We start from the raw sequence: 266189 nt of genomic DNA on the forward strand, positions 1-266189 counted from the left end.
AGCAGCCAAAGCAAAATGAAAGGAGGTTTTCAGAAGTGAAGGTTACAGGAGTATCCTTGACTTGCAATAGGAACTCACCAAAGACTGAGAAGAGTAATGAGAAAGGAACACAAAGGGCCACCAAACACAAACAAATAGGTAGCGGTATATTGTTCATTTATACAGCACTGTATGAAGTATATGAGTGCCTTGCAAGTTTATCTATCTGCCACAATCAGACTTTAGAAAGAAAGAGCAGATAGATAAAGAAGAAAAAGCTACTGCATATGTAAGTAGATTCAAAACCAAAGTTATAAATGAACAATGGTCCTGAACCGCCATCTGAATATCTCAGAACTCTGGGAAAGTTCAAATCTGGATTGAACCTCTAGTAAAAAACTACAGAAAGTGTCAGGCAGCCAAAATCTAACTAATGCTAATGTAAAAATATAAGCTAGCATATAAAATTTGGTAAATCATGTGTGTCAAACCAAGCACTTTAGTTCTTCAGTATTTGAATGGTTTAGTCAAAATTCTGGAATTAACTGGCTTTTGCCACTATATCACCACAATGCTCTCCTCGCTGGGATGAACTGAGGTACGAGTGTACCACTAAAAACAAATATCAGGGGGTAGCCATGTTAGTCTGTATCTACAAAAACAACAAGGAGTCTGGTGGCACCTTAAAGACTAACAGATTTATTTGGGCATAAGCTTTCGTGAGTAAAAACCTGCATAGAGCGGATGCACTTCCACACTAGCGAGGTTTTTACTCACGAAAGCTTATGCCCAAATAAATCTGTTAGTCTTTAAGGTGCCACCAGACTCCTTGTTGTTTTTACTAAAAACAAAAGAATTCAGGGGGAAATCTGCCAAACTCCTTAACTCATGCTGCAGCACCTAGAGGTTTCAGTACATACGCTACATAAAATATGCATTGTTTTAGATATTTCTTCAAAACACAGGTAGTTAGAATTGTTATTGTTATACGTGTGCCATAGGTTGCCTACCCCTGCAGTAAAGAGTCACCTTCCCAAAGGACCTAAATCTTAATTAATAACAAGAAACAAGCTTTTTATCTCTTCACTGTTGGAGCTTACTACTCAAAAAGACGGAATAACCGCCAAGAGGTTTGCAGGCCTGGCTGATACCTGAAAGGGTACAAAGAAATTAATTATCTTTAACCTGAGATATTGCCATTAAGTATTACCCAGTATGGTTACCGAATAACTACATTGAATAAATTATTCTGTAACGGGAGAATAAAAGAAAGGAATTTAGCTAACGTAGTAAAAATATACTATAATGCTTTATTGCTTTATTAAATTCATCCCAAGAGTATTGTCAGAAGACTCAACTTCATTGAAAGTAACGGAGTTGTGTCATGTACAAATTCAGCCTATAATTCTTTTGTTTTTAGTGGTACACTCGTACCTCAGTTCATCCCAGCGAGGAAAGTACTGTGGTGACAGCATCAAAACACAAACAATTGCGATTTATGTATTTTAGTGTTTGTGGTTAGGGTTTGTTTCTTTTTCATATTTTTTCCGCTGTACATATAAGGCAGTGTTAAGGTTGTTTGCACGCCCTACCTGTGCATTTCCACACCTTCACCTGTTTGAATTTATTTTAAAATGTAACTAACTAATTCTGTATTTCCTCAGTTTACAAAGTTTGCTTCTGGGATAAACATCATGTATTCTCCCTGAATAACAGATTGTACTTTCAACCTTAACTCCATTTTAATATGTTTTTTTGTCTGGGAATTTCCTTATTACATTTTTTTAAAATGTCATAGATTTAACACTGAACAAAAAAACCCCAAAGCAAATGTTGCTGCGTGATATTTCTAATGTTTTGAAGATAGACAGTATCAGCCTAAAATATTTTAACTTTTAGGGCCAAATTCACCAGTACATTCTGGCTTACTTTACCCTGTTGGGGAGCAGTGCATAGCAACCAGAGCCTACAGGTTAATTAAGCATGGTTTACAGTTACTTTCCATACCCAGAACAGCACAGAATGTATTGGGTGTGGGGGAGAGGTGAGGAGAGAGGGAGAAATTGTGGGTGGGTGGAGGGCAGAACAGTCTTTGGGGAAGGAGGCTGTTTTAGGGAAACTGGCACTAAATGATGGAAATCAGGGAGTGGGGGAAGAGAGGGTATGAAAGGGAGTCCAGTCCCTGAAAATCTTGTGTCTCTGTGCTTTAAGGACTCCCCCTGCTGTCCTGTCTCAGCTCCCTCTGCAGTGCTGCCTCAATGCATAATGAAGCCAATGCAGCAATGTCACAGGAGTTTTACAAACACCGGTGCCCAGCTAGTGCGCAGCGACTGAGCTGTGGTAATCTGGGGCCAAGCAACCTATGAATGAAAACTTTTGACATGAGAATCTGGTCTCTTTCATGCCACTGACCCATTACAACTGTTTCTTCCTTGGCTGAGCGGTAGCCAGAATTCAGGGCCCTGCAGGTCAGTTTCCCAGTTGGAGCAGCAATTGGTGACCCAGTCAAGTATTTTCTTGTAATTTAGTGTAATTTGTTTATTTACAAAATGACACCCGTCCTCTCTCCCTGAACAGCAGCAAGAACAAGCTGCACACAGGCAACCTCCTTTTGCAGGAATCCCAGATAAGGAACCACTCTCCTGTCCAAAGAAGGAGATATTCTTAGCCTCACAGCCAAGCAGACTGCTTCCTTCCACAGATCACCCCAAACTTGAACTGACTACTCAGCATGCAGTCTGGTTCCAGCAATGGAATTTGAAACCTAGGAAAAGTCTGTTAGCTCCAAAATGCCTCTCAGATTGCCAGGGCTGGCTCCAGCATTTCTGCTGCCCCAAGCAAAAAAGCACGAGCGGCGGCGGCGGCAGGTCCTTCACTCCTAGAGGGAGTGAGGGACCTGCCGCCCCCGAATTGCCACAGGTGCCGCCCCTTTCCTTTGGCCGCCCCAAGCACCTGCTTGTTAAGCTGGTGCCTGGAGCCAGCCCTGCAGATTGCATGTGGTGTCTCCACACTTGGCCCCAGGAGTCAGCCCCACTTCTTTATGTGAATTGCTTTGCACTGCAAAAGGGCCTAGAGTGCGCCTATTGGTGGGCACAAAGGAAAGTGCTTTAGTATATGGCCGTTCACCTGAGTGGGTTCTGTGATTGGCTTTGCATCCAGGATCCCTAATGGTGGGCCACCTCGTTCATAACAACAAATGAAGAAGTACACGAGAGCTGGTTCCTTTCATTTAAAATTTCTGCCACAAATGGGAATAAACTTTTGTGACCATTTAAAAAAAAATGTTTCCTGTTTTTTGATCAGCTGCAGAGTTGATTTAAATGTTTTGAAATTAGAAATTTCAATGAAGAAAACAGAAACATTCAAATGCTGACAAAAGAAAAAAAGTTCCTCCTCTCCTCAATACACACAGACACTCTCTCTCACACATGCACACACAGAGCAAGAGAACGGGCAGTCACAAATGCAAACCTTCTCCTTTTTGATGCTCCCATGGGGCAAAATATATAATAATCTCAGCGCACACTAAACTCCAAAGCAAGGCTTGCAAAATGGCATCAGAATGGGAATATGACAATAACCATTGCTTTTTAAATGAGGTTGAAATGTTTGTGAGCTGTAATAAGATTTTAAAGGCCTTCCTGAAGACACCACCAATGTCTGGGGTTTTTTCCAGCAAAATGTAGGGTCACTTTGACAAAGATATGACGCCCTTTGTGAGAAGAATTGTTCCATATGTTCCCGGGAAGTTGAATCTTCTCTCAGTACAATCCCAGGACAGGTCTTATCAATAGTGATGTGAGCTACGGGTCCATAACCACGAAAAAGAATCTTATCTGATATTTCAACTCTTACACTTCTCTCTTTCTTCTCCACTCTCCATCTCTTCTCCCACCACCTCTCTTCCACATCTCTGTCCCCTTTCCTCCATCTTTCTGTGTGGAAGCTTTCCTCATATTTCTCTCACACTCCCCATTCCACTCTATTTCTCCCTCGCTTAGGCTTTTAGACTGCCTGCCCCTCACCAGAGTATCTGGACACCTTTCTCTGCCTCTCATTTAGCTTGCCAGACCTTTCACGGTGCAGCAGTAGCTGTGGATTGACTACAGAGCCAGGGAGAAGTAATTTGTTCCCCTTTATTCTGAAACAACCCCAGCCACCTAAATCTCCCTTGTACTCGGGAGTTGGTATTTCATACCTTGGAGACTGGTTTGAACTGAGCATTTCTTTCATTACTGTTCTGCAACAGGGGAAATTATCCCTCCCCCCACACTCTCAGGGCACAACATTTTCCAAACGCCCCAATGGCCTCTCATCAAGTAGCCTTTTAACAGGGCTATAGGGGTAACATTCTGCAAAAAGAACAGAGATTAACATGCGTGAGAGGCCATTTCTGCATCCAGTTCCCTTTTTAAAATAAATGTAGCGTTTCCCTTACACAAGCCCAACAGGTTTCTGAAACCACCCACTTCATGTTCTTTGGGGCCCAAATAGAAGAGATTATGTTTTGCAGCTCCTGCACTTGTATTTATTTGGGAAAGTTGCTCTAATAATAATAATAATAATAATAATCCTATACACTTCTAGAAACACTTGTCAGCTTCAAACTTGAATAACCTCAAGCACTTTGCAGGATCAGGCCCTTAATCGTCACAAAACCTGGTGAGGTGGGTACATAAATATTATTTCTTTCCCTTCACTGAACCATCCGGTCCTGCTCAGAGATCAGGATAAAGAACTACATGGACCTAGGCATTCAGGTACTACAATGATGAATGCAGTATAAAAACCTATATAGAACTATCACTCCAAGCCAGCATGGCAGTTCCTGTGCTCGCACAGTTGATTTTCTCATTTCTTTCCCATTTAAGGCTATTTTCTTCTTTTACAAGTCTCTGTTTTCTCTTGGGTTTCTTATTTATTTTTGTTACTCTCTCCCTCCCCACTGACCTTTACTTTTTCCTGATTTGCACTTTAGCTCCTTTAATATGCATGTTTATTTTCATTCCTTTACCTTCTGTTTCTTCTCTTCCTTCCAACTGTTTCCTGCTCTCTCTTCCTCTCTCAGGGAGCAACAACTAAGCATCAGATGATTGATTCTCTGTTGCAAGCAGCAGGGAAATCTGCAAATGGGCAGCTCTACTCTGGGAATCTGGTTCAGTTCCCCACCCCTGCAGGATGTGGAGAAGGGATTTGAACTTGGGTGTCCCACACTGCAGGAGAGCGCCCTAGCCACTGGGCTGTGGGATATTCTGGTGTAGGTCTCTCTCACTCTTTGTTGCAGAAGCTATTCCACTTTGTATAAATAATTACGTAAGCCTTGGAGCAGGGACTTGAACTTGGGTTTTCCACGGACTAGGTGTGTGCCCTAACCACCTAGCTGGGAATCATTCCTGGGCCCAATGACTATTCATTGTCATTGTGACCAAATGCACCCCTATAGTCACACCCTACCCACTACTGTAATAATCTTAGTAGAAAATATGCCCTTTGAGGTATCATTTGAAAACTAATAACTTGCTGGTTAATAATATGATGGTGAAATGTATGTAGCAACCTTATATGTAAGGTGATGAACATAAGTTGAAAATTAAGTCTGAAGTGTGTTTACCAGACAACCTCGTGTAAACCAGTTTCTCAAAGACAAAGGAAATGTGGCTGCCTCTAGCCAGGTGTCTGTGAATCGACCCAAAACAGATTTTTTTCAATTTGATGAAGTTTTGTACAAGTTTTTGGTTCAGTTTGACCTGATTTTTGTTTATTTTTCAGAACTGCCAGTGCACTGAAAAATCAATTATGCACACAGCTGTATCTGGGCACTGCTTTGAAAACATGGTTAAATCTGTTGTTTCATGTCCCTTGAGCGCTGTAGTGGGCATGGTTTTCCTGACAAGATTAGATAAGGCCTAAGTGTGTCCTACTTGGCTTTCAAACCCCTCAGACATCCCTCCAACTCATTTTATGGCTGGGGAAATGCAGGCAGGAAGGTTGTGACATGCTCAATGCCTCAGAGGGAGTCAGATCCAGGATTAGCTTGCAAGAGTTCCTGGCTCCCAAGCCTGTGCTCACATTGCACCCTTCTCTCTCTCTCTAGTGATAATAAATTACTTTCTCAGGAGAGCGGCCTGCAACGTGGATTTTTAACATCTTGATTCAAATTTTCACTTTTTGTCACCATTTTTCAACCAGACTTGGGCACCCCAAATTTAAAATATACTTCTTGTTCCGTGGGTCTTTCTACAATTTGGAGAAGAAAGTTCTGTTGGGCCAGGTTCTGTATCCCAACTTCCAGTCTGCAAAGTAATTGTGTTCATTAAAATCAGGGGTTTTTATCATCGTAGAAATACCAGCCTGGGTTAATTATTGTGGCTTCGACTTCTCCCTGCCCCTCCCTTACAAACACATGTGACACAGGCTTTTCTTTGCCATCCAGGTAACGAGTCTCATGATCAAAAGAAATTTAATCCAAGCTTTCGTAGTAGCGGTTAGGATTGGTCCAAAGCTTTATGGTGCCACCTTTGTATCTTAAAACAGAACCCCTGGCCTTCTCTGCATTATGGACCTGATCTATCGCTCACTGAAATGCGTGGAAAGGCTACCATTGACTTCAGAGTGCAATGAATCAAATCCTATCTGGTCATAAAAATGCCCCCTCTTTAAATCTTGTTTCCACTGAAGGAATCTTCACAATAGAGTCATGAGGTGTCTAGCCTGTGACCTTTGAACAGCTACTAGAAGACTCTCTCCATAGGCTCCATCTGCAGTCCTGATGCAGGCAAAGCTGCTGCTGAAATCAGCTGGGTGTTGAGAATGCTATTTTGATCCTCACAGCGCTAGTTCACCACAAAAATGTTATAGATTTTGCTCTCTCCCATTAAGGACCAGATCTGTTCCATTATTATTATTGATTAAAAACATTCCTTAGAAAAATCACATTTGAACAGGCAAATCAGTTAAGCCAGGGGACGCTCAGAGACAAGCTCTGTTCTGCCATCAGTTCTCTTTTGTTATGTCATACTGTGAAAAATTGTATGGCGCTGCATCAGGGCATTAGCTGATGTGACTGATGCAAGGCAACCAGATACCGGTGACAACATAATGGATCAGCTGCCAGGCTGGGCAGCCATCATATTATATTCTGGTAAATGTGTGTCATACAGTATGTTTGTAGGCAGGCAGGGCTTCCCCATGCCACGGTATTGGGGCACATTGCTCTCCTGGTGCGCAGGAGTGAACACTGGGCAGGGCAATAACTGGAATCCATTTTTGGATAGAGCTTTATTTAACTGCACAAGAGTCCAAGGTATATAAGATCAGGTTTTCATCCACCTCATGAAGGACCTAATCCAAAGCCTACTTGAGTCAAAGGAAAGACACCGGTTGACTTCAGTGGGCTTGGGATCAGGCCCTAAGCACAGCAAAAATGCTTTTCAAGGGCAGCCCTGTTCTCACCAGAATATCAGCTTATCTTTTACCTGTTATTTCTACGTCACCTTTTGCCAGAGTTAACCAGAAGCTGAATGCTACTTTCACCCTGTGGCTAGGGAGACAGCCTGGCTGCTGAGACTTCAAAGCTACTGTGTAATAAGCCAGGTACGACCGGCCTCCTGAACCCCCACTGGGTACCAGTCACTGACTGACAAAAGCAGCATACTTTTGTTTTAAGTGCGATTGACAGACACCATATCCTAAAGTCATGATTGTCTCCTCCTACCTACTAAGCTATTTCAATGACTTGCTGTGCTATATCAGCACAGGGCAAGGAGGCTGAAATCCCCGTTACCGTGCAATAGTTCTGTCACTAGCATTGCTTAGCAAATTCCTTTCAGCCACCCTGATGGTGCAAAAAGTGAAGTCAGGCTGGTCACTCATATGGTCTAGACTGAGAGAGCCAAGGAGCCCTTTACTTTAAACAAATGTCAGTGGACCAAATACGCTCATTTCACTCCCCTGACATCATCATTACTGGCAGCCCACTTCCATATATAGCTATAAAAATTAGGCAATTCCTCGCCAGTGACCAGGGCAGGGAGACACTTTTGTCCTCTGAATAGGATTAGATTGTGCAAACACTGAACCCTCCCTTAGCCAGAACCCATGGAGGTCCCTATGGATACAAACAGACTGACTACGGACAATAATGGCAACAATATATATGCATCAGAGGTGTTATTTTATCACTTGGTCACTATACCTAAACAAGCAAGTGGGTTTAGGTAGGGCACGAGATCTGCAAATGATGTATCCTCAATACCCGGACAACGATATTGTCCTGTCTCAGAACATCTGTATCAAACCACATCATCACAGATATAAGAGAAAACAGTAGAAGAATCATTCCCTTCCATGCCAAGTGTCTTTGGGACACAGATTTATTAGACTCTAAAATCTGGAGTCCAGAAACCACAGTGATGTGTGTATTAGAAAGGCCTAGATCAGACTAGATTACACTAGATTTGATTAGAGTACATAGATAACATATCATTGCCAGAACCATAATATGTTAGCTAAACCTTATGTCAAGATTATTTAACACAATTCCATAAACCAAACCATACAACCCTCCCACTTCAGCCAAACAGAGTTGGAATACCAATAACATCCAATCAATGCATTCATGCTTAGCTACTGTGATGATGGGTGGTAGGCAGTACAAAACCCTAAAATAGATAATCACCTAAAAGATCTTAATTCCACAAGGGACCTAAGAGTTAGCCTTGGTTCATGAACTCTAATACCATGGTGGTGAGTGTAGTATAGGTTACATTAAGCATAGACAGACAGAATATACCCTGAAGAGAAGCTTTGTACAATACAAATGGAGACCATTAAGATACAGTAAGGAATTCATCTAAGGATATTTATGGCCCCATCATATAAGAGCTTATTTTCTCTAAAGGGTAAGGTACAGAAGTAACTCAGCTGTATATAATGCATCTATCTTTAAGATGATTTACTCACTGCCTATCCTTTCTCATGGTTTCAAATAGCCGAGCATAACGTTTTGTGGATTCATCAGGTGCACCTTCACTGCCATATAAAATCATGTTGTCATGTCTATTCACTAAAGCCTACATTAATCTTCATGGCATAAATAAAACCTACAAGCTCTCTAGTTACTCTCTTCTTTACCTATACCTTAAAAAACAATGCAGGTGAATTTAGGGTCCAGGACAGTGAGGAACAAATAGAATTAGTGACTTAGAATCATAGAATCGGAGAACCATAGAAGATTAGGGTTGGAAGAGAACTCAGGAGGTATCTAGTCCAACCCTCTGCTCAAAGCAGAACCAACCCCAACTAAATCATCCAAAGCCAGGCCTTAAAAACCTCTAAGGATGGAGATTCCACCACCTCCCTCGGTAACCCATTCCAATGCTTCATCACCTTCCTAGTGAAATAGTGTTTCCTAATATCCAGCCTAGACCCCCCCCACTGCAACTTGAGACCATTGCTCCTTGTTCTGTCATCTGCCACCACTGAGAACAGCCTAGCTCCATCCTCTTTGCAACCCCCCCTCAGGTAGTTGAAGGCTGCTATCAAATTCTCCCTCACTCTTCTCTTCTGCAGACTAAATAAGCCCAGTTCCCTCAGCCTCTCCTCATAAGTCATGTGCTCCAGCCCCCAATTATTTTCATTGCCCTCTGCCAGACTCTCTCCAATTTCTCCACATCCTTTCTGTAGTGGGGGCCCAAAACTGGATGTAATATTCCAGATGTGGCCTCACCAGTGCCGAACAGAAGGGCATAATCACTTCCCTCAATCTGCTGGCAACACTCCTACTAATGCAGCCCAATATGCTGTTAGCCTTCTTGGCAACAAGGGCACACTGTTGACTCATATCCAGCTTCTCATCCACTGAAATCTCCAGGTCCTTTTCTGCAGAACTGCTGCTTAGCCAATCAGTCTCCAGCCTGTTGCAGTGGATAGGTCTCTTCCGTTCTAAGTGCAGGAATGTGCACTTGTCCTTGTTGAACCTCATCAGATTTCTTTTGGCCCAATCCTCCAATTTGTCTAGGTCACTCCGGACCCTATCCCTACCCTCCAGTGTATCTACCTCTCCCCCCAGCTTAGTATCATCCACGAATTTGCTGAGGGTGCAATCCATCCCATCATCCAGATCATTAATGAAGATTTTGAACAAAACTGGCCCCAGGACCAAGCCCAGGGGTGCTCCACTTGACTTGAGCTCACTCAGCTTATACATCTCAATCCTGATTTGCAGACTCAATGCTATTTATGTCTGGAGCACATATTACCAGCCACTTTTAATTGTTTCAAATTCTGAGGTGTCTTGGTGCCATAACCAAAACCTCACAATCTGGAGTAAGATTAAAACCAGTCTCCATATGTTTAAAGCTAATGTGATAATTCATTGCACCCTCTAGACCCACACCCACGCGAATCGCACCTAACCAAACACAGCTACTGTCTGGCCTAATAAAAACAGCCATGCCGTTTCTAATAAAACATTTCACTTGAGCTTGCACTGCTTCTGTCATGAAACCTCTGGTCACTCTCATGTGTGAAGGATTAGTTTGACCTTTCAAACATTTATTAGTATTCACCAGAGCTACTCTGTTTCACTAGTGTCTAGTACATGCTAATAACTGAAGGACAGATTCTGACAGCCTTATGCACATTGAGTAATACCCTACTCCTCTAACAGACCCATTGAAATCAATGGGACTACACATGGAATTAGGTACTACTCGGTGTTGATATGTGTGCCAGAATCTGGCCCTTGGACTCTATAGCCTGGGTTGTTTATTATGGGATAGATTGTAGAACCTTTACTCTTTCTGCATGAGCACTTACTCACCTGAGTGGATCAACTAAGGCTATTGTCTTAGGAGGGAACATATATTTTCAGGAGGGCTATGAGGAAGCAAATATTTTTAGAGTTGATGTATAGAGAAAAAACAGGAATTTAGTTAATTTTTCCACTGCTGCCTGATGATTTAGTGTTATTAGATGTTATGAAGTTGCTGTTTCTTTCTGTGGTTTGTTTAGTTCATGTCATAAGTATATGTCATATGTGTCAAGAGTATCATACAGATGTCTCTTCTTCTTGTTATTTTATAAATCTAAAGAATATAAATGAATGGGGTGTTTCGTGAGAGTGAGTGCTCACTAAAATTTAGAGTAAGGGTTCAGTCTGGCCCTTTTCCATTGTGATATCTCTGTAGTAGTGTATAGAAACAGGGTAGTGTGCCTTTAAATAGTTTGTGAGCCCTCTAGCTGCACTGACTGTGTTTCACATGATAGAAGCTGCCAAAGACTAGTCAGACCAGCAGCGTGTACTTAGCTAGGCTCAGCAGGTTTATGTATATCGACTAGATGTGGTTATTTTGGACTTAGCTGTGCCTGTGTGGTCTCTTCATATTGTTATTTTTGTGGAAAAAGCAACAGACACAACAGTGTCCAGGACCCCATTGTGCTAGGCGCTGTGTAAATATGTAAGCAAATGTGCCCAACAGAGCTTAAAATGTGATCAAAGACCATACAAAACACATGGGTTTCCAGACACTAGGAGTGAAAGGGGATGGGACGGTGAAGGTAACAGAGATTATCCTTTGTGCTCCTATGCACTAACACTGGGCTTCCCTTGACAGTGTTGAACCAATGATACGTGTTTATTTAAATGTTTCTTATCACACTATAACCCCATGTGCGCTCTGAACATCTTCCCCACCTGGGAAAGGTGTGTGACCCTTGCCTCACTGCCTACTCCCTTGATATTATTTGGTTTGCCTGTTTCTGCCTTTTCTATGCAGACAGTTTCCATCCCCCCTGGCATTATTACTTCCTGTAAACAAACTATCCAAACCACTCCCAGCACCCAGAACTGCCTCATCTTGGGGGCCCTGCTCCTGGGGGAGGGGAGGAAGGGGGGGCTGGGAGGTCTCTGCAAGATCCAGGGTTGTCCCACACTCTCTGCTGCAGTCCAGAGGGCACTAGTGAGCCCCAGCAGATGTCCAAGAGCAGAGGAGAAAGTCCGTTTGTGGTGCAGTATACACTGATATCCCTGGAGTCTGGGCCTGAGAAGGTGCCACCTGGGCAAGCCCATTCCTCAGTTATTCCCTTTCCCACACAACCCACAACCCCCCAGACCTCAGACCCGCCCAAGTGGCTGCTGAAATTGCCATTGGAGGCTTATGCCCCTGAAGTTCTAGCCCCACAGAGGGAAGCACTAAGAGATCAAGTGATTGATGACATCGTCTTGGGCATCAAAGCGGTGTTTTTATGTCCGATCTCCTAGCATATAGGGCTGGATTCTCCATTGCCCTACCCCCCAGTGCATTCATTTACACCAGTGCAGAGTAAGAATTTTATAAGATATTCCTATTCTGATCCAGCAGCATTTTAGGTAATTTTTTACTGGTGCAAATATCTGCGCAAGATGCAGGGCAAGGGAGAATTGGCCCACAGTTTTTACTCTAGCTTGTTTAATGAAGAAACACAGATGATCACTAATGGTTCCTCTCACTGCTTGCAAGTTGCAAACAAATTGAGGACACTGACATGCTGGAATTATGTTAATATTTTGGTAATAAGGTGATAAATGAGATTAATGGAACAATTTTTAGATACATACACTCCATAATCCCGGATCTTCACCGTTTATGAAACAAACAGGAATGTGATCACAGAGGAGGTCTTTTGAGTAAAGAAAAGGAGGGTGGGGGAGGATTCAAATGGAAGAGCTGTTCTCTGCAGAGCTGTCATGATATAATCTTGGAGATATGTGAGGAATGAAAACTTTCAGTCCATGTCTAAATGTGCGGTCTCCATGAATCAGAGAATGCAGAAAAAGACTGCATTGTGCTCACCAACTAATGGCACTGAATGTTAAAAAAATAATGCAAATTATGCAAAGAATGGTGGGTCTCAGACTTGAAAATAAACATAACAACTAGTCCCATTTTTCATGGTACCAAACAACATTCCTAACTGTCAATGAGAGACTGTATGTTGCAGCGAAGGGAAAGAAATAATTTGCAACAATTTGCTAACATTACTTAGGCTAATTCAAACATTACATTTCACTTCTATTAACATTTAATTAATTTCTTTGTAGAGTTTTTCGTTCTGCACAGAAGAACTATGTTTATTAGGACAGGAGGTGAGTTCAAATTCTGCCAGTTACTAAGATTTGTAATAATTATTACTAGGATGGGGCCCAGAAGCTCCAGTTGAGATCCAAGCTTCATTGTGACAGAGATTGTACAAACGTATCAGAAGAAATAGTCCCTGCCCTGCGGAGCTTATTATCTATCTTGACAAGACAGACAAAGGATGGGAGGGGAAATGACTTGCCCAAGGTTACATAGCAGATCAGTGGAAGAAAAGGAAATAGACCCCAGGTCTTCTGAGTCCCAATCCACAGCTCAATTACCAACTATCTCAACTAGACCGCACTGCTTCTCCAAATTGTTGCCCTAATTACACCTGAGCAGTCCCTCTTAGCTTTCTGGGTGTAATCAAGAGTAGAATTAGCCATAATCCAAGTTTAAATTCCTCAATGCACTTAGGGTGACCAGATAGCAAGTGTGAAAAATCGGGACGGGGGTGGGAAGTAATAGGTGCCTATATAAGAAAAAAGCTCCAAATTTCGGGATTGCCCCTATAAAATCGGGACATCTGGTCACCCTAAGTGCAATATCTACTACATGAGTCTAAGGTCACCTGAAGTGACCTCTTTCCATATCCTCTTAGCTTTTCAAATCACTGTTTAAGCAGCTCCTCAGCAGATAGACGTCAGCGTGGCTCCAAGTACTTTGATAGAGCTGTTGGGAATTCACCAGCTGAGAAACTGGCCTGAGGCTGAAGCTAGGGAGGAGAACTCAAAGACTTCTGTATGTGATTGTGTAATTAAAGGCTGTATCATAACACATACACACAGGAAACCTTTATGCTGGATTTCTTAACTTTTGAGTGCTTGACTTCGCAGCCTTCTTGTAACATGGTTGTGTGTGTAAATTTAAAAAAACCTGGCAAAACAGCTATTCCATTTTGGGGCATCATATTGACACCCACATGGGTCATCTAGGGTTACCATATCTAATAAATAAAAAAAGAGGACCCTCCATGGGCCCTGGCCCCGCCCATTTCCCACCCCTAGCCCTGCCCCAACTCCGCCCTAACTCCACCCCCTCCTCCCTCCCACTCCCAGCCACGCGGAAATGGCTGCCCAAGTGCTACCGGCTTCATGGTTTGCCGGGCAGCCCCCAGACCCTGCGCCCCCGGCCGGCGCTTCCCCAGAGCAGCTGGAGCCCGGGAGGGGAAGCGCCCAGCCGGGGGCACAGGGTCTGGAGGCTGCCCGGCAAACCGTGAAGCCGGTAGCGCTCGGGCTTTGGGCAGCCCCTATACCTCCGGACCCTGCGCCCCCAGCCGGGCACTTCCCCTCCCGGGCTCTGGCGGCGCAGGGTCCGGAGGCACGGGGGCTGCCCGAAGCCGGTAGCGCTCGGGCAGCCCGGCTCTTAAACAGAACCGAAGAGTCGGGGAGGAGCAGAGTCGCCATTTTCCCGGACATGTTCGGCTTTTTGGCAATTCCCCCCGGACGGGGGTTTGACTGCCGAAAAGCCGGACATGTCCGGGAAAAAGAGGACGTATGGTAACCCTAGGTCATCAGCAGGGTTGGGACCTTCCCTGCTCCGCCTCTTCCCCCTAGGCCACACCCCCACTCACTCCTCTCCTCCCACACTCCGTCACTCACTTTCCACCACACAGACTTCTGCCTCTTGACCTAACAGAGTATCTGATAGCAGTAGTAGATTGTCATCTTCTATGGGGATCAGCTCTGGAAGCTTGAAACAGCATTATAGGGAAAGTCCTCCTGAATCCCCATAGCCCTGGGCTTGAGCATGTTCAGTGACTCTGTGGGGATGATGTATGCACAGTCCAGTAAGCACTAAGAGCTGTGAGGGGCTGGAGCATGCTTAGTGAGGATGGAATCTTCTGAGATTTTAGCCTTTAAACTCTAAGAAGTCTCTTCTTGTCATATGTAAACTGAGATTTTTCAGAGGCTTAGCACATGGCCAGATTTGGGGGGGATTTTCAGAGGGATTGCAAAAGGCACATCCCTGGCACAAAGGCCATTCCCTGATAAAATGCCAAGTCCCTGCTTCCAAAGCACAGGGATGCTAGAACTTTTCAAATAGAAGGTCCCTAGAATCTTTTAACATGGGCAAAACAATGTATTTTTCTCTGACCTCATTCTCAGAAACAGCTGAACCATTTTGTCTATAATTAAAAAAAAGTCAGCCTGAGGTAGACACCTGGTGTGGGAAATTTCAACCCAGACCGTTAAAGTTTGGCAAAGTTATAAGCAACTGAAAACAGGATTTTACAATAGGAAGTGTGGGCAATCTGCACACTAGGCAGCCCTGCCTATAACAACAGTAGTATTTAGAGGCCTCAGCCATAGTGCTAGGTGCTGTACACACAAATAGCGAGAGACATTCTCTATCCTGAAGAGCTTACAGGCTGAATAGACTAGACAGACAAAGGAAGGGAGGGGAAAGAGAGGCAGCCAGAGGTGAAGTGAGGGATAGCTCAGTGGTTTGATCATTGGCCTGCTAAACCCAGGGTTGTGAGTTCAATCCTTGAGGGGGCCACTTAGGGATCTGGGGTAAAAATCTGGGGATTGGTCCTGCTTTGAGCAGGGGGTTGGACTAGATGACCTCCTGAGGTCCCTTCCAACCCTAATCTTCTATGATTCTATGATTCTATGACTTTCCCAAAGTCGCAGAGCTGGGAATAGAATACAGGTCTCCTGACTCCCCGTTTGGAGTCTTGTCGACTTGCCTTGTTACACGTACAAGGCTTTGCTGTCATTATCCAATAAAGAATCTGCACTTTCCATCTGCTTCCACACTGTGGACTTTTGTCAAAGGTAAAAACAAGCGGCAAAGGTCCAGATTCTCGTGTCACAACAGTATAACACCATGGACTTCAAAGAACTTGCACTCCTGATTTACACCCGTGTGAGAGGAGAATCAGGCCCTAACTTCACAGACAGTGATGCATCTGGGAGGGTCAGTGGCAGTGGGGATTGTAGGCCAGATCTCTGGATATAGAATTGCCAACTTTCTAATTGCTGAAAACTGAACACCCTTGCCCTGTCCCCTGCCCCGCCTCTTCCCCTAAGGCCCTGCCCCCGCTCACTGTCCTCTCCTCCCACACTCCGTCACTCACTCTTCTCCCCCCCCCCCCCGCACTCACTTCCCCCTCTCCTGGGACTCATCTGCTGCCTGCAGGGCCAGGAGGAGCTGACACGGAGCCTGCCCCATCAGGATACAGCGGGGTGGAAGTGGGGCCGAGGCTAGGATGACCAGGTGTCTGATTTTCAACCGGAACGCCCAGTCAAAAAGAGACCCTGGTGGCTCTGGTCAGCACCAGCGACTGAGCTGTTAAAAGTCTGATTGGGGGTGCTGCGGGTTTAAGGCAGGCTAGTCCCTACCTGTCCTGGCACCGCGCTGCGCCCCGGAAGCAGCCAGCAGGTCCCGCTCCTAGGCAGGGGGGTCACAGGGCGCTGCATGCTGCCCCAGCCCCGAGCACCGGCTCCGCACTCCAACTGGACGGGAACCATGGCCAATGGTGCCTGTGGGCGAGAGCAGCGTGGGGAGCCTCCTGGCCCTCCCACCCCTGCCTAGGCGCTGGACCTGCTGGCCACTTACAAGATGCAGCGCAATGCCCCAGGACAGGCAGGGAGCCTGCCTTAGCTCCGCTGCACCACTGACTGGGAGCCACCTGAGGTAAGCCACACCCCAACCCCTTGCCCCAACCAGGGCCGGCTTTAGGAAGTGCGGGGCCCGATTCGAACAGTTTTGACGGGGCCCCGTCTAAACTAAAAAAAAAAAAAAAAACACGTAAAAAAAACACGTGGGGGTTGTACTCACAGGGTGGCGCTCCTAGTCTTCAGCAGTGGGTCCTTCACTTGCTCAGGGTCTTCGACGGCACTGAAGGACCTGCCGTCGAAAACCCAGAGCGAGTGAAGGACCCGCCGCCAAAGTGCCGCCGAAGACCCGGAGCGCCGCCAGGTGAGTAAAAATTAAAAAGGAGCCTCTAGCCAGGAAAGGGATTCTCGGCCACTTTCCCCCACCCCGGCGGCCCTACCACTGGGCGTGGGGCCCTCTTAGGCGCGGGGCCCGATTCGGGGGAATTGGTGGAATTGGCCTAAAGCCGGCCCTGGCCCCAACCCCTTGTCCCAGCCCTGAGCACCCCCAAGCCTCCTCCTGCACCGCAAACCCCTCCTCCTGGCCCCACCCCAGAGCCTGCACCACCAGCCTCTCTCCCTACCGCACCCCAACCCTCTGCCCCAGCCCAGAGCCACGTCCTACATCCTGAACCCACCGCAGAGCCCACACCCCCTCCTGCACCCCAATCCCCTCCCCCAGCCCAGTGAAAGTGAGTGAGGGTGGGGAGAGCGAGCCACTGAGGGAGGGGGAATGTAGTGAGCAGGGGCGGGGCCTCGGGGAAGAGGCGGGAAAGGGGGCGGGGCTAGGGTGTTAGGTTTTGTGGAATTAGAAAGTTGGCAACCCTAGCTGAGGCACAGTGAGATACAACGGGGGTTGGTCCCCATGGCAAGGGGGCAGAGAGGGGTCAGTACCCTCCCCATAGCAAGGGGCCAGGGCCTGGGCAATTGGGGCAGAAGGGGGGCAGGCAGGATTTCCCCCCCTCCCACCCGCTCCGGCACTAGCCACTTGGAGCCTGGTCCGGAAGCCAGACACTGCTCTGAGTCAGGCATCAGGAGCTGAGCAGAGAGCAGCTCCTCCATGTGGCTCCAGCTGCAGCTGCTGCTCTTCTGGCAGTTGTGGAGACCAGTTACTGCGACTGACCCAACGCTGCCAGGTTCCCTTTTAACCGGACACCTGGCAACCCTATTGGATCTAAAACCACAAGCCTCTATTGCTTGAGTTAAAAGAACCAGCTCTGTTAGTACAAAGACTGTAGCTGATACACATGGGTGAGAAATCTAGAGTCCGGACACTTGTGGGGGGTAGAGAGACATTGAATAACCATGGGTTACATCTAAATGATCACTAAGAACAGCCTGCACTGAGAAAGACGACATATTATTACACCCTGGCCCAACACCAAGAACGGTGTGGAAGGGAGAACGTAAAAACACCTGGAGCTACCGTCTCCTCAGTTATATTTAGGAACTTCATGTAGGCAATTCCCATTTTTGTATAAATCCCCACCCTGGCAATGGGAGATGAGAACCTGGCTAGGGTAACCAGACAGCAAGTGTGAAAAATTGGGACGGGGTGTGTGTGTGGGGGAAACCTATATAATAGGTTCCTTAATAGGAACCTATATAAGAAAAAGACCCAAAGATCGGGACTGTCCCTATAAAATCAGGACCTCTGGTCACCTTAAACCTGGCAGAGAGACAGAGCCTTATTGAGAAAGAACATATTTTGCTAATAATGATGCCCCTTAGATGATTCAAGTGTCTTGGGAGAGGCAAAAGGAGAAAATCTTGCCTTGTAAAGAATCCAGCTGGTAAAGGCCTGTTTATGGGGACCTAAGGGCCTGATCCAAAACATCAATAGGAAACATTCCATTAACTTCAATGGGCAGGGCTCCATTTCCAGCTCCCGATGCATGTGTGAGAACCAGGCACTGGAAGGGATGACTCTACTGACTGTAATAAGGTGAAGGCGTGGAGACAGAGGAGTGAACATTATTACTATAAACCAACAGCTCTCCCAGGTATCCATCACACCATTGTTTGCCAAAAAACGTTGCCGCTGCTGCTGCTGCTAGCTGCATTGCAGAAACTTATACCTAGTGGTTTATCATGCAGAAATGGTCTCATCTGCGGGCTGAATTTTCCCAGCTCTGTGGCTGTCAGTAGAGCTTAATTGTTTAGAAAGAGATTAGGCTGTCAGGGGCAAGGATTGATTTATCTTTTGCCTGGGAAATTAAACTGAGCAAGCGCCTCTGACAGACTATCATGCAGATCAACAGCATCACCAGTTGGCACTGTAATGTGGCCTAGATGCACATAATCAGCGCATCCAAATAACCATCTCAACAAGGAGCCTCAACCAGGGCTAGATTCGTCTGCCATGCCCAGCACCTTAACCCTAGGCACACTCAGGATACGGCCTGTATAATTTGTTCCAGGACGTTGGCCTCTCTCATTCAAGAACAGGAAGCCCCTACGTTCCCCACCCTGGAGAAAAATGATGCCCCATCCACTTACCCAACATCTGACCAGCTGAGCACCCACCTCATCCCACCCGCCTCCTCTGTGGCACCTACACAATCACCTCCCTACACAATCACCTGGTCTCCATGCCAGGGTCAGCCCCAGTGCTTCATATGACTGCCTCTCTATGGTACTCCTCCCTATTCCTGTGAGGGTTGGAGGGAGGAGTTCCCAGCACAGGATAGTTGGGCTGTATATGGCTTTTTGTCCTAAGACTCCCATCCTACTTCACCTCCAAGAAGCAAGGCTCCCTCTCCTCTTCCCAGGGCAGAGAACCCCACTGCCCCAGTAGCTAACCATTTGCTGTGAGAAATTAGCCAGTTCCCAGGTGTTTCCCACCTGGGCTGTAGCTAGTAACTAAAGGGTTAAAGGGATAAAGCTATCACATGACCTATCTTTCTGCATAGCCCCTTTACACAACTAGGAGAGAGACAGCTGAAGTATCAATGAGCTTTAACAGCAAACCCAGAGCACAGAGATGTAAAGGGAAATATATCAGAAAGAACTGGGATTGAATGGAAGGTAAAAACTGAAATATTTTGTCTATTGCTCCACCTAGTGAAATTTCCGTAGAAAAAGCCATGGGACCACAACATTAATATTGGACAAACTCACTGTAGCTTCCGCGTAGTCAGCTTTTTTTAACCTAAGTTTTTAAAAGCCAGGCCTGGATTTTGACAGAAAACTTGCTGTTCCTACTAATCTGTTGGAGACGACTGTGTTTGGACAAACAGTCAGTTATAATTTTGCAAGATGTCTTTGGGCTTGATTCCATCTTTACTTAATCCCATTTACACAGATGTCTCTCCTTGAATTCAATGGAGCTACTCCTGACTTACACAATGTGTTTGATGAGATGAAAATCAGACACAATAAATAATAATCCTTAGTAATATTTTAGACCACGGATTGGCAACCTTTGCATGTGGCCCGTCAGGGAAATCTGCTGGGGTGCCGGGACGGTTTATTTACCTGCAGTGTCTGCAGGTTTGGACGATCGCAGCGCCCACTGGCCGTGGTTCGCCGTTCCAGGCCAATGGGGGCTGTGGGAAGCGGCATGGGCCGAGGGATCTCACTCCCCTCCACATTTCAGATATTGGGTTTTGGGTCAGCAGCTCATTAAGGAGATGAAGGCCAACTGGAAAACTGAGCAAAATGAAGGTTCACAGTCCAAACTGCTCAGCACATGCAATCATTGTGTGTCTTTTTCATAAGGGATACCGGATATTCAGGGGCATTGGAGATATCAGGGTGATTGGGAACAGTTTATGCCTTACACAGCACATGACACTGTAGGGTTTTGCTATCCCATTGACTAATATTACTGAGAGTTGACCCTGGTAAATCCCCATATGTAATAATGAGAGACCCTAGAAGCCTGCCATTCCAGACTTTGAACTCCAAGGATGACATCAGTAGGAGGAACCAGCAAGACTGTCTCTACACTTATGAATACCTTCAGAGGAGAAGCCCCTCTCACTAAACTATTCTCTGCTTAAGAAATAGCAGCATTTTTAAAGTCCATTTGACCGCAAAATAATGGACATCCAGCTTTAGCTGCTTCCCAAGAAAGATAATAGACCTCTGGGAACGATAGAACAGGAGAGTTATGTACTGATTTTCTGCTTATCTGGCAGGAACACTGAAGCATATAACTATGAGGACAGATAAAACCATCTCAGATGGGCATGATCGCCTGACTAGATTTCATGGAATAAAATTGCTTTTCAATGGGAAGCTTAAGATAATAGGCCAATGTGATAGAAAGGAATTTCACTAAATGATTTGGGAGGAAAATAGCTGCTGCTGAGATCAGGACGGAGAACGTCATTAAGGGGGTGTTTTTCAAATGTGGATACAGCCTGGATTGTATATGACACACCTGTCACAGCCTGACAGTGCTGGGGGCATGGTCGTGCTGCAAACCACAGACTTCCCTAGCGTTTGAGCCATTACTTCCCTTTTCTACATGACCTCAACAGCCACTAATGAAGGGAACTGGTTTGGAAATTGTTTGGAACTGGTCTGGAAATTGCACCATCTGTTTGCTGAGGAGACTATGTAAGTGTTTGAGAATGTACCTTATCAGACCATTGCTCCACCTCGTCTGCTATCCTGCCCCCAAGAGTGCCCCAAATTGGATGCTTCAGAGGAAGGTGATGCCAACTCCTCTCCTCATTGCACCTGTCCAGCTGTGCAATGGGGGAAGGGGAATCAGGACAGTGTTAAACTTGCTTCTAACCTCTGCAGCTTAACCCCTTAAAGCCTGGCGACTTGAAGATGATAATGGACTGAGCCAAAGGTGCTCAAATAGTACAGTAGAGGAACTCAGCAAGAACAGAACGGAGCAGAACTGACGGGGAGACAGGACACCCATCCTTTCCTTTGCTCCGCCACGACCTACTGCAAACCCTTTGGCAAGTTACTCAGGGACAAATCCATCTCCCTAATGCTCAGCCCTAGAAGCTGGTGTTGGGAAGCCAGAGTAGCGAAAAGTAAGAAAACCTCCCCTCCAGGTCATAGACTGGCTGCAGCAGCCTCTAGCCTGCTTGCTCTGCTGAGTGGAGGGATCCACAGAGTATTTGAAGCACATGCTGTACACTTGGCATGGTTCTTGCCCTCCCTCCATGCAGTGGTATGTGCCAGAAGGCCCCCCCACACCCAAGGGGGCAGGGATAGGATTTGTCCCTGATCCTCCCTGCAATCTATAAAATAGGTATGAATAACATTCACGTACCTGGCCGAGGTGGGGTGGGGAACAGCTCGAGTTTGTGTTTCCACGGGGTTATCATTGTGGTTCAACATCAGAAGCTGAACTTCACTGTACCTCTTCCTGAGCGGCGGACTCAGCCTGTGGTCGAGCACGTCCCATCACGTCTGGGGCTGGATTGTCACATCACAACACATTGGCACATCCCTTGGTCTGGATCAATGACTCCTGCAGAATGAGCCACTGGACCCATCACCCAGCCTGGCGGATCAACGGGAGGCCAATGCTAGCCGAGTGGAGGCTCTGTGCTTTTGAAGACTGCAGGAGGACTTTAGGAAAGTGGCATATAATTACTTGTCTTGAAATTTGGCCAGGGCACAAGTGTTGATAACCCTACCCTTGCAAAAAGGGCCATAGGATCTTTAACAATTCTTAGTGGTCCTTGCCTGGGTTCTTCATCTCACTCCCCCAGGTCTGAGATGATGGCACTCCATTGGACCTGCATTTCAGGGAACTGCCCCAGGTCATAGGCCTTGGAAAATGGGGTTTCAGGAAATGTTTTCTGCTGGCTGTCAGGAGATGATGTGTAAACCCCCTGGAGTCTGCCCAGTCTCTGCTCCTTTCCGCAGCATGAATCTTAGACCCCAGAGCCTCTTTCTACATAGGAGGGCAGAGCTCTACAACCACAGGGGCCCAGCAGCACATGGATCTGGTGGGACAATTCCATAGCCTTGCCTGTTATCTGTACTACATTTAATATAAATGTTTTAATTTATACAAGGCATCAGCCTTTTTCTGTCCTGCCAGCTTGGCTAGAGAGAGAGCCATTCATATCACGTCTCTACTGGAACACGATAACCCTCCACTAGCAGGCACTCAGCTTGGAAACTTCCAACACCAGGGGCCTGATCCTCCACTCATTTACAGTTGTGTAAACTGTGAGTAACTCCACTAACAAGACAGGAGTCACTCAATGGTAGGGTTGCCAACTTTCTAATCGCACAAAACCAAACACCCTAGCCCCGCCCCTTCCCCGAGGCCCCACCCCCGCTCACTACATTCCCCCTCCCTCGCTCGCTGACTCGCTCTCCTTAACCCTCACTCACTTTCACTGGGTTGGGGTAGGGGGTTAGGGTGCGGGAGGGGGTGAGGGCTCTAACTGGGGATGCAGGGTCTGGGGTGGGGCCAGAAATGAGGTAGGGGGCTCTGGGTTGGGGGTGCAGCAGGGGGCTCCGGGCTGGGACCAAGGTATTCAGAGTGCGGGAGGGTGCTGCGGGTTGAGGCAGGGGATCCGGGTATGGTCTCAGGGCTGGGGTACGGCCAAGGATGAGGAGTTTGGGGTGCAGGAGGAGGCTCCAGGCTGAGGGAGTCAGAGTGCAGGAGGGGATTGCAGGTTGAGGCAGGGGGTTGGGGTGTGGAAAACCGTGAGGGCTCTGGGCTGGAGATGCAAACTCTGGAATGGGGCCCGGGCTTACCTCAGGTGGCTCTTGGTCAGTGGCGCAGCAGGGCTAAGGCAGGCTCCCTGCCTGTTCTGGCTCTGCGCTGCGCCCCAGCCAGGAGGCTCTGTGCGCGCTGCTCTCGCCCGCAGGCACCCCTCCCCCAGCTCCCATTGGATGCGGTTCCCAGCCAATGGAAGTGCAGAGCAAGTGCTCGGGGCGGGGGCAGCGCATGGAGCCCCATGGTCCCCCGTCTAGGAGCTGGACCGGCCGGCTGCTTCCAGGGCACAGCACGGTGCCAGGACAGGTAGGGAACTAGCCTGTCTTAAATCTGCAGCACCGCCAACTGGACTGTTAACGGCCTGGTCAAAAACCAGACACATGGCAACCTTACTCGGTGGATGTGAGAAGAGAACCTCAGGACTGCCAACCTCCAGAGATTCAAAATCATGAGGGAAAAGGAAAAGGTTGTATTTTGTGTGTGTGTGTGTGGGGGGGTAAGGTCTGTCTTTTGACCTCCCTCTGGTCAGAGAGAGAGACATCAGTGCTGCTCACTCTCCCAAATTACTCCCCAGTCTCACCTCTGCTCCTCCTGGGCGGAGCAGCTCCAGGGCTCTTCACCTTCCCAGGCCGGGCTGCAGGCAGGGACCGGAGAGGGTCAGAGACCTCTGTCCCCCTTGCTCACAGGAGAGGAGGAGTGAGATCCATCCTGAGCAGCTGGGCTTTTCAGCTCCCTCTTCCCCTCCTGTGAGAATAGCTTCAGGTTTCTTGGGGCAAGAGCGGGGAGGAAGGGGAGGAAGAGAGCGAGCTCTGCCAGCTGCAGCACTGATTGGGTATTCTGTCTCAGGAGGCAGGCAAGTGGGGCAGACAGCCAGGGCTCAAATTCTCTAAGGGCTGGTACTCTTGGCCTTATTTAGAGACTGGCTCCAGCCCCTGGCAAAATCCCTTCCCTAATTCCTGCAAAAATCAGGAGCGTTGGCATGCTCACTGTTGCTATGGTAGGCGTCACCAGGTGGTGCTGTTACAGTCTTACAAGCTCCTTTTCCTGCATTGCTGCTTTGTTATACAACATATTTTTTTTTGTTAAGAGGAGCTGTTGCAAGCAGTGGGAGTTTTCTCTCTGCCTTAATCTCTCTAACTACAGTTAATTCTCAGGGAAGAGTTGCTCCTAGGTGTTTGGGATCAGGGGCAGTGGTAGCCCATCAGGGATCCTAAGGAGGAATATTTTTGAGGGTTCCCTTTGGTCCTCGCCCAACCTTTAAAAATACTAATTGCATTATTTCCACAAAAACAAAAAATAGGCCAATGCAACACACACTAATACGTGGGTTAAAAAGTCCATGTTAAATAAGATGAACAGCATTTTGCAGGTAATACTAAATCAGGTCCTCTTGAGCTGCTTGGAGCCCTAAGCAATTGTTTAGTCTGCTCGTGCCATTACTGTTTGGGATGACATTTTAGAAAGAGAAGTATACCTCTGATGTTTGTGAGCATCTTTGTTCACAGATTGTAAATAATTGGGTATTTTCTTACTGTAACTCAGACACCATGTCATTGATTCTCTTTCAGCCGGAAACCAACCCATGATCTGCTGTCACTGGCCAGAGGGGTGACTTTATGTTTTGTGATTTCTAACATTTATTGCCTTTAATAAAGGATCTTACGTTATATAGTTCAAGCTAACACCCTCCAAGGAGGATTTCCCACAATGTCAGAAGAAAGTTTGAGCTTCACATTGTCATGCAGTCATTTATTTCCAACACACAGCCTTTCATACAGTACATCTCAAACTGCAGAAAAGGAAATCTAAGATACTAAGAGACAGTTTTGCAGGATTGGAAGGATGATGCATTCACAAACAAAAGAGTTAATTTCCTTTTGGAACCCGGGCGGGGGGGTGGGAGGGGGGAATCCTAAGACCGTATGAGAATGATCTTCTCCAGCTCCACCCTGTGGCAGTTTGCTGAGGAGACTATGTAAGTGACCGCAGCTCTGGTAAGAAATATGGTTTTTGTGTAAAGTGTGAACTCTGGTCTCTGTGTGTGTGTGTGTATTTTATTCTACCTAATGCACCTCTAGATGAGTTGCATTGGTTTACACACAAATTTTGATTGGTGTAACTATTTTGGAGGGCTGTGTGGTTTTTTTTAACCAATATATTTATACCAGTAAAACCCTGCATGTGGAGGCAATTGTATCGATAATAAATGTGCCTCCCTGCATGGGAATAAACTATACTGATATTAAACACTTTTATAGTACACCTCTACCTCGATATAACGCAACCTGATAGAACACGAATTCAGATATAACGCGGTAAAGCAGTGCTCCAGGGGGGTGGGGGGAGGCGGCGCACTCCAGTGGATCAAAGCAAGTTCGATATAACACGGTTTCACCTATAACATGGTAAGATTTTTTTTGGCTCCTGAGGACAGCGTTATATCGAGGTAGAGGTGTAGTACACTAAGGCTCGTATCGCTGCAGCTATTTAGATTGTAAGTTTTTGAGGGCAGAGACTGTCTTTTTGTTCTGTGTTTGCACAATGCCGAGGACAAAGGGGTCCTTGTCCATAACTGGGGCTTCTAGGCGTTATCACACAAAGAGTTAATAATATACCAGTATTACATTATATTAAAACTATATATAGAACTTGTGTCTTTAGACAAGGTCTAAGACAGTGAAAAAGATCCTTGTTCCTTTTACGCTTAGAGCATTACAGTACAGTGAAAAGATCTTATTTGTCTTTCTCTTAAAGGATCTGGATATCACAGGATTGTCCACAATATCAGAGAACAAAATATTCATAACTGAGAAAACAATGACTAAGACCGTGTTTTAAATCGAGTGTACATGCAACTAAATTATGGCTACGAAGTGTGAAACTGTGGAGAAAGATGATAATGGAATTATACACCAATGCTCAGTTTTATACATGTGTAATGTTAAATTAATTCATTCCAGTCCTTTCAGGCGAAGGTATAACAACTGCTCCATCTCAACATAATCATATTACCTCAATAGGCTCTATATGTGACACTTCCATGGTTGTAATCACCATTTGATTAATTACGAGGTATTTAGTGGCATTACAGCTCTTCCTCAAGTAAAAGTATAATCTGACACAATCCTTTTATTATTCCCAGTTAACCTAGTGTCTGGAAGTAGACTTTAAACTAGTGTCATGAGTGTGTGGTTGCAAGAACATCATTTTATACTGAGCTGTAGGGTCACAGAGGCATCGACAACTACAAAGGGGATAGAGCCCAAGATCTTTTGCTCCTTTGGGGCCTGGCAAGCATACAGCTCAAGCTGCCCTGGATTGGGGGAAGTAGAAATATAAGGGAGGATCCTAGCCTTTATTTAGAATACAGAGTCAGTCTCTTGCCCTTTTCTTGGTGATGATAGTCTAGAAAGTATAACTAGAATTACTGACTGCCACTGATTGTGTCATGCAGATCACAGATTATTTACCATTCCTCCTACAACTCCTCTGATTGCCTGGGGAAGCTATAGAGGGAACTGTGAATAACCATGACCTTTATGAAAATAAAAAACATAACAAATGAGGATCTTCAATCCACAGCCATGGGACTTTTGGAGAAGACCTTGGATTGGTTTGGGGCTGTGGGGAGCAGTACTACCAAAAGCTCTTGCAAAATTCCTGCAACCAGACTTCCTACAGCCAAACTTGCTCTTCTGCTGATCAACCACTTCGACCCTGACATATCCTGCCACAACGGCCACCCTGTTTTCCATTCACACTTCCCTCCCTCCCAACTCTGTTAACTACTCTGGATCCCAGTATTCCCAACCTGATTGCTTTGTTGGTGCTTCCCTGCTTAAAACGAATTGGTTAACATCCTAGAATAGTTTGCATCAGAGGAATTAGTGTTTTAAAGGAGTATGGATGTGCACAAGATATTTTGCTCCCGAAGTTTCACTCCAAAAGCAATCTGATTGGCTGGGGGCCGGGCCGGTGCTACCATTAAGACAAACTAGGTGGTTGCCTAGGGCGCCAAGATTTTCGGGCGCCAAAAAGCGGTGCCCCCATTTTTTTTACAGCGTTCCTACGCCCCCTCCCCGAGCGCGTGGTCTCCGCTCCACTTCTCCCGCCTCCCAGGCTTGCGGCGCCAATCAGCTGTTTGGCGCCACAAGCCTGGGAGGGGAGGAAAATTAGAGCGGGGGCGGTGTGCTCGGGGAGGAGGCAGAGCAGAGGTGAGCTGGGGTGGGGAGCTGCCGCGGGGGAGGGAGGGGAGTCTCAGGGCGGGGGGGGGGGCGGGGGGCCGCCGCGGGGCTGGGGGGGGGGGGGCGCAAGGTGGAAGTTTCGCCTAGGGTGCGAAACTTCCTTGCATCGGCCCTGGCTGGGGGGGATGGACTCAACTGCCTGTCAAAACATTCTCTGATCAGTCCCATAGGTACGGATGTTCATACTCCTACTGGAAAGTAAGTGAGGCTCATTACTGTCAATAGCAAACATTACACCCTGGGATAAAATTTACCATAATATGGACTTGAAGCGAAATTTTTTAAAAGTACAAAAAATAAAAAAAATATGCACAACTTCTTAGTAGCTGAACTTTATTTAGAATCTTTGGAAATAATAAAATATCTTATTTTACTGATATACATAAACATACTATCAGTAAGTTTCATTGTTTTTTCCCCTTGCACAGACGTAGATAACAATTTTAACAAACCAGAACACTTCGACCCAGACAAGCATAATTGAAATTTAATTCTAGAATTGGTCCTTTAAATATTGTACTTGCCTTCCCCACATGTTCACTGGTTTATCAAGTAGTTGCAATGCAATTTTTGGCAGTAACATACTCAGCACACAGAAAAAGTGCAAGTTACAAGAAGCAGTAATATTATCTCAAATCTGAACAATAAGAAGTGCAAAATCTCAGCCCATAAATTCTATATTTTTTATATCAGCCATATGTGCATAAGAGATGACAAATGGCCATGTAAATTTTAATAGAATAATGTTGCAATATTTTCAAGTATGCATGTAATGGTTATTTGATCAGAATAGTCATTAGATTTTGGTCATAACTTTGCAACATTGTTTTATCAAGGTGCATCTTAAAGGGTTATCTAGGTGCATTTAGCTTCTGCATACTTGGATGTTCTGGAAACCAAAGGTGGGTAGTTAAAAGTTTTTCAATTCGGTACCTCTGGACGTTTGATGTGCATCTATAAACAAGATTCCTCTAACACTTCATATTAATAAATCAACCAGCACAATGGAAATGAAATCCATTTAAAAACATAAGTCTCTTTCAGGCACTATTTATGGAATACCCATAAAATATTCCAACAAGTTAATGCACTTTGTGATTTGTTATATTTAGAGATCATTTTTAAATGAGATAAGGAAAACAACATTCTTAATGAGAGCTCATCACCTCTTCTATGCTTACCACTTTATCACTTTTAACCTCACTTCAATATACTTTTCTTTATACAGTCAGGAGAATATCATCACATTTTAGCTAAAACATACTGAAGAACAGTAATTATAGGATTTCGAAAGGAAGCCTGGTTTCATTTACCGTTAGGAAGGTCTCATACACAATTGATAATTAAATCAGCTGCCGATTTCAATACTTTTCCTTTTTTTATTCACTTTTCCTTGCTGTATCATTATCATCATTAAAAATTAACCCTCTTAGCCCTACATCATACTGAGGTGCTTTCTGCATGCCACCAGTCTCCACAAAGTTAGAAAGATTAAACTGCATGGACTTGCATTACCGCTTATTTGCTTTACAAGTTCACTTGCTAAATCTCTTAGTGGCATTGCACAAAACTAGGTTCTAGCAATCTGAAGCCCAGGATACTGGATGGGTGGTAGTTTCTGATAAGTAAAGGTCCCTTTCCCACACCAGCTGACACCATGCAGACTTTTGGAAACTTGCAAAATGGTTCAATCTGCCTTCATTTAGCCCTCAGCGCTAGTGGGAATCACAACTTACTAGCATTCACATTAGCTGAATTATAGTGCCACATTATGGAGGCAAACTCTGGCCTTCTTAGAAGTCTAACTGTGGACACTGGTACTGCAATTCAGCACAATTACAAATGTATGTACTGAGCATCTTGGTCATTTCAGAACGTTTCTTTTTCTATAAAAAATTAATTAGAACAGAATAAGACATGTTGCTCATGCCACATCTAGATCTTAAAACACTGTTAGGGAGATTTTGAAAGACCTGAAAAAACAGGCCCCTCCCCCATTTTTTTTTTTTTTAATGTTAAAGGCTGCAAATTGACTCATCACAATAATGATGGGGGGGGAGGGATAGCTCAGTGGTTTGAGCATGGGCCTGTTAAACCCAGAGTTGTGAGTTCAATCCTTGAGGGGGCCACTTAGGGATCTGGGGCAAAATCAGTACTTGGTCCTGCTAGTGAAGGCGGGGGGCTGGACTCGATGACCTTTCAAGGTCCCTTCCAGTTCTAGGAGATGGAGATATCTCCATTAATTTATTTATTTTATTTATTATTTATAATAACAATCACTAACTGGCATGGACCTATCCAGAGTGATAAATATGAAAAGTTAGCATTGACTGTCAAACTTACTGTGCAGAGCACAAACACTTTCCCAGAGGAGAATCGGATATTTCGTCATTTGGAACTGTGGTAATTTAATTACATTATTAATGTTTTCTGGCATACTTGAAAGGACAATTAGCATAAGTAAATAATGAGTGAGATGACAAATCACTTAGCATTTATTTTTGCTCATCAGATGACGATCTAAATTCTCTTTTGTGTGCGCGCGTTAATTCCAGTTTCAGCAATTGTAACAGGGATTTCCCACTGGTGGGGATAAACTGATGTTTAACTAAAGTAAAACACATACAGTTCATTAAAGTTTTCTAAGTTAACCTTGTTGAGAGGAAACAGAAGCCACAAGATATTAAAGAAGTAGAAAAATCACTGACCAATAAGCTTCATTTATACGACTAAATGAAACAATAGAGGCAATAGGATTAGAATATACTAATCTTATCTGCAGTTTGTTTTTCATCTCACTCAGGACTGTACATTATTATAGCAGCTCTACGATGTTTTAAAATAATTGCATTCATCTCCACGTGTGCAATGAGATTCATGATAACACTGTTAATATCACAGATCCTTTCTGGCATTTCAGAATAGCTACAGCTTGCTCATGAGTAACACCTTCCAAAGCTTCTCCATTAACTGCTAAAATCTGATCACCGCGCTTCAATCTGCCATCATCCGCAGCTGCTCCCTGCAAACAACAAAAATGACCGAACAATGTGATGTGATTTAATTCTAAATTACTTTAAAAAAAATACAGCATGACACTGCTCAACAACATTAGTTCTCTTTGTTACCAGTTTTAAACCTCAACTCTTTCCTGCAGCCATGACTCAGTATCGTGCTGGCAAATGCTGATGGTATTTGGCAGAGGCTTGTTGCATGTGGGTGGGTGGGGGCACAGGGGATTTGCTGCCCTGTTTGTGTCCTTTTCTGGGACATCTGTTTCTCCTCAAGGAAGGGGTCAAGTCTTTGAAGCAGAAGGAGGGCTGTACTTCCTTAGTCTGATGGCTAGAGCCATTGCAATCCTCAGTGTAGGAATCTGGTTGGGAGCTCCTGAACCCCTTCTCCTTTAATGGGGCAGAGTCCTTTGAAGGACAGTGGGACTTTTCTAGGACTTTCTATCTTGTCATGGCTCTCTGCACGGAGACCCTTCCCACTCAGCACTTCTGAGTCTGAGCCATCCCTTAGGTGGAAGGGTTTAGCTGGGCCGGCTCCAGGCACCCGCCCAGCAAGCAGGTGCTTGGGACGGCACGTCAGGCTGTTTGGCTGCAATTCGGTGGCGGGTCCCTCTCGGAGGGAAGCACCTGCCGCCGAATTCCCGCTGAAGAAGAAAGCGGCGTGGTGGAGCTGCCGCCAGAGTGCCGCCGATCGCAACTGCCCCCCCTCCCCCCCCTCCCGCCGCTTGGGGAGGCAAAAACCCTGGAGCCGGTCCACGTGGCTGATTTGGAGGATGGCCCCACCTGGCCCTGGTTTCTTTTCTGGGATAATGAGGTGGGGCAGTGGATGAGGGACTGAGGGCCTTATGTGTGCTGTTAGGGCAGCTGCACAGGGTGTGAGCCACAGGGCTTCTGTTTCGCCTCAGAGGCCTGCTCTCCTCCAGCAGCAGCCTTCTAGGGTGAGTATTCTTTGCCTGCTGGAGAGAGAAACACCTGAAAGCTGAGAGATGGCTTGACTCTCATATGCAGGGCTGGCTCCAGCATTTCTGCCACCCCAAGCAAAAAAAAAAAAAAGCCGCGATCGGTGGCGGCAGTTCAGTGGCAGGTCCTTCGCTCCTAGAGGGAGTGAGGGACCTGCTGCCCCCGAATTGCCGCAGGTGCCGCCCCTCTCCCTTGGCCACCCCAAGCACCTGCTTGCAGGGCTGACTTTAGGAAGTGTGGGGCCCGATTCGAACAGTTTCGACGGGGCCCCGACAGGGATGACTTAAAAAAAAAACAAAAACACCACGTTAAAAAAAACACGTGGGGCTTGTACTCACCGGGCCGCGCTCCTAGTCTTTGGTGGCGGGTCCTTCACTCGCTCCGGGTCTTCGGCGGCACTGAAGGACGTGCCGCCAAAGACCCGGAGTGCCGCCGAGTCAGTAAAAATTAAAAAGGTGCCTCTAGCCAGGGAAGGGATTCTCTGCCACTTGCCCCCCCACTCTGGGCAACTCTGCCACTGGGCACGGGGCCCTCTTAAGCGCGGGGCCCGATTCGGGGGAATTGGTGGAATTGGCCTAAAGCCGGCCCTGCCTGCTTGTTAAGCTGGTGCCTAGAGCCGGCCCTGCTCATAAGGGTGGGAAGCGACACCCTCAAAGTTACAGATTCCGATTCTCATTTACACAATGGCCCCGTTATACACACTCACTTTAAAGCCCCTTTACACTGCCAAAAGTAGTCTAGCAGGACCACCATGCAAATGAAAACCAGGCCTTTACTGTTCTGTGTTCATCTGCTTATTGGGAAGAATCCTAACCCAAGCATTCTGAACTGGTATAGAAGATCAAAGAGAAAAGTATTTATAGAAACTTGGAAGCTTTTAGTTTTATTTATTTATTTTTTGCTCAGTGCCAAGGGTGAACTTTATTTTCCTTCCAAAAAAAAAAAAAATGTAGGTAAAGTTACATAAAACAGAGCAAAACACTATAAGATGTTCCACTAAAACAACTAAATGTATTGCTGAAGGCATAAGGTTCCCAATGACATAAAAGGCAGGAGGCATTATTATTATTAATAATCATTTGTATTATTGTGCAGTAGGTATGTCACATCAGGGTTCGTGAATGCATTGATGGCTTTAGGACAAGAAAATTAGACTAAACTTCTGGCCTTGTGCCAAAAGCTTATAAAGGCAGTCTTCTCTCCATCTGGGCTGCATCTGATGGGCCTTGGAGTCAGTATAAAGCAAACCAGTGATTAGAAACATGCCTAGAGAGTCTACGCAAGAGGTTATTTGAAGGTAAAGACAAAAAGCCATTCTGAAACGTAAGTACTAGTCCCATAGTCTTCTTCTATTGAAATTTGTGGATTCACTGAAGAGAAAATCAATTCTAAGTGCCCTGAACACTCTACAAAACCACTGGCTTGAGATGTTTGTGGAACCCTCCAGATATTTATGCAGCCTTACATCGGTCCCCTACCATTTTTTCTGTTTGGTCTAATTCACTGAGACTGTACTATAAAAGTGACTTTATGCTAACACATCTTTCTGTTAAGCATTCCTAATTCAATAGGGCTAGAATTCAGTTGAGCCCAAATTCCAGATCTTGACATCAGTGAGTGATGGGGAAATTAGGATGGGGATCTGCACCTCATGACTAGTCCCTATTTTTACAATGGGCCAAACCAAGATCTTGGATTCATGCATGCCATATCTTTAGGGAAGTTTGAAGCCCGATGCAAATTCTGTGTCTTGGTCCATGTTTACACAGGACCTTAGCTGCAAGAAAGCAAGACTGTCAGGCTGCAGGCAGGAATCCTCCTCTTGAACAAGAGCTGAGCGCAGCAGGTAAACCCCCCACAGCCACTTTCAAAGCTTTTGAAACTACAACTTTGGAAGTTAAAAAAGGAGAGAAGGGGGAGGCTGTGGTGGTGCTGAGCACTTCCCAAGTTGGAAACAGGTAAGTTAAAAATTAACAAAGCTGTAGGGCCTGATTCCCCATTACCCTGCCCCTTGTGAAGTCATCTACACCAGTGCAAAGTGTGAAACACTACTGTTGTGATATGGTAGCATTTTATACCCAGTTTGCACTGGTGTAAGTGACCTCACAACACACATGGCAATGGAGAATCAGGCTGATAGCATCTTCCCCTTTTCTCATCCAAGTTGGCCACAACATGGATGTGAGGGAGCGTGTGACCACAGAGACCTGAGTTTTACTTCTGGCTTTGCAACTAACTTTGTGACCTTAACAAGACATTTAACCTCTCTGCAACTATATCCCAAATGTAAAATGCTACTTATACACTTGTGCACAGCGTAGGTGCCGACTCTGTGGGTGCTCCGGGGCTGGAGCATCCATAGAGTCGGCGCCTATGCTGTGCACAAGTGTATAAGTAGCATATACAGCTCTGGGGCTGGAGCATCCATGGGGAAAAATTGGTGGGTGCTTTTCACCCACCGGCAGCTCCCCACCCTGAACCCCGCCCTAGCTCACCTCCGCCTCCTCCCCTGAGCGCGCCGTCCCCGCTTCTCCTCCCAGCGCTTGCCACCGTGAAACAGCTGTTTTGCAGCAAAAGAAGCTGTGGGAGGAGGGGGCGAGGAGTGGGAACGTGGCAAGCTCAGGGGAGGAGGCGGGGAAGAGGCAGGGACGGGGTGAGGATTTGGGGAAGGAGTCCAATAGGGGCAAGGACTTTGGGGAAGGGGTTGGAATGGGGGTGGGGCAGTAGCGGGAGGGGACAGGGAAGGGGTGGAGTCGGGGCGGGGTCGAGGATGAGGGGATGCAAGCACCCACCGGCGCCAGGAAAAGTTGGCGCCTATGGTGCACAGCACTTTGAGACCTACAAATAAATAAAGCCTTATACAGATTATTTTAAAGACATTTCCCAAATACACAGAGTAACATGTATTTGCTCAGATCAGGTCTCTCTTTCCACATGTCAGTATAATAAAATAGCAGCTTTCCCCTCATCCTTGCTAGCTGATAGTGAGCTTTGGGTCCCGGCAATGATGATCAAATCACACATACCCAGACAATGAGTTTGGGACACAATTCTTTTGCATTAGACTTGTTCTCTGTTCCTAATTTTAGGGTTTTTAAAAGATATATGCAAAAAGGAAAAAAAAAAAGATACCTTGGCAAATATAGTCTTGACATAAATGGGCAGGTCTCCATGGGGACTTCCATGTCCCCCTACAATACTAAAACCCAGGCCATCAGAACCTTTCTCCAAAGCAATAATCTTAGGCTGAGGAGCCCTGAAAAAACAATGAATACCACTTAGAAGAACAATATATAGCAAGTGAGGGTCTTTTTGTAGCAGGAACACTTTCAAATAGATTCAGACTTTCAAATAGATTCAAATAGATACACCCATTTTCCTTTTAAGATGTTTTTCATAATTTCACAAACCATGGCTCCGATCCCATGTTGGAATGCACTAACATGGACCCGTGAACCTAAGTAGAGTCCCATTGACTTCACTTTTTATATACTTCCTTTAATAGGATTCAAAAAAAGAGTACATTATTCCCCAATAGCAGACTGTGATTCAGGAGCAAGGCCCACACAATTGCTATGTGTTTTTAAATAAGATTTGCTCCCTGACAGTCCATCTTCTGCCCCAGTTTAGGAGAAATGAATTTGCAACATCATTTCATAGCAACACAACATAATCACCCGACTTCAGAGGCAATGTTGTCTAGTGGACAGAACGTAAAACTGGAAGTCAGGAACTCCTGAGTGCTAATTTCAGCTCAATCACAGCCTTACAGCATGGACCAAAAAGTCACAAAGTCCCCAGTTTTGAAAGTTTCTCTGTGCAGGTTCAGAAGTCCACCAACCTGGAGTAACATGCAGTATTGGGCCCATAATCATTCATATCTCAGTTTCCTCATATGAAAAATGTGGTTTTCTTCTCTATCTCACCAGTGTTTTGAAGCATTACTAGTTCATGAGCACAAGGTAATTTACAGACGTAACACACTTTTTAAACTTTATGGACTGAGAGTATTTGATATTTTGCTAATCTGAGTTGGTCAAAACAATCTGATTTGTGCTCTTTGACTGGAGAAGTGCACAAGCACTCAATGCAAATATTAGCATGTGCAAGCTTAAAATAGTTCCCACAACTTCTTAACTTCAAATGAAAACTCCCTTTTTTCAAATATTTGTGAGAGTTCAAATTGGCTGGATGTACATTCATGGAAAGAGAACACAAGAGAGGCATGGACAAATCTCATTCATGCAACAATTTGAGATAATATTTGTGATTTTTTTGTTTTTCCACAGCGCTAAGCATTATTATTATTGACTAAAGGAACAATACAATGAAAAAGCTAATGGAAGACAGAATCCCTTTAATATAAATGACTATCTTCAAGCTCAGCAAAATACATGCACATTTGGAACTTTTACATCAATCCCCCTGCTTTTGAAAAACCTCTTCTTGTTTAATCCCCAAGATGATGGATTATTTTGAACTGCAGTTGTCATAACTCATTTCAAAGAGGAAGCTGCGAAACAGGAGCAGAACCATCATGACAACACATCAACTGGAAAATCTACGGAGATGTGCTTTTTGGAAATCTATCAAAAACAAAAGCATGAAGTTTCACACTTGAATTACCAGATGAAGGCAGGTATGGTTCCACTCCTCACCAGTAGAGGACAATAGTGAGCATTTTAAAGGTGCTGAAAAATTAGTTGAAAAAGAAATGACAAGAGAAGAGAGCAAACACACTGTCCAGGCCTGTGCGAGGGAATGGAAATGTTTAGGGAATGGAAATGTTTGAGTATCCTTTAGGCAGTACTCTGAACTAGAGTACTCCAACATCAAAGAGTGAATACTTACTCTGGATCTTCAGAATGACAATCAAGAGTAGGGGAGTTAAGATTACATCCAGCAGACATGCTCTCTAATTGGCTAGCTATGGCACTGATATTGGTGTCGGCTACAACCTGAAAGTCAGGATGCAAGAAAATGTCAGCAAGGGGTCAGACTGCTAAACATCATCTTTACTTATTACACAACAAATACTGAGTATGTTAAGAAAAATGGCTACTTTTTACAATCAAAACTTCATATAAAATATTTTTAAAATCTTTTAAGTCCTTTATAAATTGAACTCAAATTACATTCAAAATCACAGATTCATGAAGAAAATGTAAGAGGACCACCAATTTTCTGCAAGGATACAGCACAACACTTTTATTCTAATTTAAGACCAGATTACCCTGGGGCCTCTTACAATATTAAGTTTTGTACATGTTCCTGCATTGTGGGTGGAGAGAGGCCGGGTTCCAAGGTCAACAGCAGATGAAGGGACCACTTCAGGGGGACATAATGGTGCCCCAGAGTTGTTAGGAAGGTCTTAGGGACACAAATGGGGCATCAGAGCTGGGGTACGAAGCAAAGGCAATCTAACCAAAGGCCCTGATCTTTGGTGAATCCCAGAGATACAAGCATCCATGAGGCTGAAACTCCTACTCATCCTGTAGAGCAAAATAACCCTAACCTTCCAAAGGACCAATCTGTTGGAAGCTACTGAATGGAGATCTCAATTTTTCTTTTCATTCTCCCCCATATCTCTGGGTTTGTTGTTTATTTCTCATTGGAGGGAGCAAATCTGGCCCTCATTTTAATCCTTCTGCCCCCACAAATTCTAATGTCTCCTTCTCCCTCTACACCTTATATCTGGGTAATCTCACCCACAAACACAAATTCAACTACCATCGCTATGTGGGCAATTCACATACAATAGTAGAGTAGAGAACACAAGGGAATTTAATACTTTAGATGAAACCAGTGATATGAAAGGTGAAATGTAAGGTGAAGCTAAGTTCAAGGATGATTTACTTTCTCAGTGAAACACAGAAGTATAGAGGGCTTCAACTCAATCCATTCTTTCAAGTTCTCTGTTTATATGCCTTGTCTCCAATAAAGTATCTCCCCTTCTCTTCTAGACACTGTCTGTATTCCTGCAATGTATTTTACTCTCTGAGGGCCATGTAAAGGAGCCATGTAAAAATGTGGAGCTCAGAAATGCCTCTCTACATTAGCTAGTAAAGGCCACGCATTAGTGAACAGCTTTCGCTTTTCACTTCCCCTGGGTGAGCACTCTACAGCCACGATTCAGATGACTCCAGGAGACAGCAAACCTGCTTCTCAGCCCCCTGGCCAGGTCAGAGACAGGTAGCTGGAGCCCAGCAGTGCAGGGCAGCTGCTGCTCTGCCTGATGCCACGGAACAGGCAGCTGTGGTGTTCCCCCATCTCCTGCTGCTGCTGGTGCCAGGGTCGGCGCAACCCATTAGGCGACCTAGGCGGTCGCCTAGGGCGCTAACATTTGGGGGGCGGCGATCGCGGCGGCCGGTCGTCGTCGGTATTTCAGGGGCGGGACCTTCCGCCGCTTCTGTCAGGGGCGGTATTTCAGGGGAGGGACCTTCCGCTGCCTAGGGCGGCAAAAAAGCTGGCGGTGCTCCTGGCTGGTGCCTGGGGGCTGCAGCTGCTTCTCAGCATCCAGCCCCCTTTCACTGCTTGTGCAGCTGATAAGAGCCGCCCGGGCAGGCGGAGCTGGCGCCAGGGGTGGTAGAGCCCTCAGGGAGCAGACGCTGCGGGAGGGGTGTCCCCTCCCAGAACATAGCCCCTAGCTATCCCTCGCCTACACCCTATGCCCCTCCCAACTGCCTGCACACAGCTCCTAGCTACCTCCTGCCTGCACTTCGAGAGGTTTTCAGACTTTTTGAGCTGACCCTCCCCACCCTGCTTTGACTTATAATTTTTGGTTGCGCCCTCCTCCCACAACCCAGACTGGCTTGGTGGCTTGCTGAGGTGAGTCAGGGGGTGGAGGTGGCACTCCCTCCCAGGGCCCTGCCATGCAGAGCTGGCCCATACCCCACCAGGCCCTGCCCCCCCACCCCCAATAGAAATCAAAATACATCTATGCCCAAAACCTCCCCTCCCCTCCCCCCAGTGGCCGAAGCCTGGAACTCTGCAGGGCTAAAACCCCAAGCCCCCTTTGCCGGGCAGCTGAAGCCCAGAGCTGCAAGGCTCCCCACTGGACCCTAGAGTTGTTAATAGTACGGTGGGGGGGAGAGGGGAAGGGGAGGGGGCTCAGGAAAAAAAAAAAATTTGAGAACCCCTGTCCTAACCCATCAAACAGTGATTCTTAGGGCTGGTCCACACTAACCTCCCAGTTCGAACTAAGATATGCAACTTCAGCTACGTGAATAATGTAGCTGAAGTCGAATTACCTTAGTTCGAACTACAAGGTACTTACCGCAGGTCCACACGCAGCAGGCAGGCTCCCCAGTCGACTCCGCGTACTCCTCTCGCGGAGCAGGAGTACCGGCGTCGACAGCGAGCACTTCCGTGATCGATTTATCGCGTCTAGATAAGGTGCAATAAATCGACCCCAGAAGATCAACTGCTTACTGCCGAACCCGGAGGTAAATATAGACGTACCCTTAGTAAAATCCTCAAGCAAAAACCAGAATGCCACAATTTTAATGTGAGTTTCATGTTCTAGGTTTCAGGCTCATAATTCACCCCTTTTGGGGTCGTCAGGACAACAGCAGAATTGCACATAGTTCAGAAGTTAGAAGCTGTTGTAAATAAATGTATTCTAATATTCCAGTAGGGGGGAAAATTGTCGTATTTCCTTGTTAAATAAAACCTGATGGCAAAATAAATCTATATTCACAAATCTGTGGCAGTAAGAATGTATCAGAGTTCAACAACCTTGTAAAAAGCTTCTTATCTCATTACTACACCTGCAGAAAGCAGATTAATTTAAACTGAAGCATCAAAACAGCCGGAAGGGACAATTGTTCCCCCGAGAACCTAATCTTCCATTTGCAAACTCCTTTAACACCCTTCCCAGGACATTCCGATAATAAGCCTTTCCACCCCAGTGAACACAATTATCTGACCTTTCAGTGCAGTTTGCCATGAGGTGGTCTAACTTGATAATAAATACAATTACTTAATGACATGTCAGTCATGATTATCAGCCTGATAGAACTATTCCACTTATATTGTTTTAATAAAAAAGTAATGAAAAGTACCAATACTTAGCATTAATATAATCATTTCCTGTTCATCATACTTACGGCCACCACTAATATACCTGAATACTTTGTTTACCTAATTGTATTATAAAAAATAACTTCTTAGTTTCCCAAAAGGAACTTTTTTTTATTTGTGGAAAAGGACTGCATTCTATTGAGAATAAAAATACAAAATGCGAGAGAAATTAAGCAAATTCTAAGCTATCTAGCAGTTGTGAATGTGAGAGAAAAAACCCTCAGCTTTTATATACGAGATTTTTGTATCCAGTATTTTCCTCTTAGCAGGTTCAAGTTGTGTATATTGGAGAAACAGAATCAAAAATGCTGCTGTAATCAAAAATAAAAACTACACATTCTTCAATAGTATTTTTTTACTCTTAATTGCCACATTTATCAGCGGTGTACCCAAGTACTGTAATTTGGTTGATAATCAGTCCTACACACTAATAGATTGAATTGAGATGTAATAATTTATACCAAACCCAACTAGAGTTTTAGGTTTTTTTCACTTCCACGAACAAAAAAATTAACACTTTGGGCAGCTCAGTCCCAGTCTAGCAGCACAAGAAAAGGAGTCATTCCATGTTTGTAGCTAGCTTACTTTTAAAAAAAAGTGTTGGAAGCTAAAAGCTTTGTTGCTTTATCATGTGTAGCAACAAGTCATTTTGTTCCCCCTGTTATGCTTTTATATAATCATACTCACAGTCTGTATGGGTGGCAATAAAGAATTTTTGAATGAAAATAATAATTTATTGCTTTCATCCTGTATAATTGACATCAAGAAGCACCCCACTGCGCTGTGATGTCTTGTGCCAGTGATGCTTAGTCTTTTTTGAACACCACTTATCTACCCTCATGCAGCTGCATGTTCAATTTATCACCATACCTGCAGGATAATGCTCCCATAAGCATTCTTTAGTAGATTAACAGCATCAGCGTGAGACAGCCCGTCCAAAGGTTGCCCATTAATACTGACAATCCGATCTCCAACCTAAAAGTACAACAGTAATGGAAAATTACTAGCATTAAGGAAAATTAAATTTAAGGATGCTTAAAATTCCTTATGAAATTGGCACTGCAGACTCATGCTTCTCATATACAGTATGTCTTTTGTGAGGATTCTGTATTTCCACTGATCATTCAGCATTCTTCAGAGTAAGGATAATGCACATTTCTTAAAAAAATAACAGCCCAGATAAACAAAGAGAGGTCACAGTCTATGGATTACATTTGCAAGTAAGGAGAATGACATTAGCAACCAACCATTTTCATTCCATGTGGAAAGGCCACATGTATGTCCACATACATGGATAAGGAGAGGGGTGCAGGTGTGTGTTTTAACTGTAATATAAGAAAGCAGACGCTATCCATATTAATTCATAAATGAGTAAATATATAAGCTTTTGAGTCTAATAAAAACGTATGCTGCTGATATACCAGGCCTTAGCACCCTTGCAGAGTTCCGTTAAGCACGGGTCTATGCTAGTGGATCTCATTGTAGGATCAGAGCCATGGCTTTCCTGTGCATATTATGTATATTCTTCTTTCAAGTAGGTAATTTCCATAGATTATGATTCATAGCTTCTAAGGTCAGAAGGGGTCCTTGGATATATCTACACTGCAATTTAAAACCCACAGCTGGTCTATGTCAGCTGACTTGGGCTTGCAGGTCTCAGGCTAAGAGACTGTTCCATTTCAGTGTAGATGTTCAGGCTTGGGCTGGAGCCTGGGCTCTGGGACCCCACAAGTGGGGAGGGTCCCGGAGCCCAGGTTCCAGCCTGAGCCCAAATGTCAACACTGCAATTAAACAGCCCCTTAACCCAAGTGGACATGGGCCAGCCACAGGTATTTAACTGCAGTGTAGACATGTCACTGTGATCATTACTCCTCGGGGAAATCTGCACCACTGCATATGCGCAGAATTTTTTTTTCCTGTGCATAAAATATATTCCCTCCCCAGAAGTGCTGCAGTTCTGCCTTTCACACACCAGAGGCCGCTGCCACAGCATCCGGCTGTGTTCATCACACCACCCTGCCCGTGGAGCCAGTTTAGGAGGCACAGGATGTGGGTGTGTGTGGGTGTGTGTAGGGGGGAACAGAGAGTGGGGCGGCTCACAGACTGATGTTCAGAAGAGCTAGTGAGGGGGGAGAGACTGGGTGGGGGCACAGGAGCTAGTGGGGTGACAGCATTGAGCCAGGGGCTGAATTGGGGGGTGGGGGGGGACTGCAGGGCCGCATGAGAATGTGGAGGATAGAGGGCTGCAGAGCCACATGGGGACAAGGGGGTAAAAGGGTGCAGGGGCATATAAGGACAGGGGTAGATGTGCCTGACTGAATGAATGGGAGAAGCTAGAGTGTCAGTCAGGTCTGCATGGGGGAGGCTCCCCAACTCCCTAACAATCCCCCACCAAAAAACCTGTTTCCTACTTCTCCCACCCACACCCAACAACCCTCCAGGTTCATTCCTGGGCTCTTTCCCTCTCCCTCAGCTCCTCCACTACCCCTGACTTCCCCAAGCCTTTATACTGCTTCTAAGGGGTGCAATAAATATGTTTCTGTATTGTAGTTTAAACAAATTACTCAAAGTTCTGTATTAAGTTGCATAGTAAGGAATCTATTTGTCAAAAAAAAAATATTTCCTGAATCTTTTTTTTGTCTATATTATTAGATATACTTGCTGACAGGTACTTTGAAAAAAATTACCAAAATAATTGAAACTGGCATGATTATATTGTGTTATTTTGACAAATAAAATATGCAGAACTTTGCAGAATTTTAAAATATTGAGCGCAGAATTCCCCCAGGAATAGATCATCTAGTCGGACCTCCTGTATAGCAATAATGTAGGATTTCCCTGAAATAGTTATTTCAACTAGTGTATATCTTTTAGAAAAACATTCAGTCTTGATTTAAGAATTGCAAGTGATGGAGAATCCACCACAACTTTGATAAGTTGTTCCAATGGTTAGTTACGCTTCACTATTAAAAATTTACATCTTATTTCCAGTCTGAATTAGTCTAGCTTCAACTTCCAGCTATTGGATCTTGTTATATTTTTGTTTGCTAGATTGAAGAGCCCATTCCCTCATTTTTGTTCCTCACATAAGTACTTATAGACTGCAATCATTTTAATAATGATAGTTATCCTGAAAGTCTACCCAATAATTATGGGATGTTCAACACAGTAGTTCATCAAAAACTGAAACATAATAGCAACAGTCTTTCGAATTTAAAGTGTCATTTTTTTTTGTTTTGGCACCTGAAAAAGTCAGTTTCAATTTAAAATCAGTTACGTGTTGCCAGAGTTTTTGTTTTGTATAAGATCTAAGGGGTGCCCCAGTTGTCCATGGACCACCTATGGCCTGTGAAGCAACTGCCTCTGATCCTTGCAGAGAGCTGACTGGTCACGTAGTGCTGACTTTCCCCTCTGTTCCCAGCTACTGGACTGCATTAAGAGACTGTTGCAAATACATTTAAATACTTCCGGAATGTTACATTTTCACATAGACAATCAATGTAATTGTCACAGGGATGTACTACACTCAGCAGCAGCAGGCACCAGCCATCTCTGACCATGAATGGGAGGGGAGAGGGTCTAGGAGACAAGGTGCCTATCCAGGAGTGATCCACACTTACAAATGTTTGAGAGCTCCTTTTCTAAACGAGCACAAGATAAAATAGTGAATACTAGAGGAGGTGATATATATTCCCCCTTCCACTTACTTTGAGCCTTTGGGTACGTGCTGCTACTCCACTGGCTTGAATCATGGCGATAAAGATTGGAACATCTCCTAATGGGCTTCCCTTCCCTCCTGCTATACTGATACCAAGGGCATCATTTGGTCCCTAAAAGGAAGAAACGTATCAAAACAATTCACAGAGTAACAATGTATAGCTGTGTGTGTGTCTATATATATATATACCGTATATATATTCCCCATCTGCACTCAGTGATTCAAGACAACAGTTCTGTTAGGCGACAGTCTGGTCCTTTACACATTACTATGGGGCTTACTATACACTTACTATACGTAGCCACGTTGTACAGAGAACTATGCCTGGTAGCAAGTGTTTGCAGGATAGGGCCCCAAGCCTGTAAAAGAACCTGAGATACCCAGGCAGGTTGGACATATTTAATTCAGTAACAACACCTCACATATCTAGCTAGAATTAAAACCATAAAGTGCCAACACTAATTAAATAATAATGCAGTTTTGCATGCCAAAAAGTAGTGAAAAATTAACAGCTATCGTTGGAAACAAACACCTTTCAGAAAATAACTCACTGACCCTCATTATCTCCACAGTCCTCAGGTCCATATCTGCTCCTACTAAAAAGCAAACAAACAATTAGCTTCTGTAATTAAGAGATAATATAATTAAGAGATAACACTGTCAGGTGACAATGATCTCTGGCTGACTAGCCAAAGTTATCATTGAACAAAGCAGAGCCCTTTCGGGCGCTGATCATGTGACAAGGACAGGATTTCTGTTTCATCAAGTGATAAACATGGATACAATCACTCTGTTTGATAGATGCCATTGTGACATCCACTGTACGCAGCAGTTGCTCACATAATCTATTAAATAGCAGTGTTTTGTTGGCCTAGGGAATATAGACCTATTGTGTGTTGCACTCAATTAAAGACCAGCTTATTATTCATAAATCACAGTGTCCCCACCACAAAGGGTCCTGTATATGTCTGGTTTGTGCCTGCTAAAGTTCTATTGATTTCCTTTTCTAATTTGTGATGTATTAGTAAATAATAGACATCCAGTTAATCAGTCTGGCTGGCACAGATTCCTCGTGGCAGACAATTAGCTACAGTGCCAGCTAAAAAGCACTAAAATTATATGGAAGAATTGGAGATGGTCTAGAAGCAAAAAATATGAAACTGGAGCTAAATGGCCTCAACGTTTGAGTATTCAGATCCAGGGTTTTGACGGGTAAGTCTCTAGAAAGGTTTTCTCAGTAACTGTGTTGGCTTTAATTAAAATATATCAGATGTGTTTCTGAAGATTAATGTTATCAGTCTCTTTCAAGAGTTAACGATTTTGATTAATATATAGAAGTAATTTTCTCTACAGATGATATCTATATTATATTGCACACAAATACAGTACAGAATGGTACTATGGGGGTATAAAGGTTCTCTCAGCCTGAGTTTGGGATGGGTACACTGCTAATGAGTTGCAAAGCTGGAAGTGAATTATGGAAGGCATGGCAAAGAAATGGCAATATTTCAGGCCCTCTCAGGGATAGAAGTAAGTGTTATTAATATAGGAAAGAATCTTGCCTATTCTGGGCCTCAGGTAAGGGAAACTGGGGAGGGGAGTGGGAAGTCTATATTTAGAGAAGAAGGAAACATTTCTCTGGAAATTTACTTAAAAATAATGGCATTTGCTGGAAGCTGCTCAGGGGGGTTTGGAATGTCAGAATAAATCTTGTGGAGATGGATAAGGAAACCAGATTCAGCTAATATAGGACTTTATTTTTAAACCAGCATATCAGAGGTTCGTGTCTCTGAGGAATAACACACACAGTGATTTTGGCATCTCTCTCTAGTTTGTACCTGAATTTCTCTGAGATGCATCTGCCGACAGCCTCTTGGTGCTGACAAAGTTCTGTAAGGTAGTGATGACCGGAGCCAGTGCAGGATGAAAGTGACTATGCATGCTGTGTTGGTTCACCTGAAAATAAAGATAATACCAGTAGTTGTGGGGCAAACCAAATGCGCTATCCCCAGGTTTATTCTTCTGGAAGTGAGGGCCCATCTGTGCCAAAGAACTGAAACTAGAAATAGGTTCAATGGTTTTCAGACTGGTTAGTTCCTGCATCCACAGGGCTTCTGCACTGGAAACTCAGGCATCAACTCCACATTCCTCTCCAAAGTGGTCTATCATCCCTGGTCAGATACACAATACTGGCCTTAGTCATAAAGGGCCAGATTACACTTCTTAGATACACCTACGGTGGGGACCACCCAGGTGCTGATCTGCTCCTGGCCCCATGGAAGTGGGGATCAGACACCGCCATGGCACAGTTCCATTTGCCTCTGGGACTGCGTGTAAGGATGGATGAGAGGGATGGTGCATTTTCCATTGGCAGCCTATGGGAATTCTACAGGTGCGTTAGTACAGCCAGAGGGGACATCAGTTTTAATACCGAGCCTCTTTTGTGCTGAGGAATCCCCCTTTAAAGAGTGTGCCAATGGCTGCTGCAGGTAGGAAAAACAACACAGTCATGCTGCCAGGGAGCTATAGAAGGCTATAGCCCAGGGGTGGCCACACTTACTGACCCTCTAAGCTGCATAAGATAATCTTCAGAAGTTCAAAAGCCAGGTGCACCTGCTGGGGTGCAGGGCTTCAGCTCCACAGGGTGTGTCTCTGGGATTCGTGGCTTCTGCCCTGTGGGAGGCACCTGTCAGGGCTTGGGGCTTCAGCCCCGCTCCGGCTGAAACAGAAGCCCTGAGCTCCCCTCCACCCAAGTCTGGTAGGTGGAGAATGGGGGGAGAAGAGCTGTGGGGGGCTCCGCGAGCCACACTTCAATTGTAAAAGAGCTGCATGCGGCTCACAAGCTGCGGTTTGGCCACCCCTGCTATAGCCACTGCAGAGGCTTCTGGATGTACGACCCTGTGCCCTTCTGCAGATCCCCGAGATTCAGAAATCTCAGAAGATCCATGAATTCTGGTGGCCAGACGTGACCACCTCTATAGTGGAGCATGTTACACTTTGCTCCCACTCCACTGAAGGAATTTGGGGAAAAAAATCTCTGGATTTGCATGGAATTTCCCTGCCTCGGGATTCTGCCAGAGGATTTTCTGTAGAAGGGATGGATTATGGGGCTCGTGTTTGGGGACTACACATAGAATACTCAGCTTCCATGTTGAACAAAAAGTTTCTAGCCCCGTGCCTTGCAAAGACAGCCTTGAAAATGCAAATATATACAGTCTGAATTAGGGATGTAGGGAACAGCTGCAGGGCTCTAACTTCTGCAGCAGGCCACTGTGGGGTGGTGGGGGACCAAAACCTCCTCTCTTCCCACAGACACTTTTTTCACGATAGGAGTCAATGACCTTTGGATTGTATCCCATTAATTGTCTTGCTGAACTTCCCCAAAATTCTCAGTCTGGCCCTGTGCACAAGTGGTTTGGGGCAGGAATCGTATATGCTTTCAGATGGGTGGGGAGTTATTTTTTGGGCCCATCTAAACTCTTAAACCTCATCAATCAAAGTCTCTCTTCCCTTGGACAACCTGGTGAGGGATTTGTTAGTGTGACAGGGTCAGGCTAGATGGCTACAGGAGAGTGATAGAAGGTAGATATATTAGCCTCAGATTAAGCAGGTCCCTTTTTCCTGGGTAAGGTAACAGGGGTGGTTCCAGAACAACCTGGAACTTGCTGGAACCAATTAAGGCAGGCTGGCTAATTAGGACACCTGGAGTCAATTAAGAAGCTGCTAGAATCCCTTAAGACAGGCAGGCTAATCAGGGCACCTGGTTTAAAAAGGACCTCACTTCAGTCAGTGAGGGGCGTGCAAGGAGCTGAGAGTGAGAGGGCGTGCTGCTGGAGGACTGAGGAGTACAAATGCTATCTGGCATCAGGAGGAAGGTCCTGTGGTAACGATAAAGGTTTTGGGAGGAGGCCATGGGGAAGTAGCCCAGGAAGTTGTAGCTGTCACACAGGTGTTACATGAAACACTGTAGACAGCTGTGATCCACAGGGCCCTGGGCTGGAACCCGGAGTAGAGGGCAGGCCTGGGCTCCCCCCAACTCCCTATTGGATACAGGAGAAATTGACCTGGACTGTGGGCCCCACCAGAGGGGAAGGTCCCTGGCCTCTCCCTCGACCCACTAGGTGGATCAGCAGAGACTGTGAGGATTGTTCTCCTTCCTTTTCCCCATGCCGGCCAGTGATGAGTGAATGGCAGGTTTGAGCCACTAGCCAAAGTGGCCAAACTGAGGGCTGCTGTTAATCTCTGAGGCGAACAAATCTGCCAATAAGTGCAGGACCCACCAAGGCAGAGGAGGAACTTTGTCAGATTAGCTAAGGCTAGGATAAATCCACCCCAAGACCTGGATTTGTATCCAGCGAGGGAGACTGTATTTTCTATGCTTCTTCAAACTCATATCATTCCTGCTACTGGCTTTAATGAGTAACTCTCTAATCCATGGGACATCCCTACTACCTGAGAGACGTGCGTGTGCGTGAGAGAGAGAGAGAGATTAAAGAATTAGACAGCTAAAGCAGAAAGGAACTGCAAGTGGGATGGGCCAATAGGATTAAAGTTGAGTTTGGTGATGGTAGAGAGAAGCAGAGAATCCTAAATGGATACTTTTATTTTGAGTACAGGTCCAATCCCTGGGTATAGAAAAGGACAGAATGAGATAGAAAAGTAAGTGGGACAAAGGGCAAACTTGTTGTTTGGATAACTAGAACTAGGTGAGTGACAAGCCATTTAATGTACTATTCATTTCTATCCAAATCTAAGAACAGAGGGGTTCCAGTCCATCTGGATATTTTCCACAGTTTTTCATCCATCCCTACTTGAATCCCAGCGGCCAAGCTGCAGCCATGTATGTGCTTTGCGCCGAAGAAACATTTCTAGTCAAATAGATTTTCAAGCCACAAAGTGCTAATAAAATTTCTGGGGAATCAGGATTAGTGTTCCTTAGAGTGTATGGAGAACTCATTAGCACAAGCTCTCTGGAGAGCTCCATGGACTAGTCCGGAATAAAGCTCAGAAATAAATGCTTGTAGGCCAGACAAGTTTCTGTTGAATAGTTCAGAGTGAGGCAAATCTTAGATATGCAGTACAAACAAGGCACATGTGCTTATGTAGTGAGAAGGGGATGTATACCATTAAATGGAAACAAAAAAGAGTGATAAATCGATTGTCACAAAATCTGTATTTACCTATGGAATTACATTCATTGCTGTGTAGTTTTATAAAGCTACAATAACACCTGAAAATCTTCTCTTTATAGTACCACAATTTACAGTAACTTAAGAACTGTTTGCCCAATCACCAAATTTAAATGTTTGGACTATTGGGCTAATGTAGAACATTTTTAAAATGTTGATCCACATAGCACTTACAAAGTTACAGCTTCAACTGATATAAGTTAACATAGAATACTTAAACTTTGGTGGATCTGTGTGGAAAACTGAGTGGAAGCCAGGTTTTCAAAAGTCATTTCTTAGTTCACATACCTCAGTATTTGCAATTGACCTGCTTGCAAAATCCAAGCTTTGAGGTACTTAGAATTGCACATGGGAAAAAAAGTACAAATGTTAAGGCCACTTTGAACATTTAGCCCTGGATTTCAAGAATCCACACATCATGCAATTATCAGAACTCAAATCAATTTTCACCCTACTTCCCCCAACTAATGTATACTCTATAGGACAGACACTTTCAGTGTCAATAATAGTAATACCGACCAAAACATGGGCATCAAAAACTCGTAAATCCATACACTTAGGCACTCTAAACCCCCCCCCCCCCCAAAAAAAAACAAACAAAAAAACGGACCAGATTTTCAAAGGTGTTGAGGACCTGCAGCTTCTATTGAGTTCAGTGGGATTTGCAAGTATTGGAGCACCTCTGAAAATGGCTAAATATGGATTTAGGATCCTAACTTTAGACACAAACATTTGAAAATTTTGGTCTGTGTGGTTACACAATGATACAGCACTTTTCATCTGAGGAACATCTGAGTTTTACATACACCCCGTCAGGAAGTATGATCCTCATTTGCGTGAACTGAAACACAGAAGTTAAATGAGGTTCCCAAGGTCTCGGATAACATGTTAGTAGCAGTCACCTGGGGTGTGCTGTATAGTGCTTGGAGTAGGGTGCTGGGTTCTATTCCTGGAGGAGTTCCTGCTGTGCTTTGCCGCCATTATAATTCTATGTATTAATTTTGGCTCAAAGCCTGGCAGAGAACTTCAACCCTTCTTCCTTTGTAGAAAACAGAGGTTTTCAGGAACTCAGGGTAAATTTTTTCATAAGAGCATAAATCTTACTTTCAAAGTGACCTAGCACTTAGGAGCTTAAGTCCCATTAACTTTCAGTAAGACTCAAGACTCCTAAATGTCATTTTTGAAAATGGAACATAGGCTCCTGAGTGGTTATTGAACAAGTACAATTTTCAAGTCATCTTCTCTGTTACTGACTTTGGAGATACATCCATCCAGATTTCTAATTCTACCAGGAGGAACAGCAGAAGCTGTTATACCATTACCTACACTATCTGAAGTGGAATCTTAAACTTTAACTTTTACATGTGAAACCTCACAGTGGAAATGTTCCACATTTCCTTCTGAATCTGCACCTATTCCACTGCCTTTTTTTGTTTTGTAGGTGTATCTACCCTTTCGCATCCACTCCAAGATTCCCCACAACCAACACTTGCTTTCTTGCTGACTGACCCTCATCCACGCTCAGTCTCAGTATTTCTTCCTCTTTTTCAGCTACACTCTTTAACAATTATGAAGCACAGACAGGCAGTGCTGGCTTATTTTCCATGGACCAGATTTTGGGCAACTCCTGTGTGGCTCCACAAAGAGAGGAGAAGGCTGCAAAGAGCTCTCTCCTTTTTTCAGGAGATGATCAAGATCCTGCTAGGAAGCAGAGCCTTTATTCTCTCCCAGCACATGTGTGGGTGCTAGTTGCCTGAGAGAGTGGGGTAAGGCTGGGCTTCATACCACTATGTACTTGCCCATACAGCTGGCTGTGTACAGAGGAGGAGGTAGTATGCTGCATCTTCAACCGCGATAATGTGGTCTCAAAATATTTCCTGTGCCCCCAGGGAGAAATCTGATTTGCACAATGTAAATACTTTGGTGAGTAAGCCAGAGTTCCCAGAAGGAATCTCTATTATGACCTTAAGTTTTCCTGGTCAAAACAGTATGATTCAGGTGAGACAGCATCCCATAATGCCACTCTCCACTGTTGCACACAGATTTCAGTTTTGATGGCAACACTATTCACAGTGCAAGTGCTAAAAAATTGCCCTGGTTGAAAAAGGAAGCATTTTCCTTTATTTTGGAAAAAAAATAAGTAAAGTAGAAAATTGTTCTGTGTGTTCTTTGAGTGCAATATTTTGCACACCGCTCTGCTATTATAAGCTAGGCAAAGATACACTTTAGTGTCATTAAGTTATTTTGGGTTTACAAAAATAGCTACAGGAACGTAGCATTCCAATTTTGGGGGGAGGGCAGGCTTATTAGACAGAAAAGTGATTAAAGGTCTGTGGTATGCTCAAACCAGAGACATGCTGAAAATGAAAGCCCTGGCCCATTCCTCTTTTTCCTTGCCCAATATTTAAGTGTAGGACACCTAATTTAAACACCTTGTAGATTAATGAGATTTACTTAAAACTACTGAAAAAGAACAGCATTGTATAATGATAATTTTAAAACAGTCCCAGATTCTGTCAGCTGCTCCAGACAGACCCTCATCTATGTTCCATGAAGACCACAACGACTTTATTGTCTATTGATACAATTGTCACTAACCTGACTGCTTTGGGATGTTTTCCGTGATGATAACCAAGAACCAGCTCTCAGTCTTCCAATCTCTAGGTGCACTAGCCCTTGAGCACACTTGGAATACAACAACATATAATACACGGTATTTAAACAGGGTTACAATATTTCTGCTTTCCTAGACTTACTCACATATATTTTCAGGCCATAATGTTGAAGAAACCACTGAAAATTGAAACCTAAAACCTAATTTTTTATTCCATTTGTTTTATCTGAACAACGTAAAAGGCATCCATTCCAGATTCTAAGGACTTCATAGAAAATCTATTGATTTCAATAGGTCTTTCCATTGACTGAATGACCCTTTGATCAGGAGCTAGATGCTCAGCCACCCATTACAAACCAGCAGCAAACCCCACCCTACCTGTCCAACGGAAAACAATTCATCAGCAGGAAAAATACTGTAAAACAGAATGAATCTGAATTTGACATAAGCAGATTCACTTTAATAACACATCCTCATACCCTTGCTTGCGGATTCCTAGATGGGCCAAATCCTTGCCCTCATGCAAAGCCTGAATAAAAGAACTTTGCACATGGAATCTGGAGGACAGAGACCTCTCCTCCCAACATAATTTCAGGTAGATGGCAGAGGTAGCAGGCTACAATAATATTCCCTATGGCCAGAAATCGCATCCACAGTCTTCTGTCCCCTCCTACCCTAACACAGGCATTCTTTCCTTGGCCCATCCACAATGTCCTTTCCCACAGTCCCATGGAAAGTGTTGTGCATGTGTAGCAAAGGAGGGGGCAGAGTCTCCTTGAGCAGGCTTGTCCACGCCCTGGATGTATTTCTGGCCAGGATTTGTCCCCCAGTACTTCAGGGCAACAGCACCAACATGTGAGGAAAGCCTGGGCTTGAACAAATTTACACTGGAGTTCTATGGCTGCTAGGTTAGTGCCAGCAAACCCAAAAGCATCTCATTCCAATTCAGTTCCACAATTTTATGACTCTCAGCTTTCATAACATTTTCCCATTGCTTGAAATAAATGGTTACATTCTCAAATAAATGCCTAAAGTGATATCTGTATTTTCATTTTGCTACTATGTACTACATAAATATATATGAAGAGCTAAAACTAAATGAATCTCCCAATGTAATTTCCCTATCAAATTCCCTATCTGTCTTGATAATCAGTTTCAGGTTGTCCAGGCTATGTGTAAATAGCACCCCAAGATAATTACCTTGTATACACTCAGTAACTGCAGTTTCATATCTAAGAATGTATTATGTACTCACCTTGAGGATAGTGGCAACAACCTCTTGTGAGGCATTCCTCATATCCTCCCCATTAACAGACAAGATCTGATCTCCTTGTATTAATCTCCCATCCAGGTCTGCAGCTCCTCCTTTAACAATGTCAGAAACAAACACTCCACTTCCATTTCTGATAATACAAGAAGCATATGGCTAATTACACAATCCACTAGTCTCTGTGAGTGCAATTCAGATTACATACATTTATGAGACATTAAAAGAAACTTGGGAGCTGAGAAAAACTAATTTTAGATTACACCTAACCTTCTGAGGTGATTATAAGCTACAGATTTTAAACCCATTAAAATAGGAAACCATGCACTATTTCCCTTTCCCCTTGTGCTATTAGTTCTGGTGTGTACAATCTGTTCAGATAAGAAAAGCATATGCTACTGTAATATAAAAATACTGCCCAGACACCAAGGCACAATCTGCTAAGGATAGAGTTAGACTATCTCTTGATACGCTTGGTAAGAAGTGGCTTCACTATAGATTTTCCTTTTCCACACAGGGCCAAATGTTATCTCTTTTCTGCAGCCTTGGAGCGCCCCAAGGCACAGAGAAGAGCACAGAGATTTTTGTAGCTTGCACATGAATTTATGCACCCTGGGCAGCACAGAGCCCAGCTCTGTGGGACGTCCCAAGTACCTAGACTGTGGGGCTTGCAAGAGCAGGGTAGAGGTGGGTTAAAACACGAAGGGGACAAGACCAGTGGATCCACCAGCCACAGAACAAGAAAATTACTTCCTCAGTCCCTAAAGAACTTCCTGGTACTTAGTTCAGCTACTTCAGCTTGGTGTGGAGGAAGTAAAGGGCCAAAGTCAGGTGAATACTAACTTCTTTTATCCTGAAGGAACCTAAGTGCTTCACAAACAAAATGATATATAATAATATTAATTATACACAGGGATAATTTAATCTACCACAGAAATTCAGCTAGCTCTGGAGGGAAACGCAACCGCGCCATAGGAGCACGTAGCAATACTACACAACAGTCCAGCATGAAGGCAGTTGTGGGGAGGGCTGGAGAATACCATATCAGGTTTCAGGAAGTAGAATTAAATAACCTATATGAGAATCTGCTCACAACACCAGTATTAAACATCTCTTGTGAAAACTGCCATAGAATCCTTACTGACCACAAGCGGTTTGGATAACTACATGATGATTTTTTTTTTTTTTTTGGCAGTAAGAAACAGCACTTGCTGTGAGTTTTACACACAGAGACTGATCAATGACTTTGCTTGTGCTATAAGTTTTCTCTAGCAATAGAAGATAAATTAATATACCACAGCTTTAGTATAAACAACTTTAAAAGAAATGCTTTAAAAATACATTAGTAAAAAGCCACTTTTACTTTTTAAGCAGCTATTATTGACTGTACCCTTTCTGACTCCACATTGTGTTCTTATTAGTATTTTATACTTAATGATTGTAGAGCTCTCCAACTAATCCTCAAAATAGTTCCAGGCAGTGGGTAGTAGTACTATCCACATTTTAAAGCTAGAAAAGCTAATCCAGGTAGGTTAGGACTTGCCAGCCGTCACAGACACAAGCAGAGTTGGGAATAAAACACAAGAGCGCTTAACTCTCAGTCCTATGTTTGCTCACTAGACCACACCCTTCGCAAACTGATATTCTTAGTAATATTATGTTATGCTACAAAATGCCAAATGCTAAGGGAAACAACAAATAGCCGTGGGAATAGTGTTGTTATATTACATACACGCCACTGTTATTTCTAGAGGAGTCTAAATCAAAACCCCAAAACCCCCACGGAGAAGTTCAGATCCTGACTTTTGTGGCTGGAGCCATTCTTTCTGTATTTCACATTCTATGTAACGGCTACAATTGTTCATATGGCAAAATAAAGTCTCACTTGGAACGCAGTTGTGGTAAAACACAGAAGTTCTTACCGTTTTCCAACGATGCTTAGACCTAGTCCTCTGCCTGTTTTCTTTTGTAGATCTACATAGAAAATCTCCAAATTCTCTTCATCTTTATAATGAGCTTCATCTCTATAAACAACCAGTTGCACCTTTTGAGGTGTCTGTCTCAAGGCTGTGATAGCTTCTTCATGACTAGCATTCCTCAAATCAATGCCATTAACCTGGAATAACCATCAAACTGTTATTTTTCCTAATTACAGTTTGTGACCTTGCACTCTATATGATTTTATAAATATATGCTAATGAGTGAATATAATGTAACTGGAATATGCTTCATGCAACAGGTCTTTTGTAAGGTATTATTACAGAGCTTATAATCTACTGAATGTGATCATTCTATTTGTATAAACGTATCACTCTTGTATCTGAAACTAGAAATATGAAATATAACTCTGAGGGCCTATTGTAAATATGCAAAGTGTGGGCCATTAATGGTGGTTTGGAATCTTGATGGCTTCCATCAACCAGGACAACTGACTGTGGATGGCTCTGTTTGCAGGAAAGCCTTCCTGTAAGTCAGGCTGGGAGGAATGAAGTCTTGCAGTGACATGTGATCATGTCACGTGAACTGGAATCCATCTTTAACCTGGTGTCTTTCCATTGAGAAGGAGGGGGTGGGAACCCAGAGAGGGACAAAGGATTTCCACCTTATGCAAAAGATATATAAATGGGTGGAACAGAACAAAGGTGAGAGCCATTATGAAGAATCCCCTAGCTACTACCTGAGCTGGAACAAGAGCTGTACCAGGGGGAAGAATTGTGCCCAGGCCTGGAAGGTGTCCAGTCTGAGAAAAAAAAACTTGCTGAGGCATCTCTAAGGGTGAGAATATCTGTATTCAGTTTGATTAGACATAGATTTGTGTGTTTTATTTTATTTTGCTTGGTGACTTACTTTGTTTGGTCTGTTACTACTTGGAACCACTTAAATCCTACTTTCTGTATTTAATAAAATTACTTTTTACTTATTAATTAACTCAGAGTATGTGTTAATACTTGGGTGGGCAAACAGCTGTGCATATTTCTTTCAGTGTTATAGAGGGCGAACAATTTATGAGTTTACCTTGCATAAGCTTTATACAGGGCAAAACCGATTTATTTGGGTTTAGACCCCATTGGGAGTTGGGCATCTGAGTGTTAAAGACAGGAACACTTCTGTAAGTTGCTTTCAGTTAAGCCTGCAGTTGTTAGGGGATGTGGTTCAGACCTGGGTCTGGGTTTGCAGCAGGCTAGCGGGTCTGGCTCAAACCAGGCAGGGCACTGAAGTCCTAAGCTGACAGGGCAGGAAAGCAGGGGCAGAAGTAGTCTTGGCACATCAGTTGGCAGCTTCCAAGGAGGGTTCTGTGATCCAACCCATCACACAGTTATTAATGAGCTTTACATCCCCACAGTATCTGAGCCTCTCACAAACATTAATGTATTTATCCCTGTAACAGCACTGTGTGGCAGGGAAGTATTCTTACTCCATTTTACAGAGAGGGAAAGTGAGGCACAGAGCAAGAAGTTGGCTTGCCCAGTCGCACAGGAAATCTGTGGCAGAGGCAGGAACTGGACCCAGATTGCCTGGGTCCCAATCTAGTGCCTTAACCACAACACCATCCATCTATCTACTGTATATTAGCCATTCTTACATTACCCTATGGTTTACCAATTTGACATGGTTGATTATTGACCTTGTGTATTTCAGTTATGACAACGCTGTTTTTAAAGTACTGCACAGCAAACCAGGGCATTCCTTTCTTGGAAAATATGGGTGCAATAACATCATAAAGAGTACCGTATAATAATTCCCAATGTTATCTAAAACCTTTTCAGTAGGTTCTAACTTGAGGCTTGATCCCTCAGTCCTTATGCAGGCAAAATTCCTATCGACTAAAACTGACTGCAAGATATGTGGTATTCAGTGATTTGGTATTTGCAGATATCTCCCCACTGCCTTTATCAACAGAGGTGAATAAAGAAGCCAGCTAGCGAAAAGCAAAGGAGAATCAAATCAACATTTTAGTTTGTCACCTCTCATCTTGAGTGGAGGTGACGGGTATAGGCCACTGTGGGAAAACTCACACTTGCAGATATCCATAGACAAAAACCCACCACCTACCATAACTTCAGGCCAAAATTTTCAAACTTGAGAGTGCCGAGGCACTTCAACTTAGTGGCCTGAACTTCTGAGGTGCTGAGCACCATTTTCTGATGACCAATGCTTCTACAGTGCCAAGCTTTACACATTGCACTGTGAGCTTTCCTACGATGCCTTATACTGGGTCACCTCAACTTGAAGTGAGATGTACTTTTTATGGTAACTCTGTCCTGGCCTCTCCTGATCAGAAAGCTGTCAGCTGGTGGCTTTGTAGTGTTCACTCTTGTCTACTGAACAATGGGGAGAAATGACCAAACTCAATTCATTTACATTCATAAAGCTACTTCCAACTCCCAGTATCAGAGGTGAAAGTGTTATCTTTCTCCTCTGCACATTATACATTTCTGTTGCTTTTTCTTTGCTGGTATGAATGCTTAGATTCCCCCTCCTCCCAAAATCACAATGCTGAAGAACAGAAAAAATAAGGAAAAAATTAAGTGCTGGCTGGAAACCAGACCTTCTCATCTGTGGTAAGAGAGCATTATTTTCTCTAATTCTCATTAGTAGATTCACTATCTTCAAATGTAAACTTACAGAAAAGTTAGTGACAATATTTTAGCTTTAAAGAGGTAGCTATTAGATGATTATTGTGCTTTGTTCCAATAGATGGCACACAAGACCACTACAGAAGCTCTCAGTTAAGCTTCTCGACCTAATCTGAAAGCATTATAGGTTAGTAAATTCAGATTGAGTTTGAATGGTGCAATGGGTTTGAGCAAATTTAGAAGTATTCAAAAAGTACTGAAACTTGGAATTCTGATTCCAGATCTAGCCAAACGTAGTATCTGTATCAATATCCTTTAAAGTAGGCTTTGCAGAATTCAATTTTTATTTTTGCATAATGTCAATCGATACCAATGTTTATTTTTAAATTTCTTTTAAATTATCAATTTAAATTTCACAGTTGTACAAAATTATGAGTTTTAAAGCATCCCCCCCGCCCCAATTTTTATCCATTTAAATTTTCACAGATGCAGGAAAATATGGGGGTGGGAGTGAGTGAGAAAGAGAAAATAATTATTTAATGACAGTAGATGCTGAGATTCAAAGTGTTAAAGCTTTATACATGTTAATATACAAATTGTCAACTTCACATGTCAAATTATACAAAGTAAATATCCTTAAATCAAACTCTAATAAATTCTCAAGCAGCATTTTTGTTACTTTGCCCATCTGTAAATTTCGATTACCATCAATGGAAATATTCTTTCCTTGGTTTGTGTGTGTATGGTGAAATAGACATTTACAGATAAAAATCTAATCCTTCAAGCTTACTTTAAGCCAACTTCAGATTATCTGATCTGTGCATTCATTTATTTGTCATATATTAAAAAAATTCTAGTGTGTCAAAATTTAAAAGTTTAATAGGGAAAATGAAACAGTAATTTTATAAAAGTATAATACAGTAACTGTAGAATGTAATACTGACACAAATACAATAGTGTATATTTTTATAAGTTACTATGCAGGGAAAAGGTCAGTTCTATGTACTCTTAATCATATCACAGTCATATATTAGTCATAAAATACACTAAATTCATTAATTCTAAATAGGATGCATACATTTATGAATATGCTATACATCCCTATATTTTTCTTTACACATATATGTCTACACATGTTGTACATTTGCCTCATTAGGGCAGTTTTAAAGGTTACAATTCATACAAACATTATGGCATACACACATTTGCACCTTCCTGCATGGTCAGTGAAGAATTTATTAACCTTCTCCATTTTTATCACATGGTTAATAATCATATGTTGTTCAGACACAGTTGTTTATAAAATGAAAATAAATATAGCCTTAACATTAAAAAAATATTTTCTGTGCAAGAGTTGTAAAAACAACTCCCCAAGTGTCCCTCACTATTTTTCTAACCCCATGCACTACAGCAAAATGGGTGTGCTGGGAATTTGTCCTGATCTGACAGCGAGACACTAAAAACAGCTGTACTAGAACCACCAGAGTCTGTCTCAAGTCTAATTTGCAGTCAACAACATCCCTCTCTTAACCCTCTCCTCTCTAGATTTCCATATATTTGAATTTCCAATTGTCTCTAACAATTATGGTGTCAGTCTTTTTGTTACATTAAGGTACAAATAAAATTGTTCTGGTGACCATGTGCATATAGAACTAGTCAATCAAATTACTCTAATTATATAAGCAAAATACAAGTCTAAAGGTTTTACACCACAGACTAAGCTCCATAGATCAGCCTGCATGAATAGTTTGGAATGACTCTGCAGTCACTCACTTATTTGCATGATATCCTGCAAAGCTCAGCTTTTATGCCCATGTATAGTTACAGAAAATACATTAAAAAATAAACCATAAACACTCTATTTTTCTCAGTATAATGCTTTAAAAGGCTCTGGGGTCCAAATAAAATATCAAGCTTATAAAAAGGGTAGTAAAAACGGTACACCTTTATAATTATGTTGATTATTGATGAAACATACACACTTACGATTATTAATCTGTTGAAGATGTTGTACTAATGCTGACCAGAATTGCAATGATATGCTCTACATATATATTGCAGAACATAAAACATAACAAAGGTACTAAAGGTTACACTGTAAAGCAGGCTTCTAAATAAAAGATTAAACGGATGATTCTTAACTATTGTACATTTGTACATGACATGGATGTAATTCAAAAACTGTCTTGTCTGATAAAATGTAATATATTCTCAAACTGTAATTGGTAATTTATAGCAGTTTGTGAAATATTATTTCCTGGGATTTTCTTATTGGTAAAAAAAAAAAAAAAAAAAAAAAAAGGCTTCATGAACATAGTGTAACCGGTGTCTTCATTACAAGTATCAGAATCTACTAAGTGGTTAGAGTGGTCCTCTGAAGAAAGCAATTTTGGATTAAATACAAAGCTATTTAAATAGGCTTCATGATTAATTTACCTCAAGAATCTGATCACCAGCCCAGAGTCGACCATCTCTAGCTGCTGCCCCTTCTTCATAAACTTCATGGATAACTATGGCATCCTGTAGAAACAAAATTTTCTGCATTAATTCTCATCCATTGCAAAAGTTTCTTAAAATTGATAGTTACTCATCCACATCACACAGCAGATAACTGAGTACCACCATATTCAAAAGACACAGCATTCCATGATTTAGTTGATGTGAAGACAAGTAAGGCTGTGCTACAGATAATAAGAAAATTATTACACCCATTCATCTGCTATCATCTACATTTTGGTTAAAAATATTTTGCTCACCACTTCAGAGTAGTACTTCTGACTAGGTTTCTATCATTTTTATACATTGGCATCAGCAATATATGAACTCTACCTGAACTGGTGCATTAATATCATTTACTTTTTATGACATACTTTAAAACCAGACTTTTCAGAGTTATGAGTATTTTTAAGGGTTTGGCATAGATGCTCAGCATTAGGCAGGAACTTGATGCCGTGTGGTGAATAGGGTGGTTAGATCTGCAAGAAATGAAATCCAGAAGAAATGAACAATGGTAAATACTAGTTTATTACTGAGGTTGGAAACTGTTGGCAGTGGCAGATGTAGTTCAGGGAAGGTTTCAGTGATACACTCTTATTGCCAGCAGTAGATGTCCCCACAGAAAAAGCATTACAAAGAGCATTTTCTTATTTTGCTAGTGCTTTCTTTTTGCATCGTTTCCCTTCACCCCCAATACCCCACTGCAGTATTTCTTAGGCCACAGTTCTGATAACTGGCCTCATCATCAAAAAAGATATGCCATTTTATAGTGTATTTATAACTTTCCTTCTTTCCTTGTCCTCTCCAAACACTGAAACACAAAGAATCATTGGCTGCAACAATGCAGCCGATAATCATGTGTACTGATACCCTCAGACCTGAGATCACATACCCATCTCTTGAGTAGATGAGGCCTACATGTTATAGTTTCAGAGTCCCTTTATCAGCCCAATATATTATGAACAAACAGTCTTTCTCCAGGCTTTGTAGCACAAGGCTGTAAGGTAGTAAAGTGCAGACCCTGCTTTGCAGTCCCTTCCTGACTGCATATAAGTAGGAAACAGCTGCCGCTGGTAGCATATAAAGTGTGTTCATGTTTTTAAAAACATTTTTAGATGCTGCATATATACATCACTCATCGCAAGGTTACATGACAAGAGAAAAGTATCTTTGTGTGATACTTTATTGGCGCACGTGGTGTAACCTGAACAAAGAGGGGGGGGAAATCAAATGTCCAAAGGCTAATCCTGTGATAAAGAAAACGTCCAGAAGCTTCCTCCATTTTAGTCCCACTACTGCTTGTTTTAATGATGTAGACTTGTATTTACAACTACTCTGCTCTTATTGAAGCACAGCATCATTATCGAACTCTGTTCTCTGATAAATATACACCATTTATCCAGAGCAAAACTGGCAGGGCAGGGGACAGTTATCACAAATGGATTACAGCTGATATAAATATCCCTGATGCAAAAAAAAAAAAAAAAAAAAAAAAGGGGGGGGGGGGGGGAGAAGATTTCATTCTGCATAAAGGAATGCAAAATACTATGAGCTATGTAATCAAGTAACAGAGATAATTAAGAAATCAAAAGAACAGATCAATTTAAGGAACAATACCAACGGTAACCGCAGGGTTTTGTAGAAATAATGTAAGCAGCTGCCACCAAAAGAACTAAGTGACAACAAATTCATTTACGTTTGGGCAGTCAACGCCTCATGCGTCAAAACCCCATGCTACTCCAATGTCAATCTTTTTTGCCCTCCAGGTTTTACATCTTCTTTAAAAAAATGAAAGATCATGTTAAATTGCTGGTGCTGGGGCTTTTCATCTTGCTGAAGCTCCTGGGATGATGCTGACAAACATATTCTAATCTGAAGTTAGTCATGGGTATCAGCAATGAGTTTTGATTAACCTCAGATGCAAACTGGTGCACTGGGGCAGTAGAACCAAGACAAGGTATGCAAGATTTGAGAAGAGTCCAGTCCTTCACATTTCTATCAGTTCTACTTGAAATAGCAGACTCAGCACATGGAACATGTTAGGAAAAGTCAGTAGAGACTTGTGAGTCTGCAGTACACAGCAACAAGTACTGTGTACTTTTAGAGCTGGCTGGGAATTTTTCAAGGAACTTTAAAAAAAAAAAAAAAATCCAGAAAATGACCCGAAACTATTTGTGGGGAAGGTTTGTTGAGATGTTCAGATTAATCATTTTTAAAAGGTCAAAATCAAACGATTGACCTGATCTGAAGATGTTGCTGCTGCTGCTATTTTGAGATGTTTATGTCATGAAAAATTTCGAGATTTTGATATTTATTTTTTTTTTTGTCATGAGTTAGGACAGAGAATTTTTTCAAAATACCAAAATTCTCATGGGATGGGAAAACTGTTTCCCACCCAACTCTACTCGGACACAGAGGAGCAAATAGTAGGAAGGTGTACAGCAGATACACAGTACAAGATATGCAGTATGGGCAAGGAGTTGAAACTCAGAGTTCTGAATACAATTTTTCCTGTTACCATGCAATAGCACAGTACGAGCACTCACAATCCTAATCAGGATTAGGCCTCAGTGCCCTGGGCATTGTACAAATACATGGATAAACACACTTTGTATCTGGAGAGCTGATTTAAGGATTGGAGATAAACCTGTATAAAACACTTCCATTATCACAATTTTAAATAAATACTTCATTAGAAACTTTGAATACTCAGTTTCTTTACAGGTTATTCCACAGTGCCTGTAGTGTGAAGTACTTTCTAATTTAAATAAGCCTTGTTATAGATGGATGGTAGTGTTATCTGTAGCTTAGTTTGCCTAACAATTTCCACTGTAAGACCCTGTATTTAATTCCTTTTACGTAGTTTTTGTGCGTGTGATCAATCTAATGGCAGCATTCACAGCTCCTTCTAAAACCAGCTAGCCCAGTCAGTTACCAACCTTCCCCAATATTATTTAGTACATACAAATCTCCAGATACTTAAAAATACTACTGATGTCACCCTCGTTCTTGAAGGCTTAGATTCAGGAAATGTCAAAAACTATTAGCCTGAATCACTTACATTCATTATTTGAGAAAGCAGTTGGTTCCCCATTAAACTGGTGTCCTTGCACATGTTAGAAATTTAAGTGGGCTATATAGTCACAATTTATATACTGTAATTAAAGGAACGCTGTTGTCATTGCTACACTTATTCTGATAAAGAACATTTCCAGATTTAAAAAATGCATTTGACCTGCCAAAGTCTTATTTTTCTTACATAGTCTTAGCCAGATGATTTTAATCAGACTTGTCAAGTAGATGCAAACAACTTGAACCAATGGATGCTGATTGCACAGTCAAGATTTTAAAACAGCACTAAGAAAGAAAGAGACTGATCTTAACTTACAGTTCTAAACAAACAGTAATCCTTCCTCCTATTGTTTCTGGGCTTGGTCCAAAGTATATTGAACTCTATGGTAGTCTTCCATTGTCTTCAATGGACTTTGGATCAGGCCTTATATGCATAGGGTATTATATTATACTGTTTTGAACGTACATGTACAATTATCAAAAAACATTTAAGTTACAGTTAGGGATTCTTAGTGGCACTATTATAGTTAATATTTAAAAAGCTGCTTACATATTATATGCATGCTATATAGGTGTCTTATGTCCTGTCTTGGTCTTGTGCAGTATCCTAGTCTAGCCATCCAACAACTGAATGGCAATCTGTAATGATTCCATCAATGTACAAAGATATCATGGTTATCTTGGGGGTCCCAAGGACAGAAGCCATGATCTATGGATACCAAAACAAAAACCACATCTACTGAAAGAGAACGTCTACCAAAGGAGAATGTCAACTTGCTTTTAGTCAGAGCTTTACACTTCTGAGGGCCGGCCAGCCGAAGGCAGTATACTGCAGCAATGCATTTATTTTCTGATTGTGCTCTCTTATATTTATAAAGGAACATATGTGACTATACACATATATTTTTGATCTGCATCAGGGCTGGCTCTAACTTTTTTGCTGCCCCAAGCAGCAAAAAAAGCGCCGCCCCGCCGAGCCCCCCCCCGCCGAGCCGCCGGAACCCCCCCCCCCGCTGAGCATCGCACTGCCGGAACCCCCCCCGAGTGGAATGCCATGCCACGCTGCCCCCGCCGCCCCAAGATTGGCCGCCCCTTACCAGGTGCCGCCCCAAGCATGTGCTTGGTTGCCCGGTGCCTGGAGCCGGCCCTGATCTGCATTTTACTAGAATCACACCGTAAGGGAAACACGTCACCCTATGTGTGAACAAAAATACTGAAGAAAAGCTCTGTGTAGCTCAAAAGTTTGTCTCTTTCACCAATAGAAGTCGGTCCAATAAAAGGTATTACCTCATCCCTCTGATATCAACACGGAACCAACACGGCTACAGCAACACTGCAAACAACGAAAATACTATATATTTAGAGCCTGATTTTCAGAGCTAGTAAGCATCTGCAGCTCCTATTGGCATTATGGGTAAGCTCGGCACTTTACAAAAATTGAAAAGTTAAAAAAAAAAAAAAAGAAGAAGAAGCTCAAAAATATATCAGGTAAAAGGTTCTTTAAAGTAAGATATTTATTTGCTACAAAATACACGCTGATTTATTTATTTATTTATTTATTTTGGCAAAAAAGTGCCGAAACTAGACATTTTAATCATTGCGTATTTTGACAATGCATGCTCCATTAATCTCGGAACACTATACAAATCAGAAAGTGAAATACTATTTAATAGCTCTCATGTGTGTTTGAAAGGTCCAGTGTACATGCCAGGATATGCAAACAGCAGTGCTCCACGTTAAACAGGAAATTTTCAGACTTCTACAATTTTAAACATCCATATTTATGGAACCAGGAGTAAAAGGTGATGGGAATATCTTGAAGCCAAAGGGAAACTACAGCAAGAGAACCGTTACTTACTTTATAGTAATTGTGGTTCTTCAAGATGTGTTGTTCATAGATTCGACCCTTAGTCCGCATGTGCACAAGATCAGATTCTCTTTGGCCAATGGTGTCTATTGGGACTGCACCAGTGCCCTTGGTGCCCTCAGGCCCACTCTAGCTGAGGGCATAAAGGGTCAACAGGCCCAACCACACAGTTCTTTCTTCAGTGCAGAATCTCATAGGAATAGACTCCATAATGGTGGGGGGAAGGGCTATGGAGTCTGTCCTCGAAGAACCACAGTTATTGTAGGCAAGTTACCTTTCCATCTTCTTTCAGTGATTGGCCGCACAGATTCCACTCTCGATGACTAACAAGCGGCTGTCTATTTGCTTGAACATGGGTAAGAGGAAGTCCTACTTGAATAGTGACTGCAGGACAGCCCTCCCAAAACTGATATCTGATCTGGAAACCTATATGAGGGAACAGTGAGTGGTAAACGTGTGGCTCAAGCTCCACATAGCTGCTCTACATATCTCAGGTAGAGGAATATTCCCCAAACAGGAGGCTGCCTGAGCTCTAATGCACTGAGCTCTAACATGGCTTGGGGGAATCTTTTCTGGATAACTCCTAGCATTTTCTTACATAGTCGAAGACCCACTCACATAACCTCTATGTGGATATAGGTTGTCTCTAGACTCTGGCAGCAAAGGTCATAAATAGCCTGCATGTATTCTTGAAGGACCTTGTTCTGTCTGGATAGAATGACCATGTTCTCATTACGTCACGTGTGTGAAGCTTTTCTTCACACAAGGAAGAGTGAGATTTAGGTGAATATACTGGTTCATATGGTCAGTGAAGAAGGAACAATTGGTCAGAGATTCCCTCCTATCCAGGCCTGGAGGTCTAAAAACCACAAATAGCACAGGCATCAGGGAATGAACATAGTTACCCACAGGTTGTTCTACCTGATCTTTCAGAGAAGCTATGTGACTGTGGAGAGATGAATGAAATCAACTTCCCAAACAGGGAAAGCACTGACCTGGTGAGCCCTCAGGCTCGAGAATCACAGACAATCATGGGGCAATTTCACCAGCTGTTCTGACATAAGCCATCTACAGTTAGGCATATCCCATCAGTGGTAGACCTGAAACTCTACGTTTGTTGGTTGAGACTCCAACACTCATTTGTTGAGAGCTAATGGCAACTGAGTTAATCCCTTTGCAATATTTCTTTCCTCCTGCTCAGAAGGACAAGAAGTGGCGTTTCGACCAGGAGCCTCTTCCCAATGCAAGTTGGCAACAAGACCAATCAAGACCTTTGCAAACATTTGGGGCAATGGGAAAGGGGAAAAAAAAACAAATGCAAGGATCATGAAACTAAAATGCACCCTACTAATCAATGACAGTCATCCTCTTTCAAAAGAAGTCACCTGGCAAGTAGGGAGATAAGAAGGGATTATGGGGGAGGGCCTCCACAGAGAACTACAGCTTATGGAACCAGTAGCTGAAGCAGCACAGCTCCAGGATTCGGCAGAAGCCTCAATCTGTGTCAGGTCCAGGAAACACTGGAAGTAAAATACCAGGCTCAATTGGCTCAGAGGACCTCCATTACGAGATATTGGGGTTCTGGAGGAGGGGTGAAAGGGAGGGGCACCTCATTCCAGTCAGCCTGCTTGCTCAAGCTGAAGGATGGAGCTTTGGGGGAGTAGTGGGGAGATGCAAGGGAATGAGCCCTGCCTGCAAGAACTGAAGCAGAAAAGAGAGACCAAGCTGGCCAAGAACAAAAGAGGAAGTGAAGAATACTGAGGAAGAGAAAGAAGTGGAGAGAAGAAATCCTCCACTTCCAGAACCTTGGCCTAGACAAGGGAGGAGGCCTGAACTTATGATGAAGAGGCTTCTTTTGCATGACACCGAATGGTCCTTGGTTACCTTGTCCAGATAGTCTCCGAAAAGCTTAATCCCCATAAAAGGGATATCAGTTAATTTTGATTTGCCCTGTCTCCAATGTGTTGTTCTAGTCTCTGAGCCAGATATCTAGATGGACCACCAGCACAACCTCCATAAGATCTAGCCACCACTTTGGCACAGTCAAGGGCATCACCACTGAGATAAAAAAAAATATTTGTCTTCTTTGTGTCTGAATCCTTTTTCCATTGTCTTTTTCGATCTTTTAGTTTTTTCTCTCCTAAGGAAGAGAGAGAGAGAGAGAAGGGGGCAGAGCTGGAGGGCTGAGACAGGTGTTCCATGCCTTCACTATCAGAAGACAAAAAACTGGAAGGAAGTAGGTAGACTCTTGCTGATAAGATTTGTCACTTATGGTAAGAGTTAACTCCTTGCTTCCCAAGAAGTGCAGTTATTTGCATTTCCCATATACAAACAATGGGAGAAGAGAGGTATACAACAAATGCAACTGTATGGGAAGAGAACAGGAAAATAAATGTCTAAAAATATATGATTAATGTTTGACACATTACTTACTGTGTCTCAGATTTAAAGAACAATAATATCGAATCTCTTAACTCAAAGGCTTTTAAAATAAACTAATTCCCAGAGGCTCTCTTAAAGGCAGTATTTTATGTCTTACAACTTCTTGTTACTTAGTCACAAGTAGACTTTATTGATATAAAATATGTAATATGTGAAGTATTCTATATGAACTCAAGCATTTCCCAAAGGGGAACTATGGATGGTAAATTATACACATGATAATGTGAGCAATCTTTTGTTTAATATTCACAGTCTTATGAGGAAATAGTTGTATTCTGATTTGATTAACCGATCGTACTGTTTGCCTAACCCAGAATAACACATTTCAAACAAATTCACCATGCAGTAAAGTATATTGCAGCCAATAAACATAGCTATTAAAGTTGATAAAGAGGGCAGGACCTTCCAATGATTAGTAGTACTACAGGATTACAGACACATCCACTCACCCAGGGCAAGTAAAATATCATTAATTGTTTCATTATCATCAATCATCACAGTAAAGGGAGAGAAAACAGATTTTGTGCCTGACCTTATAAATCTGTCATTACACTTTTAAAGGCTGGTTCATGGATAACAGTAGAAGTCAGCTGGTTGCATGAAGGGTGTCATTGAAGAATTTGGCCCCATATAAGGATTTTTCCAGAATTTAAAATAAATCCAGCTGCTGGTTACTTGTAGGCAGAGGAAGTTACACCAAATAAACTGTGCTATATAGGAGTATTTGTTTCTAAATTCACAGATCTAAATGTAACCCAGAAGACAAAAGTTCAGCAAGAGCAACCAAAGGCTGATTAATAGCAAAATGCCTACCTTATGTAAGTAGTATATTTAACGTATGATGCTGTATGCAGAGTCCTTTCCAGAACCCAGATGCTTTGCAATGACTAACATTCACAAAGGATTAACAGATACCCAAAATGCAAAGCCAAAACACTACTGTAATAAAACAGGCAACATAATGTAAAAATGTATTACTGTGTTAACATAAAAATATTTTTCATTTCACAATACTGAAAAACTTTTCTACAGAAGGTCAAGAAAAAAATCTGTTTCCCATTTAAGTACAAACCCCTGCATGAAATGTTCACTTGCCAAGTTCCATTTAAAAAAACTGTTAACCCACAACTTCAATATGAATATAATTTTTCATGCTAAAATAGAGATTTATTTTAAGGAAATGGATAATATTTGTATTACATTTTATGGGCCTCTCTAGTTACATCTGGTCCATATTTATTCAAATTTTATTCAGCTTGCATAATATTTTTGCTTACGGTTATATTAATTAAGATCAGAAAAGCTTAAACCTGAAAATTCAATGGCACTATTCATTAACATTCCTTCAGTCTGCAGTCATAGACATTTGCAAACTCTCCTTTGATTCTGAAATAATAAAACTACGGTAATAAGATGTTTAGTGTAAAAATATATGACTTAAGAAAGAATGATAGAAAGAGCTATGAATCACATGCCAAAGCAAACCAAAGGTTTTGAAAATGTATACATGCTCACCTTAGAGGGAATAAAAAAAGTGCAGGACCATGTACAAAATTTTAACTCCCTCACTCTCGTTTTTTTAATTAAATTAAAATTGTGAAGGAAAATACCCAGGACCCAATGTATACCATAGGGTAGATCAGATGCATGAAAGAATGAAAGTGTAGGAGACATGAAGCCAAATGCTAAGTTGCTTTAACTACCTGTGAGGCACAGCTATTCCTGAAATCATTTTTTGAGATGTCCTATTGCTTTTGAATAGCTTTAGCTTGAATTTTATCATTGATTTGAAAGTGATTGACCCTCTAAAAGTAGACACTTCTTGGCAAGATAGAGCTCTTGTGAAGGATACAGGTTACTGAAGGTTATCAAGTATATGATCTGCAACTCTTGTTTATTTTGACTCCTCTTTGTGATGACTTGTATGCAATGTTTTCTTGTTGTGGGCCAATGTTCATTAGGAGCAAGGATGAACCCACCAATCTCATTTTTGTGTTATCCATGCAAGAAACCAACCCAGTTCTCCACTATTTCAAGTTAAAGACATTAACGCAGCTGACATCAAATTGCCTCCTATTTTATAAGTTTGATGATGAGACTAACAACTCACAATCAATTCACTTATATGAGATACCTGTCCAATTTGCAATCTACACTGGCCCAACTACACAATTAGGTTAGCCCACACACCGAGGCAAAACTATCCAGAATGCTGAAGAATTTTCTCATTGCTTAAAACATCAAAGGCCCTATCAACTTACAGTTTTCCATCTCCATTAGCACCTTCCTACAGAACCATATTTTAAAGTTAAAGTTTAGAGAAATTACATTAAGTTTAAACAAGGTTCTGTAGGAGGGTGCTAACAATGTTAAATGAGACTAGTATCTCATTTATACATAGCTTTCAAAGTTTCTACCTACTGGCACAAAGATTAAAGCATCTACACTATAGGTCTATTTAATGATTACTGACCACCTTGACTGCCTGTTGATTAGTAGTGTACTTTATATACTGAAGACTAAAAAGAATGAGATGAACTTATGTCATCCTTCCTTGAGTGCACACCATTCAGCAAAGAGATGGAAATAAAGGCCCCGATAATTCTCGCATTTAAGTTAACAATAAACATTCCCATTAACTTTAATGGTGCCCCCCCAAAAGCACACGGTATTTAAGAAGTCTATGTAAATCCCAGAAGTATGATCACAGATACTTAATTCACACAGACTTTAAAAAAAAAAAAAAAAAGCCTCATTGATTCATTAAGAATTCACAAAGGCCAAGAGGATGATGCCTTTATGACTACTTTTTGTTCCCAATTGCATTAGTTAATCTAAGGACTTGGAACAGGTCAACTCGTGAGACTGATCAACATGTCTAGAAGTACTCTTTTCTACATATGATACAGTATCAGAGTAGCATGCTTGTGTATGTATATATTTGATATCCAGATATAGCTACATCAGACAGAGCCTAAAGGCAAATATTTTATTGCCTACAAAATCTCTAGTGTCATTAAAAAGACCCAAACTTTCGTTAGTAATAATAATTAGCACTTATAACTTTTTACTTTTAAATCACATCAAAAGCATTAATTCATACAACAACCCAAGAGGTAGATATTATCCCCCATCTTGTAGACAGAGAAAACTAGATGTGAAAAGGGAGTAAGTGATTTCCTGAAAATCCACAGAACTTTGCAAGCCATAATTAGAAGCAACTTCTGATTTCCAGTGTTCAGATTACACCTATCAGTTAAGTACAACATTTTAGTTACACCCATCAAATGGCTATAAAAGCATGGTTAAGAAATTAAAATTAAATATTTTACCCTCAAAACCACATTTGCTTCTTCTCTTGGATAATAAAAAAAGATTTAAAACATAAGATTTCTATAGCCATTTTTGTTTATAGTTTCATTCATTGTGTAATAGACTATTAACACTTTATACCAATATTCAGGAGCAATATATTACTACTATCCTCTGGGGGACAATATTATGCTCTTCATCAGTAGAGTAACTCAACAAATGTATTCCATTACAAATAAATTTTAGCACTAGCTCTTATTAGTGATTGTACAGAAAACCTCCCAAACTTCAACTGAGTGTAACCAATGTAGTCATTGCAAACAGCCTGAAAAAATGTCTTTAAGAGGTGTGGACTTGCTTTCAAAGAGGTGTTGACCCTGAAACTTAATGATGCCAACTTAAATGTCAATAGTGTTAACTATTTCATTGCTGAACATTTTAGCAGAAACATTCCTCACCATAGTAAACCAACCTAAGGCTTCCCCAGGTGCTAAAAGCCCTAAACTGTCCCCTACCTGGTACCAATTCCTCTAGCTTGACTTCCTCCTCCAATAAATTCTACAGTGAAGATATTGTATGCATTTTCAAGAGTGCTCTTCAGTAAACGGAGAATTAAAAATGTTGGGGCACCATAAAATTAAACTTAATACCAAATTTGATTAAGAGTACTTTTTTGGTTGTGTTTTTCATTTTCATATTTAAATCAATTAAAAATGCTTCATTTTTAAAACTTTATCTGAAGCTGTCACAGAACTTCCAGCCTCACACACCACAGAACCCAGGCCCTTTAACACAGAATTTAGGTCAATGTTGCTGTGATGTATGGGGCCTTGAGTAAGTGCTATGTAATACCAGGTGGGTTCCTAAGGTTTTTTGTTGTTCTTTACTTCCACACCCTAAGTTAAAGGAGACTGTTTATATCAGAGATTACTTACTTGGAAGGAAAGGAGAAGCCTTACCACACTACTCTTACAAAATTCATTGCTGGTCAAATTCACACAGAGGCTTCCCCAATTTAACTGCTAGAAAAGAGAGACCATGTGTTGAAGAGATGCAATGTAAGGTAAGTGGGAAAACCAGCTCTCAGAATGAAAAGGATTAACTACTCTTCCTAAAATGCTAGGAGAGCACCAAGAAGAGAAGACAATCCCAACAAAAATGCTGACAGACATTTCAATTTTTCCAAGGACAATCCTGACTTCTCCAGATCTGTCCTCCCAACAATTACATTAGTTCTGTCTAGTGCTCTCTCTGCTTCCCCTTTGAGTGCAGCCAGAATACTCAACTACAATGCATGCACCTTGACAAGTTTTTTTTAAACAGAATATTAAGGTCTTCTTTCCGATAAACAATATTTTAGTTAAGAAACTGCATTCTCATCTCCCGTGGAAATTAACCTCGCTGTAACATTCTGCCATATTTTAATGCCTCTAGTTTGTGACTTTTGATGTCAAGGTTATAACTTAAAAGTCATAGAATGTATTTCATTTTTAAGTGGTGCTTATTTTTGCAGGGCTGCCAGATTTACAATGCCAAAAGCCAGGGCAGTATATCATAAACTTAAAGGAGCTTCAAAATAATTTTGAACTGGACATTTCTATTCCATGAGGAAGGCTGTTGTGGTTCACTGTGTTAGCAGTAAAAAAACTAGAGCAGCAAATGAATAATTAAATAATTTTGGCTGCAAATATATTAAAAAACATATTGGGCTAGGTCTTTGTGTTCTTACCCTAGCTTTCTTTCTAGATTAATTTAACAGCCCTAGCAAAAATACACAAGCTCTTCATGGATCAGCTGTGATATTAGCACATCACAGTATTATTGTGACCTAAGGTATATCACTAAAGCACCTATTATTCACAACTCAATGACTACATAATTCCCCCCTCAAATGTTTCCACAAAGTTATCCACACACAAAACACATGGAGGATCAGATGTAACTCTGAAGGAAAGGAAAGAAGAAATATGTGCTACGGTCTGATTTTCTGAGAGAGCAGTGCAGAGGGGAATTTTTCAGTAGCTTCAATGTGAAAGGAAGTGCCATTCGCACAAGCCTGCTCTTGCTCTACCATTGCTTGCCTATCCGCATATGGAGTACATCTCTGTGACACCTACAATAGGTATCTCATTCCTATCTTCTACCTGTAGCATTTATACTCTAGGGATGCAAGACATCAACTCCCTATTTCTTTCAGACATGAGAGTGTACAGAGTAAATGGAGGCCTACAGGATAGTGCTCCTGTTCGCTTGCTCCCTGACCTCAAGAACTCCCAATGGCCGCATTTGAAAAAAATATATTTTTAAAGTATCAAATGCAAGCATGTTGTGGAAGCCAGCTTCAAATTAACTTCCCTTCACTATGGAAAACTACAGGCCATGGGCACAATTTTCTGCCACATAAATAGGCCTGAAGTGGCTGCAGATATCTATGGGCCCTGAGTATCTAATAACTCACAAGCAGTGAAGCTACCAGTCAATTATTTTGGCTTTACAAATATAAAATTTACCCACCTATCCCACAGAATTGAAAATGAAGGATGAAAAGAAGCATGGGGCATGCTAATTAGCTATCAATAGTTCCACTCCTTTGTTCTTACCTTATATCCCACAGAGCCAGAGGGAGGAGGAGAAATTTTTCTAACAAACGCAGATGGTATTTCCCTCCACTGCTCCTTGTTTTGTTTTATTATTCTCTCAGTTTTCACCATCACACCACAAAACAATCATCATCTCTTTGCCCTCGTGACAAAACTTGGCATCAAAATACTGAGAGCCAGGTCACCTGATGGTGTAAATCAGCTCTATTAACCGATCTAAGTCAAATAAACCTGCTGAAGATCTGGCCCCTTTAGGTCTACAATTTGTCTGTAGTTATGCCTATGCATGTCCCACTGAAGTGAAGAGAGATTGTGTGCATGTAACTGAAGAAAGAATCCCTTAGATCCCCACAGTAAATTAGCAGACCAGACTATGGTCTAATAAGAGCAACTTGTTTACTATGAAGTAATACTGCATGCTTTTGAATGCTCAAAATGAACAAGATGAAGACCAGCCAAGATTTATTTTGGCAGGTCCTGTAACTTAAAAAAGGAAGTCAGACATGTTTGAAAATTTACTTCATACGATGAATTTCTCTATTGCTGAAAGCAAGTTGATAACTTCATAAATTGTTTTCTTTACAAATTTCTAGGTGGACGCTTTAATAAATAATCTAAAAAACACAGACTCCAGTCTATAATAGCTATTGAATTTAGAGCACAGTGTTTGGTTTTTTTTCCTATTTGCCCCTCAGCAGAAACTTTTATGTATTTCATTACTATGAAATTCTCAGGAAAGATTTATAATGGATTAGTTATGACAGGATGCCACTTGGAATTTGAAAACATTTAAATGAAGAAGCAAAAAGAGATGGCTCAATATAAAACCCCATATTTGAATCCCCTGAGTTTTAGGGATCTTGATAAAATGGAACTTGGACATAAACCATCCCACAGCTTTACAAAACCAAAACTGAACCAATGATGTTTGAAAAACTTAAACCAGCTCAACCCAGTTTTTCGAAACTCCATCTGAAAGAGACTCATTTACTGGAACCCTACACATTTTGGAGCTTCAGATAAATGGGACCAAAATTCTGAACTACTTCAGATCTGGGTTCTAATATTATAAAACCAGGACATGGCCTACAATTTATAAACAAAATCACCCAGTTGTGCTGTGTCCCTCTCATTTATATTTTACTTAAGATGGGACTTCCTCTGAAATGTTTCAAGTTGTACCTGCTGAGAGTAACAGACCTTACTGCTTAAAGATGTATTACTATGTATTTTCTTGAATAACTGTATGTAAAGAGATTACGAAGCAACTCTATCAGCTTAACGCACTTCATGGCAAGATTCAAGATGACCCAATTCTCATGCAAACTGCAACAGAGCTGTATACAGAGAACTCTAGACTCAATTTGCTGATACCAAGAATTTAATGTTGAAAGTCTGTTAAATTATAGTACTATATTGTATCTCGCAGAGAAAGAGTGAGGAACTAAAATAGCAAATCACCTAGCACAAACAAGAAAGAAAAAGTTTAGGCTAGCTAACCTTTTGAACTTGCATATCGATGATATACTTTAATGGTGCTGAATACAATACAAAGTAGGATGGTACTGACAAAAAAAATCAAACTTTTTAAGCAGCATGGCTGGAGGGGTAGACTAAACCAAGGAGCACACACAAAAGTAATAAAATTATCTTTGCCGATCTGTGTCCAGCCTGGGGTGGTACTGGCAGGGACTTAGTAGGTGTCCTGCTTAAACAGTGCACAAAATAAGCATTTGTGTTTTTAAAGTATGCAGGTGTTAGCACAAAGCGAAGCTGTGACATTCATTTTGTGATCCAGGCATGGACATTTCAGATTAAATACAGTAATTTACAATTTCATTATTTTTTTTTTAAAATGAGAGGGAGAAGGCTTATGTGTAAAATAAATAGAGCTCATTCTAGGAATAATAAAAGTGAGCAATGGGAACTCATCGAAACCTTTAATTTATATGGCTTAAATTGTAGAAAGTGGGGTACATGATAAACAATTATGATGGTAATGGAAGATAGTAGTGAAAATATATATAACTGTCAATTTAAAAGGAAATAATAAATACTGAATCTTACATATCAGGCAAAACTACCAAGTTTATTATGAAAGCAGCTGTATGCCATTCACAACACTGAATAATTTAGCAGAGGCCTACTGGATATATGGTATTGCTTATTTCAAAATTTTCTTTTCCTTATTTTTTCTGCTTCTTAATTAAGGTAATGAATAATAGCTTAAACTCACAAGTGGAGTATCTTTCCCTCCTACAATGCTGAGACCAAGACCTGATCGCCCCTTGGATATTTCTATAGTCATCTCTTGCCCTGGAACAATTGGGCATGTGGCTGGATCCACTGGCAACAGAGGAGGCAGTACATTGCCTAAAAACATTAAAAGAAAAAGAAATTAGTCAGCAATATTAAATGTGCATATAATCGATCTAATAAGGATGCACATTAGTAATTAAAGAGCAAAAATTTTGCTCAATATCCCTATACAGTCATGTAGGAGGAATACTGTGAAGACAACCTAAAATCTGAGCTTAGAACTATTAGAATCTGGTGTGAAATTGACTTCAGAATTGAGATGTGACTTGTGTGATTTTGATCAGTATGACAAAACATTTAGATGTGACAACGCAGTGTCATGGCAGTGAAACACAGGGGATTTTTCAGGCTTACATTCAGGATTTTTTAAAATCAACTTGTCACTTAGACCTAGACGTGGGTCATATGCACTGTTGCAACACTTTTGTTCTGCAGCTGCAAGGGGCAACTATCCAAAAGCAAAAGTGGCCCAAGATATTTGTGACACAAGAGCACTTCTGATATTACTAATGACCATCCTTATGACAAACAAAAACTAAACAATCTATGATCAAGTTCTTGTAATTATTATTATTATTAAAATGGAGAAAAAACCCTACTGTTTACCAATGGAACAGGAAATCAATATGGAAAGAAAAATTCCTTCAAACTTTTAAAAGAGTACTAAATAATGGGGAAAATGTTTCAAACCTTTTTATATTAAAAAAAATTGTTACATTGTGGTAAGCAAGACATGAAAAGTAATTCTTCCACTCTACTCTGCTCTGGTTAGGCCTCAACTGGAGTATTGTGTCCAGTTCTGGGTGTCACATTTCAGGAAGGATGTGGACAAATTGGAGAGTGTCCAGAGAAGAGCAACAAAAATGATTAAAGGTCTAGAAAACATGGCTTATGAGGGAAGATTGAAAAAATTGGGTTTGTTCAGTCTGGAAAAGAGAAAACTGAGGAGGTGGGGGGCATAACAGTTTTCAAGTATGTAAAAGGTTGTTACAAGGAAGAGGGAGAAAAAATTTTCTTCTTAACCTCTGAGGATAGGACAAGAAGCAATGGGCTTAAATTGCAGCAAGGGAGGTTTAGGTTGGACATTAGAAAAAACTTGCTAACTGTCAGGGTGGTTAAGCACTGGAATAAATTGCCTAGGGAGATTGCTGAATCTCCATCATTGGATATTTTTAAGAACAGGTTAGATAAACACCTGTCAGGAATGGTCTAGATCAGTGGTTCTCAAAGCCGGTCCGCCGCTTGTTCAGGGAAAGCCCCTGGTGGGCCGGGCCCGTTTGTTTACCTGCCACGTCCGCAGGTTCAGCCGATCGCAGCTCCCACTGGCCGCGGTTCGCTACTCCAGGCCAATAGGGGCTGCGGGAAGGCTGGCCAGCACATCCCTCGGCTCGCGCTGCTTCCTGCAGCCCCCATTGGCATGGAGCAGTGAACTGTGGCCAGTGGGAGCCACGATCGGCCAAACCTGCGGTCGCGGCAGGTAAACAAACTGGCCCGGCCCACCAGGGGCTTTCCCTGAACAAGCACCAGACCGGCTTTGAGAACTCCTGGTCTAGATAATACTTAGTCCTGCCACGAGTGCAGAGGACTGGACTAGATGACCTCTTGAGGTCCCTTCCAGTCCTATGATTGACCGTTTGGAACATTAAAATAAAAAGAACAAAGCAAAACGTGTCTAAGAAGGACTAAAACAATCCCAGTTATAGGAGAATATTATAACTCATTTTGACAGTACTTGCTATGATACTACTGGGATAACTTTGCCATTAATGTAAGCTATCTGGCAGAAAGAAATGATTGGGTCTCACTATGGCTGGTGAACTCTGCCTCTGGAGAAAGATAAGAAGGTGTTGGTGCCAAAGATATCTCATGTAAACTGGTGGGTGCTTTGGTTGAAGACTTGGATTGTTTTAATTGATTGAGGACCTAAAAGAAAGGAAAGGAGAAATCAAAATAGTTCAATTGTTAAAATAAAAAAATACAAAGGCAGCATGTGTTGTTCTGAAATCAACAGTAGGTATCGATTAACGCACAGTATGAAGATCTTTACATTAATTGGACTGGCAATAGAAAATTCAGTTTAAGAATATTTAATATTTTAAAAAGAACCAATTTGGGTAGGTTTGATACTGTGAATCCAGAAATGCCTGCAAAGAAAGTCTGATGGAATTTCATTTGGTATAAGAGACTTATCTGAGAGACAACATTCTGAATTTTTAAAAACAGGAAACTGTATTCTTAACACAGTCTTGCATGACTATTTCTACATATTTAAAGAGAAGGATATTTTTAAACCATTCAGTGTTCAAATAAGAATTAGTTCAATCTCTTTTCAGTTATAGACGAGCCCTGGTAGCGTAAATTGTGATACAACAAACATTTCTTCAATTGAACTTCCCTCCCCCCAACCTCATCCTCACATATAAACACACATACATTTTCTGGAAGTTGCTCCACCAAATCCTGCTGATCTACCATCAACATCTGTTTTTCAGCTTTGTTTCTGACATCCTAAACAGGGAAAAGGGTAACTTTATTTAAAAAAAAGTAAGAAGTCACATCAGCTTCAACTTTCATTTAAATTAAATTTCTTCAAAACCAGAGAAATCAAGCCTTTGATTCTGTAATGTGATACTATTTACACATGACACACAATTACACTCTGGAACTCTTTGCTACCTCATGATGCTGAAGCCAAGGATTATCCAGGGCTATAAGTACTTAATTTAGCAAAAAGAATTGGAGTACTTGTGGCACCTTAGAGATTAACAAGTTGCCACAAGTACTCCTGTTCTTTTTGTGGATACAGACTAACATGGCTGCTACTCTGAAACCTATTAATTTAGATGCAATATAGAGGTTGGGAGGTTAGACTCCTGGGGAGGCAGGGAGGGGAAGCAAAAGGGGGTGAAATTATGCCACATCTGTCTATTGTGGGGGTCTCTTGCACCTTCCTCTAAAGCTTCTGGTACTAGCCTCTGTGGGAGACAGGTTACTGGATTAGATGCGCCATGTGTCTGGCAATTCACATGTTCCTATGTACCTAAGAAATTAGAGTTGGGTATGTGTCTAACTTTAAGCATATTGAGTAATCCCATGGGATCAGGAGCGCCGCCAGCTTTTCTGCCGCCCTAGGCAGCGGAAGTCCCGCCCCGAAATGCTGCCCCCCAGAGGTAGCGAAAGGTCCCGCCGCCGAAATACTGCCACGGTCGACGCCCCCCAAATTGTAGTGCCCTGGGCGACCACCTAGGTCGCCTAATGGGTTGCGCCGGCCCTGCATGGGATCTTGTTGAATTGGGCCAACAAATAAGAGAGAACTAAACAATGATCTAATCCATCTCTCCCTTGCCAGTGCAAGATTATTCTCCACAACAAAATAAATACTAATAATGTTTCATCCAGTCTTGTTATAAATATCTCAAACAAAGGTGCTTCAGTCTCTTTCCAGACACAAATAGATCTCACTGTTAGGAGAGTTTCCTTAATATATTCTGTCTAAATTCTTCTAACCTACATTTCATCCCACTACTAGTTTTATCTCCTTGTAACATCCTAAAGAATTCCTGTCCTTCTTTGGCGTATACCCTCTTCAAATGTTTCCAGACAGTCATGACTGTTCTTCATTGTCTTTTAGCCAAGCTACATAAACTTATGCCAACATTTGCAGACTTAGGTAACTAAACACAGCTCTTTATACCCATGTTAAAGCACCTACATAAGCAGCCTGATGTTCAGAAATGCTGGGCATTGACTTCAAAGGATATTATTGGTACTCAGCACCAGTGCGAAAAATCAGGACACTTATTAAGGTGCCTAAATATAGGTTTGAGTGCCTAATTTTAAGTACCCACATTTGAAAAATATTGGCCCTGTTTCCTCAAGTCTCATAAAAATTAATCATCTAAGGGTAAGAAAAACAGAAGGAGACCTCTGCAACTGTAAAAGAAATACATTAAATTATTTTAAAGATTTCCTTTAAAGTCTGCATAGATAGCAGGAAGACAAGATAGAGAAAGTTTACTCTATTACTAGACATGGCGAAGGAAAAAATATGTAAGGAAAGATTACAGATGTTGCTTTCTAAGGGATTATTCCCTTAGAAAGCTGTAGGGAATTATTTCATTTGCTCCATCATTCATTATTATTATTCTTCATTATTCATTTTGCTTTATGGGATTCAAAACGTGAAACTACATCTCACATGTATCAAAGTCTTTGCACATTAAGAAGTTATTCTATTACTCTTAGCTTCAAATTCATATTAACAGACATTAACTTGTTGAAAAACACAAGGGTTATTGTGAATCTATCCCCGAAAATTTCTCAAATGCTTTGTGCTCAGCAAGGGTTTAATCCCCTCAAATGTACCAGAAACCACTTTATGAAATCCCTTGGTTACACATTGGGTGCGACAAGAACACAGCTTTCAGCTGCATAAAAACAGATCAATGTTCCATGTTCAGATATCTTGAATACAATGCTATCTGTTTAATATTAATTTAATTATCCTTTCTATTTACATGATGTAGCAATGCATGCCCCACATACATCAAGAATGCAAGCTGCTTGATGAGCACCCTCAGTTATCACTCAAACCATTTTCATCTAAGTCAAGATCCAAATTGTGAAAGAATCGCTTTATGGATTTAAAAAAATTTCATTCTTTTTCTATGACCCTTCATAGGAATCAGCATAGCCAGATCCTCAGAAAACGTCAAAGCATTCTGTCAGCTAACCTCAACTACCCCGTTAGCACTGTATTTAGTTGGTAGCACTTTCATTGATCCCAGCTGAGAAATAAGTTCCCTTCTTTCCTCCCTCTATCCAAACAGGTCCATGACCAATTCATTTATGTAACTTTGCACTTCTACAAGCGATGAACTGGCAGCATAGTGTCCCCTGGGGCAGCCTGACAAATTTACCAAGAGTTAATGGACACAGTGAGTTGAATCACTTTATAGCTTTCATCACCTGGTCGGACGTGTCACCCATGCTGTGGAAAATGCAAGTCTGCTAGAAGTCCCTCTTAAAACTTTCATGTCAAAAACGTCCTGAGCTGTTTACATTCTTAGAACCTCCGAACATAAATGAAAACATTCTACACTCAGTCAGCTGGTACAATCAAGAATGTCTGGTGTCATGGTGCAGCTTTCAGCTGGACTCATTTGAGAGAGAATTTTGCATATAAGTTCGTATTTTTTGTCATAAATTTACAAATAAGGTAAACACTCGTGGTGACGTGACTCTATGGGCAATAGCAGAAATATTATGCTCTCAGCAATAGGACATCATTTTCCTTTAGCCTTGACAGTCACCAAGAGACTGGCAGCAGGAATGTCTGTTTATCTTCTCATCTAAAGAATGAGTCATTGAGCATAGACCTGCAATGTTAGCAAAGAGCAAAAAGTTCAAGTAGCAGTATGGGCCTTGAACACACAACTTTCTGGCTCGGAGGAAAGCAACAACTGTTAAGCCACTTATAAAAATGAGTATTTATATAGCCAATATTATTGAAATCTCCAACACCCTTTATCAACTCCACATTCTAGAGTGATTTGCCATGATTCACCAAGCAATTTTCAAAATTTGGATTTTGATAAAGATCTTACACAGCTTACTTTCCACCCGGTCGCCACTATTTTTACGGCCTATTCTGTCCCTAGCTCCAGGGTCAGTATCATCTGAAACCACCAGGATGTTCCTGGTTAACCTAATAGCACTATATCCAACCTCCAAATCCTCCAAATTTCACCTTCTCTTCAGTTTGACAACTCCATAGATAGGTTGGATAGATAGACAGATGGATAGATGATACTGACTCTGGAGTGACTGGATTTACATTGGGGTGAGTTTAGACCATTGAGTGTAAGGTCATTACTGATAGACTCAATGGTCTAAACTCACCCCAAAGTAAATCCAGTCACTTCAGTGGATGTACACCAACATACAGGATCAAGACTACATTGCCTAGTGGACAGAGCACTAGACTGGAACTCTGGAGTCCTGGGTTCTAATCCTGGCTCTGGCAAGTCAATTCACTGCTCTGTGCCTCAGTTTCCCCATCTGTAAAATGGCAATAATGATACTGAGCTCCATTGTACAGTGCTTTGAGATCTGTGATAAAAAGTGGTATATAAGAGCTAGGTATTAATTATTATTATTATAAAAACAATCTTATCTTTCCCCTTAAATTCTTCTCTTCTTGCTCTCTGTCATTGTTGACACACTAACATCCTTCCCATCTGATAATGATATGATAATCTGAGTACCACATTGATGCCTTCTTTCCCCACATCTTTCCATTGTTTTCTTTGGACTCTTTCCCTCATTCATCCATTCCTGTCCGCCCCTACTGTCAATGACTTAGTTCATGCTTTCATAACTTCCTGTCTTAATTACTATAACCTTGTCCTCACTGGTTTCCCCAATTCCCAACTTTTCTGCTCCATTACATCCAAAATGCAGCTGCCAACATAATCTTCCTTTCCCATTGCTCCAGCCACATCTTCCTCCTCGCTCCTTTTTTGGATCTCTGAAATAGATTCCACTCTTCTACATTAAACTCATGCTTCACCTCCTAATTTTCAAAGAATTCCAAAATGCCACCCCCAACTACATCTCTTGCCCTCATCTTCTGCACTGTAATCCATTCCATAATATCTGCCCAAGCTTTTCTCCTAACTGTTCTTTGTCTCTTTCACCCACTTCAGACTTTGTGTATTTTTTTCATATTAATTTGTATCTCAGTTTCCCAGCTGCAGTATGACAAATAAGGCAGGTAGAGTAACAAAAGTTTGCATTTACAGTTAGAATTCATGCATTAAAACTCCAGTTCATTCGTATTCAAGCCCATTAACATTGCAGAACTTCTGGGGTGGTTTGGACAATTCAAATGCACAAATTCAACCCATGAGTGCTTTGTCAATCAGGAATACAAACAAACCAATGTTAGCTTGGTGGCTGATTTCAATGCTCAAATACTATATCAACTTCTGGTTCTTTGCAAAAACTCAGTGGAGTTCCAAGTATTTGTTTGTAATGTTCAAATATTTTCAAAAAACAAATAGGTTTGCAAAAACCAAAGACTTTGTGAAGCAAAAGAAAAACAACTCCCCCAAAACAAACAAAAAAGCCATTCCTTCAATGAAAATACCTTACATAGATTATGCATAAATAGCAGGTCTCAACTAATGCACTACCTGAAGAATTATACTAAACTGTGTGGGGTGGATCAGGGCCGGCTCCAGGCACCAGCTCAGCAAGCTGGTGCTTGGGGCGGCAGATTGTTGGAGGTGGCATTCTGCCCAATCCTAGGGCGGCACGGCCGCTTTTTGTTGTTGTTTTTGTTGTTGTTCTTGTTCCGCTCCGGCCGCCCTGTAGGGGGCGGCGGCGCGGAGAACCAGAGTGCCCTGCAGGGCAGTCCTCTTCCTTCCCTCCCCGCCGACCGGAGCGGAGCAGGCGGCGGCGCAGCGGGAGGGGGCGCGTGGCAGCGCCCCTGCTGTAGCCCTGGCTGCCCCCTTCTCTCTCTCCCCCCCCCCCCCCCCCCCCCCCCCCCCAGCCGGTCCCCCTGCACCTGCGCTCCGGCCGCGCCGCAGATTTTTTTTATTTTTTTTGCTTGGGGTGGCCAAAAAGCCAGAGCTGGCCCTAGGGTGGATGGTTGGGGGTTGGGAGGCAGACAAAATGATTGTCCCAAGAAATTTTATGTTTCTGTGGGTTAGTCACTCCTCAGCATACTTAGGATTTCTCTATTTTAACCTCTAACAGAGCCTTAAAAGAAGATTAAGGCACAACCCCAGGAATTCTAGATTTCTGATAACCCACAATCCTAACACATTAAACAACCACCACCACGTATCAATGCAGAGTTTGATATTTATTACAGCACACACTCTGACAGAGCCACATTAAACCAGAAGTTATGGATTTGATGCAGAAATTCTATAGCCTGTGTTATGCAGAGGGACAGACTAGATGATGATAATGGTCCTTTTGATTTTAAAAATCTATGACGCTAGGATATAAATATGAGTGTGATTTACAGCCACAAGCTTTTTTCTGGGGCACAGAAGATATTGTCGAGTAGATGTGAACTCCTTGTTGCTGAGTATAGCTCAAGAGAAGGACCAGGGAGCTGCATGCAACTGCTGTACCTCAATATAGAACAAACTGTATTTACATCTCAATCATATGAACAGGTATAGGAAATCATACACCTGATTTTCCTCTCGCTTAAATAAATCAGGAGTTACTCACTAAAACTCAATTGTACTACAATAGCATGAAAACAGAATGAGGTCCTGTGATGCTGGCAGACCAGGCACCAGCTCATGCCAAAGTACCCATGTCTCCGCTGAACTCTGATATATACATAGCTGAAATCTGTCTGGCTCACTTGTGGGTTAATACTGATAGGATAGGCATTAGAATGATAAGAAAGTGTTTGGATTCTATTGAATGCTTGTGAGTTGCTGTATTCATTAATCTGACTTGTAATATCTGCGTTCCATATTGCAATGTAATATTTGAAGGGATGTATTACGAGCCTCTATGACTGCATGAATCACCATACAGGAGAGGGCCATTAATTAGTGTGAAGAGAGAGGCTCCTTATACACCCATCTGGAAAGAGGAAACCCGTTGATACCAGACTGGCCATGGTTGGATCTTACAACTGGCAACTCCCTACATCTGGATTGAGAAATCGTCAACAAGAGTACTAAAGCAGTGGTTCTCAAACTGGGGGTCAGGACCCATCAGGGGGTTGCAAGCTGTCAGCCTCCATCCAAACCCTGCTTTGCCTCCAGCATTTATAATGGTGTTAAATATATAAACACGTGTTTTTAATGTATAATGGGGGGTCTTGCTATGTGAAAGGGGTGTCCAGTACCATAGTTTGAGAAACACTGTACTTAAGGCTCTTAGAGTTGTTCTGCAACCCTTCTCCCACTCCCCCCCCAGAGGGGAGAGAAGTCCACTTGCATGACTTATTTTCATCAACTGAGTTTGCAACTGAGAGCATATGGCAGGAGGGGGATAAAAACACCAAACGAAAGGAACTAAGGATCTCTGTGTTGGAGGGATTTTGGAAGAGCAAGGAGTTTCTTAGGAAGGAAGAGATCCCCATCTGCTTATTCTGGGTTAACCCTAAAGGACAAATTGAGCTTGCTGGTTATAGAAGCCTCTATTACCCCTTAAAACCTAACTAATTCATCTGTCTATATTCACTTGCTTTAACCATGTAAATAACTAGCTTCCTTTTCCTATTTAATATATCTCCATATAATTTATTATAGGAATGGCTACAAGCGTTGTCTTCCATGTGAGATCCAAGGTATTGGGAAAGTGACTGGTACTTTGAGACTAGGAGTAAAATGAATATTGCTGTGATCCTTGGGTTTAAGGGCCATCTATTACAAAGATACCTCATCTGGGTGACAAGACAGACCAGAGTATCAAAGGGAAGTTCCTGTGATTTTGTTTTAGGCTGTTAATACACTTGAGGAGTTTGCACTTAATGCAGCTGGTTGGTGAAATCTAAGTTTAGGACTCATGACCAATCTGGGGTTTGTGCCCTAGTGTTTTAACAGTCTGCCCTGAGGTTGGTACTTGTGCTCTTGCACCACAGTTGGGAGTGTCCCAAACCCATTTTATGTTAGCACTTCTCAAGCTTTGAATTTTGTGGAGGACTAAACACATTTCTTTAAAGATAGTGACACTTACCATTTTGATACATTCATCATCAGTCAAGCTTTTCATGACAACTTCTGAGCTGCAATCTTCTTCACTGCTTGCATGTTCAGTGCCACTGTGATCCTGGTAAAGATTGTTTTAAAAAACAAAACAAAACGTTACCCCTAAATAGCTCATGATAAAATTAGACAGCATTTATTTGATGTGATGCTTGTTTGAAATAAGGAAGAAGATCCACAATGAACCATCACTGATTAAAATCAGTGTTACACGTTTCAGAAGGCAAGTGCTGGTCTTTATTGGTCAAGGATCAATTTACATTAGGACCACCTCTTCTTACACATCACTCCATGAATATTGAAATCAGCACTTAGGGGACAACTATTCTGACCCTACTGAGGATGAAGCTCATGAACCAGGAGGAAAAGGTGTTTTACTGAATGGTGCTCAGCTATGGAACTCCCTTCTGCAATAGGTGAAGATGAGCACATTTTCCCTCCTTTACAGCACATGCAACATACACCCTTTGCACAATAGAGGCAGTAATATGACAGATGAGGAGTTTTCTTCCTTCTTTAGAGGTCTCACACCAAGAAGAGGCAATGGAACATACAACGCTACCATAGTTGAAGCAGAGAAAATGGTCTTACAAAAATTAAGTTTCAGCATTATTTGGTATTTGGTGCATAGATACCATGGTGACTTGTGCTTTCCACATATATACAGAGAGCATAATCATGACTGGAAAATGATGCAGCACATGCTTAAGAAAGGGCTATTGTATTTAAAAAAAACCATTCCAAACCAAGAGTACAGAAGTAGAAACTTTAGCCTCTTCTCTCCCTAGCAAACATGTGATATATTTTTACCTGAGAATTGTATTCCTTTTACTCAGCTCCTGAAGACGAAGGCTGTTTTTAGGGCTAGTTCCCCCCCCTCTCTTTTTTTTAATCGTTCAAATGAATTCAAGTCATTGCTCTATATCCCAAGCATACTCTTCCTTACAAAGACTAATTAATGTGGCTTTTCTGTACAGCATAATAGCACCTGAATTGCATCATGGATGTACAATAAATGGCCTTAAATGTTACTGTAACTTGAAAACTGCAAAAAGCATGCTCCAGAAGTTCCATCTAACATTGCAAAGCGTGAGCTAAGGCTGCATGATTGTAATAATGCTTATTAAAATATCAAAAAGCAAATGTACTAATGACCAGAATTTTACAATTCAAGGCTAGACCAAGCCCCAATTGACTTATTAAACCTGCTTTGCTTTATTAGCTCAAGAAGATATAGAATTAATAAGCAGCAGCAAGGCTAGCCATGTGCTATATCTACAAATAAGTACCATATTTCTCAGTTATATTATGATGATGAGACATCAAATTGATAACGATGTGGTAACATTCCAGATTGCATTGCGTAGTAAGCACATTGCATTCATAAAGCTCAAAAGGATAAAAAGAGTCACATTAGGGCTGATGCAACAACCATAATATAGAACAGCACTGTCACACTGAGGAAGCTCTTACTGTTGGAGGAGAACAAACAGAAACATCCATATGGTTTTAGTTGCTAAGATGCATATTATGATACTATACACTAAAACTCCATGTTAATACGTCAGATATAGTAACATACTGTCATTTCCACTACAGAAATGTAGTATACAGCATGGAGGTAAATCATATACATAGTCTAATAGCTAGGTCACAGGACTGGGAATCAGGAGTCCTGGGTTCTATTCCTGGTCATGCCAAACAGACAAGTTATTTCACCGTGCCTGTTTCCCCTTACACCCTTGGCTATCTAGATTGAAAGCTTTTAGGAGCTGGGATGATCTTTCACCATGTAACTGTATGATGCTCAGTGCAACAGGGCCCTCAATCATTGTTGGGACCTACCTCTCTACTGTAATGCAAATAATAAATATGGAAATAGTTCTATTGCAGGGGTCGGCAACATTTGGGACGCGGCTCGCCAGGGTAAGCACACTGGCGGGCCGGGCCAGTTTATTTACCTGCTGATGCGGCAGGTTCAGCCAATCGTGGCCCCCACTGGCCGCAGTTCGCCGTCCCGGGCCAATGGGGGCGGCGGGAAGCGACGCGGGCGAGGGAATCAAAACCTGGTGGGACGTCTTGGCCTTAGTATGCCTGCAGGGGCCCCCACGAGAATATAGTATTCTATAGTAAAGCAACTTTTTTTATGGAAGGGGCCCCCGAAATTGCTTTGCCCCAGGCCCCCTGAATCCTCTGGGCGGCCCTGCTTGGCCTTCACTTACAAGATGTCTCCCTGCATGTCTCCCACAGAAAATGCCAATTTCTTCACTGGGAGGATCCTCAGATTTCACTTGTGTTCCAGGCAACACCTCCCCACCACAAAACTTTCAACTTTCTCAAAAATAATCGTGACAGGAGACAGCAAGGCTTTCATTCAATGATTTATTTTCCTGCTGTATCACAGTAACTAAGACAATATCTTGTCACCTAGCACCATGCCAATTGTTTCATTTAAAAAACAAGGGAAAACACACACATTTGATCCAGTTCCTACCTAATGCATATTAGCTTTCAGGGATTAATCAGACAAGGTGTTTGAATGTATATTGTACTAATTATGATTAATCTAAAATAGTAAACCCTAATCAAAAAACACATCTTACCTCAATGGAAGACTGGGAGCTTGAAGGTAATGGGAAAGGAGTAACAGCCATTTGGTTAACTGCATCTCCATTTCTATGAAACATCAAAAGAGGCAGAATCAGTTTATTACACATTCAGACACAAAGGCTAAACTATTTTTTGAGTTGGTCCTTGCCTCATGTATTATGTTTTTTTTTAGGTACAGTTTATTAGTAAAATATATCTTATGTAAAAACATTAGGAGCCTAGAAAAGCACACTTTTCACTTCTGTTTGCATCCCTTATTAGTTAATATATGATCATAGCATGTCACCTGGGAAATAATTTAATTTATGTTCAATAGGGTTTGAGCAATTCAATAGTATTAGAGAACAGTAAATGGGAAATGAAAATACAACCTTTAAAAAGTGTTTTGCATGGGTATTTATTTTCCTGCTCAGAAAAACATTTCAAAATCCCTTCAGGAAAGGGCTCCTAATATCTATCCATCGCATGTCTAATGCACTCACCTATCAGGCATATAGGTATTACTATTGTATCTACTACCTGTGTTAGTAAAATAGTTTTTTCTTTTCAGTTCATATTTGCTGTATACATTTCTGAAAATCTGAAACAAACTTACCATTATTTTAATGAGGGATGGGGAATCAGTTAATACAAAACACTAAATCCATGATGTATTAATGCATTGTTCTTCAAAGATAATCCTTAAATAATAATTTGAAGTATCTTTTTCCTCTTGGATGACTATGTGCTCCTAAAACAACTGACTACTTTGCAACTATCAAAGATGTTTTTATGGAAGGCTGACAGATATTTGTTCTGCCTTGCTAGAGGATGTCTTGAGTGACATTCAAAATTGGCTGAAGAAATTAGGTAAACACCTTTGTGATCTTAATAAAACATAACCAAGGAGACTGTAGCTAACGCTGTTATATTGTTTTAAAGAAGTATTTGACATACAGAAAAAAAGGGAGAGTTCCAGTTTTGCTTTTAAAAAGCTGTACAAATGAAACAACAAAAATGTTTTTATTATTTATATTACAACAGTGCAGAGAGGCTCCAAATGAGTTCAGGACCCCATTATGCTACGTGCTCCATAACCATAGCCTGTAAGCTCATTGGGACTGTTTAAATAGACAAGACAGATAAAAGGAAACATCATCATTCCCACTTTATAGACAGAGGATTGAGATTATGTGACACGACCAAGGTCACACAAGAAACCTGTGGTAGCTCCAGGACTTGAACCCAGATCTCCCACGTTCCAGTGTCTTAAGCACAAGATTTTCTTTCCTTTAATTACAGAAATAAGACACTAGACAAATGTACATTATAAAATCACTTTTAGAATGTAAATGTCTGAGGAAAAACATGGGTATGGTTTGTCAATTATCCCTCAAAGGGTTAAACATGTAAATCCAGGATAGCCCGATTACTCAGACAGAAAGACAATGCTAGATCAACACCCCTCAGTAGAGCAGAAGATGGTGAACGCAATCATAAGCAGTTGAACTGATAAATCCTACATGCACAGGTTGGTGAATTCATTTACTTTATCTTCAACCAAGCAGCCATGCTGTTAAAAAAAAAAAAAAAAAAAAAAAAAAAGTCTCTATATTGATCATGATCACTTTTAGGCTCTCTCAGCCTCTCCTTCTGGCCATCCTCAAAGCTTCGCAGCACTCAGAAGATATGCTAATATCTGCGCTCCAATGACCCGTGTCACCAATTCACGTATGCAGGAGGCCATGCCAGAAATCTGACGTAAGAAGCAGCATCAGATTTTCTTATCTTCACATCACGATTTCCAAGCATGTATTACTGTACCAGAACAGCATATTAGGCAAGGACATTTCTTCCTGCTTTTGTTTTCACAATGGTACACTGCAATTACATGGCAGTTCTCACATATGAGAATTAATCAGCAAATCTAAGATGTCTAAGAAACCTAGCAATTTTTGCCTACTATTAATTCAGGTTATACAGCTCCCCCCCCACCCCAGCAATGGATAAAGTCTTACATAAGCACTAATAGCATGAAAGTTAGCATAATCTACAGCTCATGATGCAAAATGTATAACTAATGGTAATGCATTCATCTTAATCTTTGTGAGAAATGCTGTTATAACTCTAAAACATTGCTAAACATAAATCTTAATATCAATATTATAACATTGTTTTTACTTACATAAAATAGTTTCTACTGAACTTACATACAGTATCATCAGGTTTACAAATGTATGTCATTTTAACAAATGATCATTTTTATTCCATATAATAAGAAATTACAATCATTCCGGGGGGTAGGGGGGGGAAACAGGGTTGCAAAAAGTCACAATTTGTAATCTATCCCTGTTATAACTGTACAAATTCAAACACTTGAATACTTCTTCAACGGAGACTGCTTCAAAGTGGGAGCATATTTTAAAATCACAGTGCTAATAATAAATTGCTTTTTGCACTCCACTCCCAGAAATTTCCTTGATTAAAACAGGAATTTATTTAAAATGAAAATGAATTCTCATCGTCTTTTGATGTTGGAGCAGATGCTTAGTGGTCTGAGCATCACGTTTGAATTGCAGTGGTTGCAAATGAAAATTCAGCACATGAGCCATTCGTTACTATGGTTACCACTAAGAAACCTGTTCTAAGATACCACCTCATGCAAAATATTGCCCAACATCAACTTGTGCATAGATTTCCTGGAAGCACATGTTCACATCTCACCAGGGTCGAGACAGTCCTTCATTTTTTCAAGGTCAAAGCAACTTTCATGCAATTTACACACTATGCTCGTCTTGACGATATAACCTAAAAAACTAAATGTCTCTCCATTTTGCAAGGATGTTAAACATCCCACAATTTTATGCCAGTGTCCTTATTCCAACTCTCTTCCATAGTTTGTGTAGGATGCTGCGTGCATATTGTCCACCCGATTGTTGAACTCACACCAAAGACGTGTCTGCATTTCAGTGGTGTTGTACGTCTATACGATGTGAAGCACTTTAGGATGGAAGGCTCCCCAGGTTTTCACTTTAGTCAGAGATAAAAGAGTGCTGACTGGTTAAGTCAATAGCAGTCACTATCTCATAGTGCTGAAGCGATAAGAAACTCAGCGCAAAGGATCAAGGCAAGCCGGACTGAAGCCAATGCATAAGTGGCAGAAAGCTTGCACTTTTGGCAAGGGCAGTTCTCTCCCACATGCCTGTTTGAGCAAGTTACCATACTTCCCTCCTCTTCACCACACTAAGTATAAACCATTAGACATTCCTCTACCTAACAGGAAGCGTGTGTGTGTGTGTGTGTGTGTGTGTGTGTGTGTGTGTGTGTGTGTGTGTGTGTGTGTGTGTGTGTGTGTGTGTGTGTGTGTGTGTGTGTGTGTGTGTGAGAGAGAGAGAGAGAGAGAGAGATAGATACCTATTTCCATAGAACTGGAAGGGACCTTGAAAGGTCATCAAGTCCAGTCCCCTGCCTTCACTAGCAGGACCAAGTACTGATTTTTGCCCCAGATCCCTGAGTGGATAGAGCTCACAACCCCAGGTTTAGCAGGCCAATGCTCAAACCACTGAGCTATCCCTCCCCCGCTCATCCTTTGCCCTTTTTTTCCAGTCTACACTTAACTAGCTGCTTATTTTATGACAATCATTTAAAAATGAACATTTAATCTGGGCTGCAGAGTAGGCTGGGTCATTGCAATCTTAAAAATAAGAGAATGAATGTCTTAACTTCCTGGACATATGGACTTGCTCATCATATATAAAGTACCAAAACAGGAGAATCCTAGGAGGAAGTTAAAAAAAAAATATGGGGGAATGGGAGAATTTCAAACCTGGAAATAAAGTGTTTGGCATCAGCCCATTTTTGATCTTTTCTGGAAAGCAAAGCCCGACAGAATCTCCCAACAAAAATACCTTAAAATATTTTAGATATCAGAGTAAAATTTCCACTACTCTTCCAGATTACTGTCAAGTAACATTTCAAAATTTGTCTGGCAAACTGCACCCACTGGGGGCTAAGGCTGGGTATTTCAAAAAAGCCTCAGGAAACTAGCTGCTTTATTCTTTCTGAATTTCCAATGGGATTTGAGCACCTCTCTCTTCTAGGCTCCTTTGAAAATCCCAGCCAAGATAGTTATTGTTTCCAGTACTTGGGATTCATAAAGACAAGCCCCATTTGCCATACTAGCTAGAAAACAGCATTGCCTACCACTCAATATGGTACAATGCTTGAACTGAGCTCTGCTTCCCCAAAAGATTATACTTTCTTTTTACAATGCTCAGGTGATTTTTTAAAAACAAACAACAACAAACTATGTTTACAGGCTGAATGTCTTCCAGTTTGTTATTGGAGAAAGCCAAGCAATAGCAACATGTGCTGAATCTAAATAAAAACCACAGTGATAATACAACTATGAACTTTTCATGTGCTATTACAAGTTTATGTAACTAACTAACAAGGCTGTTGGGAAACAGTGCTGCATTAAGGCCTGTGTTTTGGAGTTTGGCCAGAAACAGCTTGTCAACTTTATAGTGGAAAAGATCACAAATTAGCGTGAAAAACTTTCTAATACAATGGGACTTCTATGTTCCTCATTGCAATTACAGCAATTTGTCTAAACAGCAAAAGTTTCGGGAAGGGGAGGTAATGCAGTTTTTAACACTATCTAGAGGTGAGAAAATATCAGACAAGTTTTTCATACTGCACTTTAGTTTTTGAGCTGGGATTTGTTTCTTGGTACAAATGGAAAGGCTGAAGACACCTTGTATTTCTTCTATGGTCATGACTGGCTCATCCAACCCTATACATGCAATAAAATGTCTAAGCCCTTCATCTCATTTTACAACCCATTCACTCTCATCCACTGGACCCTGAGGAATCCATTATGCCTCATTTCTGTGGTTGGTTCTTTAGGTGTTGTCAGCACCAGTTAGGGTGACCAGATGTCCTGGCTATACATAACCCAATTCCACTGTAAGGAAAGCTCACAACTAGGGACCACACTGGAAAGTCAAACACTATCCACTATTGCTGCTGCTTCTACTTGAGTTTATTACATTGGATGAATCACTATTCTTGGGGCTGTTGATTCTCATCACCTGTATAATATACCAATCTATAGGGTCCCATATGACATCGAACTGGAGAACGGGCAAGTTCATCTGCTTTGAAGTTGCTATTCTGTGCAACTTAATGTTTGATCACTTCAGTTATTTAGTTCTGACTTTCTGGTACAACAAGGTAAGGTGGAGCTGTACCAGAAACTCCTAACAAGAGAAACTTTATAGGTGCTCAGGTCAAGCAGACAGATACATCCATTGTCAATGCACCATAATATAATGCAGACAGCAGTGACAAGACACTTGTTCTGCTGAAGTTTAAAGACATTACACATGTTTACAACTTGGAAAACAACTTTTAAAATGACACCTTTTCTAGCCCAAGGAACAAATTCAATGGCTACAGCAAATCCAATTCAGGGCATGTAGTTGAGCAACTGTTATTTTTAAAAAGAAGCTCTTCTCATTCCAGTGGATTCATTCATAGATGACCAAAACTGGGAAAAAAAAGGAAGATTGAGGCAAGCACTTCTATTGCCTTTATAGATGAATATCTTTTAAATGTGATCCAAAACACATGCTAGAAATTTTCAAATCCAAAGTGACTCTGCAGCAAGTGAGATACCTTTATGAGGAGCCTTGTGATATTTTTAATTACAGAAAGTTCAAAGAAACGTGTGTCTGATCGATGCAGTGTGGCGGATTTCGCAAGCAATCTGCTCTTCTGAGACATGGCCCGACAGTCAGCACTAAATCTAGTTCTGGGGTTCAGTTTCATATGTTCTGCTTCAGCCTCTGGAGCTTTCACACCAGACACACATTCCACATGCAATTAACTAATGGAGAGTGAGTTGTCGTATGTGACATTTAATTTTCAATGGCTGGGGAAAGTTACACAGGAGCTGCAGGCAAAGTCATTAATCTCCCCTGAATCCTCTGCACTGCCAAGTACAGCAACTCATTCTTCATTGCTCTAACTCAGCTCTTCCATTATATTTGTGTATACTGTGCCTCAAAGACAGATGTGTGAGTATAAACACACACAAATGTGTTTATACATCAATTATAATATGTAGTTATGAATAAATTATATAAATTATAGGATATGCCACACAAATATATATGGGTTAGAAGTCCATGTAATCAATTGGTATGGGCATAATTAAATGAGGCAAGCCACAACTAGACTAGACACATTTGTCCTAAATTAATCATTCCTGAGTATTAAAGTGTATACAGCCAGAACTGTGTGCAAGAGACAGTCCTCACTCTAATGATACCTCCTCCCCGCAAATTATAACAATGGCAGCTCTAATTAGGCTGGGACTATGGTGGAGGAAGTTAGGATGTCTTAATACATTTACAGCCAGAATAATATACAGAATTTTCCTGCTTAGAATTGAAGTATATCTGGTCAGAAGTTTTCCAGTGGAACATTTTTCTGTCAGAGAATGTTGATTTGGCAAAAATCAAAAGGTTCCACAAGAATGTGTTGATTTTGATAAATCTTTTGAGGGAAACCAGGCAAGTTTCACTGGTTTCCTGACAGCTTCTTCGCATACCTCCCCAGTTCCTTGGCAACATGGGCTCACTGGCTGCTGCAGAGCTGGAAAGGCTGGAGAGCTGGGACCGGAAATTTTTGAAAAACTCCATCTTGGTCCCTCCCAGTGAAAATCTCACATCTCTCACTGTTTGGTCTGATTTGGAATCTCCCCCAGCCACCTCTCCAAAATGAAAGCGTTTTTGCAGGACAGAAATTTCAGTCCCTGAGCAGATCTAAACATAAGAAATACACCCATCTTTGATCCCTAGGAACTGAAAGATACATATAATCGTCCTTGGTGCATTGCAGTATCTCATTCCCTCCCCCACATAGCCACCACAAAGGTGGCCTTATTCCCTCCTTGAGTCCAATTTGCTGCATACCTCTTTAAAAATGAGCCCGTCCCCAGCTTTCTAGCCCCATCAAAAGCCACTCAGAAGAAATCACTTCCCACATCAAGCAAGAAGCCTCATACTCCCACCTGCCTACTCTCCCCAAGGGGCTCTCTCTTCAAGACTGAACTTTTCTGGGTTCCATGAAAAGTTCTCTTTATTTCTAACAGTGAAGTCAGCTGCCTAACCCGTTCTGAGAGCTGGTTGGAACTCATCGCAGACAGCCTAACCTGGCCTTTCCTTCCAGTGGCCAAACCCATCCTCCTCCAGCATCCCTTTGTGGCATATATATATATATATATATATATATAAACCCTAGAAATTAGCCATTCTGCATGGGAACTGCTTAGTTTTCTACGGGTTTGTAGCAGGCCAAGTAAAACCAAGGAGTCCTACAGAAGCTACAAGGAGTGATTTCAAGAGAAAGAGCATTTCCCTCTATTCGGCATTGGTGAGGCCTCATCTGGAGTACTGCGTCCAGTTTTGGGCCCCACACTACAAGAAGAATGTGGAAAAACTGGAAAGAGTCCAGCAGAGAGCAACAAAAATTATTAGGGGGCTGGAGCACATGATTTATGAGGAGAGGCTGAGGGAACGGGGATTATTTAGTCTGCAGAAAATAAGAATGAGAGGGGATTTGATAGCTGCTTTTAACTACCTGAAAGGGGGTTCCAAAGAGGATGGATGTAGACTGTTCTCAGTGATAGCAGATGACAGAAAAAGGAGTAATGGTCTCAAGTTGCAGTGGGGGAGGTTTAGGTTGGATATTAGGAAACATTTTTTCACTAGGAAGGTGGTGAAGCACTGGAATGGGTTACCTAGGGAGGTGGTGGAATCTCCTTCCTTAGAGGTTTTTAAGGTCAGGCTTGAGAAAGTCCTGGCTGGGATGAGTTAGTTGGGGATTGGTTCTGCTTTGAGCAGGGGACTGGACTAGATGACCTCCTGAGGTCCCTTCTAACCCTGATATTCTATGATTCTATGATTTCCCTTCCCAGTCAGGCCAGATTAAGTCACAGGCATGTGCATACACAACATAAACATTTGACAACACGAGAATCCTAGTTTCTAGACCCGATGGTTACAGAAGAAAGCATGAAACCATGAATGATGCAATGATGCCATTTACAGGCAGCTTGAAACCAGAGCTCTAAGACAGTGGCTCTCAAACTTTTTTTTTTTTTTTACTGGTAACCCCTTTCACATAGCAAGTCTCTGAGTGCGACCCCACCACATAAATATATAAAAAAGTGTTTTTAATTTAACACCATTATAAATGCTGGAGGCAAAGCGGGGTTTGGGATGGAGGCTGACAGCTCGCGACCCCCCATGTAATAACCTCGCAACCCCCAGTTTGAGACCCCCTGCTCTACGAGGTGTGAACTGCCCCCTGCATCTCTCAGACTTCCACAAAGTTATTGTTAAGGAACTGCTGAGGCTGGTGACTTCCTCTGCAGTGACATTACCAGAGGGTGGAACCTCGGGGGGGAGTTGGTCAGGGTGACATTTGGAGAGTGGATCTTGAGAAGGGAGATCTGGGAAGGTTGACAGGGCAGTCACAGGGAACAGGGAGTTGGAGGGTCAGACAGAAGGTCTAGATAGACTTGCCTGGAGAGGGTGGCTCACTTAATAAGGGTTAGCAGAGCTCTGAGGAGGAAATCTGAAGAGAGCTCAGCTTGGTGTCCCTAGCCCCCAGAAGCTTCCCATATAGGTAGATTGCGGTGGGCTCTGGAGGGCAGAGTTTCTCAGAAAAAGTGACGGACACGCAGGTCCTGGCACAGTATGTATGTATATTTGTAAATAATTAAGACACTCAAGGTAGAGATACATAGACCTGGTAAGCTGAGCAGTTTCTGTGTATAAAACTATTTCTTTAATGCTTCCAATTCCATGTTAGATTATAGTTGTCCTTAGTGTAATAAATAAGATGCTTTGTTTGCACTAGCTCTAAGACTAAGCCTGATATGTGCTACTAAGTTATTTAGACACCTAACTGCTACTTCTCAAAGTGATGCTACATAATAACCACCACATGCTAGAGTGTATTTCTGGGTTTCCAGTTCCTAGGGAGAAACGATTAAACCTTTTAACTGTAAATCTAAGAGAGACAAGGAGTGAATACTTGGTGTACATAATGGTGGCAGCAAAGGTACCAGATAAACAGTCACTAAGCATCTGTGTCAGCTGTTCACCAGAGGGTGAGCAGGCCATCACAGTTATCCTTGGAAAGATATTTTAAAAAACATTACAGAGATCTTCTCAACAATGCTCAGAAACGTGGTTAAGAAAAATATTATCTTATTTCAAAGGAAACTGAAGGGGGCTCAGCATCTCTGAAAATGAGGCTATTAATGTACGGGCTCAACTACAACTAGATGTTTTGATGAGAACTGGTCTTACCGTATGAAAACCAACTTGACCTTTGACGGAGCAGTCTTAATTATTGCAGAGGCATTTTGGTGGCTTCTTCCATACAATATCTGATTGTTTATCTGTTAAAAAGAATAGGGAAAAAATGGTTCATGTACAAATGTATTTAATTAAAACTAAAGCTAAATATGTATTGTTTTGAACTTAATTATAGTGCATAATCCAACACTTCAAAGATGATGACAGGCTAAAAGGAAGATGAAGCGATAGAGAGAAAATGAGGGGTGCATGAAATATAAATCCCATTGCCTATGAGTATCTTAAAAATAGGCATATCAGCACTGCACATTACATTTTTACTTTCCTTTTAGTAAGACATCAGTATGCCGGAAGAGGTTTCAAGCACAAATGCACTGTGGTAAGATAGTGTATGAAGAAGCATACAGGAGAAAGTAAACAACGCTAACCTCTGTCAGTGCACTCACTCGAAATTCAATTTCGATTTGGACAATCCAGGCTATTATCTTGCCATCAGTTCATGTGCAGGAGAAGGGCAGGATGTGATACTTAATTCAGAGATAACACTTTATAATACTAATTTAGCTTTTCTATCATTTCTCTTATGGAAAAAATAGATATGGAATTTATTTGAAGAAAACCCTATCTCTCCATCATGATTTCAAGATAGACCATGAAGCTGTAGCTTTAAGATTGAGAAAAATGCTAATTTTCTACAGTTTAGTCACTCTTATTTTCAAAGCAATATATATATTTTATACTGAATTAATATTGCCAAGCTGAAAGTATTCCAGGAGAGCTGTAAAATGATTAACATGTTGCATAATGCTTAATACAAGAAATGAGCAGCTTCATACTGAATTAAGTTTTGCCTATACTAGTGGCTATTTCCATCACTCAGTACAAATGAGACAGAGAATTCCTACACTGCTCAAACCTTTGTTAAATAAAGAAAATAAACAATGTCTGGTGTTCAGAGTCAACTTAATGATCATCTATGGCAAGTTCTAAAAAAATTCAACATGAGAAATGTTATCTAAAATTGACTTCTAACACAGCTTTTAACAGCTGATCCTAAACTGTGGCCTACAGGTCAATAGTGATCAAGTTGCACTTGCTAGTCACATGATGCTGACTCTTCTCTCCATCTGAGGACAACAAAAACCCATGATACATTTTAAAAGACATTCATTTTCTGTTGTTGGGGTTATTTTCCAAGGGGAAATCAACAGGTAAATATTCTTCAAATGGTTAAAGTAATCCAGCAACAAATTGTATGACAATCATATCCATATTTTACAAATACTCCTGCAAAATATATTTCTTATTTCCCCCCCCCACTTCATTTCCTCACCACCCTTTCAAAAGTTTGATATTTGGGAGTGCCTAAATATATTTGCATAGTAAAATCTGATTCTGCTTTCCTTGTATACTCCAAAGTCCCTCTGAGGTCAATAGCAATTTGAGATACACAGAACATGAAAGGATCAGGCACTAAGGAAATAACACTACCCCAAAGTTTGAAGAGCTTCAAGTTATTATTATTTGCAATTACCACACAAGGAGACACAGTTCTAGAGGTGGTATACGAAACTCAAAGGTAAAATTTAAGAAACTGGCAAAAAGGGAATACTTCCATAGAGACATTCAGAGTTCAAATTAGCAGATTAATTTGTGATAAATTTGTCTTATTTTTTTCTCAATTTAAAAAAAATATTCACTAGCGATAACATATCTGTTTTATAAATAGTTTGGATTTAGTAGAATTGCCATCAATTTTTCTTAACAACTGCCTATTTAGATTAGAATTTATATTTCTTACACTGGTTAAATTAATCCTACTTTGCAAATGTATCAGAGTCCAAAATTTAATTAGCTGGAGTTAGGTCTGTACGTTACAATTATTTTAATTATCCAAAAATGAAAATGTAGTCAAAGTAATATATTTCCCTTGAGGTTTTCAACTATCCCATGTAGTTATTCTTCAGTGACAGCCTAAATTAATTTTTTTTTAAATTAAAGAAAAGGGTTGGAAAGAAAATTTATTATGTTAGCTGCTCAGATACCCCAGTGATGAAGGATTATATAAAATCCTACAGAAATGGAACTGCAAGAGAACCTCTAGAATTTCAACAAGGGCCACCTTTTTGAACTCTTTTCAATGGGAGACATGTCAGAGCCACAAAATACGGTAGGATATTTACCATACTTTATTTTGTGGGAATCAAAACCCACAGCCAGCTACTTGGAAACTATGTTTGATTTTCTGCATTACAGTTTGCTTATGTTAAATGTTTTCTTTTGCTGCGATGCTTAACAATAACTTCAGAAAGTTCCATTATCCCTAAAACAAAAAAACAAAAACTAAGTAGATATGAACATAGTGACAATGGGCTCTCTACATGGATTTTCTTTTTTTTAAAAAAACACGTCTTCTTGAAAAGATCAAGACATCACAGAGAGAGAAAAAATTGTGTCATCACCTGGTTATGATGGTTATCAGGTCAGTAGGCACAGGTTTTTATTCTGTCACTATGGCAATAGTTATGTTGTTTTAGGACGTGCTTGCTGAGTCCAGGCAGCATCCAGTGCATAGCAACTGGTGTACTATAGATTTGGGCAACTGAAGTTTTATCTGATGGTTTCACAAGCTTAAGAAGTATCTCACATTGTATTCACTTGCTTAAATCTGTAAATGACATGCAAGTTCATAACTGTCTACCAACAACCACTGCAGCAAGCTTTACCACCGTGGCCCCTACTCCCACCATCTCCTGGGACTCCAACACTGTTTGGCCATTGTTGTTCTGATCCTGAGAGACTGGCCCAAACAGAGGGACTCAGATGACATCACTTCCTCCAATGGATCTTCTAGGGTCTGAAAGCCAGAGTCTCAAATCCTGTTCACTTTACTAACAGGAATAATTCTATTTAATCACTGGGACTACCTGCTTGTGTAAGGAGAGCGGGATCTGGCCTCACATCTTTTTCTTCTGAAAGAGTAGGAGGATAGGGCTGAACCTACTGTATAAATATAAATATTTTCCCACTCAGTGTATAGCTATAGATACACCCTAAAAATACTTTTTGGGGGAAAATATAATGATCCTATATTATTTTTCCATAAGCTCCCTGTCTTGTTTAGTGTACATAAGAAAGAAGGTTGCTGTCTTTAGGCCCCTCTGTCATTTGTGGCAGAAGCTGGAGATACATAGTGAATAAGGCAGGGGGTTGCAAGAAGAGAAAGGATGGTCTCAGCAACTAAATGCTGAACGAGAGAACTGGATTCTATCCCTGCTCTGCCCAAGAGTATCTGCGTGATGCTGGGCGAGTCACTTAAACCAAATTTTTCAAAGTTCTTCACTAACTGCGGGCCCTGCTTGAAACCTTGGGGTCTGCTTTGTAGAAAACTTGGGCACTGAGAGCTGCAGCTGGAGTCAATGGGTGCTGTGCTTTGAACATATGAAGTGCTATATAATGCTAAGTACGCTGAAAAAATCAGGTGCTAGTCGTCTCAAATTGGGCACTACAACAGTGGGCGTTTTTGATGGTAATCTCTCTGTGCCTCAGTTCCCCATCTGTAACATGGAGATAAAGGTATTTCCCAACCTCACAGGGGTGTTGTAAAGACAAATTCATTAATGGTTGTGAAGCACTCGGATACTGTAAGTGACAAGTGCCATAAAAAAGCCCAGGAGGAAACAAACAATGTTTTTAGAGGGGGGTATAAATAGCATGGAATAAATAAAGCAGGGGGCCCTCCACTGACCAATGAAGATGTGACAAAATATTGAGCAGTTTCTCATTAAATGAGCATTGTCCATGCTGTGCACTGAAAGAGACATGGTTCCTGTGGGAAAAATAGAATGTGATCATGTAATTAAAGATGATATCATAACACATACACACAATGGGGATCAAATGAAGATTGCACAGGGAATTTTAATTCTGGGATTTCCTAACTTTTGACTGCTTGACTTTGCAATCTTAATGTTCTTTAAATTATTGTTTGTGTGTGTGTGTGTTTAATATAGGTAGATAAAAGCACACCCAGCCAACTGCATAACACTATACCATTGGTGGAGGGGGTCTGACATCTAACCCCAAATAGTGATCAATTTATATCTTGTAGCATGAGGATTTAGAGCCCTTCCAATTTTTATGCTTGTTGCCGAAACTGCTATAAGATTACCCCAGTAATGCCATTTGAATGGAGGTGCATGTTTACTTTAATATATATATATATAATACTGAGGTGTTTTAAAGCTTTACTTGGCTTTATAAGTCACTTGGTTTGAATAATTCACAGCGCACAGGAATGTCAAGGGACTGATTCACAATTCACTCCTTTTTCAACTCTAGATGTTTTGGTGCAGTGAACCTCTGCCCGCTTGGAATTGAACTGAGACCTCCCAATCATTTCACATAAGTCAAGTAATCACATGGTAAATTTTGGCCACTAGTGAGGTGAGTTTGATTTGATCCTAAAGGTAAACAAAAGGTGGCATTTACTTATAGGCCTGTGGAATGGTTTGTTCAATTCAGAAATGGTGAGCACTGGTCTACTCTTCTTCCACTGTAGAAATCGTGATTCTATCGCTGACTTCACAGGGAGCAGAGTTAGGCCAACATCAAGTTCTTTTGCAACTTGCAACCATACAGCACATATGCAAATCCCAAACCCTCCAAAAATCTACTAAGTAACATTTAAAAATAAATATTTATAAAATTCACCAGAAATGCCACATGGCCCATCTCTCAAGGACAGCAGTACCTATGGTTAGAAGGATTATATGATGCAGGGAATAATTTAGGAGTCAGGCGAAAACCTCAGAGGCTCCCCCTATCTGTGTAAGCATATAGGTGTAAAAATCCTCCAAGGTTCAGGGAGCTAGCATCCAAAACTACCTGATCTCTGAGCAGCATAACACCTATTCTATTTGTGGGTCCATTTTGTTTGGGCTGGTACACCCCCAAGATTTATCAGTCTAGTTCAACTCATCTTTAATTCTTTGTACATTTCAGAATCTACATTCCTGCCAAAGTACAAACTCCCATAATAAACAAACAATAACTTGCAACTTCATCATGCGTTTCCATCTCTCAGTCTTAAGTTTTAATGCCCATTCTAGTTCCCCTGCTTCATCTGAGGAGGTCAAAGGACTTCACAAGCACTAATGATTTTAGCTTTGTAACACTCTTGTGTGGTAGGGAAGTATTATTACCCCCATTTTATAGATGGAGAAACTGAGGCACCAGGAAGTTGATGGAGATTAAAAAGACCACCCAGAAAGTCTGTGCCAGACCTACTAAAATAGCAACCATCTTTCCCCCAGTTCTTTGCCTGAATCACAAATCCACGGATATCAATGGGAGTTTTGCCTGAGCTGAGAGTCAGTAAAGAATACAGGCGTGGGTAGGTTACTAGACTTTAGCGAGCAAAGCCTAAAGTATTATCTTTTCTTTAAGGCTCAAGTGTGAGAAAGAATGACAAATTACCTTTTAAACACTTCTGTAAAATGTAGTGGTCCCTTGAAAGTTATAACACGACAAATTCTGCATTTGACAAGGGGTTAGATTAGATGACCCCTACGGTCCCTTCTAACCCTAGGATTCTATAGTAACTGAAGCATGGACCAACAGGAATTTGCAAGAAAGGGCAATTTGCCTGTCATTATTTCAGCAAGAGACAGAGACTTTAACGCAATTTATCACCCTAACAGAGACAAATTTTCATACAGTGATACTTTATTTCAAAACAAGCCTCTTACACTGCATGGGTATTGAAAACCTATAATTAGACACTGACAAATCTTTAGATAATTCTAAGTGCTCCCAAGGCATCTCTAGACAGACTTCTCCTTTTCAGGTTTAAGAAATGAGAGAAAATATTCAGTACTCATACAACACAGAGACAGAATTGCTGAAAGATCTAACATCACCTCCCACTGAGTCTAGTAGGTCAGCACATACCTACTCTTCAGTGAAAGCTTCTTGAGAAGAGAAACATCCACAGGGATGAATGATTTCTCAAACCTGTAAAGCAGTCATGATGTGGGAACTACTGCGGGAATAGCAAAAGACCCTCAGCACTAAGTGCCACTCTGCAGTAGTCAAATATCAGGTCGAAAGGTTTGAAATGTGTTTCAAGCCGGAAGATGAAAAGGAGTCGAGGAGAAAGGAAGAAGAAATACTTTATTTGCTGATAGAATAACTTGCTCTGTGGGTTAGTTTGCACCAGACATCACCAAAAAGAAAGAAAGAAAGAAGTCAATGTTTTAAATTCTAACAACTGAGTAAAATGGATCACAATATTTAACACAGACCATACATAAGTTTTTAAACAGTCAGAAATTATGTCCCTTTCTCATTAGATGTTTATTCTTTGAGAGTTCACTCTTGCTATTCTGGTGCTGACCTCAATATCTGATTTTCCATCTTCTGTAATGCTTCCTAAGTAGCAATAATTTCTCACTTACTATATGACTATGTTGCTCAATGGAATATTGCAGGGTCATTGGATACCACCATAGTTTTTGTCTTGTCCACATTCAACTCTAACCCATATTCTTTGTCATATTCACATATAACCTCTAATAACTTCATCAGACATTCCGAATCAGCCAACAGCATTGTCTCATCTGCATAGTGAATGTTACCTATTTTCCAGTCATCTTAATACCTTCTTCTGTTTCTTTGATCCTCAGCTGGCATAAGTCACCACAGTTCCAGGAACTGGCACCAAATCTTTATTTTGTATTTCATTACTAGGTTCACAGGCTTTCCTCCCTCTCTTGACACCAACCCAATCATATAGCTGAAGGAATCACTTACCTCTAAAAGTTCATCACCAATGTGCATTCTTCCATCTCTTCCTGCAGGTCCATCTGGATTGATGCCAACTATGAAAATGCTCATACGAGACCTGTCCTTGTTGCCAGCAAGGCTGAGTCCAAGCCCATTCTTATCTTTCTCAAGCTCAATAATGTGCAACTCCCCTGGCAGATCTGCATATCTTTGTCTGATTTTCTCTACAAAAATAAAATAAAACAAAATAAACACAAAATAAAATTATATGCAGCCAACTGTGAACACATATAGGTGTGCTACACATTACCTGACTCTCAGCATCACTACAGGTTTCTGACATTTGGGGTTTTCCCAGCATAAAATTAGAACATAAAAAAGGCCATACTGGGTCAGACAAATGGTCCATCTTGCCCAGTATCCTGTCTTCTGACAGTGGTCAATACCAGATGCTTCAAAGGGAAGTGAACAGAACAAAGCAATTATCAAGTGAACCATACCCTGTTATCCAGTCCCAGGATCTAGCTATCAGAAGCTTAGAGATACCCAAAGCACGGAGTTACATCTGTGACAATCTTGGCTAACAGCCATTGATAGATAAATTCATGGAGGACAGGTCCAATTCTTTTTTGAACCCAGTTATGGTTTTGGCCTTCACAACATCCCCTGGCAACAAGTTCCACAGGTTGACTGTGCATTGTGTGAAGAACCAGTTCCTTCCTTTTGTTTGTTTTAAACCTGTTGCCTATTAATTTCATTGGGTGACCCATGGTTCTTGTGTCATGTGAAGGGGTAAATATCACTTCTTTATTCTTCATTTTCTCCACATTAGTCATGAGTCTACAGACCTCCATGACATCCCACCTCAGTTGTCTCTTTTCCAAGCTAAAAAGTCCCAGTCTTTTAAATCTCTCTTCATATGGAAGCTGTTTCATACCCTTAATCATTTTGGTTGCCCTTCTCTGTGTCTTTTCCATTTGTAATATATCTTTAACCAGAGCTACATACAGTATTCAAAGTTTGGATGTACCATGGATTTAGATAGTGGCATTATGTTCTTTTCCATCCTATTATCTATCTCCTTCCTAATACACCTCTACCTCAATATAACGCTGTCCTCGGGAGCCAAAAAAATCTTACCGCGTTATAGGTGAAACCGCATTATATCGAACTTGCTTTGATCCGCCGGAGTGCACAGCCCCACCTCCCCCTGCGCACTGCTTTACCGCGTTATATCTGAATTTGTGTTATATCAGGTTGCGTTATATCGGGGTAGAGGTGTACTTCTTAACACTGTTAGCTTTTTTGACTGCTATTGCACATTGAGCAGATGTTTTTAGAGAACTATCCACAATGACTCCAAGATCTCTTTCTTGAGTGGTAACAGCTAATTTAGACCCCATCATTTTATAATTGAGATTATGTTTACCAATGTGCATTACTTTGCACTTATCAACATTCCATTTCATATGCCCAATCACAGTTTTGTGAGATCCCTTTGTAACTCTTCACAGTCTGCTTTGGACTTAACGATCTTGAGTAATTGTGTATGGTCTGCTAACTTTGCCACCTCACTGTTTACCCCTTTTCCTAGATCATTTACGAATATGATGAACAGAACTGGTCCCAGTACAGATCTCTGGGGGGCACTGCCTCTCTCCATTAAGAAAACTGACCGTTCATTTCTACCCTTTGTTTCCTGTCTTTTAACCAGTTACTGATCCATGAGAGGACCTTCCCTCTTATCCCAAGACTGCTTAGTTTGCTTAGAGCCTTTGGTGAAGGACCTTGTCCAAAGCCTTCTGAAAGTCCAAATACACTATATCCACTGGTTCACCCTTGTCCATATGTTTGTTGACCCCCTCAAAGAACTCTAATAGATTGGTGAGGCATGATTTCCCTTTACAAAAGCCATGTTGACTTTCCCCCAACAAATTGTGTTAATCTATGCACCTGGCAATTCTGTTCTTTGCTATAGTTTCAACCAGTTTGCCCGGTACTGAGGTTAGGCTTACCAGCCTGTAATTGACAGGATCGCTTCTGGAGCCTTTTAAAAAAAATTAGTGTCACATTAGCTATCCTCCAGTAATCTGGTACAGAGGCTGATTTAAGTGATAGGTTACATACCACAATTAGTAGTTCTATACATCTGGTCCTGGTGACTTATGACTGCTTAATTTATCAATTTGTTCCAAAACCTCCTTTATTGACCTCAATATGAGACTGTTCCTCAGATTTGACACTAAAAAGAATAGCTTAGGTCTGGGAATCTCCCTCACATCCTCTGCAGTGAAGACCAACGCAAAGAATTCATTTAGCTTCTCCACAATGGCCTGGTTTTCCTTGAGTTCTCCTTTAGCACCTCCATGGTTCAGTGGCCCCATTGATTGTTTGGCAGGCTTCCTGCTTCTGATGTACTTAATATTTTGCTGTTAGTTTTTGAGTCTTTTGCTAGTTGCTCTCAAATTCCTTTTTGGCTTGCCTAATTATACTTGGACTTGCCAAAATTTATGCTTCTTTCTACTTTCCTCAGTGGGAGCTGACTTCCAATTTTTAAAGGATGCCTTTTTGCCTCTAACCACCTCTTTAACTTTGTTGTTTAGCCATGGCGGCATTTTTTTGATCCTCTTACTATTTTTTAAATTTGGGGGTATACATTTAATTTGAGCTTCTATTATGGTGGGGCTTTTTTTTTTAAAAAAAAAAAAGTTTCCATTCAGCTTGCTGGAGCACTACAAAGCAAATGGTGATGTTTTTAAAAGTTAGTTGGAATGCAATGTTAGATTTATATAAGTGAATGTGCTGGAGAGAAAATCTCTATTTACATTTTTCCAAAGGAAAAAATATGGGGTAGATTCTTTCCGACTAGCATATAGATTTCTACAACTTTTGCTTAGAAAGATAAGTCTCATGCTTCTCATTGTCCTGTGCCATTTTGTTCCAAATTCAGCAGAGTTTTTAAAGCCAGTTTAAACATCAGCTAATTCCCACACTTCAATGGTGTAGGCATCAAAAAAGAAAATTGAAGTAATTAACTGTGACTGGATATCACTTTTAAGAAGCACAAGGTGAATGAAACTGATGCATTATTCATTAAAAAGAGTAAAGAGGGAGAGTATATGTACAACTGCATCCCTGAGTCAGCACTTGGGCTAGATCAAATATTAGCTATTACCATTCTACTACAGGAAAAGGCACGTTAGCAGTACAATTTAACTGCTACTGCATGTTGCCATGGCAACAGGAGGAAGCGCTGAGAGATAAAATAAAAAGTGAATAAAAATAGCTATGAAAAAGAAAGAAAAAGAAAAACTTTCACCATAGAGTTTGATCCTGCAAAATTGCCCTCAATTTCCATTGGCTTCAATGTGAATTGAGGGTACTCAGTACTTAGGATCATTCCCCGATTCCCTAAATCAATCAAAGATATGCACCAATTACACACACAGATTCAAAGACTAAAATTAATACCCCATGATCACAGTTACAGGATTAGCTGCAGCTTTGATCCCTCCTCTCTCTCTCTCCATTGCATCCTTTCAAGTGACAGGCCCTGTGCCTTCACTCATCTCAGGGTGGAATCCCATGATTCTTTCCCTCATAGTCCGAGCTACAGAACCCAGCCATGATTTCTCAGCAGGTCTAACTGCACCTGCAAGAGAGATTTCCCTTTGGGAGCGATTGATCACCAGGTAAATACCGGGACGCAGAATAGTTGTTTCAAAACAATTATTTATCCATAGGAACATAGGATTCACAGGAAAAGGGCTAAAACAAGAGACCCACACACATATGGTTTCCCTTTTAACATTTCCCTCAAAGCGTAGGTAACCCCAACTTATCCTAGGTACGTCCACTTCTGAGGACTCGGATTCAGACTGCTTCTCTGCAGTCACTGCCTCTTAGGGCCTCAGGATTTTATCTACTCTAGAGTTCTTTGCTTCAAGTTTCTTGCCCGAAGGCTCCCTCCCATATCCCAAAACAATGGATGTTGGGCCCAGCTTGGTCAGAGGCAAAACTTCAAAGGTTTTCACACCTGTATTGTCAGTTAAGTACCAGTGACTGGGTTATATAAAGCCATTGTCTGCCTTCCTGACCTGGGGTGAGCTGTGGCAGGAGTTGACACCCTTTAAACTATATAGCAATCAAACTGAGGTTTACATAATATTCATAAAATAATACAGATATCGGCCATAAACTTTACTTGTTAAATTCTATTCCCCCCAAACACCAATTCCAAAACAAACTAGGCTTTTAAAAAAATATAGACAGCTGGCATTGGCACTTATTTCCTCTCAAATTAAATGGAAAATTATAGGTTTTGATTGTTACATGTGTCTCAGCCTGACCATTAAAAAGAAAGATTAAAATTTGACTAATCTGTTCTCACTCTCTTCCTCCTGTCAATAATACTTAAGGTTAAAATTTTGCAACAGGTATTTTTAATAAAGGTCATGGACAGATCGCGGACAATAAAAAAAATTCACAAAAGCCCGCAACCTGTCCGTGACCTTTATTAAAAACACCCGAACAGCCATGGGATGACTACAGGCTGCTGCTCCAACCCCGCTGCTCCTCCTGCAGCATTGACCCAGCCCGGCCGCTGCTCTTGCAGCAATGGCTGACTGCTGGCCCTGACAGCCGCTGCTCCTGCTCTGGCCCTGGGAGCTGATCCAGCAGCCCTGGGAGCTGCTCTTGTGGCAGCAGCGGTTGCATCTGCTCCAGTGGTGGCTGACCCGGCCCTTTCCGCTGCTCTGGCAGCCACTACTCCAGCAGTATGGGCAGACTGCCAGCCACTGCTCTGGCTCAGGCCACCACTCCAGCCCTGCTGCTGCTCTTGGGTGGGGGGCTGACAGCTGTTCCAGCCCCGCTGTTGCAGGCAGAACCCAGAGAAGTCATGGAGGTCCATTGAAGTCATGGTATCCGTGACAGAATCAGATCCTTAATACTCCTTTCAATGCTCTAGCTTGAGGCTGAAGTTATGAGTTGCACTGTTACAGGGTGCAGGAAGACCAGTTGCTCAGTGTTCTATCAGCAGAGTCTATTATTAGTAACTCTCAATTCTAAGCTTTGTCTAGACTGGTGGTTAAGAGACAGGATTGGAATTCAAGAGTAATGGGTATCTATTTACCCTGGCCAGGAATTTCATAACAATAAGCAGACACTTTGCTGTTGTATATTTATTTGTGTATTATCCAAAGTGCTTTATCACTAATGAATTAATAGTTCCCTAATTCACCTAGAGGTTGAGACGTCTTACACCAATTGTACAGCTATGAGAATTGAGGCCAGAGAGGATAAGTGAGCTGCCAAAAGGTCACAGAACAGAGCTGGGAATACAACCACTATTTCCCTAACCCGGAGCCCTGTGCCCTAGCTGCTGGATCTTCTTTCCTCATTCTATCAGTTGTGAGGCAGTAGACCTTGAGGATGATCAAAATCTTCTGTACTAGTTGCATATAATTATAAAGATTATAAAATTATAATTGAGAAGTAATCAGCAAGGCCCATTCTGATTTTGCAGCCACAACACCGGCATGGAAACACCATAACCAGGCAGGAGGCCCAGGCAACCTGCAGTCAGGCCATCTGCTCACTCAGCTGAGACTCTAACAGAGGGAATGGAAGGAACACATAGCACAGCCCCTCTCTCCAATCGGAGCATGAGTACACAGACTCTGCAGGGGGAGAGGTTTATTGCTGGAGTGACTTTCTACAACCAATACCTGTGTATGGAGTTATATTCTGGAACTGAAAATAATTGATGCATTAAAGCAGATTATAATTAAAATACAAATATTCTACTCAGCACTGTGAAACTGCAGCACACTGTACTTAAAGCAGTGTTGGACTCCGAGAAGTGAATATACAAATAAAAATAGCACTTTCTTCTCGGCTCTGCTTATTCAGAGTCAGATTCACTTTTTAAAGTGACAATAAGAAGTTTTAGTCCTACTAGTACTGGTGAGCCCACACCCCTAAGGAAAAAGGAACTAAACTTTGGGTATGTCTATACTAGGGGATTAATCCGAATTTACAGAATTCGAATTTTGGAAGCAGATTGTATAAAGTCGAATGTATGCGGCCACACTAAGCACATTTTCAGACGCCTTATCTGAGATAGCCTTCGGGACGGAGGAGGGAGGCTTGAGAAATTTGCAGCTGCTGGAGGGAGGGAAAAAAGGAGAGAATTTTTTAAAAAGATACATTTTACAGAACAATGCTTATACTCTTTCACAGTGACCAACACTATTCACATTACATAGCACATGTGATTTCTGTGCAAGGTCGCATTTTGCCTCTTAATATTGAGTGCCTGTGGCTTTGCTGCTACAGATCACAGACGCAGGTCCGGGCAACAGAATTCAAGCAAAGCTCATTGAGTGCTGTGGTTTTCCTGTTAACCTTCAGCAGCAGAAAACAAACTAACCCCCCGCCCCCATCCAATTCTCTGGGATGATCGCTTTATCCCTCCCCCCACCGCATGGCTGGTATCAGGGAAGATCCCTGCTAGCCACACGTGAAAAGCTCAGCGCCAATTCCCCCCGCCCCCCGGGCTTGGCTTACTACAAGGAAGGATTTTTTTTCAGCCACCTCTGTCCCCTTAATTAAATTCCCGTATTTCAACCAGGTTACCATGAGCAATATCACTCTCCCGAGGATTACACAGTGAGATAAAGAACGGATGTTGCTTGAATGCCAGCAAACACCGGGACCATACGCTGTCAGGCTTTGTCATGCAATGATACCAGATTACTTGCTACTAGCATGGTGTGGTCAAGTGTCCTACCATGGAGGACGGAATAAGGCTGCACTGCCCAGAAACCTTCTGCAAAAGCTTTTGGAGTACCTCCAGGAGAGCTTCATGGAGATGTCCCTGGAGGATTTCCGCTCCATGCCCAGACACATTAACAGACTTTTCCAGTAGCTGTACTGGCTGCGAATGCATCCCAGGTCCTCAGGGCAAATTAATCATTAAAAAACGCTTGCTTTTAAACCACGTTTTATATTTTAAAAGGTAAACTCACCTGAGGTCCCTTCCAGGGGGTCATGGTCTTGGATACTGGCTTGGGAGGGCACTTCAGTCAGGCTGAGAAAAAGATCCTGGCTGTTGGGGAGAACGGAGTGCTGTGTGCTCCTCCTCTTCCCTGTCCGCAGAATCCTCAGGTGTGGCTGATGAGATTACCCCCACCTCGGAATCCACGGTCAAAGGTGGGGTAGTGGTGGCAGCCTCCCCTAGAATTACATGCAGCTCAGTGTAGAAGCGGCATGTCTGCGGCTCTGACCTGGAGCGACCGTTTGCCTCCTTTGTTTTCTGATAAGCTTGTCTGAGCTCCTTGACTTTCACGCGGCACTGCTCCGAGTCCCTATTGTGGCCTCTCTCCATCTTGCCCTTGGAGATTTTTTCAAAAGTTTTGGCATTTTGTCTTTTCGAACGAAGTTCTGCTAGCACTGAATCCTCTTCCCATATAGCGATCAGATCCAGTACCTCCCGTACGGTCCATGCTGGTGCTCTTTTTCGATTATCAGCCTGCATGGTTACCTGTGCTGATGAGCTCTCTGTGGTCACCTGTGCTCTCCTGTGCTGGGCAAACAGGAAATGAAATTCAAATGTCCACGGGGCTTTTCCTGTCTACCTGGCCAGTGCATCCAAGTTCAGATTGCTGTCCAGAGCGGTCACAATGGTGCACTGTGGGATAGCTCCCGGAGGCCAATACTATCGAATTGCGGCCACACTAACCCTAATTCAAAATGACAATATTGATTTCGGCGCTACTCCGCTCGTCGGGGAGGAGTACAGAAATCGATTTTAAGAGCCCTTTATTTTGAAAGAAATGGCTTCGTTGTATGGACGGATGCAGGGTTAATTCGATTTAACGCTGCTAAATTCGAATTGAATTCATAGTGTAGACCAGGCCCTGATTGTGGCTCGTCATTGTTATTTATGAAGTTCCAACAGCAGGGCCAAACAGTGCTTCAAGTTCAACCCCACAATGTTACTTAGCAGAGCGGAAGTGCACTATAAGGTACTGTAAAGACAACAATAGGTCGTTGCAGAAAGGAGCACAGAAGTGTTAAAAAGTTGACTATTAAAGGGACCATTTCTTTTTAAAATGTTTTTCTCTCCCCATTGCTGTGTGAAAAACCCACATACACCCACTTCCTTTGTGTGGGCTGGGCTCTTCATGAACTTACCATATCTATTTAGGAAGCAATTATTTGAAACAGTATCCCTGCTGAGGAGACTAGAGTGGTAAAATGCTGAAAGATTAAGAAACTACAGAGGAAATTACACACAGAGTGATTCATGTGCTGAATGCCCCTCTTAGTCTGGTAATAGGGCACATTCATCACTTACTGCTACAGTAAATGCAATTTATATGCATGCATGTGTAAAAATACACACACACACACACACACACCCCAGATATTCTGTTTTGTTTTTAAAATTAAATCTCTGCTCAGCAGGGCATTCTTTTACTATTTGGGATAATAGGAAGTATTGGCTTTTACAAGCTCCACCTATTACTACTACTTAAATACTCCTCAAAGGGCTGTCCTCTGTGCTAGGTGATTGTAGTGTAAATGCTACCATACTATTCCCAGGACTGTCATTATCCAGTCTGCATACAAATATCCTTTGGGTTTCCTGATAATTTCCTATAACATTCTGTTAGTATTCTCCATTTGCCTCTTAATAAGACTCTCATAAGATCATTTATACAAGTATTTACTGAAACAAACATGCATCTAAGGCATCTTTTAATGCATTTTTAGATGTCTTTTTCCTCTAGCTGGTACCACTTTTCAGTTCTCTGCCTAGTACTGGGGAGCCAGTTAGCATTTGCAAGAATTCTATTATCTGCCTTCATTAGCAGATACTTTACACAAGGCAATTGTAATTCTGTGGTTATTGCATTACACCCAGGGTATTAGGTTCTTTTTGTTTTGTCACTATATGGAGTTGTTTCCGCATTTCATGAACAATAAGCTTATCTAAACTTCAGTAGATGCATCTTACAAATAATATTTAGCCAGCTAGTGCAGCATCTACAGAGTTTCTTTTTACAATACATATATTATATACATACAAACATGTACATAATTAAATAGGACCATAGCACCAACAAGTTATTTACTAATCAATCCTGCAATAATGTATCCCAGATATATTAGCAGATAATTATTGCATTTTAAACAGAAGCCTTGGAAACGGAAGACAATTGCTTTCAAACAATCTGCCATTATGCTGTCACAATGCTTTCCTGCTCCACTGACTATCACTACATTAAATGGGGAGAAATAAGAAAATAAATAGTAGGAGATATGGCTAGCCAATTACAACCCAAATTACTTGAACATTGGTGCTGTAATATTGAAACAAATATAGTGCATCATTATTTAAAGACAGCCACCATCCTGCAGGAAGACAAGAGATTGTGTAAAGTGTGAAGTTACAAAGATATAGGACGGTCCCACAAGAGCAGTGGCTCTCAAACTTTTTTTTACTGGTGATCCCTTTCACATAGCAAGCCTCTGAGTGCAACTCCCCCTTATAAATTAAAAACACTTTGTAATATATTTAACACCATTATAAATGCTGGAGGCAAAGCGGGGTTTGGGGTGGAGGCTGACAGCTTGTGGACCCCCCCATGTAATAATCTTGTGACCCCGAGGGATCCTGACCCCCAGTTTGAGAGGTTCAGGGAACTGCTTCCCAAATATGAGAACTCTGACCAGCTGGATCTTCACCTCCAGTTAAATGAGCTGAAATTAGAAAGGGGAAAGCTTGCCCCCACCACCAAAAATGTGTATTTTCCTGGTATAAAAGAGAATTTATCTAGAAAGATAATGATGGAAGGGGAAGAAAAAAAGTTCCGGATGACTGAGCTACTAGGTAGCTTTTATTTATTTATTTTAAAGGGTGCTGAATCATGAGGTGGTATCTGGGACAGAAGAGAAGGGGGGCCATGTGTTGAAGAGGCTGACAGATTAAATTTTTATGTAGAAGCTGATATTGCAATCTTTGAATCCCTGCTCCAAATAACACCACATATTCTCTTTTGGAGACTTTGTCATGGCCTTATACATCCCTCTGTGTTTGCTTTTATGACCCAGGGCTACAATTTCTATCAAATCATACAAGACATTGTTACAGCCATCGTTTTTTCATGGATAGTTCTGCTTGGGCTGCAATACTGCATTCACTGTTCTTCCTTCAGCATTGATCGACATCGGCATGCAGCTAGCGTACACAACATAGAACCAATCTCGCATATCAAACAACTAATTCCCTGCTTAGTTTCACTTTAAACATAAAAAAGAAAAGAAAAGAAAGAGCAGGGAGTCCCTGGAATGCTAACCCTAATGCTGTGAGGGCAACACATCTAATTTACTGATTACAATTTACAAGAGCCTAAATGAGCACATTAAAAAGGCCATAATTTAACAAACTGGGGCTCCGAATTCTCTTGACATTCAAACAATGAACACATTATACCAGTGATCTTTCCACTAGCCACACATTCAACTCCATGGAGGCAAAGAGCTCCATGAACCTTATCTAAAAAATAACGCTTCCCATTGTGTTCAAAACCACTGATGGACAAAAGAATTTCATTAACGTTTACTTAGGTGTCATAAAAGCAGACATTTGGAGAAGAAAATGAATGGGATTTAAAATATAGCGTTGATATATTCAGAACCCATGGACCTAACTGGAAACATCACATATTGCCTTGTGGTCAGTCCCCACACCAAGTGACAGGAGAAGAGGCACAGGGGCTCGCCGTAATTGCAGCTCTTCCACAGAGGGGATCATCTAGTCTGACTGCCTAACACAAACTATACATTTCACCCAAATGTGCCTATGATGAGGCCAATAACTTTAGTTTAACTGAAGTATTTTAGTTCTCAGGAAACCTAACTGCTGTGCATCACAGGCTGAGAACAGGAGAGACAGGGAAACCACCAGTTCGCTCGAGGCCTTTATCTGTATATCTAGATTGAGTTTTAAAACCTGAGGCAACAAGTCTTAGAGCCCAGGTTTACAGTCTCAAGCTCACACTACAGTGCTAAAAACAGCAGTGTAGACATTGTATGTCAGAGGCTAGAGCTCAGCATCTGAAACCCACCCCTCTTGCCAAGCCCGAACATCTTGACAGCTATTTTGAGCATTGTAGTGTGAGTCTGAATCTGTAGACCCAGGTTCTAAGACTCTCTGCTGTGGGTTTTAGAACTCTGTGTAGACATACTTTACAATGGCAGGGAATTAAATGAGACACGCCCAGATGATCCCAACAGGTGATTCATACCCCAGGCTGCAGTGGAAGATGGACCCCCCGACACCGACATGGTCCCTGCCAATTTGACCTGGAGGAAAATGCCTTCCCGACCCCAGGTCTGGGGTCCTTGAGCACAAGGACTGGGCTAACATCCCATAGGTACTAACACTTCCAAAAAGTGCAGTGATGAAGCCCCTTTCTCCTCCCCACCTTGCACCAGCCAACAGAGCTAGCTGGCTGAGAAGTGAGGTGTAGTGTACCCCACCAATGAGATGGTGCAGCAGCAGCCTCTCTGAAGCACAATGTTCTCCTGCAGTTCTCTGGGACTGTGCACCTACACACAGCCCCCCAACCAGGGCTCTGCTTCACTGGCAAACTGGATGTAAGTTATTTACCTTCGAAGTATGTTACTTCACTTTTCAAGTGTAACCTCAGCATTTCTATTAGCTGAAGTGTCTGACAAAGACTAACACACATTCCCAACCCATGCCTACCATAAAACAAGAAGCTCTCTCACTCTTATTTTTATATATGTATGTCCCAGAAGAGGTGAGACGTTATAGCATTATTTTTGTAGTGTGTGTGTGTGTGTGCGCGTGCACACATTATCTGTATTAAATGCCATCAATCTCTCATAAGACCTGAGGCAAGGAAATAAATGTTGATTCAAAAAATGATCTGTGAAAATGTGATGATTTTATCCTTGCAAATATAACTAGTCCATTCATAAAGGAGAACTGTATAAGCAGTATGCATTGAGCATTAATGACAAAATATTCTTTAAGCTAACTTTCAGGCTTCTTTTTTTTTTTTTTGTACCTATTTGTTTGAGAGTTAATATTATCTGGGATCTTTATAATCTGTTTTCCTTTCTCCTAACTGCTTCCCTCATCTCCGACTCCCACTCTAAGGCCTTGGCTACACTGGCGCTGTACAGCACTGCAACTTGCTGCGCTCAGGGGTGTGAAAACGCCCCCCCCGAGCACAGCGCTGTAAAGCGCCAGTGTAATCAGCGCCTGCAGCGCTGAACGCTCGCTCGCAGCACTGCAAGTTATTCCCCTCGTAGAGGTGGAGTATATACCGCGCTGCGAGCAGCGCTGGCAGCGCGACTACACTCGCGCTTCACAGCGCTGCCACGGCAGCGCTGTGAATTCTCAAGTGTAGCCAAGGCCTTAGCTTTCCATCTTCTTTCATGCCTTGTCAAATGCTTGAAATAACTTCTCATTTCCATGTGGCAGATGATTGCCACCTCCTTCAAATTTTTCCTTAAATCCCATTTCTCTTTTGCAGCACCTCATTACAAGAGATGGAAAAATGTTTTCTGCAAAATATCCATTTGAATTCACAGATTCCAAGTCCAGCAGGGACCACTGTGATCATCTAGATTGACCCATAACAGAGGCCACAGAACTTCTCCAAAATAATTCCTAGAGGTATATCTTTTAGAAAAACATCCAGTGATGGAGAATTGACTACAACTCTTGGTAAATTGTTCCAGTGGTTAATTACTCTCACTGCTAAAAATGTATACCTAGCCTGAATTTGGCTAGTTTCAGCTTCCAGACAGTGGATCATGTTATACCTTTAACTGCTAGACTGAAGAACCCACTATTAAATATTTGATCCCCATGTAGGTGCTAATTGACTGTAATCAAGTCACCCCATAACCTTTTCTTTGTTAAGATAAATAGATTGAGCTCCTTGAGTCAATCACTATAAGGCATGTTTTTTAATCCTTTAATCATTCTTGTAGCTCTTCTCTGAACCGCCTCCAATTTATCAAAATCTTTCTTGAATTGTGGAAATCAAAACTGGACACAGTATTTAAGCAGTAGTTGCACAGGCATCAAAAACAGAGGTAAAATAACCTTTACTCCTACTCAAGAATCCACTGTTTATGCACCCAAGGATCATGTTAACCCTTTTGGCCACAACATTGCACGGGGAACTCATGTTCAGTTGAGTATCCACCCCACATTCCAAATCTCTTTCAGTATCACTACTTCCCAGGATAGAGTCCCCCAACCTGTAAATATGGCCTACATTCTTTGTTCCTAGATATATTCATTTACATTTAGCCATACTAAAACACACAGTGTTTGCTTGCACTCAAACAATAAATATCTCTCTGTATTAGTGATCTGCCCGCTTCATTATTTACCACTCCCCAAATTTTCTCATCACTTGCAAACTTTATCAGTGATGATTTTAGGTTTTCTTCCAGGTCATTGATTAAAAAAAAAAAAAAAAAAAAAAAAAAAGTTAAATTGCATAGAACCAAGAAGAGATTCCTTGCAGGAAACAAGAAACACACCCACTAAATGGGGATTCCCTATTTAGAATTACATTGAGAACTATCAATTAGCCAGCTTTTAACACATTCAATGTGTGCCATATTAATTTTATATCATTCCATCTTTTTAATCAAAATGTCATGCAGTACCAAGTCAAATGCCTTACAGAAGTCAAAAGTAATAGTGTTGATGTAATGTACTTAATCAACCAAATTTGTAATCTAATCAAAAAAGATAAGTTAGTTTGATGGGATCGATTTTCATGTTTGTTTCCTCCTGTGGTGACTGCCTTCCTGAACTTTGATTGAATTTTACTATCACAAGTATTTACAGAAAACTATTTTTAAATTTTGCTTTCTGAAGCTTATCTACTATAAACCTGATTACAACAGTTACACCTAGTCAACAAAAAGAAGCAATATCATTTGACTTATGTGACTGAACACAACTAAGCAACACAACTTGTATCACAGATTCCAAATTTCAAACAGGCAGCCATAGAGTAAATGGTATTTGCAAGAAGTGACAATCTGTTTTCAGACAACTGGTGAATAGAATGAAGTTACTTTCATTCAATATGTTATTTACTGTTATTTGTTCAGCTCTGCTTCATATCTCCCAAACAGAGTTGCATTTACTCCCCAAACATGCTGTTTCCATGTGTCAAGAACAGGTGGTTGGGGTAGAGGGAATATACAGAATTATGGCATTCCCCTTCCTTGCAAACTACTATCACGTGGTCCAGAATCTAAACTCCCCACCCGCTCTTTTCAAATAAGTCACCAGCCCTGATGGTTGCAAAGAAAACCTGCCTAATGTTAACTGAATGCAACTTATTCCTGGGGGAATTCTGCTCCACTGTGCACACAGAATTCATGTCTCCCCACAAATCTCTCTGCTTCCCTGCAGAAAATGACAGGGAAGCAAAGGGAAGCCACAAGAGCGGTCACATGCCAGCATGGTTTCCAGTGCCCAGAGCAACCGGTGGAGAGGTAAACCTGTGGGGGCGAGGGGACGTCCATGGGTGTAGTTGCAGGGGGGGGGGGGGGGGGGGGGAGAGGCAAGGAGGGCATAGCTTCCCCAACACAGAGGCACGGTATGGAGGGACACATGGGGTCATGTACCATTGCTCCCCCACCATTTCTAAGAACGCAGAGCTACCTGGCTGAAGGAGGGTTCTGCTCTAGCTCTCTGATTCTGCAGCTGTACACCACCTCCCAGGTCCCAGTGCTGATCACACTCCCCTTCTGTGTGCTAGGAGCTATTCTGTTTTCTGTACAATAATTGAGTGCCCGCGGTGGGGCAGGGCAAGGAGGCTGGGGTGAATGGAGGAAGGGATGGGGGCTCCCCCATTAAGTAGGCCCCCTGCTCCACCCCAATGAGCCCCCCCACGCCCAGACCCCCATTTCACTGAGCCCCAACCAGCTGTACCCAGACTCCCACCCCAACAAGCCCCTCTCCCCCATCACCTGGACCACTCCCAGTAAGCCCCCCCCCACACCCAGATTGCCCCTACTAAGCCCCATCCTCCTCACACCCAGACCCCCCCGCCAAGCCCCAACCAGCTTCAACTGGACAGAGTCCCATTGCCCCGGCACGCAGAACCTCCCAATGAACCCCTGTGCATCCAGATCCTCCACTGAACTGCCCACACCCAGATTGTCCCACATGGAACCCTCTGAACCCCACACCCGGATCCCCCCAACAATAAGCCCCTCTACACTTGGACCCTACTGGGCTGAGCCTGCCTGCTTACACCTGCTGCAGAGAGGCAGGGCCCTGGGGTGTTTCTGGAGCAGGCCTAGCCCTTGTACTGTATCAGGGTTCAACCTCACCACCAAGTCCTGGGAGAGGAGTGGCCTGTGCTCCCCACTGCCATGCTGGAGCCTCCACATTTATTTATTGTCAAATAAAATTTGCAGAATTTTAAAATATTGTGCACCAATTTATTTATTTATTTATTTGGTACAGAATTCCCTCAGGAATAGTAATTGATGCTATGACGTTCACTCAAGTTTGCAAAGAGCCCGAAATAGCTCTGAGAGGGAAGAACTGCCTCTATTCATCTGAATGAAGTGATAACTCAGAGGCTTGATAAGTGACAACACTTAAGCATTTCATTGCTGATCAAACCAGGTAAAAAGATAGAAGGGCAATCATATAATAAGGATCTCCACAACCTATGGTGAATGCCATTTCATTTTGGTCACGTAAGTGGATGGCATTCGCGATCATGCCACCACTCGTTTTTTCTCCCCCTCATGGCCCTTAAAACGCCATGCCCAAGGAGCCGAGCAGAACCAAGTCTAGAATTTGAATCCCACTAAAAAGAAAGGCAAGTCTAAGGAGCCAAACACAGCATGGCTTCTCAAGTAGATGGAGCTTACTTTTGAGCACAGCTTAGAAGAGCACCACTATCTTATAGCCTTACTTCAAGTCCTGCACCTGAAGGGTCATCAGTAGACCATAATTACAGTATACCCATACTGTATATCATATCTAAGTTCTTAGGAGCAGAGACATTTCCTGTTTATATTTTTTGTGAACTGCTACGTACATTTATGATCCTATGTAAAACACACCTCCTTATCTATGAAAAATTAAGCATCTTTAAAAAAAAAATTGCCAGTCTAGGGAAAATTTGCCGTACAGGGTGCTCTTATGCTGTGCAGTTGTTCCTTATGAATGAAATTCACTTCTGCCTATTTATTTGCCTTTCAAATTGCATATTAACAAGCATCAAAGCACTCATCCCTACATAGACGTGACCTCCTTTGGGTACTCTGATCTACCAATCAGTTATTCATGTAAAATACTGGCTGCTGAGTTTAGAGAGTCTCAGGGCCTGCTGAGAATCCTGCAGAGCTCTGTACTCTGGTGCAGAGGATTGGCAAAAGCTTCCAGCTTATTTCTTCCCTACTGCCTAGCTGCTGATAATGCAGGATGTTTTAGCTAGATTAGAAAGAAACAAAACCTACTAATTGGTTGAACATCATACTGGCATGAGTTGATTAAATGCAATCAAACAGTGCTGAAGTAATTTTTCCTGTGATAAAATCCTGCATGAAAACACAAACGGCTACCCTAAAATCATGTTAAGGTTGACACTTGAGCCCATAAAACTTGAGCCCATTTTGAACTAAGGGTATAGCAGCACCCTCCATACAGTTTTATTGCATCTAGACATGGGATAGCCTCCCACAGAAGGTGGCAGAGACTCCATCTTTTTGGATGTTGAATATGTAACTGGACAGAGCAGTAGACAACTCACTGTATAGGACAATCCTACATTATTCAGGGGCTAAACTAGAAGGCTTAAAAGGCTTTATCACAAAATCCTGGAATTTAGAGCAGGTACAGTACAGCAAGTCTTCGGAGAGATTCCCAGCTCATTTGGCAGCTTTACATACCTAACAGGGTTCTTTAGAAAGCCATTACAATATGAAATATTCAAAAATATTCATTGCTATTTGTAAATCTATAACTTCCGGGCTAATCTGAAATAATACCAAATCTGTATTGCAACAGCCAGGTTACTATGCACGTTTGTAATCTAGACCAGTGGTCTCCAAACCTTTTTAATCGCGCACCCCTATCAGTAAAAAATTTTTGAGCACGCACCCCCTCCCGTGACGGCTCTACCATTTTTTCTTTAAAAAAAAAAAGCCGCTCGGACTCCCGTCCGAACTGACGAAGCAAAAACAAACAAACAAAGAAAAACGCTCCTCCTGCTGTGCACCCTTAAGGATCCTCTTGCGCACCCCACTTTGGAGACCACTGATCTAGACAACACCAACCTTTCTAAGCTGCAGGAATGATCTGTATAAATGCACGTCTGTAGGATGCATAGTCATGTCAGGGTGCATGTACGCAAAAGTATCGGTATGTAGTCTAAGAGATCCCCCAGGCCCTGCTCCAGAATGTCTTTCCACAACTCCTGCCATGTCCACTGGTTTTTGGAGGGAGCCAGAAATGGGACAGAAAACCTCTCCCCTAGGTTCCTCTTGCTATATGAAGGTTTTCTAGCTCGCACCTATGTGTACTGTCTGCTAGGATTTCATCTCACCAGTAAGATGCAAGAGCGCTTCTCTAAATTGGTAATCAAACACTGCTTGTTCATTTGATGGAAGAAGGGGTGTGCTGTGGGACTGAATAAAGATGGCTGTGAAAGCCTTAATCCTTTGCGGTGCTTTTTGGCTTGGCATCCATGCTAGGGTTACCATATTTAAGGTTTTAAAAAAAGAGGACACCCCACAGGGCCCTGGCCCCGCTCCTTCCCTGGCCCCGCCCCAACTCCGCCTCCTCCCCTGAGCGCCCCGCATTCCCCCTCCTCCCTCCCAGCCACGCGAAACAGCTGCCCGAGCACTACCGGCTTCACAGTTTGCCGGGCAGCCCCTAGACCTCCAGACCCGCTGCGCCCCCGGCCGGGTGCTTCCCCTCCCGGGCTCCGGCTGCTCTGGGGAAGCGCCCAGCCCGGGGCACAGGGTCTGCAGGTCTGGGGGCTGCCCGGCAAACGGTGAAGCCGGTAGCACTCGGGCAGCTCGGCTCTTCAGCCACACAGAGCTGAGATGTCTGGGGGGAGCAGCAGCAGCTGCCGCCACAGCGGGGAATCTGCCTGCAGCTCGCAGCCTGCCGAAGCTGCTCAGGTAAGCAGGGGACTGGGGCAGGGATGCTGGCATTTTCCCAGACACGTTCGGCTTTTTGGCAATTCCCCAAAAACGGTGATTTGAGGACCAAAAAGACGGACATGTCTGGGAAAATCTGAATGTATGGTAACCCTAATCCATGCTTCCTCAATGTGGAAAAACTGAGATGTGTTCCTCTTCCTGCAAATACCAGAGGGAGCTCAGACTTCTCTTCAACACTGTGGGCTATGTGCCTTCCCCGCATGCTCCAAATTTCCTCCTCCTAGTGGTGCAAACAGAGTGGCAGTTCAACCCTCTCACTTATCCATTGCAATCCTACGTTTTAAAGCTGATTTGGAGGAAAGAATAAGCAATATGTTGTTTCTCATTCTCTGTTGTCCCCCACAGAGCTGAAATGTCTGGGACTTGTCTCCCTGAAGGGATCACCTATTATTAGGGTGACCAGATGTCTCGTTTTTAAAGGGACAGTCCCATTTTTTTGGACTTTTTCTTATATAGGCGCCTATTACCCTCCACCCTCTGTCCCGTTTTTCCACAGTTGCTTTCTGGTCACCCTACCTATTATGGCCTTTCAATTTGTCCCCCCTGTTTCATCATGGCAGAGCAAGGCAAAGACCAGAGGCCTCTGAAGCCACAGAAAGGGAACTCTGCCATGATTGTTCCCGTCATGTTGACTCTTGCTCTGCTGAGGAAAAGGGGCTCAGAGTCTAGACTACTTATTGATACCTCTGAAAAAGGAGAACGTCAGAGTCTCACTAACAGCTGCGAATCCGGTGTAGGGCTATGTAAAATCAGAGTTATTTGACAAGAACTACATTGGCTTAATGAATTATTTTTAAATTTAAAAAATCTGGTTTAGCAGCTTAAACCAAGTTTCAGCCTAATTAATTAGTTAATGTTTGCACAACACTTTCTAAATGTGTTGGGTATGTGATAATCAAAACTTAACATTGGCTGATCCACCCAAGGTTGCAAGACAGAAGCAAAAATAATCTAGAAGTTTCTGTGTTGAGTCCAAGTCAGAAGAAGAGGGGGTGGATACTGTGGCCCCCCTGAAGAAGCATTTCTGGCTAGCTAATGGTGAGAAAGCAGATCTGACCATTCTGGATTCCGAGTAGCAGCTATGTTAGTCCTTGTAAGTATTCTCACACTTCTTATCAAACTGTCTGTACTGGGCTATCTTGATTATCACTTCACAAGTTTTTTTCTCTTACTTAATTGGCCTCTCAGAGTTGGTAAGATAACTCCCACCTGTTCATGCTCTCTGTATGTGTGTATATCTATCTCTTCAATATATGTTCCACTCTATATGCATCCGAAGAAGTGGGCTGTAGCCCACGAAAGCTTATGCTCTAATAAATTTGTTAGTCTCTAAGGTGCCACAAGTACTCCTGTTCATAGAATATCAGGGTTGGAAGGGACCTCAGGAGGTCATCTAGTCCAACCATGCCTGATCCTAAAGGGCCTTGCCTAACTCTCCCTCCATTACAAAATCCTTTCCATCTTCCTCAAGGCCCTTCATAGCCATTCTCCATATGCCTCCTTAAGCTCATCCCTTCACATACCTCCACCTCTGTGAGGCAAGTTCTGGACTCATCGCATTTCTTCCCCCTCTCCATTCTCGACCTCACCAGCTATGTGCAACAGTCTGTCCAGTTCCCGCACATCATGAATTTCCCCCCTTCAAAATTAATATTCAAAACTAATCTCATCTATACCATCAACTAGCTTGTATTGCTGGCATGGTGTCATCAGTGCTTCATGCATCTCCTTGTCTAGTGGGCCCACTTACCCCCACGCCTTCTCACTGCAGGACTTCCCAAGATGTGACACTACTGTGCGTCCTGAGATGAACACATGAATTATACACTATAAAATTATATCGTATTATTCTCAAAACAACTCCTAGGATAATCGGTCACAACTTAAGGCAGGAAAGAACGGAATTAAACCTTTACATCTGGTTTATCGTCAGTTTTAGTAATCTGATGAAGAAGGCTTTCTAGGTTTTAAGGACTAAACCATGGATAACCTGGTGCCGGTATGCTAGAAGGGTGAGAGCGCCCAGGGAGCCCCTTCAGCCCTAGTTGGGCACCCAGGGGACTTGTTAGTGCCAAAAGGCCAAGAAGGACTGTGCCAGGAAAGAGCCGTAACCCCAACAAACCAGACAGCACCAGGATCATTACATAGGGGAAGTGCAGCCTACTTTAAAAAAATAAATAAAAACGTGTAGCAAGTGGTACCACTAGCTGACCTGATCCCACAGCATACGGAGGGACTAAGATAGAATACCACAATACCTTCAAGAACAGTATGGCTGGTATAATCCTCCTTATTCGCAGGCACAGCTTGAAGAGACATAACTTAGCCCTGTTTCATAGAATATCAGGGTTGGAAGGGACCTCAGGAGGTCATCTAGTCCAACCCCCTGCTCAAAGCAGGACCAATCCCCAGACAGATTTTTTTCCCCCAGATCCCTAGATGGCCCCCTCAAGGATTGAACTCACAACCCTGGGTTTAGCAGGCCAATGCTCAAACCACTGAGCTATCCTCCCCCTACACATACATTGTGTGTGTCTACAAGCCCTAATCATCAACCAGGACCGCATTGTGCTAGGTGCTGTACAAAAGACAGAACAAATGTGATAAGATTATCATGCATCTTTCACCTCCTCACGAGCACATGCTCCCTTAGCATTTACTTTAACATTCCAAAGCCTGGGAAAGCTTCTAACAACTATTTTTTTCTTTTTTTAAATTCAAATCTTTCCTCTTTCTCCTCATAAATGTGCAATTTCCACCCAATCTACCCCCGCTCAAGGCCCAGACTGGTTAAGATTCAGTTTGGGGCAAGAAGCAGCTTTTCTACATGTTGGGACTTGCATCCAATATCTCATGGCCCTGTAGGCCTCTGAACAGAAGCATTATACCAAGAGAAGGGAAGAGTCTCTGTTTCCCAGCAGGAGTCAGCTTTCACTTCTACCCTGTAAGACCCTGATGTAATGGTCCTTAAAACTGCAACATTTTTAGGTCTAGATAAGCAACTTCAGCTAATTTTACAGGTTCTTATGGCTCGCCGAGCTGTGCATTTAGACTCATGGTAATTAATGCACTTGACTTTACAGATAGAGGGATACAAAAAATAGTCTCAGTGCAAGTTTCAAAAGCTCTCCAAAATATTCCCACAATATTTTTCTATAATACGTATGGCATCTACAGAACAGGAAACAGTGTGCTACAAAAGGTTTTCCGGACACTAGTTTGAGATGACCTACACAGCTCACTCATGGCTTTGTCATTGTAATTGCAGTAATGCAGCCCTTACAAAATCATGCTGCTCAAACCTTTACTTATCCCACCCCCCTCGCATAGTCCATATGTTTATATACATATGCGCACTCATATGCTACCACCAAAAGCACAACAAATTGCCACTGTCTTCTAAGGTCACCAAAAGCTCAGTGATTTGATGACTTTACAGCCTTAGTAATAATTTACTTTTGGTAGGAGCAAGGAGAGAAAATTTCAGCCTCCAGTCACTGATGTGTAAGATCATACCAACAATTAGAGGCTCATCATATTTCTACAGTAGGATAGAAAATTGACTGCCCTCTGTTCCCACTGTGTTTCTTCTAATTCTAATTCTGTACTGCACTTAGATACTATGGAGACAGGTGCTTTAGAACTGCTGATAGATTAGAAAAACAGATGTCAATCTGTGTGACACATCATAGGCAAAATGCCAAGATGCAATTACTTTTCAACATGTATATTGGCACTCCACAGGTATAAAAGCATACTTTAAAACAGTCAGTCATTGTGTTATGTATCTCAAATACCTATGGCTAAGAATTCTAGTTCAGCCTTTGGATGTATTTCATAGCTGTACAAAGCTGAAGGAATATTGATGACTAGTTGTTAAAAATGAGTATGTTGGATCAAGGGGGGAAATGCACATTACTGATGTGCGAGAAAAATAATTTTGACTCTCTTGAACAGTTAAAGAAATTAGGCTGGACTGCTGTCTCAATTACTGTCATTCTATGGGCAATTTAATAACTGATCTCTATATAAAAAATAGACATTAACATTTTTATTTTTCCTTCTTATAGAGGATTATTAGCACTTTGTATTCCCAATGGTTACTGCTTAAAACCAAGAATATCTGGAAGTTGGGCTCTGCCTATTCTGGACCAGACATGCTGCATATCTCTTCCCCCCACCTCCACCCCCTCCACAGTAATATAGCATCATTTGTGATTATAGCTGAAAGATGTTATCTAAAAATCAGCTGTTCAATAATTTAGACACATAGCCTCTTCCTGTGTATTGATTCATTATTCATGCAAATACTCAAAAACGTTTTCCCTGTCCAATCATGCCACGTTTTTAATTGCAAGTCATTGCAGTGATACTGTGTTTTTCAGTGACAAAGTAATAGAGATATCTACTAGTATAATCCTCTCTAAGTATGTTTGTACAGTAATGCCTTTTGTACGCAGTTTTACAACACAAACCCTACTTTCTACAGTAATAAGTTAGGAGAAGTTAGGCATCTGCAGTATCTGAATAAGATCACATCAGGTTTCCCCAACACCCTTATCATGTTTTGAAGAATTTAATATTCAAACCTTTCAATACCAAGACAAAATATATTTCATGACAAATGCTTTACTTCTAATACCTGGACACCTGGCTTGTGTCAGAAAAAATGATACCTAACATCAAATGAGATCTGAGGCAACACAAAGATTAGATCACACTTCATTGCAATAGCTCTTGCTTGTCTACTACCAAGTTGCATTATTCCCATTCTGCTTCCTTATACAATGAAAATGCTGAATATTCAGTTTAGGTTTCCCCAGCAGCTTTTTATTCTACTCTAAAAATATTTACCTAACACATTCTTACCAGGCAAAGTGAAGAAAATTCAGCCATCTGTCTCCACATCACAACAACAGGTATGAGAAAGAGTAGATTATTCCATGTACCAAAAATAAATTTAGTATTAGGAATTCTGATACTTTAAAGCACTGACCTGCTGTTGTCAATTTTGCATGCTGGTGTCATGCATTCAAGTATATTAGAACAGTGATTGACAATAAAACATAACACAAATAATTTAAAGGTACTGAATTCATCTAAGAGTCTTACATAGTACAGGTACATGCTCTCAGCTGAGAAAAATGGTTTGTGCTACTATACTATTCTCTTGCCTTTATGACTTCATTAGTTCTGAATGATCATTAAAATATTTAAAATGGCTTGCTGGAAACAACTACAATGCATATATATATATATACACACACACACACACACACACACACACATATGAATCCTTACCTGGGAACCCCCCTTGTACCATTGCTGTACCAGCATGTACTTCAAGAGATCTGCATTCCTGACAAACATTCAATGCTGTAAGCAGCTCAAATCCTCATCATACACAGATTCAGTGCTCGTCTTTCTTCCAACGACCTTGGGCCTATTTTTCTGAGAATTTTCTCTCCTTAAGGGCAAACTGTCCGTCTCTTTCTATTATGAGATGCAATCAGTTACGCTAATTTCAAGCTACCCACAAGCTAACAGTTACATCTGTCAGCAGATTAAAGCTGCCTATAAAAGTACGCAGGGAGAAGCAAATCTCTGGTTTCCCACAGCTGACCCACTGATGCTCTACGGCTGCTGTTTGTTGCACTGGCTTACCCTGCTAGCATTAAAAATGACATCTCTATCCCAAGAAACAAGTCTATTTAAAACATAACCATTTATGTTTTTCACAGCTAGTTGCAGTTAATATTGTGTTTAATGAGCCACTCTTACTGCAGAGAGAGAGAGAAATAGTTAATGGCATTAATTATATCTGTGCATCCTTTTAGTGCAAATTACAAGGGTTATCAGTGAACTTTTGCTAATCTAAGTGACTTGAACAAATGTATCATCTTATAATTTTCTATTACTAAACGGTGTTCTTGCATCATTTTTATGTGTCAGACACAAAACTATCTTACCATTACTAGCATGCAAAAATTTTCAACTTCATCAGTGATTGTATTTTATCACCACTCTTAAACAAGCAGTATTGGTTTTATTGTAATGTGAATACTTGAACTGAAACGTTAAAGAGATGTTAAATTTCTCATTTTGGTCATTTAAAAATGGTTACAAGTTTTACAGGTTTATAACTGCGGTTTCTAAATGTAGTCATGTTAGGAATTTCCTATTCATTCTTTACTCCAAATGGTGACGCTTTCTCTTGAGTAATTCAGTTATTTTGTATCACCATTAATTCACTCATTTTTAACATAATCTAACCTTTCTTTGTAATATATATGCACAACACACACAGAGAAACCATCTGTTCAGTGGATTATACGCATGTACATAGTAAAATTCCAGACACAAATGTTTCCAGTTACAATGTTACCAGTAATTCTTTGAGAATGTAATTTCAATATTGCAGCACTACACCAGATTAAGAAAGTTTATGTGTATGATTCATAAACGTAAGAGAAAAACACAACAAGGGCACTGACATCAGGGTCTGTATCCTCATGTGGTACAAAGGCTTGCAAGGACGCTCTAAATTATAAAGCAGTGCCTCTCTGGTCCTTTTATTAGGGGTGAGCTAGAAACCTACGTATTTAGCTAATTACAAGTCTGAATAAGAATAGAAAGAGAAGATTAGCAGTGTAGAGACACATTAAATAAGGATTAACATGCAGCTCAAAAATGAAAGTCAGTTTTATTTGTGTAATCCTGGGTATTTTGCATTATCTAGGAAGACACACAAAGCTGAATACACTTGTTAGTATATTTACCAAAATTAACATTGTAAATATTAGAAATTGTTAATGCCTCAGCTTTTCATAAAGGTTTATATACTTATTTTTGCCTGGTCATATCTTTACACTCTTTGAAACCCTCATTGCTATTTGCTGTTGATTGTAGTGACATCTATTGGAGAGGCCGTGTTTGACTGCAAAAGCTTCTTCATCTTTGTCTCTGAGAAAACATTTCTATATTTTGCAGCAGCAATGAAAATCATAGAGTCATAGGACTGGAAGGGACCTCGAGAGGTCATCTACTCCAGTCCCCTGCAAAGTGTGTCACTGTGTTATTTTTCTTGTTTCACAATGCAGCCTCACCCAAAAGGACTTGACAAACTCGAAGAAGTGGGCTGTAGCCCACGAAAGCTTATGCGCTAATAAATTTGTTAGTCTCTAAGGTGCCACAAATACTCCTGTTCTCTAAGCAACCAGATCCCCCAATAGCTTCAATGATTTATCAAAGTCAATTTAATCCTTAACACTTCTGACATTTTTTCAAACACTTACAATTATTCAGTAATCTGACTATTCTAATATTTTTAATGTCATTAATTCATGATATTTATGGCCTTCTTGGTTCCTTTTGTAATTTTATATCTTTGCGCATTAAATGTACAGCATGTTTTTGCAACAAGAACAGGAGTACTGGTGGCACCTTAGAGACTAATAAATTTATTTGAGCATAAGCTTTCGTGGGCTACAGCCCACTTCATCAGATGCATAGAATGGAACATATAGTAAGAAGATATATATGCATACAGGGAACATGAAAAGGTGGAAGTTGCCATATCAACTCTAAGAGGCTAATTAATTAAGATGAGCTATTATCAGCAGGAGAAAAAAAACTTTTGTAGAGATAATCAAGATGGCCCATTTCAGACAGTTGACAAAAAGGTGGGGAAATAGATTCATTTTTAAAGGTGTAGATGTTTGATTTTATGAAAAAAGAATAAGTCATCACATCTCACTAGTTTGGGTATTTCTGGAAACATCAGCTTTAGGGAAGCTTTTGGAGGCTCCAACTGAGATCAGAGCTCCATTGTGCTAGCATCTGTAAAAACATATTCAAAGAGACAGTCCTGCCCTTAAGTGCTCATAACTAACCTAAGGCAAGAATCCTGCAAGGAGCACCATGAAGATAGACCCCTATGCCTTCACTCAGCTCCGCTGACTTCAAATTGTCTAAATAGATAAGGCAAAGGGAAGGAAGTATTATTATACCCTCTTACTGATGGGGAGCTGAGGTGCTGGGAGATTAAGCGACTTGCCCAAATACACAAAGGAAATCTGTGGCAGAGCCAGGAATTGAACTCAAGTATCCTGAGTCCTAGTCTAGAGCTTGAATCACCATAAAACCACTCTTTACAAATCGTTTTTCTTTTACTTTAAAAACCAATGTGAATCAATCAGATCAATTTCATTTTCTAATTAAAAGGGAGAAGTTAATGAAAAATGCCTCTTGAAATGACAGGATTCTGAACTCTTGCCAGAGTTAACGTCTGTCTGGTTTATTCCACTCACTTTGAATTTTTTAATTTTTGTATATTTTTTTTTTTAGGATAAATTATGACCCTCTGCCGTGTGCATATAATTCAATTATAAAGTCAAACAAAATTCCATAGCTCCTAATGCCTATGGAAAACCTTGAGAAAAACTCTACTTACAAACTAATTTTTTTCCCTTTCCACTCCCAACCCCTCATTTTAGTAATAAGCTACAACAAGGTGTGCATTAGTGGTCTATTGGCAAATTCTTAGTGCACATTTCTGGGCTTCAACCACGAAACTAGTACACCAATGCCCACTGATGTATACCCTGCCATGATTTATTGCTAGTGCAAGTGGCTTCATTTTACACCATTTAAAAAAAAAATCTATTTGAAACCCACTGTTCAGAGGGCATGTGGGTTACTAACCTACTCCTCCACCATGGAAAATCATTCCCAAGAGAAGAATAAAAACCCTCCCACACACATTTTCTTTAATATTCTGAAAATAGTCATTAAAACAAACCATTCTGAAGTTTTTATTTCAGGCTGAAGACCATCCTATCTTGCTGTCTTTTATCCTGCATGAACCTGGTTCACTTTCTGAAGCAGACTGTAGATACACTAAATTGGGAATGTCGATCCCAGCTTAAATGTTACAACTGAGAGTGAGGTAAAGGAGTGGTCTGGGGCTACACATTTGCCATGAAACACTTGGTTGGAACCTTGGCCTCATCAGGCAATGCTGGATCCAGAAAGGCAGAAAATCCATTTATCCTAAAACTAGAGAGAGTTAGGAGTGAAATGCTATGCATTTCTTCTCCCTATTACAAACAGCTACAGCACCCCGCAATGCCTTCTTCTATTTTCAGCTGGCCCAGATGCTTCATCCAACCTGACAGATAAGGACCTACGACACTTTTATAAACTTCCAGACTCATTTCTAGTAACATTCTGTACTTGGGATCGAAAGTAGGAACTTTGGAAAAGCTCCTACTGGTTCAACATACAGCAGCTCACCAATTAAGCAACAGAGGCGGACTTAAACACATCACCCTATGCTCCATTTACTATGGCTATAGCTACACTAGGGAGCTTACAGTGGTGCAGCTGCGCCGATGTAAGCTCTCTTGTGTAGCCACTCTAAGCCGACAGCAGAGAGCTCTGCCATTAACTTAATTAATCCAACCACAATGAGCGGCTTTAACTACATCGGCGGGAGAAGGTCTCCCACCGACATAGCGCTGTCCACACCGGCGCTTAGATCAGTCTCACTTATGTAGCTCAGCGGGGTGGCTTATTCACATTCCTAAGGCCTGGTCTACACTACGGGTTTAGGTCGACTTTAGCAGCGTTAAACCGAATTAAGCCTGGACACGTCCACACAACGAGGCCCTTTCTTTCGACTTAAAGGGCCCTTTAAACCGGTTTCTTTACACCACCTCCGACGAGGGGATTAGCGATAAAACCGGCCTTTGCGGGTCGGAATTGGGGTAGTGTGGACGGAATTCGATGTTATTGGCCTCCGGGAGCTATCCCACAGTGCTTCATTGTGACCGCTCTGGACAGCGCTCTCAACTCAGATGCACTGACCAGGTAGACAGGAAAAGACCCGCGAAGGTTTGAATTTCATTTCCTGTTTGCCCAGCGTGGAGAGCACAGGTGACCACGCAGAGCTCATCAGCACAGGTAACCGTCATGGAGTCCTCCCAGGATCGCAAAAGAGCTCCAGCATGGACCGAACGGGAGGTACGAGATCTGCTCGCCATATGGGGAGATGAAGCAGTGATAGCTGAACTCCGTAGCAGTAAAAGAAATGGAAAAGTATTAGAAAAGATCTCCAAGGCCATGAAGGACCGAGGCCATAACAGGGACACACAGCAGTGCCGCGTGAAAATTAAGGAGCTAAGGCAAGCCTACCACAAAGCCAGAGAAGCAAACGGAAGGTCCGGGGCAGAGCCGCAAACTTGCCGCTACTACGCGGAGCTGCATGCGATCCTAGGGGGTGCAGCCACCACTACCCCAACCGTGTGCTATGACTCTCTCACTGGAGAAACACACAGGGAAGACGGTTCGGGGAACGAGGAAGATGACGATGGAGGTACTGTAGGTAGCTCACAGCAGCAAGGAAGCGGAGAAACCGGTTTCCCCAACAGCCAGGATATGTTTGTGACACTGGACCTGGAACCAGTAACCCCCGAACTCACCCAAGACCCTCAGGGCACACAGGAGACCTCTGGTGAGTGTAACTTTGTAAATATTTGTAAACATTACAAAAAAAAGCAAGCAAGTCTGTTAACGTGTATGGGGATGGAGCGGAAATCCTCCAGGGACATCTCCAGAAAGCTCTCCTGGTTGAAATGGGGTGATTTTATTAAGGGGGACATTCAGAGGCGCCCGTTCCTGCTATTCGGACCAGAAATGTTCCCCGCTGTTAACCACGCGGTGGGGGGGAGGGGTGAAGTGATCATCCCAGAGAATCGTGTGTGTGTGTGTGGGGGGGGTGGTTTACTTGTGTTTGTGCCGCATGTTAACCGGGAAACCGCAGCCCCCTCCTTTTACATTGAAACCCCATTTTAAATGGACAACCCAATTCATCCTTGAGATGGGAAATGCGCTGCTGTTTGCAACCTTTCCCGCATGTTAAGAAGGTTAAATAAGCCAAAACACTGTGGCCTACGATGGCTGCCTGCAAGCCGAAATATGCGACCTTGTAATGAAAGAGTGTACCCATTGTTCCCTAAAATGTGTCTTTTTTAACCACCTCTCCCTTCTCCTCCACCAGCTGCAAATGTTTCTCCTTCGCAGAGGCTCGTGAACATTAGAAAGAGAAAACGTAAGACGAGGGACGAGATGTTCACGGAGCTGCAGATGTCCTCCCACGCTGATAGAGCACAGCAGAATGCGTGGAGGCAGTCAATGTCGGAGATGAGAAAAGTCCAACATGAACGAGAGGAGAGGTGGCGGGCTGAAGACGATAGGTGGCGTCAGCTTGCAGACAGACGGCAAGAGGCAATGCTCCGTCTGCTGGAGCATCAAAGTGATATGCTCGAGCGTATGGTTGAGTTGCAGGAAAGGCAGCAGGAGCAGAGACCGCCGCTACAGCCCCTGTGTAACCAACAGCCCTCCTCCCCAAGTTCCATAGCCTCGTCACCCAGACGCCCAAGAACACGGTGGGGGGGCCTCCGTCCACCCAGTCACTCCACCCCAGATGATCGCCCAAGCATCAGAAGGCTGGGCTTCAATAAGAGTTAAAGTTTTAAAATGCAGTGTGTCCTTTTCCATCCCTCCTCCCCCACCCATCCCTGCTACCTTGGCAATTATCCCCCTACCTCTGTAAGGAACTAATAAAGAATGCATGAATGTGAAAAAACAATGACTTTATTGCCTCTGCAAGCGGGAGGGGAGGGGAGGGTGGGGTGGGGTGGTTGGTTTACAGGGAAGTAGAGTGAACCGGGTCGGGGGGGGGGTTGGAGGGTTCATCAAGGAGAAACAAACAGAAGTTTCACACAGTAGCCTGGCCAGTCACAAAACTCGTTTTCAAAGCTTCTCTGATGCGCACCGCGCCCTGCTGTGCTCCTCTAACCGCCCTGGTGTCTGGCTGCGCGTAATCAGCGGCCAGGCGAGTTGCCTCAACCTCCCACCCCGCCATAAATGTCTCCCCCTTACTCTCACAGATATTGTGGAGCGCACAGCAAGCAGCAATAACAATGGGGATATTCTTTTCGCTGAGGTCTGAGCGAGTCAGTAAGCTGCGCCAGCGCGCTTTTAAACGTCCAAATGCACATTCCACCACCATTCGGCACTTGCTCAGCCTGTAGTTGAACAGGTCCTGACTCCTGTCCAGGCTGCCTGTGTATGGCTTCATGAGCCATGGCATTAAGGGGTAGGCTGGGTCCCCAAGGATCACGATAGGCATTTCAACATCCCCAATGGTCACTTTCTGGTCCGGGAAGAAAGTCCCTTCCTCCAGCTTTCGAAACAGAGCAGAGTTCCTGAAGACGCGAGCATCATGTACCTTTCCCGGCCATCCCACGTTGATGTTGGTGAAACGTCCCTTGTGATCCACCAGGGCTTGCAGCAGCATTGAAAAGTACCCCTTGCGGTTTATGTAGTCGGTGGCTTGGTGCTCCGGTGACAAGATAGGGATATGGGTTCCGTCTATGGCCCCGCCACAGTTTGGGAATCCCATTTCAGCAAAACCATCCACTATTGACTGCACGTTGCCCAGAGTCACTACCCTTGCTATCACCAGGTCTTTCATTGCCCTGGCAAATTGGATCACAGCAGCCCCCACAGTAGATTTGCCCACTCCAAATTGATTCCCGACTGACCGGTAGCTGTCTGGCGTTGCAAGCTTCCACAGGGCTATTGCCACTCGCTTCTCAACTGTGAGGGCTGCTCTCATCTTGGTATCCTGGCGTTTCAGGGCAGGGGAAAGCAAGTCACAAAGTTCCATGAAAGTGCCCTTACGCATGCGAAAGTTTCGCAGCCACTGGGAATCGTCCCATACCTGCAGCACGATGCGGTCCCACCAGTCTGTGCTTGTTTCCCGGGCCCAGAATCGGCGTTCCACGGTATCAACCTGCCCAGTAACACCATGATTTCCACATTGCTGGGGCCTGTGCCTTGTGAGAGGTCTATGGCCATGTCAATTTCCTCATCACTCTCGTCGCCGCGCTGCAATCGCCTCCTCGCCTGGTCCGGGTTTCGCCTTGGCATGTTCTGGCTCTGCATGTACTCCAGGACAATGCGCGTGGTGTTCATAGTGCTCATAATTGCCGCGGTGATCTGAGCGGGCTCCATGATCCCAGTGCTAGCTATGGCGCCTGGTCAGAAAAAAGGCGCGAAAGTAGTATCTGATGGACCAGGAGAAGGAGGGCGGGAGGGAGGGAGGGCCGAGTGACGACATGGCGTACAGGTACAGGAACAGGGAGAAACACAAACAACTGTCACACAGAATGGTCCCCCCAAAGATTAAACTGGAAACCCTGGGCTTAGCAGGCCGTTGATTTCACGGAGGAAGGGGAAGCAAATGAACACAGAACAAATCTATTTTTTACATCTTAAGGTGGCAGCCGACGCTGCAGCATGAGTGACAGCCATACCAGTATGACGATGACGGGTACCAATCATAATATGCCATCATCTGCCAAAAGGCAAGGGGCTGCTGCTGTGTAGCAATGCAGCCCCACGTCTGCCAGCCCCACGTCCGCCAGCACCCAGCATCGCCCTCGGCCTCTTCTGGGTGCTTAGCAGACAATATTGGGCAATTGGCAGAAAATAGTATATTATGACTGGTAACCGTCATCATCGAAACAGTAGCATGTCTGCCCAGGTGGCCATGATTGACAGCCATACCAGTACGACGACGACGGGTACCAGTCATAATATACCATCGCCTGCAAGGGGCTGGTGCAATGCAGCACTACGGCTGCCAGCCCCACGGCTATCACTCATGCTACACCGTCTACCGCCAAAAGGCAGTTAGCAGCTGCTGCTGTGTAGCAATGCAGTCCCACGTCTGCCGGCACCCAGAGGACATATGGTGACGGTGAGCTCAGCTGAGCTGAGCGGGCTCCATGCTTGCCGTGGTATGTTGTCTGCACAGGTAACCCAGGTAAAAAGGCGCGAATCTATTGTCTGCCGTTGCTGTGACGAGGGGGGAGGGGCCTGACGACATGTACCCAGAACCGCCCGCGACACTGTTTTGCATCATCCGGGCATTGGGATCTCAACCCAGAATTCAAAGAAAAGGCGCGAACCGCTTCTCGGCTCGAGCTGTGGCGCAAACGTAGTATCTGACGGCCTAGGGGAAGGAGGGAGGGGGGCCGAGTGACGACATGGCGTACAGGCACAGGGAATTAAAATAAAGAACGGTGGCTGTGCATCAGGGAGAGACACAAACAACTGTCACAGACTGGTCCCCCCCAAAGATTAAACTGAAAACCCTGTTGACGGAGGGAGGGGGAAGCAAATGAATACAGAGAAAATCTATTTTTTACATCTTAAGACGACGGTGCAGCGTGACTGATAGCCCTCGGCATCTTTCTGGGTGCTTGGCAGCAAATACTGGGCGGTGTATGACGATGGTCTTCAGGCCTATTGCACGAGCTGCTGCTCAGGGAAGACTCTGCTAACGTGCGATGACCCGACTTGTAATAGGCCGGCTAACAGTCATAATACACCATTTACTGCCAAAAGGCAAGCCCCACGGCTGCCAGCACCCAGATCGCCGATGAAGGCTACCAGTCTACTGCACCGTCTACCGCCAAAAGGCAGTTAGCAGCTGCTGCTGTGTAGCAATGCAGTCCCACGTCTGCCGGCACCCAGAGGACATATGGTGATGGTGAGCTCAGCTGTGCTGAGCGGGCTCCATGTTGTCTGCACAGGTAACCCAGGTAACCCAGATAAAAAGGCGCGAATCTATTGTCTGCCGTTGCTGTGACGGGGGAGGGAGGGGCCTGACGACATGTACCCAGAACCGCCCGCGACACTGTTTTGCATCATCCGGGCATTGGGATCTCAACCCAGAATTCCAAGGGGCGGCAGAGACTGCGGGAACTGTGGGATAGCTGTGGGATAGCTACCCATAGTGCAATGCTCCGGAAGTCGACGCTAGCCTCGTACTGTGGACGCGGTCTGCCGACTAGAGCACCTAGAGCATTTTATTGTGTGGACATACACAATCGGCTGTATACAACCGATTTCAATAAAACCGGCTTCTATAAATTCGAACTAATTTCGTAGTGTAGACATACCCAAAGAGACATAAATTATACCGACATAAGTGGTAATGTAGACATAACCTTAGCTGGTTCCCCAGAGAATAACCAATCAAGATCCTCACCTCCAAAATCTTAATGGGACAGACCCAAAACCATCTTGATGACTGTCTCAGCCTCTGATCAAGGCTTACAACAACAACTGTGCTTGAGAGGTAAAATGGCATTGCTAACAACAAGGATTAAATTTATAAGAGCGGGTCAGAGACCTTCCTCATCAGCAGTCCTATGGCTTTAGAACTTCTATTCACAAGAACAAGACTTAGCCACAGACCTGACCACCTACAGGTCAAAAATCAAAATGCATCTCTTTCCTCTGGCTTTCCCACAAATAAACAAACAAACAAAAATACTCATAACACCACACACAGGAACACACACAAGTACCGGTCCATAGTAAGGGGGAGAGAGTTTTTGTAAGTTTCTCAGTTATTCTGGTGCTGAGTGCAATATAGATAATTCTCAAATCACCTCTCGTTGGTCATCTGAGAGTCACTCCTATTGCGTAATTACTTTCTGTTTATCTAAAGCTAGAGCCACCCGAATAGGTCCTGAACCTCTAGGAAGTGTTGCGGGGCGCTCCTGAACAGACATAGTGTTCCGATTTATAGATGCCTGCACTTCCATGCTGATCAAAGCATAAATCAATGTGAAATATCTGTAGAAATTATAGCATTTGGGGATTAAGGGTGCTATACAAAATAAATCACCTTTCAAGGAGCCCATTGTGACAGACCTGATGCTCCTTTTGTTCCACCCAAGCCTCTTAATTACCCACTTTCTGCATAACTTTCTCTCACTCCCTCAGGCTCTTCACGGAAAACCTTCATTAAAATCATGCTTCTGCCCTAAAATCCTTAAACCGTAATTCCAATAATAATTCCCCTGCGTTTTTTTTTTTTAAAGAAAGATATAATGCCAGCACTGTGATGTATAATCTAGACTGCAAGCTTTTTGGGGTGGGGTCTGAGTACTGATGGTTCTCAAACTGATCTGTACAGCTGCGGCTGTCACAATGCTGAAGCATCTTATCTGCCTTCAAGCAGCGACACTCCCCTGCAAATTGTAGGTCAGCTTAGATCTTGTTCATTGCTTTTTGACCAACTAAACTAAAAACGACTCAAGCACCTTTCCGCACTCCGGCAAAGAGGGAAGCTCGAGGGTTGCAGTTGGAAGGGCAAGAGCTTCCACCTTAAAAAGATCAGTCTACAGTAAAGAGAAGTTTGAGACCAGCTCTCCACATCCTATGGAGCACTACTCATGCTGACGGAAATTAATCCATGCACAGTACTTGTAATAACAATGTCACTGCTATGTAGCACTATCACACAGACCGATTATAGTCCATAAAAATACAATGCGCTTCTTAGATAAATGCGGTACTACTTACCCTCTGTATAAAAATCCTCCTTCTCCACAGCATCCTCCTCTGACTGGAGTCTTTTGGGTGCTTTATAAGGAGGTGGCAACTTCATCGGAGGTGGTGCCCCCACTTTTCTCTGATGGATTAAAAACAAAATAAAGAGGTTTCAAACATTTTGCCACGTACCTACAAATTACTTCTCTTTCTTCTCCACACACTAAAAGGCTACCCATGTACGTACATACTCTTCAGTTTAATACAGTTTTTTAAAAATAATGCACTTTCACTCCTTTTTTTTTTCCCCAAGAAATTTTACAAATGAAAAATATTTTAAGAGACTCTGAAGATAAAAAGAAATGAAAGAAAATAATAATATGAAATGGACTGCACATTTATTTACTGGAACAATACTGGTATTTCATTGTACACCTACTTAGTGGAGTACAACAAACATGTGACCATTAATGAAGGGGTTAAAAACAGAACATTAAATATTATTCCAGCATGGATTTTAAACCCTTTGTTCATCTTCCATTACCATTTCCTGCTGCAGTTTAAAATAAAAAACACTTTTAGCAAGCAAAATCAGAATTAAGCCTCTTATAGCTCCTACAAGTAAAATATGACACCATATTTCATCTACATTTTTGTACCAATTAAAATATCATTTGAATTATAACTTACAGTAAAATTCTATTACCTCACATAAATAAAGACAGTTCCTATAATGATGCATATAGCGACGCATATCAGGTATAAAAAGAGGACTCTGGAATCTAATGAAAACGGGAGCTGAAACATCCAAGCAACTGTTTTTATAGGTTCAAAATAACTGGAGCATGCTTTAGGTTAGCTACATGATTTCACTAAATTATGTTCAATTACATCCCCTACAATCACACCACTAATAGCAGGATGCACTTTAGCAAGTGAACAGTGAGTACAGTAGGCCATTAGAGCAACAAAAATGCCTGTGATGAATTTTTTTTTTTTTTTTTAATCGCTGGGAATTACCATTTGGGAATCAAACATCAGATCTGAAATAATATTTTCCATTGCATAGAACGAAAACAGGACCTGCACATAGATTCATAAAATATTTTTAATCTAAATTTATGTTAAAATATTCTAATCATTAATACGCAACGGAATCTGAATACAAAATTGTAGGAGTTAATACAATATCGTCTGTCCGTTTAAAAATTATTACAGCGGAGTGCTGCACTGAGGCCAGCAAAAGACTAATAAATCAAGTGAATTCCACCAATTTGTAGTAAGGGGGTCTAATGAGAGGATCTTAAGAAAGCAACAGTTTTTTCCCCAAAAGTACCCAACAAAAGAAAGCTCGCACACACGCACACATACACAAACTCTAACTAAAATAAAAACATGACAAGAGGCCCAGCAAGTGCCACTCATTTTTTGTATTCTAAATTCTTTAATAAGTAGAGTTGGAGAACTTGCACCGCACATTTCCAACTGCCTGTGACAAATCAGAACCATTAATACTTTAGAGTCCACTTATTAGCCTTTTTTATTCTTTACAATTCTTTTTTCAGCACTTTCAAGATCAATATTAAAGCTCCTCGGAGCCCCAGGTAAGCAAGGTGCCCTCTGTTTTCCTATTCTATTAAACTTACAGAACCTTTAAAAGGATAGTAATGGTTTTTATAGCCAAAGCAGATCTTTACTGGCCAGGGCTCTAAAAAGCCTAACATAAGTTTGTTCCATCACTTCCTGATTTTTTTGTAAATATCGTCATGTAGAGTCTGATCCAAAGCACGCTGAGGTCAACTGGAATTTTTTTTAATTGAGTTCAGTGGGCTTTGGATCAGGTCCTCCAAAAGAGAGCATTTTGCCAATTCACGGACGTCAACATACTCAATACAAAAATGTAAATAAAACTTCAACCTCTTGCCTGTAGATTCCATTATTCACTAGAGTTGTGTGAAAGATTCAATTCCTGATATTCAAGAAAATGAAAGTCTATTTTCAAAAGGCAAACAAACAGCCCCTATCCCCTTGGTTTCCTGTAAAAGTGGTAAGATTTCATCCTGGAGCACTTCAGACAAGTTCAGGAATTTGCCCAGAGAAAGGAACAGAACATTTGTTGGGAAGAGTCAGCAAAATGAGTATGGGACCTACCTGATTTTCTGTGGGGCTGGAGGATCTAGCTGGCAGTTCCTATATTTAAAGAAAGATTTTAACGAAGTTAAAATAGCTTTAACCTGGTGTATCCTCTGATTTTATATGCCACAAAGCCACCCTATTTCCTCAAATCCTACTCCAAACTCACTTCTTTCTAGCAATGGTTCGTACTCCTATTTCAACCGAATAAAATTAAGTTTGCTACTCCTTACATCTTGACCCAAAGTGGGATTTCAGAAAAGCTTGACAATGGGCCTCAATAATTTTTTAAAAAGAGACAACATTAATGGTAGTTACATGGCACAAGCCCAAAATGCTGCAGCAGATAGAATGACAGAAATGTTTCTAAATTAGACAGACTTTCAAACATGAATAAGAAAAAGCATCTCCATTTGGCATCCATTGCTATTTTGATTGTTGCAAGTTTAAATAATTTGGATTTTTTAGAATAGCAGAATTAGACTGCAAATTCTTTTTGGGCCAGAGTTGTCCGATTTTTCACTTTTGTATAGCACCTGATCTTAATTGTAAAGCAAATACTACAATTCAGGATTGTAGACACTGGGATTTTGTTGATCAGGTATTTCATCTTGTCCCGACAATGGGACTTCTTATGTGCATGCCTTGATTCAAAACCCTCTGAAATGAGTGGGAGTCTCTAAATTAAATTGGGTGGGCTTTGGATTAAGGCACACACACTATTTGTACTTTACCTCAGCAACAGCAAAGCTTAACATAATAACAGAAGTCACTAACTGCATTTTTTCCATTTTATGAACAGTCAGGGATCATGTCTAACTTAACAGAGCAGCTTCTACCAGCAGGTTCCTACAAGGTAATTTAAACATTGACTTCTGAAGAAATTCCTCATGAGATTCCCACTTGTCTTGAACAGTGTCCTCAGACCACACTTGGTATTTCATTTGCATCAGGGGCATATTTATAGGTTGCAGAATAAGGAAGTTTCTATTCCAGGCATGGATTTGTAGTATCTATCCGATCGATATGCCTCAAAGACAATAAATGAAATTCTTTTAAAACTATTCTTAGAACCAAAACCTTCCCATGTGCCACTCTCCTCAATGCCTCATTTGCTGACAAGCTCCTCACCAGGACTCATGTATTGTATACTTTATCAGTTCTTAACCCAATCTCTCTCACCCTCTCTCATACATCATCTGCTCACACTGGTACAAGGATCACCTCTGTGAAGTCAAGATTTTCTGCCCGGGTCTACAAGCTGGTGCTCATCGTCCACTGCCATATATGGAAAACTCATTTCCCACATAGTAATGAAAAAGGGGCCTTCTCCAAATTCACCTCTCCATGACAGCTTTCTGCCTTGTTTTCAAAGTGTTTCGTAAAACTGAAACTGCCTGCCTCCAGGAATGGGATGTACCAGCTGGCTATCATTAGCCAGAAAATCTCACATCTCACTCTCTTCACTTCCTACTTGTTCTCAGGAAATTATTCCCAGAGGCTCTTATTTTAGTCCTCTTCTCCATCACTTCACCCTGGATCATCTCATTGCTTCAACCCTGGATATAATTTTTACACAAATGACATGTACATTTATGCCCTGTCTAACTCTCACTTCCTCCTGATAATCAGTTCCTTGCTTTCGCATAACATCCTGCTACTCTAAAGCTTCTAAGAGCTAAGTCCTCCCCCCAGAGTAAAAAAATTCTTTATTTTCCATGCCTGCGATAACTCTCCTTAATTTTGCTCCTGAGGTCAGAAGCAGTGGTGTCAGCCTTGACCCTGAAATTTTCTTTCATTTCACGCCTCCTTTATCTGTACATTCACCTCCAGAACACTGGCCAAATTAGACTTCGTTTTGAAACTGCCACTACTGAAATCCTTATTTCATGCCTTAATCACTCAGTTAACTACCACTATTCTGTCCTTTATGTAGCCTCTAAACTTCAGGGAATTCAGAATACCTCAGCTAGACCATTCTCACGCTTCAGGCTATGAGATCATCACTCTTAATCTCTGTCACTTTCACTGGCTTCCTTCCTCTTCTTCTTCCAGTTTAAAAGTTTCTGTCCCGGTTTTCAATTCAACTCCACCCTATACCCTCGTGCCCCCAGATCTCTTTGACCACCAGCCACTTGCTAAACACCTCCAGTGTTGGTCGCCTTTTTTTCCTCTTTCACACATCTCTCCCTGAACTGGGTGATGCTGTTTTACTTGTGCTGTATATACCCCTCTTCTTTTCTCTGCCAAATCCCTACTTCTCTTTTCCTTCATCCCCAGAAAGGCCCAGTCATCCCTCACTCAGGTCACACAAGACTTTTTTCTTTTCCCTTCTGTTTGTTGCTCCCAGGTTCCCAGTCTCTCCCCCAGTATCCCTCTTCCCACAAGATCTCCCAGAAACTTGCCCCAGAATGGCTCCCTTTGCTCTAGCTCCCCTCCAAGATCCCACTTGCTTCTCAAGGGCCTCCCATCTGCCCTCTTTGCTCCGGCTTTCCGACTCTCCCCAACCAAGTGCTCCTTTGGCCTCTGCCTCTCCCTAGACTCGGTTACCAGGCACCTCCCACTGAGCCTTTTGTTACTTGATGTAACAGACAAGAATACAAAACTTCAAACCCCTTCAAAAGAGTTGAGTTACAGTGATCTGCCATTTCCTTCGTAGGAGAAAAATAATTGTCTGAACCTTTATAAAGTGACTAAACTGAATGCAGTTTGTGCAACCACTTCCAGAAAACACACAATAATCTGGACTTTATTAAGAAAACGACACACCAGCAGGATATGAAAGACAGCACAGTGCACAATTCTACACCTGCTCTGTCTGCAAGGCTTGATCCAAAATCCACTGAAGCAGGGGCAGCGGATAGCATAGGCCAGGGAAGGCTAAGCCTTCCTTGGCCTCTGATGTGGCCCCACCCACACTTTGACCCCCCCGACCTGAGGCTCGATGATCAGCCAGTGGCCAGGGCCTGGGCTGGGGCTCAGGCCGGCCCAGAGGTCAGGCCAGCTGGGACAGCTCGGGCTGGCCCAAGGGTTAGGGCGGCCGGCTGGGGTTAGGGCAGCCGGTGTGGTCCGGGGTGGTGCATCTGGGGTGGCTCAGCTGACCTGGGGTGGGCCGGCCAGCGTGGAGGGACTCGGTGGGTGGAGTTTCATGCAGAAGGGGCGGGGCTGGTGGGCTGATACTTAGTGCATACCCAAGCACTGATACAGTCATTGACTTCAATGGCCATTGGATCAGACCTACAGACAGGCTATTAGAATCTGTCCTGAAAGAGGAGGGCAAGGTGGAAATTCACATAACTGTCTATTGGATTCATCAATTTAGGTTTCCAGAGCATCTAACTACATCACATATTTGAACTGGCCGACCTTTTACAAGATGTGTACACAGCACAACTTTTATATTTCGTTTTCACATAAGAAACCCAAGCATTGTAAGCAGTTCTCATAAATAATAATTTTTAAAATAGCATCTAACACATGTAAGTCACTACAGAGTAGAACAAACACCAGTGAGTAACAGAGGAAGTCCCCACTAATTAAAAATAATGGCCCAAATAAGAACAGCAGTTTTTTCAAGTTGGATATTTTGCTTTCAAACTTAGTTCTTTCATGACACTTTGACGACTAGACTAGAAATATCACTGATTTCCCATAGGAATGCAAGCTAATAATCCACTCACAGCCATATCTTTTTTTTACTGAGAGCTGCCCCTGCTGAAGCACATGATGTCTGCTTTGTGAATTAACGTTCAAAGCTAAAAAGAAACTCCTCACTTATTCATTGAAGCTGTTCTATATTCTACTCATCTACGTTACAGCACCCATAGAAGGGTTACTTTTAACAGCTTTGAAAAAGGTTAGGCTCACTCATTGACTTCCTACAGTTTTAACATTCCACACACTGGAGTCCTAGAGATTAAAAACAGCAAAATTGCAAGTGGATGTACTTTTTAGATTACAAAGATAGATAAAACCAAGCTAGGGGTACAGTAACTGCTTTATTTCAAGTACTGCTCACTGCCACGAAACCCTAGCTTCCTTGCTTTCCTGGGATAACCTGAAAACTCCCAGATTCTGAATCACTAAGTAGCCTGCAAAACATTTTCTAAAGCAACAAGGCCTTTGAGTTTAACATTCGAGGACTGAACCAGTTCAAGCACACACGGGTCAGCATACCCAACCTAGCCATGCTGAATTGGTTTAAGTTTGGCCAACATCCACAATAGTGCTATCCCTACACTGTTTCAGTTGCAAAGCCTTCTGGGTACGTATGCCACAATCCCCAGCTTGGCTTCCAGAAGCAATGTGATTGGGGAGATTTTGCAGGACAGATATAGGAAACCAGATTAACTGTTTTAGTATGTCTGCTACCACACAGTCATTAAAATTAATCAATTGGTTAATTAACCAATTAAGTTTGCAGAAAGGTACATCATCCTAAGTGATTATATTAGACCATTAGTAAACCAACTATACATCACCTGGGGCATTTCTCTGTGTGTGGACACAAAAAGCACTGTGCTAACTAGGGCAACCAAGTATGAAAATTTGGGCCGGTAGTTTTTACCAGGAAAAAAATCCAAACATTTGAAAGTCAGGAAATTCAGAATTAAGGCTCTGAAAGCAATCTTAACAAATATATACCAGCATCCACTGTCTCAACAGAAACACATTACTCCCAACAACGCCAAATATGTGCAAAGACCCACATCATTAACCTTTTTTCAAGAAACTACACAGTTACTTTTACTATTATTCCACTTTATAGCTAGTGGCTGGCAGTTGCTATGACAGAAGCTGTAAAATGGGGATACTGATGCTTACTCACCTTCGTAAAGCACTTTGAAATCTACAGATAAAGTGCTAAACTTTATTTATATTACATATTACTCAGTGTAGTTAACATACATACCATTTTTGTAGCATTTTACCCCTTTTATTTAAGATAAAAAGCCTAGTATTCATTTATAAACTACATTGTTATATCATCTGACCCAGTAAAGCTTGGATACGATACACAAATGAAATAATACCTTCTCATTTTTGTTTTCTCTTTCTGTGTCCTGATCTTTCTTGGTTTTATTTATCTTAGACTGTACCACGGAGACCACCTGCAAAACATAAGAAATAGACATGCGCATATGATAGACAGACAGACAGACATAGATGCACAGTCAAGCACTCATAAAATCAGAAAAGCCAGAATTAGGGTTGACTGTACAACCTGGGTTTGGGCTTTGTGCTTATGCATTATGATACAGACTTTAATTACATGACCACATACTATCTTTTCCACTGGACACCTGCCTCATTCAGTGCACAGTATGGAGCTGCCATGGGGAGAATAAGCATTGTGTAGAGTAGCAAAGTAGACTGTTGTCTGTAGAACATTTGCTTCAATTGTTGCAAAAGTTGGAAGGTGTGTAGTGAATGAGGCAAGAGACTACAGGAAGACAAAGAAAGGTCACACAGTTAACGTAGCTGAATGCTGCCTTGAAGAATTAGATTCTATTCCTCTCTTTGCTAAAGAGTGCCTACTAAGCAAGTTACTTGAAACCAAACTTTTCACAAGTCGTCACTAACTCTGAATTCCTCATTTTCTGGGTGCCTGATTTGCAGAAGTGCTGAGCATTCACAGCTGCAAGTGAACAACAGGAATTGTGCTTTGAATATATGAAGTGCTATCTAATGCTAAATATTCTGAAAAATCAGGTCCAAGGTCTCAAGGCACCCAAAATTAGTACCTTCATCTGTCTATCCCACCTCCTCATCTTACAGGGTTTTTTTGACGATCAATTAATGTTTGTGATGCACTCAGATCTAGCGTGAGGAGCATCACAGAAAAGCCAAAGAGTAAATTCAGAATGCTGTCTTAGGAGCAGGGTTTGAATAATGGCAGTATGTTAGGCAGGGGCCACACACTGAACAATGAGGAGAAAAAAAAAAAATGGAACAGCTTCTCATTAAGTGAACATCATCCATCCAGTGCACTAAATGAAGCAGGAATCTGTGGAAAAACTAGTATGTGATCATTTAAAGACTGTATCATGATGCATATGCACAAATTAAGATTGCACTTTCTAACTTTTGAGAACTTGAGTTTGCAATATTAATAGTCTTCCCTTAACATAATTTATTTGTGTGTGTGTGTGTGTGTGTGTGTGTGTGTGTGTGTATTTATATATATATATATATTTATTTATTTCTTAGTTGTTTTTTTTTTAATCAAATTTAAAAAACAAATTCCATCACGTGACATCATATTGACATCCACATGGATCATCAGCAGGTTTGAACCATCATATTCACCACACTGAACTCTGCCACTTCAGCTAATGAAGTAACTAACAACAGTAATAAGTTGTCAATCTGCATGTAGATCAGCTCTAGAGTGGGATGAGACACTCTGCCAGGGAGTTTCCACAGGTATTTGCTGATAGCAGAGGAATGGTGAGACTCATGACTCTTTCTAGAGGGGAGTGTGCTCAGTGTTTTCTGCCCACTACCCCCAAGTTTGCCTCTTTCTGCCCTGTCCAACCCGTCCTTGTTCCAATCCTGTCTTCTCCACCTGTGACTTCTTGTCCCAGTCCCTTTCTCCTCACCCTTGCCAGTTCCAGTCTCCACTCCTCAATCGTCTCATCCCAGCCTCAGTCTCCTTGCCCCGCCAGTTCCTAGTATCCCTCTACAGACTCCCTGTCCCAGTGTCCTCCCTCCCCTAATGTGCCCAGTCCTACCAATCTCCCTGCACAGTCAGTCCCAGTCCTCCATACGCACCTTGTTCCTCATTGACTGTCTCTCTCTCTTTTCCCATTCCCAGGCCTCCAGGCGCCTAGTCTCCACTAGCGCCCAGTCCCAACCTCTCTCTCTCTCGGCCCCACATCTAATCTCAGAACTTTACCCCCTAGCCTCCAGCTCCTTTTTCTTATCCTCATTCTCAGAATGGCTGAGCCATTTTGGCTAAAATTCACCACCACCATGAAAAAAAAAAAAAAAATCAGCCTGGCACAGATACCTGGCATGGAACAATTCAGCCTAAGGAGTTAAGTTTAGCAAAAGTTATAAGCAACCGAAAACAGGGTCTTCTAAGAACAAGTATTGGGCAACCTTAAAAATGTGGGAGGAGGCTATCGGCTCCCCCCTCACATCCCCCCCACCATTCTTAAGGCTGCCGAATACTTCCCCTTAGAAGACCCTGTTTTCGGTTGCTTATAAAACTTTGCCAAACTAACTATTTAGGCTGGAATTTGAATCTCTCTCTCTCGCTCTTTTCATTATATATTCTTCAGTATATTGTAAGGACCCTTAATGAAATATAAGGGGCTAGTCTTGAATTACTCCAAGTTGATTAATGTCCTTTACATGGAATGCCTCAAGCAAGAGAGTACCATGTTATACTATATATTGTAAAATATTTGTTGACTAATGTAATTTGGAACACTTGGTCCCTCAATAAGGTGCATAATGGTACAATATTCAAAACAACATGAGAATAGTATTTCACCATAGCAACAGTTAAAAATGAGACAGGAATGCTATAGAATACCTTACAGAATGATTGGTATGAAACATGGGTGTACCATCCCAAAGCAGGCAGTAGAAATTACTACTAAAAGCAGAGCAGCACAAATATCAGAAGTACTTGTGGCACCTTAGAGACTAACAAATTTGTTAGTCTCTAAGGTGCCACAAGTACTCCTGTTCTTTTTGCGGATACAGACTAACACGGCTGCTACTCTGAAACAAATATCAGAGTGTTTTGAACACCTGGCAGGGAAGGAACTCCCTTATGTATAAACCATACTATCTTAAATTCAAAACAAAACACCTCTGAGACCCCAGCTATTGGTAGTAGAGATACCAACGTAAGGTGCAGTTTACACCACTGAAACAAATGGATGTCTAAGCACCATGGTGTGTACCTATACCATATTTGTGGTATTCCCTATACTGAGAATGGGAAATATTGCTAATACCACAGTAAGTTTAACTACTACAGATGGTACATGTCCAGCTATTTGAAGTGGCAATGTGCTTCCATCTTCTTCAGTACTGGTGAGGCAGCGTTGTTAGGCCATGCAAAAGGAAATAAGGAGTTTTGAGTCCCATTCCCAGCTCTGCTGCTGACTTGCTATGTGACCTGTGATCATTTACTTCCTCTCCAACCTCCGTAATAAATTCTAAGTTTGGGTGCTTCACCTTTGACCAAGAACCTGATATTTGGGGGTGCTGAGTGTGACGGGTTGGATCACAGAAACCCCCTTGGGAGCTGCCAACCAATGTGCAAAGACTACCCCTGCTTCTGTTTTCCCTGCCAGCTCAGGACTCCAGCACCCTGTCTTGCTGGGCCAGACACTCCCGTCTGGCTCCAGACACAGACCCAGGGTCTGAATCACTTGTCCCAAAGCTGCAAGTTTACCTGAAAACAGCTCGCAGTAGTGCGCTTGTCTTTAGCACTCAGATGCCCAACTCCCAATGGGGTCTAAACCCAGATAAATCCGTTTTACCCTGCATAAAGTTTATGCAGGGCAAACGCATAAATTGTTCGCCCTCTATAACACTGATAGAGAGATATGCACAGCTGTTTGCTCCCCCAGGTATTAATACATACTCTGAGTGAATTACTAAATAAAAAGTGATTTTATTAAATACAGACAGTAGGATTTAAGTGGTTCAAAGTAGTAACAGACAGAACAAAGTAAGTCACCAAGCAAAATAAAATAAAATGCGCAAATCTATGCCTAATCAAACTAAATACAGATAATCTCACCCTCAGAGAGGCTTCAGTAAGTTTTTCTCAGACTGGACATCTTCCAGGCCTGGGCACAATCCTTTCCCCTGGTACAGCTCTTGTTGCAGCTCAGGTGGTAGCTAGGGGATTCTTCATGATAGCTTCTCACTCTCTCTTCTCTTCCCCCCTTTATATATCTTTTGCATAAGGCGGGAACTCTTTGTCTCCCTGGGTTTCCACCCCCCCTCACTGGAAAAGCACCAGGTTAAAGATGGATTCCAGTTCAGGTGACATGATCACATGTCACTGCAAGACTTCATTACTCACTTGCCAGCACACACATATACAGGAAGACTCACAGGTAAATACAGCCATCTGCAGACAATGGGAGTCATCAAGATTCCAAACCATCATTAATGGTCCACACTTTTCACAATTACAATAGGCCCTCAGAGTTACATTTTATATTTCTAGTTTTAGATACAAGAGTGGTACATTTATACAAATCAGATGATCATACTCAGTAGATTATAAGTTTTGTAATGATACCTTACAAGAGACCTTTTGCATGAAGCATATCCCAGTTACGTTACATTCACTTATTACCGTATTTCCTCTAAAACCAGCTCAGTTACATTATATTGACTTATTATCAAGTTTTTATAAAACCATATAGACTGCACAACGTCACACTGAGCTTCCACAATTCCCACTAGTCAATGGGAGCTGCCAGTGCTCAGCAATGCTGAAAGTCAGATTCTGGGTGTATAAGCCTCAGCACTCAAAAACAGAGGCACCCAAAGTTACTAAGGGTCCCCGATTATCTTTATGCCTTCTCAGAGGCCATTTTCAGTGGCCTAGAAGGGTAAGGACAAGAGTCTCAGGAAAAGACTCAATTTTCCTGACACGCTTCTCAGAAGGGGTCAAATATATAGACAGAAGTTATTGTATTATCACAGCTATGCCCATTGTATGGTGCCTATGCTTTCTGCCACCACTGCTTGGACATTCTCCTTTCTCACTTTAATTGCTGCAAGTCATCACAGAACAGAGATTCATTGGGGCTGTGGAGAAGGAGTGGACATTTTGGTGCCAGATTGTGTAAGGTGTGGTTAATGAGTTGTCAGAGAGACTCACTAGGTCAGGGGAGGGCAAACTACGGCCCGCAGGCCGAATCCGGCCGGTCAGTGCTTTCAATCTGGCCCGTGGGATTGCCAGCCCCGTGGCACAGCAGGGTTAAGGCAGGCTCCCTGCCTGCCCTGGCCCCTCCCCACTCCCAGAAGCAGGCAGCACCACGTCCCTGCAGCCCTTGGGGGAGGGGAGGGGCTGAGGGCTCCATGCGCTGCCCTCGGCTGCAGGCACCGCCCCCTGCAGCTCCCATTGGCTGCAGTTCCCCATTCCCAGCCAATGGGAGCTTTGGGGGTGGTACCCACAGGCGAGGGCAGCACACGGCGGAGCCACCTGCCCCACCCCACGCCCAGGAGCTACTGCCAGATATGCTGGCCACTTTTGGGCGCAGCGCAGGGCCAAGGCAGGCAGGGATCCCGCCTTAGCCCCGCTGCGCACCGCTGCCACCCCAGAGCTGCTCGAAATAAGCAGCGCCGGACTGAAGCCTGCACCCCAAACCCCTCCTGCATCCCTCACCCCAACCCCCTGCCCTGAGCCCCCTCCTGCACCCCAACCCCTTGCCCTGAGCCTCTTCCTGCACATCGCACTCCTTCCTGCACATCGCACTCCCTCCCACACCCTGCACTACCTCCCACACCCCAACCCCCTGCCTCAGCCCTACATTCCATGAACTTCTGGGATGGTAGACTATAATTGTTGCCTCTTCTCACTGCCCAGAAGATGGGGAGATCATTTTCTCTTTTGCCTGTATTTCCTAGTTTTTCCTCTATCTCGGATAATTATTGTTCATACTTGTAATTGTATTTTAAGCCTTTGGGGACACAGTTTGTATGGAGGATGCTATTCTACAATCAAGTTTCATTACATTATGTTTTTAAAAAAAGTTGGCTAATAGAGGAAATATTTTTAGAATACCAGGTAACACACAAGGGGGCTGATTCTAATTCAATTACCGTGGGGTAAACGCTGCTGAGTCAACACAGTCAGTTGAATTTATATTGGAGTAATTTAGACCAGAATCTGTCCCAAGAAGTAACCATATGGTCTCTGACTGGAAACTGTGTCAGAGTATGCAAGGGAAACTGTGTTATGACCAAATCTTGCTGAAAGGAGTTTGGCCATGTTTCAAATAAAAGGCATATTAAAAAGGAATTAAGTTTTGAAAAAAGAAAGGAAAGGAAAAAAGGGTAACTTACTCTTGGGGTACTAGACAAACTCTGAACAACAAAAACAACAGGATTTCCTGCATTCTTGATAGCTTCCACTGCTTCCTCATGCGTGGCATTTTGTAAGTCTACTCCAGACACCTAACAAATGGAGTGTATCTTCATTATTAGGCAATCTGTCTTTTTCATAAATTACAACAAGAGATTTACATGCATTTATTGACAGTGAAGCTTAGCACATCAGAGGAAGTCACCAAAAGGTTTCATAGGATAGAAAAATACTTAAGAAAACACTACATAATGTATATTTCTTCAACACTTTGAGGAACAAGCAGGGCAGAGGTATAGTATTCAGGGGCCAGGGCCGGCTCCAGGCACCAGCTTCTCAAGCAGGTGCTTGGGGCGGCCGCTCTGGAGAGGGGCGGCAGGTCCAGGTATTCGGCGGCAATTCGGCAGACGGTCCCTCACTCCGCCTGAGAGTGAAGAACTTCCCACCGAATTGCTGCTGCAGATCGCGATCGCGGCTTTTTTGTTTTGTTTTAGCTGCTTGGGGCGGCCAAAACCCTGGAGCCGGCCCTGTCAGGGGCTCACAATTAAAGGCACATGCTGTATTTTACCAAAGATTCTACTTTCAGATAAAATCAGAGAATGCTTGGTTTCACATGAATCCTCAATTTACCTAAGCATAAGCTAGTTATGTTTTGAAGCAACTTTCAAAGCACATCACTTCTGGAAGGCAGCAGACACAAAAAGGACAGTCAGTTTTCTGACAGCGGAACATCATATGTGGAAGTACTCATTCTGGGGGATCTCATGGGATACACAAACCCCAAAGCAGGCAAGAAGGGGTTAAAGGGCAGCATTGGGCTCAGGCACCACTGCAGAGGGGCTCAGGCACCACTGCAGAGGGACCCAGCCTGCAGAGAGGTGGACAGACCTCTCATCCTCAGCTCCCAGAAAGGAGCACAGCAGAGAGTCAAGTTACCTTTGTTTGCCTGCGATCTCAGAGCGATAGGACAGACGGCCAGGATCCTGACAGGAAAGAGAAGCTGATGCTGCTCTTTATTCCTGTTAATTTAATTGCATTTCCTTTATTGCTTTGGAGGACTGGAACTAAGAGTTTAACCCTGGGGCCGGGCCCACACTGCATTGAGAATACGAGTTCCCTGTGGAGATGGCAAGCCAATGTGGGAAGTAGCCCAGGGAACAAGCAACAGATCTGACCAGACAGACCTTAACTGCTTGTTACAAGGGTCCCTGGACTGGAACCCTGAGCAGAGGGAGGGACAGGGCTCCTCTATAGCCTCACTGGGAAGATTAGTGGGAAATCCTCAGACAGAGGGCCGGGAGGATTTTTGGGCCTGGATATGGACAGTCAATCTGTTGTGAGGTCCTGGGACTCTTGGGAGACAACGGTGTTTTACCCAGAAGGGGGTGACGCAAAAAATGACCTGGCCAGAGGGCCAAGGCAAAAGGGGACCATTAGCAGTCCTGGTTAGCAAGACTACAGAGAAAAAGCCCCACAATGCTCCACCTAGCTATAAGACAGCATATCAGACCTAGTGAATCACATTGTCACAGCAGTTTCAGGGGAGAGTGAAGAACCACAACATGGTATCCAAAAAATTGCAACATGGTGTCCAGTGATAATGGCACCTATGAAAATTACTCTCCCCTCTCAAAGAACGAAGCAACTGCTAACATGAGGGACTCCACAAGTAATATATAACTAGCTTGTACACTGAATACCTTCTAAAAATGCCACAAAACTTAGCATGAAGAATGAACCACTCAAATCATGCAACTATTCCAGAATAACTTACATTCTTCAATTGAATGGCTCATAAAAAATGGTGAGAAAAGCAGGATTTCTATTTGTTTTATTTCATAAAACACCACTTTTAAAATCAGTGCCTATTTAACTTCTCTGAAATAGTACAATAGGATGTTAACAGAAGCAATCGATAGTCAAGACCTTTCTAAAAGAGATAGAACAATGCACGCTGAGGAGTAAAATCACATTCACAATATATTCAATACTTAATTCCACTTTTTTTTTTTCTAGACAGCTCTCTGAAGCTATGCTCTCTTTTTAAAGCATGAAAAGGAAATTTATCTGCATTTACCTCAAGTATTTTATCCCCAGTTTTTAAGGCTTTTGTTCTTCCAGCTGGGCTGTCTTCCAAGACTTGTTTGATAAAGATACCTTTAAGTTCCTCTCCATTCTTTAGGCGCTTTATAATAGTTTGCCCACCAACAATACTGATTCCAAGAGACATGTGAGGCTCTCTGAAGATTTCAACACTGTAAAACGCAAGCAATACCATATAATTTTATAACTATTAACAGATTTAAATATATAATATTTAATATTCCAAAAATCTATAACATAGTTTTTCAGGTTTCATCAATTTACTAGCAATAATCTTTAAAAGAAACACCTGTTGCTAGTCCAGGTGAGCTCATCAGTGAACAAATATAACAACAAAACTCTGCCACCAAACCAACTTGCTTCCCCTCCTATGACCTTTCCCTTCAGAGAAAGTCTGTGTAAAAAATAGGTACCGAGATAAACACAGTTGAGTTCTATCACTCAAATCAAATTCCAGAGTGGTGGGCTCCTACTGAGAACAGCTTGAACCAACCTGGCGATACTAATTTGTTAATATTAAGTGTTTCAATACAGAAAACGTCAATTGATATTCAGGTTGCTGAACATACTAGTGAGAGGTCAAAAAGGATTCCTGAAAATATCTTAAAGTTGTTTGCCATGTATCAGAGGTCATATATAATAGGCTCCTACTTGTGCTGAAGTTTTAGGTTTGTTTATGCCTAACCCTGAATCACACCTTTTTACATGACCTTTGTACTGCAGGCAGCCAATGTGTTTAAGAAGGTATAAAAATGAAGCTAAAGTAACCAATTATTTCTGTAAGAGAAAACTCATCTGATCAAATGGCATATAAATTTATCTGGATGACAGTTACCTTTCTCAAGGTAAATATTAACGTATTCACAATTTCCACCGTATTTCAATGTCAGAAATAAAATAAACTGTTCTGATAATAAAACTGTTGTCATGCAACAACATTATGCAAATAGTTCAGAATTACACAATACTGTCAACTGTATTTTAAATTGCTTTATCTCTGTTTCCCCACCCCCTCTTCAAACTTGTCTCTCAAAACAAAGTGAAATAACTTTGACAAGGCCTCCTTAACTGACAGATGGCCTTTGTTTTGTGAAAGATATACAACATACACAGACTGGAAAGAGAGATATCAAAGGAATTATTTCACTTTGCTATCTAGTATGTAGATTAGAAATATTTTTTGGTTGTTTGAAATTCAAACACTATTGGACCAAATTTTGTGTTAATTCAGAGTTATGCCACTAAGATTAGCAGAGTAACCCATGTACCTGACAGCAGAATTCTGATGTGTAACATTTCAAACCAGTAGCGAAGAGGTGAACGAGAACTTTCAGCTCAACTGCAACACAAAGCTGGCAGCTTTCTAAAATTAGTCGTATACACAGAATATATAAACCTTCTCCACTGAACGTCTGTTCGCGTTTACAGTATTTAATAAAGCCCAGAGCATCTAACTACCTTAACACTATTCTAGAGCACTCTAAAATAAAAGGCCATGAAAACAGTCACACATGTGTAAGAAAAGTCTACAGTAAGAAGTGTAATTACTCCTGGAGCCCCCAAGACATCAAATGTTTCCTAAGCAAAAGGAAAGAATGTAATTATATCAACATACATTCGGGATGGTCCCCAATGACTGAAGTTTGGAGTTTCTTCTCCTTCTCCTTCTTCTCGTTCAGGTAATTCACTAATTGGGGGGGAAAAAAAAAAAAAAAAAAACATGTTCCATTCCACACATACTCACACAGGCGTTGCCGATTCTGCCATAGCACATAATACATTCTAGCATATTCATGTTTAAATCAAAAATGCTATACAGGAGACTAGATACCCATACTTTTAAATAAATTATAATTATTATTTATTATATATATATATATATATATATATTAAGGTTCAAACACAGTTAAGGTTGCAACATAAGCCAGATAAGATGGGGGGAAAGCACATTTAAAAACTTTTATGTATTAAACTTGTGCATCTTATTACTGGTTCTACAGGTCTCTCTAGGCAGTAAACATTTGCTAATATGCTATCAATAACATGAATTGTGCACTGCAAGCCACAAAAGGCAGTCTAGTCTACTGGCAAGTCATAAACTCTTCCTAAAGCCAAATGAGAGGTAATGTGAGCAGATCCTGAGCGTGCCATTCTGTCCCCGAGAGCGGGATGTTAATCATATTGCTATACCACATGTGATTCATCTATTCAAAGAATAGCCCAGGCTTCCCCAACAAGAGACTCCATTTGCATGTCTCCACTAGAAAGCAGCACTTGTAGGTGCTCCCACAGAACGAGAGCCCTCTCCACACATTCTCTGCAGGCACAGAGGGCCCAAACTACCACAGTTACACTACAAAAGGGGAGCAGAATGGTGAAAGGTGGGGCAAAGACTCCACATCGGCACATGCATTGCAGCAGATTTCATTGCGACACCTCAGAGGGAAGGTTAGAGGCAGGGCCGGCTCCAGGGTTTTGGCCGCCCCAAGCAGCCAAAAAAAAAAAAAGCTGTGATCGCGATCTGTTGCGGCAATTCGGCGGGAGGTCCTTCGCTCTGAGCAGGAGTGAGGGACCGTCCGCCGAATTGCCGCTGAATACCTGGACATGCCGCCCCTCTCCGGAGCGGCCGCCCCAAGCACCTGCTTGCCAGGCTGGTGCCTGGAGCCGGCCCTGGTTAGAGGCAGGTCAGGGAAAGGTTGAAGACATGATCAACAGGTCTGATGAGACAGATTCACTGGCCAAAACCTCTACCAAGGGGAAGTGCAGGGGCTGTAGCTAAGGTGATACAGTTCTGTTAGTGCTCTGCAGCCTGGGTGGTGAGGGTTCAGGCCATTTGGTTACTGCAGAGATCATCTGCAAAATTCAGTTTATTCTAGCTTGTGCAGGGGTCAAAGATTTGACTTCTATGGATTAAAGTTCCATTTAGTTCATCAAAACTTTCTGCTCTACTAATCAGCTAACTTAAAGCAAGAGGAAAATAGAAAAGAACTAAGTGTAAATCATGTACTTCCTTCATACCTGGACAACACTGCTGCAGGCTGAGCAGGAGTGACAGCTCTCCCAGTTTCCTGGTTCCTGGAAAGAACGTAATCCTCCATCTTTTGTTCATCCCTTTCAGCTGCTTCAAGGTCAACTAACCTACGTCTTTTTGAGTCGTTCTGAAGCCTCGTACCTGAATGGTAAAATAGCTAGATGTAAATGTCTCTATATCTATTGTCCTTTTGACTATTAACAGTGTCTAGAAACTACTATACTTGGAAGCATACTTCTCAACCAACCGAGGCCCAAATGTGAGATGTAATGTGTGACTTGAATCATAGAAATGTAGGGCTGGAAGGGACCTGGAGAGACCATCAAATCCAGCCTCCCAGCATTTAGGCAGGACCAAGTAAACCTGCAACATCCCTGACGGGTGTTTTTCTAACCTGTTCTTAAAAACCTCCAATGATGGGAATTCTATGACCTCCCTTGGAAGCCTCTTCCAGAGTTTAATTACCCTTTATAGTTCAAAAGTTTTTCCTAATATCTAACCTAATCTCCCTTGATGCAGATTAAGCCCATTACTTCTTCTCCTACCTTCAGTGGACATAAAGAACAACTGATCACTGTTCTCTTTATAATAGCCCTTACCATATTTGAAAGCTATCATCAGGTCCCACTCCAATCTTCTTTTCTCAAGGATAACATGCCTAGTTATTTTAACCTTTCCTCACCGGTCAGGTTTTGTAAACCTTTTACCCCTTTATTTATTTATTTATTTCAACTCTCCTCTTGACTCTCTCCAATTTATTCACATCTTTCCAAAAGCATGGCACCCAAAATTGGACACAGAATTCCAGCTGATGCCTCCCCAGTGACGAGTGAAGTAGGACAATTACCCTGTGCCTTATATATGACACTCCTGTTAATAATAATATCCTTTTTCCCAACTGCATCACATTGTTGGCTCATATTCAAATTGCGATCCACTAGAACCCTCAGATCCTGTTCAGCAATACTACTGCCTACCCAGTTATTCTCCATTTTGTAGATGTGCATTTGATTTTTCCTTCTTAAGTGAAGTACCTTGCACTTGCCTTTATTGAATATCATCTTGTTAATTTCAGAACAATTCTCTAATTTGTCCCCATAGTTTTGAATTCTAATCCTGTCCTCAAAAGTGCTTGCAACCACTCCTGATTTAGCATCATCGCAAACTTTATAAGAATAATCTCTCCTCCATTATCCAAGTCACTAATGAAAATACTGAATTAATACCAGGCCCAGGACTGTCCGCTCTCTGACCCCACTAAATATGCCCTCCCAGTTTGATAGCCAATCACTAATAACTACTCTAAGTATGGTCTTTCAATCCGTTGTGCGCCACCTACAGCAATTTCATCTGGGTGACGTTTCCCTAGTTTGTTTATGAGAATATCACGTGGAAATGTGCCAAAAGCCTTATTAAAATCAAGATATAGCATATCTACAGCTTCCCCCTTATTCACTAGGCCAGTAACCTTGTCAAAGAAGGAAATTAGGTTGGTTTCACATGATTTGTTCTTGACAAATTCACAATGGCTATTCCTTATATCCTATTATCCTCTAGATCAGTGGTTCCCAAACTTGTTCCACCGCTTGTGCGGGGAAAGCCCCTGGCAGGCCGGGCTGTTTACCTGCCGCGTCCGCAGGTTCAGCTGATCGCGGCTCCCAGTGGCCACGGTTCACTGCTCCAGGCCAATGGAAGCTGCTGGAAGTGGCGTGGGCTGAGGGACGTACTGGCCGCCACTTCCAGCAGCTCCCATTGGCCTGGAGCAGCAAATCACAGCCACTGGGAGCCGCGATTGGCCAAACCTGCAGACACGGCAGGTAAACAAACTGGCCCAGCCTGCCAGGGGCTTTCCTTGCACAAATGGCGGAACAAGTTTGGGAACCACGACTCTAGATGCATACAAATTAATGATTAAATAATTTGTTCCAGTATTTTTCCAGGTATCAAAGTTAGGCTGACTAGTCTATAACAACTCCCTGGGTCCTCTTTGTTCTATTTTTAAAGACCAATACTATCTTTGCCCTTCTTCAGACCTCTGGGACCTCACCCATCCTCCTGGAGTTTTCGAAGATAATTGCTAACGGTTGAAAGATTGCTTCAGATATTTCCTTAAGTACCTTGAATTTCATCAGGCCTGCTGACTTGAATACATTAACTTATCTAAATATTCTTCAACTAAGACTCAAAGAGGGACAAAGAACAAACATTCATGAAGAAAACTTAAAATGCTGGGGACTCACTCCTGTTGCATAAATAATATAATCTCAGTTCAGCAATTCTGCATTTCTGGTGTAAATAATTTTCAGAGACAACAGAAATGCTAGAGGACTGAAATGAGAGATGCTCCTTGTAATATGATACACTGAGAAGTGTGCTTAGAAACAGCAAATACAGGCCTCCATCCTACAAAGAGAACTGTGCAGACAGATGCCTGTGCCTGCCTGGAATCCGACTGAAATCAAGGGAGATGTCATTCATTTTTCATTCCATAGGCTCTGTGTAAGAGCAAGAGTCTGTCCACACAGTTCTCTCTGCTGGAAAGAGGGGGGTGGCATAACAAAAACAAAACAAAAAATCAATCTCCCTCACCCAGCCACTGAGTGTTTTCCCAGACTGACCAATAAATTACTTCCACTGAGAGTAGACAGAACAGTATTTTACCATCAATTTTAAGGAAAATCATGATTTTGGCCTTGCAGAGACATCATCACAAATCATGGAATAGTGGTGAAAATAATTAAATGTCACCAGCCCAGTCCCAAAGATTAAATTATTAAGAAAATGCTATTTAAATGTTTTTTTAGGGAGCACCTTGAGCTTTTCAGGGTGTTCACTACTACCCTTGTCCTGACATGGTAGCATAATGGAAACTGCCTGTAAAACATTAAGCCCTACCAGTGGTGTCCATCACATTGTTATAATTTACCCTTCTGTTCATTCATCATCTACAGAGAGCACCAACTGGTCCCTGATTAGGAAACTCCACCCATATAGGGAATCATAGGACTGAAAGAGACCTCTTGAGGGCATCTAGTCCAGATCCCAGTACTCATGGCAGGACTAAGTATTATCTAGACCAGGGGTCGGCAACCTACGGCACACGTGCCAAACACGGCACATGAGCCGATTTTGAGTGGCACGCTGCCTGCCCGGTGAGAGGAGGAGGAGGGGGGTGGAGGGGCCGGAAAGCGCCACGCTGGGGGAAGAAGGGGGAGGAGGGAAGCTTGGCTGCCGCAGGACCAAGCTTCTACCTCCTGCCTCTGCAGGGGAGAGCAGGGGGGCGGGTCCCGGCCCCCCGCCCCATTCAGCCCCCCTGCCCACCGCTCTCTCCTGCGGGGGTAGGAGGCAGAAGCTTGATCCTGCGGCAGCCAAGCCCCCCCGCTCCCCTGCTTCTTCCCACAACGTGGTGCATTCCAGCCCCTCCTCCTCCCCCCTCTCCCTGCCGGCAAGGGCCCTTGCGAGGGGGAGCGGAGCAGAGCAGAGCCGAGTGGTAGCGTGCACGCAGCTCCGCAGAGCAGGCAGAGAGAGGTAGGGACGGGCCTTGGGGAAGGGGGTGGAACAGGGCATATCCCTCCCAGCCCCCTGCCTTGAGCCACTCAGGGCAGGGGCACCCCCACGAGCCAAGCACCCCAGCCTTCTGCCCTGCACCCCCCCACCCCAACACCCAGCCCTCTGCCCTGCACCCCCACACCCTCCCCAGCCTTCTGCCCTACATCCTCACCCCCTCCAGCCCTCTGCCCTGACCTCCCCCCAACACCCAGCTTTTTTCTGAATGTCCAACTTAAACCGTCCTTGCTACAATTTAAGCTTCTTGTCCTATCCTCATTGGTTAAGGAGAACATTTTTTTCTCCTTCCTCCTTGTAATAACCTTTCATGTACTTGGAAACGGTTATCGTGTCCCCTCTTAGTCTTCTCTTCTCCAGACTAAACAAACCCAATTTTTTCAGTCTTTCCTCATAGGTCATGTTTTCTAGACCTTTAATCATTTTTGTTGCTTTACTCTGGACTCTCTCCAAATTTGTCCACATCTTTCCTGAAATGTGGCCTCCAGAACTGGCCACAATACTCCAGCTGAGTCTAATCACCACAGAGTAGAGCAGAAGAATTTCTTCTTGTGTCTTGCTTACAACACTCCTACGAATACATCCCAAATTGATGTTGATTTTTTTTTGAGACAGTGTACTGTTCATTCATATTTAGGTTGTGATCCATTATGACCCCAGTATTCCTTCCTAGACAATCATTTCCCATTTTGTGTGTGTGCAACTGACTGTTCCTTCTTAAGTGGAGTACTTTGCATTTGTCCTTATTGAAATTCATCCTATTTACTTCAGGCCATTTCTCCAGTTTGCCCAGATCATTTTGAATTTTAATCCTATCGTCCAAAGCATTCACGACCCCTGCCAGTTTGGTGTTGTTCGCAAACTTTAGAAGTGTACTCTCTATGCCAGGGGTTCTCAAACTTCATTGCACCACAACCCCCATCTGACAACAAATTTACTTTATGACCCGGGGTGGTGGTGAGGGGGGTGGAGGGGGGAGTGCTCTGCCCAGGCCCCACCGCCCCAGGGAAGGGGAGTGGGGCAGAGCCCAAGCCCCGTCGCCCCGGGTGGGGATGGAACTCAGGCTTCAGCTTGAGCCCCGGGTCCCAGCAAGTCTAATGGTGGCCCTGGCGACCCCATTGAAATGAGGTTGCGATCCACTTTGGGGTCCCAATCCACTGTTTGAGAACCACTGCTCTATGCCATTATCTAAATCATTGATGAAGATATTGAACCGAACCGGATGCCGAACTCATCTCTGTGGGACCCCACTCAATATGCCATTCTAGCTTGACTGTGAACCGATAACTACTCTCTGGGAACGGTTTTCGAACCAGTTATGCACCCACCTTATAGTCGCTCCATCTAGGTTGTGTTTGTTTATGAGGTCATGCGAGACAGTATCCAAAGCCTTACTAAAGTCAAGTTATACCACATCTACCACTTCCCCCCATCCACAGGGCTTGTTACCCTGTCAAAAAAAGTTATCAGGTTGGTTTGATACGATTTGTTCTTGACAAATCCATGGGACTGTTACTTATCACCTTATTATCTTCTAGGTGTTTGCAAACTGATTGCTTAAATTAATTGCTCCATTATCTTTCCAGGTACTGAAGTTAAGCTGACTGGACTGTAATTATCCAGGTTGTCCTTATTTCCCTTTTCCGGTCCTCTGGAATCCCTCCCATCTTCCATGACTTTTCAAAGATAATCGCTAACAGCTCAGATATCTCCTCAGTCAGCTCCTTTAGTACTCTAGAATGTATTTCATCAGGTCCTGGTGACTTGAAGACATCTAACTCATATAAGTAATTTTTAACTTGTTCTTTCCCTATTTTAGCCTCTGATCCTATCTCATTTTCACTGGCATTCGCTATATTAGACATCAATTCGCTACTAACCTTTTGGGGAGGGGGGGGGAAGAGGGGGCAGGTCATTTAGCACGTCTGCCATTTCCACATTTTCTGTTATGGTCTTCCCTCGCTCATTGAGTAATCAGCCTACCTTGTCCTTGGTCTACCTCTTGCTTCTAATGTATTTGTAGAATATTTCTTGTTACCCCTTATGTTTCTAGATAGTCTCATTTTGTGCCTTGGCCTTTCTAATTTTGTCCTGACATACTTGTGTTATTTGTTTATAATTCATCCTTTGTAATTAGACCTAGTTTCCACTTTTGTAGGACTCTTTTTTTTGAGTTTCAGATCACTGAAAGTCTCCTGGTTAAGCCAGGATGGTCTCTGGCCATACTTCCTATCTTTCCTATGCTCTTGTACCCTTAATAATGTCTCTTTGAAAAACTATCAACCCTCTTGAACTGTTTTTCCCCTTAGACTTGCTTTCCATGGTATGTTACCTACCAACTCCCTGAGTTGGCTAAAGCCTGCCGTCTTAAAATCCATTATCTTTATTGTGCTGTTTTCCCTCCTACCATTCCTTAGAAATATGAGCGCTAGCATTTCATGGTCACTTTCACCTAAGCTGCCTTCCACTTTCAAATTCTCAACCAGTTCCTCCCAAACTTGCTCCCCTGGTCAAGGTCAGATTTGCAGACCAGAGCATTTGAGGACACTCCAGAAGTCTGAGGATCAGCGGATGCCCATCTAGGACTACATTCAGAAGGTAAGAGAAACCAAAGGGAACATGTAGGCTAGGCAGGGTGGTGATCACATCATGAGCTGCAGCTTTCTGAGCTAGATACCTGCTGCAGAACTGGTGAACTTTGCATTGTTCGTGTTACATACAGGTCCACTGCTGGCATACCCCAATGACTGGAGATCAGGTGGACGATGTCCTCCTTCAGGGACCATTCTCCAGGGAACATCTTGGATCTACTACACCTGCCAGCTTTAAAGTTTGGGGCTTAAACTGAGAGCAAGGTCTACTCTGTCCATCCAAACACTGAGTGAGATTGCACAAATATGATAGACAGCACCCCATCATAAATTGTTAATGCCTCTTATTGATTCCAATATTGCCGAATATAGGTTAACAAAAATAAAAATAAAAACTGAATAAAGATTTACTTGCAGTAAAATTTGCTTCATTTTTGAGGTTCTACCATCATTTAAAAAAAAAAAAAAAAAAAAAAAAAAAAAAAGTAGTAGTGAAGGTCCTTCACAACCAACAATGGAAACTGATTTAGGGCCCAATCCTGCAAACACTTACGGAGTATAAGTAGTTCCAATGGAATCCTTACTATATAGGGGAAACTGACAACACAAGAGTCAAATGCACACAGCAAACATGCTAAAAACAACAATTGAGAAACATAGCATTATTTTCTCTGGTCTCTTTCAGCTACAGTCACTAAGTGTTACTTGTAACAATAAGTAGGTAAATATTTTCAGAGACACATGGGATTTTGAAGTTGGAGGAGGTCCTTTTTAAGGAAAGCATCAAAGCCAAACCATCGTCTTAAGTGAGTCTGATTCATACTGTGGATACTACCTTGTTTGAAAGATATGAACAAAACTGTATTGCAAAATGAAAGTTAATTTTGTAAATAAGATTAATGCATTAAAAAAAAAAAGTCTTTTACAAACCTAAATCCAGTTTGCTTTTTGCTACTGACTCAGTCATTTCAATATCATCAAATATGGCTGTTTGGCAGTTGTTCTCCACTGTGGCTTCATACTTCATGGGGGAGAAAAGAGATGTTAAAAATTAGACAGCATTGGTATTGCCCCATATAGCAGTATTTGACATAAACATTGATTTTACAGCAAACATTCACATTTTCATAACTTGCTTTAATTTTTTTTGGATAATTATGAAATTAATTGCTCATTTAGGCAACATCAATGAGCGCGAACAATGTCAGGTGTGATTAAAATATAAAATGAACTTCATACTATCTACCTGTTTTGCAACCCAGAGAGGAAGCAAGAGGTTTTTCACCTGACACTTATGTGGAATAACAACAGTTTTAGATCAATATCACATTCACCAGAAGCTGCATTTTGGCATCTTTATATAGAGAGCACAGGACTACACGAGATGAAAGACCTGACCTTGTATTCCCCGCTAAAAGCTCTGTGGCCCTAAACAAGTCACTTAACATTTCTGCCTCAATTTCTTCATCTGGAAACTGAGGGTAAAATTGATTTGCATAGGCAAACTAGGTGCACAGAAAACCAGTTTAATCACTTTCTTTTCTGGGGGATGCAGGAACAGAAAGCAAACACAGAGGGGAAAGAAATTCTCAGAGTAAATAGAGGATGCAAAATTTTCATTCACACATTGAGCCTTATGCGGTCTCCCTCCCTCCTCTCCCCTCCCCAGTATTATCTGTCTGTCACAATCTCTTTCCCCTCATCATTTCCTGATGTACTGCTCCACTCAGTGTCTTACAGATCAGCTGCCCTCAGTGGAACTGACAAACATCCAGATCTCTAAGGCTTGTCTTCATTTCCGCATTAGCTCAAGTTATCAGTTATCTTCTCTCGAGCTAGAGTAGCTTAAGTAACAGCAGTTCCACTGCAAAATAATTGAGCCGCACAGAGGGATTGGATTAGCAGCACATAGTAGTCCCCACTGCTCTACTAGCTCCAGCATCAGCGGTACGCGAGCCTCAACCCATGGCCCCGACAGGCTGGCAAGCTTGAATTTAAAGCACCACTGAACTCGAGCTAGAGATGGGTGTGCATGAACAGCAGCTGGGTTAGGGGCAATGCTAGAGTTATAGCTTGAGCTAACAATGCAGCACAGGCAGCCCTCAAGACATTCTGCACTGGTGCGATAAGAGATCAGGATGACAGTCAGTTTCACTGACGTGCTGCAGCACTGCAGAAAAACAAGAGACAGAAGTTAGAAGATGGCAAAGAGAGCTTTGAATCTCCCTGTGCGCCAATAAGAGATGATGGAAGACACACCTGCCAAGTTATATTAAAGATGCAGACAGAAGGGTCACAAAGGGAGCCATCATTAGTTCTGCAGCGTTAACAACATAGCAAATTATTTGCCAAATGGCGATCAAAATTCAGCAAGGAAATACATTTTAGTTTTGGGATTTTAAGAATGTGTTATGTGCAAGAGAATAATGTCCACTGGTATCTACTCAATGTACTGAGAGATCTTGTCTAAATTATGTCAAAATCCACCTAACCATAAAAAACAAGAGTATAAAAATCATGATAGAAAACAGGTCCAAATCCTGCATCAGTATCTGCTAGCTGGTCTCCTACCAACTTCACTAGCACTCTGTATAGTTACAAGGGAGCCATACTAGCTGATCCTGATGCAGGATTGAAACCCAGGGTAACATTTCTTACCGTTTCTTCATCATCATACAGGTAATGTGGGGACTGCTTAGCATTTGTGCTAATAAGGGATCTTAAATCTGGTGTTTTAGTTGGCTCAAGTTGCTTCGCCCATTCTCCAATAGAAACCAGGTTCTTCCCAGCAGGTGGAGTTGTGTCCTTTACATGTGATGAGGCATATGTAAAATAATCCGGGTCCACATCATACTCTTCATCCACTAACATTTCCCGCTCTTCACCCATTTCCTCCATTTTAGCCTTAAGGAATTCATGCATTTCCCAGGACTCCTTATGTTCGGTTTCATTCTGAGCTAGCTGAAACGGCCTTCCCAAATCCAGAAGTGGTTCATCGACAAGTTCTTCTTGAAAGAATGTTTTATCTCTAAAACCCTGCATAAAACATTAGAGTATAGATTTGACATCATGTTTCCTGCAAGCTCTCTTACAGTTGTGTTTTATGTCAGGCACATTTTAAATTACAACCACCGTTCTGTTTTTTAAATGAGTATCCGTTAACTTTTATGTTTTAGTAGAAGCAGCTAAACTGGAACATTGAAACTTGCCCTGATTTACCATTTTTATGATTATAGATATGACTTTTTAAAAACAATAAAGAAATGAAAGTTGGGAGCTGCTCAGCTATTCCTGGAACTATAGGAAAAAGCAAGTCTGGGTGGAAGCTGGGGAACGGGAATTGTTAGACAGTATTTTTTAAGAGCTGCAGGGAAAAGCCTAAATAAATCTAACAAAACATTCTGAGGATTTATCTGTCATCCCGCTATGCAAACATGTACATTATCCCCATCATCATCAGTTTAAACAGGAAGGCATCCCTTGCTTATTCCACACAATCCTTTAATTAAAAGGTCAACATCTCACCCTCCACAGTCAGATCAATCCACTCATCTCACAGCTGAAATACTAATCCAAGAAAGGGTGCCTGCCATTACCCTTTTTAGAGCTGCTTTCTTTGAAGTGTGCCAACTTGACACAATAGTGATTAGGCAAATAGGTGGGCTGAGGCAATAACTAACACTGGTGAGCGACAGACCAGTTTTGGTGGGGGGGGGGGTTTTAAAAACAAACAAACAAACACTATTTTACACACACTAGGTTCATTACAAGCAGTTACAGCTAGAGACATGTTACAGGAGAATTTGACATTTTAGGGCCAGATTCCAATACCTTTACTGCTATTAAGTAGTATATTACTCCATGAGAAGCCCACTGAAGTCAAAATATGAAGTAAGGTGCTTCTGTATCAAAGTGAAGGTATCAAACTCCAGCCCCTCATATCCCTGAAGTCTGTGGCAGAGCTGGGACTCCCAGATCCTAGGCTAGCACCCCAACCCTAGGACAACAGACTGCCTTTTTCTAAAGAAATCCTGCTTACATACCATTCTTTTTTCTTGAATCAATAATTGATTGTTATTAGCAGTAGATCTAACAGTCTTACTTCATTAGCAGTAGATCTAACATTCTTACTTCATATCACCTTTCATATACAAGGTAAGACAATGCATCTTAATGCAACGGGTTAGTAAATAAGGTAGCTCAGTATCTCTGTAAGCAAGGTGTCACATACACATTCTGCATTTGCTCACAAAAAGCCTTGAATCTTGGGATTTGTTTTAGAGAGGGATTGTTTACCAGAATACAAGGCTCATCCCAGACTCACATTTTCCCACCAGTCAGAATGAACCTTGGATTGACATCTCTTCTGAAGGACACTTGTTTTTGGGAGGTAAAAGGGGGCTTTTAGAAACTCATTTCCTTCTTATCTCTTTTAAATAGAACGAAACAGCAGCCAAATACCTGTGGTGCCTCGAGCATTATTGATGAATGAATATCATTTATTGGTGCTGGAGATGCAGAGTGGTCTTCAATGGTGCTGGGATCCACAATGCAAAAGTTCTCTTCCTCTTTGCTTTCTCCCTATAAAGGCAGTTGAAACATACATCAGCATTAAAAACACCGTCAGGAAAGCAAAAAAGCCCCAAATTCTTAAAATAAATAAAAAGGTGGGGCTGCTGGGGAGAGGGAGGAAATGACCGTGGAGAAGGAGAGAATGAGGAAGGGGAAGGAGATCAGAATTTGTTTTACTATAAATTGAAAGGATAAAAAGATGGGTTTACATAAAAAAAATAAAGTAAAAAAGTAGGGCTGTCAAGCAATTAAAAATTAATCACACGATTAAAAAATAATTGCGATTAATCACATGATTAATCGCACTGTTAAACAATAATAGAATACCATTTATTTAAATATTTTTGGGAGTTTTCTACATTTTCAAATATATTGATTTCAATACAACACAGAATACAAAGAGTATAGTGCTCACTTTATATTTTATTACAAATATTTGCATTGTCAATAACAAAAGAAATAGCATTTTTCAATTCACCTCATATGAATACTGTAGAGCAATCTCTTTATCATGAAAGTTGAACTTACAAATGTAGAATTATGTTCAAAAAATAACTGCACTCAAATATAAAACAATGTAAAACTTTAGTGCCCACAAGTCCACTCAGTCCTATTTCTTGTTCAGCCAATCACTCAGTCAAATAAGTTTGTTTACATTTGCAGGAGGTAATGCTGCCCACTTCTTGTTTACGTCACCTGAAAGTGAGAACAAGTGTTCGCTTCAAACTTGTTTGTCTTAGTGATTGGCTGAACAATAAATAGGACTGAGTGGATTTGTAGTCTTAAAGTTTTACATTGTTTTGTTTTTGAGTGCAGTTATGTAACAAACAAACAAACAAAATCTGTTTGTAAGTTGCACTTTCACAATAAAGAAATTGCACTACAGTACTTGTATGAGGTGAACTGAAAAACACTATTTTTTGTTTGTCATTTTTACAAGTGCAAATATTTGTAATAAAAATAATATAAAGTGAACACTGTACACTTTATATTCTGTGTTGTAATTGAAATCAATATATTTGAAATGTAGAAAAACATCCAAAATATTTAATAAATTTCAATTGGTATTCTATTGTTTAACAGAGCAATTAAAACTGTGATTAATCGCGATTAATTTGAGTTAATTGCGCGAGTTAATTGCGATTAGTTGACAGCCCTAAAAAGGGACAAAGAAAGAAGCTAAATAAGGATATGGGCAAATATATACTTTTTTTTTTTTTTTTTTTTTTTTATTAAAGGAAAGAATCCAAAAGTCTTGTTACATTACTCTTTCAGTGCTTCTTTGTTTGTTTATACTGCAAGCACTTCATGGCCTCGGGTCTTGTTATATGGTGCTACACAAATAAACTTAATTAATGAACAATGAAACAGTGTTCTCAAGTCTGCTGTATGGTCCCGAATCCAAAAAGTATCCCTATTCAGGACAGTACTTATGTTCTTGACTTCAAACACATGCTTAAGTCCTACTGATTGGGGCTTAAGCACATATTTCAAGTTAAGCGTTTGCTTCGGTGATGTCTTGAATAGGTACAGACTTAAACAACGTGCTTTGTTGAATTGGGGACTATGCTCACGTTACATCCGTACGTGTCACTGTTGTGACAACATAGAATAAATTAAAAATCAGTCCTTACCACCAAAGGCTTGCAGATGCCAAGGCGAATAGTACCTGGGGGCACAGATTTCAACACTTCTACCGCCTCTGCTAGAGTGGCATTGTCCAAATATTTCTCATTTACAAAAACCAGGCGGTCGCCTGGTAACAGTTCACCCCCGCGTTCGGCTACTCCACCCGCTACCAGAGAGCTGATCACAATGGCCGTTCTTGTTGGATCTAGGGGATCCTGAAAAAGCAGCCCCAACAAAACCCAATAAATGCGTTGTGTTATTTGTTTTGAATGTACAAAAGAATAATCTTATGCTGTGGGGTTAGGTTAGAAACACACACAACAAAAGGACGGTCCATGAATATAACCATCCTAACAGCCTGAAAGACAGAGAGAGGGGAAAAATGGGCAATGCTCAGAAGATTAACAAATCCAGGCTCTGGAACAGGCTGATTTATGCCTTCCTAAAGCAGCTCTCTCAAGTGGAGGAGGGGACAGGCCAAACTGCAGATGGAAAAGCAGTGCTGGCTCCTTCACAACCCCTCCAATCTGCCCTATTGTGACCAAAAGCCAGACAATATCCATACACATGATTTTAAAGGCTTCATGTCAGCAAAAGTTACATTAAAAAAAAAATCCTTACCATTTACAGAAGTGTTCAGGATTTAGCAGTTACATTTGCTCAGATTATTGTAATATAGGGCACTATACATTTACACGGTGCTTTACATACACAGAAAGACACTTACAGTGCTAAAAAACAAGACATAGGATTGTTTTCAGGAGAGGATTATTTATGAAGATAAACGACTGCTTGAAAAGATGGGAAAGTTTAAAGTAGGAAAGATGGACAGATGTTTCATGATCATTGATTCATAAACTGGTTTGAAAGTTGCTTATTCCTTTTAGGAATATTTTTCAATTGTTTTTCTTCTGATTTATGTCTAATGTACCACTTCCGTCAAATGTCTACCCATTTGAAAATCCATCCTCAGTCCAATAAGATAAAACGACCAAAGATTTCAATCATTATATAGTAGCAGAAAATATACACTGCAACACCTTTCATAATTGTTAAACCATGCATAATTTATTTTAAGATTCTGGCACACATTCGCTCTCTCTAGTGCTTGTAATACCCCTTATGTGCATGCATTGTGTCTATAATTACATGAGCACATATTGGTTTTCCACAGGACCAGCTCATTCAGTGTACAGGATGGATACACAAGGGGGTAGAATTAAGACTGCACAGGCCACCATAAAAATGGCACTTCCTAACTTTTGACTGTTTGACTTTGCAAGCTAAACAATGTTCCTTTAACTTTGTTTTTATTCATATTTGGTTACACACACACAGAAAGCACCTCCAAATAAACAATTAACTAGTTTTTTTTAAAAAGGTGGTGGGGCAACGTCAGCAAAAGACTGAAATTAGAGAGGGGTAAATCAGTTCAGGAGAAAAAAAGGAAAAGGCCTGAAGCTGAATCAGGTTAAGGTAAAACAAGCTAATTTCAGCCAACTCCAAGATTGACTCCGTTTTAGACACTTCCCAAATACTGGACACTCACTCCCTATACCAGTCCCTTCCCTGCATGAATTGGGTCTGGTAATCAGATCTAGTAATCTCTCTTTTCCAGGCCCGGATACACAGCTCACTGCATGGTTGCCTGCATGCTTCGACTGTCCTGTTACTTGTGCTCAGACCTACACAGTGCACCTCTGACAAGTCGTCTTTGGGTAGAAAACTTCCTACAGAGATTTGTGCGTGCACGTACCGGTGAACATGCACAGCTGTTTGGTTGTTTAAAATGCCAAGCCTCTCATATTATGTAAAGACTTAATTACATGCCCCCAAGTTACATCTGACACTAGAGAGGAGAGGAATGGGGGAACCCATCAGATGCCCTAAAAACAAAGAGGCGGAATAAGAAGGATCTCCAGAATTGGGAGATTGTCTGCCCCTAGTAAACAGACACAGCAAGCTTTGCCCACCCTTACTACCAAAGCCATGTTTAAACAGAAGAGCAGTGAAGAGTTTGATTAGAGCTGATCAGAGGACGACAATTCTGTTTTGTGGAAACTTTCAAAAGGTGTTGTAGCTTATACTAGCAAAACTGCTCTTATACCAGTATAGTTTACACTGGTTCCCCAAACTGACTTAGGCCTGGTCTACACTACAGAGTTAGGTTGAAGGAAGCCGCCTTAAGTCGACCTGTTAATGTATGTGTCTACACTACCGGGTCCTTTACGTCGACTTAAGTCGCCTCTGATGTGTACTTCTGTAATCCACGTCTGCAAGCGGCGTAGCGCTTAGTTTCATTTTCATGGGCCAACTGCGAGGTAGTGCAGACGCAGCATTGTGTAACTTGACTTAATTGGCCTCCAGGTGGTGTCCCACAATGCTCATCTGTGACCGCTCTGGAGATCATTCTCAACTCTGCTGCACTGCAGCCAGGTACACAGAAAAAGCCCATCCCATGCTAAAGCCCCATGAACTTTTGATTTCCCATTTCCTGGTTGATCAGCATTGAGAGAGTGCCAACTTGAGCACAGCTGATCATGGAGACTGCACGCCCCAAACACGCTCCAGCCTGGTCTGCACAGGAGGTGGTGGATCTCATCGCTGTGTGGGGAGAGGAGTCTGTACAGGCAGAGCTCCGATCCAGCAGAAGAAACGCTGACATCTATGCAAAGATCGCTCGTGGAATGGGGGAGAAGGGCTACACGAGGGACACACAGCAGTGCCGCGTGAAAATAAAAGAACTTTGCCCAGCATATCAGAAGGCAAGGGAGGTGAACAGTCATTCTGGTGCTGAACCCCACACATGCCGGTTCTACAACAAGATGCATGCGATTCTCAAGGGGGACCCTACCAGCACCCCACAAGCAACGTGAACACCTCACAGGTGTGAGAGCCTAGGGACAACAAGGAGGATTATATGATGGATGAGGAAGAGGAGAATGGGAGACAGGCGAGCAGTGGCTCTATTCTCCCTGAGAGCCAGGAAATATTTTAACCCTGGAGCCCTGTGAGAGCGTGTGGTGCAGGATGAGATGCTTCAGATTATGAGGGACCAAGCAAACATGTTGAGGCGTCTGGTTGAACGGCAGGAACAGAAGCAAGAGGGTAGAGTCCCTCTGCAGACCCTGGTGGACAGACAGACAGCATCGCCTGATGCAGAATCACCCTTCCCAAAGCGTTCCATGAGGCCTGGGCAAAAACTCCATTATCCCTTTCACTTAACTAAGGGGGGGGGGGGGGGTACAAGGAACAGAAGGTGCCCATTTACAGACCTTTGATGGTCTGGAATGTGGTGTTATATTACACAGCCGAAAATGCTTCTCCCGTTCCAACTGTACAACCTTTTCCCCAGAGTTACCTTTTCTTTCTGTTCTCCCTCTTTACTTACTTTTCTTTAAATAAAGCAAATTGATTCGAGAAATAAATGTACTTTATTGAGTAGAAGCAGTGGGCTTGGGCAGGGGGTTGGCTTTACAGGGACAAGCCAGGTGAAGTGATACAAGCCAGGTGAAGATTTGGGAAAGCACAATGCAGACAAGCAACTCACATTACTGTGACTCATCACTGAAATGACTTTTCAAAGCCTCGCAGATATGCTGTGCTCTTCTTATTGCCCTGGTGTCTGGCTGCTCAAAAATGACTGCATGCGATCTGTCTCAACTGCCCACCCCTGGGGAAAATTTCTCCCTTTTCCCCCCAGATATTATGGAGCACATAGCAGGCTGCTATAACCATGGGGATGTTCTCCTCACTAAGGTCCAACCTTGTTAATAGATTTCTCCAGTGCCTTTTCAAATGACCAAAGGCACATTCAACCACCATTCTGCACTTGCTGAGCCTATAGTTGAACCGTTCCTTACTGCTGTCCAGACGGCCAGTATATGGCTTCAAGAGCCATGGGAGCAAGGGGTTGGCTGGGTCCCCCAGGACAACTATAGCATCTCAACGTCATCAATGTTAATTTTGTGGTCCGGAAAGAAAGTCCCAGATTGCAGCTTTTTGAACAGACCCGAGTTCCTAAGGCTGCGCACGTCATGAACCTTTCCCAACCATCCTACGTTGACGTCAGTGAAATGTCCCCTGTGATCCACCAGCGCTTGCAACACCATTGAAAAGTATCCCTTTCAGTTTATGTTCTCTTTGGCAAGGTGGTCTGGTGCCAAGATGGGGATATGCAGACCCTCTATCGCCCCACGGCAATTAGGGAACCCCATCGTGGCAAAACCATCCACTATGTCCTGCACATTTCCTAGACACCCTACCCTTCGTAGCAGAAGTCGATTAATAGCCCTGAAAACTTGGAGCACAGCAGCTCCCATGGTTGATTTACCTACTCCAAATTGATTCCTGACTGACCAGTAACTGTCTGGCATTGCAAGCTTCCAAATCGTGATCACCACTTGTTTCTCCACTGTCAGAGCAGTTCTCATTTTTGTGTTGCTGAACTGCAGAGCAGGGGAAAGCTCTGCACAAAGTTCCTGGAAGGTGGCCTTCTGCATTCAAAAGTTCTGTGGCCACTGCTCGTCATCCCATACCTGCGAAATTATGCGGTCCCACCAGTCAGTGCTTGTTTCAGGGGACCAGAAATGGCACTCAGAGTGCAGCTGCTCTGTGACTGCCAGCAGCAACTGTGAAGTGTTTTCAATGGCTTGCAGCAGGGCTGCTTGCAGGACATCACTATGTTCCATGCGGTAGGCCCTACTTCAGCTCTGGAAATACTGCAGAAGAAGGCGCAAGGTGTTTGAGATGCTCACAGCAAGAGTGCACAATTGAACAGGCTCCATGCTTCTGGGGTTATGGCATACGCGCGGTGGTTTTAAACCGCGAAAACCACTGGGTTGTTTGTCATTGATATGAGGGAGGGAGCACAGTGTATCATGGGATGCCGATACAATGTTCCCATCACAAACTTCCCAAAACACACCGCGGCAAGTTGCACTTTGGGATAGCTACCCATGATGCATTGCTTTGTGCATTGATACAGGCTCCGCTATTGAGGACGCACTCATCGAGACAATGAGCCTGGTGTGGCCACGCACAATCGACTTCATTAATTCGGGAGCTTGAGATTAGATAAAGTCGACTTAATTTTGTAGTGTAGACAAGCCCTTAGACTATACCAGCATAAGCACAGTTTAGTTGGTGTAACTGCTTTTACACTAGGGGTTTGCTGGCACAGCTATGTCAGGAAATTATGCTAGAAAAAGTTTCTAGGAGTGGTGGGGAAAAGAAAAATCTGTGTGAAGCTGGCAATTAGGACTTGGGATGTGGGGGAGGCAGGTTCAAATCCTTGCTCTGCAGAGATTTTCATCCCAGACCACTGATAGATGCAAAGCAGAGACTTGAACCTGAGGTTTCCCTTGTTGCAAACAAGCACTGTAACCACCAGCCTATAGTCCGAGTTTCTCTCTCTCCTTTTGATGAAGTCTTCATCAAAACCAAAATTTTTCAGCCTTGACGAGACAGCTTTTTTCAATTAAATTTCAGTTAGTTGAAAATATACCAACCAGCTCTGGTTCTGTTGCTAACATGGAAAAGGCCAGAGTACTTGCACAATTCTTTATATTGACTTGGTCAGGGTAAGATGTCAAAAGGCAGGACTATTATTATTTTGCAGCATCTCACTTGCCCCCACTGCAAGCCAAATATCTGTACAGATTAAACATCAGTGAATGAAACATAGAAGAATTAGGATAAAAATCACCAATCTGGCAAATACAAAACAAGGGTCTCATTCTGCTCTAGGTTATAATTACGCTGATGTTTTCAAGCAGAGGGAGCTATTGTACAGGAAGAGAAGAGCAATGTAAACCACAGTGACAGTGGCGTATCAGTCAGAAACCTAAGCAGTCCTCCAGACAAGCTGAATAGTTTGTCACCAACAGCCATGCATCACAACGTGATGGCCAGAAGACAACTTTCCATAACAATTGCTTTCTGTGGTCTGAAGCTATTAAAAAAAATAAAGATTTACCTGGCAATAAATAAGCTGTATAATTTGGGAGGATAGCTTTGGTCTAAAATCTTTGGACTGCATTTTACTTTTCTTTTCAAAAGAAAAGAAAGTGTTTAACAAAGACCCTCTCTTACTAATGACTTAACTCAAAACTAATAACAAAGACACTATGAAAAAACAGTACTTGCTAAATGCTGATAGCAAATGAGTTAACTCATGTTTGCGTCTTGTAAACCATGAATAAAAATGGACTTTAGAAACCTAGCAGCATATTGACAGCACTGGCTGCCAGAGTTTTCTATGTAGTCACAGGAGCTGTGCCAGCAATGGCAGTGCAAGCTTCCTCCATACAGCCCTGCTAAGGTGCCTGTGGCGCTCTGTAGTAACCTCCTCTATATTCATACATTGATCCATGGTCTCTCTCCTGCCACTAGCAACAAGAGTGTTAATCATGGTGAGTTTTATATTTTGAATACTTATCTTCTAGACTGAGGCTATCAACTCATTTCATATAGGCCACCATTAAGCCAACAGATAAGGCTGTCTTTAGTCACTACCAGCCATGACTGGATTTCAGCTAGTGACTTCCAGGTAAGAGGTTCATTTACCTGGGAGGTAGGATGAGTGTGATAGACTAGGGAAAACCCCAATTTAGAGTTAAAATGTTATCTTGCTGGGAGAACTAAAAACAGATTAAGCCAAATTCACTCCAGTACAAGTCCTCTGTCTAAAACTAGACATATATGTCTAAGGAAGCACTTCTAAAGTAAATGGTAAAATTATTTATAAGCAAACAGGAAAAGCAAATTAATAGGTCTCAAGAGGAAAATGGTGGGGAGCTTCCATTACTATCATGGTCACTGGGACAAATTTATTTCCTTAGGGATCAAACAAGACTAAAAAGATCTGGCACATTTTACCATGTTCACAACTCAACAGACAAGAGGTGGCTGCACCTTCAAATATCCCTTTAGAAATGGGGCCTGGTAGTTGTCTTTTTTGACCTTTGCATTAGGCCTGACCTAGTACATATGAACTTGCATGAAATGGTCACAATTTACTCAGATTTAACACAAATGTGAAATATACTAGGTCTAACTATAGTTTTTTCCATTCAAAACCCACAAACCTTTCCTTGAGCTAGGGTGTCATCTTTGCCTTGCCATTCTCAGAGCCTCATTTGTTCTGGATTCATTTAACAATGCCAAGAGTCAAAAAGAGGCCACCTGAATTGCTCTCTCTGGGGGTCCTGGTTCTGAACTGCAAGAAGTCTCTTAAAAAGCTGAGCTTGCTGGAATGCTGTTATAAGCCCCATGAGCATATGTCAGCATAGCCCCATAGGGCTATGCTGATGGAGTTCATACTTTTAGTGAAGCTGAAGCAATAGTTACACAGCCATAGACACTGATGGTTTTCAACTCTCAGCTACCAAGTTTCTTTATACAAAAAATGATTGTATCAGTACAATCCGGATATTTGGGGCTTTGTCTTATATAGGAACCTATTATCCTCCACCCCCTGTCCTGATTTTTCACACTTGCTGTCTGGTCACTCTAAAAATGATACTCATTGACTGATGCCTTTATTATTTTCAAAGCCTATGAAATTTCTGTGTTACCCAATAGAGGGCACTAAAGACCAGTGACAGTACCCACAATAACAGAGAAGTTTTAGGTTAACAACATGCATCCCATTCTGCTGGGCTATCAGATTTTGCACAATATGTTAGGCACCGAGGATATGCATCAAAATTCTGAATGCAACAGCCTAATAAATATAGATTTAATGCTAACCATACCTAGTCTCATGTAGAACGAGTATATGTGAAAATATACAACTGCAGGTGACTGACATTTACTATATGCTATTATTCTCCCTTAGTTTCAGAATGTATTAGCTTTGACACCACTTAAAATCTGCGTTAGGCTGGATCAACTTCCGTGAACATTGCAACAAACTGCCTGCTGCCCCAAAAGAACTTACCTGTTAATGTGTACCAAGAATAGTACTGCACGGTACAGTAAACAGTCCCAAAAGAAACCGTTTGAGACAGTTTTTCTGTACCAATTTTAAGTTATCTGAACAATTTTGCATCTGCCAATTTGTGTAGTGCGGGATTTATAAGACAGAGCCAAGAGAAACATGTTACAGATCAGAGGATGTTAATTAGGTTACTGTGACATTACATTTTGCATGGGATCACTTACAGTACTAATGTATATGAATTTATTTTTTTACAACCTTTATTTTGTATCTTGAATTCAATAAGACTTAAATCTCTCTCTGATATTCAAACTACAATCTTTCACCTCAACAGGTATAAAGTTAACCAAGGGCATATAATCAAGTTTAACTAGTAATAACTGGGCTAAGGCATGAAAAATATTGAACAGAAAAAGGAAACATGATTCAACCAACATAAGCAGATAGTTTGCTCAAATTTATTCTGTCCATTAATGCAAATCAGCTTGGCCTGCAAATCACATGAAATATATTTATCAGATAGATAGATCTCTGGTTAGTATAGGAAAGCCAGCATTGTTACTAATCAAAAAACATCCCAGATATTCAAAATTTAAAAGAAAAAATTAAACATAATATCAGACCTAAATCTTAAGCTGAATTTGTCGGTTTGAAAGTATGTTGACTTCTACTAGAAAAAGCACAAAACCAAATATGTAAATTGTTTCCCAGCATTATTTTTATGACAGTTTTTCCATATTCAAGAGACCTCCCAAAGTCATTAATTTTGCTGTTTCTTCTGTTCTGCTATATGTAACCAAAACCTTGTTTTCCCCTTTGACCAAAATGTTGAGAAATTGATCAGAATGTGACTAACTTAAACCATGCCCTGTTTATTCACATCTCTCACTCACGATTACACGTACTGAGAAAATAACCTCATACACACACTCTCACAAACTAAACTTCTCAGCAAAAACTGAGCACTGAGCAGTAGACAGATTATAACCCTCTTTAAGCCCCAAACAAAGAACAAGCAAACCATAGATAATAGTACGGTGAGGATTAACCGGTAATTTACCAAGGGCTTGATTTTGACTATCCCGAAAATGGCCAGGGACAGGAGGAAATCCCTTTCCTCACCCCTTGGTCAATCCCCAGCGTAACTGTATTAGAGATGCTTATACCATGGCTTCACATCCAGTGAAGAGTTCGGGCAAAGCATGGACACTACTCGTTCTGCAAAGCCTCCTCAACACGCCGGCCATCAAACTAGTTAGAACTGGGGGGTCAGAAGTAAGCTGAACCCTGTTCAGGTGCAGGAACTTACTTTCCCCTTGGAGGAAAGAGGAGAGCAGAGGAGAAATTGTGATGGGAGTCCCTTTCCCTTCCCAGTCCTCTCTGGGGTTAGTGCAATGACGGTTTAAGCCTAATGGCCCAAATGATCAAAGCCCTTTCCCTGTAGCATTGGTGTGAGGAGGGAAGTTAATTCTAAAAACAGTTACAGCTGCCCTAACTCTACAAGATGTCTTTCAAAATTCCACCTCCTGGAAAGAGCTAATAGTTTGTTAGATCTGGCTATTTTCTACCATTGCACGCTCCACCCTGCAGTCAATCACCAGCAAACTCAAGACTCCGGAGACAACTGGACTGGAATACAAAACGTTTAAGACCTGATTCTGCAACTCCTGCTCATGATAAATTGAAGCCAATAACACTACTTACTCGTAACTATTCCACACAAAAAGAACCTATACCTTAGCAAGCGGGTAAACTACAGATTTATTAATATGTGAACCTTTAACACAAACCTGAAACAGAAAAAAGGCGAGGTTGCTTTTTCTTTTTGGATGGAGGAAAGCAAAGCTTGGGAAATAAAACATGGGTATTTATTGATCTGCAGTGAGGGAATAAAGCAAAAGAATTTCAGAAACTAGTTCACAGCTGGCATTAATCAAAACTTCTGTTGTGAGAAATGTCAGTAAAGAAACAGGAATTCAGAGAGAAAGAAAAACAAAACACAGAAAAAGAGGAAAGATAAATAACTGGATGGGAGGGGTAGGTGGCAGAATGGGTTTTCTGCACTAGCCCTTCACTCCTGGTGGTCTGAAATCAAATCTGTCTTCTACTGTAAGTGGAATGAACTTAATGGCCTTTACTCATTTATTCACTCAAACTGCCACCGAGTTTGGTACAGACTAGTTTCAGAGTAGCAGCCGTGTTAGTCTGTATCCACTAAAAGAACAAGAGTACTTGTGGCACCTTAGAGACTAACACATTTATTAGAGCATAATAATAAATAATAAATAAGCTTATGCTCTAATAAATGTGTTAGTCTCTAAGGTGCCACAAGTACTCCTGTTCTTCTTGGTACAGACTAATTACTGCTCGGAAGAAGTTCATGTGCTGGGGAAGTAAGGATGTACTGTAGGTAGTTTGGACAGAGGTGCACTGCACTTGCTGTAATGCCTTTGGGAAGAGGGCCTAACTCTTGCAAAGTTCATGAGCCCCACTTGACCCACTGTTTGTTTTCTCCATAGAAAACAACAAATTGCATTCCTTTGGTTTTGTGTTGTTCGAAAGTATTTCTTTGGGGGGAGCCAGGTACAAACCAAATTATGACACTTTCCTTAATGAACAATTAGCTATTACTTGTCGAGGAACTAGTCTCTGAAGAGAAGCATTCCATATAGATATGTATGAAGGATGGACGGGTTGTTTCAGGTACCCCAAGGCCAGGCCTAAACTTCATCCTCATCTTTTTACCGTTTAAAAAAAAAAGCCATCCTGAGTTTTGGCCCCTCACTCATAATCCAACCTCGTCACACCCAGAAGTCTCCATACTCCGCTCCCTCTCACCAAGTACAATAAGCTTTCTGCCCAATTTTTTCTCCTCTGCCTGAGCCTAGTTTCTGTCTCTCTTCCAGCCACTCCTTCAAAAACACTTTTCCCAGCCACCTGCTCCCTCCACTCAAATTCTATGCTATCCCCAGGTTCTCTCTACCTTTGGTGATATTCCGTATCCTTTGCTAGGGCTCAGCAGAACTGAAATTCTGGGCTGAAGCCAGCTGCCCACTTCTAATAGCATAAACTCTTGGGCTTCCCAGGATTCAGGGAGCACATTGGATGCTGACTCAAGAAAAACCCAGACAAGATTTTTAAAACACCTAATTGGAAACCAGCAGGGGGTACCCAACTCTCCCCTTCCCTCCCCCAACTTAGATGGGCAAGGGAGAAAACTATAAACAGGTGGGTCACAGAGGAAATGGGAGTAAAGGGGAAAATACAAATACAGTCAATCAAAGCAATGGTTGCACGTATCAGCTAGAAGCCCAACATTAGTGCAGACAGCCTTAGTGCAGTTGAACAACCAGTGGTCTTATTTCCAATCACATGAATGGACTTAATCAATATTCTACATTTGAGCATGGCCCAGACTCAAACTGGGATCCTCATGATTCTTAAGCAATAACTTTACTGAGTCAGCATTTCTCTGTGGGGCCCTCTGGTGCAGTTAACAGTAACCTGCTGAGCTCTTCATTACTATTTATACAGCACCCAAAAGGGTGGTAGGTGTTTTTGTGTGTTTGTTTGTTTGTTGTAAAAGAGAAAAGCTTCCTGCCCAGAGGAATTTGCCCTATAAATAGAAAACAAGCAGTTGAACCTTGGTGAATGGGATGCAGTAAAGCAAGCAAAGCTGTTTCGCTAGTTTCTAAACAAAAAACAAAACTCTGCCCACTGTAGTACTCATAATTACTCAGTGGAGGAGCAGTAAATAGGAAGAGGAGCACAGGGTAATAATTTTAAAGATGGGAGTTAGAGGCACAAGGAATTCTAGGAAGGACTACCATAGGATATAAGCAACAGCCATTCCCTTGCAATAGGGAGGGACTGTGGAATCTAAAGGGGACACTGGAGACAGGGCTGGACAGTTCAGGGACGAGGGTCTACATGCAGCAGGCCAGGCTGAAGGAAGACTGTTTGGAGTGGGAGCTTTGGTGGAGTGAAGTGGTCATGAGAAAAGGATGAGAACAGAATGGTAGTAGGAAGAATTGTAGAGAGACATAAAAGTGAGGACAAAGCTCACTTTTCTAAATTCTGTATTTTATTTACAGTATTCTAAATACTGATGTAGAAGGCAGCAAGGAGAAGGCAGGGAAAGGATTCGAAGGGGAACCGGACATAGTCAGAATGGTAAATCTTGACTAGATTTCATGAGTTGCATCTTTTTTTGGGAGAAGGAGAAGATGCTGAGAAAACGTGGAGATGTTTAACTTTCAGGGACTTTTCTGAACCTTTTCAGGTTCACCTATCACCTCTAATGTGTCCCAACACACGTTTATCTGCTTGGGGCCATAAATGAGCTTCCAACTGTCACAGGCAGACTGCAGAGCCTTTCTATAACCACCAACCATTCATACAGCTTTTTCTAGTCTTTTCATGACTCATTTTTTAGAAAACACTTCGCTTTTTAACTACTGTTCAAGCTACAGTACTGACCCCTTAAATTCCCACCCTGTCCTTCAAGGTAGAGTGATTTCTACAGAATAATGATGATGATTTCCTGTACATTTAAAGACAGAAGACTTTCTTGCAGCAGACAAGAAATTCAAAAAGTGACCCAATCTGTATTTACTGGAGGAGGAGGGAAAGATTTCTAACTTTTAATACTACTGTTTATTATTTTACTTATTTCAAGGACTCTGAATGAACAGATGCTCCAGCCTAATGCCCAAGATCTCTCCAAAATCAGGTATTTTACCTGGAAAACAACCATGACAGTTCACAAAGCAAAATCTGCTTAAAAAAAACCCAAGAAACATAATGAGAGCCAATCCATGGGATACGGCAGTCCCCTTTACATATACTACTTCTTTCTTCTTCTTCCTCCTGTAACACATCATGGGATTCTCTCCTAACTTCTCATTCTGGGAGAAATCAGAGTTACCATTCCCAAACTGCACCTCAGCACAGATCCAAGTCCTCTTAGAACTTTTTCCATCTCAGCTCCTCTTTAGTTTCTTTACAACAGTGAACTTTTTCTGTCTATCCCATCTGGATCGCATGCTGATATATAAAGCCTCTGATCTGTTAAAGTGGCTTCTGGACTCCTGATGCCTTTAGTACTGCTGTATTGAGGTTTTGAAAGTCACTCATCACAAGTACCCTAGAAACTCCATCAGGAATGTGTTCATTCCATTCATCCCCTTTTCAGTACTGAAAAGCAGTATTTAAGCAGAACTATGAGAGAATTTTCTCAATAGCTACATTCATGAACACACTATATAGTATTATTTTTCAAATCAAGAAGCTTAATATGATTTAAGGGATGTGGAACTTTCCCATAAAGGGAAAGATGCAAATTCTCTGTCAGACAAGATCTTCAGCACAGTTGGCATTAAGGCTTACAGTACTTTGATGTTAATAAATATGGATGGGTCGTAGAGACGGAAGAAAAGCAGCCTTCATCAGCTTTTCCAGTACCAAGCGGATAGCCACGATACAACTGCTTTTTAATATAGCTGTATGACTATGCTTGCCAAAAAGCCACTGGTTTCCATCACATGAACAGGTGAAAGTGTGCTTCATGGGGATGTGAATATGCCTCTCTGTCCAAAACACATTCATTTCAAGGTGGCCTAAACCCCAAAAATGGTAAGAGCGCAAAGTGTTTAGGAAGAGGGATGTTATACAATGCTCCAGCCCAAATCAAACTGGTGAACGCTCCAAGCAGCATATGAATGGATTAGGGTGTCTCTCTTTAAAACTCCTGGGGCCTCTTTTGGAAATGGTTGTGCGGTTTTTTTGTTTGTATTCTGTTATGCATTGTTCAACTGCACCTGCATTTGGCCCCAGTAGTCACTGAGTTTCAGGTGTGACTGAAGCAATTCAAAGAGTACTTTGGAATCTTTGTAGATTAAAGATGCTGTGTACAATGCAAGCCCACCTTTCTGCCAATATTCCTATACCTCCAGCACTACCATACCACCTCACCACTGTTCTAGCTGTACTCACATATCAAATATTTTAAAGTACTGTGAATTCCAAACACAGGCAATTACGCTCCATGAAAAGTCTGTTCAGCATCTTGTTTAATTTGATAAAGAGTCAGCTTCTGATTAATACAATTGCACAAAATTTGCAGGACAACTGCCTGTGGTTTTCCCTATACGTCTGTAACACATCACTAATTGGTTATGGAATCTCTTTGCTCTGCTAGGTCTATGCTAAAGGCTATTTTTTCAGAACCCAAGGCTCAATGGACTATCCTTCCTAGTATCTGATTTCATCAGTCTCTAAATGTCTATATCTTGGGTGCTGAATTTCCTTCCTCCCTATCTACCCCCACATGATCATACTCATTTTTATATAACAGTGTTTCCCATTTTTCCGATTGAAGCATCATTTTCTCTTGCCTTTTCCTTAAAAAGGAAAGAAAAAAGTATCACTACTACTAGCAATGGTGGCTATTCATCAAACATTTATATTTCCTCTGGCTGGTTGGGTGGTTTAGTCCTCTGGTTGAACCAAACCTCCACCCCTTCTTTGTGGTAGTCAAAGTTGCTAATAAGCAAAACTTTCACCCCTATTGGCAGAGAACAATGTTCATGTACAGCACCTTATATCCTAAACGAGCCCAAAGCACTTTACAGATTAAACATCAGGATCACTCACCCACCACCACAATGTAGTTACCACTGAACATGTCAGCAATGCTACATAAAAGTTAATTAGGAGATGGAGCAGAGTAACTCCTCCAAGTGAAATTATGGGGAAAATTAAAGGAGATAAAGAATATTGCTCAACCTAGAAATTGGCCAGGATACTAAACTTTACACCACGCCTTCCTTAATAACTAGAAAGTGGACAGGACTTGTGTTTTAAGATGGAATCTTCAGTAACACAATGCTCCTCATGACTCCACTGAGATATAGGTTCACAGTCAACTCAGAAGGCGGCATACCGCTTGTAGAATCTCCATCATCACGTACCACTGTACCTGGGATTTTCCTTCAGAGGTATCCCATCCAAACTGTCCCCAAGAATGACCAGGCTTAAATTAAGAGATCTGACTGATCTCACCACATTGTATTTTTACAACATTATTCATTTTAAGCAACCAAGTCTTGAGCGGGAGGCTGTTATTTAAAATAAACAGACCCCCTCAGGGAGGAATCCAGTGAAACATATCACACAATTTTAGGGGCTCCATCATGGGATCACCTGTTTCTACAGCATGGCATCTTGCCTGCAAGATTAAGCTTAGTAGTTTTAAAACTTCTCATTGCAATTTAGTAGATCTGGTGAATGCAAATAGATCTATTAAGTTTAAATGACCATGCAAAGCTGAAAATCCCAAGCTTAAAATTTAGACGAATGTTCTATGGTAGCACAAAGGCTACGCCCCACTCTTCGTGTAGTGATACCATATGTTTCAGCAATAGATCCTTCCATGAGGAGCCTGTAAATAGGAAAAAAAAATCTGATTTCAAGCACTTAAGTTACTAAACACAAAAAAGGAAAACAAAAACAAAATGTAGGGAAAAGGTAGAAATATTATTGGTCACTCTTAATCAGTATAATTAATTTGTAATTAAAGTTATGTAAGTTAAGTATAAATTAGCTGACATTACATTTATACATTTCTCGGAATATCTTTTAGATCACTTGGGATACGCTTATTTATTTTATAGATGTAACATCATGAGAAGGATAGTCCATTAAAAATTAATATGCCAGAGTAATAATTTCACTCTCTCAGTTCTCAATTCCTATTCTCCATCGCTAAGAGTTTTTATTAGTATTGCTTTTCGGAAGCACGAATGGGCTTGTACTATGAAGTATCAGAAAACTTACACTGGGACACAACAGATCTTTCAGGACAATAGTTTAATAGGATTCAATCTAGGATTAAACATTTATATGGATAATGAGAACACTCAGAGTTTGTCTACACAGCAAAGAAACACCTGAGCCAGCTGACTCCAGGCTCGCTGCAGGGGCTGTTTCATTGCAGTGTAGACTTCCACCCTGCAGGATCATAGAGCCTGGGCTCCAGCCTGAGCCCAGAAGTCTTCACAGCAATGAAACAGCCTCCGTAACCCAAGCCCTGTGAGCCCGAGTCGGCAGGCACAGGCCAGCCCAGCCCGGGGTTTTTCTTTGCTGTGTAGGCATACCCTCAGTTATATCAGATAGCGTGCTGTACTGAAAACAGTGTAAAAATTACAACCTGTCACTTTAAATCCTAAAGGTTTCCCTAGTCCTGCTTGCAGGTTAGGAGGCTATGTAGGGAAGCATGCAATCAGGGTCTTTCAGAAGTCAGTCTGCAGAGAGCCCGCCTAGAGTAAGATATGGGGAGCCTGCTTTATCTCTGGTTTTGGGTTCTTGTGCGGTATCATTCTGAATTCTAAGAAACAGTGTTATGTTGCAACCTTTCAGCAAAAGTATTTTATGTTTTTAAACAAACTTCTCTATGTGTATGCCAGGAACGTAACAGATAGATAGGATAACAAAAATTAAGATGGAGGAATAAACTCTCTTGCTTCAGAGTATACGCCAGCCATTCAAGGATGAGAGTCAGAAGAACACCCCTCCCCCCCCGCCAACCACCCATCCCAAGAGGCAGGTAGTTCCATAAATGATTACAACAGGGTTTTCTTGCACCTTTCCTAAAGCGTCTGGTAACAGCCACTATCACAGACTTCTGGTCCAATATGCCTATACATTAGAAGCTTACAGTTTAATACCTGAAACACTGAAAGTCACAGATATGGTCTTTGTTCTTCCACAAAATCATCTTTCCTTTGCCTTGCAAAAAAGGAGTTTCACTCATTTGGATTTATCATCTAAATCACTCACAGCAAGAAATGTTATAACTCAATTATCTCACAAATACCAAACTTAAATTTTAAAGTTACTGGTCACCTAAATGGACACTATTTATGCACTTTACGTATAAACAGTGAAAACATCTTGTAAACAGTATATTTGCCATTGTAAAGCTTGAATTTTTTCTCAATAAAGCTTTAGAAGCAAACTACATGGGGCTGGACACTTACATTTTTAAAGCAGTATTAACTTAGGAGGGGGAAGTTTAAAGGCAGAAATGGGATTTTAGGCACCCAGTTTCCACTGATTTTCAGTGAGAGCTGTGCACCTCTCCTTTGTGCTTTTCAAAATCACCCCATGCAAGAGTTCTGGATAATTTTCCAGTAGGCAAACTCAGACCACTTCTTTCCATGACTGAGGACTATTAATTGTTTTTTAAATGAAGTGCGCTCTCTCTCTCTCTCTCACACACACACACACACACACACACACACACACACACACCCCTCTTCTGGGAAGAGCAACACAGCTTTACAAGGCAATCCTGAACAGAAAAATAGCACAATATCTTGTAATTATAGAGCTAAGATTAAGTGGATTACGGTTTATTTAATATTGATCTGAAAGTATTTAAATCTGCAAGGATCCCAATATTACTAATGTATTTACGTTTGTGAATAAGTAAATAAAAAGCCTGTTATTAAAGCCTTCATTAATTCTGATTATATGAGAACTTAAAAACAAATCAGTGTATTGCTGCTTTGTAGAGTCCCAGGGACTCTACTGAAAAACTGGCACTGTATCACAACACATATCAGCAAAAATGACTAACAGGATCTACTTTCAGTAATCTTAAATCACACTGGCAAAATACGGAATTAATGGTTTTGCATAATACCCCAAGTATTTTTATTTTAATCTGTTCCTGATTCATGTCTTATTGTATAAAATATAATTGATTTTTATATCACTTGACATTTATGTGCAATGATAGATTACATTTTTTCCTTCAACCACAACGTTTAGGCAGCGCTCAAATGTTTATGTTATTACGAAAAGCAATCCAGCAATTTTAATTCTTAGGAGTATGGTGCTTAGGGGTTTTAAAATATCACATTGACGGATAACATTAAAAACTTCATCCTAACCTTAAAATTCTGATATTTTTTATATCTTTATTTAGGGCCAAATTCTTTACTAATGTAAGTGGGCACAGATTCAATAGAATTTTACCCAATTACACTGGCAGAGACTTTGGCTCTTAATTACTAAGGAGCTTTAGGATCATGTCTATGAAATCTGTTCCACAACTTTTTTTTTTTAACATAAAAAAAAAAAAAGATTGTTTTTAAGAATAATTTGCTTTAAGCTATTATTGGGGTCTGAGATTCAGCTCCTTTTAAGAAAAATAATGAAAAAATTCTGTGCCCCAAGTACATTGGTCTAAAAATTTAAAGCAGTCAAGAGACAAAATTATTTAATGTCTATACCCTATTCTTATACAATACATGAAATTAAAGCAATTTATTACTTTATTAGCAGAGGAGTTAAATTGGGTTTCACATACTGACCCCATTTGTCACTTCTGGCTTTATAACCTCACCATGGAAGTCAATTGTGGTGAAACTTGGCATCAAGGGCCCTTAAGTTGGAAAATGAATAGTTGTGCTTTAAGGGTCTGATCCAAAGTCTATTGATCATAACAGGAGTCTTCCCATTGACTTTAATGGCCTTTGGATCAGGCCTAAAGAACCAATGGTTATTGATTTGTATTACCGTGACACCTAGGAGCCCCTGTGCAAAGCACTGTACTAACAGACTCATCACAAATGTATTTTTAACTGAAGGAGGGAGAGGGGAAATTGACAAAACATTTAACAAATAGCAAAAAAATGTTGTGATACTAAATGCTTTCTCACTACTCAATTATTTATAAAGTAATTCCCAGTGATTAAGAGAACCCGTAGCCTTTAAACACAAAGTTAGGAGTTAGAGGATGATTAACTGCACTTTATTATATCCAGTAATTAGTCTGGGTTAAAACAATGTTCTACCAACTTTACATAGTTGGTCCAGTGTAACAAGAAAATTTGGCCTCAAAGGAACAAATAATTTCTCCCAAATTTCAAAGTCCAAGTGCAATGTCACTGTAGTATGTTATAAATATATTACCAAATCATCATAACAATATTTACAGGAAATTTTTAGGCACAGTACAAAGGGAAAGAGAGGATCAGAGGTATTTTCAGTATTTATTGATATATACAGTACAAGGAATAGCATACCTGATAATCTAAAATGCTGAATCCTAAACCTTTATAGTCTTTTTCTAGTTCAATAACTTTCACATCAGGAGACCACAATGCTAGTTCACCATCTCCTTCCTCTTCAGGATGAAGGTCTACTTCTGGTTTCATCTGAAAAATAAAATATCTGCTGCAAATACTATCCCTATTTTTAGTTCTGGATGGAAGTTTATTCATTCAATATTCCTCCTACATTAATGGTTCATCCAAGATGGAACTCATCTGAAATATTATATATCCTTTTTCTCTAATTCCATCCAGACTAGGGTCCTGATCTTGCAAACACTTATGCATTTACCACAGGAAGTCCCATTGTGACCACTCCCAACAGCAAAGCTAAACATGTCCATCACGGCCTAACACTGCACACACATACTGAGATGTAATTATATAACGTTAAGGATTATTTCTAATTACACTAATGGCACTAACCTTTTACATGTCAATGGACTTCGGCCATCCCATTAGATGCATAAAAGGAAAAATAAATTTCTCAACACAAGGATTTAACCACCACATAAGGGAAAGCCCATGAAAAGACAGAAGGTCCTGAGGATTTTAAGTATTAGAATCTTAATCAATCCCAAATTGCAACTATGTGAGTACATGACTTTGAAAAAACTTTTTTTTTTTCCCCTTTAACCTTTGAACTCTGGAAGAGAGAGAAACACAAATCCCTCTAAAAATAACTGACTTCACAAGTGTATTTCAAAAAGTTTTGGGAAAAAAATCATCCCTTGTTGTCTAAGATAAAATACAGATTACAAATTTTATTGCTATTGCTTCATGTGTTGTAGAGAGAAAAAATATTGCAAATGTAAAAGAAAAAAAAGGAAGTCCGCAGGCAAGTAGCATGATCTCTGCGAAGTTTGAATGGAAATTGTCATCAGGAAACTTGAGGACCTTCCATTATTAACATAGCAATCATTTAATTTCAGCTCATTGTGTAAGCACGCAGGTATCACAAACCATCACCACTGGCCCAAAGGGATAAAGAAGCTATAATCACAGACATGGCTTCTTGCTCCCTAGATCAGAAGAAAGTAGAAATATTGTGGAGGTGGATTTAAGGAGCAAGAGAGTCTTTGGGTCATTCAGTCAGTATCAATTGTTGGCAAATGCACTTAACTGGTGTCATACGGATGAAAAATATTCATTAAAAGGCAAAGTCAAGTAGTAAGGAAGAAGGAATTCTATAACAATAGAAGGAACCATTCCAAATGGCACATGGTTCCTCTTTGTGCCTCCACTATTGAACAAAATATCCATAGTACTGGCCAACCTATCTTCCTAGGAAGGCCATCCTACCAAGCAGAATCTAGATCAGGGAGAAGGGGCAACCAGGAATAAATACATTTTATAATGGAAAAATGTTACAAGATTCAACACTTAATTTGGGATTTTTAAGGCTTCTACCATGGAAATAAGTGCTAAGGCTCCTGTTTTCCCAGTTTTGCATAAAAACTTGATTTGCAAGATGGAAGTAATCAGCTAATGGGAGCAAGGCTTAGATTTAGTATAATTCAAAGCTCCTGCTCACCTATTAAGCTGAAGAATGATGTATTTGATGTACATAGTCAGCATGCTAGCTTAGTGATTTACATACCTTGTATTTATAGTACAATGAAGTTTTTAGTAACCTACCTGAGTAAACATTAAAGTTGCGAACATGAAATATCTTTCACTGAAAACACATTACCTAAAATACTGTCATAGCCTAGGAACATGAAAAAGTCAAAGCATCACTCAAAATCCATGCACCTTCTAGTCAAGTGTTCCTGGGTCTCTGTTGAACACTTTGTGCTTTAGCTTTAAAGAGAAAATGTCACTAAATCAGTTAGATTTGTTATTGTTTAATGAAATATAATTTTCACATGCAGATTCACAGTGTTCTATTTAAGTTCCAGAATATCTCACCATGGTTCATGTCAACCCACCCAAAGACTTGGGCTATTCTGTCACTACTACACTAATTAAAGCCAAGTCCTGCTCTCATTGAGTTAATGAGTTTGGGACATCCACTACCAAAAGCTACCTTGGCACATTGTATTTATATATGTAAAAGCACAAATGTCACGATGCTCCAAACTTTCCTACCCGATTTCGTGTTCATACTTTAAAAAGATGTTGAGTCTCCTAGGAAAGTCATCTGGTGGTGTATGAGGAAGAAAATGGTATCAGAACTCTATGCGTGGCTTGTTCAAACCATTATGTAGATGCAAGGTCAACACTCAGAACTTCTAGTGGTGAAACAGACACTATTGCTAAAGGTGGGAGTGTGTCAGGGATCAGCATTGAGCCCTTTCTTGTTTAACCTCATCCTGGATACCCCCACAAGGAACATACAGAAGGAAACACCTTGGTGCGTGTTGTCTGCAGATTACATCATTCTATACACTAAGAAAAATAGTCTACAAGAGGATCTTGATAAAATGAGAGATGTGTTGGAGAGACAGGGGCACAAAATAAGCAGAGAAAGAGAACATGGTATGTAATTTCAATTATATGAACACTGTAGAATTATCCTTCAAACTAGACACGCAGTCAATACTGAAAATGCAGTTTCAAGTATTGGGGGTCCAGAACCTGAGAAAATAGAGGATTAAATAAGAGAGTGAGGATAATGAATGCTTGGCTCAAAAGGAAAGAGGTAAGTAGTGTAGGGTGTGAAAGGAAGATACAAGTAAGCGTAAAAGGAGATGTCTGTAAAACTGTGGTTCATCCAGTTTTCAAGTATGCTGCTGAGTGTTGGGTAACAAAGAAGAAACGATGTTGCACAGAAATACGAATTTGGAGATAGACAAGTGGTGTAAGCAAGAGAGACCAGATGAGGAATGTGTATGCTAGAGATATGCTCAGAGTAACACCCCCAAAATGCAAAAAAACATGAGTACAGACTCAAATGGCATGAGCATATAAACCACAGTCCTGCAAACTGTGAGTAAAAGACCCCAATATACCAAGACTAAATGAAAAAGAGAAAGGCCAGCCCAAGAAGTGGTAGGATGGCATAAAGGAAGACATGTTAGCATGTGGTGTGATAGAGAATACGTAGGGCCCTACCAAATTCAGTCAATTTCACAGTCATAGGATTTAAAAAATAATAAATGTCACTGTTTTAGATACTAAAATCTGAAATTTCACAGTGTTGTAACAGTGGGGCCCACAACCCAAAAGGGGGCAATGGTGGGGGAGGTGTCGCAAGGCTATTGTAGTGGGGGAGGGGTGTTGCAATGTTGCCACCCTTACATCTGTGCTATTGCTGGGGATGGCGGTGCTGCCTTCAGAGCTGGGCAGCTGGAGAATACTTTTGTGGGTGGACAGGGCCAGCCTTATGGGCAACCACCCAGGGCACCATGGTTGGGGGCAGGTTTCCGTGGTCACACACCCACCTACACACACCCACAGACAGCCCAAGACCCCTTTAATCCCTGAGTGCTGGACCCGGAGCTAGGGAGGGGAAGGGGCTGAGGGCACCCTGGCTGAGGGCTCCTACCATACACCACACTTCAGCTGCAGGTCCTGGCCGGGTTGGTGAGAGACAGGACTTCCTCTTCCCCTGCAGGGGCCCTTCCCAAGGCTGGTTCAGATCCATCTCCAGGAACCTCCCCTGGCTGCAGAAAGTTCTGCAGCTGCTGGCTGGAACCCCAGCTCCAAAGGCCGCGCCGCTGCCAGCAGCAGGGCAGAAATAAGGCTGGCATGATATGGTATTGCCATCTTTACTTCTGCGCTGTTGCTGCCTGTGGCACTGCCTTCAGAGCTGGGTGGCCAGCATCCACCACTCTCCAACTGCCCAGCTCCGAAGGCAACGCAGAAGTAAAGGTGGCAATACTGTGATCCCTTTACAATAGCCTTGTGACCCCTCCTGCAAACTCCCTTTTGGGCTGGGGCCCCCAGTTTGAGATATGCTGGTCTCCCCTGTGAAATCTGTATAGTATAGGATAAAAGTACACAAAAAAACCAGATTTCACGGGGGAGACCAGATTTCACAGTCCATGACGCATTTTTCACAACCGTGAATTTGGTAGGGCCCTATGTATATGGCACTGAACAGAACACTTTGGAGGGACAGAACTCACAGAGTGGAAACCATTTGATGGGATTAATGCAAGGAAGAAGAAAGAAAAGGATTCTGAAAGGTGTTTGAAAAACCACAGATGACATCGGACATAGCAAAGCGATTTGAACAAATCAACAACTTCTGACAAATCAAACAATCAGTGCTGAATCCTATCATCTGGTTGTATTATGATATCAGAGCTGTGTTGTTTATCTTACTGGGATTGGAAACAGATGTTATCTTTCATGTTTCCAACAGCACCAAGCACATGGATAACCCTCAGGACAAAAGGACAAAATACAATGAGCATTTGTTAAAGATTCGAAGTGATGACCCTACATAAGTACAAAGTAAATCCCTCTTACTGAGCTGGTTTCTCATGTCTTTTAACCTGCTTGGCATTTCCATGTGAAACAGTGATGAGATGTAAAGACCATTTTGCAAGACAGTTGGGTACAAAGAGCTGATGTACATATCCACGCAAATGGATTTCAGACATTTTTGTTTTAAAGAGCTGAAATTGGTTGAAGCAAACAAGAGGGAAGCCAAAAAAACACTGTCTTTAGAAAGTTAGTGAACTTCTGTCCAACTGAGCTAAACAATCTCTTAGCGCTACCTTTGGCTCCGGAGACGAAACCTCGATGGTGCTGAGCTCATCCACAAAGGATTCGCCACCATCGTCAAACAGGCGCCGACAACAAACCAGAGTGAACGGAGGCGGCACTTCTTTCAGAAAAGAAACTGCCTCACGGCGGGATTTTCCATAAAGCTGAACTCCATTTACCTAGGCAGAAAAGAGAAAACATGCACCACCATTCAGATATTTAAAAGGATATTGATCAGGTTCTGCAATAAAAATATTCTCTTGTTTACTTTAAACCATTACATTATATGCAATAATTGTCCTCCCCAACTGTATAAAGGTCTAATTTCACTGAGGGATTCCAGTGAAGCTTGAGTGGTTTAGTTAATGTACCCCCTAAAATATACATAAATTACTGTAAGACTGTTATTCCATCTCCGGATTCTGGTGACTTTATTGTTATTACATAGTGGTGATCCATGTCTTCTGTTTTATTCAGCTTCCCTTCATTTATTTCCTGCCCTCTGTGTTTCTAGTCCCAACACCTCCTACAGCAGGCATTTTGGTCTTAATCCCTTCATCATGGTAGTCATTCTTTCTGGGTTCCTTCCAGGTAAGTTATTCACAGCCTCCCACAATGCACAGACAGGAAAACTGATTTCAGCAGTACTTGACTTTAGTTTAAAGTGCTTTTAGAATTAGTCCTAATGTCAGAACGCTTTATTTATTAAGCACTTTTCAGTGCCTGTATAAACTGCTGGCTTGACAGCCCACATGACTGAAGTGCTTTTTTCATCAACAGGCATCCCACTGGCAATGCAAACTCCTGCCCACTGTCCCACCCATGTGCCCAAATTACTTTCTACGTGGGCCAGATTGAGAGTGTTATTCATTCTCCATGTCCCAGTCAATCCATGGTTTCTCTGCCAAGTCTGCCAACAAGGATACCAGTTAGGATCAATGATGAAGCCAAAGTAGAGCTGGTTGGAAATCCCAAAACATTCTGGAGAGGCAATTGGTGTGTTGGCATCAAAAAATAGAGTTTGAGGAAATATTTCACCAACAATTCAAGATCTGGATGATTTTGAGCTGTTCTAAATCAAATGCACCAAGTCCAAACTTCAACAATTGTTGCAGGCTTTAAAAATATAGTCAAATGGATGAAATGAACTAGATCCTTGAGAGAATATACACAAATGCTTTACACAATAAAAAGAAAAAGCAATTACAATAAGCAATTCAGCAGAAAGTCCTGACAAGTTAAGCCTTATCATCCCATAAACTTTAGCTGCTCAGTGATAACGGAAGACCGCAAGGCAATCGCTAATGATTTTTACAACCACAGATGATGGTTATGTAAAATAATATTCCCTTCAAAGTGGCTTACTGCAATAATATCTTTCCTCCCCCTCTTTTTTAAGAAACCTAAATATGATGAGTTTTCCACCCTCTCTCAACTTAACAGTTGGTAGTGTCCACACAAAGAACGTATCTAGGTGTTACACTTGGTTGCACTGTAAAAATATTACATATACAAAGAATGCAGAATTTCACCAAGTGTCAATGGCCTGACAAAACACCCTGATTCTACAGCTATCAAGTAGTGCATATGTCTACTGAAGTCAAGATCTGCCCAATGTCATTTCCAGTATCTCCATCCCTGTGGATGTGATTTAGGTTGGTTTGGTTAAGATTACATGCCCCATACTATATCATATACCTATCTTCCAGAGTCATCACTTTTCCTTAGATAAGATCAATTCTTCCTCTTTTGCTTTGTGTTTATGTAGTTTAAATATGAGTTATGCTGTTTAAGAACCTACCATTTTCCTCTCAACTTTGTAACACAATTGAGGAGATAATCTAGAGCAGGGTTTTTGCACCGCAACCCCCTTCTGACAACAAAAATTACAACATGACCCCAGCAGCAAGGAACAAAGCTTGAGTCCACTCAAGTCCCGCCGCCCCAGCTGGGGTGGGGGTGGAGAGGGGCGAAGCCAAAGCTCAAGGGCTTCAGACCCAGGCAGACTGCCTGTAATCTGAGCCCTGCCACCCAGGGCTGAAGCCCTCGGGCTTCGGCCCCAGGTGATGGGGCTCAGGCTTCGGCTTTGGCCTTGGCAAGTCTACCACCAACCCTGGTGACCCCATTAAAACAGGGTCGTAACCCGCTTTGGGGTCCCGACCCAGTTTGAGAACCGCTGATCTAGAGTTATACAGTCAGCAGAGCTTGTCAGGAAATTTTCCCACAAAATATATTTTATTGGGAAATGTTGATTTACAAAACAAGCTGGTCACAGAAGCATCTCTGTTTCAACAAAACTTTCATCACAAAGGTTTCTCAGCTCAAGAGAGAGACTGAGAGACATGCCTCAGAACAGCCAATGGCATAGTGACAAAGGCACTCAGCTGGGACATGGAAGACCCAGGTTCAAGTCCCTACTCTGCCCTATTCAGAGCAGGGACTTGAATCTGAGGCTCCCCTATCCCAGGTGAATGTCCTAACTATGAGGCAATGGAGTCAATGTCTTTATCTTGGCCTAACAATTATTTATATGAAGCAGAACAATTTCAACAGGAAAGAGACAGATACACGCAGACCTAGAGTTATGTCTACATTACAGCAGCGTGTACCGTACAGACGCTGCACGGCCAACTAGCACAGTGTAGCAGTAGGCAGTGCAGTAAGTAGCAATGTAGACAGGAGGCACTGCTTAGGCAAATAGTGAGCTCTACATGCCTGAACCTTAAGGGTGTATACCCTACTTGGCTCTTTACATGCCTAAGCAGTGCCTCCCACGTCTGCACTGTCATTTTTAGCAATGTAGTGTCCTGCTTCTAGAGCCTTTCCCTGCTGTATGGAGCTACATGTGTAATGCCAGGACTTTACATGCTGTCATAAGCATAGGCATCACCTAACTCTATGGTGCTGTTCGGCAAAAACTCGTGAGAAAGGCCTCGTTTTCATTCCACATCAGAACGAAACTGCAAGTCAAAACCTTGACGTTTGATGTGAACTGGAATTCTTGTTTTCTTGCCCTCTAAAACGGCAGATGTTTTCAACGAGCTCTAGGAACTGTAATCCAGCATGGCCGTGACTGCTGAGCTATTAGGCTAAACCGTTAATTAATTATTTAAACAAAGATATCAGTGCAAAGTTGTTGTTTTTTTAAAATGCATTTGGAGTGCTAGTGTGGTGGGAAGTTATCATCTCTCAGCGTTCTGTGATTGATGACAAGGGCTACTCTATGTCCACCAGCAGACTTGGGGACTCCCTCGCTGCTCTCTTATAGCTGCTGGAGATCAATCTCTAAGCAGGAAGGGTGCCAGATGCCTCATCCACTGATCACTCCATACTAGCCATTCCACCGAATGACAGTAATGGAGGTTTTAGAACAAAATGGATTGGGAGAGTGACAAGGAGGCAAGGGACACCATGAAAACAAACACAAGAAAATCAGTTAAAACAGGAATTTTTTGTAAGTACTGTGATTCCTATCAAACAGACCTTTATAAATGTTTAAACTTGCTATACATTTAAAAATATATCTCCCTCATTCATTATTAATCCAAACTATCTCCAGTTGTTATATCAGCACCTGTGTAATGCTGTTCGCTTTAGTTAAGGGACTGTCATAATTTCCATTACAAGCCCCTATTTAAGAGGATTTATAGCTTGGCTGTAAAAACATGCTCTAGGCTGAAACTTGGCATATATAGTTTTAGCCCTAGAGCACAGTTTTGTTTCAGTTGTTTTTTAAGCTACGGGGGAGGGCGGGGGGTTAAAAATTATAAAATTCACTAGCGCTGGACATACTTGTGGACTTGTATAAATTGAAACAATTTTTCTTTATTATTTATACAATAAAATTTTTCCAGAGTGTGGATTTTTTTGCTTTTAGTATTCAAATTTTTGTTTAATGGCCAAGATATTTAAATAACACTTTCAACATTCCATTAACCCTGTCATGTGGAAATCCAGATTTCCTCTGTTAAGCAATAATACAAGCACATGCATTAGTTCTCAGTGATACAAGTAGGCGTTTTTGGTGCTAAAGGGTTAATAATAACCAGAGCCCAGGCCACCTGAGCCCTGGACCAAAGATGAACTAATCTAGCAAAGACCCTGATACTTTTCTCACTGAAGTCAGTGGATCTTTGTTCTTTGCTGCCACTAGGAGCAGGTCCAGTAAAGCTCAATTTAAGAAGTCTATTACTCTCACCCCTACACAGAGTTAATTTTTTTCCATGTCTTAATAAAGAAACAGCAAAAAAAATCAATTGAAAAAAATTACTGTTTTATCCTTGATATCCTGCCATTAAAAATATTTATATGTATTTCTCCAAAGTAAACAGGTCCTTATTCTGGTCTGATCACACCAAAGCAGCACAAGCCCACATCCCAATACCTACTCTGTGCAGATTAATCATTAACACACTCTGCTTGCTCCTACACACAAGTTTTGTCTTTGAATTCAATATCCAAGTTCCAGAGAGTGAAAGGAACAACACAAACCATCACTGCAATGTGACTGGGTGCTTGTAGGGTTTTGGGGGGTGGTTAATATTCAGAAAGAGAGATTACCAACCACAGAAATGCAAAAGTTAACTATTCAAAGGGCTTTTACCGGAGGATCGACCCTGCGGCAATCGATGCATCGGCGGTCGATTTAGGGGGTCTAGTGAAGACCCGCTAAATCGACCGCCAATCGCTCTCCCGTCGACTCCTGTACTCCACCTGCTAGAGAAGAGTAAGGGGAGTCAACGGAAGTGTGTCTCCCGTCGACGTTGCGTAGTGTGGCCCCCACTGTAAATAGATCTAAGGTAGGTCGATTTGAGTTATGCTATTCACGTAACTCAAATTGTGTAGCTTAGATCGACTTTTCAACAAGGCCAAAGACTCTTAATTCAGGTACCATAGATTAAAAAGTATGCCTAATACAAACATCATCATTGCACTCATCTCCTTAGTATCTGAGCACTTCACAAATAATTACATAAACCTGACAAGACCCTTGGCAAGGTAGAGCAGCATTATTTTCCCATTTACCAACAGCAAGACTAAGGCACAAAACAATTTACTGACTTGTCCCTAATCTTACAGGAAGCCTGTGGCAGAGCCAGAATAGTACAGAACCCAGCTTTTCTGACTCCTAACCCCATGCTCCTCCTACCCATTGACTGTTTAAAAGATACTACTGTGCACATGCATTAGCCAACCTAAAATGTCATAAAAACATATTTTTAAAGAGTCTGAGCAGAAAGAACAACACTTCATTTCTAGTTCTGTGGACTTTACCTCTAGAAGTTCATCCTCCAGTTGCAGTAGGCCAAGCATAGCAATTGGACCATCTGGAGCAATTGAAGATATGTAGTGATGTCCATCAAATGTATCAAGTTCAACTCCTAATCTCAAAGTGTGGAGAGGCAATAGCTGCAAAAAATAAGCAGTGCCTATGTTTACAAACATGTATTCCTATATGTAACAAATGCATTCAACTTTCAATAACTGACCAATTCAAATTAAACTAGCTGCACATTAGCATATTTAAATCCTAACTCTGACATAACTAGTGTTGCATCACACAAATTTTGTTAATTTTTCTATTCAGTTAGATTGCTGTTTTTTCCTTGCACAGTCTGTCTTTTGGAAAAACGTACATCACTATCTTCTTCTCAAAAATATCACTACAGTGATGAACTGGAAAAAAAACAAACAAACAAACAGAAGAGAGGTGGATGTATAAGACTGCCCCTAAAAAGAGCACCTGACATCTATCCTCTGTCTAAAACTTGAGTTACTCTCCATTAAAGGCATGTCCAAAAGAGGAAGATCTTACTTGTGACAGCTTCAGGGTAAAGGCACCTGTATTCCCCCTCCATGGTTAATCAAGGGCACTCTCTTTAGGCTTACAGCTCCCAGTCATCACCTCTCTTAGGCAGAGACTTATGTCCCACTCCCTCTTGATCAGGGATTTTAAGGCTATACAGCTCCTTGCGCCTTCCACTGTGATATGCCCAGCAAGTCAGATTGCCTAAAAAGGCTAGCATCTGTGCTTTGCTTTCTACGGACAGTTTACTGCCCAAAGTTGTAAGTCACCATACAACTATTAAGCAACCACATTTATTCATAAGGTAAAAGCATTACAGAGAAAACATTAAAAACAATAAAAGTTCTTACACATATGCTAAAAAAATTATGAGGTCACCCAACTCCAGCCTAGAGCTCTGATAGGTTTTAGTCCTTCAAAACCAACCACTGGGTTTCCCCGATACAAGTTCATATCTGTCTTGAATCCAGAACCAAAATCCAGGCTGGGTAGATCTGCTATTTCTTTCTACAACTTGGCCCTTTGGTCTTGGCACTCCGTAACAGGTAATCAGCAGACAAGACCCTTGCCTCAGAGCATAGCTTCATAACTCTAGGTTTTTGCATTACCAGAGTTGGAGAATTTGCATTAACCTCTCCTGAGGTATTCCCCAGGAAATCCATGTAACACTTATTGTCCCAAAAGTCTATACTTGTCTGACATATTTTCAGTACAGTCTTTTGAACTTCCAGGTTTTATGTCAGTCACATCTCTCCCCCTAGAGATGACATACAATCCCAGTCCACAATAGTACATAAACTTAATAAAGTCTTTCAAGGGTATTGCAGGAAATTGCCACATCTGTCACAGGATCATAATCACTATTTTAGAGGAAGCCAATAAAACCTAACCATACAATCAGTCATCTCATTTCTTGATGACATTTCTATCAGGCTTTGGGGCAGGAAACATCTCTCTGAAGCATTTTTTGCAAATAGTTGCTATCACTTGTATCCATATTTCCACAAGGAATTTCATTGATTTTGTGCTGGCCATTTTCCTAGGGACAACCTCAACACTGTATTCCTCTCTAGTAAAACTCCACATAGCAAATATCTGCGACCATTAGGAAAACTTTCTGAGCAGGCTAGCTGAGGCTCAACCCAGACAAGCTAGCAGGCTGTGAAGAAACAAAGAAGATAGCAGAGATAATATCTGTTCCCTTGATTTAGGAACTCGGCCTGGCTTCTATCACTCAAGTTCACAACTTGGTGATCTTGCTGGTACCCAGCTGCTTCTGGTCAGATGCCCATTTAGGCTCTGATACTGCAGTCAATGTGACTCCGTACAGTAGTAAGAGTCCATACTTGCAAACCCCGTATGGCATTAGGACCTTACCGAGCAAAAAGTTTCTTGTAGTCAGTGTGACACTCTGCTCCATAGTCTGCACTGGTTTCCAGGTATTATTCAAGGTGCCACTCTTGCTTCTCTCCAACTCCTATCCTAACAGCTGGCATCAGCTAAAGCACTGAAGCCAGCAGCCCCCAGATTTAGAAGTAAGGGGCCCTAGATTCTTGAAAGTCATGCTCCCCACTTGCCCGACAGAGTCCGAGGAGATTTAGGACACTCTACGTGGTCTATTTTCCTATGTGGGGTTTTTTGGTTTTGGGTTTTTCTTCTTTCAGAAAAGGCGTGTGAAGGAATTCAGACCCAGTATACGTAAGCAGCACTGGCAACAAGTGGCAGTATTTCTCCAAGAGGTGAGCTAGAGCCAACGCTGGAACTCCCCCATATTTCAGAAGTATTCATCTCTAGGGTTTTGGTTCATGCCCATCTCAAAAAAAAAAAGGGAAAATGAAATAAGATTCCATACCTTTGAGTATTTCTGGAGCTCAGCATCATCTGTAATTGGCATGTCCACACGAACCACCTAAAAATTGTACACCATGACAATTAAATACTACTAGTATACAAACTTTAATAGAGTGCTGAATTATAGTAAAGGACTGATTATAAGAACAGCTGACAGTAAAATAAGGGGACAAGAAAATTATGCTTTTTAATTAATGTCTTGGTCCACTTTGGTGCCTTAGAGTTATCACCACAAGCTATCAAAATCACATAGCCGGTGACTGGATCTAAATTCCACACTCAGTAACCAGCCCCTCACCTCAGAAAGTCTTGGTGGCTGATAAAGGGATCAGAAAGGGCTCAATCCTTCAAACTCTTAATAGTCCTATAGATTTAAATGGAGCTGTGTGTGGCTGTAAGGACAATGTAAGGGTTTACATTATCAGACTCAAACCAAACTGTGCGTCATGGTAAAGCGAGGTGTTGCAAAATGGAAAAGAGGCATATGCAAAGGAAGAAAACAAAGACTTTGAAAAAGGTGCTGGTCAACCATGATCTTTTATTATTCAGATGGGCCAAATTTTGACATTTTCACCATCGCAACCACATTTGCTACAATGAAAGGAAAATTTGTCCCACTGAGCTTCATGAATCATACATACTTCACTTCCCATACATATATTGGAAAATGGGATGGTGCTAAAGAAAGTAATGTCAGGCTCTGGCAGTGCAAGGATGGGGATATCTAGCAGTTGGCATGGGTAACTAGATTTATTGAATCAAAACAGTCTTATATGGACTTCAAAGTTCTTAAAAGAGCACTAATGGATTGCAGAGAAGGGAGCTCCTCAAGACACCTCTTAATGCTACTTTAAATCTTCCAGCAAGACATTTGGAGTGATAGTTCTGCCAAACAGTAAAAATAAGTCTCTGAATCAAGTGGACATGTATTGCAAAGATAAACCGTTTTTTTAAGGTCATCAGAAAAGGATGTTGGCTTGAATGCTTTATTTTAAAACGCACTCAGTTAGCAGTCTTAAAAAGCAGTAATGAATACAAAAAAACCCTGGTCATTCCCCCTGTGATGACTCGTATTTAGAAATGTAATCAATCTCTTCCTTGACAATTCTCTAATAAGAAGTGAAGAAAAATCTAAAGGGCAGTTAGCACCACAAAGTTGCCCCTACCTAACTTGAACTACTTCCTTTTCTCCCAAATACTTTTGATAATCATTCTTCTAATAAAAACGTAAGATTCATTATGAAACATACGACTCATATCCTGAGCCTTTTCTAAGTGTACAATAAAACAAACAGATCATAAAAACAATCATAAAAATGCCAAATATTTTAAGTGGCTGATATGTTACAAATTTTAAAATGAGGTTGATTTAAAAAAAAACATTACTCACACTTACGCAATAGTACAGATATAAACAGAACAAAAATATGTTAATTATAACATCCCTATATTTCATCCTTGAATGTTCAGGGAAAACAAAAAATGCTACTCTACTGATCTGTTCCAACCCCTGAGCAGCTTGTAAAGTTAAGCTCACAGCATTGTAATTTAAAGAAACATAAATGAGTGTACTTTATTGAAGGATAACATACCATGACTTCATAATCAGGTCCCAGCAGTTTTCCCCATTTGGATTTCAACTCCTTTTCTGGAGAGTCTGGGTCTCTTCCTAAAATATAAAAGTGAATGTTAAATTTACTAAACCCTGCCAAGTACATTTACTTCAATAAAGATGCAGCTTAAATAAAATATTATGGAGAATGATCAGAAGAATAAAAATACATTAATTTGGGTCTATCAAGCAGTGCAAATCAGAATAGACTTTTGCAAGAAAAACAATGCAAATGTCAGCTACTGCTGAAGTGAAATTTATTCAGTTGAGAAGCATAAAAGGTAATGGTTGCTTTGATGAGATGTGAGTTCTGTACCGTTTAATACCGTAAATAAATCACTCTTTTAGGTTGCAAAGCAAATTTCACATGGCTTTATAATTTGTTGCTGTTTAAAAATTCACCACTACAGAGCAGTGCTACCCCCCTTCCCACACCAACCCCTTTTGAGAAGTAAACACCTGACAAGACATTGCCGTTATCAAGGGACTGCATCAGCACAATGCAGCGGCAGACTTTATTTATACATTTGGCAGGTATAAAGGCTTGTCTGGTTTAATTAGGCCAGTGAGTAACATGAGCTTTAATATAAGCTCCAGTTCTAAACCAGTCTTCCGTGGGAACTTGGCTATCTTGACATTTATATCTTTTCAGCTTTCTTACTTATGCAACCAAGGCAGTATTATAGTCATGTAAGACAATTTGACAGGGCTAGACAGCATAAAATGACTGGCTGCCCTGCATTTGACCTCATCCAGAAGCTCAGCGCACACATATAAAGTTCCTAGCCTAAGTAATGTTGAGCTGGTAAGAGTCAAACTCTAAAGCAAAATTCCAACTAGCAGCAGCAACTGGAGAATGAATTTACTGAAAACTATTTTTAAATGGCCATAATATTGTCACAAGTCTGGACAAATAACAGAACACTGGTATCACTGACATGTCATCTTACCGGAATCGGAATGCAAATCACAACAGCAGCCCTTTTCAGTCTTTAAGTGCGTGCATGTCATTTTGAATGTTGAATGTTTTGTTAAACAAAATACCTTAGGAGTTGGAAGCGTAAAGTCAAGAGGAATTGGGTGCTTTTGAAAATCTCCCCTTCACTTTTCAATATTAGAGGATAGAACTAACAAATCAGACTTGCAACACAATCCTCATTACATCGCTTTATTACTTGGAATTGTAAGCTATTCAATTATTTCAGTAACAATGGAAGAATCAAATAGCAACAGTTAAAAACAAAGGCTCAGAGTTATTTGCATTACAATGCAACACCCCCAAGAGATCAGGCTCTATGTTAATTATTTTTCCCTCCCAATGTTGAGCCCCATGTAGCTTTAGATCCCTACCAACCACTTTCTGTCACAGCAGACAGACAAGTTTACCTCAGCTGCCTAACCAGAATTTCTCTGTATAGAACCAAGCAGCTCAGATTTCAATTTGAAGTCTCCATTGTACATATACATCTGACCTCAGACTCAAGAGATGCAAGCACAGGAGGATTTCAGGTCAGATTTAGTCAGATCATTGTTTCTTTATTGAACTATATCAAGAATTAAGCCTGCAATAGATTCTTTAGAGATAGGCTTCTGTAGTTACACTATGGATTCGTCAAAGAACACTGTCTTTTTTAACTGGGTCTACATTGAAGTCTCCTGAATTCATGAAATATGGGATAAGTATTGTTCTCTTTAACTATTAAATGTAGGTTTCTGTCAATAGATGCTCTTCTTTAGCCCCACTTTGCTTCATTATCAGGTACAGACTGAGCACTATGTTTACCTCCCAGCTGCTTCAAGCATGAACCATAATTACACAAACACAAAAATATTCACTTACTATCATGCATCTTTTATCAAACAAATGCCTACCCTTGCCAACGTGCACGGACATCCAGACAATCCTTCCAACTCAGAGGAATACCAAGGAGTGTCATCAGAGTTCCTGCTCCAGTCCACCCCCTAGGCCCTGGGCTGGTCCCCAGCATTCATCTGCGCCTCTGCTCTACTCCATCCAGGTATTTTCCTACCCCAGTTCCAGTCATAAGAGGCTCAGTCCTCTGGCAGAGCCCCAACTAGTTTGCCATTTCCAGGTTTGTCAATGAACAAAGAGAATTAACACAAATGAACTATTCCACAACTGTGGTAAAGCTCTTTCTTCAGAAACCCTTGTCAAGTTGTGGCCCCAAACTAAGTTGGCAGGCAAATACAGAGGAATAGTGCTCTCAAAAGGTGAAGCAGGCCCTTCCATCCTTCAGGGTGGGACTACCAGGCTGTGGCCATCCAAGAAGCTCTTGTCTGCCCTCAACTGAGCTGGGCTTCCCCATTTTGAGCTCCTCCCTCCATGTCTGACATCTCTCACAGGTGTAGTGGGGTGGAGCCACTTGAGCCACATCAGCTCATTAACCCTATAATGTTGCCCAATGTGTGGTTTGTATACCCCATCACACCCCCTCCCCTTCAAGATGGCATCAGAGGAACCAGGCCAGCTGTCTATGCCCTCTGTCCCTCAGGAAAAAAACAACAAAAAACACACCTTTTGGTGAGCCTTTCCAGCTCTATGCTGTACTTGAAAGGCATATGACTAGAGAGACAGGTACCAGTGCATAAGGCAGGGATTTGTGTCTTTCACTGCAATTAACCACCTCAAAGGGGCACCATCAGTGTCCAGCTTCAATGGGTTTCCCAGGATGTAATATCAGAGACTCTCCACAGCCCATTTCACCACCAGGTTTTCTTTTTCTATCACAGAACATGCTAGTTCCTGAGGGAATAGTGGCTAAAAAATAGCATGGAATGTTTCTCTCCATTTACTTCTTGGGATATGATTGCCACCCCAGGCCTACTTCCGACACATTGGTCTGCAAAATAAGTTCTTTCGAAAACAGAGCAGGGTGTTTTCTGTTTCGGGTGAACTGGACAGGCTCTTTACACAAGCGGCCTATCCATTTTTTTAAATGCTTTTTTGCGGACATCAGGCTATCAAACTTTCCAGGGATAGCTGTCCTTAATCAGGTCCATGAGAGGTGCCGCTATCACGGAAAACCCTAGCACAAACCGGAAGTAATAACCTGCAAGCCCTAAGCATCTCCAGACCTGTTTTTTGTGGTCGAGTTTGGGCAGGCTTTTAAGGCCTGAACTTTGTCTACAGGGATTGGACCTGACCTTTCCCCACACGATATGCCAGTCAGATGATGTCATCCTTCCAATTTTACACATTGCTGGGTTTGTGGTTAGGCTGGCTTCCCACAGGGACTGGAGGACAGTGGCAACTAGTTGCAAGTGGGCTTCCCAGTCTCAGCCATAGAAGACCACATCCTGTAAATAAACTGCAGCATATGAACCATGAGATCAGAGAACTTGGGTCACTGGAGCCATTGAAATGTCACTAGGGCACCATGGAGGCCAAAGGGCATAGTCCTTAAAGGATATAAACCAGAGCAGCAAAGGCAGTTTTCTCACATGATTCTGGTATGAGACAGATCTGCTAGTATCCCTTGGTAAAATCTAATGCTGTACTATATTGAGTCTCACCCATATGGATTAGTAGTTCAACCACCCAGGACATAGGATATGTGTTGAATTTGGAGATCGCATTAACTTTTCTAAAAATCTATACAGAAACTGGATCATGCCAGCCAGTTTAGGGACCAGGACAACTGGGTGTCATCAGTCGCTGTGGGATTCTTCAGTGACCTCTAGCTCCAACTTGGTGCAGAGCTCCTGTTTCACTGCATCCCACATTTTTTTGGGAAGCAGTAGGGAGTTCTCCCAGGTGCATTGTCCCTGCTCTATCTGGACATGATGTTGAACAAAGTGAGTTCATCCTGGCTGGGGTGGAAACCCCATCAGGAAGGCATTCATAAGGTTTCTCACTTGGACCCTTTGCTCTGGATGGAAGTTTCCCCCCAATCTGTATTGAGTCAGAGTCCAGGAATGTAGACGTTTGGGGTCCCAATTCTGGCTCAGATGGATAAGAAGTTATAAACAAGCCCTCCCGGTCCTTCCAGGCCTTCAGGAGGTTACTTTGGTAGATCTGCATTGTCTTTCTCTTTTCTGATTTCATAATTAACAGGCCCCACTTGATGTAATACTTAATATGGACCTTAATGCTTAGTAAGCAGCTTGGACATTGTGCTAGGGAGCAGAAGTACCCAGGTTTAAATACACACATATGCATCCCTTTGTTAAAGGCTCACTATTGGGCCAGATTCTCTTTGGTGAAGGCCCCCAGGATTTCAAGCCTCTCCTAGAGCTTTAGTATGTACTGTACAACATTCTCTGTTCTAGGAGCCTGCTCATCCCACATCTCATGGACAAAGTCTAAGATACCCCAGGTAGTCTCTCATATAAAAGAGATCAAACAGGAAAAATCTAGTAGATGACTGGGGTACCTCCGAACTATCAAATAAAAAGGAGGGGGATCAGTTGATCCCAGTGTCTAGGATATGCAGTAATAAACTTCTTTAAACATCCTTTTCAGGTCTGGTTGAACCATTTGACCAAACCATCGGTCTGCAGGTGATTGATGCACATTTGTAGGGTCTTTATTTTTAATAGTTCACAAGTCTCCTTCAACAGATGGAACACAAAATTAGTGCCTCAGTTGGTTAGGATTTCTTTAGGCACACTGATGTGGGCAAAGACCATTAGAAGTTCGGCTGCAATAGTCTTTGCACTGGAGCAGTGCCATGGGACTGCTTCCGGATATCAGGTGGCATAATCAGGTCTGACCAGTATACATTTATAACCAGATGCACTCTTTCCTCAGAGTCTGAGCAGATCCATCCCGATTCTCTCAAATGGGAATGGGACTAGTAGGGCTTTGGTCACCCCTCTTTAGGCCCAATGAGCTGCTACTTGAGATATAAGCTACAGAAGTCTTTGACTTCTTGGTGAATTCCGGGTCAGTAGAAGCAGCCTAGAATCCTGGCCACAATCTCCTCATGCTGAGGTGGCCTGCAGTGGAGGCAGCATGAACTAGCCACATGAACTTGCACTGATGAGACTGAGGAACGAGGAACTGCGATCAAATTTCACAAGTCGGTCGGTCTCTCTCCTGCTGGTATAGTCGCTCAGGCCGGAGCTTAAATTGTGGGTACTGCTCTGCTCGATGTGGGTCTATTACCTCTCTGTTGTCCACTGACACCTGGTCATAGGCCTGGCTGAAGGTCTTATCCTCCCTCTGATCTCTGGCCAAGTTGGTCCCTCTAGTTAGGATGCCCCAGTCCTATTGGGGCACTGGCATCATTTCGTCACTATGTGGGACTTCTGAGGGAGCATCCTCTTGTCCAGACACCCCAACTCCAGGGTGTAGCTCCTCACCTATAGCTACCAACACCCCAGGGACTCGATCTCCTGAGTTAGCCTCTCTGGGCAATCCAGGCCTGTCTTAACTCCATTCAGTAACTCAGATAAATACTCCCAATCTTGTCCTCAGATAATGGAGTAGGTCAGCATTGAGGCCAGCCCTGCTAACAGGAGCCTCCTGTGTTCCCCTACAGTCAACTGCATCCACGCATTAGGATAGGGTTTAACCTCCCCATGGACACCCGGTAAGAAAATAATTCCCCCACCCCTGTCTCAGGATTCAGGATTAAGTGGTCCCAAACCAGGGTCTGACCACACCCAGAATCTACCAGACTTGTCACCTCTGTCCTGTTATCCAGATAGGGACAGTTAGTTTAACCAGAGTTTGCTTACAGACGTATGGTCCCTTCTGGCTTTATAAAATATGACTCTATAAACTCCCTTTTTCTGTTACAAAATTATGGCCTGAACCTGAAAAGGGTTGAACATCTGAAACTCCCAGTGGAGTCCGATATGCACTTCTATGACCACCAGGAATGCTCACTCAACACCTCTCAGGATCAGGCTCTTAATGTGTTCAGTTAACTGAAAATTAAGATCATTCCCCCACACCCAAAACAATCCCTAAATTCACATGTCCATATTTGATGTTTTGGGGCTCAGCCCATTAAAGAGAACTTCCTGAAAATTGAAAAGATTTTTGGATCTATAGGTTTGGTTCAAGATCTCTCATTCCAGTGCCTCCACCCAGTACCATGAGATTCCTTTCTCCCTACCCCCAATTTTTTGGTCACTTCTCTGGGTTGGTTTTTCATGGTTTGTGGTACATGCTATATTACACAAGGCCTCAGAAATGGAATGGTTTCCCAGCAATGGTTTGCATTAGCAGTAACATTCTATATCTTCAGAACTTTGCCTCTTTACTCTTTGCTTTCATGTAGTTTTTCTTCCCCACCTTACTAGCACTGGGTTCCTGGAATACAATGCCTTTTTTGAGGTGTGTTTAAACTACAGAGACTTTACCAGCATAGCTCTGTTGGTATAACCCCGTAGCATAGACATAGCCTACACCGATGATAGGGGGTTTTCCATTGGTGTAGGAACACCACCTCCCCAACCAAAGTTAGCTCTGTCGACAGAAGCATTCTTCTGTCAACATAGCTGCTCCTACACTGGAGGCAGGTTGACATAGCTATGTTGATCAAGGGTGCGTTTTTCTCAGCCCTCCGACCAACGTAAGTATGCCAGCCTAACTTTTAAGTGTAGACTAAGATCCCTGGAACTTTCAAACCCTGACCTTTTTCTTTGTCTTGAAGATCTCCCCTTCTCACAGGCTCACTATGTAGCGATGTGTCCTTCGCTTTGGATTAAAGATTTCTCAAACAGCATAGCTTTTTGATTTCTCCAACAGCTTTTTCCTCCCTAATGTTACACGCTGTTCTCTATCAAGGTCTGGATTCATAACTTTCTGACTAAACAACTAGCTTCTCTCTTCGGGTTTTATATACTGCTGCACGAAACAAACAAGCACTCTCGTCCAGTCTTCACTCTTATAGATGCAGCTATAAGTTAAATTGCCTCTCTAGTCTGCTAGCAGAAAGTTTAAGTCCCCATGCACACTGTTTCCTGAACCATGTATCATGACAGAGTTGTTTAAACACGGTTTAGCGGGCCAGCATCACTATTTAATACCTCTTCAGGAAAATTTAATAAAAATTTAGTCCAATTGGGCCTAAAGGAAAATAGTTCATGTTTTATAAAACACACCTTTTACATTAACTTTTAAAAGGCACTTCCAGAGTTTAGGCAGGGCCTTAAATTAGCAGTGTTTACTTTAGCCCCATTATAATTAAGAGCCTGTCAGCATTTCCAAAATAAGCACCCATTTTTGGAATTTAAACTGGCCATTAAATTCTGTTCCAGGCTGAAATTTTATACACATTTCAGTCTGAACAAAGTTTCCAACTAAATGAATGCTTTTAAATTTGAGGCGAGCAAAAAAGATACAAGGTTATGAAAAAGCACGTTGTAGCTGATAAATGTGAGTATCTTGAGCCTTTTTAATTCTGTAAGGAAATGGAGTCCTACCAAACATGGACTCTTGATTAGGGCTGTAGGACATTATATACCACAGATAGCTTTACCTAGCTTTAAAACCATTCCGATGTCATTAGTTTGCAGAAGTCTAAAGAGCAACAGTACTCATAAACCCAGCATCACCAGATTAACTGCACTATATTCTGTCTGAAATATCAATAATGCCTACACTGCCTAAATTCCAGCACACTGAGCTGAGAGACTACAGATGAGCCTTTGTACAGAAGTACTTACTGAAAAGAAATGGATAAAGAGAGGCACTACCCCGTTCAGTCTTCTATCTGCAACTCTCACTCTGGCTTCTCCCTCATGGATGTCCTGCCACCACCTCAAGCTCAGTATGGCAAAACCTGCACTCATCTTTCTTCAAATAAACCTCCCTCTCGCCTCCATTATTTTAGCAACTCTATCACCTTCCCTGTCCCTTGACATCATCGACTCCTCTGCCTCTACATAAGTAGAGTCGCTAAATGCTCGTTTTTCCCTCTAGCATAACCAGAAATGCATCTGTGCCTTTTCATTCCCACCACTGAAAAACTTCACGGTTTACTGCCTCATGTCTTAGATTTTGGTTTCAGTTAAATAAAAAAGCATTGAAGAGCAGAAAATTAAAATTGTGCAAGGCAAAGAAAGCCAAACTGTCCCATCACTATGAAAATTGGGTTAAAGAAATGAATTTCAAGAAGTCAGTAGATATACAGTAGATATACAGGAGAGAACAAACAGCAACATACCTATTTTGTGTAGATTTTGCTTCTTTTCATTTTCAAAATTATCTTTGTCCTCTTGATCCTCCTCAATCTCACTATCCAAATTAGTTTCCGTCTCTACAGCTCCAGACAGGACTAAGGCTGGCATATTTGGCTGCTCTGTAAAGATCCAAAAAAACTTTCAAGTCAGCCAGGTAGTACAGAGGATACAGGATATGCTAACCAATATCCACTAGCAGCTTCCTTGTTCAGTTTACAGAAACTTTGCTCTCAACTCCACTCCCCACACACCCTTACATCCTATGCCGAAGGGTCTGATTCTGTGCAGAGGACCCTTAAGCCCAAGATTTATGGTTGCTCAGCACCTCACAGAAACAGGCCCTAAACGTTTATTTTGGTCATTATAAATTGGAAGAACAATTAAATTAACCGTTGGCAAAGGGAGGAAAAGGACTACCTCTCTCTAAAGATCTTCCTGAAGAGAAAGAAGCATGAGAAGGTTTCTGTCGAAGCAAGGTAAGGTGCACCACCTGGCCAGTGCGACGCAGCGCCTCCACCACTTCTTGGTTGGAGCAATCCTGAACATTAATCCCATCAACCTAGTACAGAAACACCATCAGATTATAGACATCAGATTACAGTTGAGTTCTAACATTCACAGAGATATGTAAACCAACAGTGCAACTCGTCTCTCACAGTTATACTGATGGCCCTCACAGACTGCAATGGTTGCAAAAGAAGAATTGCATTAATTCAGCTACTTCAAAATAATCAGATAAATGCCAACTTCAAAGTTTCTTCTTAAAAGAAAATACAAAAATAAAAACTTCTCCTTGATAGCAGGTGTGGGCAAATACAAAATAGCAATTTACTAGATTTACAAAAATGTAAAATACGTTTGCTTTTCAGCAGAGATACTGTGTGCAGACAGCAGCTTGCACAGTACTGTGCATGGAGCTTCCTGGATGAGTTTGAGAGATTAACAGTCTGTTCAGATCATAGCATAAGTTTTCTGCCAACCTCTACCAAGCCTCCACACATAAATATGCAGATAACTACGTACGCAATCAGTGCATAATGGTAAAAAAAGGAGTGGGTAGACTAATCTAACCTGGACTCCACAGTCCCCAAATGAGAAGTGGGTAAACTCTATTGACCCTTGACTAGACTATGCACACACAAAACTGCAGCTGTAAGTACAAGTGGGAACCAAATGAGGGAGAGGCCAGGCTTTGAAAGTTTAGGCATTGTATCTACAGAACATCTGCTCCCAAATATTTTATATGCACTTTGTAAAAGTCAGATCTCTCTTTTCATGATAAGAAATCTTTAGAGTTATTCCTACTTGTATTACCAATGCAAAGTTAGCCATTACATGTTAACGTGGCCCTGACGTTTATCCAGCCGGTTTTAAATTTTTTCACCTATAAATTAAAGGATCTTTTTTAACATCTGCGTCACTAATATTTTGGTGATGTCAACCCAATGTTAAATACTTATAGATGGGCATAAAGGACACAATTCTACAAGGTATCAAGCACTTTCAAATCCCACTAACTTTAACAGGAACTGAAGATGCTCAGTTAGGGTGACCAGATGAGGGGAAGAAAATATCGAGACACATGAGGGTGAGGGGGGGGGGGTGAAGAGCCGCCGGCTGAGCAAAACGAAAAAAAACACACAGTGTGGCCGGCGGATATTGAGACAAAATGTGTCCCGACCGATCTTCGGTCAGGACAGAGACCGAAATATCGGGACGGTCCCGATTATATCGGGACGTCTGGTCACCCTATGCCAAGTACTTTAATCAGGCCCCAAGTCAAGATCCCTGCTCTAAGATGCTTCAATCCAAACATCTATCCTGTTTTACTATTTATGATTCTCTCACATTTTTGGTAGTACACTAATAATCTAAGCACTGCAAACCAGAGCTATTAGCTCAAATAGTAATTCTTGTTGACAGTCATAAATTTGCCAACTTTCCTCCCTTTTACAACCTGGAGGTGCTTTAGTGTGAATGAAGAACAAGCTTTAGTAGAGTGTGTTTTAAAAATCCAGATATATGTAAAATAACCGCTAGTTCCAAAATTGATCCAATGAAATATTTCACTTACAGCAACAATTTTGTCCTGGACTTGTATAAGGCCACTGTGATCTGCAGCACTGCCAGGTATTATATTTTTCACAAAGATCCCTGAAGAATCTGCTTTAAAATATAAAACAAAAACAAATGAATGAATAAATAAAAGAAAGTACTAATTTGGGCCTTTTGTTAAGCACACATTTATTTAGAGCTTAAGAACCATGCACCTCTGGAGACCTGGGTCCACAAGTGGAATGAAGTTGCATCTCCTCCTAGTCACAAATGAACATTGAAATCACAACACTCACATAATTTACTAGTTATGCATGATTCCAAATCTGCACTCAAGAGAAGAGCAGCAATGCAAGCAACCTTATACTGCCCTAGTTGATTTACCCTGCTCAGAAAAGTCCCTTTCTATGATAGGTCAGTTTCCATGCCTATACAGGCTTTGATCCACCAAATCACTTACAAATGATAAATTTGACTTCAAGGGGAGTATTTATGCTTAGAAGTGAAGCATGTGCTTAAGTGCTTTGCTGGATCAAGGCCTCGCTCATCCTCTTACATTTAGTTTTAGCAATTCAATAATTTAAATCAGACAAATCCCTCGTGAAAAATCTCACACAAATGCACTTTTCTATTGTATAAATATATTTTGTAAGGGGATATATAGAAATCACAAAAAGCTTTCCTTCTTTCTCATGTGTAGAGTTGGACAAAAGCACTCTGTGCACCCGTAGTTACGTACAGATATTTTGGTGTGCTCCCAGAGTTCAGACACTAGTGCAAAGTATGAAATAGCTATCTGCTGAAAAAGAATCACACACATTAAACACTGTTGAGATGCTTATAGTCCTGCACTGGCAGAGAGATGGACTGGATAATCTAATAGGTCTTTAAATCTCAGACATCGAACTCATTAAAGAAATGAAAGTGCATGTTGAGCTATGTGGCATGTATCAAAGACTTCAGCAAAAACATAAGGCCAGTCTGGGCATTTGATAAACCTCTGCTCTAGTCTTTCATAATCAGTCAGTGTATAACTCACCTACATCAGATGTTCCAGTATATCCAATAATTGTTATACCGAGGCTTTGTCCATCTTTTTTTGTAAGCTCCACGTCATAGGTATCAAAAAGAGTGGTATTAGCCTAGAAATAAAATATTATACAGTTTATAAAACTGAATGTCCACATTACAGTAAAAAAAGTTTGTTATATCACTGACATTTTAAACTACAGGCTAAGGTTTGAAGACGTAACCAGTGATTTTGGTAGACCAACTTCAGACACCTCAAAAGGGGGTCTCACTTCCAGAAGCTAGAAAATAAAGCTATCAATTTGGGCACCCAAAATTACTAGTCACTTTTGAAAATCTTGGCTATATAATATATACGATATCAGAAACAAGTGTCTATAAAAACATAAGATATTCATATACAGCCAAGGGGCCATGCTTATCACAGTACCTAATGCCACACAGTAAGTGCTTTGGAAAGTCTCTATTGGTTAATTAGGAATAGAGAATTGCTTCAGGTACACGACATCATGACACCATGCCAGTGGAAGAGAGAAAATACTTGGCTCTCAGTCCCCTGGCTTTATCAAAAATTATTTTTCTCTTGGACCCTATTAATGGAAAGTATTTTGATTCCTTACAATTATTAAAGAAACCACACACTTGTTCTCTTTAGTGTAAAACGTGCTCATGAGCTCCTTCGGACAGAGATTGTTACACTCCTATGTTTGGAAAGCACCCAACATACTGTGGGTGCTACCAGAAAAAAAAAATGATATGCACTTTTTGGTAATTATACCCAACAAATGCATATAGCACGTTTTAAAATATGGTGTTCAAGATAAAGCTAGGTGTGCAAGACACCATTTTATTTTATATCAATCATATGCATATCTACTTAATTACATTTAAGGGCAAGTTTGAAATTATTACTATCCTGATTTGAACTGGACTGGACTGCACAGAGAAGTGGATGCTTCAAAGGACTTGTTTAGAAGGTGAAGTGATAACAGGATGTCAAAGCCACGTTAAAAATCACTTCCACTGAGTACAAGTTAAATCATGGGAGTGGGGAGAAAATCTGGAGAATTTTTTAAAAAGCTTCACAGCTTTAAAAGAGATGAGACCACTCATCATAACAAGAGAAACTAGAACAGAGAAGAATGGAATGGTACATAATTTGGCACTTCTTTTGGCTTCTGAATTATCTGTTCAATGTTTTCTTAGATAAATAGCTACAATCTAATAAGGTATTCAGACATGGTTTGATCTGAGGAGAAATTTACGGATAGGTCCCCTGAAGCTGGCCCTCACCATCCCCCATTTTGGATTTGCTCACTTGATCTTTGGTTGTGTTTCTCCCCACAGAGCCATTTTGACAGTCCAGGACCTTTCCTTCAAAGGCAACACCAGAAACCTTAGCACCAGAGGCACTTCACAGAATGACTGACGCTATTTCCTAGTTCTGCAAAAATATTCATCTGTGGAACGTTACTGGAAGTGGAGTAGTAGAATATGGACTTAACGGGTGGATTCTGGGAAATATAGACACACAATCCCAAACATAACAACCCATTCCCGAGCTGTGGCTAAATTGGTGGGTTGTAGCTATGTGCCTTGCACGTATGTGCCTTGCTCATGACTAACTGTATAAGATTTTCTGTTTCCTTACATGTGTATACACAAAGGAGTGTGGATTTAGAAACTGTGGTAGAGAACTGTGGTAGCTTAATGCAGAACTAGTGGTTTAATATACAACAAACTAACTGGCAATTCAAGACATATTTCTGCTGATTTAAGCGGTAATCATAATGCTGGAAAAATCTTGCCATTGTAAAATTCTCAGCTAGTAAAAGCCTTCTCAGAAGTCAGAGGAGAACAAGATTCTGGTAGTAAAAAATTGCTATCTTTCTTGTGCAGTAGATTCCTTGGTTCAAAGTGATTTTCGTGACTTGCCTTTAAAAAGTACAATAAATGAAGCAGGAAAAACACATTCACATTAGCTACCGCTGTCAATTTCTGCAAAGACTAATCTACAAGCAAATTGACCAGATACTTCTTCAATCTAAATGCCTGGGCTCTGCCAACAAAGAATGCAATTGATGTCATGACCAGAGGTGAATGTAAGCCAGTACACCCCAATACGGCGTACCGGCAAGAACCGGTTTGCCATACTGGGGTGGCCCAGCTTCCCCAGGGGGCAATTTAAAGGGCCTGGGGCTCCCAGCAGGGGCTGGAGCCCCAGGCCCTTTAAATTGCCACCAGAGCCCCACTGCTGGAGCCCTGGGGGCTATTTAAAAAGTCCGGGGCTCCCGCTGCTTCTACTGCCCCGGCCCTTTAAATAGCTGTTGGAGCCCCGCCGCCAGAGCCGGCTCTAGGTTTTTTGCCGCCCCAAGCAAAAAAAAAAAAAAAATGTTGGCTGCCCCGTCCCAGCCCTGGGCTCCTCAGTGCACCCCCCTGCTGCCCCAGCCCTGGGCTCTCCTCCCCCCCGCCCACGGCCCCCTGCCGCCCCAGCTCTGGGCTCCCTCATTCCCCCCCACCATTGCCCCCCCCCCCCACACACACACCTCCTGCTGCCCCAGCCCTGGGCTCTCTCCCACCCTCCCCTACCTGCACCACTGGTAACTCACTCCCACGGCAGGTCATTCAGCGTGAATTTTAGATGTGCACAGAACACAGACAGGATTGGTTCCCATATGGTTACAGAACTGCAGTAAAGCGGAACAATTTTCAGCTTGTGTGATTGGAGGATATCTGGATGCATATTAGAAGACTGTCCTCCATAAATGAGGAAAAGTTGAGGTGCCTTTATTATTCTTTTCTTCCACTCTTTCTTTCTATGGGGAATTTGCCAATGCAATATCACTGTCTTCATTTTAAACAAACAAACAAACAATGGCTGTTGAAAATAGCAATTCCAGTCCTAATAACCACTGGGAAGCATTTCTTGCTCCATTTTATCCTACTTTTTCCTACAGCAAGTTACAGTGGATCAGTATATTTGATTTGGGAGAAATGAAGTAACAGCTGCCCAAACTGAGCTTGAGCACTCCTGAATTTTGAGGTGTTCAAATCTGGAAGGCAGGTGGTGGTGGGGGGGTGGCCTGTGACTCCGCGGGGGTGCACAGCAGCATGTATGCAGCATGTCTAGCACTGCGCGGAGCCAGACATGCTGGTCTGAGTGGCATGGTAAGGGGGCTGGGGAATTAGATGGGGCGGAGGTTCGGAGGGGCAGTCAGGGGACAGGCAGCAGTTGGATAGGCATGGGAGTCCCAGGGATTTGTCAGGGGACAGGTAGGGGGTGGGGTCCTGGGGGGGGCAGTTAGGGGCAGGGGTCCCGGGAGGGGGTGATCAGGGGACAGGGTGCAGGGGGGGTTGGATGGGTTGGGGTTTCTGTGCGGGGCAATCGGAGGGGATGGATGGTGGCAGGGTGGCGCTACCCTCCCTCCCTGTGGAGTGTCCTTTTTTTTAAAATGTTAAAATATGGTATCCTTACCCTTCAGAGCGCAGCTCTCAATTCATAGCAAGCTGCAGCATGAGGTCTCCGCTACCTCACTCCCTCCCCTTCTTTCCTGTTGGTAGTGGCCAAGGAAATGCTGGGAAATGTAGTTCTTTCCCTGCTCCAGGGCTGGCTCTATAGGCAGGGAGCTAACCAAGGAACTACAGCTCCCAGGGCCCCCTGTTGGTTCTCAGCTCCCATGCTGGATCCCTGCCGCCTCTGCAAATGGGCTGCCCCAAGCACCTGCTTGCTTTGCTGGTGCCTAGAGACGCCCCTGCCCGCCGCATCCCCAGGGCTCCTGCAGCTATTTACAGGGCCGGGGCGGTAGAAGCAGGGGAGCCCCGGGCCCTTTAAATACCCCCCGGAGCCCTGGGCTGCTGCTGCTACCCCGGTGGGGTGGGCACTTACCTTACAGGGTGGGCTGGCTCTGACTCCCTCAGCCACGCCCCTTCCGCCCTAGGCCCCACCCCTTCCGGGGGCCAGAGCTGGCCCCAGCGTACCGGTAAATCACTGGACTTACTTTCACCCCTGGTCACGACTAGCAATATCTGAGTTTATTTCTAGATGTCTCAGAAACGTGAAGGACCCTGGAAAGGGGTGGGAAAAACTAACACCAGAAAAGAGGACATTTTAGAAGGCTTGCAGCAGCTAGAGCATGCAGGATGCTGCAGCTTGATCTATGGTACACGTATACTGCTGAACAAGTCAATTTGCAAGGTCAGTCTCTAAAGCAGGAAATGTGAAAATAATAAGTGCTAGGGAAGGAAAAGTTAAGGCTGTATATATAGTCTTAGAAAATGTGACCAAGCCAGCAAATGGTTCTACGTGGTTATATAGATTCTTTATGAAATGCCTGTTTTCAGAGCACTAAACATGTTCCTTTTTTAAGACACCAAGCTTAAAGTACTCAGGATGACATTTATTTAACCAATGTTTTCTTGGCTGCATCAAAATCTCCTGAAGGGGTAGAAAATTCGAGAGGGCAGGTGAGAAGACAGGAGGAAGTAGGAAAATTTCCATTCTCTTCTACTTGGAGTGTAGGCTCTTTCCATTCCCCAGTCCTCTGCTATTACTGCAGCCTCACTTCAGAGGAGGAGAACTCAACAGGTTCCCCATAATAGCTCAACATCACCCATCTTCAGCGAGACAGGTCTCTCCAGAGAGATGTGAAGTACTCTCCCCCACCAGAAGCTAAGAGATGCCTTTGGAGCAACCTGGTCCAGTGGGAAAGAGTGCAAACAAAGTGTTTTAAAGAACAGCTCCTCTCAGATTCCAAGTTATAATCAAGAACAAGAGAAGAAAGAAAAGGCTACTCAGAGATTCCACACCTAAATCTAACTAGACATTAGTAGCAGATGGTGTACAAGCCCAGCTTTGTTGATGTTTCCAGACCTACCGTACATGTAGTGTAGCATCTGTTGATTTTAATTACTCAAAACTGAAGAGGATGACTTCAAAAAAAAAACAAGCAACTTTGATATGACCAGGAGGAGATTTGCTAAAACAAGATTCAAATGTTTAAAATACATTTCCCATCAAAGACAATTGCGTAGACTAGGAAGATGTTACACTTATGTTTCATGAAGAGAAGTGGCTCACTGGGCTGAATAATTCTGTTCTGGTCATAGTGCATGCTGGATTTTAGGAAAGAAAAAGTCAGCATTGTTTTTTAAATCCACTCAGATGAGCCAGAATGTAATAAGCTAGGAAGGAGATCTAAATGTTCCATTTATCGATAATGTTTATGATCCTGTTAAATCAAATCACTCACTTTGTAATAAATTCTGCAACACTGAAACTGCCCTGGTCAGTCTGGCCCTGAGATAACAGGTATTTATAGTATACTGTAGAAGACTACAGAAGGCTGAGCTGATTGCTAAAATAAAAGATCATTTAATACTATGGTATATTTGGAAGCTCAAATGAACAAAATATGTTGCAGTCTGTCTGAAGCGCTTTAGCACTTGTAAAGGCCGTGCTCTCTCTTTCTGGCTGTAAACCACAGCAGAACTTATTTGAAGAATTGTGAGGAAGTGTCAGATACTTACACCTTTGTCTGGAGAGAAGGGCAATGCACCAACAGGCAGGCTCAGAGGGGTTGGTGGCGTCACAGTAATCTCACACGCTGGATCTCTTGCAACCACCATCCTAACAGAATTTCCACAGTTTCTCAGCACTTGGGCAACTTGTTCACTGATCATTCCTTGTACATTGGTTCCTCCAATCTGTAAGATGTGATCTCCTGTTCTCAGTCTCCCATCCTTCAAACATGGAACATTTAAAAAAAAAAAAAAAAAAAAAAAATCAGTAACTGGACCAAAATTTTACATTGCAGGACTGAAATTGAGTAGTATATTTTCATGGGGCAGCTAGTGCATGGAAAATATCATAAGATTAATCAGTGCTGCAAAATAAATAACGTAAGGCAATGCTAACACAATTAACCATTGCTTTTTCCACAGTTGCCAGTTCTACAGCAAACTGTTTAAAAACAAAAACAAAAAATACACACCATATAGACTGTTAGTACAATTCATCAGAAAGGTTAAATTTCATATTTATTGGGAAACAAATGCTGACACTGTTTTGTAATCCTGTAGTCGGAGATTTTCTCTGAGAACTATGCTATCAAATAGAAGAGGATTTTAGGGATACAAAGCATAACATTTTGATTTAGAGCTATTTGAAGAACCTGAACAGCTCAAATATTAAAAACTCAACCCTGCAGGTCTTACTCACTTGAGTAAAGGCTAGTCAAGTGAGTAACTCTGCTGAATGTAACGGGACTACACTCATAACTAGGAATACTCATGTTTAAACAAAACAAACAAACGATACACCAGTTGGATCAAGACCCACGCTGTTATTTTTAATGTAAGAAAGAACCGTACTAAACATACATAGGGCCACAGCCTCAGTTGGTGTAAACCTTCATATTTCTGTTGATTTAAGTACACTGATTTACACCAGCTGAGGACTTGGCCCCATAATAACGAACATGCATGTTAATACTGGTGTTACTTCCAGGTGTTACTTAATCGAGCTTTAGCATATACATGCTCCTTATTTCACATTTTTAACTGCATCGCACCTCTTGTTTAATTAAAACTGATACAGTCATATCTTAATTTACAGCTGTCATTGGAAGCCAAAATATTTTGTTCCTCACAGCAAAAGAGGTGTTTCACAGTAAGTGAAGAAGCATTCATTACTTCAGACAGTTTTATAGAGGAGGCTCTCAAGCAACAGCCGACTTTTTCCATTCCAGCTCGTCGAATATCCAGTTTTCGTTTCTGTTTTGAAGTGGAACGTATCCTATAACCTGCCTCTTGCCTTACATTAATATTTTAAAACGCAACATGTCTTTTTTTTGCACATCTAAGGTTATGGGCAGCAGTTAGTAACTAGTCATTGGTGAGCTCTCATTGAATCCCAACCCTGTTAAATGCTTCAGTTGAGGGTAGTTGGTACTGGTCATAGGATCATAGACTTTGGTCCCTTCTGACCTTATTATGATCATCTAGTCTGACCTCCTGCACAACGCAGGACACAGAATCTCACCCACCCACTGCAGAATCAAACTCCTAACCTATGTCTGAACTATTGAAGTCCTCAAATCTTAGTATAAAGACTTTAAGGTGCAGAGAATCCACCAGCAAATGACCCGTGCCCCACGCTGCAGAGGAAGGCGAAAAACCCCCAGGGCCTCTGCCAATCTGCCCTGGAGGAAAATTCCTTCCCGACCCCAGCCAGACACCCAGGAAAGAATTCTCTGTAGTAACTCAGATCCCACCCCATCTAACATCCCATCACAGGCCATTGGACATATTTACCGCTAACAGTCAAAGACCAATCAATTGCCAAAATTAGGCTATCCCATCATACCATCTCGTCCATAAACTTATCAAGCTTAGTCTTTAAGCCAGATCTGTCTTTTGCCCCCACTGATTGGGTCTTTAAAGACTAAGACCCCAAGGCTGCAGACAGGTGAATCCATGTACCTGTGTAGGTATCACAGACTTTAGTGGGGCTCTGCATAGGCCCAAGCCTCTTCATATAAAAATAAATAATCTTTATAAATAACCCATGCTCTGTATCTTTGAACACATACTCATGCAACTGGGTCAGCCTTGGGGAAATGATGCCCTGGGTGAACTTGTATTTTGGCACCCCTGGCCCCCGTTGCCTCCCCACCCCCTAGCCCCTGCTGTCTCCCCAAGCTCCCCCACCACCCCATATCAAGCCTGGGCCCCTCTGCCCCCACCATTCCCCAAGCTCCCTTCTGCAGCTTTTTACCCCAGGTCCACCCCACTCCTTGCCTCCTGACTATAGCACCCCCCTGACCACTGCACCCTGGAAAGTCGCCCACATTGCTCATTCATAAGGCCAGCCCTGCATGCAAGTAAGTGCCAATGACTTTAGTGGGACAACCTGCATGATTAAGGATTACACATATGAGAACGTGAGTTTGCAGAGTTGGCCCCTATAAAATTGTAACCAAATATACAGATTCTATACAGAATCTGTATGTCTGTTAAGAGCAGCTGTCCCAACACCGATGACGAATGGTTGAAATTTTATTGAATGCTAATTATAATGCTGGGCAAGCTTTTAATATTTCTATCTGATCTGGAATGCAATAAAAGCCATGCCATGCCTGAGAAGTAATTTAGCTCAGTTTCAGTGTTGACTTTTTGTCAGTCATCATACCTTTAACGTGTATTTATTTCTATATACAATATATGTATTGGCATTCAGTCTTTGATGCTATCAGACTCCTTTTGTTTACATATATTAGTTTATTTTAGGACTGTCAAAAGAAGTTCTTGTACTTTAAAACCAAAGAAGAAGTGACATAAAACAACAAGTTACCCGATCTGCTAATCCGCCTGGAACAATAGTCCTTACAACCACACCATTCGATTTTCCTCCTACAATTCCAAAACCTAATCCTGAGCCATCGTTAATCAGTTCAACTTCTTCAACATGGCCCCATTGAATCTGCAATTAATAGAAGAGGGAGATTTTAATTTCAGTTAATAATATTTCCAGCTTTCATTTCCGCCGGTAATTATTAATAATCTTATTCAGAGCAATTTCCCCACATATAAACAGGCGCCATATTGAGTCTTGGTCAGTCAGTCAATGGGTTTTGCATACATTTTGCTTTTTCACTTTCGTAAGACACCATTCTGGACTACATAAAGGCAATTTTACGATTTCTTACAATAGTAACGACTACCATTTTAATTTCTGGTAAAGCAAGTGTACTGCAACCCATAGGGGGCGAAATAGCGAGAAGTCTGCATTAGCCTAGTTTTTGTTTAATATTGGACTAGTTTCCTACTTCTGTTATTTCACTTACATGCTGTATAGAGCTCCAGTACACTCTGTATGAATAGCACAATATAAATTTGTCCATACTGAATCGGAAGCATATCTCTAAGCTATTTTGCACTGCAACCTTGTGGTGTACAAGACAATTTGAGAACAACAACTCTGTTAAACAACTGAACCGCTAGCCATTTTTTCTGTCATATTAGCTCCTCACATAGAAACCAAAATGAGGCAAAGCAGGCAGGTTTAAGACTTCTGTGAATAAAGGATTTATTAGTATACTGACAATCTTGGCCAAGATCAGTTAAAAATCATAAAGGAAGTTTAAAGACCCCCCACAGAGAAATATATTTCTATTTTATTTTGTTAGTCTGTTTGATGCAAATGCTTTAATGACAAAGCAGTTAAAATTTAATTCTTTAAAATTTTCAGAGCAATAAACAATATTGATTATCCACTAAAACCTTCAAATTTCACTAGCTCTACAATATTCATGAGGGAAATAATTATCCAGTATAACAAAAATTCCTCTTAAAAAGATCTCCAGCAAAGCTTCCAATATAACAAATTAAGATCCCAATATTGCAAACCCCATTCTCAGGCATGTGTGGCCCTACTACATCATCAGGGCCTGTGAAATCACATAACTGAGTTTATAAGCGCTCACGCTCAAGAAAATTAGTGGGTTCACAATCAGTGGAGACTAGCAACATATAAAAGTTGATATGAAAAACTGGCAAACTAACCATACAATCAAGATGTTCCCTTCACAGTGATGCATGTATGCATCACTTTATTTAAATAAGACATTGCTTTGGGGAGCTAAGGTTTTAGTAGATCGTATTCTGATCAGTGGAGACTGCTGAAAGTAAACACTGCCTACCCTCTTTTAAGTCATAACCAGAGTCCAATTGCCCACGGTAAAATGGTTTGCATTGGGTGAACTTGTAAATTGCCCTACCCTAAGTAGGCTCCGCTACTGAGAATAGGTCAACCAACTAAAGCGTCAGCTCCAGGTCCCCCACAAAAAACCCAGTATCTACTTTATAACAAATTCAGGCAGCTTTGCAATGGAAACATTATATTTAGGGCACGATAACTTTAAAATGAAATACCTGCATTCTTAGACACAATTAAAAAGCACATACCATTAGCTGCCGTAAAACAAAAATAGTTAAAACTATAAAAATCCTTTCATATGTTTAAAAAGCACTAACACCTTCCAAAAACTGATTGACAGCATCATTACTCACAGTTTCAGGCGGATGTGTGTCACTTAAGACAGCAGAGGCTCCGCTGTTTCTTTGGACTGACTCTCTAGCAACAACCAGATGTAAAGATCCTGTGGATTGTTGGAGCAGTGCAATAGCCTGCTGATGGGAAATGTTCTGATCCAACGGGGTGTGGTTAATGGCCAGAATGTGGTCATTTTCCTTTAATCTCTGATCCCTTGATAAAAGATTAAAAGATTTTTTTTATTTTTTAAAAGATGTAACTGCATAACAGGATTTTGTCATCTAAATTGGAACATTCAGAATAGACGGTAATGCAATATTAAGTGTATTATATTAAAATTGTTAATTTATTACACTGTCTCCATTAGCATACAAGTTATGTGCATACCACATTCTATTTAATAACCCAGTCAAATTGATTTTTGCTGCAACACTACTATGGTACATCTAGATCTTTCAGTGTGTTCCCATTCAAAATTCAATGAAATTCTAGCTCATTCTTGATTATGCTTCATACCAGAGATATTTAATTCTTGTAGTTACACAAGGGGGCGTAGGGTAGAGAAAGAGTATTTTCCATTCCTTTTAGCACTATGCTACATTATCTCCAAGTACTTACAGCAGGACATGGCTCTCTCTCATTATTCAACCTAAAGATTGTTAAGATGTACATTTAGAGGGTACTGTGTTTCAACAAACTTTGCAATAGCCACCTTAACATACCAAAACTCAACTCCCTTAACTGGTGAAGATTCACTAATTTTTATGAATCTGCTTTCTTCTGGAAACAGAGGTACAATTTACTGCTAGCCTAAGATGGTACAACTCCTACGAAGTTAGTTCACATTATTGACGAATTTACATCTGTGATTAGAAAATCTTTAATCCTCTTCATAAAAATATTTATAAAATTATTCTTCCAGAGACCTAGACCAGATGCTTACTGGGACAGAAACAGCATCCAGAATTTTGTAGGAACCACCATTAACCTATGTCACCTTCAGAAGATCTCATCTCAAAAGGTTTCAGAGTAGCAGCCGTGTTAGTCTGTATCCGCAAAAAGAACAGGAGTACTTGTGGCACCTTAGAGACTAAAATTTATTAGAGCATAAGCTTTCGTGGGCTACTGCCCACTTCTTCGGATGCATATAGGAAAATGAGAAGCATTTAAGTGGAATTTAAAAATAAAACAAAACCAACAACATGGAGGTTTTTTTGGTAAATAAATTCCTTGAACTTTGCCCTAATGGGTGTCTGTTCAGAGATCAAGGGCATTTTATATCTCATGATCACATCGTGTCAGCAGCAGGCCAGCATGCCCTGAAGTGTAATATTCCCCTTTGACATCAAAAGGGATTCACCTTTCTCCACTTGTAAACAGCTTAGTACGTTTTTCTTAAGTGTTCCTTAGTGTGCCCTCTGCATTCCAACCTCTCCCCGCGATAGGGAGGTGGGGGTGGAAGAGTAATCTTGTGTTGGGACACTCCAGGATGAGTTCTTTTAGAAAGGACACCATCATTTTGAAGCCTAGTCACATTTTCTTTAAATGCATTAAAAGTAGTTCTAGACACTATACTTGCCAGTGGGGCGCACATGCAGTGTGGGGGGGGGGAAGGGGGGTTCAAGTTTTGTAATTTTGCCATTTGTTTTTTAAAAGGATGTCCTGTGTCTCTATGTGATGGACCCACACGAACCACAGAGGGACCTGCCTAAAACCCTGATCCTCCAAGGAGATCTGTGCAGGAATCCTCCAGCAGGATCGGGACCGAACTTTACATGGGAAACAGTAAAACTGACTATACACAGAGTATGCACAAAGTAAAGTGAATAGTGTTCCTTCTTCTCTAATCTCTTTCAGGGACACTAATAGCACGTTCAAAAATTCAAACAGGCGTATGATTTTTAAGTTCCTTGTGTCCCTTGAATGTTCATGGGGTGGGTTAATCAATCATAGCGACCATGCCAAGATTTTCCAAAGTGACTAGTGATTTTTGGCACCTCCATTTTTGGGTGGCCAACCTCAGCCATGTAAAAGGGCCTAACTTTCAGAAAGTGCTGAGCACATGTCCTCTGATAAAGGGGCATGATTTTAAGATGGTCCCAGAAAGGTGGGCAGCCACAAATTAAGACACCCAAACTACTAGAGAGACAAGGTGGCTGAGGTAATATCTTTTATTGGAACAACTTCCGTTGGTGAGAGAGACAAGCTTTCAAACTTAAACAGAATTCTTCTTTGGGTCTGAGAAACGTACTTAGGTCTGGTCTACACTACAGACCTGCATCAGTATAACTAGGTCACTCAGGAGTGTGAAAAATCCACACCTACTGGCGACGTAGTTACACCAATCTAATCCCCCTTGTAGACAGCACCTCTTAGGGAGGTGGATTAACTATGCCGACAGGACTCCCATTGGTGTAAAGCTTCTTCTTTAAAGTGCTACAGTAGTGCAGCTGTGTTAATGCAGCATTTTAAGTATAGATCTGCCCGTGGAGCGTCCCAGCTAAATGCAAAGTGGGTCAGATTATTTAGCATAAGTAGTTAACATATATTTCAAGGGACCATTCAAGGTGAAATGGCCCATTAACACCCCTCCAGTCATAGGGGAAGAAAGGAAAACAAATTGGGGGTGGGAGGGTTTAGGTGGGTTACTGATTATTGTAATAAACCATAAATCCAGTGTCTGTATTCAGTCCATGATTTTTAGTATCTAGCAAAATTATGAATTTAAGCTCCCAGGCTCATCCTTTGAAGGTGTTGTGCAGGTTTCCTTTGAGGACGAGGACTGAGGCTTTGTCTACACTACTGTGGTAAGTCAACCTAAGTTACGCAACTCGTGGCTTAGGTTGACTTACTGCAGTGTCTACACCGTGCTGGGTCAACGGGAAACACACTTACCGTACTCCTCTCATTCCCGGTGGAGTACCGAGGGTCGACCGGAAAATGCTCTGCCATCGTTTTAGCGGGTCTTCACTAGATCTGCTAAATCGACCGTCGATGCACCGATTACCGGAGCATCAATGCTGCAGTAGTGCAGACATCGCTTGAAAGGTCAGTGATAGCTACGTGAAGAGGGTTCACCCACATAGTTATTATAGGGGTATTTCATGCAGTGTGATAGGGATGTGTAGGACCCATGGATCTTGAAAGGTGTGTTGTGGGGAGTGTTGATCATTGTAGCAGTGAAGATATGACTACAGGTTTTGCATCTGTGGTTCAGGCAAGGTCTGGTGCCACTTTGAGTTCACGTGTCCTAGTCTGTGGGGAGCTTCCTTCTGATGATGAGCTTGAGGAGGATGGGGGGGTTGTTTGAATGTCAGAAGAGCGGGGTTAGAAAAAATTTCTTTCCAGATGTGGTCCCCATTCAATAGGGGTTATTGTTTGAGGATACCCCAATATGAGTTCCAGTTTGGGGTGATAGGTGACAGCTAGAGGTGTGTGGTCAGAAGGAGCTTTATTTCTGTATTGAAGCACGTTCCCTTTGGTATTTGGGTGGCTTGTTCCATGATGCAATCTACTTCTATGATGGAATGTCCTTGTTTGGTGAAGTCGGTATTTAAGCGTGTTAAGAAATATGTCCTGGACTTTCTCCTTGGGGCATATACTGTGGTGCCTGTCTGTAGATAACAGATTTCTTGGTGCATTTTGGGGTGGTTACTGAATCTGTGAAGGTAGGTGTGGAGATCAGTGGGTTTCTCGTATACAGTTGTCTGCAGTATTCCATTGTTGAAGCTGATTGTGGTGTCCAGGAAGTTGATTCTCTAGAACATTCCCACTGTAGCAAGTAGAATGGATGTGTGGTGATTGTTGAAGTTCTGGTGGAAATCTGAGGGAGTTTAGATATTTTCATCCTCTGGACAGACTATCAGGCATATCATTGGTTTCATAGTACATCTCTCCAAAAATTCTTCTTCAAGGTGGCCAATGAAGAGATTAGTATATTGGAGCCATCCTAGTACCCATGACTGTACCCATGGTTCGACAATATGTTTGTTGTTGAATATTAAATTATGTGTGAGGATGAATTTGGTCATGTGTTTGGGGTGGATAGCTGAGGGTTGTCGATTATCTTGTAAATATTTGATGCAGGCAGCAATGCTGTCACTGTAAGGGATGTTGTTAATGTAGAGGAGTTTCTGGAGGAAGTTGGTTGTATCCTGGAAGAAACTGGCCCTTTGTGTGGTGAGTGATTTGAGGATGGTTTCTATGAATCTCAATATTCATTCAGTAAGATGCTGTGGCCAGATAGGATGGGTCTGTCTGGGTTCTCTGGTGTATGTATCTTGGGAAGCATGTAGAAGGTCCCTGGGGGATGAGGTTGTAGAGTATCTCTTGAGGTTGTTTGGGGAAGGATTTCATGATATCCGTAAATTCCTGGGTAAATTGTGGTGTGGGATCTTCTTTGAGCTCTTTATAGTAGGTAGTGACACAGAGTTGTCTCTTGCCCTCGTTAACAGAGTCATCTTGGTTGAGGACTAGGATGGCGCCCCCTTTTGTCTACTGGTTTGATCAGTATTTGGTAGTTGAATATCGGGACTGTATAGCTGTCCTCTACCAGGGGTCTGCAAGCCCTTTCAGGGGGGGCCACGGAGCCCTGCCACTGAAACCTGGTGCCCCGAACCCCAGCACCTCCCCTGGGGCTGAAGCAGAGAGCAGCACAGGGCTGAAGCTGCAAGCCCAGGCACCTCATTTGGGCTGAAGTGGGGAACGGCACCGGGGCTCGGCACACACCCCACACATGGAGCTGAAGCAGGGAGCGGTATGGGGGGCTGAAGCCGTGAGCAGTGCAGGGCTGAAACCCCGAGCTCCCCACGTCCCCCTGATGCCAGGAGAAACCTTGAGCCCCTGGGCAGAGTTGAAGGGGCACAACGGTGTTGCTCCCCAAACTGCAGTACCTTATCCAGAGTGGGGTAGTCCTGGGGGCAGCTCAACACACACACCCCGACCTCCTCTTCTCCCTCAGCCCCTACCCTCTGGCCAGATCCTAGGCAGGAAGACTGAGCCAGGCAGTGAGGGGCAGCTGCTCCTCTGGCTGGTGGTGCCATGGAGTGGGCAGCTGTGGCATTCCCCCATCTGCTGCTGCTGGTGCCTGGGTTGCATCTGCTCCTCAACTCCCAGCCTCCTTTGACTGCTCACCCAGCCAGTCAGAGCTACTCAGGCATCTCCAGGCCCAGCAGAGCCCTCGGGGAGTAGCCACCGGCACACAGCCACCGACAGGTGGGTGGCCAGGGCTGGAGGTAGCACTCCCTCCCTGGACCCTGCTATGCAGAGCTGGGCCAAGCCCTGCCAGCCCTTGTTCCCCTCCCCACACCCTCCCATAGAAATCAAACTATGCCTATACTCCAGGGTCCGTCCACCGGGCCCCAGAGTTTTTCTAGCATGTTGAGTGGGGCCTCAGAAAGAACCCCTGCTCTAGGTGATGGAGAGATTGTGGGGGATAAGATGTTTGGTAAGGATTTCATAGTCAATTTTTCCCCCACAGAAATCAATGTAATGATCAAGAGTGTGGTTTCGTCTGCTGTAGCTGTGACACTCTGAGTTCATTTCCGAGACCGGAGAAGAGCTCTGTATAAGCTCAAAAGCTTGCCTCTCTCACCAAAAGAAGTTGGTCCAATAAAAGGTATTACCTCGCCCACCTTGTGTGTCTAATATCCTGGGACAACACATCTACAACACTGCATACCCAAAATTATTTTTCACTCCATGCATCTGATGAAGTGGGTTTTAGCTCACGAAAGCTTATGCCCAAATAAATTTGTTAGTCTCTAAGTTGCCACAAGGACTCCTCGTTGTTTTTTTCCAAAATTATTAGTCAGTTTTTGAAATCTTAGCCAGTGTTTTTCTTGCAATTATTTTTTTAAACACGCAAAAAATCACAATTTTGCCACACTTCTGAAAGAGGATTTTAAAAAATAACGGTTAATAAAACACAACTATGCATATTCTTACCTGGCAGCTATGCTTCCTGGTTGGATTTCCTTGACAAAGATACCAGCTTCTCCCACCGTTTGATTTTTAAGGGCAATCACACTAAAACCAAGACCTCCAACAGATGGTTTTTCTATATCTATGTATTCTATTTGCCTGCCCTAATAAAAAAAGGGTTAATTTTCAACACAGTAGAATGATCTTGTTTAAAATTTATGAGTACAAGGAGAACTAGTCTTTCCCCTTCTAAAAAAATAAATGAATAAAAATATGCAGAATTTTGAACATATGTTATTTCTATAAAACTCTCCTATTTATTATTTTTCATATAACAGAATGCAGTATATACAGGCAGCCCAAGGTTATGAACCCTCAGGAAATTTAAGAGCTGCTTTCACACTTCATTCAGATTATGAGATGAATTCCAAACTGGACAAAAAGTATGAACAAAATGCTGATTAATGAAATTTATTTAGCATTTCTGGAAATATTGCATAACTAAACCAAATAACTTGTGTTTTGGCTGCTTTTTGCTTAAGAAAGGGTGAGTTTTTAGCTCTGTATTCAAAGGCTATGGTTTTTAAACACATTTTTTCCCTCCCCCTGTAATTTCACACTTAAGAGTAACCAGTTGTTTTTTTCCCAACTGTTCTGTTTTTCAGTTCCAGTACAGAGTTTCTGCGTTTGTTTACTGGCATAAAATACCCATGAAAAAATACTTTAATCACATCTGTTTTATTTAAAATAATGTTCAGTCTTTAACTCAACCAGTAAAAGATTTAGCTATAATGGCACACTAATGAGAAAAGTTGTGCTTAAAACACTACAGTTACATTAAGGTAGTCAATTAGAAACAGTTATTTAATATAGAAAGGAATGACTAACCAATTAACCCAACTGATGAAAACAATGCCCAGGTCTAAATGCATAGGGTAAGCCCAGTCCTACATGGCTGGATCCCTGTGCCTGTTCAACAATGGCTCTGCATATATAGTGATATCACGAATATGCTACACCACCTATGTTCATGAAGTTAGTACCAGTCTGACTAGGTTTTAAAATCAGGTTGTATTAAAATTAAATTAAGGGGTATATAGAATGTTTTAAATCACTTTCACTGTTAATATCTCTGTGTAGTGTGACAGCTGCCCCACTCCTGGAGAACAGGGGTTAAAACAGCCAAGCTAGGCTGACTGGGGAAGCAGCCACAGCTGGGGCCAGCCCAATCAGGGCCCAGCTGACCAGGGCCGGCTCCAGGCACCAGCTTAGCAAGCAGGTGCTTGGGGCGGCCATTCTGGAGGGGAGCGGCACGTCCAGCTATTCGGCGGCAATTCAGCAGAGGGTCCCTCACTCCGGCTCGGAGTGAAGGACCTCCCGCCAAAGTGCCGCAGATCGCGATCGCGGCTTTTGTTTGTTTGGGCTGCTTGGGGCGGCAAAAACCCTGGAGCCAGCCCTGCAGCTGACCCTGATAAAAGGGCTGTGGGCCAGGAGCTGTAGGACTCTCTTGCCAGCCTTGGGAACTCAGGGTATAGGGAACGAAGCAGGGCTGGGGGAAGACAAGAGGAGCTGGGGAGCTCCAGCCTGGTAAATCCCCAGGCTGCGGGCCTTGCTAAAAGGCCAAAACAGGTACTGGGGTGGCAAAGGCTACAGCCTGGGGTTAGGCAGAGGCAGTTGGCCTGACCCCCTTGCCAATTATGAGTGGCCATTCCAGACTGCAGTTTGCCCCAAGGAAAGGGGGCTGGATGATGACTGACAGTAGCCACTGAGGCAAGGTGGGTTTAGAGGATTGGGGGTTTCCTTGGGAGGGGAGACCAGAGGGCAGAACCTCAAGGTAAGGGGCACCGGGGTCTGGGAGGGACATAAGGGCCTGAGGCAAATGAGACAATCGGCCAGCAGCAGGCGCTCTGAGTGCTGGATGAGCTAATTCCTGAGATGACCAGCAGGAGGCGCCGTGCTGGTGAGTCATCGCTTCACTACACGTTCCTATTCAGCAGGTTAAAATTCAAAACTGAAATTTTTTCAGGAAATGTCTATTTCCCATGAAATTTCATCAATAGGCAAAATAATTATGGTTTTCGCCAACTGAATTTTTTCTGTTTTGGGGTATTGATTATCAGATTAAAAAAAAGTCAACAAAAGCGAAATATATTCCATTCTTGTCAAAGTTTTTCCACCACGGGGGAATCCCGACCAACTCTACTCTCCTACTGAGTTATAAGACATCACGCCCCCAGATACAGTACAGAAAGTTATGTTTGGCAATCTATTGCAACACAATGTATGCAAAAGAATTAACATTTGTTGAAAATAAGTTTAAACACACTGGCCATGACAGGACTTTACCTTTGCCATCTGTTGGATCATCATATTGAATTCATCAGCTCCTAGTTTTGGATTGAGTGGATCTACTCTGGGTCCAGATGAATTATAAGCCATATACATGTTCCCATTAGTAATGGATCTGTCAGCATCAAATACTAGTAACCCTCTCTTAGTAAAATCAAAGTCCACCGAACGGTCTGAAGGCATGTAATTGAGCTGTTATAAAAACAGATTTGCAGGTATAATATTTTGTACAAAACCAGCCATATAAACAATTTATCAGCATTTTAAATCAGAATATTAATACCTAGTAGATGCATCAGGATTACCTAAACTATTTCACCAAGTGTGTGAAAGGACTAACAGGAACAGGCACTTACTAAGGGACGACATCTAATTTGCGCACAAAATAAAAACAGGAGGAAAAGAAAGAGGCAGAAAGAATGCAGAATCAGCTGGAGCCAGAAAAAGAAATGCGGCATGACACCAGCAATAGCCAAAACAGTGTTCCTTTGGTATTAAAAAAGAATTAAAATACAATCCCTCCATGTTTCAGCTATTTTTTAAATGAAAAAATATTTTTTCTTCCCTTTCATTCTCCCTATATTTATTACATCCCTCTTTCTGGTCTTTTCCTACTCTCCTGTTTTTCCCTCTCCTCCCCAGGAGCTAAACACATGTGGAAGGAGTGAGTGTCGAAATAGCCTTCAGACCACGGGTTAAATTTTCAAATGTACCTGGGTCACTTAGGTGCCTAAGTCCCATGTTCAAAAGAGACTTAGGTACCTAAGGCCAGGTCTACACTTGGAAAGCTTTGTTAGTATGGCTATAGCCTAGTTTGGACACAGCTTATACTGGCAAAACTGAGCCAAATAAACTATACTGGCTTATCTGCCAGTATAACCATCCTGGCAAAAGCACAATTTTGCTAGTATAATTGCATCTACACAAGGGGCCTTTGCTGGCACAGCTATGGCGGTCACAAATCATATCTCATCATACTCCTGATCAATATAGCTATGCTGGTAACAGTTTGTAATGTAGACCTGACTTAAGTCTCACTGCAAGTCAACAGGACTTATGCTAAGACACCTAGGCACTTCTGAAAATTTATCCCAGGTCTCATGAGCCTTCCTCGATTCAGTTATTTCAGCCAAAGCGTGTTACCGCTCAAAAGTGCAGGAAAGCAGAACCAACAGCAGAAGAGCCACTTGTGCTTTCTCCAGTTCACAGGCCACACCTGTGTTCCCCCTGGCTGGGTCTGGTCCACAAGCAACAGATTGCACATGCTATAATTGCTAGGTGCTGGAATTCAATGTATAGCAACACCAGTCAACTAACAAATGCAGAAGCTTTCCCCTGGGAATTACAAATGTTGACATGCCAAGCAGGAGAAAGAGTTCTCTCGCTCAGGAGTATGTTTAAAAGGAACCTGAACAAAATCAACTTTTTGAATAACGATTCTGAATATTCCAGGTATTCATGTTATGCACTTGCCACAAACTCTGCTCCTAGATGTATTTGCATGTACATGCCAATAGGTCTTCTACAGCCATGTGGATAATGACAGGACACCTGCAGAGACCACTGGCACCCAGGGCATGCAGAATTAATTCCTGATTTTAAGTTCACGTGCCTGGCTCAACTAGCCCTATGACCTGAACTGGGTGTACAGATGAGCATGCCACAGGCACTCAGATCCTACAGTTATGGGAGCCATAGCCCAGTTAAATACCAATGTGGCAGAAAACAGTTAGAACATTCAATCACCCAAGTCACAGTTTATAAAGCCAAATGGCAGCCTCCCCAGTGATACAACACCTACATACCATATTTTAAATTTCTAAACAAATATTGCCAAAAAATGTAACTTTCAACTTACTTGCTCCTTCAGTTGCTTGATGGACTGCTGAAGAGTCAGTATCTGATTAAACAAAGGGCTTCTGAGTGTGTTACATAAAATAGTCAGGTTTTCATTCTGTGAAGTCTCCCCTCTCTCTCGCAGTTTCATTTGCAGACGATCAAGAATTTGTAGCACCTGCTGCTTATCTGATACACCCCAAAATAATACAGATTAGAAATCTGGCTCATAATTCTCTCACTACTCAACAAAGATAATTATTCTTAAAATATCTACCTGCTGCAGGATTTTCAGGCATGGTGAATTTGATCTCTTTGGAATCAGTCAGAATAACCTAGATGAAGTTTAAAAAAAAAAAAAAAAATCAACTAAGAAACCAAGTGTAAACTAAGTTATACCTTCCAGCAGATTGCTTAAGAGACAGAGTCAACTCACAGTAAAAAAAAAATTTTTTTTTTAAATCATTGCTATAAGTAACATGTAAGATTACTATAATCACTATTAGAGGAAAAACTTCTATTTTTCATTGTGTTTACTTCACTTACAGTACTGTTTACTTTGTTACAATCAAATGCAGTCAGTTTCATGGCTACTTATAGTCACCAAGTTTCCCATTTGTTTGGGCCTTTCACACAGCAACAAGGGAAAAAAATGAATTTTTAAACATAGAAAAATGCAACTGTAAAAGACACAGAAATGGCCAGAGAGATTGAAAGACAGGTATGTTACAACAAACTATTTTAAACTTGTTTTTAATTGACTACATCTTAAGCTGATATCCTTTCAAAATACACAATTATTTAAAAAACTACTTTTTCCATTGTTATTTTAATTATTGAGATACTGGCAGACTCCTCATAGTTATGGGTCAATCCTACAATCTGATTACATGGGTGGAACCTTACACCTGTGCGAAGCCCCTCCAAAATCAGTGGTGCTCCACCCATACAAAATATATTGCAGAATCAGGGCCTAAAATTGGTCTAGTTGATAAGGCATTGGGCTTGATAAGGAAATCTGAGTTCTATTCCCAGCTCTGCACCACGAACCTGCTGCATGAACTTGAGCAAGTCACATCTCCTCTGTCTTAGTTATTTAAATAAGCCCTTTGGGGAGGGACCATCTCTTATTATGTGTACGTTCAATGCCTAACACAATGGGACCCTAATTTTGGTTGAGGCCTCTAGGTAGTACTGTTATAATAAATAAATATTAGCGTTTGCAATATGTTTTGTGAGACAATCAAGTCCTTATGAGCATATCATCACCTTGCATTTATATAGGGCCTGGCATGCTGAGGGCCACCAAAGCAGTTTATCAACTTAAACAGATACATAGTATACACCTGACTTTCCAAAACCCTATTATCCAAACCTCTGCAGTATCTGAATCCCCATGGGGGACAAGGAAGGGATATGGCTAATGCAGAGGTTCAGATAATAGAGCAGAAACTCCTGGATGCGGGGGAGGCCACCCTGCTACTGAATGGTTCCTGTGAGAGCACAGAGAGCCCTGTGCAGCCCCGCTGTCACAAGAGCGCATGAGCAAGGCTGTGACATACGGTTGCCAACTTTCTAATGGCATAAAATCAAACACCCTTGCGCCGCCCCTTCCCCAAGGCCCCGCTCCTGCCCCACCCCTTCTGAGGCCCCATCCACCTCTCACTCCAGCACCCTCCCTCTGTCGCTCACTCTTCCCCCACCCTCACTCACTGGGCTAGGGCAGGGGGTTGGGGAGGAGGGGGCTCCAGCTGGGGGTGGGGGCTCCAGGGTGGGGCCAGAAATGAGGGTGCAGGAGGGGATGAGAGCTCCAGTTGCGGGTGCAGGCTCTGGGGTGGGGCTGGGGATGAGAGGTGTGGGGTGCAGGAGAGGGCTCAGGGCTAGGGCAGAGGAGTGGGATGCGGGAGGGGGTGTGGGCTCCCGGAGGGAGTTTGGGTGCAGGAGGGGGCTATGGGATGGGCCGGGGGTTGGGATGCAGGAAGATGGTGCAGGCTCCAGGAGGGGGCTCAGGACTCAGGCAGAGGGTTGGGGTGTGGAAAGGCGTGAGGGGTCTGGGAGGGAGTTAGGGTGTGGGTGGGAGTTCCGAGCTGGGGCAGGGAGTTCAGGCTCCAGGTGGTGGCGCTTACCTCAGGCGGCTCCAGGCCAGCATGTCCAGTCCCTAGGTGGAGGCATGCCCAGGCAGCTCTGCACAGTGCATGCTGCCCATGCCCCCCACAGCTCCTATTGGTCATGGTTTCCCAGCCAATGGGAGCTGCGGAGCCAGCGCTGGGGGCGGGGACAGTGCATGGAGCTTCCCTGATTGCCCCTCTGCCTAGGAGCTGCTGGGACATGCTAGCCGCTCCTAGGAGCTGTGTGGACCCAGGGCAGGCAGCAAGCCTGCCTTAGCCCTGCTGCGCCACCACCCGGACTTTTAAAGGCCTGGTCAGCTGTGCTGACCGGAGCTGCCAGGATTCCTTTTCGACCAGGTGTTCCAGTCAAAAACTGGATGCCTGGCAATCCTACCGTGACAGCAGAGCTGCAGAGAACTTCCTGCGCTGCCACTGGGCCAGTGACACCTGATCCTGCAGGAGCAAGGAAGGCTGCAGTCCTGGTGGGGCGGGGGAGAGCAGAGTCCTGGCCAGGGGCCTCTGCCTCCCCCTACACCTTGTGCCTGCAATAATCAGAGGGCAGGAGCAGTAGCACAGGGCGCCCTTTGCAGCCCAGCTGTCAATCCTACAATCTGATCATGTGGGTAGAAACTTATACCTGGGCCGAGTCCCTCTTGATTATCCAAACTCCCTATTATTCAAATAAAACCTAGATCTCCCATGTTATCTGGATAATCAGGAGTATACCGTGTGAGCACTAAACAAGACTGATTCATTAACAACCAGCCCCGCTGAGGAGAGGTTTGTGATGATTTTGGTCAGCCTGGACAGTTAAGATTTCTGGTGGAATCCATACAGACCTTAATGGTTTGCATGGCTTCTACCTATAACCAAGCAAAATGTGGTGTTTTTAAGACAACATACAGATTTGGTGGGGGAGGGTGTCACTTTAAACCAAAACTCATAGCAAAATTCAGGGACTGCAAACCCATGTGACCCATAACCCAAGAAAGATTTATGAAAACCCCTCTGGACTGAAATCTCTGAGCACTGCAAAGCTTTATTCAGGATACTTTCATGTGAAATACTGTACATCCAAAGGCACAATTGCGGTCTAATTCCACACTGGGCTTTGGTCCTGCATCAACTCAGAAGAAAATACAACAGATTGAAGCACTAACACCCTTTCTCCTATATTCCAGGCCTGACCTTGACTAGCTTGATAAACCTCATAAAATACTTTCAAACAGGGCGATTTTACCTGCCCCATACCCAAACACAATCATAGGAGCTGCAAAACAATCCCATTGTGGAAGTAACTTGAAAACACCTTAAAAACAGCTCAAAGACAGGAGCTGTCACACCACAAAATAAATCCAATCTGGCAGAAACCTGAAGACTCACTAAGGAAGCAGCACATATTCAAGAGAAACCTCATCTAGAGGCTTGTGTTGATATGGTCTTGAAGGTGAATCATGTTTCTGTTGCAGCGGGTAGAAGGACAGTAGTTATGACATAGGGTCAGGATTCAAGAGAGAAGGATTAAAGCAGAAAAAATGGGAGTGTCCTTTTGGCTCCACCAAATATGCAGAAGAGCCAGGAGAAAAAGAATCAAATGAAAATTTCCACTTACAGCCTTAAACTGTTGACTGGAGTTGCTAAGAGCTATTGCAGAGGCAGCTACACGCCAGTGGCAGTTGAAGCGATCCTCGTGTACAATCTGTCTGTCCCAGTCCAGTTTCCGTCCCATCCCATTCTCCTCACCTCGCTAGTTCTAGTCTCACCTCCTCAGGCTTTTCATCCCTGGCTCCTCACCTGTTCCAAGTGCTAGTCATCTTGCCCAACCATTCTCAGTTCTCTCTCTATCCCCTGACTCCTTTTCTCTGGTCTCCTCCTCTTTGCTTCCACCCCAGTTTCCACGGCAACTCCCATGCTCTCTAGCTTCCAATCCTAGACTCTCCTATCAGGCTTCTTGTCCCATTTTACACTGCCCTTCCAACCCATCCAGAGCTGGATTAGCCATCACTGAGCCCTAGGAAACCACAGGGTTGCACCTCTGTTCATGTTGTCCCATGCCACCCAGGATGATGGTGCAGCCAGGCCAAATCTGAGTGAATGCCATTGCGACGTGATGCACAGGGTCTCAGCACCACTCAGGTTTGGGACCTCATTTCCCAACAAATTTGGGCCGGAGGCATATGAGTAGTTTGCCTATGCGTTAATCGGGCCCTGGTCTTATCCCCTGCAATCCAGCTCTTGTCTCCTCTGCATTCTAATCAGGAAACTTTTCTTCACATTGCCTGGGCCCAGCAGGTTGCCACTGAAAGCACAGGAGAGGCAAGTTCCCAGCTTTCAGTTCCAGGGCCAGTATGATTTTTCAAAAGGTTTATAACTTGGCCAAATTTGGGCAGATTTTTCATGGGGACAGCAAAAGACACATCCCTGATACATCTGTTTATACACAAACAGTGTAGTTCATGGGTTCTCAAACCTTTCCATGTTTTAAGTTCTCATGAGTACCTCCCCTCTGATTTGCAATTGAACAACATCTTTGTGGCAACTACAGCAATTACTCATGTAATATTAGGAAAGTATTCAGCATTTTTCAGTGCAATTTAGCAGCTGGAAACAAGGAAGGACAGTATCATGTGACCAGCCAGCTATCTGCAAACCACCAGCAAACATTTCACTGAAGAATGCAAGGAGCCCATGGCATGTGCAATGCACTCAAGTCTGCAGGGTGTGACACTCTAATTTAAATTGGAGTAACATCCAAAGTGTGTTAGGTATTGTCCAAACACAGATGCAGGCCAGGACTACACTTTAAAAAAAAAAAGAAAAAAAAAAAAAAAGCTCACCAGTATAGTGATATGAGCAAATCCTAGTGTGGACACAACTTATATAGGCAAAAAAGTGCTTTTGACAGTATAGCTTATACCAGTTTGGCAAGTGAAATTAGCTACATCAGAAAAAGCACTTTTATGCCTGTATGACCGTAGCTACTAGGGCCTTTGCCAGTATATAAGTGTCACACACACACAAAAAGTCACACCCCTAAACAACATTACTATACTAGAAAAAGTTAAGACCTGGCAAAAATAGTGCTCTGTCTGAAAGTGCATAGAATTTTCTGAACAACTCTGGAATCCTGCAGAAGGAAAGAAGCTATTTTATACAGCCCTGTGACAGGATAATGTTACCTTACACAGTCCAGGAGCCAACACTCCTAATCAGCAAAGAATTATGGCTTTAAAAAACAAGACTTTCATCAGGTTATTGTTTAAGACAAAAAGCATACAATAAACAAAAACATGGACAGTTCCTGCCACAAATTTATGGCTGTGTCTTCACAGTCAAAGAGATGTGTGTTTTCCACCAAGACAGCTATCTCAATGTAAAGTCCTAGTGGAGTAAAGGCACAGGTAGCAGTTACTTTGATTAGCTACAGTGAGTTAAAAATTACGGTGTCTTGTTTCCACTAGGACTTTACATTGAGCTAGATGTCTTGGTGGAAAAAAACATCTCTCATTTGCATTGGAGATGAAGTCTATGTCTAAAGACACATGGGGCCTGGTTTTCAGAAGTGCTGAGCACCAACTCCAGCCAAATCCATGGGAGCCAGTGGCGCTTAGCACCTCTGAAAAATTATGTGAAAAGAGAATACGCGAAAAACTGGAAAGGTGCAGATAATGGTTTTACTTTCTCCTCCCAATCCCCCCACAATAATCAAACTAATTTTCCTCAGATGTAAAAATAAAGAGCCCTTTACATCCTGGCAGCTACATCTACTCGCATGTAGCAGGGGCAGAGATTGGGGGGGGGGGAAATTATGAAGTTTTGCCCGCCCAAACCAGAGTTGACGTGGGGGGGGGTGTCACACAGGGTCAGGTGCCCCTATATCTCTGCCTTCCATTTAGCACAGAGGTTTTCAAATGAGGGGAGGGGTGTGTGGAGGAACACTCATGGGGACTAGGGTGACCAGACAGCAAATGTGAAAAATCGGGACGGGGGTGGGGAGGGTAATAGGAGCCTATATAAGAAAAAGACCCCAAAATCAGGACTGTCCCTATAAAATCAGAACATCTGGTCACCCTAATGGGGGCAAGCGGTGACTCCAGGCAGCTCAGGACAGCCCCACACGGCAGGACTTGGAGAGGGTTGCCAGGTGGTCGAAAAGGGAACCTGACAGTGTCCAATCAAATCTACTGACTGAACACCCAAAGTCTGTTTTTTAAATATTATAAAGTTGGCAACCCTATCTCCGAGCCCTGCCATACGGGGCTGGCCTGAGCTGCCTGGCGTCACCACTCCCCACCAAACGTTCCTTCATGCCCCATCCCCAGTTTGAAAACCTCTGAGATAAATGGAAGTCAGAAAACTGGGGGTGGCACATGACTCTGTGTGCCACCCATGTGTCATTTCTGCCCCCCCCCCCCCACCTAAGCCTATGACAGAACCCTCTGATCATTTCCAGAGTGACAGAAGGTGATCAACTCCCCATTCCTAAACCAAGCAGGTCTTGGACAGGATAGGGAGTTAAAACCAGAACCAGCTGGCCAAACCCCTTTGGAAAGAGTGGGGCTGCTGATGAAAAGGGCCTTGAATCTGAACTGTCCCAGATTGGGAGTATTTTAAACACTATGTTGATTGTGGCACTATTAAAAAGTGCCTATACCGATAGCTCAGCCCCTGGCTCATCACGATTTTGCAGAGCCAAAGCCAGTCCTGCCCGAACTTCAGTAGATTTGGGGTGCTTTCGGGTGGGGATTGGTGAAACTCAAACTTTCAGGAAGTTCCTGACCTGCCCAGTCCCAGACACTGTTCATTCCCCCTTCCCACCCTCGGGAGTGTTAACCAGCGAAGGGGCAGGAAACGGCCGGGGGGGGGGGGGGTCCCTGTCTGTGGGGAAGCCAAGCTGCCCCCGAGTGTAATACCTGGTCCGCAGAGGCGGGTTGCAAAAGGCCTGGCTGCTCCCGGGTCGCCGTATGCTCTGCGCTCTCACCTGGGCGGAAGCGAGCGGCTGGATTTTGACCGCACCTCACCGTCACCTGCAACACAGGAAATCAGCCGGGCGGGCGCCGCGTACGCACATACCCACCGCGCCGCGGGCCGCGGGCGAGCTCCGTGCGGGTCTCAGCGCAGGACAGGGGGACTCGAGGAGAGAGGACTCGGGAGGGGGAAAGGGAGGTAGGGAGAGAAATAGGGAACGCAGGGAGGAACAAGGGGTGGGAGAAGGGAGTGGAGGGAGACAAGAGGGAAAGAAGGACAAGAAAGGCACAAATTATTCCCAAGCAAAGGGGATGATGGGGGATGGAAAAGGGGGGGGGGGGAGTGAAAGAAATGGGTCCTTTCATTTCCAGCATGTAAACATGGTCTTGAACTCATACCAGAGCTGGCACTACAGCTGAGCGTCCTTTAACTAGGATCTCTCACTACCTGAATACCATATTGGCCCCTGATCCTGCTAACACTTACACACAGGCTTAGCTTTACTACCATGCCTAGCCCCATTGATTACAATGCCACTGCTCGCCATAGCAAAAGTACAAAAGTCAACTCTGGTAATATTTGTTGGTTTTCTTAAAGCCCCAGCGCCTGGATTCAGGTGGTTAGAGAAGAATCTCAGCTTTCATTAAAAAAAAAAAAAAAGACCAAAAAAAAGGATGTTTCTAGTCCTCGTGGCTGTGGAGGAACGCACCCTTAATAAAATGAACCCAAAGATTTTTTTAAATCTTATGAGTTTTAGAGCCAATTGCGTGATTTCTGGATGTTTGGAGTTGGCAATACCCTGAGCGCATGCAGGATTGGGACCTTGGATGGAAGCTTTGTATTGTCCTTGAAAACATGATATTTCAGTCTGTCCATGGACAGTCACTCATAGTTGCCATTTGGAATTCAGAGGTTCACTGACTGTAATAGGGTGACCAGATGTCCTGATTTTATAGGGAGAGTCCCAATTTTGGGGGCTTTTTCTTATATAGGCACTTATTACCCCCTACCCCCGTCCCGATTTTTTACACTTGCTATCTGGTCACTCTAGATTGTAATAAAAAGGAAATAGAAAGAGGACACAAAGCCAAGCAAAAAATTCAAAAGACTTTAGGCTGGTGACGTGTTTGACAAAGAACTTTCTGAGATACCTATAAACATAGTCCATAAAAATCTGGATGGAAAGAAAGTAGTTTTAGAAGAGGCTGTTGGAAATGGTCAATCAGATCTTCATAGTGCAACAAATCAGTAGCTAGCTAGGATTTTATGTCTGTCGTTACCTGAAAACTGCAGTTGCCTGGAACTTCACAACAGCAACATAGTTAGAACTCGCCTTGTCCTGCTTTAAAGGCACTAGCTCCTACCACTTCAACTAAAGAGGAACGGCCATTAGCCATCAGCAGCATAGGGACTTGGACACACAGTTGAGTCGTTCTGATTCTAAACAGAGAACTGTGGCACAGAAACATACTATATTATTATTGTTGTTTGTATTATTTTAATGCCTAGGACTCCCAGCTGTACTGTGTTCCAAAATAAAATAAATCCAAAATCGACTATTTACATTATTTGTGGTTCACAAATTGATCCCTAGTTCTTTTACATTCATGAAAATTCTCTCGTTAGCAAAAAGGCAAAGACAGGCAGAAACAAGCATTACCATTCATCTTGGATGGTAAATAATCTCAAAGGGTAAAAATTTGACCCACCATTATAAAACCAATCTGTTTTCAGAGGTGCTGACGGGTAACTGAAGCCTTGACTTGTTTTCTTCAACACTATAATTGATCAACTCTAGATGTATGTGAAATAAACTAAAAAAGAGGACAAGGTAGGCAATATGATGTTTTTATTTGAACAACTACTTTGTAATAATTCTTTGCATTTCTATAGCACCTTTATCCAATTCAGCAGCTGAAAATTGATGCTGCACCAATATGACATAGTTTGAAACAGCAAGACTCTTTTTACAGTAGTGAAGTAGATCGACACTAGGGATTTGGACAGGTGCAGGTACATTGGTGCAAGAATCCCCAGTGTATCAATAAGCTCTGTATTTATTAAAATTTGTGAAGTACTCTGTGATCCTTGGATAGAAAAATGATGGCTAGAGATGACCCTGTTGGGATTTGGAATTTGTGGTTTCAGGGAGCCTGATGTCATTTCCACACTACAGTTTTTCTAATGTTAAGAAACTGTTTTTAACACAGGTTTAAATGAGTTTGGTTAAGCACATGTCATTTTGCCATTGGACATAACTGCATTGTAAACCACATTTGGAGTTTGGGTTATTTGTTTAATCTGTATTTGCAGATGTTGATTTTAAATTGTATGGTGTGAAAAACTAGTCTGGACAGGGCCTAGGTATTTACTGATGTTAATATGTCATTTATAGTGATCAATAAGAATCATTAGTTTTTTCTTTGACATTTTGAAAAGTAGAACACATTTTTATACCTTTTTGTATAATACTTGGCTGTAGGAAAAAAATGTTGTACCTTGTGGGTGTGTCAGTTAGAACCAATTATAACCTGCCTGATCTGCCATAGCACTAAAATATCTAGCTGCATTTTATTTGTCCTGGTAAAATCGCCATACTGGGTCAATCCAAAGGTCCATCTAGTCAGTATCCTGTCTTCTGACAGTGGCCAATGCCAGGTACTCCAGAGGGAATGAACAGAACAGGTAATCATCAAGTGATCTATCCCCTGTCACCCATTCCCAGGTTCTGGCAAAAAGAGGGTAGGGACACCATCCCTGCCCATCCTGGCTAATAGCCATTGATGGACCTATCCTCCATGAACTTACATAGTTCTTTTTTGAACCCTGTTATAGTCTTGGAGATTTTGCTTAAAATTAACCCCCAGGGTCCAGGAACTTCTCTCCCACCAATGAGCAATGTTTGGGTTGGAGGAAAATATGAGGCAGATACACTTTTTGTTCCTCTCCATCCACAATCCCGCCAAAAATTAGAGACTTTTTAAAAAAATGACATTCTAAAAACAAACCTCTATAACAATAATAAATCACTTTGGTGGGTTTGTTTTTTGTTTATTTTTTTGGCCTGCCCTCCGGTTGGTTAGTTTTCTTAACTTTCAGGGACTGGCTGCCTCTTCCCCTCTGTAGGTGTTTTCCCCCACCCCCACATATTTGTGTCTGAAATGCGCATTAAAAGGGTGGAGAGAAAAACTCCCTGTTTGTAAGTGAGGGGAACTTCTTGTTCTCTCTGCTAGTCCCTGGCCTGTTGTCAGAAGTGGATTCAAACCCACCTCCAGACTGCAACTGGAACACAGCACCTTAGCCAGCCTGACAGCTCATCCCTGACCCTGTGGGAAGGGGGATGGAATTAATCTCCCTCCTGTTCCCAGCCCCCTTCCTTCTCATTCTCCCTACCTTTGTCCCCAGCCCCTTCTCCCTCTCCAGCCTCTCCTCTCCCTTGTTATTCTTCCTCCAGCCTTCACTCCTCAGCTCACTCGCCTGCCCACCCTTCCATGTTCCCACAATGCAAAGCGCTTCGGGCACCGGCAGCCGAGCTTCCTAACCATAGAGAGGAGGGAACGTCTTGAGTGAGGGCAACCCAGCTTCCTATACTTTAATACAATAGGGACGCGGTAGCCATCTTGAGTAAGGGCAGCCTGACTTCCACCGGTAGAGGAAGCAGAGGAGGCTCGGCAAAGGGCACGGCTTGCCTTCAGCGCCATTGACACTACACGACAGCCATCTTTGATGTGGGCAAAGTACCCCGCTGCACACTGAGCCGCCCTTCGCCGCGAGGCCGCCTGGGCTGAGGTCGCGGCGGCGGCCCGGCTTGGTTTCCATGATGATGGCCGGCCGGTCGAGGCGACGGCTACTGCTGCTGAGGAGGCGTCAAGCGGCAGCCCGGTTGCTGGGCGTCCTGTGGCTGGCGTGTGTCGCCGCGGAGGGCGTTGCCGGCGGGGAGCCCCCACTCAAGTGCGACGAGCTGAGGCTGGGGCAATATCCTGAGTCTGGCTGGGGCTGCGGTGGGGGGCTCGGTTACCATGGTGACGCCTGGTCTGTGTGTCTCTCTCTCTGTGGCTGCTCCCGGCTGTGTCCCAGGGCCAGCCCCTGGTGCTCCTGTCAAAGGGAGTGTGGCGAGGCTTGTTAGTGCCCCCCCTCATCCCATGGGATTGCCCCCCTCCCTCCCCGGCTCTTCAGGCCACTCTGAGGTAACCGCAGCTGAGATCAGCCTCCATGCTGGGTGTGAGGGGTGCAAGATCTTTGCTTGGGATGGTTTTGGGTCTCTTCTTCCCGCCCCCATTAGTAGTGAAATTTCAGAGGCTCTGGATAGTGACAGTAGCTGAGGAGAGTGACTGAGTTGGTTAATAGGGGAACAGGAGTACTTGTGGCTGTAGTCCACGAAAGCTTATGCTCTAATAAATTTGTTAGTCTCTAAGGTGCCACAAGTACTCCTGTTCTTCTTTTTAATAGGGGAAGTGAGAGATTCTTTCCTGGGGTTTGTGGTTGGGGTTTTTTGGGGGGGGGGGCGGGAGAGAGGGGTCTTCCTTTTGTTTTGTTAGCGTTCAACTCACCCGGAGGTGATGGTTCTGCAGGACATAATTCATTTGCAAAATTTGGGAGGAAAGAGATCAGCCTGTAGTTTTGAATCTGCAGACTGCGGTAGGTAGAAATATGGGGGTGACATATTCCTGTTGGGAAACTATTGACTGTTTGAAGGGGGTCACATCTGGCTTCCACCTTCTCCCTCCAATAAGTTAATTGTTGATAGTTTTTGACAATTGCTGACATTAATGGAGATCAAAAGGGGAAGGTAAGCAAGGAAAAGTTGACTTCCCATCCTGCTTTATTTGGCTCTTGGAGTTCAGTCTTCGGTAATATAAGTAGGAAGTTTTACAATTCAGTCCTTGTTCAGGATTAGTCTGGTGCAGATGTGTGAGAGTTTATGATTTTCAAATGATCACTTTACATTCTGTTGGGTGGTTTTGGTAGGTGGAACCTCTTTTTAACCAAATACTTGACAGCGAATCAGTCATCAGTTGATAGACTACTGGTGTGCATTGACACTCATCCTAAAAAGCAAGGAAATAAAAGCTGGTTTTGAGGTGCTTGATTTCCCTCTTTTCATAGAGAAGGTTTTTTTACTCTTCTTATAAGAGTTAACCACTTACATTTCCTTTAGGCGATATTGGTAACAGCATTCAAACGTGCAGCCTAGGAAAGTGTGTTTCTGTATTACAGTAACTCCTCACTTAAAGTCGTCCCGGTTAACGTTGTTTCATTGTTACGTTGCTGAGCAATTAGGGAACATGCTCGTTTAAAGTTGTGCAATGCTCCCTTCTAACGTCATTTGGCAGTTGCCTTCTTTGTCCACTGCTTGCAGGAAGAGCAGCCCGTTGCAGCTAGCTGGTGGGGGCTTGTAACCAGGGTGGACCGGCAGCCCCCCATCAGCTCCCCCTATCGGCTCCCCATTCCCCTAAGTTCCCTGTGCTGCAGCCGCCCAGAAGGCTATCAATTGCAGGCTATCAATTGCCAGCAGTTCAGCCCTCTGCCTTGGAGCTGCTCCCAGAGACTCCTGCTTGCTGTGCAGGGGAGGGGGGGCTAATGTCAGGGTGTCCCCCTCCTCCCTGCTCCTGCACCCCGCTTACCCCTTCTCCATATAGAGCAGGAAGGGGACACGGAGGGAGAGAGAGACATAGAGAGCTTGGGGCAGCTGCTGTCTCAACTTTCTGATCCACTTAAAAAGACAATGCACTTAAGAGTGGGTCAGCTTACTTAAAAGGGCAGTGTGCATCTCTCTCTCCCACACAAGGTGTATGTCTGTCTCTGTCTGCTATGCTGTCTCCCCTCCCTCGTGTTTGTGCTGCCTTGTGTGAGAGGCTACATTAACAACAACTTGTTAACCCTGAGGGCTCAGCCGAGTGCTAGTTCATCATTTAGCAGCAAGGCATTCCCTGAGAAATATCCCTTCCTCTTCCACCCTCTAACTTCACCACCTCAACCAAGCTTCACAATTATCATAGTTGTGAACAGTATTAAATTGTTTGTTTAAAACGTATGCTGTGTGTATATCTATATAATATATAGTTTTTTGTCTGGTGAAAAAAATTTCCCTGGAACCTAACCCCCCCATTTACATTAATTCTTATGTGGAAATTGGATTCGCTTAACATCGTTTCGCTTAAAGTCACATTTTCCAGGAACATAACTACAACGTTAAGCGAGGAGTTACTGTATAGCAAAGTAACAGCTCTGCTATAGTTAAGATTGAGAGTAGCTTACTGTTTATTTTCAGTGCTGTATGAGACTAGGGGAAGGAAAGCTGACTGAACTGAGAGCTCTCAAATCCTAGGTGGGTGAAGAGGGTGTAGTACGTTGAGTTACAGAACAGTTAGAGTTTGGTACAAAAAAATGGTTTTCCTTAATTATTTGGACATATATTTGTGAAGATCCCAAAATAGACAATAGCACGCAAGAACCACTGAATTGTACAAATCACACAGCAAACGGTAAGGCTTTCAGAAGTCTAATATACATTCTGATCAAAGGATTTTATCAAGGAACGTGTTCAACTCATGCCCTTGTAGATCTGCAACTTGGTTATTTTGAAATGTAATGCAATATTATTACTGAATTCATTTTGTATGCAGTTCCATTGAAAGTATAGAGAACCTGTATGGGTTTATTTTGTTTTCAGTAGAGCGTTAAATAAAATGCTTAAAACACTGGCAGAAATCAGCAGAGCCAAGTCCAGTAGTTTGTTTAGTGTTTGGGGGTTTTTTTGGGGGTGGGGTGGGAGTTGGTTGGTTTCTGTAGATCTCTTCGACTTGGGATATATACTCTCTAGGTTTCTACCTTTCATAAAAATTAAAACAAATGATCCCTCCCACTTAGATTTAGTATATATTTACTAAAAGAACAAACTTCAAACTAGAACCGCTTTGAAGACCTTCATGTTCTTCAGTTATGACGTCTTAAGAGAGTACTCGACTACAGGTGACTTTTGATGTTATTAAGCTATCTTTTTCTGGAGGTGACATATATGTGTGTGTTGGAATTAAATTACCTGGTAGTCACCTGAGTGTCACCAGTAAAAATACTTAAATTAGTGACTCATTTCACTTAAAATAGTGTTCATCTTGTAAGATGTTCTCAGACTGAGTGAAGTAGTGGACTCTGACAGTTATAGACCTGGGCAAATAATGCAAAAAAAAAATGTTCTGGAAGCACTCAGATTTAAAACTGAACACACTTTCTATGTTTGTACCCCTCTGGCATTCACTTTCCACAAATATTTGAATGATAATTTTACTCACTCAGATGGCTACAGAAAGCTAATTTCAAGCTGTAGAGCATTCACAGATATAGTATTAAATATTAGGGGGGAGAGGATTTCTCGTTACAGCAGAGGGACAATTCTTGATCTGAGCCCTGCCATACAGGAAACAAACTGGAAATAAAAAATTCTGCAAACCTGATTATCTTCTCTGCTCTGAGAGGGTCCATGCTCCAAGTGCTCCTTCAAGCCTTGCTCCTGATTATAAGAGTGAACAGAAACAATACTATATGGCTTGAGACCTGTCACAACTAACAAGTTATTGAATAATTTACAGCTAATTCAGAGTAAATTTGAACAACAAAGAAACTCCAGGAAGTTGTTATAAGCTCAGGCATTCGGTTAACAGATTAATTTTTTGTATTAATTTTAATTAATTCACCAAGTAAATTGTTCTTTGTGAATTATTTGCTCAGCTCTAGGCAGTGTTAAGAAAATCCCAGACTATTTACTTGCTCCTTTTTTATTCTAAATGGACCCTGCAACATCTGTTGTCTCTTCCTCCAGAGTGGCATCTCAATAAAAAGTTAAATCCATATGTGGCCATATAATCTAATCACACTGGGGTTGCCAGAAGCTCCAGACCCTATTCTGAAATACCATTTTAGCCCCCACCAATCCTGTGAACACAGATGTTTAACTTCAAGTACATGAGTAATCCCACTGAGTTGCAGGATTGGAGCCTTAGTGATGTCAACATTTTGGATGATAATCTGTGGCTTTTACCATTTGAATAAATTACTGCCCTCTTCTTTACGTAGATCAGAAAACCACCTTCAACCTCTTTGTTTCTTAAACAAAAATACAACTTTGTATCTACCTACCAACCTATGGGACTTATATGGCCCCCATCACTATAGTATGTGAGTGCCTCCCAATCTTTAATGTATTTATCTTCATAACACCCATGTGAGATAGAGTTGTACTGTTATCTCCATTTTACAGATAAGAAACTGAGGCATTGAGAGACTTAAGTGATTTGCCCAAGGTCACACAGGATATTTGTGGCAGGGAAGGAATTGAACCTTGGTTTCCCACAGAGCAATGCCCATTACACATTCATGCAGAACCAGAATGGGTCTAACATAGCATTCAAAAGTCCACCTTTGCCTCAGAATCCACCTACCAGACTTGCCTAATAACTGAGTTTTTAGTCCCAGTCCAATTTCTAGTGGCAATCTCAGAAAAAAGACTACACTATCTTCTTGCCCCAGGGGCTATTGGAACAATAGTGAAGTTTGGAAATTAGTGGAGAAATGTAGGCAATGGCCTTTAGGTTTGTCAGGCTAACATAATTTACAAGTACTGAAAGTCAGAATTAAAATAAAGGAAAAAGACCTGAAATGTTGTCCTGCTTAACGCCTGATTTCAGCATTAGAAAGTGGCAAGTTGTGAACTCAGGTGGGGTTCTGCAAACTTTAGGAAACATCACTTTTTCTAATTCTTAACCTTAGCAGTTATCACTTAAAATAAGAAAAACAGTATTTCTCTCTAGTTTGATGAGGAGAAACTGACCAAATAAAATGCACTCAAGCAATTAGAATGCTTTACCATAGAGAGAGAAAACATTTAAGTTGACTGTGCTGGTTTCTGCCATTCCCACAGTAAAATGAAAACTTTAAGGATCTAGAAATTATAACATTTAGGTGAGTCATCTGATTTGTGTGTTTGCTTAACATTTATCCTGGGGGGGAAATTAATGCAAGACAGGTTATAGTATCTGTTCAAAAGACCCAGTCATCAGTCAAACCCAGCAGTGTATTGTATTGGGTATCTGCACTTCCATATGCACCGAGTTCCTAATCTGCTAGGGGGTGCTCCACCCAGGCCCCGCCCTCACTCCACCCCTTCCCCCAAGACCCCATCTTGTTTCTTCCCACCCCTGCTCCACCCCTTCCCTGAGCACGCTGTGCCCTCACTCCCCTCCTCCGTGCCTCTGACACCGCAAAAGAGCTTATCTGCAGTAGGAAATAGGGAGGGAGAGGGAGGCGCTGATCTGCAGGGCCCGCGGGGGGGGGGGGGGGGGGAGGTTCTGGTAGGGGGGCTGCTTTTTCCCGTCGTGCTCCAGCCCCGGCGCACCCATGGAGTTGGCGCCTATGTGCACTTCAGTGGACAGGTAGAACTTATCATTTCTTTCACTCTGCGTTTTTGGAATCTCTATGTGCACCGTGGTGCATGGCCTGTTATAGCTCAATTTAAATAATCTACATTGTGTCCTCAGTTCCATGTCGTCCAGCACCAAATATTACTTGTAAGGATCACAGTGGCAATGAAAACAACTTTACTGGAAAGGAAGTTGGATTTTACAAACCTATTGCATGTCGTAATGTGTAAGTCAATTATTGTGCTTTGTTATACGTTTGCCTCAGTTTTTATGTTACTAATTTTAAATGGTGTAGCATGTGTTGGCAAGAGGGAGGAGGGAAAAGGGAAAGAGATGAATCTACTTTGTTTCAGTATATTAGGTGAGAGGAATTAGTTATTAGAAACATTGCATCACAAATGTTAAGTTAACTAGCATGGAACTTGAGAGATGTTCTAACAAAGCTGTTATTTTGCTTAAAGGCAAAATGTATAATTATTTAAGTAAATCTACCTCTGTGCTAGATTTTTTTTTCTTTGATATTGCTTCTGAGGGTATCTACACTGCAGTCGAAGGTGTGATTTGCAGATCTGGTAGGCATACCCATGCTAGATTTAAATTATCTAACGCACTGTAAATAGCAATGAAGACACAGCAGCATGGGCTTCAGCACAAGCTAGTAATGTAAGTGCGTACCGGAGGGTACCAAGCAGGCTTGTACAGCCCACTCTAAAGTACATGGGACTGTGTCTTTACTGCTGTTTTTAGCATCCCAAATAGATTATAGCTAGTGCAGGCATGCCTACCTGTGATGCAAATCACACCTTTGATTGCAGTTTAGACATAGCGTAAGCCTTTGGTTCTGTTAATAGCTACTCTGCTGAACAATTGTCCTGAAACAGAAATGCTTCTTGTCATGGAAAATGTGAACTTTAGGAGGACTGAAACCTTGTTCCAGCAGTCCTAAATATCCATTTTACAGGAACCAATTCTCACCTCTTCTCTTGAGTGACTTGATGGCTACAAACACACATTTATCATTCTAAAGGGCCTGATAATCAGATCTTTGAAGATGACTCAACTGACTTAGTTCTACATACAGATTGTGAACCGTGCAGAGTGTTGTCTGGATTCTTTCTAAGCACTGCAATTATTATTTTTACTCTTCAATATTGAACACTAAAGATGACAGTACACTTATCAATGTTCTTTGTTTCTCCTCTTTACTGCAATCCTGGAGGACTTTATAAAGAAAAGTTGGTCTTTTTTGTTGTCCAGCTGCAAAATCTTAGGAAATCGTAGCTCCAGCAATCCTAGCTGAATTTTGCCTACATCACTAGTGGGAAAGCCAGTTCCCGCTAACTTGATATTCTTATTATTCATCAGTTTGCTTATCTCAGCCATCTTCTTGTGAAATGTTAGTGTAGCTCAGTCCAGTTCCATCACTAATTTCTTTATACTTATTTTGCTGGACAGTCTAAACTCAACACACCGAAGGCCAGCATATTATTTTAGAAAGCCACAGTAAACTGCTAGCTTAGTTAATTGTGACCACCACTTTCTATCAGAATTATTGCTCTCTACCACATCTGTGATGGAAGCCGGAGAACAAGATGAAATCTAGGCTAATGCAGTAGAATTTTCTCCCCTCCTCCCTAATTGGAATATAAAGCAATTCCTCGGGTGGTTTTCCCTTTGTTAGATTTTTATGAATTAATATTATTTCCAGTATTGTGCTTGTTAAATTTTTATTGGGTTCACAACTGGGAACTAAAAATTCAAGAAATGAAATTGGAACAGTCCTCCTGTGCTACCTCTCAGTTAGGCACTAAAAGCAGTTTTCTTCCCATGATTACTTAAAAGAATTTCCCTGGCTTCACCATTCCCATGACTATTTATACAGGAAAGCAGCTTTTAGCTGAGTTGTTTAAAACTCTTGTAAATTTCAGCTGTGGCTACAGGCAGAGTTTTGCATGCACTCTTGAAAAATGTCACAAAGCATGTAGTGTGCTGTCATTTCTAGGAAGGGTAAATTCCTTAATATTCCCAACTTTTATAGGTGTAACAAGTTGTCAAGTCTATATACAGGTAGTTATAATGAATATCTGCATAGTTAAAACCATTACCAGTCTGTTATAAGGCCATGGTAACATTATTCTACACAGGTATTTGATATTACAACCATAAACCTAACCATCACTCCAGGTGCTTTTCTAAGCTTTTTCAGTGCCTCATTTGAGTTTTGTTGGAGAACTTAACTGTCCTCTACTAGAAAGAAGTGAACGGAATTTAAAACAAGAAAATTGTATTCAGAAATAACTTTTTTAAGTGATGGAATTCTCTTATTGATATTTATATAACAGCTGTCACTTTCAAATTGTGCAAACGTCAGTGAGTTCTCTGAAGCAGTTAAGTATTGTTATAACTTAAAGATGGGATGGTGGAGAACCAGAGGTTGCGCCTTGCTCATGTCCACAATTTAGGACTTGTCTACACGGTGTTTTAGTCTGCACAAGAGTGATGTAAATTTTAGTCCGCACTAGCATGTTGTCCACTGGCCTGTGTGACCTTGCTGGAATGCACGAAAAGTTCAATAGTGTCTATTAATCTAGTCGCATTTCAAACAGTACTACATGAATATGCACTAGGGAATTTTTAGTGCATGCCAGCAGGGTTCACACAGGCCAGTTAGTGTATGATATGCTAGAATGGGCTAAAATTTTACACCCCTCTGGTACAGACTAAAGCACCCTGTAGACAAACCTTAAGTAGCAGATCAATTATTAGAACTCAGAGCTAGAGTCTCAACAGTATGTCAGTCCACTAGATAAAGCTATCTCTCTGTGTTGCTGTTGAATAAAGTTGATACAGCTGCTTGGTGTGTGTGTGTAAACAGGCATACTTTGAACAAGTGACTTCCATAGTATCTCAAAGAAAAGCTTGTGAACTCTGCATTAGAGTGCTCCACCAAGAAAGACTGGGAGTCTTTCCTTGATTGCTCCCATATGAAAGGGTTGTTTCCAAATCCAGGAGTGCTCTATATTGGCATGGCGTGTTCTTTTCTGCATAATGTATGTAGGCCCTGCACATGCTTAACTTTAGGCACTATGAGTTCTGTTAGAGTCAATGGAATTACTTGGGAAATGGGAAATATGGGCGTAAGTCTTTGGAGAACTGATAAAAGGCACTAGAAGATCAAACCAAATGGTGTGATCTTTAAGAACAGCACTTGCTCATTATGGACGAAAGAGGATAACAGAAGGGAAGTTTTTTGAACGTGAAATAGGAGGGGAATGTGGATGTGGAAGGAGTAAAGATCTCAGTAGTGTGGTCATTAAAGCCAGATAATAAGCAAAAATGTAAATATTTATTAAAGGCGTTTGCATCCCTTCTTGGCCACTGCCTTTGAGAAAATGAATATTTTTATTCAAATATGTGTCAAAGATTTTATTTTAGCCACTTTCACTAATTGCTGATTAGCCAGGCAAGTGTCAGAATAGTGAATTGTTGCATATTTTAAGGTTCTAATGACACTTGGTTCTGTTGCCCCTTTCCAAGGCTGGTTCTTCCCTAATGTGGCAATGGATGGCTCTGGGATTGTTAAAAGGAATAGCATCTCTAGGTTCACTGATTAGCACTAAGCTCACTTCAAAAGTGACTGAAAGCTACCAGTGGGCATGTCCACATCACTACAACAGTTGATACTAGGTAGCACTCTTTTTGGCAATCTCAGAAGAGAGTCCAGGGAACCTTTCACTTCTGCTTGTGCCATATCTGTGTGAATAACTAAAGGGCTTCCTCCATCTTTAGGGCTGTAATTTTGACATCTTTTGCTAGCAGTACATTTTTGTGCAGCCAACTTTTGTTCATTTGTGATAGATTAATCTAAAAATAAATGTATCCTTATCTTAAATACTTCTCCTTTCTTATCTGACCCTTTCCTCATCCGAGGCTGCTCCCACAACTTTCACCAATGGGCCAGTGCTGACTTCTTCCCCAAATCTCATCGATGAATGCCTACCTTAGCTGATACCTCATCTGGCCCAGGACACTTCCTGTCAGGGCCGGCTCCAGGCACCAGCGCAGCAAGCAGGTGCTTGGGGCGGCCCATGGAAGGAGGTGGCACATCCGGGGCTGCGGCCGGTCCCTCAGTCCCTTGGAGGGAAGGACCGGCCGCCGAAGAACAAAGCGGCGTGATAGAGCAGTCGCCAAAGTGCCGCCGATCACGGCTTTTTTTTTTTTTCTTGCCGCTTGGGGCGGCAAAAAAGCTGGAGCCGGCCCTGCTTCCTGTTTCACTGCTTGGCCCTGAAACTGAGCCTACCAGGCGCATTTGGTGCAACTCTGGGGCTTTTCAATCAATTGTGCCCCAGAATGCACAAATGGATAGGAAAATACTCTAGAAACTAAGGATTGTGTCAACAGCTGGCTCATGTCTTGTTTGAACGAGAATGATAATCCACCTTAAGAAAAAGGATGGAAATTCTGCTGGAGCCCAAGAACACTCTTGAGGTCCATGTTACAGTGGATGTCTATACAGATAATAGTATTGTACTAGATTTTTAATGTTGAATTATTGAAGACTAAGTTAAAATTGTGTAAGCTAAACAACACAAGTCTTCTCTTTCATAAAAGGAAACTTAATAGGCAATTGACTGTCATTTTAATTTAATTATTCAGAATATACACAACTTAATATCTTGTTTCAACCACAGTCATCTTTACTTGTGTCTTTTGGCAGAAATGGTTACTCATACAAAGTGGCAGTGGCTCTGTCTTTATTTCTTGGATGGTTGGGAGCAGATAGATTTTATCTTGGGTATCCTGCCTTAGGTGAGTTTTTTTTTCTTGTTTTGATTTTAAATAATAAAACGTTAATTCTATATGACTGCAGTTTACATGCATACTTATGTCTTAACTACTGACCTCTGATTCTCAGTGTTTTCAAATCAACTAACTAGTTTACTCATCTCACTTTAAAAGCAAAGCCTTTTGCAATGAACCATGTCCATGTTTTAGCTGTTTAGAATGGCTCTGTGGCCAAATCCCGACCTGATTTAAGTGGACATAACTCCTCTTGAACTTAGTAGTGACAAAAGGGAGGGTGCTGTAGTTCAGGGGATAGGGCATGTGATTGACAGTCAGCAAGCCTATGTTCTGTTCTCAGCTTTGCTGCCCATCTTTTGTGTGAATTTGCGCTAATCACTTAACCTTTCTGAGCCTTATTCCCTCTGTTGTGGAATTGTTTGAGATCTGTTGATGAGAAAATATATGTTATGGTTAAGCATTAATTATGGGAATTGAGCTTGCTTACCCCAGGACTGACTTTGGACAATGCTGTTGACAGAGTCAATGTGGCCTCCGCTCTTTTGTCCTTCATGATGGGGATCCCTGGGTAACAGTCCAAGTGACTGACTAAAAAGGTGATCAGAGTAGTGTAATGATTTTAAGTTGTTTCAGTAAGTAATATTCTCATTACAAAAATGTATACTGAGAAAATTCAGCTGTCAAAACCCAAGAAATATCAGTTATAATAATAAATGTTCTTCAATTCTGTGCAGTCACTTTAAAAAAGCAGCTCTGAAAAGTCGCAGTAAACTTTCCAATAATAATCTTAACTGATGCCTTATTTACGTTCACACAGTACAGGTTAACAATTTATATAACTTATAGCACGGTGTAGGAAATCAGTTGTATAAAGGCCATGAATCAGTTATTGGTATTCTAAGTATTACATATTTTATATAGTAGAAGATATACTGTAGGAAGATGTGTGTGACAGAAATGGAGCTGCTCTGTAATTTATGAATATTGTTTATGCTGACCTGGTTGTTGGGATGTTTTCTGTGTTAATATATTGGTTGAATTCAGTAGGGAGCTAGAAGGAAAACCAGCAGAAAAGAAAAGAATTGTTCAAGATAAGCCACTTTCTCTCAATGCTCAAGGGCTGTTAAGAGACAGTGCTGGATAGGAAAAGGCCTGGGAACCAGAAGATCAAAAGACAGAGTTTAAAAGGAAGACTTTCATGAGGAGGGCAGTAGCTACTGGGGAGCCATTGAGGAGAACAGACTGACACACAGGACCTGCTAAGGAGTTGGAAGAATTTAGGCCATCAGGGGATATTAAGCCTTTGGGTAAGGTAGATATGTTTGTAGGCTATTTTAAAATGCTTTATTCCTACTATTAAAATAAATATTTTAATTTTAAGTAGGCTTTTTGGTCACTGAATACCACTGGCCACAGAATCCTGAAAGGAAGAACCGCAGGTGCCAAACCCATTTGGACCTGCTGGGAACGCATTGTTGATACACAGTTTGGGCCCTGGGCTATAGCACCCTAAGTGTCCAAGAACTGCAGAACTCCACCCTAGGAGACATATAGGCATGGGACCTTTTACCTGTAGGAGTGCACTTAGAGACCAGAAAAGGCAAAAGTGCTGTTCTGCAATTAGAATGTGTGTAAAATAGAACTTGATATATATTCTTGTAGCTCAATGTAAGTCTGTTACTATACATTAGCGATGTGTGTGCTGAAATGAGTTAAATGTCTTTGTGGAACTTGCACAATATAATGCTATATAAGCTATGTCTTGAGGGTCAAAGTTAAGATGGAATATCTGGTGTGAATTTCCCCATGTCTACGTTTAAGAGAATGTATGAATTTCTACAACATCTTAGCTGATCATTTCCTTAAATCTTACTGCATATGTTGTATTAACCGTTCTGGATATGTAACATTTTAAATTAATAACTGTAGTGATCTTCATTTTCAGGTAATATTTTCTATTTCAAAATACGTTGTCGTAATTCTTTTTATTTCTATGAATATTACTAATATGTAAACTAATGTCTATTTGATTGTTGTGCTTTCCACTAAGATATTTAAATTCCCAACCAAAAAAGTTGCCACCTTTTAGATGAAATTAGTTAAGATACTGATTTTAGAAAATCTATTGTAAGAGTTTCACTCTTGCAGTCATTTCAGGTTATTTTTAAATTGCCTGTTTCTAACTTTTTTGAAGATACTCAAGGTATTTCCACTGGTTTTGAAAACGAAGTACTAGAAATAACCTGTAGATTTCTGGACATGTATCTAAACATGTATAGATAAGTGTGTCATATCTAAATCTGCATGACCAGATCCTAATCTTATATGTACAAAAACAAGTAAACATGAACAGAATATGGGACCTGATCCTGCAAACATTTACCACTCAGGATAGTGCTTACTATTTTTAATTCTGTTTGAAGCTATTGGCTTTAATAGGACTTCCCACAGTGATAAAAATTACCTCAGATAGTGTTTGCCAGATTTATCCACAGGATGAAGAAAATGATGATGGCTTTTTAAGGTACACATAAATCCTATTCTGCTAGAATTACCTTCACTATATTGTAAGAAACTCTCTGTCTAATAATAATAATAATGGAGATATCCCATCTCCTAGAACAGGAAGGGACCTTGAAAGGTCATCGAGTCCAGCCCCCTGCCTTCCTTAGCAGGACCAAGTACTGATTTTGCCCCAGATTCCCAAATGGCCTCCTCAAGGACTGAACTCACAACCCTGGGTTTAGCAGGCCAATGCTCAAACCACTGAGCTATCCCTCCCCTCTAAGCTTCATTAGTTTCTCAGTATGTTACAAACAGTTTCCTTTTTTGTATAGCTCTAGATTGCATGATGTAATGGACTGGTGAAGCTAAGTACACTAGTACTGCTTCAACTGGGATCTTTGAGTTTCTGTCTGCTAAATATGAAGTGATGTTAATGCTCTCTGTTCTGATGGATAATTCTGTGTTAACCTCCGTGGCCTTTTTTTCTGACATGCAGTAATTAGCACATTTATATTTTGCACATTTATATTTGCATAAAAACATTAGATCTGCTAAGATCCTTTTTTTTTTTTTTTTAGAGGCAATTGATAACTCTAGATGCCCAATTTCTGTAAAACAAATGTTTCAAAATACAAATATTTTCTTATTTTATCAGTTGGACTTAGAATAAGGATGTGCACTACTTTTAATGCAGATGTCTGAAACCTTGGCTTTGAATTCTTATATGTATTACACTTAAATTACCAATCGGACCTGAAATATAGTACACAGATATTAGCCACAATTAAAATATTTGCAAGTTAAGCTCTTATAAAGTTTGGAAGCTGTTCCCTCTGAAAGGATGGTGAGGAATGAAGCAAAAAGAATACTGGTAACTAATCACACAACTTCTTGTAGAGAATTCTTGTGCTTTGTCAAACAAGATACCTCTTAAATATTAAATTCCTGCAAATTACGTTTAGGAGCTGACCTGCAAAGCAGCAGGTTACCTTAAAAATTAGTTGTTGTTTTTCTTCTTTTACCACAATATATATTGTTGTTGAATTCATATTTTGAAAAAACTGTCATTCATAGACTATCCTTATATGAAGCTGTATAGTGCTTACTACTTTGTAAATGTGTTTATTTGGCACATTGCCTTTAAAGACAAGATACACGCATTTGCTTTGCATGGTACTTTAAAAGCTGGAGCACACATCGATTTTCCTCACTGACCTTTCTACATACAACAGATACCATTTTTTAACAAGATGGTATAAATCCTGACAATACAAAGACAGACTATAAACCAGTTTTTCTTGCTTCAAGAAACTGTCAGAATAGGATGTCACAAAATAATAGTCTCCTGTTGTTAGATAAATAGTATGGCAAAGGCTTTCACTCTAAGATATTTCCTCTTTAATTGAGTGAATTTAATTATCATGAAGATGGAGAAATAAAGCATTGGCTTTAGCCGTTCATTGTGAAAGCTTCCCCATGCAGCTCTGCTGATGTACCTTTCTTCTGAGCTGTAAGCCCCCTGCTATTTCCATCTTTGTTAGTCTGTTCCCAAGGGGGTCCATGGTGCCATATAGTACCAATTCATGTTTTGTGTTTGTGAGACCACCAAACTCAGTCTCACTTGGGATTTAAATTAGGATTTGAACTTTACTTGTAAACCTCCATATTTCCATTTGGTCATACAAACAAACAAGGCTTCAAGCTAAAATTGCATAAGCCTTCATTCAGAAACTTGATTCACCCTTTCCCCAAATATGAGAATACTGTAATTCAGTTTTAGATGAGTATCAAAAAATCCAGACCTCTAACTTAACATTTTAGGTCTAAAATAAAGTTTATTTTTTGGCAGTGAATAACATTGACTACATCATTGTGAAGAGTTAGTACAGAGTACATAACACCATACTGTCCAGACTTCTAAACATCTTGCAATCCTGCAACAATCCTCCATTTTTAATGAGCTATCAAAGGTTCTTTGCTCTTACCTCTACGGGGGGGGGGGGAATTTCTAGTTAACATGTGTTTAATTGCAGTGTAGAGGCTTCGGCTGGAGCCAGGGCTCTGAGGTCCTACGAGCCTGAGTCATCTGGCGTGGGCCGGCCATGGGTTTTTAATTGCAGTGTAGACATACCCATTGAAGCCAAAAAGTTGTATGGATAGCAGAAACATCTAACGTTTTGTAAGGAAAGCAGGGTGGATTTGATTTAAATCAAATTGATTTAAATCATGATTTAAAAAGACTTGATTTAATCATGGATTTCTACATAAAAGTGCATTCTTGTTGGTTGTTATAACCTTAATACATATTCTTCAGAACTCAGAGATAGATGTAGGTTTCATTTTTAGAAGGTACACACTATACATTTTTAAAGTGATTTATTTCAAAAACTTTTCAGATTAGTTTTACAGCTATATCAGAAAATGAATGATTGGTCATTTATTTTACCAAAGGTAATTGAAGCAGATATTTTGAAGTCATTGGGAGATGAACTATCTCCAATTCAACAGGTTAATCATTAATATTTGGAGGATTTTCTTGCCATGCTGTATTAGGAGGACAACATCACCAGACAGACATTTAAATTGTTTTATTTAACTAAACCAACAATGTTATATATTCTGGATTTTTTTCTTCAACAGCAAACATATAATATTTTAACAAAACAAGCATATGAATTTTTGAATTTAGTTAAACATTCAAGTTTTTTAAAATCAGGTTTGTTTTTGTTAAAATTGTTTTTAACTAAAATAGTTAAATGAAATATTTAAAAAACAAAACAAAAATTAAATCGACTATATCAGCTAGGTCAACGTGAGAAACTTAAAACATTGGCTTCTGCAGCTAACTCCATCGTCTTCACCTTCATTTTCCTGTTTGTTCATAATCTGGAAAAGAAAAACAAGCTTTCCTGCTTTTACAGCTCCCAAACAATTTCTCAATTTGGAACAAATTAGTCCAAAGGAAGAAAATATTCTTTCTACATGGCAGAAGCTACTGCTGTTAAAAGTGAGATTATCACTTCAACAATCTCTGAATCCAAGTGCTTATGTAATTTCCACCAGTTCACCGATGTGACTTCCTTTAAAACAACATCAGCAAACATATATTTCTTGAATGGTTCTTATTCCCAAACCGGGTCTCTTTTACAGCCTGCTGGCATTAGAGGTTTTCCCTTCTAGTAAGAGAATGGTATGGAAGATCTCAAATCAATGAAGGCTACAATCAGAAAGACCTCAAGACTTATGGAATATGCTGCTCAAACAGTTTCACTTTTGTTTCTACTGCCTGTCCCTCCCTTCTCACATTTATCTCCAGACTTCTTTTCTTTGTCCAGATCTATTCCGCCCCCAACAATCTTCTATTCATTGAACTTTTTGAAACCTTTCACTTTTAGAGAGGTAAGGGATTGACTCTGTGTACACAAATTTGCAGAGGGACAGTAGGGTTGAGGTCTGTTATTTCTCACCTCTATATATTATTTATTTATTTAAAAACATTTTTGCTGTTAACAAGCATGTTATCTCTGGAGACACAAATCCACAGTTTGAGAACTGCAAAACTAAGCATCTCTGACGTCATCTTCTAGACTGAGCACTGAGTCCCATTGGGTAGATAGAAAGATTAACCTAAATAATCTATACAGAAGCCTCTGGGACCCCATAAAATTGGGGTCCCTAATCCATGAACTATTGGAACTCATTTACAAAACTTTTCTTAAACATTACGTGAATATATCGTTTCATACTATAGAATTTATAATCCCTATTCCATGATGAGATATCTTTGAGCTATAATGTATCTTTATCTTTTTTTCCTCAAAAAGCATTTTATAAAAAAAAAATCTGATTTAAATTAAAAAAATCCGATATTTTTTTTTAAATAATTGATTTTTATCCACCCTGAAGGAAAGTAAACCTTTATGCTTCAGGACTTTAGCCAATCTCTAACCAATTGTGTTAGGAAGAGACTTTCTCTGTAGGGCTACTGGACTAGTCTGATCATGGCAATTCCTGTGTTCGTCAGGTGCTTTGCTTACAAGATGTTCTGAAACTCATAGAGCACTCCTCCGACCCCCCCCCCCCAATATGCTCTTATTTCTTGCAATATGTGGATTTAAAAAATTAATTTATAGCTACAAATAAGTAACACTATTCACTTGTAAAGGAAATAAGTGTAGTCCTGTTTCAGTCTTAGGTTTCTTTTTAGTTTCCAGATAAAATACTTTCTCCTCTTCTACACATTAGTATACTCCATATTAAATCTACACTTGCAATTTGGGACAACAGGCCCACCCAGAAACTGCTGCTCAGGCCCCACTGAGGTTTGCACTTGCAAGCCCTGGTTTACAAGTCCAATGCTCTAACCCCTGAGCTATAGAACCAGGTCCCAGGTGCCCTCAGCACAGGCTGAAGGTTGATTCCAGTCGACGCGTGGCTGGCATTGCATATCTTCCAAGAGCCTTGAGCATCTTACGTTATCCAGAAGGGCAATAATCCCCAAAATTTCTCAGGTTCACGAAAATTAAATTACCCTTGTGCTTTATGGTAGTCATTTTTAAAAAATGTAATTCAGGATTTTTAGCTCCAAAGACATCCACCCTAATTTTTCTGATATTTTTTCCTCACTTAGGATGGATTTAACTATAAGTTCCCAGGCTTTTTTACTTCAATAATCAAAGGCTCAAACCCTTAACGCATCAAGACCTATAGCCACGATAGTTGTTCCTGTAGAAAGTCTGAAGTTTGATTAGTGAATGGGTTGTTGCAAAATTCTAATCCTTTACCAAGTGTCATTGTTGATATTCAGAATATGGTTGGGGGTGGGCAGTGGGGTTGCAGCATTTTTTTATATAAAATCAATACAATGGCTTGCTTGTCAACAGTCAGTTTATTTGGGATCATCCATTCCCTGACAGAAGCAGAACTAAAGAGTAAATAGTGCTGAAATATTTTGCATAAATGTGATGAAAATTACAAACACTCTTGCAGACATATACTTCCCTCTGCTGTGTTTAGAGGGAGCATTGGTTCATCCAAACTACTGAATACAGATGAAAAAGTTCGTTTGTTACATGGAAGACGGGTTTGGAGTTCCTCCCCTTAAATTTAAATAACCCACAATTTTTGTGATATAATGGCCTGTTTTTTACCTCTCTACTCTTACAATTATTTGGTCACTTCCACTGTTTATTTTTTCTTCCTCCTTTCTGTCTTTGCGTCCTTTCCTGCATTTCCTCCCCATACTCCCCAAAGCAAAAATTGGGCTCAATAAGTGTTTCTATAACCAATAATGGAAAATGAAAGTGACTAGAATGATAAAATCTTGCAGCTAATTCCATACATAAAGTGCTTACACACTTGGAGCTACTGTCCCTGCTTCTGACACCAGTACAGATGGTGGGGTGAAAGTGGCTTGTTGGGTCCCTAAAATGCCAACTTCCAGCGGGGTTCAGAATATGTATTGAGAGCGTGACAAAAGATGGGAGAGTTATCCATGAATACTTTGGGTGGGGAATGCTCCAGTTGCAAAGATAATAAATTTGGTACTCTAGTATTTACCAGAGAAATTGGCATGCATCATTTTAGTCCTAGCTCAGCACTGTTGTCCCCTGTTGCTGGCATTTGTTTTGCTGGCTGTTGCCCTTATGTTTTTTGACACTACAGCCAATACTGATGGCAAAGCTTAAAATGCTTGGCTGCTGCAAGTCCCAGATACCAACCACTGAGAACAATTTGTTTTAAACATTTATGTATTTATAATTTTGAATATATAACATGACTTGTGTGCTTCATTGATTGACACCATTTCATATTATAGTGTCATAGCGAAATTATTTTTGGTCCATTGGAAGGCCGTCCTGCTAACAGTTTTTCTTCCTCTTGGTCAAGAGTCACATACTCATTATTAGGTCTCCATTTTTCAACGTTGTTAACAATATGGCTGTCTCTATGTATCCTGTATTTCCAGCATGTTGATTTCTGTTGCATCCAAAGTGTGCTGTGCATTTTACATGCAGGTTTAAACTTGTATTCCCTGCTAAAGACAGCACAGTTCTCCCCATACAATATCCTACAATTAACTTGACCTAGTTAAAGACAAACATTCCATTTCACACTTTCTAATCTTGGATAAAATTTTCTGATGAGCCTAAGTGACTTAGGAGACTGACACTCATTTTCAAAAGTAACTTAGCCCCTTAAGCTTCATTGAAAGTCCTCGGGGTTTAAGCTTCTTAAGTCACTTTGATGCTTTTGAAATTTTTACAATGTTCACATACAATGAAATCTGTACAATAAACTATTTAAGGCAGCCTTCTGCTTCTAAAGACAGCCTCTAAGTATCTCCACATTTTCTTACAGTTCTGCCTGACCTTTAATGGAAAATCATCTCAATGAAACAATCATTTGTTAGTCACTTACAGACATATTCCACTGCATTTAGAATGAATACATTAAAGTTCCTAGAAAAGTATCTACAGTGTTGGCAACCCCTTAAAGATTAGTATTGTATACACTAGCAATGAGAATAATATTCAAACCCAGCATGTAATACAGCAGCTGTTTCCAAAGTCTAATTAGTATGTTCTACAACTTGAGACAGTAGAAAGTGTTTCATGTTAAAATAAGTTTTGGAGCTCCAGTGCGCAAAGATTTCTTTGTTTTAAGATTAACTGTGCATCCAGCAAGAGAAAGGAAAAACTCAGTAATTTAAGTTGACAGTAATATGTTCATTCTCTTCCTTTTCTCAGAACTGTGTCTGTTAAAATCATTTTGTATTTAAATCTTTTTAAACTAAGCAAGTTTCTTTACAGGTTGGTGCATAAATGTAAAAACAAAGACTCTGATAATTAATGAAAATATTCTTGTGTTAATTTCACTCTCATGGTAAAATGTTCTGGGGGGGGGAGATGCAGGGGGGAATGCCTACGCACCTGGAAACTGTAAAGTTCCATAAACTTTATAGAGAATTGCTTAAGGCTGTAATTAATTCTTATTTTCCTTTCTAGGTTTGTTAAAGTTCTGCACTGTAGGGTTTTGTGGAATTGGTAGCCTAATTGATTTCATTCTCATTTCAATGCAGGTAAGTTGACACTTTCAAACTAGGATACAAATCAATTTTTTGTTTATTAAAAGTCTGATAAAGTCCAAAAAAGGGGCCAGTCTGTTTTTGGCTTCAAGAGAATTTTCTGACTATCCTACACATTAAAATCCAGGTACTGATTTCTTAGTCATGATGTTGCAGAGGGTGCATCATAGGAAATAGATTTAAATGTATATAGATGAGATCTTAAAATAAATTACCAACTAGATATTTCTTCCAGTCACTGCAGTGCAACCACCGATAAGTGTAACCTGGAAACTTTTTCACACACAAAGCAACACTGCATATATGTGATATGGCAGAGTGAAGACTGATGTATCCTATTAAAACTATTTGAGAACTTAAGCAGAATCTAGTTGTCCAGCACTATAATTTGGCCTGGTCACATGTGGCTTGGAGTGGTAAATACCACAGGATTTAGGATTGTATTTAGGATCCCTGGCTTAACATATCACCAGGAAGATGTGTGTAAATGCATTCAAGCGGGTGCAGGGATAAACCTAATGACCTAGGGTGACATTTTCTAAAGCTCTTAAGTGCCACAGTCCACTGAAAGCCAATGGACCTGTGCTCCACACTCACTTAGGCACTTTTGAAAAAAATCTCCTCCTCTCCTTGATATGTATAGATTATCAGAGTTTATCTTATTAAAATTAACCAACCTCTGAAATGGTGACCAGTGGTGCTACAGAAGTCTGGATTATAGTTAGTATTTCTTTGTACAAACACAGCAAATTACTGGAGACCAGGAGAAAGGAGGCAGTGATGATGCCGAATAGTAAACACTAAAAATGTCCCCAGGTGGCTTGTAAAGCTTGTGCATTTATTTCCTAAACTTCAGGAATCCAACCAGATGCTTGCTTTGCAGACCAGAATGTGTTGGATGTTGTGTACCATTTTAAAAGTTAAAACAAATGGATATATCCAGCACTTCTGTTCTCAGAACAGTATGTGGTAAGCATAGATCTCCACAGTCATGGTCTGGCTTCCCTGCTCCATTTTCATTTCTGCTTTACTTCTTCTGGTTAGTGCTCTGCACATTCCCTAGAGTGGAAAGGGAAATACTATAGTAACAGGTGTTCTATAAACATCAGAAACACACCTCCCCCCTCAATCAAAAGGTGAGCTTAGTAGCAGTTTGGTCAGTGTTTCTAACACAAGAGGTATTATAGAAGAGTGAGAAAGAAGAAGGCATAACACATGGGTTTTGTGTTTTGCACTGTGTTTTGCACATGCATGTGATGTCCAACTTCTATATTTAATATTTTGAAATAAATAAAATTCAATTGCAAGTTTACATATGAACAGCTGCTGGCCTACCCCATGACTTCAGGGACTGCGGGGTTGAGAGGGAGAAAGTTGATGTTGCTATTTTACCTATATTCGCAAAAAGATGACATATGTTAATTGAGAAGGGTCTTTTTAGGATTCCTGAAGGCCTTCAACTGGGGGTGATATCTTGTGGCCTCACAAAGCTGCCAGAGTTTCTCTATTCCAGAATGGGTCTATTTAAAAGAAGGGGGGGTGGGTTTTGATTTCCAACTATCTTTTCTAAATCAGTCACATCCAGAATACTTAAACTCAATTTTTTTGTTCAGTTTTGCTTTTCGTACAGTTGGTAGTTTTACCTCAGTATGTGCTTTTTCTCACACTTTCTTGAGGCAAATCATCAGTGTCACAATGATGGAATCATGTACACTGGGAAGAAAAACAACAAAGAGTCTGGTGGCACCTTAAAGACTAACAGATTTATTTGGGCATAAGCTTTCGTGAGTAAAAACCTCACTTCTTCGGATCCGAAGAAGTGAGGTTTTTACTCACGAAAGCTTATGCCCAAATAAATCTGTTAGTCTTTAAGGTGCCACCAGACTCTTTGTTGTTTTT

The 266189-nt window shown here is 42.0% G+C and overlaps 2 protein-coding genes and 1 long non-coding RNA gene across 7 annotated transcripts in view; 2 read left to right on the top strand and 1 right to left on the bottom strand.

Moving 5' to 3' along the window:
• Window positions 1-27921: 27921 nt before the first annotated feature.
• PATJ (PATJ crumbs cell polarity complex component) lies at window positions 27922-241944 on the bottom strand. Of its 5 annotated transcripts, XM_034778749.1 has the most exons (47): window positions 241760-241943; window positions 240425-240538; window positions 233681-233738; window positions 233426-233592; window positions 231565-231759; window positions 229243-229382; window positions 223314-223509; window positions 221596-221724; window positions 218772-218984; window positions 213256-213358; window positions 212236-212327; window positions 210579-210720; window positions 210146-210280; window positions 201985-202061; window positions 200394-200450; window positions 198010-198144; window positions 192747-192914; window positions 188050-188181; window positions 169020-169229; window positions 167275-167394; window positions 165472-165849; window positions 163744-163834; window positions 156646-156799; window positions 155243-155314; window positions 153602-153779; window positions 151506-151616; window positions 145487-145564; window positions 140472-140510; window positions 138354-138462; window positions 103665-103861; window positions 96843-96934; window positions 87471-87543; window positions 84839-84931; window positions 77555-77629; window positions 76927-77044; window positions 75039-75175; window positions 59450-59533; window positions 54359-54552; window positions 52425-52572; window positions 51154-51240; window positions 45205-45322; window positions 43922-43962; window positions 43356-43478; window positions 40519-40623; window positions 36418-36524; window positions 34699-34822; window positions 27922-30617 (listed from the first exon to the last, which is right to left on the bottom strand). In XM_034778749.1, exons 3-47 carry the CDS (start codon window positions 233700-233702, stop codon window positions 30471-30473), a joined length of 5706 nt encoding a protein of 1901 aa, XP_034634640.1. In that variant the 5' UTR covers window positions 233703-233738; window positions 240425-240538; window positions 241760-241943; the 3' UTR covers window positions 27922-30470. The 5 variants fall into 5 exon arrangements, with proteins under 5 accessions (XP_034634640.1, XP_034634641.1, XP_034634639.1 ...); XM_034778750.1 differs by having other exon boundaries at window positions 212236-212324; window positions 240425-241943; XM_034778748.1 differs by having other exon boundaries at window positions 240425-241943.
• On the top strand, window positions 160107-163180 carry LOC117881461. The gene is made up of 3 exons (XR_004646805.1): window positions 160107-160186; window positions 162738-162820; window positions 162945-163180. It is a non-coding gene; the product is annotated as an uncharacterized LOC117881461 (long non-coding RNA).
• A 2255-nt stretch (window positions 241945-244199) lies between the features above and the next one.
• The window catches only part of TM2D1 (TM2 domain containing 1), a 39600-nt gene continuing 17610 nt past the window's right edge, over window positions 244200-266189 (top strand). Inside the window, exons 1-5 of the mRNA XM_034778522.1 lie at window positions 244200-244454; window positions 246891-246964; window positions 250013-250121; window positions 254613-254704; window positions 264211-264284. Coding sequence (XP_034634413.1) covers window positions 244297-244454; window positions 246891-246964; window positions 250013-250121; window positions 254613-254704; window positions 264211-264284 — 507 coding nt within the window. The 5' untranslated portion in view covers window positions 244200-244296. The remainder of the gene's footprint in view (window positions 244455-246890; window positions 246965-250012; window positions 250122-254612; window positions 254705-264210; window positions 264285-266189) is intronic.

Source organism: Trachemys scripta, chromosome 8 (assembly GCF_013100865.1).
Source record: "Trachemys scripta elegans isolate TJP31775 chromosome 8, CAS_Tse_1.0, whole genome shotgun sequence".
NCBI classification, from domain to species: Eukaryota; Metazoa; Chordata; order Testudines; family Emydidae; genus Trachemys; species Trachemys scripta.

Coding starts and splice junctions, on each gene's coding strand:
- PATJ (XM_034778749.1), bottom strand. CDS start 233,702: ATGCCTGAAAATCCTGCAGCAG. Junction 77,630..84,838: donor ATGATGAATGTATCAAAATG/GTAAGTGTCACT, acceptor TTCCCTGTTTAG/GATGTCAGAAACAAAGCTGA. Junction 51,241..52,424: donor TTGTTGCCACTATCCTCAAG/GTGAGTACATAA, acceptor TTGTATTCCAAG/TGTGCTCAAGGGCTAGTGCA.